Source organism: Globicephala melas, chromosome 14 (genome assembly GCF_963455315.2).
Source record: "Globicephala melas chromosome 14, mGloMel1.2, whole genome shotgun sequence".
In the NCBI taxonomy this organism is placed as follows: Eukaryota; Metazoa; Chordata; class Mammalia; order Artiodactyla; family Delphinidae; genus Globicephala; species Globicephala melas.
The window spans coordinates 76,815,806-77,086,924 of record NC_083327.1 but is presented as its reverse complement, the minus strand read 5'-3'; the positions used below and the strand labels follow the sequence as shown (position 1 = coordinate 77,086,924).

The window sequence follows — 271,119 nt, the reverse complement described above, 5'->3', positions numbered from 1 at the left end:
CAGAGACATCTGTCTTGTATCCAAACCTGATCCTTTCTGCTTTAAACTTAAGCTCCTTTGTGCTTTTTTTCATCCTCTATAGATCTGAGAAATCACCAATGGAGGTTATCTTTCACAAAAATCCTTTCTATACTTGAAAATGATAATAAAATCATCCTTTACCTATCCCTTTTCTAGTCCAAACAATACTGAACTCTTAACTTTTCAGCCTAAGATATATACCCTAGCACTTCAATCATTCTTGTTGCCCTTCTTCAAATCCATTTTCATTTCTTCACATCCTTTGAAAATGTGTTGACTAAAATGAGACAACGTTCTAATCTAAGCATGACTAGTAGTGGCTAGAAGTGTGATTCTTTTTAGAGCTTGTGTGACGTATGCTTTTCAATACGACTAAATTCTGTTTGCCTCTCCTTTTTTCCTTCCTTCTTTCCTTGATTCCACATTCTTTCTCACTCTCTTTTAACAAATACTTTTCATTACTATCACATTTTGATCTATGATCATCTTGACACTTATACCCCAACTCAACTTCTGCCCCACAAACATACTGGGATTTTTTTTTTTTATATACTCACACTGAGCCAGTCTTTCCATGCCATGCAGCTCTTTTACCCCCAAAGTGTTCACAAAATAATCCTCATATCGTATGGTTTTCTCTACTATTATCAATTATTTTTTTAGAACTTTTCTTTCTAATATTTCGAGATTGTTTTCAAGTCTAGCACCAGTGACTAATACTGGTATTTAGCTCAGTAATATCTATAGATTTAATTAGTGATATCTCAAACCTTTTGTTTAGATGTTCAAGTTTAGATTCTTTTGTTTAGATTCAAGTGATCAAATCCAAAGAACTCCATCATGAATTCTTGTAACTGCCTGTTAATGTGAGCACCCACTTGGGAATATGTTAATAATAACTAGCCATTGAGAATGGCACGTCGCCCTATACTTTCTTAGCTTAACAATAACATGTCATATACAATGAAACAAAAGCATTTATTGAAATGAAAATAGACTGTTTTACAAGTGCTTCTTATCTTTGTAGACTGCCATTTTTCCATAGAACAGAATTAAATTGGTTTGACATGATTTGTTTTTACAAAGTTAGGCAGCCACGTGAGCTCTTTCAGGTATTTCTAAATTATAAATTGATCATTTCCTTTACTTTATCCTCAGATATTAATGTTGATTCTATAATTTCTAGGGTATATACTTAACTATATTCTAGGAAAAAAGTTGGGTATATTCCCTGATGTCTCAAAAATTATTTCTACTAATTTTGCACTGGAATTTATTAGTATCTTTAAGTATTCCTTGGTGAATATTATTCAAACTCCACTAATTTTAATATACCTAATCTTTCTATTTATTTCTCCATTTAAACTTGATTCAGGGTCTACAACTAGGAATTTCTGCAGTCAAATGTATATATCTAAAATCTTTAGCAGGAAAATTAAATATATTAAAAGATTTTCTCTTGATCATATTCAGTTATTACTTTTCTTTCCCTGTCTATTTGTAAATAAAATGCACTCTCTGGTCAACTAATTTTGTCTAATAAGTATACTTGTCATTAAAAATAGATTTCAATCTCTGTACATGTCTCTTAATTTTGTTATAAACCTAAAACTGTTCAAAAAATAAACTTTAAAAAAAAAAAGATTTTGCTTCATTTTTTAAAATCTTTGCTGTTTGCACCGCTTTTTAGTTTTGAGCTTTAGGTTACTTCTCTGCATACGATGTAGAATCTGACCTATCTAGATAGAAAAATTACAAAAAAAGTCAGTAGATTTCTTTAATGCAGCAATCATCAAATAGGAAATGTGGATTTTTTTTTTTTGCTTTACAATGGTGTGTTAGTTTCTGCTTTATAACAAAGTGAATCAGTTATACATATACATATGTTCCCATATCTCTTCCCTCTTGCGTCTCCCTCCCTCCCACCCTCCCTATCCCACCCCTCCAGGCGGTCACAAAGCACCGAGCTGATCTCCCTGTGCTATGCGGCTGCTTCCCACTAGCTATCTACCTTACGTTTGGGAGTGTATATATGTCCATGCCTCTCTCTCGCTTTGTCACAGCTTACCCTTCCCCCTCCCCATATCCTCAAGTCCATTCTCTAGTAGGTCTGTGTCTTTATTCCTGTCTTACCCCTAGGTTCTTCATGACATTTTTTTTCTTAGATTCCATATATATGTGTTAGCATACAGTATTTGTCTTTCTCTTTCTGACTTACTTCACTCTGTATGACATTCAAAGTAGAAACAAAAATGTAGCAAACATAAATTTATTTAACAAGAATTATGCAAGATGACTTGATAATGAGCAAATATTTACAGAGAGAGATTTTTAAATGGGTAGAAATAGCATGTTCCTAAATAGGAATATTAAACATACCAAAAATATTGATTTGTTCCAAATTAATTAATAGGTTAAATAAAATTACAATCGAAATTTAAATTCTCTTTAAAACTTTTTGAAATGGTAGATATGCTAAAGTTTACCTAGGAAAATATATAAGCAACAGAGAAGCAAAACCATGTGAGAAAGAAAAGGGCAAGCAAAGGGAAGAAAAGAAAAGAGGAGAGGAGAGAAAAAAAAGAACAGAACAGAAAGGAAGGGAAGAGAAGGAAGAGAAAGGAAAAGAAAATTCAACATCCAGAGCATCACTGTAAAACAGAAGACTGTAAAGCAACCAGAGAGAAAATGCTGTTACTTACAAATAAACAACAATAAATTGGACAGCTGCCTTTCAGAAGCATCAGTAGAGACCAGATGATACTGAAGTAATATCTTCAAAGTGCTGAAGAAAACAATTGAGAATTTTGTGTTCAGTGAAATTATTGGTCAAAAGTGAAGGCAAGGGCTTCCCTGGTGGTACAGTGGTTAAGAATCCGCCTGCCAATGCAGGGGACACGGGTTTGAGCCCTGGTCCGGGAAGATCCCACATGTTGTGGAGCAACTGAGCCCATACACCACAACTACTGAGCCTGCCCTCTAGAGCCCGCGAGCCACAACTACCGAAGCCTGCATGCCACAAGTACTGAAGCCTGCGTGCCACAACTACTGAAACCCGTGCGCCTAGAGCCCGTGCTCCGCGACAAGGGAAGCCACCGCAATGAGAAGCCCGTGCACCGCAACGAAGAGCAGCCCCCACTCACCGCAACTAGAGAAAGCCTGCGCACAGCAACAAAGACCCAACGCAGCCAAAAATTAATTAATTAATTTTTAAAAAAAGTGAAGTCAAAATACAGATATTTTCAAACAAAAGAAAATCCTGTAATTTGTCTCCCTCACTGAAACAACTACAAAAGGATAGATTTAAGGAAGGAGGAAATTCAGTTAATGAGATACAAAAAGCAGTGATGAGCAAAGACAGTGAAAAATATTTTGTCAAAATCTCTAAGCATTGGCTGTAAAAGAAATAAATGATTACTTCAGAAGGAATGCTTTTAAAAAGCAAAACTAAAATACTGGATGACGATAATATGGAAAATGGGAAGATGACACTAGAATTGAGGGATTCTAAGGTCCATATAGAATTGTTCAGGAGTATCCAAGAAATATTGACTAAATGTAGCCTTTTATTAAGTTCTATAAATAACTTTAAAAGGAATAACCTGAAATGGATTCCCTGCTCACCACCATTCATTGTAATATAATTTCTCTATTCTTGAGTTTTTATTCAGCCTAAATGACTAATTTGTTGAATTAATTGTCAAGCAATATGTTTTAAGAAGGACTCATGAGTGTTATATTCCCTTAGTTCATATTTGAGAATGTCAGTCTGTTGCTTTTTCACTCAGCTGACAGTTGGTTGCATCTAGTGCTCTTAGACCATATTCTTTTCCCCTCAGAAGTTTGCAGTATTACTCTGGTGTTTTCTGTCATCTAATATTGCTGTGGTGAAGTATGAGGCCAATTACATTCTTTTCCCTTTGAAAATAAATTCCCTTTTTTGCCTAGATGTCTAAATAATTCTTCTTTATCTTTGAAGTTCATAACTTTTTGGTATTGAATACTTCATACTGATTTTTCCTGTATTACAGTGTGCTTTTCTGAATATTTTTTCTTCATTTCAGGAGAATTTTCTTGCATTAGGTCTTTGGATACACTTCTATTTCCTTTGTCTTCTTATTTCAGAGACTTCAGTTATCCCTGTACTGGATCTTTTTTCTTGTACGTGAATTTTTCTAATTAATCTCATTGTCTCTTTAATTTACTTGTGGCTTCTCCTATCTTCTTACTGGTCCACAATCTCTTTCTGAAATGCTTAGAGCCATATATGTTTTGGAATTCAAAATTATTTTGTATTGTAGAAAATAAATGTATATTTCATATATTGCATAAACTCCCAGTAGAATCAGGGGCAGCACCCAGCACTCAAAAGCTTTAATGTTTTTCAATGAAAAGTATAAATATGAATATTCAAATTAAGTGGGATAAATAAAGATCATAAGTAACTTCATATCTGTTTAGGATAGGTTATGCTGCCAAGTAGGTGACTAAGAAAAACCCTCTAAAATTCTTCATTTTTAAAATTTTGAAAGTTCAGCTTAGGGAGAGATTATGGGCTTGGAATATGCTTTCAGCAATAAATCTTACTGTTGACAATTTTTTAATTAGTTCTGTAAAGAAGCTGTTTGGAGCCCTTTGTTACTTTAGACCTGCAGTATCTCTGTTGATTTCATTTTGTTATTTTATAATTTTGTCTTTTTTCTCTTTCTTATTAAATTAATGTGCTCATTAAGTTCTCCATTACATGAAAGAATATTGAGGAATTACCTGAGTTATCATTTCTACTAGATTTGGTTAATTCATTCTTATGGTTGTTTTCTCTTTTTTCCTGTAGTATGTCTGCAAAGTTGCTATGCTCCTTGTATTTTTTTTTTTTACCTTGTTCATGTTAGTTGACTCTGTCCAGTTATTTTATTGATTCTTCCATATTATGAATACTTTCTTGGGTTTTCTTTTTCCATGCCATCTCTAAAACCACCCTTCTCTCCCTCTCTCTCTCTCTCTCTCTCTCTCTCTCTGTCTCTCTACTGTAACACCTTTATTAAGGTGTAACTCACAACCATAAAATTAACCCACTTAAAGTATACTATTCAGTTGTTTTGTATATTAACAGAGTTGGGCAAGCATCACCACAATCAATTTTACAGCAGTTTTACCATTACAAAAGAAAACCCATGTCAATTAGCAGTCACTGTTCAGAATGTACACTATATTCACGTGCAGATTTTTGTGTGAATCATGTTTTCTCCTCCAGAGTTTGGTTTAGCCTGAGTATTTCATGTTTCTTCCACTTTTCTGTCATCTGAGAGAACAGCAGCTGGGTTGGAGCACAGTGTAAGAGAGGAGGGAAGCTCAGCTTGAATGGTGTACAGACTATCTTAGATTTCCTGGGCTCCATTTTATCTTCTAAGAGTATACTGTCTGTCTGGTATCTTGGTTTACTCCAACTAACTGGGCGAGGGAGGGTGTAGTGTATTTCCATGGGGAGATACTCCCAGGCTTCAGACCATTTTGGGGGAGTTAAGTGTGAAGCTTGGATCTGTCTCTTCCAACAGGGAAAGTCAGCTCTATTGATTTCTTTCCCTCTCCATTCATAGCTTCCTAGTGGAAGAGGAAAAAGATAAGAATACCCTTTCTCTTCACTTCTTTCCAGAAATAAGAGTATTAGTGACTCAGGAGTGAAACTTCAGAGGAGTAGAGTGAGGTAGAAGCCAAGTCATACTGTTGGTCTCCTTTCTGCTCCGGAATCCTCTGTGTCTTGTCTTGTGCACAAGTTTTTAAAATTTATTAGATTAGATTTGCCCTTTATTTTGTCTATGGGTGAATGTGTGTGTGACTGTGGCAATATCAATCTACTCTCTGTGGTTGAACGTCCACAATGGTCTCTCTTAACGCACTCCAATTGGATTGTTTATCTCCACAGCTATAACTATTTTCAAGAGACATACCTGCAGAGTGTGAAATTCATCTCTTTTTTGTTGTTAGCAGCAACTGAAACAGTTGACTGCTTCTCCCTTCTTCTGACTCTGGTGATATAGTAGCCCCTTAGTTTTCTTCTCAGGGTCCTCTGTCCAACTTTAAAATGTTGGAGTCTCCTAGGACTTGATCATAGTTCTTGCCGCCTTCTGTCTCCCCTCTACCGTTGACTGATCGCATGCATTGCCATGGCTTTGAACACTGTTTGCTGATGAGTTCCCAATTTAAAACTCCATTATAGACTTCTCCGTTGGATTCCAGTCTGATATATCCAACTGCCTGTTCCACCACTGGAAGTATAACAAGCCTCTCAAATTTTACATATCCAAAACCAAACTCTTTATTTTTCTCCTCATAATCCTGCTCTTCCGTGTTTTTAAGTTTCAGTTAATGCCACCGTCCTCTACCAGAATGCCTATGCTAAAAATGCTAAATACATCTGAGTCATCTTTAATTCTTCTCTTTTTATCATCATGCCCTCAAATCCCTATCCCAAACCACTGTTTCATCATCTTATTTCTCCATCTTTTCCTAAAAACATTTCAGGAAAGCATATGTAGTGCTTTCGTGACCTCAAATATGTACAATAGAAACTTCCAGGTTAATGCTTATGGATAGTGCAACTTCAGGCAATCTGTCCATACTTATAGGCAAAGCTGATCCACATATAGGCACAAAGAAAGGCCTGATCATCAGGTTAACTAGTCTTTCCCTTCGCTAAGAGGTGGATGACATCCTAGCTGTGCGTCTCATCTACACAGGTCACCTTATTACCAAATAATCTAAAGTGTTTTCTTGTACATCTATCAGCAATTATCATGCTGGATTTTTTTTCTCTCCTCTTTTTCTTTTTTCTTTTCTTGAATTCTTAAATCGTTCTCCCTATCAATTTTCATACGAATTCTGAATCTGTCTAAGTTGCTTTTTCTCAGTTCTCTCCCTCAGACTGAACAGAAGAAAAGCTGCTTTAACAATTCTTTATCAATTCCAAACACCTTCAGTTTATTACAAAACTTCCTGATTGATCTTAAAGAAAACAGCTCAATAACCATCCAGTCTTGATTTACTGTTCAATTAAATAATCCACTAACTAAGGAAAGGACAATCACCATTACATTTTTTATGTGACAATCTTGTGCCACATCCTCCAAATCTCTAGCCAACTTAACTCAAAATTCAATTTTATTTTTTTAATGTTTGGAGTGTGTAGAAACAGCATCAACAATATATGGTGCCAATAAATAATTCTGGCAAAATACATGAAAGCTTTACAAAGAAAATGATAAAACTCTATCAACCATATCCTCATCACACTAACATGAACAGAGGTGTTACCCTTTGCTGCCCCACCTCCACCTTGAGACTGTGTGGTGGGGACCTGTCAAGTGTTCTTGCCCTACACTAAACAAATATCTAGAAAATGTTGAGAAGAAGGGCCTGGGGAGAGGGCGGAGAGGGGGGTATCCCAGAACTAAGACTGCTGAAGAAAAGGATTCTTAAATCTACATCTAAAGTCCTGGGCCAATTCCCAGAAGGCCAGTGTGTAAAACCAACCAGAATCAACAGCAAATGACTTGAGACTTGTACTCTGGTGAGGAATATTATCCAGTTTTCAGATTGGCCTCTGGGCTGCACACAAGTGAAGCATACCAGAATAGCATTGCAAAGGCTTTAAAAACTAAATTGATATTGGAACCACAAACCACAAAAGTGGGCCAGGATGTGTGTTCTGAACCCAAACCTGTTAACTGCCAGCTAAAATAGAAGATCTAAATAAGAACCAGAGTGTCATAACATTATACTCAAAATGTGCAGGACACAATCCAAAATTTTTGTCATACGAAGAACTAGGAAAATCTCAACTCAAATGAGAAAAGAAAATCAACAGATGCCAACACCAAGATGACACAAATGTTGGAATTATCTAACAAGAATTTTAAAGCAGCTATCATCAAGAGGTTCCAACAGGCAACTGCAATCACTGTGAAACAAATGCAAAAATAAATAGTCTCGGCAAAGACATAGAAGATACAAAAAGAACTCAATGCAAGTTTTAGAACTTAAAAATATAATAACCAAAAAAAAAAAACTCACTAGATGGCTTGTGGTAGGTAGGATAAGGCCCTGAAGATGCGTACATCCTAATCCCTAGAACTTGTGAGGTTCTTTGGCAAAGGGGAATTAAAATTCTAGATGAAATGATGGTTGCTTTGAGATGATCCCCTTGAGATGGGAAGGTCATCCTAGATTACCTGGGTGGGCCCAGTGTTATCAAAAGGGACTTTAGAAATGGAAGAGGGAGGCAGAAAAGTCAGAGTCAAGAAACAGAAGTTGGAATGATGTGATGGATGACTTTAAAGGTGAAAGGGGCTGCAAGCCAAAGGATGTAGGCAGCCGCTGGAAGCTGAGAGAGGCAAGGATGCAGATTCTCCCCATGACCCTTCAGAAGGAAGCACAGCCCTACCAACATCCTGATTTTAATCCAGTGAGATTCATGTTGGAGTTTGACCTAAAAAATTTTAAGATAGCAAGATAGGGTTATGGAATTAAGAGATACAAACTGCTATGTATTGATATAAAATAGATAAGCAACAAGGATATATTGTATAGAACAGGGAAATATATCCATTATTTTGTAATAACTTTAAATGGAGTATAATCTATAAAAATATTGAATCACTGGGACTTCCCCACCGGTCCAGTGGTTAAGACTCTGTGCTTCCACCACAGGGGGCGTGGGTTCGATACCTAGTTGGGGAATTAAAATCCCACATGCCTTGCAGCACAGCCAAAAACAAACAAACAAACAAACAAATTGAATCACTATGTTGTACACCTGAAACTAATATAATATTGTAAATCAACTATACTTCAATTTTTTAAACTAATTAATTTAAATATATATATGTAAGATAATAAATTTGCATTATGTTGTTGCAAGGTGCTAAATTTGGGGTAATTTGTTATAGCAGCAATGGATAACGGATACAGATAGAAAGGTGCAATGTTATCAATGTGTCAATTCTCCTCAAAACAATCCACAGATTCTAAGTAACTTCAATCAGAATTCTGAAAAGGTTTTTTATGAATCTTGATAAGCTTATTGAAAAAAAAATATTTAGAAGAATACAGGAATAAGAATAACCCAGATGAAATTAAAGAACAAGAATCGTCAAACATTTTCCCACAAAGGGCAAGAAAATAAATATTTTAGGCTTTGTCCACCTCTGTTATGTCTACTGTTTTGATTTATTATTCAATCCTTTACAGATGTAAAAACCATTCTGAGCTCAAGGGGTGTATAAAAACAAACCACCAGCTAGATTTGGCCCATGGGCCGTAGTTTGCCGATGCCAGAATTAGAAGGACATGAATAAGCCTCAAGATCGTATTGAGAAAAGAGAAGGTGTAGAAGAGTAGAGATTGTGTGGAACTACTCAAATAAGATTACAAAACATGCGAAACAGTATTATTTACTCATACACACACATAATCACATGCACGTAAGTGTACAGAAATTAAATTATGCACCCCAAATTCAGAACGCTGTTTGTTTCTAATAAGAGGAAAAAGATGAAGGACCTCAATAGTTTCTGTAATATTTACTTCTTAAGTTGGATTTTTTAATAGGTATTACTTAAGCTGTAATTTTGTATGCACCTGATATATTTCATAATATTAAGACATTCTTGGTAGATTCTTTGCTCTGCTAGGCAAGGGATGACTCCTCAAGTTATCAAGGGACATGTGGATTGTCCTCAGTGGATGGAGGTTCCCAAGTTCATCCTTCTTGAGGGTTTACGCACTTATCCCATATATTAAAGATAAGGGTTTGAAAACTCTTGGTTTTCTGGAACCCAGGAAGGCATGTTCAATTCATCATTGTGTCTGTGTCAAGGAAGCCTGGCTTGTCTCTCAACAACAGACGTCTAGAAATTTTCCAGAAGTCTGTGGCGAAAGAGACACAGGCTGTCTTAGCCTCTCCCACCACTGCCATCTCCCAACCCACATGATCACTTGCCCAGTCACTGTGGGATTTGGATTTTTAGGACAACACACCAAGATCCTCCAGTCCACAAAGATGTCCTTTTCTAACACTCCCTGTCTTGGCCACCATCACACAGTATTGAGTTCTAGGATGCTTCTATTCACTTACTTTCTTCAAACCCTGGAGTAAGTGTCAGAATATGGTAAAAACACAATATGGAAAGAAAATATGAGAAGGGATCTGGCACAAACCCCCCACACTACAGCAGTTTGGGGGCCGGGAGACAGACCCAACCTATGTGCAAGAGCAGCTGGGCAGGAAGACAAAGTGTAGTGCCCAAAGAAGGGCTGTGGGTTGGGCAACGGTGGACATTAAGACTTCCAAGAGACAGGCATGTCCCAGGAAGGAAAGTAGACCAGGGTAGTGAAATCCCAGATGGGTAGCACATTGGATTGAGGATGGCAAGTGTCATCAACAGAAAGCTTCACACCCAGGAATCAGAGTACTGGCTGCAGGACTGGGTATCAGAGGCAGAGGTGCCTGGACTTGACTGAGGATGGCAGGGTAGCGAGAACCGAAACAGAGCTCAGTTCTCAGCAGTGGAGCACACAGGAGCCCAGGAACATCACAGGGCTCTCTGGGGTCTGGGAAGCTGGAATATTCAGTTCCATGGGATGAAGCGATGGAGCTGTTTAAATTCTGCCCATCTGTTGTTTGAATTGGTCCTGGAACCAGGGCAGAGCTCAGCCTTGCGGTGAATGGCAAGACCCAGCCTGGCTCCTGTGACCTGGGGAAAGTCACAGGAAGAGAAAGGGGAGGGCAGCTGCCTGTTCCTCTTCTTCGTACGCTTGTCAATTTCCTCCCACCTCTCCCTCCTGTCCCCACCCAGGTATTAATTATTTGTACTAACATCTGCAGCACATTGTTCAGATTCACTGCTGGTACAAAGAAAGCGTTACAAAATAAAGTCGTGTTATTGTATTGTTTGAAATGGTGCATCTTGGTTTGAAAATTGCTTACGTTTTGGAAATGTCTCTCCATCCAGCATGATTAATGTGATACATACAGGAGAGCAGCAGAGTGAGTGGAGAATTAGAGTTGGTGCCAGTTCACCTCGAAGCATTTATCTTTGCTTTTTTTCCCCCTGGTGCCTGCACTGAGCCTGAGGGTAAGCTGACACTTTTTTTTTCTTTTTTAACAAATTAAGCTTCATTTTCCTTTTCACGCGTGTGTTAAGAACCTTGAAAGGAATGAGCAATGTCTGCAGCCTCCAATACCAGCTGCTGTGGCAGGGAAGAAAGAGGTGACAATGTCCCACAGATTCGGAAAGATTGTTTAATGGGGCTGTGGCAGAGGTAACAAGCACAAAGATACTGTGCTGCCAGGACAAAGCAGGTTCTCTCTTCCCCCAGCCTCGCGCTACATGATGTAACATTTAGCTTCTGGCCTAACGTGGCATCTCTTCCCGGCTTTGATTTATTCCCACTTTTGCAAATCACGGAGGTATGTTATAGGAGATGCATTTAGAGCCGTTGTTATAGTTCATTGAGGAGCCAGGTTTTATCCCTACCAGAGGAGAATCTCCTGCATAGCAGGGTGAGTGACCCAGAATAAATGGAAAAAAGCCGGGGGGGGGGGGAAAGAGAGACAGAGAGAGCAGGAATGTAGATGTTATGCTGGGAGGAAACTGTATTTACCTTGATTGAAAACTCTTTTATTATGAACATAATTTAGATGAGAATGGAAAATAGAACAACTGGGCTCCTTGCCTGGACGGGAGTGTTGCTGAGTACACAGCCGCTACAATAATGTAAGTGCATATGTGATGACTGTGTTATTGTGTTTATATATGAAAGCACTATGCTCCATCAGAGGAAATGAAAAATATCTCCATGGGTTTGCTCAGTCAGCTTCTGTAGCAGAAAATGCTTGGAGGTGTGGAATAGTAACAGTGGCCAAAATGCAGAGTCTCAAAGAACTATGCAGGTTTACATGAAAGTCACATGTCCACTGGAAACAGTGCAATGCTGACCAGACCCTGGCATCCTCAGAATAGTTAATCCTGTATTGTGACTTGGGCGTAAGTGCTCCTTGAGCACGAATTATACCCACAGCTGATGAGTTGGGCAAAATAATGTGCAAGGCAGCAGTACTGTCTGCAAGGAGCTTACAGTCCAGTTGAGCAGGCAAAACAAATACAGATAGAGAGATAATTAGAATTGCGGGGTGGGGGGTGGATTTCAAATGAATTGCTGAAATGATCCAAATTCTAAGGGGAATGTTCTAGGAATTTAGCCACTCTCTCCAGAATGTCTGTGAGTATGTGTATATATCTATACATATACACCTATATATTAACATTTTATTTACATAGATGATATGTTTTTACCTTTTTATCCTAACACACTCAATTAGGAAGTCTCTGTTTCCTTATTTCTAAGACTTTCTCCATGTCAGAGGTACACTCCGGACCACAGAACTGAGAGTGGAAGACTTTGTCTTCACATCCCACTCTCAGCAGCATAAAGGAGTCTCTAGATGTTTTCCTTGTCAATTCAAGTTGTAATTGATGCCCCCACCACCGGCTGTGCCCACCCCACCCCCACCCACACCCCGCATGGTGTGGACTACTGCTAGTGCTGGAGGCGAGTAAGGCTAAGAGGAGGGCAAAGAAAACAATCAGCTCCGAGCTTCACTCGGTGCTAGAACCATGGAATGATGCTAAAGGTTTCACCTGTTATCACATCTGATTCATGGAATTCAACAAGAGCAGGGGCCTTGTCTTATAATCAACACTGTATCCCCTCTACCTAGAGCTGGTCTTGGCAGATAGAACATGCTCAGTAAATACCTGTTGAATGAATGAATCTTTATAGCAAACTCTGTGACGTGTATCATTACCTCATCTTACTGATGATGAAACTTCAACTCAAAGATTGAACCATCTGCACCTGGTCACACAACACGTGGATACAATTACCCATATTTAAGACTAATTAGGTCTGACTCCAAAGGCCAGCTTCTTTCCACATAAGCATTGTCGCTGAAAAACAGAAGGTCTAAGCCTGACCTCAAAGGGCTTACCATCAAATAGAGAAACAACACTTAGCATGTACAAGCTGAGAACAAATGGCCCAAGGTAGGATGTGATTAAGAGAACGGAATGCTTGTGCAAATGATTTCCCTGAGCACACCTCACGCTCACACAGCCCCAGCACCCTTTCTCTGGCAGCAGCTACTAACCCACTCACTCCCACATCTGTACCATGAGGGGGAAGGAAACTAATTACTAACACACTTGGTTTTGTCTACCCATGTTTTTTCAGGCCAAAATAACTTACGAGTAAGAAAGTAAACAAAAATTTTAAACTTATGATACCAGTTTACACAAACTTTTTTTCTGATTTTGCTCTCATAAATTTCTATCAGATGGGTCTGGAATACTCAGAAGAGTTCCCTGCCATTTTCCTCTCTTCTTGCATCAGCTCACTGTGGTGACATGTATTACTCACAAAAGGTCGGCCATGCCTCGGACCTGAGTTAAAGACACCGTTGACAGGAGACAGGAGAGGGGTTAAGCACATAGAATCTGGGGTCAGATGCCAGTCACACGTGTAAAATAACCACAGTTGTGAGACTCAGATGATAAATGCCACCATAGGAAGATCAGACGGTTACCACTTTAACCCGGTGATAAATTTTAGTGTCACTAATGGTGCGACAGCCAGAAATTAGGTACCTCCCAATGTAATGTAAAATGAAATACACAGCAACGCCTGTGAAGCATTCTTTCCGGAATGTTCAACCTAAATCTAATTGGGCTTTTCAATACAGGGGACAGAGGAATGGGTTAGATGACACCACAGAAAACAATCAGGTAAATACAGAAGGAGGGACATTTTAAAGATAAAAGACCTGCTCTCTTCAAGCCTAAGTCATGATTTAAAAAAAAAAGAGAGAGCAATGTTGTACTGTAAAAAAAAAAGAAAGGGAGGATTTTCTAGATCAAGAGATATTTAAAGAGACATAATAGATGTGACAATTTAATTCTGGTTCAAACAAAAGAGCTATAAAGACATATGGGGAGAAGAATTGGGGAAATTTGAATATACACTGAGTTTTAGATATTGGAGAATTGTCAAGGATGATAATAATGTTATGGTTATGTAGAAAATGTCCTTACATTTTGGAGGTGCATACTGAAATACTTAAGAGTGTAACGTCGTGATATCTGTAACTTAAAGTACTTCCACCAAAATAAAAAAAGACACCAGTGCAGAAAAGTATGAATAACTATTAAATATATATGATGAGGACTTCCCTGGTGGCACAGTGGTTAAGACCCCGTGCTCCCAATGCAGGGGGCCGGGGTTCAATCCCTGGTCAGAGAACTGGATCCCACATGCCACAACTAAGGAGCTTGCGTGCCACAACTAAGGAGCCGCAATTAAGACCTAGCGCAACCAAATAAATAAATTTTAAAAATAAATGTAGATGATGGGTTTATGGGTAATTTTAATTCTGACTTTCTACTTTTTAGCACGTAAGTTTTTGTAAAAAAGAAAATTTTAAAGGATGATATGATGCATGTGAATTGTTCAACAGAATTCCTGGCACTCCGTAAATGCTTACTAATATTGGCTTTTACTACGATTATTGTTTTTATTATTTCCAGTTGTCAGTGCTGCTACCAATGCCTGCCAACATTACCATGAAGGCCGCTGCCCCCCAAAGCCCAGAGCACTGGTGTCAGTGTGGACTGCTGTCTCCAGTCCCTGCCTAAGCATGAAAACCAGTGTTGCTGAGGCCTGTGCTCTCAATAACACGCATGTTGTTGTTGTTTTTTAGATTTTGGTCATTCTTAATGCATCCTGTTCCCTGGAAACTGGACCAGAGAAGAGTCTGTGTGGTGGGTCCTGGGCTCTATTCAGACAACAGCTATGAAGATACTGATGAGCCAGCTGTGTTGGAGGTGGTGAGGGTTGGATGAAGGAAGGGTCCCGGCCCAGGCTTCATCTTCACCATGAAGGGACACCAGTGAATTTTGATATACTCCTCTTCCTCGCTTCTCCTCACTCTTCTCCAACAAGGAGGATTGTTTTATCTTACTGGCAAATTCAGGAGCAAGCACTTAGGCATGGACAGCTCAGCCTCTGCCTGTGCAGGACACATTATGTGTTAGGCTTTCCACATGCCAAGGCTTGCTGGCAAAGGCTCTGTGCCTACAGGAGGAGCCTGCAGTGTCACCTGTGATTGGGAGGGTATTTGTCCAATCCTGAGATTCAAGATGGAAGTCCACGTCGCCACTCTAAAGCCGTGTTCTTCAGTATTATAAAAAAACAAGCAACAACAAAACACCCAAAAAACTGCTATTTCCTCCTCCAGCTCCTTATTCCACTTTATTGTTTAGTTTCAAAGCACATGGAAGAGAAAAGGAGCGCTATATGTCCATTTTCTCAAACCCAACATCCTGCGCCGAACACTTGAGCTCCTAATTTTCCTACTGAGGTAAGTTCTTTCCCAGGTCCTAGATGCACATTCTATACTCTAAGGCATGCAGATATGCCCGGTAATGCCTGCATATTAAAACACAGTTGATCTGGGATTTCTGTTCTATGCGTTTTAACTAAGCTCAATATACTAGGGATTACTAGTTATCAAACTTAAAGGGCTGGGCAAATGGGTTTTATATGAATTATAAGAAATTTTCAAGTTGGAGAACATTCTGAGTGAAGCTGAGTGAAATATGAGATTGCTATTAGTTCTCCTAGATATTCTAATGTTTCAAATTAGAAAGAGGAAGAGAACAAAGATCCATATGCTACAAGTATAGAATTAGTAAGTCCTTTAGTAATTACTTTTTCTATGGTCTGAGGAAAGTGCTAAAGTTAATCTTTTTTTTATTTATTAATTTTTTGGCTGCATTGGGTCTTCATTGCTGCACGCGGGTTTTCTCCAGTTGTGGTGAGCAGGGGCTGCTCTTCGTTGCGTTGCGTGGGCTTCTCATTGTGGTGGCTTCTCATTGCGGAGCACAGGCTCTAGGCGCGTGGGCTTCAGTAGTTGTGGCTTGCGGGTTCTAGAGCGCAGGCTCAGTAGTTGTGGCGCATGGGCTTAGTTGCTCCGCGGCATGTGGAATCTTCCCTGACCAGGGCTCAAACCCGTGTCCCCTGCATTGGCAGGTGGATTCTTAACCACTGCGCCACCCGGGAAGTCCAACTAAAGTTAATCTTGAAGTTGAAATACTGGATGCCCTTCCAGGAACCATCTCAACTTGCTCTTCCTTGCCTAATAATTTCAACTATCAGGAGATATATTTCCTAGGAGGATACGTCACCAAATTCTTAAGGTAAAACAACTGATACAATGGATTTTGATACGAGCAGAAAACACCTACACGTAAGCCAAATAAACTAAAGGCAATGATTTTTAATACAATTTTAAATGTGGTAAAATATACATAAGACGTATCAACTTAGCTATTTTTTAAGGGTAGATCAGGGTTATTAAGTACATTCACATTATTGTGCAACCGTCACCACCATCCGTCTCCAGAGCTCTTTCATCCTGCAAAACTGAAACTCTGTACCAAGTAAATGACTTCTCGTTCCCTCCCATCCCCCCAACCCCTGGCAACCACCATTCTACTTTCTGTCTTTATGAATTTGACCATTCTCGGCACCTCCTATAGGTGGAATCATACAATATTTGTCTTTTTGTGACTAAAGACAATTATTTTTACGTGGCTTCCTTCCTGTGTTCTGCCCATCACTTATGTACACTTGGCCATGGGTATTTGCCCAGTAACCCACCCAGCAATTGTACCAACACATAAGCCAGGCAATTTTACATTCAGAAGACCACCTCTTTCCCTTGACTTTTGCATTAACAATCACCATGTCAAATGAGGCCTCTGTGCCATAGCCTGTTTTCTTTGTTCAAAGTTAAATTTGTAAGATCAAAACACTCTCCAATTTGTCTGTACCAATCTCTGGAAGCCTCTTCAACGTGGTATCAGCCTGGGTCATGCGCAGCAGACACCAAAAAGAGGGGGAACCAAAGCCAGACTCAGAGAGTAAAAATAAGCAGTCAGGAGTCTGGAGACAAAGCCATCAACAAAAGATGTCAACAGGCAACATCACAGACAAAGAAGTCTCAACTGAAGGAAGATCCACTGTGCATTTTCAGTAGCTCCGCTGGAGCACAGCAAGGCATCACGTGTGTCAGAGGGTGCCCTTTACCAGCAAAATGTGTCCCGTGTATAAGACGTATTAAGAAAATATTCTATATTCTCTACTTTAATTGTTTAATATTAAATTAAACTAAATCATATTTCTTAATCATCTCATTTCTACCAACAGAAGATACCAAATCCAAAAGCTGAATGGAATCTCACTTAATTCAAGTGTTATTTCTTCTATTTAAACACCTTGCTTTATATTAAGAAACAAAAACCCAGGTCTTAGGACCGAGAGGAAAGAGGGATCTTTTGTCTTGGATAGTTGTTTCTCTTAGGAAAAGTGATGCTGGGAATAAGAAGTCAAAACCAATTTGACCTTTGGCCCTGAAATAGCACACACTGAATATCATGAAGCCATAATTAGAAACAGTGTTCAGGAACTAATAATAATGTATTTTTCAAACTGATATTACTGTATATAAAACTTTGTAATTAATTCTGGGTCCCAGAAGAATTAATTGTTTCTCATTTTGGGAAGAGTCTGCCTTTCTGTGCCTCAGATTCTTCATATTCTTAGTCAAGGCAGTAATTTTCAAGTTTCAGAGTTCAGAGTTGAAGTCCTGACAGACATAATCATTTTCATAATCACTGAAAAAAATCTTCCATTAAAGAATTAAGCAGTTAAATCTTGACTTTACTTCATATGAAAGTGTCATGGTCCTGAAAATCGCATCTCTAGATGTCAATTCTTATATACCACTTGGGCACATCATTATTCTTAATACACAGTTTGTTACAGAACCTCAGAATGTTGGAGACAGAATTGGAAGCCAACTACAACAAATTCTTCATTTTTCAGTTGAGGAAACTTTGGTCCAGACTAGTTTAACTCAGTTGAGTTCATGTAACTAGAATAAAAATTCCCATCTCTTGAATCTTATTTCAAGCTATTTTCCTCACACCAAATAAAAATACCTAAATAGTGAGGAAAGAAATAGTGAGAATAGTGGTCTTTAGTTAGAATCCAACTCCTAAGACATTTCCAGAGTCCTCTTGCCTGCCCAAACGTCTCCAAGATGAAGGATGCTAGTTTTGGATAGGAGCTAGTTTCATTAGTTGATTGGACAACTGGCTCAAAAATAGACTGTGTTGGCCATGATCCATGTACTGAAATGCCCATCATAACACCTATGGTGCCCTTCGTAAAACAAGCTGCAATCCCTGGGGACAATAAACAATTAACAATTATAGGGACTTAATTTGAATCATGCCTGGGTCAAATTTAAGTTACAAGGCAAACAGCTTCAGTCCAACCTCCTGAAGTAAGGTAGATTCTATGATAAATTTTTAAGAGAGCAGATTCCCAGTGTCTGAATATATAGAGAAGATAATGGTAAAAGGAAGAGATTTATAGATTTCACCAAGAACCAGGATATCTTTTGGAAAATTAGAGTCCATACAGAAAAGAAAAAAAAAAAGTAGGCTATCATCTGAGATAAAAGCACCAGACTGTTAGGGTTACTTTTCAAACTTCAGAAAGTTTAAGATTAAGAAATGGGGAGAAAAATGGCTGGAAACATAATATCTGAATTATCCAAGATTCAAATAAAGCAATCAAGGAGGAAGTGCAGAACATATCTGAGCAAAATAAGGATAATAAAATAAGGATGCTGCAACCTAAGAACTAATAGATGGGAGAAGTGGTGAAAGACCAATGTAGTGTGCATAACTGCTTCACATAAACATTAAAGACTTATCAGACCAAATGGCCAGATGGAAATCCATGGTAACAAATGAGGGCTGTGATATAATTAGCAAGTAAGGAACCAGATAACCTCTTGCTGCCAAACAAAAACTCCGTATAGGAAGAATATGGTGTAAGCACGTGGGAGGGGATATGGCTTTGTATTTTAGGGCCTCTTAAACAAAAACAAGTTGCAGAACTTTATGAGCAAAGGAAATATGATAGAATCACTGGGGATAGAAAGTGCCATACTTAAATATCTAGATCAGAGCTTGGCAGATAACAGCCTGCAGGCCAAATCCAGCCTACAGCTTATTTCCGTATAACCTGCAATCTAAGTGAAGTTTAAAAAGGAAATGTAGGGCTTCCCTGGTGGCGCAGTGGTTGAGAGTCCGCCTGCCGATGCAGGGGACATGGGTTCGTGCCCCGGTCCGGGAAGATCCCACATGCCGCGGAGCGGCTGGGCCTGTGAGCCATGGCCGCTGAGCCTGCACGTCCGGAGCCTGTGCTCTGCTCCGCAACGGGAGAGGCCACAACAGTGAGAGGCCTGCGTACCGCAAAAATAAATAAATAAAAATAAATAAATAAAAAGGAAATGTATTGTTTTAAAGGCATCATATTAAAAATAAATGTGCCTGAGTAGAAAAATATCAGTGATGTCATACATAGCAGAAAAGATGCAAATAAAAAAAAATTTAAGCTAAAAAAAGAATCAGGACACATATCTGAGGTACCAACCCCAGTATTAAAATACTTGTTAGAAACAGGGGAGCCAGAAAGATAGCAAGAGAATCAATGAGACCAACTGAGTGATGATCACAAAATAAGAAGTCCATGCAGGTCTGAAAAGGAGATAGCAGAATGAATCATCTTATAAAGGAAAGCATTAGTGACAGTCTCACTCCTAAATTAATTTTTTGTTTGTTTGTTTTTGCGGTACGCAGGCCTCTCACTATTGTGGCCTCTCCCGTTGCGGAGCACAGGCGCCGGACGTGCAGGCCCAGCGGCCATGGCTCACGGGCCCAGCCGCTCCGCGGCATGTGGGATCTTCCCGGACCGGGGCACGAACCCGCGTCCCCTGCATGGGCAGGCGGACTCCCAACCACTGCGCCTCCAGGGAAGCCCCTAAATTAACTTTTGAAGCAGATCAGTGACAGATACAAAATCAAATAGCAATAAATAAACTAGATGTCTTGGCTGAATCAATAATGCATTTTGTCACAATTTTCTTTCCCAAACTTGAGTAATCACTGGAAATAAATGGGCTCTACCCAAGAGTTTAGAAGACATTTCAAGGGTGAAATTTGGGATCCACCGAAACTTGTGTAGACAGATCAATTTAATGGAGCTGCTAATGTGACGAGCATTCACGAGTAAGGACCAAAGGGTATGATTCCCTGTGCATTTAAGAATAAGATAGTCTGCAGAGTAAGGCAAGATAGCTTCTGAAAGGGATATTACACCTCCCTAATATTCTGACGGAAGCATGCAATAAATGTCCTCCATTTAAATACTCAGTAGGCCTGGGTGGGATACGAGTCCATGAAAAATTATGCATATTTGATAGTTTTAATTACAAAAGCAGTATTTATTCTTTGTAGAAAATGTGGAAAACACAGAGAAGCAAAATGAGTTCAATTAAAATCATCCATAATCTAGCTAACCAGAGATATCCACTGTTGATATTTTGCCATATATTATTTGGGACCAAACACAGAATTTAATTAACTGTTTTATCTTAGAAGAGAACTGACACTGGCTCCCAAAAAGGAGAGAAGGGAAAGGAAAAATATTTTTTAACTTGTGCCAACTCACAAATGGATGCTAAGATCTTAACAAGAGACTGTTTACAATAAAATCCTCAGGTCTGCACATGACACTAAGTTCTTTTTAATAATGAAATATTATGCCACTTATGCAGAGGAAGCTGTGAAATTTTCACAAGACTGCATATGGGAGCAGAAAACTGGCAGATGAAATTCCTTATAGGCAAGTATAAGAGAATACATTTAGGGACGTGTAAGACCAATTATCCTAGAAAAGTGATGGATTCCAAGGTTTTAGTCACCGTCTAGAACATGGAGCATGCCATCATTACAGACTGTACCTTAAAGACAATGTACTGATTCAACTAAAAGATTAAAAATTATGCAGAAACCAATATTACACTCTCAAAAAGAACTGTATATCCACAGCTAGAGTGCTCTGTGCATTTTCAGTCCTGCCTTAAGAAGGGCCAAAATAATTCAAAGAAATGATCAAAGCAAGATAGGGGTAGGGAATTAAGAGGTATATTTTATGAAGAATAAAAGAAATAAGCTAAAATGATGTACAGCACAGGAATATAGCCACTATTTTATAATAACTATAAATGAAGTATAATCTATAAAATTTTTGAATCACTATGTTGTACACCTGAAACTAGTATAGTACTATAAATCAACTATACCTCAATTTTTTAAAATGCTCAAAAAAGTCAAAGAAGTGAAGACACTTGCCTATGAGAGTCAGTGATTATAATTGGTATTCTCCAGTCTCCAAAGTCTAATTGTGATAGCTGAAATCTAAGTGAAATGAAGTCTTTAAAATAGTGATATTTCTAGATTAGGCGATGCATCTTAACCTGGGGTGCATGGCCTTTAGAATGGCATGCACATTTTTCTATACATATGTATTTACATATATCTGTATATAAATATATATAAATAAAAATTGTATATATTTATGATACGTATATATTTCTTCTGTTGATTAGATGCCTAGTTATCATCAGATTCTTAACCGTGGTCAAAACCCCAAAATCGCAAGAACTAGTGGTCTAGATGGTAAGGGTATGGATTCAGTCACTAATTCCTGGGAGCAGACCTTGAGGCTTGCAAGAGAAAGTTTTAGAATAAATCAAGTTTTGTTTATCCCATGAAAAATAAATGTGAGGAGCTCATTTCCCTGAGAAAGGCTGTAGAAGAAGAAGACGTAAACTTACGAGACTGTTCGAGGGAGATGTTTTAGGTAGATCTCTGAGTTTCTGATATTGGGGCTCCATGAGGGCAAAGACTGAGGTCTCTTTTCTTTGCTGCTCTATGCCTAGTGCTTAGAACAGGGGCCTGGCACGTAGTAAGCGCTCACTAAATACTTGCTGATCACTCAGGAGCTGGTGGGATCTTGTTGGCGCCATCAGAGGTAGCGCTGTCTGAATGCAGGGTCTTCCGCTGGGTGGCATTTCTGACATTCACAAGGGTGAGGCTCTTTCCCTCCTTCTCTCTTTTCCCATATCCTGATCTCATTTTCTCACTTGATCGTCTACCACCAGGAGGGCATCTAGATTGTGGAAGAGAACAGGCACCACATCAGCAAAGAACCTCATTATTTTGGCCTTCGAAAAAGACAGGAAAAAAGACCTAGAAATGAAATATCAAAGAATTTATGAACATAAAACAGGTAGGTACCACTGTTAAATAGAACACTGGCAAGCAGATTAATTAGTTAACATTTGGAAAGTGCATTGAAGATGAAAATTGCCAAATAAGGGCTTTGCATGTTGAATCAGTTTCTCATTTGTTATAACTGGGTGGCATAAGAAACAATTCCACTAATAGTTGAGACAACTATTATGCCCAAAACGGGCTATAGAAGGTCTTTGGCCCTCAGAAGACTGAGCCCAGCGTAGCCCCGCTTTAGGATTTAGGGAGAGCATCTTCCCCCAGTATCTGCGAGGTTACAGCTATGGAGCTACCATCCCTGCTGTTCTCTGCTTTTGTTTGCCAATCCCTCTGCTACAGGCCTCTTGCAGGAGACCTCTTAAGGCCAGGTGAAGGCTTTATAAATAGCTTTGTTAGAAGCTTCCAACCCAACTTTCGATTCTGTTAAAATGGGATTTCAGCCAACCTCCCCTGGATGGATGGAATTCCATTCTTCTACAATATTGTGATATTGAGCTATCCAGGTATTCTTGAAACCCAATAGGACAAGAGCCAGAGCTCAGTACCAAGAGCTAGCTCGGCCTGTGCAGTCAGAACAGATACTCTCCCTGGAAGCAGGTGTCATTGAAGAGAGAATCCCGGATCAGAAATCATCTGGACTGGGTGGCTGATAGCATGTGAAACCAAATTCTTTCAGTATAATTTGTCTCTGAAAAAAAAAGGGTTCTACATGTTTGATGTAGTTTTATCTATTTATACAGGATTTTTATTTTGACCAACATTTGTTTTGATTTACTTAAGTTTTAAGATCCCTCCTACTTCCAAAAAGAACTGAGACAGCTTATAGATTAAAACAAAGTACAAACAAACTAAAGCAGCCGGGGAGAAACTAGGACAGATAATGCATTCCTATGCTGGAATTCTTAGGACACAGTGAATATACGTTAGTAAAAAAAAAAAAAAAGTATTGGAACTGAGGTTAAAAAATCCTGGGCTCTAGTCATAACTCTGTCCCTAATGAACTGTGCGGTCTTATGCAATCATTATTCCACTGGCAAAATAAAGTCTCTCGAAGTCTTTTAACATGATCTTTTTAAGTGTTTAAAGAATAACGTTCTAGCATTAGTAAGTCAGGCAAAATGGAGTGGGTGAGGTTGTAGGGGGAACCGTTAAGAGATTGAAGTGTGATCCAGGTCCAGCAGGGATTAACAGTAGAGATGGACACAAAAGGAAGCAAAAAAGCTGTTTAAGGAAAACTTGACAAAACTTGGAAATTGACTGGATATGAGAAGGAACAAGATGATTCAAAGATACTGTGAGTGTTTGTGGCTGGGAGCGTGATATCGCTGTGATTAGAAAGAGGAAAATGTTTCTAGGAAAGGAAGTGCAGCCAGGACAGAGCAGAGTGAGCTTGTCACGTGGAGTTTGTGACGACCAGAAACCATCCAAGGGAAAGATCTATCATGGAGTCATGTCTGGTGCCAGCTGCACCCAAGGCAGGAGACACTCTCTCTGAAGTCATTAGTACTTCAGTGAAGGAGCAGATGAGCACAAACAGGAAGTGTGCAGGGGAGTGGAGTGCTGAGGGCTGAGTCCTGAGTTAACCTGGTTACTCAGTACCAACCGAGCCTTTGTTTCTGTCATTAAAGGGTTTTAATCTTTGCTCTTCTCAGGTATGTTCAATCCCATTGAAAGGGAGTGCCTGCTGGAGAAGACAAGCAGAGAGATGAGAAACTGAGTTTCTGGTGGGTGTTCATCTGGCCTGATTGGCTGAGTTGTACTTTTCTCGCTTTCTTGCGCCTTTTATTGGATGGTGCCACTTAGTCGAAGGTCCTCTTCTGGATGCACGTTGACACCGGGCAACCTGCGATTTCCTGAACTATGTAGGTAGACTCAGTGTGTTTCATCCAACTGTGTTTTATTTTCATTTTTCCAAGTCTGCCCCTGTCCATTCCAAGCTCCCGGGCTTCTAAGAGTCATCTTTTGTGCTGTGCTCACTGCCAAGCTTCTCCAGAAACCTTGGGCAAGTTAAGTCAGGAGTTTGTTAAGGTCTCTTTCCTCCCATTTATCAAGAGCAATTGCACAGATCCTGTATTCAACCCCATGATCTCTTCCCCTAGAACAGTACCCAACTTTGTTAATCCTCAGGGGCAGGTAGATAGTACTGGGATTTTCCATTGCAGGATATATACTACCACCCACATAATAAATTATAGAACAATGTACTAAACTACCAAAATACTCATCATCAAAAAAGAAAAGCATTTTTTATTTTCCTTTTAGTCTTTCCCCTTCTAATCTCGGCATCAAATATACCATAGTAAAAAAGAGGTAAATGTGTTTTATGTTAGAATAATAAGCTTCTCTGAATATAAACTGGATATCTTTTTGGTATGACACACATTTATATAACATATATACTAATATATTATTATCAATATATTATAATGGAGTATTTTCCTGCGGGGTAGGCTGTAATGTATATGTCTTAGTAATTGTAAAACTTGATGGCATGCAAATCTAAAACATTTTTTCAATAACAGAGTATAAATGATATATTTGAAATTTTATTTATTTATTTATTTTTGGCTACAGTGGGTTTTTGTTGCTGTGCGCGGGCTTTCTCTAGCTGCGGCGACAGGGGGCTACTCTTCGTTAGGGTGCGTGGGCTTCTCATCGCTGTGGCTTCTCTTGTTGCGGAGCTCGGGCTCTAGGTGCGTGGGCTCAGTAGTTGTGGCTTGCGGGCTTAGTTGCTCCACGGCATGTGGGATCTTCCCGGACCAGGGCCCGAACACGTGTCCCCTGCAATGGCAGGCGGATTCTTAACCACCGCGCCACCAGGGAAGCCCCTATAAATGATATTATCAATGTAGTTGATGCTAACATTTGCTAAACCAGCTTTTCTAATGATATTCATTTATGACACAAATACAACAATAAGACCAGACGTGGGAAGAAATAATGTGTGTAATAGAAAAGAAAGGAACACCTAAGGATATAAATTCGACATGATTTTGGCTTTCTTGGAGAGTTGTCAGTGGTAGAACATTATTCCTGGTAGCTCTGGTGATCCAGGAAGAAGATTCTCCCGTCCGTGGTTCTCAGCTACTCGTGAACTGAAGTCAGTCAGAAACAAGTGAATGCTCGGGGCGGTTGGAGAGCAGAGCAGCCACAGCAAAATGGTTCTTCTCTCTGCACACTCAGAGGGCAAACTCAGATGAAACAGTCTAAGGGCAGAAGACGGTGGAACTCCACCCACGAGGTAAAAGTAAAAGAGAGCACGTGTGTGTTTGAGACAAAAAAAGAACAGAGCTGTAGGAGCCTCCAACAGAGAAGCATTAGCCTTCGGAAGAACGAGATCCCTGTATTTCTCACTTCTAAGAATTATTTGCACCATCTCTGCCCTGACATATCATCAAATATTTATTTTGAATGTAAGTGGAAAGTTCTGAAAGTATAAGAGGAACATTGCTAGAATTAGAACCAGTCGGTTACGTTGTCTCTATGCTACTTCCTAGCCCTGTGGCATGAAGCAAGTTATTTAACCTCTCTGCCTATTTTTTTATTTGTTTTTTTTCTTTTTCATTTTTTTTATCTTTCTGAGCCTGTTTTTTTTAAATCAGTAAAATGGGAATAGTAATTATAATGTGTCCCTTACAACGTTGTCATCGAGATTCATGAGAGAGTGTAGCTGGAAAGAATTTTGTAAATTTTGAGTGCTAGGCCAATGGCAGTTCTTAGCAATTCTCTAAGACCAGTGGCATGTATTTATCTATTTATGATTGATATTGAGCTCAGTTCACTTGGGGATGAGCAAGGTCACTCAGGCAGTTGTGGGGGTGATTTGTGAAGAGTTCCACCAGCGTTTGGGGAGACAGGGTCTGTGGAAGGTGGCGATGAGACTACAGGAGGCTGCACGAAGGGGATCAGCTCTGTAGAGGCTGTCTCTATCTGACCCTGGATTCCAATGGCCTTCCAGAAGTTACAGTGGTAGGGGTTTGGTGCCTATAACAAACGTACCTCTGGGTGGCTTCCTTGCTGGAGAAAAGGGGGTGAGAACCTCACTGATGGAGCGCTAATTCCCACCTCAGCCTGACCCCAGCTGCCACTGGGTGTCATTGTGAAGAATGACTGCTGGAGTCGTCCCACCCAGACCCTCTGGTGTCCCTGAAGGTCTGTGCACAGGGGTCCTTGGTCATCGCTAGTTCAAAGGGATGTAGACAAGAAAAATGGGAACAGTGACCAACAGGGTCTTATGTTTAGTTAGCTTATGTCATTCTGCTGACTCAGCCCACCTCTTTTTTTTTTTAATCTTTCTTTCCTTGCTCCAGGCCTTTCTTCTCCATGTTTCTCCTTTTTGCAAACTCTCTTCCTTCCTTTGGACTTCCCTCCTTTTCTCATGCTTTTAAATCATTCTTCTCCCTTTCCCTTTAAATGGTCATTGTATTAAATCAAAACATTTCAATATCTCTTATGCAAAATAAATAGGGTTTTAGACTCTCTGTTCTTAAAATATATAAACAAAAATAATTTACAAAAAAATGAAATTAGGTTCATTTATTTAATGTAATGATCTTTTTTTTTTTTTTATGTCAGAGGCCCTTGATAGGAATTTGAACTTTAAGCAGTTTTAAGTGTTAAAAAGTCCACAACTGTCACCACAAAAAATTCCTCAAAAACTCCATCATGAAACATATCACTGTAAAGCAGATTGTATCGTCCCATAGAAACCAGTTTGTAATTAGGGGTTGTGTTCTTGATCAAGGACTTAAATTCAATAAATCATAGATATGACCAACAATAAGTCATAAAGGAAAAGATACAACAATAAAATTTTATAGGCATTTGAAATAGTAAAATTAGGCCCCAAGTCTTATAAAATGAGCAAAAATAGAGCATGCACCATGACTACGACCGGACCCTAACCTGCTATTAACTACACTGATCACATAAAAATACAACTCTGCCTTGTCATAAATTTGACTAAAAATTAATATATATAATGGATATTAAACATTTAATTAGCAATAACTTTGTGTGCTGTCCTTGACTTTAGAAAAACTTTCTAGGGAGCCTTTGGGTGAGTTGAGCCTCCTTACAACGCCAGCTGGTGAGCAGGGACTAGGTCAGAGCGTGGTGTTGGCCTTGGATGGGGTTCTGTTTTACACTCAATTTAGTCACTGAGACAAGTGAACATTCTAATTAAATTTGTAGGGGAGGGATTTCCCTGGTGGTGCAGTGGTTAAGAATCCACCTGCCAGGGCTTCCCTGGTGGCGCAGTGGTTGAGAGTCCGCCTGCCGATGCAGGGGACACGGGTTCGTGCCCCGGTCCGGGAAGATCCCACATGCCGCAGAGTGGCTGGGCCCGTGAGCCATGGCCGCTGAGCCTGCGCGTCCGGAGCCTGTGCTCTGCAACGGGAGAGGCCGCAACAGTGAGAGGCCCACGTACCGCAAAAAAAAAAAAAAAAGAATCCACCTGCCAATGCAGAGGACATGGATTCGACCTCTGGTCTGGGAAGATCCCACATGCCACGGAGCAACTAATCCTGTGCGTCACAACTACTGAGGCTGTGCTCTAGAGCCCATGAGCCACAACTACGGAGCCCGCGTGCCACAATTACTGAAGCCTGCGTGCCTTGAGCCCGTGCTCCGCAACAAGAGAAGCCACCGCAATGAGAAGCCCGTGCACCACAACGAAGAGTAGCCCCCTCTCGCTGCAACTAGAGAACGCCCATGTGCAGCAACAAAGACCCAACACAGCCCAAAATTAATTAATTTATTTATTTATTAAAAGAAAAATTTGTAGGGGATGTTCCACAACTTTAAGATCTTGTTTAAAGTTAATAAGGATCAGAAGCTGGAAAAGTGGATGGACCTCAAAAGAATGAGATTCAATAGGGATTTATGATGAGATTGTCATCTCAGTAGAAGAACAAACCATGTATCATTATTATCAAAGAAACATTTCCTGAGGTCTCATCAAGCTAGGGGAAATACAACTGTTGTGTAAGAGGTTTAAAAGTAGTAAAAGGGCTGATCATAGATAAAGTTAATACCCTAAGTTAAAAGACAAGTAAACATAAAATAGGCACATTTTGTAAGTATAACACATAGACATTAAATAGTCAATAAAAGCAGTAACTTAAGATTTGGGGGTTCCCCTAACCCCTCTGACTACTGTAGCAGAGCACACAGCACCTGTGATGTCACCCAGTGTGACAATAGAGAGTGACATGGCTGTCTTCCTGCTCAGCTATGTGTTCCCTGTGTCTTCCCATCTTCTACCAAGCTGACCAATAACAAGCCCTCAGTCAATGTTTGTTGAACGAAAGGACAAATTAACACTCTTTTTCAGTGAGAAGCACTTGTGTAGGAGTCAAAAGCCCTGAGTTCTAAACCCCCCTCAACCACTCACTGCAACTGGATCTGGAATAAGTTCCAGTGAGGGGGTCCCTCACCTTTTGAATGCAAAGGACTACATTTATTACTCCTTCCGATGTTGGGCTCATGCCACAAAAATATTGGACTTCCAAATCCCTTTCATTAGGCGATCCTTTATAGCTTTCCCTTGAGACAACCAGCATTAGCACACTAAGTCTATATGATTAGTGCCAAGGGCTGAAAAATTACATTTTTATAGTCTATACAGTTTATCATTGGTAAATATTCCCCCTTTTAAAGGTGAAAACAGATGATTGCTACCCTTACATAAATATATTCAGAGTCTCCAAGGTGAAAGCAGTCTTGGTGGTATCTGTGGGGCCTTCTCATCCTAACTTTGAAATCTGAATAATTTGGGGTTAGGGCCTAGAGAGGAAAAGCTAGGATGTGATAACAGTCTACAACCAAACATATGTAATCATGGATAAGTATTCGTGAAATATAGGAAAAGTGAAAACAGGGAAAGAAAATATGAAAGGAATTATCTATTTAAATAGAAGAAATAGGGATGTACATTTTTAAAAAACTCTCGACAGCAAGCATTTCCACGCACAACACAGAATTACCCAAAGAGACATCAGTGAATCCCGTGGTCCACTAGAAGGGACTTGAAAAACACATGGTCCTCCCTCAGCAGCCAAAGGGCCAGGAATCCATTCCATGGCGTTTCTGACTGGACGATGCCAGCCTGGGATTTGATGAGTGAGACCCCAGGGCAATGCCTCCCAATCCAAGTGTAGATGGAAAACTACCTTAATCATTAGCTATATTCTCAGAGGATGAAGAGTAGAGGGGAAGAGGAGCATAAGAGAAGGGGGAGAAGCCAAGCCACAGACACTGCCTTGCTGGGACACGCAGGAGGAAGTATTGAAAATGCCCCCCTGGAATCCAGAGGGAAAGGCCTAGGACCACAGCATGCTCTAGGTCGTCCCCAGGTGCGACGCAGCTGCTTCAGGACTGGGAGAGCTCAGGAAACACGCTCTTCCTTGCTCTGCCTGAGCTGCCCCATCCATCCAATGGAGACAGCCATTTTGCCTCATTCAACTGGGGTAAAAGGAGGCATAGGTACTCTGAAAAGTTGAAAAAGTTGCTAAACTATGGCTTTTAAGAAAGGTATAAACAGCTCTGTATATCTGGGGTGAAAGAACACTTTTGCATAAAGGCTGAGGTGTGGGCTGCTGGCTGCCTCTTCAGCCCTACGATGCTCTGATCCTGGGGCCAGGGACAGCGGGTTCGCAAACCCATCACCTCCGGTGTTGTTGCTGTGCTTAGGAAAGCAGGCCCAGAAAGGGTAGCCTTTTCTGACAAGAGCTTTAAAAAAAAGAAAAAGAAGAAGAAAAAAAAAAAGTTTCCAAATTGTTCTTCCCTTTAAAGTACTAAGAAAGAATAAAAGAACTGAAAAAAAAGGAAGACAGAAATCACAGAAGAAAATAAAAAGATGAGGGTAGATTGGAAAATTTGAAAAATGAGGGAAGAGAATAAAAGGGGAGAGAGGAAAAGATCAGACAGATAAAAGAGATTTATGGAGAAGAAAAAAAAAAGAGAAACTGAGAGCAGATACAGGCCAACTTGAAAAGAAATGGAAGAATGTGTAAAAAAACCCGACTTCACTGAGCACAGGAATAAAAAGCAATGCCAAATAAAAGGCAAAAGAAAAAAGCACTAAAATGAAAGAGCTATCAGAAAGGGAAAATGTCACATAGAGATAAAAGAGATTTTTTAAAATGGGGGTAAAAAAATCCTCCAAACATTTTTATTTAGTTAGCCAAGGAAGAATATGAATTCAAGAGGATAGGGAGATAAGAAAAGGAATGACAAACAGTCATACAAGAAATTAAATAATATTAAAGAAAAGAACAAGGAAGAAAGGAGACAAATGATTTTGGCAAAAGAGAAACTCTTATATAAGAAATTTCAGCAGCTAAATTAGGTTAAAAGCCCTTTGTAAACATCATCCTCAATCAAAAGCATGTATTGAACTCACTTTGAACCTGGCAAACACAGGTAGGGAGAACACAGAGGCCCTTTAAGGAGGAGAGAAGACAAATCAGAAAACAAAAGTACTCAACCTGGAATGAAAGCTCCAGGGCACACAAATCAGTCTTTTATCCTGTCACCTGACACAGAGAAGGCATTCTAAAAGTATCTGTGGAATGAATAAATGAATGAGTGCATGGATGGGTGGATGGGTGGATGGATGGATGGATGATGGATGAATGAATTGGTAACTCTATGGAGTTTCAGGAGCCTGTCTATAACTCCTGATGACACAGAAACATTCTCTGCTCCCCAATGTGGAAACTCCTCTTCCTCCTTTGTTCTGCCAGCAAAAATGACAAAATCTCTGTGATCCATGGGCTACTCACCAGGGAGTCATCCCAGCCCCATTTCCCATTAGCAGGGGAGAAGGGAAATGTAAAAGTTTTTAACTTTTCAAAGCATTTCTAGAATAGCTCATTTTATCCCTGGCAAGTTGAGTGAGGCAACATAATTATCTTTCATTAAAATCAACTTTGAGGGCTTCCCTGGTGGCGCAGTGGGTGAGAGTCCGCCTGCCGATGCAGGGGACACGGGTTCGTGCCCCGGTCCGGGAAGATCCCACATGCCACGGAGCGGCTGGGCCCGTGAGCCATGGCCGCTGAGCCTGCGCGTCCAGAGCCTGTGGCCCGCAACGGGAGAGGCCACAACAGTGAGAGGCCCGCGTACCGAAAAAAAAAAAAAAATCAACTTTGAGAAGTCTAGTGGTCATTTTAATGACCCCAGAAAAAGAAAACAATACCAGTCATGGGATAAGATGGGCTAAATTGTAAGATTCCCCCAACACCTGAATAAGAGAGATTTCAGCACTACTGTGATTGAAGACAATTTAGCTTCACTCAGGATTCTTTGAAAAAGTGAGAGGTTAGCTGGGTTTTAAAATTTGAAAAAAACAGGGCTTGAGGATATTAGACTAGGAAATGGAAAACACACAAGCGTGAGCACCCACCATTATCATACATGTAAAGCAGTCAAAATCAACGCTGAGAATTCTAGTGCCATTTAAGTGGCCTTGAATGAGGACCCAAAAACTCTCTCCACTCACTTCAACTGTTTTCGTAATAGAATCTACTTCCTACCTACCAAAGCCTAACACTAAATTTAGAGCATTTTTTTTTCCTTTTAGGGATATCCTTTATAAGGCAAATACTGTGATAAACCTAGGGAGACACTAAGCAATAATTAAAAATGATTAAATGTGTATCAATCTCAAACTTGAAGTTATACAACTGCAAAGGTTAGTTACAAAATAGAGTTTGTATTGCAAGGAGTGGTCCTAAGACCTGCAAGGGAATTTTTCATCATTTCCTTGAGAGCCAGAAAAGCAATACCAACAACTATGGCCAAGCTTCAGAAGAGCAACTCAGAGCTAGACAAATATGTTTTTATGTCATCCCAGAGACTTTCAAGCTGCATATTAAGTAAGGCATATTTAAATAAATGCATTTAAATTTATGGCATGGTAAGCCATGTTCATTTCAAATTGTCAAGAAATCCATTAGATAAATAGCATAGACTTGTCCTTCTAAAAAATATAATATTAAATTGGGAAATATTTTAAATAGGATTTTAAAGAGTTGCTCATATTAATGGAACTAATTACTGAAGGTTGTCAAGTATACTATCAAGTTTCTTCTCTGTTTGAGAATAAATGGATTTCCTTTCATGTCTGCTTTCTTCAGATCAGAAATAATCCAGGTGTTGAGAGAGCCAGTGGTATGTTGTTACTACCCTAGCTTAAAAAAAATCAAAATATTAATATCAGTTTCTAAAGTGAGTACAATTATTTAATTTATGTAATATGACTCATTTTCTAAGCTTGTGCTACTGGAAATGGATATTATTATTCTCTTCAATTGAGCAGAGTTTAAACTCAGACTCACATATAAATGAGGGTCACAGAATCAGAAATTAAGATGGGTTATACAAGAAGAGAATAGAATGTTCTTGGAATTGGAAGGAACCTTGGCAATCATCATAGGTGCTTAATAAATATGTCAATTGGAAAATGTTACCAATATTGAAAAAAAAACTGGATTTTGGAAAACAGTGCCAGTTATATGTGAATCCATTCCTAATCACTGGCTATTTTCAGCAATTCCGGTTTAAGTGGTCAAACTTTTTTTTGCAGTGTAAGGCAAAGAGGAACTGCACAATAACATACCCATGAGTCTGAATGAGTTTTTGCTGTTGAATTTGTTGCTGGAAATCACTTTTTAGTGGCCACAGTCTCCTTCAGGAGCCTCTTAATGAGACCTAGGAGGAAAAAAAAGATCGGAAGATGATGATAAAAAATGATACTGCAGGGCTTCCCTGGTGGCGCAGTGGTTTAGAATCTGCCTGCCAATGCAGGGGACACGGGTTCAAGCCCTGGTCTGGGAAGATTCCACATGCCGTGGAGCAACTGGGCCCGTGAGCCGCAACTACTGAGCCTGCGCGTCTGGAGCCTGTGCTCCACAACAGAGAGGCCGCGATAGTGAGAGGCCCGCGCACCGCGATGAAGAGTGGCCCCCGCTCGACACAACTAGAGAAAGCCCTCGCACAGAAACGAGGACCCAACACAGCCAAAAATAAATAAATAAATTTATTAAAAAAAAAAAAAATGATACTGCAAAAGGTATGCAGTTAGGCTGAAATGGACCAGAAACATTGATCCACTGACCTACCTAAAAGGTAAAACATTCCCTGCTACAAAGTGGACCTTTTCTCATCAACTTTTTAAGAGCTCCTTAGGGCACTCTTTAACGCCACATAAAAAATGTTTGTCAAAGGGACCCTGGGGTACTAGAAGGTTGTAAGTGACGAGCTAATTCTCAGAAGAGCTTTGGCTATATTGGATCACCATAGTATCAAGTGAAGAGTGCCACAGGACCTCAGAGCCCTTTTCCTGCTGAAATTTACTCAGTCATGATCATCCTATCATTTTTTTTAAAATGAAACAGAAATAAGTAAGTTGGAACATTCATCCCACACTGGGAAGCCAAACTATATTCATGTATATTATTTTATTATTTTTTGCCTAGTTGGCCATGTCTGGTTCCTGTTTGGGTAGTGATTGGAACATACTGACAGATGTGGAAGCATGATTCAAAACTCAACCAGGGGGCATCCCTGGTGGTGTGGTGGTTGAGAGTCTGCCTGCCGATGCAGGGGATGTGGGTTCGTTCCCTGATCTGGGAGGATCCCGCATGCCACGGAGAGGCTGGGCCCACGAGCCATGGCCGCTGAGCCTGCATGTCCGGAGCCTGTGCTCCGCAACGGGAGAGGCCACAACAGTGAGAGGCCCGTGTACCGAAAAAAAAAAAAACTCAACCAGGGCAATTTTTCCAAAAAATAATTGAAGACTGCATTCAAGCCTGGCATATACATAGACACCTGCTGTATTTGCATAACCCAAGCTTACAGGAAGTTTTAATCAATCATTTTCTGTGTGTAGAATTATCCAACCAGAAAACCATTACTTATTTTGCTAGAAAAAATAGTTTTGTTTTTCTTTGCTGCTGGATTAGTTGCATCCCATCTCCCACGCACCTCCCTCCCTCCACCAGCAAAAAAAAAAAAAAAAATGTTCATATCAAGATATAAGGATCAATGTCCCAGTTTATAAACAATCTTGGCTTATTTTTAAATCTCCAAAAAATGTAGATTCTGTCACTTCTTTTCCCAATGTGCATAAAAATTCTATCTTCTGCCACGTACCTCTTCATTTATATTTATTGAGTGTTCCTCACTATGCCAGGTGCTAGGAAACTAGTAAACAAAAGAGAGAGACAAGTGTTGATTAAATAATCATAAAAAGTATGAATTACAAAAGTATGACTGAAGAAGGTGCTATATAAAAGGATAAACCAGGGGAACCTGATATAACTGTAGGTCTGGAGTGGTGATGGGTCAAGAAAGAAGCAATATTTGAGCAGAGATTTTAATAAATAGACATTAATCCAACAGAATTTGGGAGGGAGAGACAAGAGAGGGAGGAGAAAGTTGCAGGCGAGACAAAAACAACACGTGCAAAGGCCCTGGGGCAAGAGGGAGAATGCACATCGAAGAACAGAAAGGCTTAGGAGAATGTAATACAGAAAAAGAGTGAGAGGGTTGAATTAGCTGAGGCTGGAGTATGTAGTTTTTGTAGGCTTCCTAAGGAGTTTGATCTTCAAAAGCAACTGGAAGTTATTCAAAGGTTTCCAGATTTACTTTTTTTGTTTTGTTTTTGTTTCGTTTGTTTTGTTTTGCGGTACGCGGGCCTCTCACTGTTGTGGCCTCTCCCGTTGCGGAGCACAGGCTCTGGACACGCAGGCTCAGCGGCCATGGCTCACGGGCCCAGCCGCTCCGTGGCCTGTGGGATCTTCCCGGACCGGGGCATGAACCTGTGTCCCCTGCATCGGCAGGCGGACTCTCAACCACTGCACCACCAGGGAAGCCCCAGATTCACATTTTTAATAGCTCATTCTGGGTACAGTATATTAGGGTGAGGAGGTCTTTCAATTGACTTAAAACAGGTGACAGTAGTACCTGCTGTAAGGATACCAGTGAGTTAGAGGGGAGTGTATGCATTCCGGAGATATTTAGGCAGTAAAACCCACAGGACTTGGCCTTGTTAAATGAATACATGAATGTATTAGTGAATCAGTCCTCAAAACGGTTCACATTCATTTACTCTTCCCACTTCCCACACTGACTGAATTTTAGAAAAATTCTCTATACAAATGGTAATTTTTAAAAAGAGAAAGTATAAAGTACATCCAGTGTTTTATGAAAAAAAAGGCATGAGTCCTTATATCTTATGGACCTTATTTCAGGTTATAGACAAACCATCTTTAATTCAGTTATTTTTCCCCTTTGGATATTTTTGCAAGAAACTTTCCCAGGTTTCTAATTCATTCCCTACATTTATTAACAGGTAAATGTTAACAGCCTTCAATTTAGAGCCAAGCTACAGATCACTCTTAAAGTGTGTTCACCAGAGCCAGCCTTTGTGGAAGTAATAGCTATTACTTTAAAAATATATTTTTTAGAAAGGAAACAATGGTTAAGCAATATTCAACAAGTTTCCTTACTGAAAGGCTTTTCAGAGCCTTTAATGTGCTAATATGCATTATGAATTTCCAAGAGAGAAACAGGTAGCACATCCCAACTCATGTGTCCATGGAATGCCTTCCACTGAGTATCTCAGGGATTCCATAAGAGCCTTTGGGTAAAGAGTTATATACATATTGACTCAGTTCCTTGAACAGAGTTTTGCATGAAACAGGTCTTTATAATTTGTTAAATGAATGAAGATATAGATTACGACTTGCAAACTCTTAAGTCTCAGACGAGAGGGGGTTGGCAATGTCCCAGGTCTCCACTGGGGGCAGCATTAGGACAGCCTCTTATTACTCAGTTTCCAGCCAACTTGTTGACATGAAATATTCCTTTTTTTTTTTTTTGAGAAGCCAGAATTCAATATTTCTGTATGAAATTTCATATTTAAAAAAAGTTTTAATGCTATAGGTCAAACAGAACATATAGGTGACCAGTTTTCAACTTCAGAGGGCGATATTTCTCCACTTTAAAACAAAATTACAAAGAGTCAGGACAAGCAACTCTAATGGAGCCACCAAGAAACCTTCTGTGAAATCCACAAATGCTTTCCACCCTTTTAAGGAACCCACAGTGTCCATTTGAGGAACATTAACTCCTTCATTGCCTGGAGGTATCATCAGAAGCCCGAAAATAGATAACTCACCAAATGACACTGTCAGACCCTGAAAGAAAGAATTATTTCATTTAAGTAAGCACATTTTCTCCCTGTTGAGGAAAGATCAGGTCATTCAGGAATAAAGAGCAATGGAAGAGCAATCCCATTTGAGAAAGAGCATTATTATATCAGAGACCACACTTAGAGCAGCATAATCAGACCAGAGTTTAATTACAGGTGGGACTGTCAGATTGTTTGTCTGTTTTGCCTAAAAGAAGTAATGTCACTGTTTAAAAGACAGTCAGTCAACTCTCAGGTATTTAGGATCTGATTCATCATTTTATTGGTGACCTAACCCCAAATTTTGTCCTTTGTTGCTTAGAATACTTGTCCATTTCAGTGTTAATAGGTGCAGACAAATGCAGACTTATCAAGTTTATATGCCTTAAATTGAACCAAAGATACACACATACACCGTACACCCAGCATTAAGTATTCTGTCGGGGTTTTTTTCCTTACTTGTGTTATTGCAGTAATGGTGCTTTATGGCTTATCCTTTGCTTGAAATTCTATTTGTATACCTTTTTTATCAGTTAGAAGTCCAACATGAATAGTGGGGGGAAAAAATTATAGCACTGGCATGTTTCTATTTTGTAAAGATCAATTGTATTTTTAAATGAAGTGTAAACTTGAAAAAGTGAGGGTTTTTTTTACTGCTAATGGAACCATATACATAACAAAACCTCTCTAACTAGAGATAACTTGTTTCATGACCTCAACAATCTAAAACATATCCAAGAAAATGAAATTGAACTAATAAGTCTGTGAGAGCCAAAACAGATGATAACAAAAAATAATACCACGACCTCACATTGCCACAGCAGGTTTTCTTTAAATCATTTTGAAACACCTTCATAAATATAGTCTCATTTGGTTATTCTTAACAACATTGTAAGAAGGAAAGGGTTGGCAATATTATCCCATTTTTCAGATGAGAAATAGAGGGTTACCATACAAGATTTCATCCAAATCAGGACATTGATTGAGGCCCTATTAATAATGACGCCAGAACAACAAACATAAACTGGGACGATCCCAGGCAAACTGGAACATACAGTCACCCTAGAAATATGGTGGCTCAAAGCCATGTCCTTTTCTCAGAGCTTATTTGCTCCTGTAGTAGCTGACATGCCTCCCCTGTGAGGCAAGATGCTACCTGTAGCTGACAGGTGAGGGGTACAGAGTCAGCCTAGAAGGGCAGGTTTGGACCGGGAGTCTAACACAGACGAATTAGGCCAATGGTCCAAATCATGGTCACCAGGGCACTTAATGAACTTGTGGCTAATGTCCGATTCAAATGTCAGATCAGTCCCCAGATCAAACACAGTGCCCAGACTCTGAGTCAGGCAATGGAAGAGTCTTCATGTCAGGGCTTTGTTCCCCAGTATTTCCAGTGAGTAACTACTCTGTGTTTGGGCTATGGGGATTGGTCAGGAGGGATAAGAAATGATGGAGAAAAAGACAGCAAAAGTCAAGAAGGTAAGTCTGAGACAATAGAGGTAAAATTCAAAAGCAGTCCCCAATCCCAACATAGAGGAACAGAGCTTAACATTTAGGGACATGGACCGGGCGTGTAAGCCGGAGCTTATCGGGAAGCAGCAGCTCCTAGGGCATTCACCAGGGCTAGGGACCTGAGGACCAAATATCAGATTTGGAGCACTAATACTAAACCCAGGAATGAGGCTTCTAATTTCTGCTAGGCTAGCAGCTAGGGGAAATCTTCAGAAAAAAGAAAGGAAGAACAGAGAGTCTCATAGGAGCCCCAGTTCTGACCAATTCATCATCTGATCATCTTGGTATCGACAGCAAGTGGCGAATGGGATGCTGCTGGACCCAGGCATTCTCATAGTCAGAGACCTGTTGACCAACTGACATCTGGGAAGAGGCAGATGCCCTTGAATGAGTGAACAAAGACCTGCATGGGTTAAGCAGGATTCTGAGTCCCAGTAGTTCCTGAGGGCCCTTGGTTAGATGGTACCTAATGGGCTTCTTGGCTCTAAAGTTGGTTTTAAATGGTGAACCTTAACCTTCTTTTTCACAAAGGTTAAATTATATGCTGTTTAAAAAGGCGTGGCCATATGTAATAGATCTTAGAAAGATGATCTGTCCAAAATAATTAACATGGAAAGACTTTATGCTTTAAGAGTAAGCCCCCTGGGCTACTCAGAAGCTTCAATTATCCAGACTGAAGCATTCAAACATGTCTGAGAGCCTGAATTCCAGTGCAACCGAGTACTGTTTTGCTTAAAAAGATTAGGAACCCTCCCAAATTAGCATATATCTAAACACTTCTTAGTCTCCATTTGAACTTCCCACTGCTGAGTTGTGACGCCTGGGGTAGCTTCCTGAAATGCTCTGGGTCTCCTATTTTCATCTGGAAATGAGGGGATTAGACTCCTGAGATCAGGGCTCAACACACTATAACCCACCAGCTAAATCCAGTCTGATATCTGTTTTTGTAAATAAAGTTTTATTGGAACAGAGACACCCTCAGCCATTGACATATTGTCCTTGGCTGCTTTAAATCTACAATGGCGGAGTTGAATAGTTAAAACACACACTGTATGGCTCACAAAGCCTAAAGTATTTATTACATGACAGAATATTTACTACTTTGCAGGAAAATGTTTGCCCTTACCTGACCTAACTATTCTTGATTTTATAAATATAGACAGACAGATATACAAGTATGGAAATCCATATATATATAATTTTTAAAATGTTCCTATTATTGGTGATTTCACTTCCTCAGAGGTTAGGCTTCTCATTTATTCCCCATCTCTCTCTGCTTCTCTCTAGCATTTGCTTACTTATCACAGCAATCACCTCTCACCTTGCTAGAAAGATTCTTCCTATCGCTTCATTTTGTGTCTGCTGTTCTCTCCCTCTCTCTCTCTCCCCTTCTCATTAAAGAGAGGGATAACCCCATATAACTAACAATTAACCCCATATAACTAACAATGCTTAAAATTATTTTAAAAAGACAAAGTGGGGGCTTCCCTGGTGGCGCAGTGGTTGAGAATCCGCCTGCCGATGCAGGGGACGCGGGTTCGTGCCGCGGTACGGGAAGATGTCACATGCCGCGGAGCCGCTGGGCCCGTGAACCATGGCCGCTGAGCCTGCGCATCCGGAGCCTGTGCTCCGCAGCGGGAGAGGCCACAACAGTGAGAGGCCCGCGTACCGCAAAAAAAAAAAAAAAAAAAGAAAGAAAGAAAGAAAGACAAAGCCCTTTGAAAATACTGTGACATGGTCTTTAAAACAAAGTAACTTTCTAAAAATAAAGCAAACAATACCAAAGTGGAGGAACTCTCTCCCTTCAACTAGCTCTCTTTCCTTTCAACGTCTTGCAGAAGGTCCCGAATGCACGCCCACCCGCCGCGGCGTGTGGAAATGTCATGCTTGGTTTCGGCCACTTGTTTCTCTGCTTTCATCTCATTCTTAACACCTTCAACTTTAAATTTCAGCTTTCCGTTTTCACGTTTATCTGCTGTACTGCTTCCCAAACCAGTGTGCCTGACCTTTCCCACATCACTTCCTGCTGGTTATTTTTCATGTTTTCATAGTCTCCTGGTCATAATGGAAGTATTTTGGCTAAATCTTCTCTATCTGAAAATGTCTCCTATACCTTTGACTCCTTTTTTCTCCTAAATCATTTTAAATCACATCACAAAGTTCTATTTTTACCTTTTCTTTAAATATAGTTACCTCTGAGCATTAAAGGACTCCCACTTCTTTCCCTTGACTATCCCTGTATAGCATACCCACTTGGGCTACTAGTTATTTATACTTTAGCAGTCAGCACTGGGGCTCCTTTCCCAGTCTGCTGCCATTAGGAGAACTAAAGCAGAACATTGAAACAAACCACAATGTGAATGTTTCTCTGTAGTGAATCTGAGAATGAGCAATCAACTTCCACTGATAACAAAGCACCATACATCCCATAATTATAGTCATGCCTGCTGTAATGCGGTGCTGGTGAGGGGAGGAGATGTAGTCAGCTGAGAAAGTCTTTGTGCAGTTTAGCTGAGCATCACTCTTTAAACTGCATTATCCACACCGACGACGTATATTCAGTACTAATCAAAAAGGGAGCTAAGATTTGGGCAAGAGCATTTTAATCCTGCAGCACCTCAAATACTATGTAGGTTAAAAAACTAACCTTGACCACTCAGTGTATGATAGTTCCCATGAATGCTAAGTACTTTCTAGAATTATCTCTTGTAATCCTGCCCCAAACCACTGCCTACGTGCTTTAGGTTGTACACTGCACAAAAGCAGCAAATCTAAGGAGACTGTCACATCATAGCCATCTCAGGATTCTGTAATTTTTTTGTATTTTTATCATAACTTTGTTAACTTCAGAGATGAGTGAGCTATATATTTATTAAGGCAGTTTTGTGGCAGATGACTATAAAATGTCTTTTTTCAATAGGATTGGAATATTATCACTGTCTGATTGGACTTACGAAAGAAGAATATGTTTGATTATTAAAATATCTTGATGATCTAACAAAATTCAAAGTAACCTATGTTTCTAAATAAGAAATTGCTTTTCTCACTGAATTACTGCTTAGTATCTTAACATTTTATAAAAATCTCTATCAGTACACTGTATCAATACAGTATCAATACACTGCAGTTCACATACTCTGCCATGCGTTTTTTGTGCCAAGTGGGATTGTAGAGTTCCTGTTTTAAACATATAGGCACTTTCATTATGATACAAATAACTAGGTAGTAACTAATATTAATTTAGCATTAATAATATACAAAGTATTAAATTGATATAAATTAGAGATTACTATGTAATGATCTGCTAATTACATTAGAGCGCTTGTTTATTTGTTGCTATGGAAATTTCATAATTAACTGCTATTAAACTTTTGGGATTGTTACATATCTTGTATTTTTAAATTTAATTTTTTAATTATTGTGATTAAAAATTCAAATCATGTATTGTTGAATAATTTGATTTCTATTTTTTATTCAGAATTATTTTATGTTTGTATCACTGTAATTAATGAGAAATATATACTATACTAACTTCAAAAAGATGTTTTACTTGAGAGTGGGAACCTTTCTCTAATTTAGGCCAAGATGTCCTGTGAGCTAGCAGCAGCCCTGATTCCTCCACCAACCCTATGATGGAGAAGATATTATTATTTTTCTCTCTTTACACATGAGGAAAGAGAGGCTTAGAAATGTTAAATAATTTGCTCAGTGTCAGAGATAGCAAGTTATGAGCACAAGAATAAGCTAAAATAGGGAGTGACCATGTCTGTTTTGCTCACCACTTGGATCTCTATGCTTAGCACAAAGCATAGGTCATTAAATTCCTTTCAAATGGCTGAAAGAACCATGTGGCTTTGAGCAAATTACTTAAACTTTCTTAGTCTCTCTTTCCTCAACTGTTAACAAAAAAAAAGGGTAATAACAATACCTGCCTCAAAGGTCCTGGTGAGGCTTACCTAACAGCAGCATTGTAGAGAACTAAGCACTCAATACACAGTAGCTATTCGTGCCATTATTTCCTGCAATGGCTACAGGCTACAAGAATTAGTCTCTATTTTCAAATTGATTGGAGTCCTATTAAGAAAAAGAAGACATTCACACAAATAATTAAAACGCTGCAGAATTTGAGTTTATCAGATTAGCCAATAGAAGGCCAAGCCTAAGGCAAAAAGTGTGAAATAACCAACATTCACGACACCTTATCTACATTCTCTCTCCCCTGGGGTCCCTCAGGAGCCCTACTGCTTGACTAGCTGGCAACGTGGAGTAGGTTGCCTACTACTACTGAGGAGAATCACCTGAGTGTTGCCCTTCCTCCCTCCACAAGGGGGACTCTACTCCCTCCTCCAGAGTCCTCCAGGATGGGGATGTGTGTGTGTGTCCCTGCAGGACATTTGGTCCTGTGCAAGATGTCTGTAAGACATTTGGTCCATAAGACATTTAGTCCATACCAAAGGTCCTTGAAATTTTTTCCTATCCAAAACATCCTTGAACATGTTCGGTCCACGCCCAACGGTTTTAGACAGGATCAAATTTCAAGGACCTTTTGTCTCCATGGCCATTTGGGGCAGAACCAAATGTCTGCTAACTGTGTGTGCAGGAAGGTAGGGACCATTTGAAGAGTCAGTTGTTCATTTCCATTCTTCCTGCCCATCTCAACTACATTAAGTACCCAATTAAGGTTCATGAATGAATGAAAGAAAGGGGAATGAAATTACATACAAAACAGCAGAGATGTAGAAAAGACAAGTACGCAAGAGGAACCATGGGGAGGCAGTCCACAAGTCCAGAACATAAATCTGTTCAGAGGGTTTTCAGAAGATAGATCAAAGGAAGTGAAACCTCCACCAGGGGCAGCTCTGGTCTGTTTAGCCTTCAGCCACTTCATAACTTACTTGCAGCCCCTACCCTCGGATCTGCTTTGACAGGAGATCTTTAAATGTTGGGGGGAAGTCACTTAACTGCTATCTGATTCTTCGTCTGTAAAATAGAGCTAATGACACTGACCTTCCTCCTAGAGCTATTGTGTGGGATAATTAATTAATAATTGCAGACTCCTTTGAGAGTATAAAGTGCGACATAAATGCTAAGCATTATTTCCATACAGTCTCTGCTGGCTCTTCGAAAGTGCATTCTGGTCCCGTGCCTTTGATCTGCTGTTATCACCTGAAACAGAGCAAACAAAGCCTTTGTATCATTAAGCAAATGCATAATGAATGCTATTCATTGTTAAAGGTTACTTAGCGCTCTAACTTTCTTTTTCTTTTGAATAGGGACATCCTCCTGTGAGAGGATTATGTAAGCTAATAGCTAATGTATCAAAGGAAAGGGGAGAAAAGAAGCAGCCATGGCAACCAGAGCCACAAGGCCCACGCTTTGGCCTTCAGAGGAAACCTGTGTCCACCTCAGAGGGAGGATAAGAAAGAAAACCAGAGGGGAAGATGAGCAGAGGAGTCAGTGGTGGCAAATGGCAGGCCAGGGCCTGTGTCTCCTCCCACCGTCTCTCAGCTTATCGCGTTGAATACGAGATGCCATGTGCAATATTTGGGAGGGTGAAGGATTCATGCAAGAGTCAAGTTTCTCCATCTTGCCCTTTTCCACAAGCCCCTCCATCTTCACTGGTGCTTTACTGGGGAGATTGTTTTTCTTTTGAATATAACCTTTTCTAGAGATAGAGGTGGGCAGCGCTGCAATCAGAAAGCCTTTATCCACCCCTGCGTTCCTACTGATGCTCGTTTATCTCCACAGAAACGGACCTCGACTCGAAGCCCTGCAGATACCAGTGCAGTTCATTTACTCCGGAAGCAATCATCCCAAGGTTTTAAAGGTAAGCTAGGTGGCCTGATAGAGACACACTCTCCTATAAAATGGGGAAAAGCTCAAAACTTGTAGATTGGTTCCTTTTATTTAATATTAAAATATTGGAACAAAATTACAATTCCCTTATGTGTTTCCTTTAGATTCAGACCGAAGAAATATCGCGTTCATTGATTTGGTTTAGATTTTGTGGTTTAGACTTTTATGCTGCAACGCAGTTTTAAGGTATTCGGTTATTTTACAAGTTAAATCTTGAAATGTTAGGGTTAATTTTTAAACCATGTTTTTCAAAAACTATATAAATGCACAGTGTACTCCTCTCCCTCTATTCCTTTAACTAATACCCAAAACACAACTCTCACGTCCCCCTCTATGTTTTACTGCCTTGACTATAGAGATTTTATGTCTCTTATTTGGCATTGCTGTTTATTGTCATTCCTCCATAATTCTGGGAGGTTTTGCCGACCTGATTTTATTTCAGTATCCTTTGGAAAATCTATCTTCACTATGCTTAGTTAACTCAAACTTCAGCACTATTGGAAAAAGCTAGAAAATCTTTCTTAATGTAGAACAAGATCACCACCAAGTGGCCAGGCTGGGCTTCCCTCTGTGCATCCTTCCAGATTTCCCCCCACACACGCACATTTTTATTTCATTGGATTATATAGAACAGAAATGTCCCTAAAGATAGCTAACCCAGCCCCTTCATTCTTCAGATGAGAAAATCGAAGGTCAGAAAGGTGAATTTCTTTGATCAAGCCCACAATGCCTCATGACATGCTACACTCTTCATTTTTTCAACAACAGTGCCTCACACCTGGGATTGAACTTCAGGGTCAACCAATCCAACCCTCTATCCTACAGATGGGGAAACTGAGGCACAGAGTAGGGAAATGGCTTCTCAAGGATCACAGAGCTGCTCAAATTTGGACAAGAATCCAGCTTTATTAACTTAGCCTGGCATTCATTCTCCTACAAGACCAGCCCCATGTAAAAATGTTTTCTTTTGACGCCTTGATTTATCATAACTCTAGTCTTAATAGGTGACAACAGTATCTGAGAATGAAGTGGTCAATTTTTCCCTTCTTCAAAATAAGTCCACATCAGAGGAGCCCTTTGAAAGGCAAACTTCATTCTCATGAACGAACTGTTCCTTGTGGACAGGTATAAAAATATTTCACCACTTTTGTTTATATGATATTTAGGAGGGGATGAATTTCAGTGAAGGGAATTAGAAATTCCAAGTGTATTCTTTTTTTTTTCCAGTACGCGGGCCTCTCACTGTTGTGGGCTCTCCCGTTGCGGAGCACAGGCTCCAGCCGCGCAGGCTCAGCGGCCATGGCTCACGGGCCCAGCCGCTCCGCGGCATGTGGGATCTTCCCAGCCCGGGGCACGAACCCGTGTCCCCTGCATCGGCAGGCAGACTCTCTACCACTGCGCCACCAGGGAAGCCCTCCAAGTGTATTCTTTTGGCTTAAGGAAAATAAATACTTATCTCTAGCTCAGAACGTCTTGATTCTACGGTTTGATTGCAGGCATTAGAGAACTTTCTTTGGCAAGTTGGGATGCGTCCTCATTGTCTTTGGACTCCCTTCCCTCTAACTTCAAAGTCGTTGTAATAAAATAAGAAAGGTCCACAACACTGAAGATTCCTTATCACTCTGAAAAACTCTGAGTTCCTAAGTTCTCGGGGGGAATAGGGTTTGCACAGCGCAGCAGGTGCTGTGAGTTCCTGCCCCACCCCGTGTCCCTGTATCCTCCTAAGTTTACCTGCAGCTGTGATTCCAGGCGGACTGACAGCTTCCCGCCTCCACTGCTGTCCTCCATTCTGAGGGCTTGGGGCAGCTTCCCCAGCTTCTAGTGGGAAAACTATGAGCTAGGCTTCACAAAGTTTTTCAACGTGTCCTCAGCGAGATTGAGGCTTAGTTGTCCTAGAGCCCTAGCATTAAACTACTCTTTAACCACATTTAATTAACTTTTCTCCCATTCCCATCACAGGTTTCCCATTTCCTCCTCTGTCCTTCCTGGAATTACCTCCCATATAACCTACCTGCATCCACACCTGTGCCTCAGGATCTGATTTTGAGGTGCTACAAGCTACGATATTCATACTGTAAAGAAGCCCTGGTTCTGCCTTGGTGGCAGGACTGGTCCTCTAATAACAGTGTCTCCCAGAGGTCCTTCAGCCTGGCCCTTGTTCCTGCACATGGCAGATGAGCCGTGAAGCTCGGGAAGTTGAAGCGACAGGCCTCGACTTGAAAAAACCTCTTGCAAGGCCCTGGGAGGGTCCCTGGAAATATACTCACATGGTTGTGCGTTTTTGTAAAATTTGCAAACGTAAGGCATTTTAACCACAGTTAGGACCATTGTCTCTGTCCAGGTGATGTTCTGGTGGCCGAGACCACTTTGGGAGTCTGGCGAAAGTGGAAGGTGAGTTAGGAATACATATTTTAATTGAACTTTGGAAAGATGTTTTAGAACATTTCAGTAAAACAAATGCAAAATTATAGACTCCTGATTTGTGTGAATATGGAGTATGCTTTCTGTTATCTTTAAATTTGTGTATTTAAAGAGCTGAAAGAAAATTTAGATTAAAAAATAGTAAGAAACAAAAGCAATAGAGTGATAAATAGAGCAATAGAGTCAATAGAAATTATTCTTATATCAAGAAGTGAATTGCAACCAGAAAATTCATCATATCAAATGCAGTAATTTATTAAGAGGAATAAATAAATTGAGTAGAAGTAAGGAATAGGTTTATGGACTATTTGATAACCCAATTAATAAGGAGAAGTGAATCATATGAATACATTGGAAAAAATTAAATATCTTGATTATCTGACACCAAATACTGACATCAGTGACTCTAATACAAACTCATAATACGTCATTACAATGAGGATGCCTATGACAAATTTGTTAACGAGTGTCATCAATTCAAAGGATTTAAGATTAGACACAGCACAAAAAAACTTGAAATGCCCTATATACAGATCATATACGCAAAAAGCTTAAAAGAGATTTTCCAAATTTGACAACAATCCTATTTACATGACATTGCCAATAATGAGTTTGAAGCTGCAATAAATGTCTCTAAACTATCAAAAATAAAAACCAAGTTTTAATCAATCAGAGTGGAGGAAACACTCAATTATCTTTCTATTCTCTCTATGGAAGATATTCTCAAAACCTCCTCACATGAAAAAACCACCAAAGAATTTGCTTCCAAAAGTGTCAGGGAAAAATTAGGAAAGCAATTTGAAAGGAGTTAATTCGTAAAAACATTACATTACTTTTCAGATGTTGTGATGTGTGTGCTATTTGTCATGCTTGTAATTTCTTTCATTATTCCAAATAAATAATGACTCTCATATCTAATTTTATATTCATCATTTTTTATTCTTTTTCTTAAAGAAAGCCTCCCAAGTTGTATAAGCTTCCATGTCTTCCCAAGGCTCCTTCTAACAGTGAACATGATATACGAGACCTTAATCCTGCAACAGAAAAGAAGCAAAATGCTCTGTCTTCCACTTAATATACAGGAATGGATACGCATCCTGAGACGTCCCCAAATCAATTCGTTTAAGAGAGTGAGAAAACAGTATATGATCTTTCTGTTATGACATGAATCATTATATTTTACAATAAATTAAGTTGGGACTCTATACATTTATTCAAGAAAAGAATTACCCACCTACTGTATGTGATAGTGACCTACGCTGCTGGCATTTCCAAAACTTAGAAAGAAAGAAAAATGTCACATGAGTTAGTCATCACAGGGGAATGAAGGAAAACTGACAGAGACCTTGGAAGAGTAGACCCTGATACACTTCTTAGGCTTAGGGGACAATAAGAAAATAAGACAGTGTGTTACAAACTGCAGGTCAGAATCCATCATTGAGCAGTAGAAACTAATATATTGTAACAATCATTTTTTTAGAAAAAAAAGATAAATGATTAAAAAAGAATAGACTAGGAAATAGATTGGATCACACATAGTTAGGTTAAGTGTTCTATGAAACGTCTGCGTGTGACGGTATGTGTGTACAGGGTTACAATGTAAAAGGCATTTTTTTACTGTGGATCACAGTCTAAAAAGTTTGAAAAGTATATAAAAGGGATATGGAGTGGCTGCATATTTCAGCATAAGAGAATAAGAATGACAGAAACGGTTACCAGAGTTCAGGTTGATTATTTGTGGCAGATTATTTGTAAATTCACTGGAATTTGGGAGGCATTTTTAATAGAAATAATAGTTTAAGTCATGATTGGATTCCTGAGTGAAACCACAAAAGCTTATTAACTCAAAATATAATATATAAATTATAGTATGATATGGTACAATGTGATAAAATATGGTTAATATAATGACACTGTGTAATATAATGAACACAATACAATATAAATTAATGATTACAGTTATTACAGCCCTAAGCCAGCACTCTCATTTCCCTCCCCACTGTCTCTCCCATGTGCACGTCTCATGAGCAAACTGTTTTTTATATAGTCTACAATTACAGGATTTCAGTCACAATACTATGTGTATACATTTCAAAACATGATTTAACATTTTGTAATGATAATTTAATACTTTGTTTTGCACTGGCACTTGATTTGGTTTAATATAACTGTTACCTAAACCTTTCTGCCTAATTAGAACCACTCACCCTTCCTTGCCCTCACAAAAGAACAACAGAAGTATTGAACAGGCTAAATTAAAGGCCCTTGGGGTTACATCCACGATTGGACAGTTTAGGAGAGGGGAAGTATAGTATGACAGAGGAGTATGGTAAATTCAACGGCAGTCTGAAGGCACTGGGCTCCGGGTGGGCCACAAGGGAAAGGACAGGGTTCCAACAGAGCTGCTCTGGCCCTCCTCCTCTGACCAAGCCCCTCCATCCTTCTTCCTTCTGTTTTCCCCAATCCCTTCTCAGCTGGAGGAATAGGCAGCCCGCTGCTGTGAATTACAACTCACTAACTTGTACCGACAAGAATGAGGATCCCAGGCCAGGTATGTGCCCGCCGGCACTGCCATGCTCCTATGGCCTCGGCCTACACTCTTTGGTCTTTGGGGCTTGAGCTAGAGATGGGCAAGGAGAGGGAACCTAGAACAGAGAATGAAGGAACAGATGTGGCCTGACTGAGGGTCTAGTCCACCCCGTAGTCCCTTTGCTGGGGAGGGACAGGGAGTTGTCACCAAGATGCCCAGGGAGACCCATTTACTGGCTGTTCACAGGGTCTCCTCATTCACAGAGCAGTTTGTTCCCACGTAAATTTTTTAATGCATGGAAAAGCCTTAAATGCAAATGTATTCATATTCACAGTTTTATTTATTCTTAACCTTTTTTTCTCCCAATTAAATGTTGAGGCTTAAACTAATAAACAATTGATATAATACAAGCTAATTATTTTTGCAATGCCTTTAGCATATGTTGACTTCTTCATTCACAAAAAGATCTGCTTTATTCCGTAGGAAAAATCCCTACCCCCAGCTGAGTCATCCTGAGTGGTGAGGGTTGCCTGCTCTCACCACCTCATTAGGAGACTTGACAACAGTCCACAGATCTTTGGGGATAATCAGCGGGCTTTCAAATACTGCCTGTAACAGTGATAAACACTATATTTTTTAAAAATAGTGTAACTCTTACATGGTTCCCTCAGGCAATTAGCCTGTGTTGCTTGCCATCATTGCCCTGCTTCCATCTGCAAAGAATAAGCATTTGGTCTGTCTGCTCAGAATTACCATGTATTCCCTTCTTCCCTCTAGGTAGGTCACTAGATTCCTTTGTGAACAGTGGGCATCAAACAGTCAATGTTTAATGACTGTTAAATGACAAACAGTCATTAAAAAAAAAACACTAAATAGTGCAACATGTATCTCAACATTTCTCTAGAGCATGGAGTCATATTACATGGAATTATAAAATACTATCAGAAAAGGGCACTCTACATACCATAATAGTCATTTTAAAAAGTTCAGTTTGGCAATTCCTGGCCACATTTAATTTTCTCTGAAAATTCCCACATGGCAGAAACATACTGCTTTCTGTGGCTTTCAAGTCTCTTTCAGGGAACTATAAAATGACAACCTTTTAGAATTAGCACTTTTTCTGTGAATAGACACTAAGTTACTTATACCAAACAAAGTCACCTATGCATTTTCATTAAAATAATACTAAAATGATAAGTAATTTTCCCATATAACCATTCTGGGATTTATGAGGATTAGAATTCTGTACTATAGTTTAGTAGAAATCACTTGCAGTTCTTCATCTGCACTGATAGGTGGGGCTAGGAATTTCTGTATTAATTATATTTTAGCATATTAAAATTTGTATCTAGATGAAGCAGATACTTCAAAGCCTCAAAACTCATGAAACTGCATACGTCTCTTTTAAGGGATAAAACTGTTTGCAATAATATGTGAAATACACTACTAAAACACCCCCTGCTGATTTCATAGGCTTTGCAGGGAGTTATGCAAAATTTTCTGAAAACTAAAAGACTGAGGATGAGATATTTATGATGATAAAAATTAGATCTCAAGAACTATTAGAAACTTGGAAGATTCTCTTAAGGTGGAATTTTTAAATTCAGTTCAGCAACTATTTAATACACACCAGAGGTAAAAGAGCCTAGCCGAGTCAGAAGATTGGAGTTTGAGCTGTGCCCTTGCTGGCAGCATAGCAGGGCACACTGAATATCTTTATAAACCTCCACCACGGAATTGAAATGAGAATTAACTGAAGTAACTGTTTTGGGAATAAAAGGTCATCACCTCTCAAATATTGATTATTAAGACAGCATGGCATAAGACAATAATTCTCATATTTAGATGTGAAAACAAATTCTTCGGAATCCACCAATTCTCCATGTAAATTTGTTTTTGCCGTTTAAATTTTTGTTTTGTTTTTATGCTAATGTTAATCTTTTAAAAAGTTCACGTGAGCACATTCTGGATCATCTGAATACCCTCCTTCTAACTGCCATGCAACATGTGTACTCATGATAGCATTAGTGCCAAGTAATTGGACTTCATTTGTTTCGAAGCTAATGAAAACAGACACAAGCTGACTTAACATGTAGCTTTCATATTCCTCCAAGATAAAGGCAAGCGACAATGGCAAAACTTCTGAACGAAGATTTAGTGGTAGTTTGGATCCAGAAAACTGATGAGAAAATTCCATCATTACGTGGTACACTATAGCATTTGGCAAAGCTGAACTTCAAAAAACAGAATCCTGCCAGTCTGCATCAAGAGCAGTGATTTAACATCATGCATCATCTGTACTGCTTTTGTAGCTTTAAATATGTATTCACTGTAATTGTGTTTTAGTTAGTCATATGAAAACTATAAACTTAAGTTTATATTCATATTCTATATATTTAAAATAAGATTATTTTAAAATTAACATACATTAATTAAATAATTAACTTTAAAATAATTTAATACTTGAGGGGTGTGGACAAGATCAGAACTCAGAAAAGAAAGAACTCAGGTTAAGTCTTCTCTCTAAGTCAAATGACCTCATCTCCCTCTATTTCTTCACAGAAATAAAGATAATAATCTCATCCACATAGGACTGTTGTGAGGAATAAATGAAACTGAATATAACTGTGAATGAATACCTTCCCAGCCCTTACTGTGGAAAGTAAGGGCTCTGAATCAAGGGTCTAGACTTTCAGCCTACATTTCTATGCCACCTTGGGCAAATCACCTCACCTTTATGGGAGTCACTTCCCAATTTTCTAAAGCTAGGAGGTAGATCAGATCAGATTATCTTACAGTTCCTTTTAATATAGCTATAAGAGCAGGTGGCTGGGTTTTCCGTTGGGATTTCAATGGACTCCTCATTTCCAAATCATACCCACAGTTACTTGGCTTTCCATTAGATTTATTTTAAATTTACTATTCTGAGAAATATAAAATTTTATCATTCACTTGTGACCAATGAGCAATTCACAAAAAAACAGGGTTAGAAAAGCTAAATTCTCCCATCTATCAGAGAGATTTTTAATATCTTTCTTTGTTGTTTTCCATCCTAGGCAAGTCATATGACCTCTCCACTGCACTGCTTAAAAAGCAGGCTCTGGACACAGAATTGTGAATTTAAATCCTGACTCTACCACTTTTTATCTGGGCAGCCTAGGGCAAATTGCTGAACCTCTCTAAGACTTAATCTTTTGTAACAATTAAGGAGATGATGGTCCTAAAGCACTCGGCTGTGAAGCCTGATACTTTGGAAAAGCTCAGTGAATGTTAGCTATTATCAGTATTATCATGTTTAATTTTCCTTCCCTTTCATCCTTCGTTTTCCAGTTGCTACAAAGAGAGGCTTGCAGGATGAAGGGGCAATAAGAAAAGTCTGGGGAGCTATGCAAGAGGCGACAAACAATACTCAATTCGTAGGCAGATTAGCAGAAAGAGCAGCCACCACACGCGTCAGGAAACTTAGATTGGATCTGGGTTCTACAGTTTTCTAGCTTTGTGAGTTTCATTACGGTATCTCACCTCTCTTTTTGTTTCCTCCGCTCTAAACGGAGGCTAGTAATATTTACCCTATTTATTTCAGAACACTGTTAGTGAAAGGTTCAAAAACAAGTATTTTATATACACGAAAACACTTCCTACAGCCTAAAGTACTAAACAAAGCGGTTTTTCTAATTGATGACATTTTGAAGGGACAGAAGTTGGGTTCTACTCTGGCTCTCTCACGAACAAGCTGTGCTGACGTTGTTTAACTCCTCTGGGCCGCATTCACCTGCCAGATAATTATAGCAGTAACTGCCATCTTTGACTGCGGCTTTACCACACAGCATGCACTGCTCTACGTTCTGCATCTACACGCCAGGTGACCTCTCTCAGCGCCACAATTTCAAAGCAGATATTATGTTCACTTAACAGATTAAAAGAAAAATAGTAACAATAAGGCCAAGAGAAGTTAGAAACCTGCTACCCGGCACCTGCAGTGCTGAGGTTCTAAAAACACCTAACCATAAGAGACTTATTAGCAATCAACAGTCTTGCCTCTAATCACCCGCGACCCCTCACAGAGAGGCTGTAGGTACGCCCATCCACCTGGAGAACTTCATCCACCAATCCCTGGATCCGACCCTCCCCGTTCCTGCCCAGGCCCCGCCTCGCCCCGCCCCCGCCCCGGGCCGCTCCGGCCACCGCCCAACCACTAGAGGCCCGGCGCCGTAGACGCCTCCCCCGCCCTCACGTGCGGAAACCAGCGTGTACCCAGACCTCACCGCGCTTAACCGGACGGGGAGCATGCGCCATGTGTGCGCCTGGACTTCCTGTTCGCGTCCCATCGCTTCCGGCGGGGTACGTCTGACCAATAAGGCAGGCCCGGAGGCGGGCCATAGTTCTACCCGGCTCTTCGCCCACCTTCACTTAAGGAACCGCGGGGAAGGACCTACGTGAGACCTGTGCGGCGGGGTCGGGGCTCATGGCCGCGTCCAGGACGCTCGGCACTTTCCGTCTCCCGCCGTTACCCACGATTCGAGAAATCATTAAGTTGTTTAGACTGCAAGCCGTGAAGCAGCTATCCCAGAATTTTCTCTTGGACTTGAGGCTGACAGGTGGATGGCATATCAGTGCTCCCCGGATGTCTTCCCCCCGCGTCCCTGGGGCGTGGGTCGGGGGCGGGTCGCGCGGACCCTGCGGGCGGGTGACGGGGGTCGGGCACAGGCGTGTAATGGACTTAAGTCAGGCCCTTCTGCCGCTTTGAACTGAAAGAACTCCGGAGTCCCGCCGCCCAGGGGAGGTGGAATGCGTTGTTTGCTCAGGGGTGTTTGCCGTGGGCTCTTGAAGGCAGGTTGTGCGGACGCCGAGCAAACACTAGGCGTAGAAGGGTTCGCGTTTCCTGAAAGGCGGTTTTGGAATTCGAGTCTCGGTGTGTTAACAATACGAAATACACTGCACGTGTTGACTAGGTTGGCTTTTTATGCAGTTAAATTAGAGCAGGGATTTTATCAGTAACAGTGTCGGAAGAGTGTCAGTTTCATGGGATTCGTTATTTAAACTTTTACTTGTTGAGTCTAATCCTCGAGGATTTTAGATTAAACCAGCCCCTATGTGCTAGAGCTGAAGATGGGATATGGGAGTGAGCAAGGCGAAGCCTGTGCCCAAGGAGCTTACATTTTAGTCAGTTTACATTCCCACTCCTGAAGTAACATTTAAAGTACAATAAAATTCACCTGTTTGAAGCGCACAGTGTGATACATTTTGACAAACGTGTGTATTCGTTTAACCTCTACCACCGTTTCTGAGTGTTGGTCGTTCTAAAAGCTGAGACTTCAATAATACGATGTATATCAAATGTGTCCACTAGTTCACGGTTGGAGTACTTAACGTTTCTGAGGTTTTGATATTTCATTCTGTTTGGCCCCTCTTCAGAAACTGAAAGGATCAGTAGATCACACCCCGAAAGTTCATCCTCTGTTAAATGAAGTACAGTCCACAAAGCATGGATAGGATGTTTTCTTTTGGACATAGAATAGCAGTGTGGACAGGCCAGTAGCAGTATAACTGGGTAAAAATAGCTTAACGTGGTTTCAGTTTTCTCGTCTTAATTCGAGGAGAGCTCTACTATAAGAGCTTTAAAAGGTTACCCACCTCTCAGATTCTTTGCTTCTGGTAGTAAACCAGGACCAACGTTTTCTACTAGTCATTAGCCACATTCTAGGTATAGAGCACCGTTTTCAGGACTGAAAATACAGGTCTTTAAATTTCCAAAAGAATCCTTCATGTACATTTTTTCATGCGAGTCTTTATTCACCTTTAGGAATGAATTCTGGAATCTAGGTACTATTATTCCCTCTTCTATAGGAACCAAAGTGAAGGGAAATTAAGGTACTTGTGTGAGGTGAGAAGGTCAGGTGTGAGCAGAGCAAGATGGAAACCCAAGCGTAGTGAATTGACAGTGCCTCTTTGATAGTCATTTGTATTTGAATGTTTCTGAAAAGTTGAAGGTGGAACGACTGTCCTACCAACTGTGATAGCTCTCCATTAAAAAAAAAATGAGAATATGAAATTCACGATACCTGTGCTTAATGCAGACTCTGTTCCTTCCGAGAGGCGTTGGTCTTTAGTGGAGGAAGGATTGGCTTTAGGATTTACACCTGAGCTGGAGTCCCTTCTCTTGCATTTGCTTTCTAGGTGACCTCACCCGAATAAAATAATAAACAAGGAAGCCAGGAAGTGTAGAGAAGTTAAACTGGGATAGTAGTTCTTAGTTAATGTGCTGTAAGGATTTGCTGTGAGAAAGCATGTAAAGCACCTGTAATAAATAGGTGGTCAGTGGGTGCAAGTTTTCTCCTGGCACCCATTAAAGAGAAAACTATTTTTGGATGGTTGAGAGCCTGTTTTTGCCTCTAAGCCTACAAGGGTTGGTTATCAATAATAGAAGCAAAAATGAGACTGTGCGGTATCAGTGAACAGTGCAATGGAGTGCTGGTATGTTTTCAGTGGCTAAATTTCCACTATCCCAGGAAGCCCAATTGCTTGGATTTTAATATCTCAATCAATAAAACCAGTCTGTTGTTTGTTTTCCCAGAAGTGATGGTTGATGGCAGTGAATCCTCAGTCATCTGCTTTTCCATGATTTCTTAAGGTCTGCTTACTTAGATCGATTAATTAAAAAATGAATTTTCTCATATCAACTTGCACATTTGCAAAGCTTAAAAAACCTCCACTGCTAAATGTCACTTTTTCCTGAAAATAAACGAGAATCCAAGTTTCTGCAAGTCCTCTCAGCTAGGAACTTACTGCCATTGCCATACTGACCACCAGCTAGATGCCTGCTAGTAAAAGTAGAGACTGCCAGCACTTTCTGCTTCTGGAGTTTTAACTTGCAGCACTGGAAATTCTGAGTGTGAAACTCATCTTGCTTATTCAGATATTCAGCGTTCAACAACTGTAGAGAAGTGGTGCGTGCTTTTCCAGGCAGTTCTTCTTAGGAATTGATTGGTTTGGCAGAGGAATGGGTAGAAAAGACCATGTCGGCTAAATTTACATTAAGGAAATTTGTTATGGTAATCTTATTTTTATTAAGGGTTTGGTACAATTTACCAGTTATATGGTAGAATATTGAATGGCCACTATATGTTGGTTTAGGTTGAGCATTAAATAATGGGATAAATATTCTATATGTTATATATAAAAGATTAGTTGATTGAGTAATTGCTGATAAGAATTTGTGTAGATTATTTTTCTTTTTAAATTCCATATGTTGAAATTTGCCAAGCTAATCGACTGAAACTTTCTTTTCTCTAGATAAAATTGTAAGGAAAGCTGGCAGTCTGACAAATGCTTATGTTTATGAAGTGGGCCCTGGGCCTGGGGGAATCACAAGATCCATTCTCAATGCCGGTGTTGCTGAACTTCTGGTGGTTGAAAAGGATGGTCGATTTATTCCTGGATTACAGGTGAGATACTTGGTGTCTTTTTTAGGAGGCAAAAACTCAACATAAATCTTCAAACAACGCTTCTTAAACCCCAGGGTATCCAAGGATTCTGTAGTTTGCTCCTCAAAGTGCGGCTCTCCAGGCTTCGTTCCAGAGATTGATTGCATAGTCTGCAGTGCTATAGGAATCTGCATTTCTAGCCAGCATGCCCAAATGAACTGTTGGCCACAGCTTGAATAAACCTGCTTTATGCATTGATACTAAACAAACTAATTGCCTTGTGTGACCTTTTTTTAATCTACCAATAGCTGTGCATGTCATGGCCCATTCTTTCAAAAATAAGTAAAACTAAGTAATGCCAATACTGACTTCTGAGAACCTCATTTAAATTCAGAAAATCATGTCTACAAGCAAAAGCTGAAGACATATGCCTCATTGAGAGAGACTAATTGTTAAGCTTAGGCATTTGTGTAAGGATTTTTTTTTTTTTTTTTTTTTGCGGTACGCGGGCCTCTCACCGTTGTGGCCTCTCCCATTGCGGAGCACAGGCTCTGGACGCGCAGGCTCAGCGGCCATGACTCATGGGCCCAGCCGCTCCGCGGCACGTGGGATCTTCCCGGACCGGGGCACGAACCCGTGTCCCCTGCATTGGCAGGCGGACTCTCAACCACTGCACCACCAGGGAAGCCCTGTGTAAGGATTTTTTAAGTGAAGAAATTAAGTTGTACCATTGTACATGTAGAGTTACGATGAGGTTTAAATGAAATGATACATGCATCTAAAACAGTAGGTGATGTCATATGGGAAATATTTGAAGGAATTGGGTGTGTTTCAACAGGAGAAGAGAAGCTTTGAATGAGGGGATTGACAGCTGCCTATGAGAGGTTGTGGTGGGGGAGGATCAGCTTGTTTTTGTTTTCTCTAGAAGGGAACTAAAACTGGTAACTGAGGGAGGCAGATGTGAACTTAAAATGAGGAGGGACTTATATTTTTGAAACAGTGGCAAACAGTGAAACAGATTATATCCGGGATCTTGTAAAGGGAATTCTTCATGGGGGGCACTTAATGGACTTAAAAGAGTCTTTGATTCCTCTGCAATTCTGAAACTTTAAAAGAGCCCTTAGCCTTTAGTTCATATGAGTAGCAATTTATTAGGCGAGTCCAGCAGAATAATAAAATTATCTACATTGTTACTTTCATACAAGAGGACATATTGGTTTAAAATTAGGACGTTCTGATACTTTTGTATGTATTGATGGATAAATGTTTAATTTCTGCCGGAACAGTTAGAAAAGATTTGTTTGAAAATCTAGGGCTTTGTGTTCATGCCTCTGAATTTTTTTAAAAACCTAGTGATTTTTTTCTCATTATTTTGCTATTTCTAGTTTTTATGCTTAAACAATTATGTATTTAGTTTCATCTAATTTTGCCAGCCTTTATTGATAGAGTTGGTTTCAGATTTATAACTTTATTTGAGGAAAGAGCAGTGTATCAGTGGGAGGTGGAAGTGATGATATTGTTATTTTTGGTGAGAGCATAAGGTGATAAAAAGCAACTGAATAACACTATGTAATTCCCTGCAGGTTTATTTATCTAACCCTTTTGTGGGCATAGAGAAGACGACTCATCTGACCTTTTTCCCCTTAAAGGGACATCTTAAGCCTAAATCTCACCCTCTCTTATGTGTAATTCTTTCTCGTTAGGCAGGGAGGTGAATCACATTTCTCATCGCCAGCTTAATTTATATATTCTCCTCTCTGATCTCAACTAAAGATCTTTGAAGACAGACTAAAACACGACTGTACTCTTCTCCCCTGCCCACCCCACCACTTACGCAAGTCCCTGCATTCCTAACCTCTGCCTTGTCTTGTTTGTCTCATGAGATTTATTATCGTCTGACACACTATGTGTTCTTCTTTGTTGTCAGTCTCACCCCGTGGAATGTAAGCGCCATGAGGGTAGAGATTTTTGTTTGGTTTGTTCCCTGACATGTAAGAGTGCCAGGCACATAGCAGGTGTTGAGTAGTGTCTCACGTGGGAGATAAATAAATGTCTCTCTGTCTTTGTAGGGCTCTATCTAATTAGCTGATTAAATGTGTTATTTAATGGTGAAAGTGAATAATTGTGTAGCATTGATTATCAAAAGCGTTTTGTGCTTTTTTTCCTAACCATGAAGGTTGATTTCAAGGTAAATTACTGTGCAAGAAATGTGTATTTGACTTCTTTTTTGTTTCTGTAGAAGAGGCAAAATTAATTTTTAGTGTCTTATGTGCAGGAAAGGAATTTACGTTAAAAAGAAATGTTGGGTACTAAAATATCAAATAGACTTCTTTTTCCTGTAAAGAATGTTTCAATATGTAAAACCACTTTCTTTTAGAGGTACTAAATTAATCATAAAACTCAGTGAAGGCAGAAGGAGAGTGATCTATTTTAAGGATTCCATTTTAGTGATATCTAAGCTAATAGAATTACTTTTTAAAGAAATTGTAATAATTTATAAGATGTCTGCTAGCTGAAAGTATGTCATTTGTAGCTTAATTCAATTCTTAAAATATTATCACGAGGCAGCCTAAGGGAAAGAACATAGTGATAACATAGGTTTCACCATCAGCATGTTGTAATGTAAGAAAACATGTCTAATACGTGGAAGCATTATCGTCTGAGTTTGTAGCGAAGAACAGACTGTTAGCATCAAATGGCTTGTGTTCACTTCAGGCCCTACCGTTTACTATTTATGTGACTTTGGGCAGGTAACTATCTCTCTGTGCCTTGGTTTGCTCATAGGATTGCTATGGATTAAATGAATGCCTTATCTTAGTGGGCACTCAATACAATTTTTTTTTTTAAAGAAGATGTTGGGGGTATGAGTTTATTAATTTATTTTTGCTGTGTTGGGTCTTCGTTTCTGTGCGAGGGCTTTCTCTAGTTGTGGCAAGTGGGGGCCACTCTTCATCGCGGTGCGCGGGCCTCTCACTATCGTGGCCTCTCTTGTTGCGGAGCACAGGCTCCAGACGCGCAGGCTCAGTAGTTGTGGCTCACGGGCCTAGTTGCTCCGCGGCATGTGGCATCCTCCCACACCAAGGCTCGAACCCGTGTCCCCTGCATTAGCAGGCAGATTCTCAACCACTGAGCCACCAGGGAAGCCCTCAATACAATTTTTGATATAAGTAATCAATTAAATTATCATCCCCATGCCTTGGGCACTTTTGGTAATTAAGGATTGTTCATGAGACTGCTAATCTGGAAAGAGGTATAAGAGAAAAGTAATGTTATTCCTTTGGAGCACTAGAAAATCCCCAGTGCTGTGGAAACATTGGGACTACTCATCAAACTAGTATTGGACATGTGGAGTTTCTTTCTCTCTTCCTGTGGTTGCATTTTCTTGTGATTGTGCATAAAACTTAGTTTTTATCATGTAAAGTTTATCAATGTTTTTTTTAATTTGGTGCTTTTTACACCTTAGTTTTAAAATAATTGGCCAAAACTAAGAATTTCTCCTACATTTTCTTTTGGATGTTTTATCTGGATGTGGAATCTTAAAAAAACAACAACAACAAAACAAAAGTGAACTCATAGATACAGAGAACAGATTGGTGACTGCCAGAGGCTGGGGGTTGGGCTTGGGTGAACTGGGTGAAGTTAGTCGAAAGGTACAAACTTCCAGTTATAAGTCCTGGGGATGTAATGTAGAGCATGCTGACTACAGTTAATACTGTACTGTGTATGTTAAAGTTGCTAAGAGAATGAATCTTAAAAGTGCTCATCACAAGAAGAAAAGTTTGTGTGTGGTGATAGTTTCACAGTGTACACATATATCTAATCATTATGTTGTGCCCCGGAAACTAACATAATGTTATATGTTAATTGTATCTCAGTTTTTTAAAAGTTGAATGCTAATTGAGTTGAAAGCTTATTTCCTGAATAATGTACAAATTCTTAGAATCATAAGCAACATAAGATCCAGTGGTTTTCAAAGTTCAGTTGACCCTAGAACAACACGGATTTGAACTGCAGTGGTCCACTTATACACAATTTTTTTTCAGTAAATACATGCAGTACTACACGATCCGAGGTTAGTTGAATCTGAGGTTGAACAGGTACAGAGGGCTGATTATGGGACTTGAGTATCTGTGAATTTAGGTATTCTCAGCAGGTCCTAGAACCAATCCCCTGCAGATACCAAGGGATGATTGTAAATGGGAAGGAGAAAAATAAAATCCCTCTCCAATTTTCCAAGTGTTGATTAAGTAGAGACCTTAATTTGGTAGTTAGAGTGCCTCCTCGTTGGTTTGCTCCAGGTGAGCCAAATTATAACCTCTGCCAGAACTTGCTCTCCTCTTGTTCTAAACATTCCACGACAAAACAAAAATAACAGTGAAAGGCAGAAGTCTCGCTTTGATCTTCTTTTTGCGCAATGAGAGGAACATGAACCTTGAAAATCTACAAATCTACAGTTTGGAGTAAAATATTACAATAAATCCCTATGAATCACTAGGTAATATTAGTTCCTTACAATGAGCAGAAAAATTATGAAGGTATCTCTAAAATATTTTCAGTAAGGAAACTTTAGACACTAATCTTAGCGAGATCATTCTAACTCTAAATTCTCAAAATGGAGTCAATATAATTTGCTTCCCCCTTACCCCATACAAGTGCATGAAATTTTAGCACTTAAATTTAATGCATGTTTCAGAGTCACAGTACTTTGAGAAATTAAAAAAAGCCAAAACCCAAACTAAGAATTTCTCCTGTCTTCTAGAAGTTTCATAGTTTTAACTTTTACATGTAGGCCTGTGACACATTTTGAGTTAACTTTTGTATATATTGTGATGTAAGGGTAAAGATTTTTTTTTTTGCACCATTTGTTGAGAATATTATCTTTTCCTCATCGAGTTGCCTTGTTACTGTTGTCAAAAATCAATTAGCTTTATGTGTGTTGGTCCATATCTGGACTTCCAATTCTGTTTTATTGATCTATAGGTCTGTCTTTTTCACCAATACCAATCTGTGTTGATTACCGTAGCTTTATAGAAAGACTTGAGAGCAGGTCATGTAAGTCTTCCAACCTTGTTCTTCTTTTTCAAAATTGTTTTTGCTATTCTAGATCCTTTGCATTTCCAAATAGTTTTAAAATCATATTAGCAATTTCCACTTTGGAAAAAAAAAGCCTCATGTGATTGCGATTGGATTAAAACTGTAGATCACTTTAGGGAGAACTGGCATCTTAATAGTATCGTCTTCTGATGCATGAACGTGACATATTGCCCCATTTATTAGGTTTTCTCTAATTTCTCATGGCCATGTTTTATAGTTCTTAGTAGACAAGGCTTACACACCTTTTGTCAGATTTACCCTTAACTATTTCATATTCTTTGATACTGTTGTACATGGTATTGGTTTTTAATTTTAACTCAAAGTTGTTTGTTGTTACTATGTAGAAATACCATTTTTTTAGATATTGACTTTGTATTCCTACAACCTTGCTATACTCACTTATTAGTAGCTGTTTTCTAGATTTCCTTAGTATTGTCTGCATATATTAATATTTCATCTGCAAATAAAGACAGTTTCACCTCCTCCATTCCAATCTATTTGTCACTGTTTTTCTTCATCTTGCACTAAGACCTACAGTACAGTGTTTAACAGAAGTGGTAGGAGTGAACATCCTTGTCTTTCTCGGGTCTTAGGGGAAAAGCATTCAGACTCTTAACCATTGAGTATGATGTTAGTTGTAGGTTTTTCCTGGATCTCCTTTTTCCGGCTGAAGAAGGTCCCTTCTGTTCCTAGTTTGCTGAGAAGTTTTTTGTTTGTTTTAAATAATGAATGGATATTGGATTTGCAAGAATACTTTTTCTGAGTTTTTGAGATAATCGTATGGTTTTCTTTTTTAATTAACATAGCAAATTATATTGATTTTTCTAATGGTAAATAAACCATCTGTAGAATCTGTAATGATGTCACCTCTCTCATTCCTGATGTTGGTAATTAGCATATCTCTCTTTACTGATCAGTCTGGCTACAGAGTAGTCAACTTTATTGATCTTAAACAAAAACAGCTCTGGAATCACTGATTTTTCTCTATTTTCTTATTTCATAGATTTCTGCTCTGAAATTTTTGTTCCTCTTGCTTTGGGTTTAATTTGTTCTTTCTATAGTTTAAGGTGGAAACAAGTCATTGATTTGAAGCCTTTCTTATTTTCTTATAGGTGTTAGTACAATAAATTTCCCTCTCAGTACACCTTTAGGAGAATCCCACAAATTTTGATATGTTGATTTCATTTTCATTGCATTCAGAATACTTTCTAATTTCCTTTTTTTTAAATATTTTTTGAGATATTAAAGAAAGACTTCAGCTCAAATTTCCCTTATAGTTTCTTATTTGACTTGTGGATTATTTAGAAGTGTATCATTTAGTTTGCAAATTTGGGGGCTTTTCAGACCTCTTTCTGTTATTCTAGTTTAATTCCATTGTAATCAGAGAACATACTTTGCATGAGTTGAATCATTTTTTATTAATTCAGACTTGTTCATGGCATGTGGAATATGATCTGTCTTGGTAAACGTTTCTTGAAAAGAATATGCATTCTGCTGTTGTTGGATGCAGCATATATTTCAATTAGGTCAGTTGGCATTACTCAAGTCTTCTATCTCCTTAGTGATTTTCTGTCTACTTGTTCAATCATTTATTGAGAGAAAGGTATTGAAATCTTGTACTCTAATTGCAGATTTGTCTGTCTCTCCTTGCAGCCCTATCAGTTTTTGTTTCACCTAGTTTTAAACACCGTTTTTAGGTGCATAAACATTTAGGATTGTTATATCTTTGTTATGGATTGGCTTCTTTATCATTTTGAAATGAACTTCCTGATCCCTGGTGATATTCTTTCCTCTGAAATCTACATTGTCTGATATTAATATAGCCATTCCGTCTTTCTTTTGATTAGTGTTAGAATGGTATATCTTTTCCACCCTTTTTACCTATTTCTGTTTTTATATTTTAAGTGTGTTTCTCAGAGGCAAGTGTGTAGTGGATCTTGCATTTTTCCCACCACTCTGGCCATCTCTGCCTTATGTATTAGTTTTCTATTGCTGCTGTAACAAATTACCACAAATTCAGTAGCTTAAAATGACAAATTTTTATCTTACAGTTCTGGGTGTCAGAAGTCTAAAAGCAAGGTCAGCAGGGCTGTATTCTGCTGGAGGCTTCAGGGGAGAATGTTTCCTTGCCTTTTTCAGCTTCTAGAGGCCACCTGCCATCATTAGCTCATGTACCTCTCGCTTCTACATCTCTACCATTGCCTCTAATCCTCCTGCCTCTCATCACCTTTGTGATTACATTGGGCCCACTTGGATAATTTAGGCTTATTTCCCCATCTCAAGATTTTTTTTTTTTTTTTTTGTGGTACGCGGGCCTCTCACTGTTGTGGCCTCTCCCGTTGCGGAGCACAGGCTCCCGACCCGCAGGCTCAGCGGCCATGGCTCACGGGCCCAGCCGCTCCGTGGCATGTGGGATCCTCCCAGGCCGTGTCCCCTGCATTGGCAGGCGGACTCTCAACCACTGCGCCACCAGGGAAGCCCTGCTGTCATTCTTATCTTTGCTTCTGGCTTTTTTCTCTGGCTGTTTTTAAGATTTTTTTCTTTATCACTGGTTTTGAGCATTTTCATCATGATATGCCTTGGTGTCATTTTCTTCATGTTTCTTGCGCGTGGGGCAGTGAGAGCTTCTTGGATCTGCAGGTTTTCCTGCACTTCCTGTTGTCCAGTGTCTGAATATTATTGCCTCAACTATTTTGTCCGTTTCTCATTTAAGGCAAAAAAATGTATCTGGTCTCCTATATTTCATCTCGACCAGAGTAAGAAGCTCTAGGAGTCTTCCTAACCGTTAAGTTATGTGTATATTTCATGGAATTTTGGAGATAGTAAGGCATTGATTATTGTTAGTATTACCTCTGGGATTTTATAGTAGGTAAATAGAGTGATTATTTCTTGATAGGCAAAGTAGAGAGTTCATGGCATTGAGAATCAAATAGGCTGATGTTCAAATATCATATATGTCACTCACTAGCTTTGTGACCCTGAGCTTGCCTTTGAACCTTTTGTAGCTTCAGCTTTCTCATCTGCAGCATGGGAATGATAGTTATCTTTTGTGGTTATTACAAGGATAGATAGAAATTTATGTAAAGAGCCAGGCCTATTGCCAGTAGTCAATAAACGGTTGCTATTATAATTATTCTCCTTCCCTGTCGTCTTGTAAAGGGACATATAAAGTAATCTAGTCATCCTGACAAAAGGAGCAGTTTTTAATCAGAGGTAGTAGAATTTTGAAACTCTTTCGTTGCTAGCAAATTTTAAATAAGGAGGACTTTCTGTTATGATAATTACATACTTTACACATGTAAGTTACTTGATATAGCTATAACCATAGTTAATCATAACATAGACAGCACTCAACCAATTAGCAAAAGGTGACTTACAGCCAAAGTGATTTCCTAGTCCACTGTAAGTCGTAAGTACAGAGACCAATGCTAGAAGCAGACCCACTGACAAGAGCAAGAAGTAACAATTATTACTGTGGTAGAAAAGCTATAAAAAGCAAATATAAAACTGAAAAAAAGCACAGCACTAAGGGATCATAACCATTGAGGCCTTTGCTCTCCAGGCAACAGTGACCCAAGTCATCAAGAAAAGGGTGACATTGGGTGCATTGTTTGTGGGTTAGGAAGAGAATTGTGCAATACAGTTTAGAAAGATTTCCACCTGTATGTTTCTGTTTAAGAAATGTTAACACCTAAAGGAGTTACATTGGTTGAATAGAAAATTTATTAAATCAAACATCTAATTCCTTGATGAGTCTGAGTGAGTGAGTTTCTACTGTACATGTTCTGGTCCTGTTTAAAAAGCAAAGCAGGCTGACTTTTTGAAATCATGCTGTAATCTTCACCCTTAGAAAAGTCATTTGTAACATTATCTTAAATTCCTTTTGAATAATAGCATTAGTCTTTTCTCTGTGTTCTATATAATAAAAAAAACTTTTTTTCACCTATTGTGTTTCATACTGTAGATTCATTATCATATAGTTTGCCTAACAGTTTTGTCCAGCCCTTATTTCAACAGTGTTTGGGTTCCTACTTTGTGGCAAGTTAGAAGGAAGGTAATATCACTGGGCTGGGTAATTAATCTTTAGCCCACTGTACAGTGTTGGCTGCCATGAGCCACTCACCATGAGAAGGTGGCATGAGAAGCCCCTCACCATGAGAAGCCCCTCACCATGAGAAAATGGCTATTTGATACAGTTTTTCTCAAGGAATTGGTAATTGGGCATAAGTACCTTATAATTGGGTATAAGTTCTTTCCTCATCAAATTAGATCACCAGCAAACTATCTAGTTAGACCATAGCTGCTTGCCCCCCGCAGAAAGCATTCACTAAGACCTTGACTTGTTAGAGGAGAGAGATTTTTCGGTGACCATGTGAAGAATACTTTTGCATTTTGTTTTCTCACTTTTATTAAAGGCATTCTCTGTTTGTTCCTTGTACCCTTTACAAAACTTAATACCAGAAAAACACATGATCTCTTGGAAACTGGGTATAATTACCTCCAATACTGAGTGAAAATGATATAATTCAGTATGTCAGCTGTGAGATCTAACATCTCCAGGATTGTCACGATGTAAAGCTCTCACGATTTACATGCATGTTTCTCCTGTCATGGTTTGGCTTTCTTTCTTCTTTTACAGCCTTATTTAATGAATATTTTTTACTCAAAGCTTACTCATGCCTCATTTTGGAAGAATATAGGATTGGAAACTAAAATAAAAATGATAGAATAATTTGAGTGTCTGTATAAATACCCATTTGGCTGTAATCAAGTGTGTGCATTCATAGTCAGCTGTGCCTTTGAGCACATCATGAGGCAACACCTCCAATGTTTCGAAGTGTTATTCTTGAAGGGTTGTAATAGTGATCTTTCCCACCCCTTCGTCATTCCCCAAACATCATTATGACGATGAAAACATTTTCCTCTATTAGTGGTTAGTTAGAAGGTCTTTCTGTGTCATTGCTGAATATCATCAGGTGTTGAAATGGCTGCTGTCTGTAATCATACTGTCGTTTCAGTTTGTATAGCATTTTCTTTTTTTTGGCCTCCATAATTGCTTCAGGGCCTTGCCATAAAACTGAACACCAGCATTCATTCCTTCTGCAGTGGGGAGTGGGAAAGGGGAAGATTAAGCTACAGAGTGGTCCTGGAAAAGGTAGACCTTTTAAAGAACAGGACGACTTGCTGTTTCACTGACTGACACTTAAACCTGAAGGGGAATCCAAAAAAAAAAAGCAACTTTAAACTTAGAAAAGGAAGGTGAATGTGTATTATATCAGGTTTCTGGCATGCAGCTGTGTGTGTCAAGGTGGAAAAAATTAACATTTCAAACTTGGTTGAGTTATCAGAGCATGTAAATTAATGCCAAAAAGCAAAATTTACATTGTTTTAATCTTAATTACTGATAACTTCATTACTTTCTGTATATTGACATGTGAAACATAAGCTTTTAGTTCTGCCTCTTCGTTTTTGGTATGCTTATTTGTTTTAATTATGTGAAGCATAATTATAGAAAAAAATTTTAAGTTCTTCATTGATGGTAAATGCTATCATTAAATACACAGTTTTTATACAGTAAGAACCTGTCCCATAGAGAGCTATCTCCTTTTTTATTTTTATGGTATATTGAGGTTATTATATTTTCTAAGATTAATTGTCTGGAACTCATCAGATTAAGTTTTAGCAAATCATGGTAACTTAAAATAATCCATAAGTACCTTAATATCAGAGGTGCGCAATTATTTTTGCTGAACTACCATGGCTAAATGTATCAAAGCAGATGATTCCCAGACTTAAAATGTTTAGCCTCTAATTAGTATATGCATTTCAGCTATGCATTTCTCAACTTCTAATTGATTTATCAGTGAAATAAATCTTTGCAATTTTCTGGACCCTACAAATTTTGGGAGCCCCAAATCTCGCAGGCTAGGAGAGGAGTATTCCAGCTTCACAGAAAACTGAATGCCATTTGAGCATTCACTTATTCATTCACTTATCAAATATAATGAAGCACTACTATGTACTGTTGCAGCTGCAGGGGATATTAAGGTAGATAAGAAACAGGTGCCCTTAAGGGACCTATGTTGTTGCAGGGAAAAGAAACTTAAATATACATAATTGTAATACACAGTGCTCTAAAGAAGCATGTGCAAGGCACATTGTTGCCCCAAAGGTGTAAGTGATCTACAACTGGGTGCCCTGGTCCATGTCTCCTCTCTGGCTTCTGTGGTGGTGCTTTCGTCCTTCCTCAGTTGCCTCAGTTAGTGAAGAGGAGAGTTAGGAAAATTAGTTAGCTTTAATTGAGCTAGAGAAGAAGGTCCAAGGGATGCTCAGGGCAAAAGTTCCTTGAATTGGAGCCAAGGTTCTCTGAGCTCCCTGAGATGAGATTTAATGTGGGTAGAGGGTTACCTCTTCCTTTGTAACCTACTTTAGATGTGTTTGTTTTCATCGATTTTAGTCACTCCTGCATGTTGAGCTTTATAAGCTCAGGGACTGCATCTGTTTTTTTTGTTGCTGTTTGTTTTTTAACTAAGGACTTAAAGAATCAAGTTTTGTGTTGGGTCCAGGGCACTTAACACAATGCAAATTTATAGATGGCTTAGCTGGAAGGCTCTTTTTAGTTAGGTGCCAGCACTTCAGTATTGTAAGGGCATTTCTTAAGATGTGATGTGAAGATGGATGAGATGGAGGGAAAAAAAAAGAGATTAAGGAAAGAGTACGTTTTTCCTTTATTTATTTTTCTTTTTTACTGAGAAAAACTGAAGGAAGAGGAAGGAAAGCAAATAGTGGAAGGTAGAAATAGGCTGGGAGGTAGCTTTTGTTAAAACATGCAGGGTGGGCTTCCCTGGTGGCGCAGTGGTTGAGAGTCCGCCTGCCGATGCAGGGGACACGGGTTCGTGCCCTGGTCCGGGAAGATCCCACATGCCATGGAGCAGCTGGGCCCGTGAGCCATGGCTGCTGAGCCTGCGCGTCCAGAGCCTGTGCTCCACAGCGGGAGAGGCCACAACAGTGAGAGGCCCGCGTACCACAAAAAAAAACAAAACAAAAAAACCCATACAGGGTAATTCATTAGGTTGCAAGTGCCTGGGGATCAGAAGTACTTTAGGGGTACTCTGGTCAAGAAAGTGATTCAGACTCTGCCACGGACAGCTTGGCGACAACACATGACTTTCTGCTTGTTTGACTCTAGTCGTCGATTAAGTTAAAGATCTTGGTAATATGTAGAATCCTTTGTATATATTTAGGCTACAAAGATTTAGTTGAATTAAGTCCATCTCTCCTATGATTTGCTCCTAATTAATTCTCAGTATTTCATTATAATGTCCTTAGTCTCTAATTTATTTTTTATCAATAATTTTTAATTGAAGTATAGTTGGCTTACAATGTTGTGTTAATTTCTGTTGTACGGCAAACTGATTCGGTTATACATACATATACATTCTTTTTTGTATTATTTTCCATTATGGTTTATCATAGGATATTGAATATAGTTCCCTGCTACACAGTAGGACCTTGGTGTTTATCCATCCTACGTATAATAGTTTGAATCTGCTAACCCCAAACTCCCAATCCTTCCATTCCCCACTCCCCCTTCCTCCCTTGGCAACCACCAGTCTGTTCTCTATGTCCGTGATTCTGTTTGTTTCAAGATAGGTTCATTTGTGTCATATTTTAGATTCTACATGTGTTATCATATGTTGTTTGTCTTTTTCTTTCTGACTTCACTTAGTATGATAATCTCTAGTTGCATCAGTGTTGCTGCAAATGGCATTATTTCGTTCTTTTTTGTGGCTGAGTAATATTCCATTGTATATATGTACCACATCTTCTTTATCCATTCATCTGTCAATGGACATTTAGGTTGTTTCCATGTCTTGGCTATTGTGAATAGTGCCACTATGAACATTAGGGTGCATGTATCTTTTTGAATTATAGTTTTGTCTGACTATATGCTCAGGAGTGGGATTGCTGGGTCATATGGTGATTCTATTTTTAGTTTTCTAAGGAACCTCCATACTGTTTTCCACAGTGACTGCACCAACTTACATTCCCACCAACAGTGTGGGAGGGTTCCCTTTTCTCTACACCCTCTCCAGCGTTTGTTATTTGTAGACTTTTTAATGATGGCCATTCTGACCGGTGTGAGGTGGTACCTCATTGCAGTTTTGATTTGCATTTCTCTGATGAGCAGTGTTGAACATCTCTTCATGTGCCTATTGGCCATCTGTATGTGTTCTTTGGAGAAATGTCTGTTTAGGTCTTCTGCCCATTTTTTGATTGGGTTTTTTTGTTGTTGAGTTGTATGAGCTGTTTGTATATTTTGGAAATTAAGCCCTTATGGGTCACATCGTTTGCAAATATTTTCTCCCATTCTGTAGGTTGTATTGTTTATGGTTTCCTCTGCTGTGCAAAAGCTTGTAAGTTTGATTAGGTCCCATTCGTTTATTTTTGGTTTTATTTCTGTTGCCTTGGGAGACTGCTTAGTCTGTAATTTAAAAAGACAGGTAAGAGTTGAGTTTTTGCTAAATCTGTACAGAAATACAAGTCATTCTGCGGGTCAGAATTAAGATAATGTATTATTTGTGATGTTATAAGCTATTGTTATACTAGTATCTGCCACTATCCCCAGTCATGCTTATGTGTTGAAAGTCAAACACCACAGTTGCCTGTTGCAGTGGACACAGCATGCTATTAGTTCATTAATGATCATTCTTAGTCTGGCTTTTCAGATTTATTTAACGATGCATAGACTTGAAGAAAAAAATTAGTTCTACTCTTCTCCAAAGTGTATGAGCTCATTTTATTGACCTTTTTGTAAACTAGATGCTTTCTGATGCAGCACCTGGAAAACTGAGAATTGTCCATGGAGATGTCTTGACATTTAAGATAGAAAAGGCTTTTCCAGAAAGTCTCAAAAGACAGTGGGAGGATGGTAAGTGACTTTGGGTTGGTTTTCTTATTTTCTTTTGTAATTATTTAGATCACAAATATTTATGTTATTTATTATACATTATAAATGTTTATTATATATTTATATTAAAAATTAAATGACTAGAATTAAATAGGTAATGCGCATTGCAGTTTTTTTCTGCTTTTCCACTTTGTTCCAAAGTAAGATAAAGTAATTTGATTTTATAATTCTAATTTATTTACCCAATATTTTTCAAATATTTTGGGTTCTGTTCAAATAAACTTTCTATTTTTATGATACCATGTAAGGATGGAATGAACTATAAAGTGTTACTTTTTCCAAGTGGTGAAAAAAGAAGTGTTTTAGTGAACCAAGCTGTACCCACACCTTTCTAACTTTATTTCCATTGTCTTTCACATTCAATGACTAACCAAGGTGCTCTTCATTCACAGACAGTGTTTACTGGGTACCTGCTATGTGCCAGCTCCTTGGAATACATAGATAAATGGGGTGTGTTTCGTGCCCATAAAACCCCTCAGAACACCTGGAGGAGCGATTCTGGCATGCCCCCACGGCTGCCCCCCTTGTCTCTGGCCGCTGCACGCCAGGCTCCCACTGTCCTCTTCTCGGCACCAGCCTTCAGGTTTCTGCCTGCCCAGCCCGTCACAGACACAGTGACAACCGACCTAACTGCCTGCTTCAATCCATCTCAAGTTCCCTGGCATTAATCTGACTGTTACTCTCTTCTAGACTATTTCTCTGCTCCTGTCTTCCTGATACCAGGCGCTCCTATTCCTCCTTTTACATTGTTGGGAGCTTTCTCTAAGTATTCTTTGCTGGTGGTTATTTTTCCAGCCACATCTTACATGTTGTTTCTGAGCTGGGGGGGGAGGGGTGGAACCTGCTGTTCTCATGCAGCAGGTTTGCCTGGATTACTCCTCCCCTGTGGTTTCACTTACCGTGTATATACTGCACACTTAATCTTCACGTCCAGCCTGTATCCCCTGCCTAGGTATCTGACAGCTTCATCTGGGTGCCCCATAGGAACTTTGACCTCATCATGTCCAAAGCAAATGATTTTTTCCCTCAAACCAGTTCTTTTTCATATTTTTCCTAAGCCAAAACCTGAAGACTTTGACTGAATAGTAATTAGGTAGGATTTTTTTTCCATGATAATTCAAAGCGGATTGTGAGAAAACATTGCTTCTGGAGAATAAATGGACTGGAAAATACTCAGCCATATCTTTTTGTATATTTTTGTTTGATGCTGTTAATATCCAGTTTGATTTTACTCTTAGCTGAAATTGTATTCAGAATATATTGATGAAATAATCATTCCAAGTTTTTTTTCTTATGCCAACCAGATCCTCCAAATGTACATATTATTGGAAATCTGCCTTTTAGTGTATCAACTCCACTGATTATCAAATGGCTTGAAAACGTTTCTCATAGAAATGGACCTTTTGCTTACGGCAGAACCCAGATGACTTTGACTTTTCAAAAGGAAGTGGCAGAGGTAAGTTTTAACTTTTTCTGGCTATTTTATCGTGATCAAATTACCAAATAAAACAAAAAGAATGTGATAATTTGGAGTTGAGAAAGGGAAGGGGGCTGCATGTCTTATTATTCAATAGATAGACTTTGATTCAGCTAATAAGCCTGCTAGGCATTCCCATGGCTGGAGTGTTCCAAGTTTCTCTCTCTAGAAGATGAACCCTCAGGGCAGATGAGAGCAGTTTTTGAAGTGCAGAGGTTTAAGGAGGGAATCTGTAGACTATAAGCATTTTTTTAAAAATTTCATTATGACATACAAATACAAAAGAGTATATAATGTATATGCATGGCTTTGTGTATGTATGGCTTAATAAAAAGAACATATGAATCTCTACCACCCAAGTCAAGTTAATAATTAAATTATAAACATCTTTGACACCCTCTTGTATACCTCATTCTGATTACATCTCCTGTCCCCCACCTGCTACCAAGATAATCTATACCATGAGTTTGCGAATTATTATTCCCTGCATAGTTTATCGCATAGATTCTTATCTGTAGAATTAATATACTTTAGTTTTGTCCATTTTTTAACTTTATACAGGTGGGTTCATACAACGTGTATTCTTTGTATTCTTTTTATCCTGATCTGCTCATGTTCATAGCTATAGTTTATTTGTACAGCTATTTACTACCCGCTCTTTGACTATTTATCTGTCATTTATCTGTTCATATTCCTGTTTTGGGACCCTGCATTAGTTTCAATGTTTCATTATCACAAACAACTGTCGTGAACGTTCCTATTTTGATGTCAACTGGTGCACATAGGCAAGATTTATTTAGGGTATAAACCTGAAAGTGGCAATGCTGGATCATTCTGCAGCTTTAAATTTACCACTCTTTTCTGCAGTGTCTAATCCGTTGTTAATTTTACTCAGTTTATTTTTCATTTCAGATATTGTATTTTTATCTCTAAAAGTTTCATTTGAGTCTTATTATATCTTCCCTTTCTCTCATTATGTTCATGCTTTCCTTGGCATCCTTATGCATATGTATAATATCTGTAATAGCTATTTTAAGATCTTTGCCTACTAATTTCCTTACCTCTGTCATTTCTGTACTGTTTTACCAGTTGACTTTGCCCACCCTCTTTGCTATGGGTCCCGTTTTTCCGCTTCTTTGCAAGCCTGATAATTTTTGACAAGATACTGGATATTCTGAGGTTTTTGGTTTTTTAATGTTGGGGATGCTTCTGGCATCTAGTGGATAGAGGTTAGGGATGATGATAAACATCCTTCAGTACACAGGACAGTCCCCCACAGCAAAGAATTACTCAGCACTAACCAGCCCAAAATGTCAATAACGCCACAGTTGGAAAAACTTTGTTTTAGATTATTTGGCTATAAAATCCATCACAAAAATTAGGACCCTTTTGTGTTTGTTAGAAACTCTAAGATGACATCCTCTTTTTCCTAAGGTCCTAGTCGTCTCCTCCTCGTGACTCTGTTAATTCTCTTCTGTTGGTTTGAATTGAGGCCATGCTAATAGTTCTTCTTATTTTCTCAGCTTTTGGATTTGTCCTTGGTTTTTCTTTCTCAGCTGACATGATTATTATGGTATTTCTGTTCTTCAGTAACACAATAGAAATGCAAAATACTATGTACTCTGATTCTTTGGGGGGAAAGAGCAAAGGAACAGAGGCTGAAGAGGTGGGATAACATTTTCAATGACTCAGTGTCCGTTGTGCTTATTAATAATAGTGTTGCTTCCACTTAACCGTATGCAATTATTTTTCTTTAACAAAAAGTTGATTTTAGTATTAATATTGAGAAGAGTTTATATTGAATCTGTAATTAACGGAGTGCTTTAGAAGTGTAGATAACACTGCTCCTCTGATTTTTGCAAGTGAAAGTTTCAATGGGAGACTAAGCAGCGTTCTCTTATGTAACCTCTGTTTGTTCTTGACACTGTCATGTTTGTAATTTTGTATTTAGCCACAGAAAGCACTTTTAAACATTTGCTTGGCTTGGCCTTGTGAGTTACAGAACAGAAAGGAGCGTGTTCCTCTTAAGACTACAGGGTGTAAATTTAAGAATTCAGCTCACACATTACGAGGCATGTAGACAGTTTAAAGTTAACAGCTCATAAAATAGAATCAGACTGTGTAGCAATAAATGAGACCTTAACAAATCTCATAGATGATGAAACTGAGGTTCCGAGTAGTTTAACGTCTTCCACAGGTTGTGGAGCTAGTTACAGGGAAAGCTGAACTTGAACACAGGTCATATGTTTTCTGCTGAAGTCACGATGTTCACGTTCTTTCTGTGGCCAGACCTGTGGTCTCTTCTTTCTGGGTCCAGCATCAGCCTCTTCATCTTCTGCCATCTCCAGGGCACCCTGGCTGGTGAATGGTCACATCCCTGGCGGGGAGGAAATCACCTCTCCATTAATTATCTAGTTCTCATCGTCCCTGGTGTTTGGCTGTGCAGCTTCTCAAGTATAAGCCTAATTTTTCTATTTGTACTTACAATTATTTTAGATGAAAAGGAAAATAAATAATACTGTCCTTGTGAATTCTTGGACCCGTTGTTTTTCTTATATTCAATCAGAATTTTTTAAAAGCTTAAGGGTTAAGAGTTTTTCTTTTTACTGAAAAATTACCTGGTTTGATTCCCTGGGCTGTTGCTTTTCAAGTCTATCCTGTGATGGAGTTTGAATTTTCATAGCTTTACCTGTAATACATCTATCAAAGAAACATCAATTCATGTTTGAATGGTTGATCGACCGTTTAACTCTTATGCTAGCGTTTAATGCAATCTTTTTGCAGAGCTTTCTGGTTTGTGGCTTGAATTTTTCCTTAATAAATTAGGGACAGGTGTGTGTGCTGCTTTCTTCTAAGTTATAAGATATGATTCACATATTTTCATCTCTACAGCCTGTGTGTGTATTTGCTACAAAGATTGGATGGGTTACATTGGATAGGTGTCAATCAGGACACCCCTTCCCCTGGCATAACTGGATATGTAGCACTCTAGGTGAAATATATTGTACTTAAATGTGTCTTTATAGCAAATTAGCTTACCGTCCATGCCTCCTTGGTTTGCCTTTTGGTTAAAGTGATTTTTAAATTCTCTTCAGTGGGAACACACCTTTCAGATGTAAAGTAAAATACTGGAAGAAAATCCAGGATGAGATCATTTAAGTCTGGGCATTTCTTTTGGTTTATTTTCTAATTTTGTGATTATGTTCATGCTGCATTTTAGTTTTACACAACTGCTTTGAATGGTGCCAGTTTGCACAATGCATTTTAAAAATTTTGAATCTTATGCCAGTGGTAAAGTTCCTTTTTTCTTTATAAAGAGCTAGAAATATTTTTGACCATTTGATCCATAAGCTTATTAACTTAAATCTGTACTTCCATTATTTGTCTTTGTTTTTGATATTTGCATGAGAATATGTACAGTTCTCGGCTTTACATTTTAGAAGGGAAGAATTTATTTTGTTATATATACTGTAGCAACTCATCACTTGTCTTAACTTGACTTCCCGGTAATTTTAACTGTCCAAATACAGACAAGAGCCAGGTAATCTAAAGTAAAAAGGGTTGAGATGAGGGATGGCTTCTAAGTAACAAAATATGCTACAAAATCTACGGTTAACTTTGCCCACAGGAAATTTTCTCAGCATCTCAGATTAAAGCCTATTTTTAAATCTTACCTAAGGCAAAGCTTTTACAAGCCAAATTATGTGGTGTTCATGCCCACAGCTGGTTAGAAGCAGCAAAGTAAAAGGGACTATTAGAGTTTGACACGTGACAGTGAAGCAGGAAAGAGAAACACCCAGCACAGTAAATATATTGGGTTGGCCAAAAGATTCCTTCGGTTTTTAAGTAAAAATAAAAGACACATTTTTCATTTTTACCAAGAACTTTATTGAACAATGTACTCCACTACCTTCTGCCATTTTTCAGGCAACTTCACAATTCCATCTTCCCAAAACTTTTTATCTTTTTGAGCAAAGACCTGTTCCAGGTGCCTTTTACAGTCTTCCAAGGAATTGAAATTTTTTCCATTAAGAGAATTTTGTAAAGACTGAAGTAATCGGAAATCCAAAGGTACAATGCCTGGTGAATATGGCGGAGGAATCAGAACTTCCCAGCCAAGCTGTAACGGTTTCTGCCTGGTCATCAGAGAAGCATGTGGTCTTGCATTGTCCTGATGGAAGATTATGCATTTTCTGTTGACTAATTCCAGACACTTTTCATTGAACGCTGCTTTCAGTTGGTCTAATTGGGAGCAGTACATGTTGGAATTAATCGTCTAGTTTTCTCGAAGGAGCTCACAATAGAGGACTCCCTTCCATTCCCACCATGTACACGACATCACCTTCTTTGGATGAAGACCAGCCTTTGGAGTGGTGATGGTTCATTTCGTTTGCCCCACAGTCTCTTCCATTCCACATTATTGTGCAGTATCCACGTTTCATCACCCACCACAATTTGTTTTAAAAACGGAGCATTTTCATTACATTTAAATAGAGAATTGCATGCGGAAATACAGTCAAGGTTTTTTTCACTTAACTTATGTGGTACCCAAACAACAAAGCATTGAATATAACCAAGTTGGTGCAAATGATTTTCAGCACTTCATTTGTATATGTTGAGTTTGTTGGCTAGCTCCTGGGTGGTATAATGTTGAGTTCTCAATTAATGTCGATTTGATCGCTATCAACTTCAGCTGGTCTACCTGACCGTGGAGCATCGTCCAGCGAGAAATCTCCAGCACGAAACTTCACAGACCACTTTTGACACATTCGATCAGTCACAGCACCTTCTCCATACACTGGCACAAATATTTTTTTTGCGTTTCAGTTCCATTTTTACCTTTCTTGAAATAATAAAGCATAATATTCAGAAAATGTCGCTTTTTTTCTTGAATCTTCAATATTAAAATGGCTACACAAAAATTTACCAATTTTGATAAGGTTTTTTCAACGCACACTGATATGACAGCTGTCACAATCTAACAAATCTGTTTCGAAAGTAGTTAAAGACAGCTGAGTGCTACTAGAGCCATCTTGCGGGGGGGGGGGGCGGGGGGGGGACAAATGAACTTTTTGGCCAACCCAGTGACTCAAAAAGTGCTCCGTCTTTGACTGTTAGTAGTACGGCACAGCACAGGCATACCTGGCCCCAGGATTATTCCAGTAATTGTTGGTATTTGTAATGTTGACTCTATCATTCAAAAGAGATTTAGAATGTCCAGGGAGTTCTAAGAACGTAGAGAAGCAGACTACATTTTAGAAAAACAAGTATGCCTAATTGTTTTATCCACCACTCAGCTTTGTCCAATCTTAATATACTGCCATATTTTTCATATCTTTTTAAGAAATAAAATAGATATGTTTGGAGCCCTCTTCTATCCCCCTTTTCCCTCCTATGAATTGAACTGTCTTAAAATTGATATTATGCCCATGAACATGTTTTGCTTGCTCTACAGATATAGATAGATAGATATACACATGCACATAGAGAGTAAACAATAAGAAATAATCTTCTGAAGTTATTGTGTGAGTGGAGTCATACTGTACATATTTTCTGTCAGTTATTGTTTACTCTGTTTGGGACTTAGTTGGTGTCTCTTGTATTCATTGTAACTATATTTAGCATTCCATTGTCAGAATTACCACAGTTTATTCACCTATGATGGACCTTTATGTTTTTCCACTTTTTCCTGCATACTACATATAATGTTGCAGTGAATATCCCTGTACATATCTCCCTGTGAAGCAGGTCTCTAGGATGTATTCATAGAGGTAGACATAAAGGATCATAAGGGTTTACCCAACTTTAGCTTTGCTGTATATCTTGCCAGATCATAGGCCACAGTGCTTGTGCCAATTTCGCGTCTCACTAGCGGCACATGGGAATTCCTGCTGCTCCGTATTGTTGCCAGTATTAGGTTCTGTCAGGTTCTTTTTCTGTTGTTTAAATTTTGTTCATTTCATGAATATGAAACTGTATCCCATATGGTTTTAATGTGCAGGTCCCTGATCTGTAATTTACTTACACATAGTTTATGGTTATGCTTCATTGGAGTTGCTCTTACCGTATTTCTCATCATATTTTCTGTTAGTTTATCTTTTGATTATGGAGCTATAGGAGTTTCTTCTGAGCACTAATCCTTTGTCAGGTATCAGTTTCAAATACCTTGTCTCAGTCTGTGCCTTACCTTTATAGTGTTTTTATTACACAGAAGTTTTAAATTTAAATAGAACAAAATACATCAGTCTTTTCTTCTGCTTTTTCATTATTAAGAAATTCTTCCTTACCATGGGGGTCATAGATATTTACTTATAAAAATTAAAAATTTTTCACTTCCTGTTAATTCACTTGGAATTTATTTTTGGTTGTGATGTGAGATATGGACCTCCATTGTCCTCCTTGTAGATTCCTATTTACACCAGTATTGCTGAAGGATCCTTCCTTTTCCCACTGGCAGCTGCTACCTCACATCTGTCACAGTTCAAATGTCCACATGTGCTTGGGTCTCTTTCTAAGGTTTTTGTTCCATTGGTCTGTTTGCACCTCTAGCAATACCGTACTGCCTTAATTTTGATATCTGGCAAGGCGAGTCCCCCCCACCTCATCTCCACACAGCAGCCCCTGCCCCCTGTTCCCCCAGTTCCTGATGTTTTTCAGGAGTATCCTGGCTGTCTTGGCCCTTTGCTTTTTTATATGAAATTTATATGGAATTTAAAGTTCTTTCTAAAAATCCTTTTGGGTTATTGGTTGAAATTGTATTTATGAGTTAATTTGAATATACCTAATGTTAAAATAAAAATGTTTGGGGCTTGCCTGGTGGCGCAGTGGTTGAGAGTCCGCCTGCCGATGCAGGGGACACGGGTTCGTGCCCTGGTCCGGGAAGATCCCACATGCCGCAGAGCGGCTGAGCCTGCGCGTCCAGAGCCTGTGCTTCTGTGCTCCGCAACGGGAGAGGCCACAACAGTGAGAGGCCCGCGTACCGCCAAAAAAAAAAAAAAAAAAAAAAAGTTTGGGTGCTTAAGAGAATAAATTCCTAGTTTTTTGTAAAAATTAGTTGCAAAAACAGCCAATTCTTCAATAGTTCTGAATATTCAAGGTTTTATTACAATTTAAGTAAAGAAAAGCACACCACTGAAAACGTTCATGCAGATATTGGGGTAGTTCATAAAATTAAAGCATCTTTAGTTCTTCATTATTCTTGCTAACTTTTTCATTTATCAGTACTTATTGATTACTTGTTTCATACAGTGTCTTCTACATAATATAACAGTGGTTTGAAAATCCCAACAGCCAGTGGTAGGGAAGTTTTCTTATATGATTTTTTTGAGTGCACTGTATATGATATAATTCACGCTTCTTAGATGTACCTCAGTTAGTACTGGAGGAAAATATTCTCCATGTTGGCTTTGTATCATGTCAGATAGCCTATGCTTTTAAAATTTATCTCAGAAAATCTACCTAGTGTTCATAGATAATGAGTGAATTACTTGCTAAAATTCCTTTGTGTCCTTGTGCAGAGACTTACAGCCAGTACAGGAAGCAAGCAGCGTAGTCGCCTCTCCATCATGGCCCAGTACCTCTGCGACGTTCAGCACCTCTTGACAATTCCAGGTCAGGCTTTCATCCCCAAACCGGAGGTGAGTTTCTTTTTGTTTGTTTTAGCATACCAGAATTAGGAGTTTAATTGTAATCTTTGCTCCTGTGAGGATATGTCATAGGAAATTATCTCTAGAATCTGACCTTATATGCACACCATACCACACCTTTTTCTTTACCTCTCCTAAATGAGAACCATAAACATCACAGTATGAATCGTTCTTATTCTAATTTTTCTTCTCCTTCTATAGTGTGACCAAATGTCTAGGTTTATCCATGTTGCGCTGGTGGTGCTGTTATCATTATTATTATTATCCCCTTTTACCCTTAAAAGTATCCCAGTATTTAAGATGAGTTATATGGTCACACAATACTCAGAAAAAGAAATCAGTATTTCTTTGTGATTTCTGATGGAGACTTCTAACTAAAGTTACATCAAACATTATCTGTTTATTTTTATTGAAATATATTTGACATTTAACATTGTATAAATTTTAAGGTATACAACATGTTAACTTGGTACATTTATATATTGTAATATAGTTGCCATTGTAGCAATAATTGGCACCTCTATCTTATTACAGAATTATCCTTTCTTTTTGGTAGTTGAAATAATTAAGTTCTAGTCTCTTAGCAAGTTTTATTATAATACAATATTGTTTATATTTACTGTGCATTTTATCTCTAGGGTTTATTTACGACTCATTGTAAGTTTGTACCTTTAAACAGCTTCCTGTCTCCCCCTCCCCTGATAACCACCATTTCACAAGTCTGGCTTTTTAAAATTCCACATGTAAGTGATAACATACAGTACTTGTCTTTCTGTCTGACTTATCTCACTTAGCATAATGTGCTCAAGGTCCAGCTGTGTTGTCACAGATTGTTGTGTTGTCAGGGTGTCCTCCTTTCTTATGACTGAATAATATTCCCTAATATATGTATATAAAATATACACCACATTTTCTTTATCCATTGTTCTATCGATGGACATTTAGGTTAGCTTCCCTGTCTGGCTATTGTACATAATGCTGCAATGAATACAGAGGTGCATGTATCTTTTTGAGTTAGTGGTTTCATTTTCTTCAGATAAATACCCAGAAGTTGAATTGCTGGATCATATGGTAGATCTGTTTTTAATTTTGCCAGGATACTCCATACCATTTTCCGTAGTGGCTGCACCAACTTACATTCCCACCAGCAGTGCACAAGGGTTCCCTTTTCTCCACATCCTCACCAGCACTTACCTCTTACCTTCTTGATCGCCATTCTAACAGGTGTGAGGTGATATCTCATTGTGGTTTTCATTAGTATTGCCCTGATGATTAGTGATGTCGAGCATTTTTTCATGTACCTGTTGGCCATTAGGTTATCTTCTTTGGAAAAAAGTCTATTTAGTTTTTCTGCCCATCTTTTAATCAGATTATTTGGGGTTTTGTTGTTATTGAGTAGTAGGAGTTCTTTTTATATTTTGGGTGTTAACTCCTTATCCAGTATATGATTTGTAAAAATTTTTTCTCATTCTGTAGTTTGTCTTTTCATTTTGTGAAGTGTTACTTTTGCTATGCAGAAGCTCTTAACGTTTGTGGTCCCTTCTGTTGATTTTTGCTTTTGTTCTATGTGTTTTTGTTGTTATATCCAAAAAAAATCATTGCCAGGACCAAGTGGAGGAGTTTACTTCCTACTGTTTTTTTCTGGGAGTTGTGTAGTGTCAGGTCTTGTGTTTAAGTGTTTGATCCTAGAAAGGAGTCCAGTTTCACTGCGTGTGTTTATCCGGTTTTCCCAACACCATTCATTGAAGAAACTATGCTTTCCCTATTGGGTGCTCTTGGCTCCCTTGTCAAATATTAGTTGATCATATAAGCAAGGGTTTAATTCTGGGCTCTCTATCCTGTTCATTGGTCTGTGTGTCTGTTTTTGTGCCAGTAACATTACTGTTTTTTGTTCTGTTTTGTTTTTACTGTAAATTTGTAGTATAATTTGTAATCGGGAAGTATGATATCTCAAAGTGTGATACCTCCAGCTTTGTTTTTTTCCTCAGTATTGCTTTGGCTATTCAGGGACATCTGTGGTTCCATACAAATTTTAGAATTCTTTTTTCTATTTCTGTAAAGAATGGCATTGGTATTTTCATGGGGATTGCATTGAATCTATAGATGGCTTTGGGTAGGATGGACATTGTAATAATATTCATTTTTCAAATCCATGAATATAAGATGTCTTTCCATTTGTGTTTTCTTTGATGTCTTTCAGCAAAGTCTTGTAGTTTTCACTGTACAGATCTTTCACTTCTTGATTAAATTTATTCCTAAGTATTTTATTGTTTTTGATGCTATTGTGAATGGATAGTTTTATTTCTTTTCAGATGTTTCATCCTTAGTATATAGAAATGCAGTTGATTTCTGTATGTTGATTTTTGTGTCTTGCAACTTTACTGAAATTGTTGATTACTTCCAAGAGTTTTTTGGTTGAGTCTTTGGGATTTTCTATGTACAAAATCATATCATCTGCAAATAGTGACAGTTTTACTCCTTCTTTCCCGATTTGGATGCCTTTTCTTTGTTTTGTCTAATCAGTCTAGCTAGGACTTCCAATATTCTTAAATAAATAAGAGTGGTGAGAGTGGGCATCCTTGTCTTGTTCCTAATCTTAGAGGAAAGCTTTCAGGTTTTCTCCACTGAGTATAATGTTAGCTGTGCATTTGTTGTTTGTGGTCTTTATTCTGTGGAACTATGTTCCTTCTGTATCCAATCTACTGAAGGTTTTCATCAGGAAAGGTTGTTGTAATTGTCAGATGCTTTTTCTGCATCTAGGAAGGTGATCATGTGATTTTTATCTTTCATTTTATTAGTGTGATGTATTACATTTTTTGATTTGTGTATGTTGAACCATCCTTACATCTCAGGGATAAATCCCACTTGGTCATGGTGCATGATCCTTTTTATGTGTTCTTGAATTTGGCTTACTAATATTTTGTTGAGAATTTTTGCATATGTATTCATTAGGGGTATTGGTCTGTAGTTTCCTTGTGGTGTCCTTATCTGGCTTTGGCTTCAAAGTAATGCTGGCCTCATAGAATGAATTTGGAAGTATTCCCTCCTCCCTCCTCTGTTTTTGGAAGAGTTTGAGAGGATTGGTGTTAATTCTTCTTTGAATGGTAGAATTTTCAAGTGAAGACATCTGGTCCTGGGGTTTTCTGTTTTGGGAGGTTTTTGATTACTGATTTAACCTCTTTGCTCACTATTGGTCTGTTCAGATTTTGTTTCTTCATGATTCAGTCTTGATAGGTTGTGTGTTTCTAAGAACTGATCCATTTCCTCTAGGTTGTCTAATTTGTTGGCATACAGTTTTTCATAATAGTCTTGTATGGTTCTATGTATTTCTGTAGTCTCAGTTGTAATGTCTCCTTTTTCGTTTCTAATTTTATTTATTTGAGTCTTCTCTTTTTATCTTAGTCTGGCTAAAGGTTTGTCAATTTTTTAAATCTTTTCAAAGAACCAGCTTTTGGGTTTGTTGATTCTTTCTATTGTTTTTCTGGGCTTCATTTCATTTATTTCCAGTCTGATCTTTATTATTTCCTTTCTTCTGCTAGCTTTGTTCTTTTTCTAATTCCTCGAGGTATAAAGTTAGGTTATTTGAGATCTTTCTGATTTCTTAATATATGCATTTATTGCTGTAAACTTCTCAGAACTGCTTTTGCTGCATTCCATAGGTTTTAATATGTTGTATTTTCATTTGTTATTTGAGATAATTTTTTATTTCTCTTTTGATTTCTTCTCTGACCCATTGGTTGTTCAGAAGTGTGTTTAGTTTCCACGTATTTTTAGATCTTCCAGCTTTCCTCTTGCTGATTTCTAGTTTTATACCATTGTGGTCAGAAAAGATAGTTGGTGTGATTTTCATCTTCTTTAATTTTCTGAGATTTGTCTCATGCCCTGTCATATGATATATACTTGAAAACGTTCCATGTGCCCTCGAGAAGGATGTGTATTTTGCTCCTGTTGAGTGGAATGTTCCTTATATGTTTACGTCCATTTGCTCTAGAGTATGGTTTCCAACATTTCCTTGTTGATTTTCTGTCTGGATGATCTGTCCATTGCCGACAGTGGCATATTATTGCATTGTTGTCTATTTCTCCCTTTGGATATGTTAGTACAGTAAGCCCCCTACATACGAATGAGTTCCATTCCGAGAGTGTGTCCTTAAGTCCAATTTTTCCTAAGTCCAACAAAGCCTAGGTACCCAACTAACACAATCGGCTCTATAGTACTGTACTGTAATAGGTTGATAATACTTTTCACACAAATAATACATTAAAAAACCCACAAAAATTTTAAAAAACACTTTTAATCTTACAGTACAGTACCTTGAAAAGTACAGTAGTACAGCACAACAGCTGGCATACAGGGGCACGTTCACATCTTTGAAAGTTCACAACTTGAAGGTTTGTATGTAGGGGACTTACTGTATTTGCTTAATATATTTCAGTGCTCCAATGTTGAGTGTATATATATTTACCATTATTATATCAATATCTTCAAGATGTATTGACCCTTTTATCATTACATAACAACCTTGTTTGTCACTTGTTATCATTTTTTGGCTTGAAGTCTATTTTGTCTGATACAAGTGTGGCTCTACCCAGTTTCTTTTGGTTTCCACTTCCATGCCTTCACTTTGAGCCTATGTGTGTCTTTAGAGCCGAAATGAGCTTCCTGTAGGCAGCATACAGTTGGGTTTTGGTTTTTTAATCCATGCAGTCATTGTGTACCTTTTGATTGGTGAATGCAGTCCATTTATGTTTAGAGTGATTATTGACATACAAGGGTTTACTGCTGCCATCTTACCATTTGCCTTCTGGTTGTTTTGTATCACCATTGTTTCTTTTGCCTCTCTGTTTCTGTCTGCCTTTCTAATGTGGTGGGTTTCCATGGTCACTTGCTCAGTCTTCCCTTTTTTATCTTTCATGACTCTACTGTCGAGTTTGGCTTTGTGGTTGCCATGTGGCTTACGTAAAACATCTCAGAAACAAAACACTTCTTTTTATGCTGATAGCACCTTATCTTTGTCTATAAAGTTTCCACCCTTTCACTCTTCCTTCGATATCTCACTTTTATGCTGTGGATTCACAGAGAAATTGTAATAGCTATCTTCGATTATATCTTCGATATCTCACTTTTTATGCTGTGGATTCACAGAGAAATTGTAATAGCTATAGTTATCCTTAATATTCTTTCCTTAAGCCTTTATGCTATAATTGTGGTTAACACACCATTCTAATATAAAGTTTTCTAATTCTGACTGTTTTTCACCTTTGCAAGAGTATTGTGCACTTTCTTTTGTTGCTTTAATGTCTTTTTATTTTAGCTTGAAGAATTCCTTTTCAGCATTTCTTGCAAGGCAGGTCTAGTGGTGAACTCCCTCACTTTGTGTTTGTCTGGGAAAGCCTTTACTTGTTCATTATACTTGAAGGATAACTTTGCTGGATAAAGTATTCTTGGCTGGCAGTTTTTATCTTTCAACACTTTGAATATGTCATTCCATTCTCTCCTGGCCTGTAGTGTTTCTGCTGAGAAATCTGCTGATAGCCTAGTGGCGGTTCCTTTGTAGGTTACTTTCCTCCCCCCGCCCCCTGCTGCCTTTAAGATTCTTTCTCTATCATTGATTTTTGACAGTTTCATTATAATGTATCTTGGGTAAGGTCTTTTTGCATTGAGGTGATAGGGTATTCTATTAGCTTCTTGGACATGTATGCTTAATTCTTTCCCCAGGTTTGAGAAGTTCTCAGCAATTAATTCTCTAAATACATTCTCTGCTCTCTTCTCCTTTAGGAAGACCGATTATTCTTATATTTGTTTTTCTCATCATATCTGATAGCTTTCCTAGGATTTCTTCACTTTTTAAAAACCTTAGTTCTCACCCCTGAGTCATTTCTAAATTCCTGTCTTCCAAGTTGCTAATTCTTTCTTTGGTCTGATCTGCCCTATTTCTTAAGCTCTCTAATGTATTTTTCATATCATTCATTGAATTCTTCAGCTCCAGAATTTGGTTCTTTTTTAAAATTTCAATCTCTCTGGTAAAGAACTCCTTCTTTTTACTCATTTTATTCCTGAGTTCATCGAATTGCCTTTCTGAGTTTATTTGTAGCTCACTGAATTTCATCGTAACAGCTATTCTGAATTCTTTGTAAGTTAGATTACAATATTCTGTGCCTTTGAGTTTAGTTACTGGAGAAATATCATTTTCTTTTTGTGAATACCATATTACCAGTTTTTCATCGTGTTTGATGACTTGTGCCTCTGCCATCTCATTTGAAGTAGCACACTTAGTTTTACTTTTGTTAAAATAAGACTGGCAAATAGAAACCCTTCTTTTGTTTTCCAGAAGGTGGCGCTATAGCTCAAGTTTTTGGTTTCTCTTGACCTGATCTGGCTTTGGGGCTGCACTCTGAAGGGGGTGTTAAAAAAAAATAATAATAAAGTTCGGCAGAAAAAGTCGGTGGCAGAGCGGCGGAAGGTTTGGGCTTAGCACCTGAGGCTCTGAGTGCTCACAGCCTTGAGTGGGGGTCCGCCCAGAGGTCCATGGCAGACCCCTTGCTGAAATCCCAAGGCAGACAGCAGAGAACAGCACCTTCCATGCACTCTGTTATTCCTGTCTGCCTTTTTCCCTTTCCTCTCCCTCGCCCCAGTCATGGAGGTCCCTCCTCAGAAATCCAGATGCTGCTGGAGAGAAGCAGGTCCATCTAGTTGCGATCTGTGCAGCCGGGAGGTCGGTTACTCGCCCCTTTCTCTTTCCACCTCCTCTGTGAAGCGAGGTCACCACTGTCCTGGTGAAAGCCCAGCACGTTGCTGTGTCGCTCTAGGGAAGGAGGGGGGCTCACTCCTGAGTTCCTCCTTCTCAGCTCCACGCTTGTCTTTATCACGCTCCGGTGGCGTGCCTGGTTCTCCCTCTGTTTGTCTGGACGTCTGCAAGTTCTCTGTCTCCCTGAGCGTCTGCTGCGGTTTTCAGTCGCCGGTTTCACTTCCCCCCACCCCACCCCCATCAAGGTGCTGGGTGTGGGGCAGGCTCACTGCCTTCCTGGGGTCCACAGCCCCCTTCCCGGTCCTGTCTGTCTACTTCCTGAAGCACAGGTGGGTGGAAATCTCCTGGTTGGTCCGGTGTAACGTGCAGAGGCACTTTTTTCTGTTCGGTTATGAATGATGAATTGTATATAAAAGGGGAGAGAAAGAGAGACAAGTCGTGCTGCCAGGATGCTGATGTCACTGTAAAGATCCGAACATATTATATTTATCATGATTTTTCCCCCATTTTTTTGAGAGACCTTGTTTTGACAGTATTACTTGTGATTAGTCATCTGTGGAAAACTAGTTGGATATTAAACTAGACTCTGACTATTATATGCTAATCACAGAAGAGTAAGTGCTAATTACAGAAACCAAGCTTCTCTGACAAAAGTACAAATCAGTAAGCCAGTGTCTAGTTTAGCAAAAGCACTGCTGGATGAGTTACTACAGGACATGTGCTATAAAAACTTATTTATTTCTTCATTGAAGATATCCTGAGCCCCAGCCGCATGAAAAGCCCTAGCTGGGCAGAGGGGGTGGTGACAGGAGCGGTAGCCCAGTCAGACATCTGCCTTCAGGGAGCGCACAGCTAGCGAGGGACAGCTTTCTTCTTGCTGAAACTCTCAAGTCTTGCAAAGTTACCCTTACGTTATTTGACATTCACTAATATAAGTAGATATCGTGAAAAAATCATGTGGTTTTTAGATTTAGGTATAGACGTAAGTTATAGATTTAGAATGGAGCCCCTGACCAATAGCGTTTGACCTGTTTGTACAAATTGAACCGTGATCTGAGGCATCTCCATGGCCTTTGCTGCCACCTTCCACGTCCTCTGCCATGTTGTCGACCACAGTTAGCCACGCTTTCGGGTGACTTTAGGAATTCAGTCCATCTTCCACTTTTATAACAGACTTAATTGTCAGCTTTTTCTAAATCAAGGTCAGTATTACCTCCCTTCAGCATCTCAAGCTTTCAGATATTGTAAATGACTTCTTCCAAAATAATAGATCCTATTAGATCCTAGACAGAACTTAATGATTGGAGATACAGATCATGATCAGATTTAACCCAGTGGTGCTCTCAGGGATATTTTTATCCTAGAATAGGTGGCCATTGTAATAAAGAAAACCAAGTCACCGTATAGCCTTCTCTCTTCTCGTAGTGCGTATATATGTGTATATAGCTTTTTCAGTAGTGTAAGAGCCAGTTATATCAGAAACCACTGTCTTCACTTTTAGGCTTTTAAAGTTATGGTGATTGCTGTAATCCAGAATCTTTAGACATCTACATTTCACCAGGGGTTTCTCAGGGTAGATATTAGAATATTTTTACTGGAAAGTTTCTAACTCTTTGTTTTAGTTACCTAGTTGAGAGTAATTGATGGTGTTTAGAGGTTATTGTCAACTTTATCTTTGATTTAGGGACAAGATCCACATATAGTTAAAGTACTTGTCCTCCAGGATTAAGGTCTTATGAAACTGTTATTCGTTAAAAAGCTAGCTATGTCTTTGATTCTCTTTTTATTGAGGATGTTTGCTTTTTGGCAAATTAAACATACTCATACCAGTTTTCTGTATGTGCTTTTCATCATGTTGTAAATACTACATGCAGAGGATTTATTTTTAATCCAGGAAGGCAGTTTTCAAAGAGGAGAGAGAATGTATTATGATAAAGGAAAACAATAAATCAAGTGATTAAATTTTAGTTGTAAAAGAATATGCTGCTGCTCTGAAGTAGCTTTACCATATTAGGGCAACTCAGGAATGCTCTGAGGAAAGCCAGAAAATATTGGACTGATAGTTACATTGAGCAAATCTTTAAAAATTCATTTTCTTAAGTAAGAATGGGGAAGAGTTCGTACAGAGATGATAAAAATAACAGTACAAGGGTGTCCCTCTGGCTAATCCCTTTTAAATGCAAGAAGAGAAAGTCATAAGCATAACACAGGTAAAATATGCCCAGAAAAAATTTACTAAACTTCAGTGCTTGTTCTCAACCAAAACTCTAAGAATAGACATGGAGAACTTCCTGTGTGATATAACAAGAAGGGCTTATTTATAACCATCTTAGGAGTTTTCCTGTGAGAATCGGTTAACCCTTCTAATGATCAGTCTTTAAATTAACTTAATCAAGCTTTAATGGCAGAACTCTCACAGCTGTGGAGCTGTTACAACTACACCCTGCTCCTAAGTAGTTGAGCTCAATTCTTGCCAGATTCTTCCCTCTCATTAACTTCTCTAGCCCAGTCCCCAAAGTTTGAACCCCAAATTCTTTTCTATTTACAGAAAACACAGCCTCTTAGGTTCTTAAAATTAGACTAACTGGTCTACTCTGATGTTTCGTAAACTACTAGAGTTTGTAGTATATGGATTTTTAAGTTAGAATTTTTTAAATTTTGTATTTTAATTTCACTGTTGAGTTCATAAAATTATTTTACCAATTAGAAAACAAAATGTCTCTTTTGCAGTGCAAATTCACAGTTGAAAAATGCTTCCATGAGAACGTAAGACTTGTTTCTGAAGTTTCTCAAGCTGGCATCTGAAGACCCCTGAGAATTCATATATTTCTGGGGTTTCACAGTAATTTTTATTTCAACTAGTCTGCACATTACAGTCGGCCCTCCGTATCCACGGGTTCCACATTGGTGGATTCAGCCAACACCCAGATTAAAAATAGTCAAGAAAAACAAATTCCAGGATGTTCCAAAAATCAAAACTTGAATTTGCCAAATAGAGGACAACTATTTGTTTACATACCATTTACATTGTATTAGGTATTATAAGTAATCTAGAGATGATTGAAAGTATACGGGAGGATGTGTGTGGGTTCTGTGCAAATGCTGTGCCACATTATATAAGGGACTTGAGTGTCCTCTGATTTTGGTATGTGTAGGGTTCCTGGAACCAATCCCCCACAGATACTGAGGGACAACCATACTCAAGTGTGAGAAGTCCTGAGCCATTAGCTAGTCCCTCAAAATTCTATGTCATCTTTTTTCTTTTATAAATTGTGGTCATGGGTCTGGTGATTTAACATCCTTCCCACACCACTGTCCTGTACCCCAACCTCGTAGAAAAGTCACTTAGATACAATCTGAGAATTGCAACCGGCTCTTCTGATTGATAAAACAGAGGCAGTACACAGCAGTGGAAGAACTAGAAGTACTTTGAAGTCAGCTGGGCCTCCTGGAATTCCAGCGCTCCTAGTTAGGAGAACTTGGTCATGTTACTAAGCTGATAAGTTAATAATACATCAGATTGGGGCAATAATGCCACCCTTGAAGGATTGTTGGTGAGGAATAGAAATAATCAATATACAGTGCTAACAGGAGTACCTCACACAGGGAGGCAGTCAGTGAAAGGTAGAGCTTACTGTTATGATTATAAACAAATATTTATGGACTAAGTTGTTATATCCTGATATAATAATGTGGATTATAACTTTTAAGACATACATATAACTTATATATAGTTTTGCCTGTTTAGAAGTATGGCACATGGAGCAAGTAACTCCCAAACATGGTACAGATTTAAAGCATAAGTATTAATGATGCTACACCTGTGACATAAAGAAAAGGTCAGCACTTTGGGGCATCCACGCATGACCTTTGAGAACAGCATCTTAGAAGCTTTCAGCTACGAGCCCCCAGCTATTGAGGCCTCGACCTCTGGTCAAATAAGCTTAGTAAGTGGATGGGTCCACATAAGAAACAGCCATTTTTCATGCTTTTGTGTTTTTTGAATCTGATACTGAGGCTGTTACTTCTGCTGTCTGTTACCCTGTATTTGAAAATCCTTTGGACATAAGGTCAGAAGACTAATATTTTTCTGCTTAACTAATACTCTTTTGTATTTGGTCTGGCTTCCTAGAAGCAGAGATTGGGGTAAGGATTTTCGGGAAAGTGATGTATTGAGGAGACTCTGAAGAGGAGGAGTGAGGGAAGCAGGCCAAGGCAGGGCAAAAGCTAAGCAAGGGTGTTGTTGCGCTTGGAGACGCAGCTTCAGCCTGGTCCCACGGGGGTCCCAGGGTAAGGTCTGAAGCGGGGCGCTGGGGCACAAACGGCCCCACAGGTTTTGTCCTCCCTCGAGGCAAGGGGCGGCTGTTGTACCATTGTCAGTCGGTCTGGCTCCTGGCCACCTCCTAGGAACAGTTGGTGCCCTCACCTTGTAGTAGAGGCGGCTCCACATCTATGAGCCATTAGCACCCAGCGCTCAGAACAGCTGGGGAATGGGGGGGCGGGGCAGTATGGCAGCAGCAACGGCCTCTGTTGGTTTCCTCCAGGAGACAAAACTATCAGATTCCTTATGTGGCCTTCTCCGACTTGGTTGTGTGGGAAGTTCTAAACTACATTTCATTGCTTCAGCAACCTTCAACCAGGATTATTTAATAGCATCCTTTCTCTCTTCCTTTTCTTTGTCATTTTAACCTTTCTTCTTTATCTTTTGGTTTTTCTGTTTATCGGACCAGCAGTTTTATTGTAAGTTGACTCAAATGCTTTTTGAAAGTGGATGAGTGTAAAAGAAATAAATATGTAAACTAAAAACCAGTTTTATAATTAGAAAAAAATACCTGAGTTGTCCTCCTTAAAAATCAGATAAAATAAGTGTTGAATAGAAATAAGAGTATTTACTGTTACAATCTAATTTAACGTTAGTTATGCTTTCATATGTACTCAAGAATAAAATAAGCAATAAGTATTATAAATCCAAGGAAGGAAGAAACAAAATTGCATTTTTGCAGATGACACGTTTTTTATATGTAGGAAGCACAATGAAATGAACAAAATTATTGGAGGTAAGAGATATGCAACAGGGTTCTGCAAAATTATAGGCTATGATGGAAATCCGCAGACGTCAGTATATTCTCAAGTCATATAGCTGAAAATATAGATGGCATTTGTTTAGAAAGTATCTTGACCGCTCAAAAGGAATATATACTTTCTTTTTTTTTTTTTAATTTTTTAAAATTTTTGGCTGCGTTGGGTCTTCGTTGCTGCGCGCGGGCTTTCTCTAGTTGAGGCAAGCAGGGTCTGCTCTTCATTGCGGTGCGCGGGCTTCTCATTGCTGTGTCTTCTCGTTGCAGAGCATGGGCTCTAGGGCTTCAGTAGTTGTGGTGCATGGGCTCAGTAGTTGTAGCACACGGGCTCAGTAGTTGTGGCTTGCAGGCTCTAGAGCTCAGGCTCAGTAGTTGTGGCACACAGGCTTAGTTGCTCCGCGGCATGTGGGATCTTCCCGGACCAGAGCTCAAGCCCGTGTGCCCTGCATTGGCAGGCGGATTCTTAACCACTGCGCCACCAGGGAAGTCCAGGAGTATATACTTTAAATGCCTTCCTAATTCCCATGTGAAATCGTACCTTTATTTTAGCTATTCTGTTAATATGTGATGATGATACAGAAGAGGACGATCTACCAAATAAAACAGGTATAAAACATTTTAGTCTGTATGTCTGTATGCACAATCCAAAATTATTTACTCACATAAAAGATAACTTCCCACTTCATGAGTTATTAATGTACAATGAAGTAGCCTTTTTCCCCTTTACCACTGTATTATGAACAATACCTAAGCGTAAATGAACAAATAAATTGTTAGAAACAACAGTGTACAATGTTACCTTTGCACATTAGAAAATTCAATTTTTATTTTCTTATAAAGTGTTTGAATTACATATCATAATTTAACATCTTTTAAAGCATCTTTTATTCTTTAAGAATTCTTTTCACATCCATTAACCAATTGAAGCAGCTCACTTATAAAAACATTTTTGTTAACATGAGTCAAACCTAAAAGAAAAAAAATGACAACTTGAAAGTAACCTTTATCATCCAGATACTAATCAGTGCGATATTAAATGATAGGGGTAAATCAAAAACGATAGAGGAAAATGAACTTAATCTGGAGAATCCTCTTATTAGCAGCCAGAACAGGGCAGTTCTTAAGCCATTTTAAAACAAACTCTTCATGTTCTCACTTAGCTTGTACTTGATGCATTACAAGTCCTAGAGATTTCAGTTTGGGTTTGGTTTGGTTTTGCTTTGCTGTGGTAGCATTTACCAATTTCTTTATTTCTGCCTAATCTTTGAATGCCATATTATATGGAGATATTTTTCCTAAAATGTCAACAGAGCCGGGGAGATGACAGTAGGTGGGGACTTGGGGTGGCCTGTTTGGGCATCCTGTGAAGGAGGCGGGCAGCTCCTCCCTGCGTCGTAAGGCGCAGGCCTATAGAGGGGCTCGAAAACAGAAGCAGGTGACTGTGGGGTTGCCAAGGAGAGGGAGCAGAAGCAGAGGGTATCCTGGGTTAACACCAGGACAAGGTGCTTTTTATACTTGGCAGTGGAGCTCTTTTATAAAATCCAGTGAAGTACCAGTTAGGAAGATGTATCAACAATTTATCTTAAAAAGGAAAAAAAAAAGCCATCAATTCCATTGCCTTATTAATATAATCAGAACCTCTTTCCATTATAAACCTTTAGATAAAACATGACAACAATAATGGAAAAATCATCTAAAACAGATATAATTGTACACGAAGTTTGTTGGCATTTCGAACTTCATTTTTTAAGTATTTTACATTCTTTGTAGAGAAAGGCAAGCACAATTCTTGTATTTAATCTAAAATAAAGACAGAAATCACAGCAGGCACTTAAGTCATGTGCATCCCACAGTTATTCACACATAATCCTTCAGGCTGTTTGCTGAACGGTCCTCTGGCTGTGTGGTGGGGACGTGCTCCTGCTTGGATGGGTGGAGCCAAGCCTCCGAATCCTTTTTTATACAGAAAATCATGCCAGAGATAAACAGCAGCATGGCCGAAATGAATCCAATGTAGACAGCTCCTCCGGGTTCATGTTTGTTGCTTTCTGGAACTGTCACATCCACAAAGTTTGCTATGATCTCCTTTGTGTACCACACCGTTGGTATTAAACCAGAGATCCCCGCAGATATGAGGCAGACTCCCCCAGCAAAACAAGCGTAACTCTTGGTTTCCCTGTCCCCTCCTAAGCGAATGCATTTCATCCCGATTGTGGCAGTGCACATCCCCACAGCAGACAGGACACAGGCGAGGACCATGGCGGCCCGAGCGGCCTGCACGTGGGTGGGGAGGGCCAGGACGGAGTACTTCAAGGTGCAGCTGAACATCCCCGTGCTATACCACGTGCAGTCCATCCACAGCCCTTGCATCTGCACGATGGCTGTGATGATGTTGGAGCCCGGGTCCACATTCACCTTCCAGTTGGGCAGCAGGGTGGCCATGAGCACTCCAGAGACCCCAGTTAAGGCCAGGGCAAAAGCAAGGAGCTGGAGACCCGCCGAGATCATAACGTCACCGTTACCTTTGTCCTCCTAGAAAATCCTGATGGCTCTTGCTCAGAATTGTAGCTATTTCTGTACAGTAGAGAACCAGGTAACAAAAGGCTGGGGAAAGAAGACAAAATCAGGGTTGAAAGAAAGAAAAAACAAAAAGACTTCTGTGTACAGTGGGAGCTGAGAACCCATCTGAATAGGTCCCAGCAGTGGATGAGGACACTGCTTCCCAGGAGAAAAGCTCACACCAGGCCCACAGAGGCTGCCATTGTCCTGAGTGATTTTGGTTGGGTGGTGCTTGATACATGGCATAAAGGAGAGGGCTGTCCACTTTGTTCTTTTATTTAAAATTTAAGCTCTGCTGAAGTTGTCTGTGTGCCTTGTTAGGAGATTTTAGACATGGAACGCCAGCTGTAGGATATCTGATATAGAATTTTTTTTTTTTTTTTTTTTTTTGCGGTACGCGGGCCTCTCACTGTTGTGGCCTCTCCCGTTGCGGAGCACAGGCTCCGGACGCGCAGGCTCAGCGGCCATGGCTCAGGGGCCGAGCCGCTCCGCGGCATGTGGGATCTTCGCGGATCGGGGCACGAACCCGCGTCCCCTGCATCGGCAGGTGGACTTCCAACCACTGCGCCACCAGGGAAGCCCTGATATAGAATTTTAATAGTATTACAGGTTTTAAAAACTTATTTCTAGTTAAAATACTCTATAAGTAATAAGGAAGAATAGTTTAAACCCACCTGTTAAAAAGGATTTATAAATATATATTAGAAAAGTTTGAAGCATTCAAAAAATGATTTTATTTTTTAAAATGTATCAGACACTCTCCATGTGTCATTCACGTGGCCCAGGTGAATTGTTTAAGAAGGAGAAGAAAGTAGTAAAAGAAATCAAAGTCACTGGCATGATTATCTCTAATTTCCAGCTTGCAAAATCCTTACCTAAGTGAGCAGTTGTTTCCCTTCAGGTACAGCTTACTCAAAACTGAAACAATTAAGCCACTGTCTGTTGCTTAGGAGAATGTGAGATCCTTTCTAGTTGGGACCAGAATCGTTCCCTGACCCAAATGAAGTAGTCTGCTGCAAAACCGGTTATTCAGAACGATTCAGAAGTAGTGACATTGAATCTTGCAAATACATACCAGAAGTAACCACATCATTATTTGTATGAGAGAGATTCAAAAATAATTTACACTTTTTTCCTCCCTCCCTCCCTTCCTTCCGTTTAGTAAGAGGGAATAGATAGTACTTCCTTTGTGACGTGCTGTGTTTTAATCAGGCAGTACTTACTGCCTTCTTTGAGGAAAATATAATGGTTTCTGAAATACAGCAATATTGACCTTTTTGTGTTTCTGAATTTTTGAGTGATGTATTAGAATGGCTCTATCATGATTCATATATTTGTCACAAAAGGCAGTATGAGCTCTGAATCTAAAGCACTTGGGTCAAATCTTGGCTTTCCAGAACCTCTCTGTGCCTCAGTATTCTCTTCTGGAAAGCAGGGAGGATTATAGTATCTATATCATGGAGTTTCATATACATGAAAGAATTTTAAATGGTATAGAACAATATCTAACCCATAGAAAGTACTCAGTAAATTACAGTTGACATTGTTATTAGTATTTCTAAAATTTATATTATGTCACGTGACACTTGATATTTAATGACATCTGGATTTTTCTTTTCTCTTCCTTCCTTAGGCCGATTTCATTTGTTTTCATAGGAACTTAGAGATGAAGGAAACCATAGATGTAATCTTGGCCATCAGTGTTGTTTCAGATTAGGACACTTAGGTAGTAGATCGCCCCACGCCACACAGACCTCAGCGGCAAGATCGGCAGTGCCCACTTCCCCACCTCTTCCCACCTCACTGCACCTTGCACCCTTGTCCCCCTTTACCACAGCAATTCCGGGTGAAATCCTCCTGTGTACTTCCTGTTGGAAGCAGGGAGAATGCTACATCTAGAGACAAAGCACCGTTAACCATCCCCTCACTCACTCCCTTTCTCACACAGAAAAAAAGACTCCAGAGGGAATTAATAGAACAAATGAGCAAGTGGCGTAGCTTCAGAGACTCACCAGGGAGGTTGATGCCTGGCTTTTGTGAAATATCTGCAGTGATGTGAATCCATGCCTGTGTCACTTTTAATACAGTTGTATAGTTTAATATAGTTCTAACATTGATTCCCTAAAAGGTTAAATCCTGGGCTATCTGAACTCCATTGTGCTATTTTTGTTCATAATCTTAAAACGTAAATTCTGTAGTTTCAGGAGATTTCCCTGAGGTTTTGAATTCTTAGAGTCAGTTTCACTCTAAGCATCAAAGTGCCTTGGCTTTGCCTGTCATCCTACAGTTCATTCTTTTTCTGTTTTCCAAATTTCTTTTCATATCTGAGACCAAAATTGAACGAAAGTTAAAGTTTCTAGAAAAAAAATGAAGCACATGTTTAGAGTTTCATAATAGCTGTTTTCAGGTTTGGGTTTTAACATTTCAGACTCCAGCCAGCTCACTCAATTACTGCCTTCCGGACCATTTTCGGCTTAAGGGCTTCTTCAACAGCGAGACTGCTGTTAGCATTCCCTGCGAGCATCTCCTTTCTTTCTTTTTACTTTGGTTGAGTAACCTTTATGTGTTGATCAGTCTCTGCTCAGCTTCCCAATTATAACTCTTTTCTTCCCATTAACCAATACATTTTATAAATTCCAGTGTAATTCAGACTTGGAGACAGCTTGTTCATCTTAATTAACAAGTGCTGGCAGTGATAAATTACAGATGGCCAAACTCGGCATAAACAATAAGACATTGCGTTCAGTTAGCATGGTGCCCACTTACTATTGAATAGTGGACTTTAAGTGCTTTCTTCTGCATGGAGAACTTATGCAGAAAGAATTTGTTCTCCAAAATGAAGGTCACTCTTTTCCCTTTATAAAAATATACTGGCATCTTAGCTATATTGCTGTGAAATCTTTTTTTTTTCCCCCTCCAGCCACAAGCATGGTACAGTTTGTGGCCTGTTCTCTCAGATTTCTGTCTCGTAGAGAATAAAGGCATACTTTGTTTCAGCGGTGGTGGTGATGGTGGTGACATGCTGTGAAAGTAAGCATGGAAAACAGTTCTAAATGAGAACTCTCTCGTGGTTCTAAAATCTGTTGCATATAGAACAGAACCTATAATGTTAAATTTATGAGCTGTTTCCCAAAGAAATTCTGAACTGGATTTCGTTAAAATGTAAAGTCAGTTTTCCAGACAAGATTTATTTATATCAAATCTAGTATTTAAAAACAGATTTACAATGTACGGTTCAAACCGAGTTATACTTGAAGATCTATATTTAGGTCCCGAAGCATTGTGGAAGCTTCTCGTTTTCCATACCTTTTGTCAGTAGCCTTCAGTGACTTAACTCTCTTCTGTCAGTTGTCTTCAATTGAACCCCAGTAAGGCATGATGAAGAGGAGCCACATACCTGAGGCTCAGTTCACAGCTTCTGAATATTAGTGATGAAGCTCCAATAGGTTAACTTGCAAGTAGCAAATGAAGAGCAACGTAGAAATCCAAGCAGGGAAAACTGCTGGTGGTGCCAGGAGATAAATACCGGGTTCCCCATCTCATTTTTTGAGCTGGGGGAAAACTCAGAAAAGAGAGGCGGGGGAGGGAGGGAGCTGTTGTTACAACAGGATTTGTCGAAACCTGAAAGCTGAAAATGCTTCTGTGTCACTATATACAGAGGGGGAGTTATCTGGGTGCTCCCAAAAAGACTTTCTTTTCTTTTAATATTATGTTTTAGTCCATAGTTATAATTTATTTCTGAATTTTTATCTATGTTGGAGGATACCGTTTATTATTTTATGTCCCCGATTAAAGAATATGGTCTGAAATATTTTTCACTAGACTGTGCTTCGCAAGTGACAGTTAATTGAGACTATCTGTTTATTCTGGTGCTTCTGACTTGTCTGAAATCAAGAGTCACAAAACTGGTAACTTTCAAACTAAACATTCAAAAGACAGTTTTTTATGTATCTTGATAAAAGTAAAAAGAAAACCCAGCAACAGCTGTTGACTAGAATCTGAGCAGTAAACCTACAAGTCTTTTTTTTTTTTTTTGGCGGGGGCAGGGGGGCGGTATCCTGAATTTTCTTCTATTAATCTTTCCACTGAGAAAGATTTCTAAAGTATAATAGATAGCTAGTGGGAAGCAGCCACATAAAACAGGGAGATCAGCTCGGTGCTTTGTGACCACCTAGAGGGGTGGGATAGGGAGGGTGGGAGGGAGAGGCAAGAGGGAGGGGATATGGGGATATACGTAAGCATATAGCTGATTCACTCTGTTATACAGCAGCAACTAACACACCATTGTAAAGCAATTATACTCCAATAAAGATGTTAAAAACAAATAAATTATAACTTAGTAAATTAGAGATTTTAGAAAGCATTGTAAAGAAATTACACCAAAATAATGTGATGAAAAATATTAGATGAACCAAAATCAAACACTGAGGTTCTAGACCATGAATAATGGTACAGACATATTTCATCTTCATCTACTTTGGGTTCTCATTTTTTTTCTACCTCAGTAATGTTAATTCTACAAGCTGTACATTCATAGCCACTATAGAGAGAAAAAGATAATTTTATGATTGGATGTTTAAAATTTTACAACTGCTAATAGCCATGTTAGATGTTAGCCATTTCTTTAAAAGCAGTGAATAATAAAAATGCATGTTTCATATAGAATCTAAAAAAAAAAAATGGTTCTGATGAACCTAGGGGCAAGACAGGAATAAAGACACAGACGTAGAGAATGGACTTAAGGACAAGGGGAGGGGGAAGGGTAAGCTGGGATGAAGGGAGAGAGTAGCACTGACATATATACACTACCAAATGTGAAATAGCTAGTGGGAAGCAGCCGCATAGCACAGGGAGATCCGCTTGGTGCTTTGCGACCACCTGGAGGGAGGGGATATGGGGATATACGTATACATATAGCCGATTCACTTTGTTATACACCAGAAACAAACACAACACTGTAAAGCAATTATACTCCAATAAAGATGTTAAAAAATACGCATGTTTCTGTTATCTGGATTTTTCTGGATTTTTTGTTGTTTTTAGTTGGTTTTCATCTTTTCTAAGTCTGGCATGTAGCAAGATACATATTGTTTTCTCCTCTTAGAAATCTAATGCCTGTGGATTTGTGTTTTTAGCCATAGTGTTGTAATTTTGCTTTATAAACTTACTTAATTTCATCGAGATACATAAACGGTTCTTTGTCTAAGTACTGAGTGAAGTAGAGTTGAATTTCAGGCACTAACAGCACTGTTACTACTGCTGTAGCAAGAAATCCACCAGGTCCCTTCAGTGCCTTGGCTTGTTTTGCTCCTTGCTGTGGCTGTCGTGCAGACTGACCTGTGCTGAGGCTGACTGGTGGCCGGTGGAGGGACCAGTCTGCTCCCAGCTCTGACCTCCAGAGTAATGCAGCTTGCCGAGGGTAAATGGGTTAAGCATGCTTTAATGTGCATTGCTGTTTTCGAAACCTTTTTGATTATTTTTCTGCCTTGATGAGAACACTTATATTCTAATACATTAGCTGCCTGTTTTAAAAAGGCAAACTTCTGAAACGCAAAGAACTTTTATCAACTACAGGCCTTTAACCCAAGGCAGAATTTCTTGTATAAGAAAGGAGCTAGAAAGTAGAGGTGTATAGAGAAATATAATTCATTGACATTATTATCTACTTCCAATGTGGATATTAAAGAGAATTAAATCTTTTAAGTTCAGAGGCTTCCCTAGATAACTCTTTGTTTATCTTTACCTTAGTTTATGTCTCTTCTCCAGCCCTCCCCGCTAAACACCCAAAGTTTGTATTGGGTTGGCCAAAAAGTTCGTTCGGGCTTTTCCGTAGCATCTTACAGTTGTAAAATTTTAAACATCCAACCGAATATGTCCAAGCTGCCGGTGTGACGTCACTGATAGACATCTCAGACCTATCAGGGACAGAACTGAGCTCTCGACTTTCCCCACACCAGTTCTCCCCAGTTTCCCAGTGTCATCCTGCCATTTGGTAGACCCTGGATCTTAAGAACATCCTTGATTCCATACCCAAGAGCCATTCAATCAACAAATCCTTTTGTTTCTAAACTTCAGAATAAGTCAAGTATCCTACCGTCTGAGCCCCTCTACTGCTTGCTCTGGGTGAAGACCTCTAGAATGTGAACGCACAAGGGCAGGGATTTCTGTCTTGTTAATCGCCAGGTTCTCCTGGGCCAGGAGTGGTGCCTGCCTTATTGTCAAGTATGATAAATATTTGTTGAATGAATTCAGAAGCTGATTTTGAGTATATAAAATAACAATAATACATTACCTTTACATGATTAAAAGTATAATTTTGTCCTGTTTTAAGAGACTGTCATTTTAAGTAATTTTGCAACTCTTTAGTTTTATAATCTTGATGTAATAATAATATCTACCATTTATAAACTGCTTCCTATATGCTAAGTACTGTTGAGGTATTTAATTCTTAAAACAAGCCTATGAGATAACAGAAGTCCTAATTTTACAAGTGAGAAAACTAAGCTCCAGAGAAGTTAAATAACTTGACTAAGGTCCATAATATAAGTAGCAGGAATGTGGGATTCAGGCCCAGAATACTGTGATTTTTGAAACCCTCATACACTCATAGCCCTGCCCCCATTTAGAACAGAATGTGTTTTTAAGTCTCATTATAATGAGTCGTTCCTTTCAGTGGTAGTCTGGATTAAGCTGTGGAAACAAATGAACTCTGACATCTCTGTAGCTTTACATATAAACATTTGCTTCTCACTCGTGCCAAGTCCATGAGTGATTGCAGAGTAGCTGGCCGGTGACTCAGCAGTCCCATCTGTTTTCTTTAAAATGTTTTTATTTATCTGTTTTTAAGAAAAAATTACATGTGATTCCCTTCGTGTGTTTTTCTTAGTGATGATACTCTGGATAGTCAAGACAAGCTTTTCTTTTTCTTCTCAAAGAATCGGTAGTTTGACTGAATATTTGAGAAGTAATAACAATACCAAACCTTTGTGGGAAGTAGTTCTCCAGACCTGCGTCTCTCACCCCTGCCGGCACGTGAGCATCATCTAGCTTTAGAAAAGCCTTGAGGCCCAGGCCCCTCCCAGTGGCTCTTAATTCCGTTGTCAGGGATGATGCCCAGTCATTGTGTATTTAAAATGCCGCCCACGTAATTCCAATGAAAAGTTAAGGTTCTGATTTTAAAAAAACAGCAGCGTCTTTTCTCATTTGCTTTCTCTTCAACCTTGAAAATAATTAAAGTTCAGAGTAAGATTAAGTAAGATAGCTACCTGTTCCAGTCCCACAAATTTAAAGTGATTGATTTAATCTTAAAATAATGTTTTTCTTCCTACTCAGTCGTGGGAAATTAACAGTATCGGCTATGAGCACAATCAGTGCGTTACTTCCTCCATCTTTATGGTTACTTTAGTTCTAAAATAATGCTTTAGGCTGCCCGAAGGCTTTATCTTTTAGAATTGGTAGTTTGTAGACTAGCTGATTATAGTGAGGACCGTGTTAAAAATGATGGCTATTCTCTGGTTGCTGTGTGTCCCCAAATGTCTAAAGAGGCCATCCTGGCTCCGATGGCTCTGTGCAAGTCGTGTATGTTTCTGCTTGTAGGTTGCACTGCCATTTGCTCTATTGTTTGTTTTGACAACATTTTGTTGCTCCTTTCTATGTCTTCATGTGAAAGGATCTTGAAGATTTGTTTTCTATGTCTTTATCACATTCTTTTAGAATATTAAGACTGTCTTGGAGTTTGTGGTGACACTTGGCAGGTCAGCCTAGTTTTTTCAACCTCATAAATAATGTAAGTATGTATCTAGTGTGGCCTCACCACTGCATTCTCTTTGCACATTATTTTGAAGAGCAGGACTTTTTTTAAAAAACGTCCTCACTTATTGGTAGTATCTCAGATAGTGGGCTGAACACCCCTCGTCTGGGCCTGGCTCTCAGCTCACCCCTCTCTCCTCCTCTTCCCATCTTCCTCTTTGTCTTCCTTCCCTGTGACTCTCTCTCTCTGCCCACTGGGTCTCCTACATTTCAGCCCCTGCCCACACTCTAGGGTCCTGGGTGGGTTCATGTGGACTTTGTGATGTTGCCAAATTAGAGAGCTTGCATCAGTTTTAATCATTTCTCTTATTTATTTTTATACCTCCAGTTACATACATAGGAGGTCCCCCAAACCTCCATGAGTTAAACTAGTAAAATCAGCATGTAAAGGAGGAGATCCAGTAGCTATGGCATTCATCTTTAAAAAGACACAATGTCTTTCAAGTCAGAAACAGGAAGAGCTGGACAACATGAACACATTTAAAGAATAGCTCTGCAAATGGAGAGCTGGCCTGGGTACTGAGAGCACACGGCCTAGGAGCATCTGGTACCCTGTACCTTGTGCCAGTGAGTGGCCAGTGACCATTGCAGCATCGTCTGTATGAGTTTGTTCCCATTCCGTGCCTCTGCAGAACCCTCTCAGCATAACAGAGCTTGTTAGGTGGTTTTTATAGGAAGGGTATGTACTGACTAGTCAACTTGAGTGTCTCTTTGGTAGTTACGACTCATTACGAATGAATGTATTTGCATCCATATTTGTTTATCAATCTTTTCATAATAGTAATATTTATAGCGGCAGCAATTGAGAACCTTGTGAGTTTGCTTAGATTGAAACCGTCCCCGAGGAGTTTCCCTGTACTGTGGATGAGAAACCGGAGGTCGGGCCCTCGCTCTCGCCCCCTGGGCCGCTACAGCGCGGCTCCTCCCCTGGCAGGGACCTCCCCCACCTACACAGAGGGGGGCACAGTCCTGGCACAGTTAACACAGGCGCCTCCAGGTGCCGCCCTTTCACAGACACCGAAGTCATGGTTTGTGGGAAAGGTCCTGGTTTCAGAAAGGTGTTTTCCCTGTGCTCATTGGGGAACTACAGGCTAAGATAACAGAAAATCCTAATCCAGCGTTTGTGAGTTCTCGTCCCTCTTGTACTTTGTTTAGAATTAAGTGTTCACATCCCTGAAATTGTTTCCTTTCTTGGGACCAAGAGATGCTCATTCATCTTGTTGTTGTTGCTAGTAGGCATAATTTACATACATACCTATATTTACATATACAATATACACAGTAAAAAGCTTTCTCCATCCCCTCCCCTCACCCTGGGCACCTCTTAGACTTATTTCTCATCGTGCTGTCAGCTCACCCTGTCATCCTCTTACATGCTTGTGCTCTGAGAGGAAACACTGACAGTTTAAGATCTGTTCTTTCTGTATGATTCCAAGGAGGAAAAGAGAAAAACCATTCAGACATCTGTGGGAGACAAAAGGTGTGGTGGAACATCTGCAGAAATTAATATTGTTTCAATAACAAACACAAATTGTAAACTTTAAAGAAAGAACTATAGGTCCTAACAGTCAGTCTTCATGGAATACCTTGGTTTGGAATACCTGGAATGTTGTTGGAGTGTTTGAGTTGTAAGGTTTTACGGCGGAAATTCTGTCCTTAAATTGGGCTTGGGACGAGAATTATGGGCAGAATAAAACCGTTCTAGGAAATGTGATCTGCATGTTTGTAAATGTTTTTCTACAAGATGCATAATTGTAATAGCATAGGCAGCAGTGACTTGCGACTGCTCCCCTTGTTGGGGGGAAGTTGTAACTGCAGGGCCCATGACATTCTAGTGGAGACTGTCCTTAGCTCGGTGTAGGACCCTGAGGAGTAACCTAGACACTGGTGGGTGGAGGAACCAGGCATCCCCAGCGTGCTCACCTTACTCTCATCTCACCTGACACTGAATGTGACTCTCCCGAACTCCTGACCCCATGTTCCATCAGGTGGTGCTGGCCACCTCAGAATCGCTGGACCCTTCCCACTCCCGTCTGCACAAGTCTGTCTGAGACAGTACCACCTTGAACTGTGAATCCCTCTTGTGTTGTTCTTGGAGTCCTTCTGATTATTCCCTGTAGTCATTCTTTGTTCTCATCATTCCTTCTATGGTCTCCCAGTTATGGTTATATCTTGGCTAAGTAAACTGTAACTTCCTAATCGTTTTCCTCTCCACTGGCTTATCCTTTAATGGTCTCGAACACCATGGGAGCTGTTGAAGACCCTTTCTTCGACAATGGCCAGTATTGTTTCTGTACCTTTTCATACGGTTGTTACTGAGCTCTTTGGCATATTATGATCATCTCAAAGTCAGAAACTGGGCTGCGCAGTCTTTGGTGTTCCCTGTACCATGTTGATTCAAGGTCTGAGTTAGCAGTATCTAATATTTAAGATTGAATAGCTTCTTACCCCAGTTCTCCTGTGAGCCCACAGTGCTGCTCTGAGCTCATAACCAGTCATGTCCTAGACATCCTGGCCTGGGACATGGGACACCCGCCCCCAGCCTGCCTGCAGCCAGGGCTGCTCATGCTGAGAAGCATAACCGTAGCTTTGTGCAGCACTGACCTCATAGTGGATTGGAGAGGCAAATACTTACAGTCGCTATAAACCCTCTAATTTGACATCGTAGTAGGTCATTTTGGTATACTGATAGGCTGAGTTTGGAGAGGGGCTGGCAACATTTAAACTAGAATTTTTAAGTGCATCTAGTGCCTATGTACTGATCTCTTTTTTGTAATCAAACCGTTTAATGGACTTAAAACTCAAGGAAAAATAATGGTTGTAATTTTAAATAAGCATTCATTTATGAGTAAAAAGCATTTTTGTATGTTACCATAGTTACCGAGCAGCTTTCCTGTGGTTCTAGAGAAAATGGGCTCTGTCATACAGAGTAACTCTGAGAAGTGCGTTTGGAGGCAGGAGTAGAAGACAGGGTGGTACAGGTTTCCCAGAGAAGCAGGACTTGTTACAGGAAGAGCCTTTTTGACGCCGAGTTTTATGTGGTCCTCCACTAAATAGTAACTATTTGATTGTGAGTGGAAATTTTCTTTTATCCAAAAGACACTAGTAGCCAACTTAACTGGGTATCAAAATTATAATCAAACTTTAGAAGTCTACTGCTACAGTGTACACGGGGTGCTGCTGTATTTATACGGGGTTTTAAAACTTTATTTAAATAAAAACATTAGACATTGCCTGTATTTGCAAACATCAACTGTATCTCAAAGGAATAAAATCAGGCAAATAAAGATGAGGCCAAAATGTTAAATTCAAAGAATCCGGAAGTGGCAGTTTCTGTACTGGAAGGAGAATGCATCTATCCCTGCTTTTGTGCCTTTGGTCTTAATAGTATTTGAACATTAGCGTTTTGATAATATTTCATGGGTTTAGGGTTGGGTAGGGTTTAATTTTATCTCATAATTTACTAAAAGATTATTTTCTCTGGAGACTGGCAGGCTGCTCACTGTGGAAGAATCCTGTCAGAACTGACTAACTTGGAAGGATTGGATTGAAAGGGTTGGAGGACCTGAGTCATAGAGGGCTGGCGGAACACGAGAGGTGGGACAGGAATGCCAGTGAGCGCAGATGGTGGAAAGGGGTGGGGCGAAGTCAAGAGAATGGTCTAGAACAGTTGAGTTCACTTCTGTTTTCCCTTCCACAGAAGTGCTCTCACGTGAAGCATCTTTCATCCCTCCCTAGAGTGGTTCCCCAGCCCCATGTGCTCTCCAGGGGCTCTCCTCTCTGTACTGACCACAAACCTCTCTGGGACCCCTGGACCCTGTTCCATGGTGTTTTTGTGATGGTCCAAGGAAAGTCCCGGCCTTTTAACCAAAACACTTACTTTCCCACAGGAATTATTTGTTAGTGAACTTGGAGGAACACATAGAACACAATTTGAAAAACTATTAAAGTTTAATAAGAACGTTGAGATGGTCACTCTCTGCAGTGGAATAACAGCTCTTCCACCAAAGGTGTATAACTGTCGCTAAAATAGTCTGAAGGCTGAGGGACATTTCGGGGAGCATTTTCAGGCGGAAAGTCCTCTCCATTGGCGGTTTTCACTCGACTGCTTAGAACATTCCCAGCATTTGCCAGCCTCAGTGACTGACGGTGGGGCAGCTCGTGGTGAGGCAGCTCAGACCCCGCAGGAGAAACGCCACTCACACCTCTGGAAGCCCGTCCCGGTTGGCCATCTTTGGTCCGTCTCGTCCACACGGTCTCACGTCACATGCCAGTATTTTCCCTCCAACCTAAAAACAAAAACAAAACAAAAACTTCCCCATCCTCATATATTACAGGCCCATTTTAAGGAATTTTGTAGCCACAAGGAGCTTTAGGAGTGAGTCCTCCCAAGAGAACATGATAACCCCTATGGAATTTGAAAATACAGAATTCCTTCTGAAAAGCAGTGGTACAACCCACACTTCATAAACTGCTGTACTTGCTTAGCCTTTGTAGAGTCTGTGTGATGTTCTGAGTAGCAGGTTTAGCAGTAATCCCTTAGCGACCAAAGCTTTTGTAAATTATGAATACACTTCCCATTTCCTAGACCGTGGTCTCTGTCAGGCTTTTGTGTGGGCGATAACTGCTTTGACTCCATTTCTCCGTTAGTCTTTACTTTCAGTATTTTTCTGTTGTTATTTTGAATAGATCCTTGTGAATCACCATGAGTCCATTTTTAGAATAGGGCAGGGTATAAATCTCTTATCAGATATGCCTGAAAAGTTTTATCTTCTGATAAAGAATTTCAGCCACCGGCTAGCAGCTTGACACTTAAACAGTAATATTTGTGGTGGTTTCCATTCTATTTGGATCCTGCCTGTGCCTCCTGGGGCATTTAAAGTCGCTACCAGAAAGTTATGTGGTCGTGCAGACGAGTATGAATTCAGTCCAGCTGATTAATCAGTGCCTCTGACACTCTGGGGAGTTTAGCGCTGAGTGGTCCCTGGGGGCCCATCTGCCGTGTCTCTCTGGTTTGAAGTCCAGCCTTATAGTCAGAACTGCAGCTGCAGCTTATCTTCTGCTCATTCAAAAGCTAAATAAAATATTCTAATGCTATCTGTTATCTGCCTACTGACTTTAATGATTATTCGGATTGACCTTAAAAGGCCACTGTAAAGCTGCATTCTAAAATTAAGTGACTGTCACGCACAGGCCTAGTGGATGTCATTATAGAACAGATGCAGCCAACCGTGAGCTCTCTGCGGCAGCTCAGATGCGAGCGTAGCATCTTACGTGCCTGGAGAACATGAAACTGAAGTCCACATAAAGGGTTGTTCGTGAAAACCATGCTCTTGATGACCTGTTCTCCTGTGTTCTACAAAGTTAGATCGTTTAATATATTATACCAGGCAGTAAAATGTTTGTTTTCTGACCATGAAGGTGGACTCGGGGGTGGTGCATTTCACTCCCCTGACCCAGCCGAGGATAGAGCAGCCATTCAAGCTGGTGGAGAGAGTCGTTCAGAATGCCTTTCAGTTCCGAAGGAAATACTGCCATCGAGGGCTTGGGTAAGAACGCTTTCTCTTCCTTTTCAGTAGCACTCTTTACCAACGCCTCAGTCACCTTCAAAGAGTAAGAACTTTGTTTTTATGATTGTTCAACGTGCCTGTAAACATTACTCTTAGTTCAGATCCCGTGATGAACAAACCTTGATGGCCACTGAGGAGAAAGCAAAATGTTGATTTAACCTGAGATGCCACCGAGAGGTTCTGTTTGGTTTGATCATTACAAACTAAAACTGACATCACACAGTTTATAGTGAGCCTGTACTGGGGAGGTCATGACCCCTCACACTCAGGACTCAGACCATCTGAACTGTTTTCGGTCTCGACACTTCTGGCACTAAATGTGTGGTGTTTTCCCCAACACCGACGAACTCCCTAACGCTCCAGACAGCACCTGGGCGTCCTCCAGCTTAATTCTAGTCTGGTCATTCACTACCTGGCGTTAGCGCAGCGCCTCAGCTTATGGGCCCGGTGCCGCAAGGCTGTCCCCACTTCAGTCACCAGTCGCGGGTTCCAGGTTGCAGGTTCCACTTGCATTTATAGCCATAAATTGGCAATTTCCACGATCCCGTTCATCTTCAGGTTGAGTAATTTGCTAGAATGGTTCACAGAACTCACTGTCATGTATCAATTTTAAAGGCTATAACTCAGGAACTACCAAATGGAAGGGAGGCACAGGGCATCACATGGGGAGCAGGGTGCACAGAGCTCCCGTGCCCTCTCAAGGTTTCTCACCCTCCCTGCACCTCAGTGTGTTCACCAACCCCGAAGCCCTCCAAACCCCATCATTTGGGGGTTTTATGGAAGCTCCATTACCTAAGCAGGACTGATTAAATCATTGGCCTTTGGCGATGGAGCTCAGTTTTCCAGGAGTGGAGCTGAGAGAGGTGCATCCTTCAGTCACGTGATTGGTTCCTCTTGCCACTGCCCCGTCCTGAAGCTTTCCAGGGGCCACCAGGAGTCGCCGCATTAGCACAGAGCCCAGATGTGGTTGAAGGGGGCTTGTTACGAGTAACAAAAGATGCTCCTGTCACCCCGTCACTCAGGAAATTCCAAAGATTTTAGAAGCTCTGTCTCAAGAACCTGGGACAAAGACCAAATATATAGTTCCTACCATCACACGAGCTAGTGGGTTTTAATTGCTTTCTTTCCATCCAGTTGTTATATCTCTTGAAGCTTTTAAAGACGTACTTAGAAGAAGGAAGCAAATATGACTTCTGAGTCGCCGAGACAGTGGCTCGAAGTATCCACATGAGCGCATTTCCATTCAGCGGCGGCTCCTGTGTTCAGCCGTGGGCGCCGCTCTGGCCAGGCCCTGAGGTACGTCCGGAAGCCCAGACAGAGAAGGCGGCCTAAGAGTCTGCGGCCTGATGGCCCTGAAGTCAACGTGTTACGTCCGGTGACAGCCTAGAAAGTGGGTAATTAGGCCCAACTGCAGTCTGTGTACGAAGGCAGGAAAGTGTATGTGTATTTTTAACAGACTTTCATCTAATATAGTCAACTTTAGCTGTTTAAGGGGGTTCAGCTTCAGTGGCCCGTACTTATTTTCTAAGAATAGCTCCATTTCAGTTCTCTCATTTGTGAAGGGTCCCTACAGCACATGAAACTACTTCAGGCACAGCTAGACAGCTGCATCCTGAATCCACTGGAATCCACAAAGCACGCTCTTGAGGATGTGAGAGGGCTGATGGAAGAAACCTCACCCTGCCGTTTGCTGGCTCTAGTTAGTCCAGCGTTCATAGGTCAGCAGCGTTCCTGCTTCTCTAGCTGGGGACAGGGGTGCCACCGGCGATCCTCGTGCTAATTAGGATGAAGGCCCCCCCCTGCTACGCTGCAGCACCCCACCCGGCCCCCGACAGGATGCATGACTTGAAGTAAAACAAGCTGGATTCCACACAGGGTGTGACCCGTACAGTTGTACATGATAGCCCTGATTCGTGGAGGGAAAAAATTACAGAAAGTACATCCTACTTGTAGAAATCCTGGAATTGGCCTGAGCCCGGAGTTGGCCCTAGTGTTTCCAAGACAACCCCCCAGCTAAGTGATGGGCCCCGTTTACTTCACATGCACAGACCCCTATGCAGATACGGACCAAATCTTGTAACCCACTTTGACCTTTTGGTGTCCTTCAGTCACACCACACCACAAATCAGTCCCAGATCATAGTTAGAAACTATGATCAGACCCCTGCTTGCCATGAAAGTGAACTCAGCGATCTCAGTCAGCTCACCCTGAGAATGTAGGGACACGCAGCTCCTGGTTGCGGGGACCATCAGCCTGTAAGAAAAAGTCAGTGTCCTCTCGCCACGATGTCTTCCGAGCCCTCTGAGACTTGAGAGAAGAAAATAAAATCCAGGTGTAGCTTTGCAATATTTCAGTCAGTCAGTCACTTGTACTATTCATTTTAAAACAATGATCTGATTTAGACGAAATTTAAAAGGTATACTTTGAATCAATTTTAAGATGCTTCAAACATCTTAAAGAGGAAAATAACTTTCTAGTTTCACATGAACTGTTTTCTAACTTTGCAAAGAAAGGTCATTCTTTTGGGATGAAGAGGTCCAAAGGCTGGTAAGTTCAAGTTACAGAGAATCAAAAGTGCACCAGAAATAATATGCAATTTTTATATTAAAATGTGAGGCACAGCAAACTTATGTTTCTTTAAGAATGCAACTGAGCACATGATAAAATTTACCTTCAAGATACACGTATTGATTGAGCTTTAGAAACTCCTTTCTCATGTGGACACACCGTGCAGGTCCGATTAGCTGTGCCTTCAGTGGTGGTTCGTACCTGTTGCCTGGTGGCGTAAGCAGAGTCCTCCACTGGCTCGGGGTCCTGCAGGGCTCTAGGGGGTGGAAGAAAAGCCTCTGCAAAGTTGTCAGTTGTCAGAACCATGCCGGTTTCAAATGAGGGTAGAAGGAAGCATGATGATGGGCAGAATTTTAAGTAGAATTCTCACATTTTTCTCTTCCTTTCAGAATGTTATTCCCTGAAGCCCAGCGATTAGAAAGCACTGGGAAACTGTTACAGTTGGCCGATGTGGACCCTACTCTTCGACCCACCCAGCTCTCTGTCTTACATTTTAAGAGCCTCTGTGACGCATACCGAAAAATGTGTGATGAAGACCCACACCTCTTTGCTTACAATTTCAGAGAAGAACTCAAGCAAAAGGGGATGGCAAGGAGAGTTACAGACTGTAGCTGCTACGTCAGGGGCTGGCAGCCGACTGGATGTTGATGTTCACAGAGTTGAACTTCTCCTATGTGTGCTCCCCAGGTGTGACTTATTCCCCTTTTACAGCTTGGTAAAGAGAATAAATATCGTCAAGTAAGGTACAGTACAAGCTTTCTTTTAATATATATACTGCATAGATATGACATGTTTAGTATAAACAGCATCTATTACAACCTTACAAAAATGAAATACCTGCACATTGTACCCCTAACCCACATGAGAATAATTTAAATACGCTTTAAATAAAGCAGAACCTAAGAGCTCAAAGGAAATGCCCAGAGGATTGGGAAAAATGATCTTTCAAAAGCTATTCATCACAACTTCCCCACCCTTTTCCACATAAATTAATTAGAACGCAGTTTCATTTTAAGGTTTCTAAGTCATTTTGATACCTGCTCAAAAGGGATACAAACTAAGTAATTTACAGATTCTGACCAGTTTAATCTAGTTTTCTGATCCACAATAAATTAAAATAACTTAAATCTTTACAACTATTTTGTGGGGAAAATGTATACTGCACAAAACCCAATAATGAATAGTTTTTCTGCAATTTCCATTTTACCCCCAGTTTAAAAGTGAAACCAGCAACTTAACCCATATCTGGATTGACCTGTATTATGCCTTTCCATGGCTCTCTGTTTCATAAAAACACTCCTCGTTGACAACCGACGTTAAGCTCTGGACGCTGAATTCTCGCTCGAGAACGGAGCTGAGATCAAGGTTGGCATTTTCCGATTGACTGTCCAGGGACTGGTGACGCATCTGCGCCTTCAGCAGAGTTCCCCTGTCCCTCTTGGTGCTGTTGGCTTTGCGTTTGATGGCGCAGAAGTGCCCCCGGACCAGCTTGGGCTGCCCGTCCTTGCCGGGCGGCTGCTGAGCTGGCCGGGCGTCCGGGTCCTCCGAGATCCTCAGTCTCTGGAACTGGATCTCGATGTCTGTGGTAGGGCTGCCCTGCTTCCCAGCCTGGTGGTCGTCCTCGTCGTCGTCGCTCAGAATGTCGCTCTCTTTGATGAGACTGTCGGAGAAGTCGGCCAGGCCCTCGTGGGGGTGTTTCTGGGCGTCCTGTCTGCTCCCGGCCGGGGGGCAGCCGCTGCTCTGGGTGCCACTGCTCAGGCTGCCCTCATCCGAGTCCAGCGAGCTGCCCTTGCCCGGCTCCCCGGGCCACTCGCTGCTGGAGGAATTCTTAAGGACTTTTAAGGACCTGGATGAAGCTGCAGTGAGAAAAGCACATTTTCCCTTATGGTAGAGGAACCGATTCCACAGTGTGTTCATTTGTTCATTTCTGCCTTGTGGGTTATCAGATTTAACATCTTAATTAAAATTTCATCACCTCACTTCACTCCTGGGACTAAAAAAAATGTAGATACTGCAAATACGGACATTTTTTATTTATGTTTATTTGAAATTTTAAGTTGGAATTTGGCATTTTTTAGAGGACCAATTACCAGAGCTTATTACTGAGAACAATACGCTATAAACTATCATAAGGGCTAGGCTTCTTATTACCAATGAATAAATTTAAAAGTTAGTTTTACAGCTAATTAATGAATAAATTAGCTCTTGCTAATGAATAAATTTAAAAGTTAGTTGCTAATAAAATCTAGGTTCCTTTCTTTCACTAAAGTACTTTGTAGTTTGAGAACTAAGATTACACCACCGTATTTCTCTGCCCACCTTCTCACCGGTTCATTTCCCTTGCTGCTCAATTAAAAGTACAAAAATGCTTTTTCTCTCTCATGAGAACTGTCTCTGCCGGAATTTCTAGCCAACTTTGAGATTTAACATGAATATTGAATCGTGTGCGTGTGTGTGTGTACGTATAATTCCTTTCTCTTGGGTAGAAGGGAAAGGGGGAGCTCAGTTGTGTTTCTGCAGACAACAGTGTATTTTTAATGGCTGTAGCTTATTTTGCCAGTAGAGGAAAATTTGAGGAGGTCAAACTGTGACCAAAAAGAAGAGATACACTTTGTAAGACTAAAAACTAGATCAGTGATATTAACAAAATAGTTAACATAGAAAGAAGGTTCTAAAAATTTAAGCTGACATTTTAAAAACGGGCAGAAAGTTGAAGAACAGCATGATTTGGAATGTTCACCTGTGGGCTTATTAAGAATGAGTATTGGCGAGCAGTAGGTTTCTTGACCTTAATTCACTGAGTGTTGACCTTCTAGAGGCCTTGCACTGTTCTGAGCACCGGGAATGCGGCAATGAGCACAACAGTCCCTTGACTCCTGTACATCTCAGTGGAAGAAAGACAGAAGACGGTAAGTGCACACTATGTCAGGATTTGGATTGGGGGTGCTTATGTTTTATAAAAGGAGGTCTGGGACCGAGCATGTTTAGGCTTCTTAAAAGGAAATAAAATTGCTGCTACATTCTCATGTCACCCTGTGTATCGGGTGTGTGGTGTAGAGCTTACGAAGCTACTGCTGATGAGTTACAAAGCGATGACCTGCTGCTCTCTCCTGAAAGCATACATCCTTGCAGAGGAGCTCGTCATGTTTTCCTGAATAAACCCAAGGCTAGCAGAGTTCTTACCTAATTTGGCTGAGACAGGAACGCGGTTCTTGAGGGGTACCAGGCGATCTTTACATGTTTTCTCCAGAGGTAATTCACACTTTATGTGACGCCTGAAGTTCTCCCTCAGAATAGATCGAATCACCTTGACAATGTTGGTTTTGCTTTCGTTGTCACTGGCGGGGAAAGAGAAGACATGTTGTAGTGTCTGCTGTCTCGTCCTGCTTCCATTCCACGCCTCCTGGCCCTCCCGTGGCACGTGACTGCTCTCAGCACAGACTGACAGCGAGTCACCCAGCCTCTGTGTGCCTCGGTCTCTCGTCATTTACAAAAGGAGCGAGAATTGATCGCTTTTGAACTTCCTTCAAGCACTAAAATTTGGATGTACATTTAATCAATGTATATTCTCCTGGAGCCGCAGTTGCCAGTTTGGAGAGGGTGGGTGTGATCCTGAAGTCATCAACATTCAGGAGGGCACTAAAAATAAACCCACTTTTAAGAGAACATAATTCTGTCTTAGGCCCATTGGCTTTAATTTCTGGAAGTCAGTAATACCTGCAGCACAACTGAAAGATGGTTTCTGGCCGTCCTTCTATTTCTGACTTGGTGTGGATCAGCTCCCATAAGGAATTATTTTCTGTCCCTGTGTAAAAAGAAACAAGGGGCCGCAAATTTGCCAAAGATGCTGTGGTAAAGGACACTTGTGAAGCTTAAAAACCACAATTTTAGTAACTTTTTAAAGAGTTAAATATTCCCCATCCTGACTCTCATCATTTTCTGGTGTGGCTCCTCCTATGTATGACTTTCACAAATAGTTACAAGAAGTTAAATACGTTGTAGTTACTTTGTACACTTCCTGCTAAGGTTTCCCATCCGTCTTGGTGCTTTCGCCCTACCCTGGATTCCATCTCTGGGAAAGAGGTTAAATGGATCCCATTTTTCAACCCCGTTCCTTAGAAGGAACGGTAGGATGTGCTCAGGCTCTTGAGGTAAAGGAGGCCAGCCCCAAACTCAGTCATGGTCCAGGAAACATGAGCACTTCCAATGAAAACTGAACAGGGGCCCAGCCGTCACTGCGGGCCTCAGCCTGTTGGTCCTTTGCTTAACCAGAGGTACTGTCACCAGGACAGGGTTATTCTGAAAGGATCTCTGAACATTTTCCACAGTGGAAATTTTTTTTTTATATCACCTGTAATAAAGCTTAATCTTAAGAAATTTTCTGGTGTATCAAAATTTGTAAAAATTTAAATTTGTGGACCTTTGTTTCTTTAACAAATTTTAGAGATAGATATTATCCCTAAAGTTATTAGAAAAATGTTGAAAACCATCGACAGTGAAAATAAGGAAGCAATAAAGAGAGGTATTTGGCAAAGAAAAGCCATCCACTGGCATTTACTTTCTCCAATCTCTCTTGTCCTCATTTTCCTTGCCTATAAGATAAAATACCAAAAATTATTCCCAGGTTCTTTGCTACTTTTTCATTCCACAGTTTAAAAATTCCCTTAAAATGTTTTTTCTGGCATTTGTACGACACACAACAATTACCTGCTGTATTCCCCAGTCTGACTTGAAGCGCGGATATGGGGATCAACCAGCGAAACTTAAACGGATCCAGGTCAGCAGAGTTGTGTGCCGGCCGGGAGTTCGACGGCTGCAGCGTGAGAGCCCACCAAGAACAGTGTTAAAGCAAGCTCGCTCCCGCGGGCATGTGCGCGCACAACAGAAGCTGTGAGCTCACCCTGGTGCAGACCTGCCACCGTGTGGGGCTCAGGATGCAAAAGGGAATCAGGTCAGGTGTGCTCTCAGGGATTGGGGACAGGGCAGAGTCATGTTTTGGGAAGCAGAAAGTTCTAGATCTTTAAGCAAAAATGACAAGCAAGCTTTCCATGACCCCATGTTACCTCTAAAAAAAAAAAAACCCAAAATTACACAGACTCAGGTGTATGGAGAAAACGTGGACCATTTTTAGGGATAGAAAAGCTGGTTTTCTCTGTAGGGCCCAGCATGGGTATTTGTCTACATCTTCTTTTAAAACAGACGTCTTTGGTGGGGAGGATAAGAAACACCTTGAGTATCTGATTTAGTTAGTTACCTCCGGAATAAGTCGCATCACTCAGTGAGGCCTTAATCCTTAGCAGGCTTCCCAGTTCAACAATAGGAAGATAACAGGCATGAAAAGATAGCTTTAATTAAAATTAATTCATGTCTTACCAATTTCTTTTTCAGTTTGCAGTTTTCTTTATAAACCAATATGACGGCTCTCTTAAAAACTAAAGAAAGGAAAAAAGAAAGAAAAGACTTTCATTATTTAATACACACTCTCCCAAGGTTGAACTGTAGCTGAATATTTTAATAGAACAAAGCTCTACAAGATCCCATGATGCTGACATGAGTGAATAAGTGGTACTTCCTTCTGTTCATATTTGAATTATGCAGAGGTACCTGCTAATTTAAGAGCCATTATCTGAAGGAGATCCTGGCATTTTGTTTTCTGAATTCCTGTTTTGTTTTATTGAACGCTGAGGACATGTGTGTTCGTCTCAGTGAGCATGCAGGGTCTATACCCACTCTCCCAGCTGTCCGGGAGAATTAAGACATTCTGAAGTGCAGCAGACTACTAAGATAGCAGGTTTCAAAATAGCCTCGGGGAGATGTGTTCCCGTAACACGTGGTGAGATCCACTAAGCCAAGCAGAAGGGAGGAGATGAGTATGTAGGGCAAGAGTTCTAAAGAGTTGGAAGCTGTCCATGTTAAGTCAAAGCCATTAGAGCAATGATTCTGAGTCCTTCTGGAAATCACGAGTTAGCTGGGTTTAGCAGGTTCTTCATTCCTGACAGCCTCTTTTAAGTTTACATTCTTTTGAATGGAGTACTGACCGAATACTGTGAGCTCGAGGTCCTTTCTGGCTTTTCCTAGAGACAGAAATGGATTCAACCAGGACACTGTAGAGTGCATCAGAAGTTCCCCCATTGAAAGTTCTGTGACCTAAATGGCAAAAACAGGAGATCAAGAAGACGTGGAAACCCTGGGGGGAGGCTGTCTCATATGAGAGAGGGATCACACATATATGGTCACAGAAGTACGTTCACTTTGATTTTTATGGTTCCTGTAAACATGGGGCCTTAAATAGTGGCGATTTTGAAAATATGAGCTAAGCATCAAACTGTTTGAAAAATAACATAAACGTGAAGGCATTTTGCTCCAATGCACACATTGTTTGTGGGTGAGACACGCCTCCTGCCCTGTGGGATGGCATTCCTTCCACCCCAGTGTCAAGGTTCATCCCAAGTGCCTTTGTTAACATTTCATCCAAGACCTAGTACACTCACCACCTCTAATCCCAAAAGCACACTAGGCCTGCAGAGGTACCAACGTCGAAACTGATTGTAATAAAAAAAAAAAACTACAGCTGTTTTCTGTTCTTGTCTTTTTCTATTTAAATTATATTACTTCTTATATGTAGGCTTTTTAAAACTCAAAATTCTAAATTTAGTAATCCAGCCAGAGAAGAAAAATAGAGAAATTGTGACGTTCCACTTAAACGACTTTTGTAAGTAAGGAGGTAGCACCGATATTTGAGGTTAGAAAAGAAAAAAACAAAGAAAAGCTCTTTTTTTTTTTTTTTGCAGTACGCGGGCCTCTCACTGTTGTGGCCTCTCCCGTTGTGGAGCACAGGCTCCGGACGCGCAGGCTCAGCGGCCACGGCTCACGTGCCCAGCCACTCCACGGCATATGGGATCTTCCCGGACTGGGGCACGAACCCGTGTCCCCTGCATCAGCAGGCGGGATCTTCCCGGACCGGGGCATGAACCTGTGTCCCCTGCATAAGCAGGCCGACTCTCAACCACTGCGCCACCAGGGAAGCCCAAGAGAAAAGCTCTTAATTCTCTCCACATGCTGACTGCCACTGCCTTTATCCATCCTACCCCCACCAGCCCCAGCACTCCATTTATGTTCTAGCCTCTGGGATCTGTCTTAACCTCACACTCCACGGGAAAGGAGGAAGAGGTACAGATACGAACTCAGTGATATTTCTTCTTTTTTTTAATACGATATTAACAGGACATAAGGTTATATTTTTAAACCCATGTAATCAATTTTATGTTACATTTATACCTAAGTGGTGAGGCTTGTTATAAGCATTAAGATCAAAAAGAAAATCTTAGGCATTTTCTCCTGCACGAAGTCCCTAACAGGTGGCCTCCAGACCCGGTGGTCACAGGCATTCAGCCTCTCAGGATCCGGAAGTCCTACTGACCTCCTTCTCTGTTCCGCTCTGCTCTGCCACCAGCTGGTCGAACACCGTCCCGTAATCCTCGTGTATCTTCTGCATCTCGTTGATGTGACTCGCTACTGTCTCCATTGCCTTCAGGGCTTCTGCAAAATATGCAATCATATTTATAATCATATTTATAAGTTTGGTTTGAAATCCTGCCCAACAGCAGTAATGAAAAGGTTCAAGATTCAAGCCAGAATCCGAGACCCGTTCTCACTAAGAGCAGCAGCATTCGAGTATGATGCAGGCAGCCCACGGTAACCTAGTTACAATATGAAGAACAGCAGAGTTCTCTTCCACCTCAAATTCTTTTTGAAATGAGGCAGAGTACAAGTAAAAAGTATCACTAATAATAAGCTATTTATTGAGCCCTTTCTATTTGGCATGTTCTATGAGGCGATTTATGTGAAGCATCTCATTTAATCCCCACAATAACTCGATGACTGTAGGACCTGTTACCAATGCCATTTTACAGGTGAGAAAACTCAGGTGCAGAGGGGTTCAGTTTTTTGCCAGACTTCCAAAGACAGACATAAGGAGTCTGAGGCTGACTGGCCACAGGATACCTGCTTTTGAACTTTGCCTCTCCTCCTGGACCACTTACTGGAATAGTGATCAATGACAATTTTTCTTAACAACAAGTTGCAAGAGCCTCTGTAAATGCCCAGTTGCCAGAGCAATTGTTTGCATTTATGCGTGGGCATGTGAGGGACAAAATGATTTCATCCAAGGCAAAAAGAAAATTTCAAGTCACCTCCAAATTCACTATTTTTCATACTTTGTTCTTCTGATTTGGTATTTTAATTCAGTCTGGAGGGACGTTGGGAAGAAAACTTTTTAACAGACCCCCTTTAAAGATCATCTTAATGCAAAGTGAACCATTCACACAGTATTTGAATGCTAATCGTAATCTGTATCATTTATGTATAAGCTTTAACTTTCATACAAAAAAATTATCCTCATTACTTACGATACAAAAGTATGCTTGTCACAGAAAAACAGCTAGTTTCATTTACACTCTTCTTGGTGTTTGCTATTCAGTAATACTAATGTTTATTAATAAGTTTGTTTCCCTCTCCACGTGCTTTATTACAGGTACCGTAACTGGACCTCCTAGCTTTGACACGTGGAGAACACATCACTCTTTCTCTGCGATCCAAACAGCAGCTCTTTAACAGATACTCTGTTTACTATCAAAGTGAGGGGCTTTGTGTATCTGACAAATCTGTATCTTAGGCCAATAATTTCTGAGGTTACAAAAGAAGACACCTCCGCGTCAGCCGTAAAAAGCTTCACGGGTCCTCGGGTGTTGGTTTCAGAGTCAGGCTCCGCTCAGAGCCGTCCACAGGGTGGAGCCTCACACAACATGTTTGATCAGCCGCACTTGGGCAGCAAACCACACACAATTTCAAAGTTGTAGGAAAACAGGCCGGGGTTTCGGTCCTGGCAGCACTCTTTGTTTGTTAACCACGTAACCTGAAGTAGTTTATTTCAACTCACTGAGCTTCAATTATCTTCTCTGAAAAATAGAAATGGAAACACCCTTCCAGAGGCTATTCCAGTGAGATAATTTTTGCCAAAATATTTTGCCCACCTTACAGAGATGGCCATACTACCTAGCTATTTTCACGTACTAAAATGGTACCTAAGGTTAACAATCACAGTACTGACAAATGTTCCAGAATGTGAAAGCAAGCAGGGAAGAGGGGAGCTCGTGGGCCTGGGGGGCGGCAGCCGTCACATCGCGGCCTGGGCCCCTCGCTTCTTACCTGTCAGGTGGTAATGCTCTTCGCTCTCGTGGTCTGTCAGGGACACGAGCTCCTTGAGCAGCAGTGGGTACTTGAGCACCCTCTGAACGGGCTTGATGAGGTAAGACTCCAGAGTGGAGGAGTGCTGCTTGGTGGGGTTCCGGGCGTCCAGAAAAGCCTTGAAGGCTTTATCAGTTTTAGCTACAAGCAGATGCATTAAAAGACCCTTAGAAGAGCACAGGAGGATGAATTAAATTCTGCTTCATTTAGGTTTTAATGGAATTACAGATGATCCACTTCTACAGTCCTCCTAATGACATCCTTCAAGAAAAACCCAGATGCACCCGTGGGTCACTGCCCGGCTGTCAGGGTGGATTCAGCACCGCCGCTCTGTGATGAATCCCATGAGAGCTTAAGGGGGCTTACGAGGCTGCCAGAAGAGTCCCAGCCACACACCAAAGAGGGACATCGAGTCAAAATGCAGGAGTGTCTGCCTTTAAAGGCACATTCACATGCATACCCATGAGAGAGACTGGTATAGGTGCCGGAAAAGTGCGTTTCAAACGATTCATAAAGCCACAAAACAGTGTATCCAAACCCTATGCCATACCCCCCAAAAGGTTCACAGAACAAAACAAACCAGTATTTTTTTCCACGGACCTATAGCGCAAATTGTTTCTTATTCTATACACTTGAGGGCTATCTGCAAAGCAAGCTTTTTTTTCCTTTAAAAATAAGTTGATAAGCACTGCAGCCTCCATCTCTACAGTTCCAAGCAATCTAAACCTTCCACCAGATTCAGACCCCTCTGGGCAGTGAAAACCACCTCTCTGTTCCGTGTCACGAAGGTACACACACGAACCCAAGTGCTTTCAGTTATGAGGGTGCCAGTGGACACCCCAGCCGTTGCTTTGGATTCCACCTGCTGGCACTGGTTGACCAGCTGTTGGAATTCAGCCCATTTGGATGAAAACAAATCTTTATTTGGGGTTTTGTACAAAGGTAAAATGGAACTTGTAGGAGATGCAGTACCATTCTGAACGTGGCTACTACACAAAGTGGATGGGGAGATGATCCTTCATCTTCGTGGCAAAGAAGGAACTGAGCAAACCATTGGTATGCTTTTAATTTACTACACTGTCGATAAGAAGGTGTTCATGGGAGGAAACTAGTTCTTTCTGGTTTAAAGAACTAGAGGAGACAGATTGGGCTCTGTCTTGTTGGCCTGAAGCACTCCAAGACTTCCCTTTTTCAACCTGAGCCTGTTCTAGGATTTAAACCAAATGGCAGAACTGCATCAGTGGACCTGGCTAAACACTGTCGGTGTCTGGATGAAGCCTACGCTCCCTCCACGACAGTACAGAGAGGCCATTCCCCACTTCTGAAAAAGAAACACGGAAGAGCAAACTCCGGATTCTTTATGGCAATGCCATCAAGGAGCGTTTGATGACAGACAGAAAGGGCTTGGAACGTAGCTTGGCTCCTACTTCCCTGCTGACACAACTAAAAAAGTTCCAATGCAGAATCCCCTCCAGCACTCGCCGTCGTCACACAAGACAGCCCTGGTTCACTGGGCAAATCATAACGGGAGTGAACTACACGAGGCCAACCCTAACTGTGAAGAAGGCATTCAAGTCCTGGGGAAGTCACTTTTTATCCTGGGAATTTGTAACAGTTTAAGCTTCAGTAGGTTCAGATCCTACTTCCAGGTACACTTGAGAAAACGCAGGTAGCCTGGCGAGCTTCCCTGGAGACGGTTCAGGTGACCTTGAATAGGATTACATATATTTTCATAAGACGCCTTCCACTGTAGGGCCCATGCAGAACAGGAGCAACCCCTGGGGACCTGTATTTGTTTGATGTTCTCCGTGCAGGTTGAATTACTGCTGCTCATGACCTTGAGCTTAAAGGCCTCCTCTCATCTCTGCCCCAGAAATGAGAATTCCAGAGAATGGGATAGAAAAATATCTTCTGAAAGAGACAAATCCGAGAATTCTAATCTCATACCTAAAGAGGTGTGTGATGACTGAAAAAAGCCTTTGGTAATAACAAAACCTCAGTTGAGCATTGCTAGTTTAGGGTGTGGTAAAGGAAATGTTCACATATTGAGGTCTGGGGAAGTCATTCTGGCCTATACACGAGTTAACTTTAATGTAAAAAACAGCCTGTTTGTGGCCTTTCAAACATACACTGTACATCTGCTTTAATTATTAAAGAAAAGGGTGCATTGACCAGAAGTAAAGAATGTCCATGTTAAAATTAAAGATGAAATGCCTCCCTTCCTGGGACGCCAATGCTGGTCCTCCTTCCATGATAAGACTTCCTTCCCAGGTGCCAAGGCCATACTGACTGGCTGTGTACGTGCTGATCTGGTTTTCCGGAAATCTGGAAGGAATGTATCCCTGACTTGTTTGATGTTCTTTGTTCTGACAAGACATGAAACTGTGCTGACAGCCCTGCTTCTCCAGAGCAGATCCTCAGAGGAATCAGAGAAGCTGTCTTCTGGGCAGTACTCCTCAGTCTGGCTCAAATAAAACTCTTTTCTATTCCTATTATAGACTGTTTATTGATTATTTTTGTCAACAGGTTATTACAGGAATAGCTTAAACACTGGGTTGATGACAACAGTGATGGTGACTGTGGCACAAAAACTCCCTCCAACACTCCTACACCTGGAGAAGGTCACTGCTAACATCAAATCTCTGACTGCACTTCCCAGGACGGGCTGACTGGCCGGCCCGTCACCGAAAGCCCAGGCAGATCAACGTGTTGGCCACCTGGCCCCAAGCTGACCCGCTGCAAGTCGGCGGCCAAAGCTCAGGCATCTCGCCAGCTCCACAGAGTAATGTTTGCTGTTGACATGAAGGGGACGAGCAATGCAGGTGGGTCACCCAGGTCCACTTGGACTTCAGAAAAATAAAAATGTTCAATTAAAGTCAATAAAATAAAATAAGACGATAACAATGTGGAGAGACGAAAGGTACTTCAGTGACAGAACGTGGCCTGCGATAAGCGCCCATTTCACCAAAGAGGCTTTAATTTTAGGTAACACACTTCTTGTGAGTTTGGTGGTTGCTGTTTGGTGGTGGTTTTCTGCAGTGGATCCTCGGGCTTAAGAAGAAGGTTAACAGGAAGGAAAGAAGGGAATTCCCTGGTGGCGCAGTGGTTAAGAATCCGCGTGCCAATACAGAGCACACTGGTTCGAGCCCTAGTCCGGGAAGATCCCACATGCCACGGAGCAACTAAGCCTGTGCGCCACAACGACTGAGTCTGCGCGTCTGGAGCCCGCAAGCCACACCTACTGAAGCCCATCCTCCGCAACAAGAGAAGCCCCCGCTCGCCACAACTAGACAGCCCGCGCGCAGCAATGAAGACCCAACACAGCCAAAAATAAAAATAATTAATTTTAAAAAGAAAGAAAGAAAGAAAATGGCATACATTGCTTTCTACCCCCTCCAGCGGCTTATATGGTTGGTTAAAAGTTTTCAGAGCAAGGCATTTGGTGAAAAAAGAAATCCAGATGCAATTTAACAGCAAAGTCACACGTGGCAGAGCAACATCTCTGCTGTTCGGTACACACGATCACTGTCACCAATACACTGAAATAAACTGAAAACTTCATGTTTGTCAACTTCAAGGCCAACACTGGAGCATAATCCATTAAAATTACACTTACCCCTACTTGACGAATACAAATTTACTCTTTTTAAAATATATTTACTTATTTGGCTGCACTGGGTCTTTAGTTGCAGCACGCGGGAACTTCGTTGCTGCGTGTGGGATTTTATTAACAATTACAATTTCAAAAGTGTAGCTGTAAAAGGTATGAGCAACTTACCCCTCTCTAGAACCTTCTGTACTTTAATATGATTAGCACAGAATCCGCTATAGAGTTTAAAGTGGTCCGCGTAATAAAGGAAAGAGCCTCCGAGGGAAAACAGTAGTTTCTAGAAGGAAAGAGGAAAAGTTACATCAGGCGTGGTTTAATCAGTGTCTGTCTGCTGGCTCTGGCATGGTGTCTGACCGCTTTGCTGTCTCCATGGCATTTGTCTTTCGCACACCAGAGCACTAATGCCTCGGGGAAGGCACTGACTAAAAGCAGCCCCGGGCGGCCCCCTTTGCCCAGTAGGTGGAGAACAGCCCGGGCGTCCCTCTAGCACAGCTTGTTTGATTGAAAAGTTTCTGGCAGCAAAGCCTATTGACACAGTGCGCAATCAGGGACAAGAAAGAACGTTCTAGAAAAAATACGTCTGACACAGTGGGATATAAATAATCTGAGAGGCTAATTAATAAAGCTGACTCTGCATTACTTGGGACGAATGATGCTTGCTGTGTACTTTCTTGGTCCCTTTCTACTGCCTTCCGCCTGTCCCCACCTGGAGGGACCTCTTGCCAGTCACCAATGGCCACACTGGAGACAGGGCTCCATAGAAGAGGAGGCTCTCTCAGAGCCAGTGAAAACCTAGGTCACATGACCACAGAGATGCAGAATCAGAGGCAGGAGGTGCTCTTGCCTCAGAAGCAATCGCCCTACAGATCCTTCTGGAGAGCTGAGTAAGGAGCGTGCGTGTCAACAGCAAGCAGACTCCATAAAAGCTGTGCTGCCCAGACGTCTGAGTCGCAGAGCATTTACTCTAGGGAGAGACGGAGCCGCCTGTTACCACCCGCCAGAGGAAAGCCATGCAATGAGAGCGCTCAACTTACCTTTTCAATAGTCAAGGGACAACACTTTCTCTTCAAAGGGAGAATTTTGCACTGTTCCCACCTATGTTTGCTTTAAACCTAAGTCTAAAATACTTACTCTGAACTGCGAGGGGGTTTCAAGTATGTTAAAGTCAGCCGATGCTGAAATCCCATCCTCCAGAGTCTCCAGAAATACCTTTTGAAAGTCAAGCATCTCTGGCAAACTTCCAAAAAGTGACTCCATCTGTGTACGTGAGGATCAGAATTCGAAGAGAGGGTGTTAGCGACGGCGACCCAGATACCACTCTGCGTCCCAGACGCACAAATGAACCACAAGTCATTCACCAAGAAGGAGACAGAAGTGAAGCCTTTAAAGAAGACGGCATATTCAGTAGGGGACATAGCTCACACACAGAGACTTTGACTGCCCCGGTCCCTGTAATACTAAAATAATTGGAAGTGGGTGTCAAGTTTTCAGAATTCAAACTGGGGGGAAAATGGAAAGAACTAATTACTGTGATTTAACATTAAAAAGCCATGTATTAAAAAGTAATGTGGGGGACACCTTCTACTACAAAAGGGGCACGGTCATTTATAACTCCGGCCACTGTGTTTCACGGGATGGAGGCCACATAAATGGCTTTGAAGGAGGTGACGCTTGGGTCTCTCTGAAGATCCGAAGTCTCAAATGTTCTTTGCGGATCAGTAGATAAAATCTAGGTCTGCTAAAAGGCAAACTGAGACTAACCTATGGGTCAGCGGACGAAGGGAAGGTATTTACCTCATCTTGGGTCAGAAAGGTCTCACTTTGCAGTGGCTCCAAGTATAAGTCAAAGAGGCAGCTCAGATCCTGAAAGACAGAAGAGAGTCTTTAACCCTTAAGTCTCCAAAATACCCAAGCGTTTCTGGCAGCCCGGGCTGCAGCTCAGACTCGCATTAGGAACAATGAAGTTTATGTCCGGTTGAAACGCTTGGCCCTGCAAGTGGTGGTTCCTGCTCAGCTAATTCAGAGAGGTTAACACCACAGTACGACCAGCATCTAGACTCCACATTTTTCTTTATAGCTCGATCACCTACTCTGCGTATCTGAATATCTCAGTGGCAGAACCAGAACCTTTCTTTCGGCTGCTGCAGCAGGAACACTCATTTCCCTTCAGAGAAGTGAGTTCTGGCCAGGTACCTCTTTCAGGTGTGGCCACATCCGCTGGCCGACCTGGCTTCCTTGTCTGCCTCAAAGAGCAAGGCGACAGCTCCAGCGTGGACGGCTGAGCTGACACGGACGGGACAAGATCCAGAGAGCTCTTCGGCTTTGGGGCTGACGCATGAGCAGAATTTCAAACTCCCATGGTCAAATGCAAGAAAACATTTCTGAAGATGAGCAGTCATCATGTTTACAGTCTAGGCCATCTTTGAATCTCCAGTAAACTGGGCTCCAACAGTACAGAATAGTGGGAGTTGACTGTATTTACAAAACTCTTTAGATAAAGGTTTTTTTAAAATAATTTGAAGCCAAGATCAGGATATAGTTTAGTGATAGAAAAGAGTTCTTTTTCTTGTTTCATTTATTCCAAAGAATTCTGAGTCCCAAACTATGAGAAGTAGGTAACTACGTCTGCCTCCTTTTACGATGGAGAAATCCAGCTCTGGAGAGCCCGGTCAAGCCAGAAGCCTCCACAGCCTTGTGGTGTAGGTCCTGAGAGCAAGTGGACAGGCCTGTGACACTGAATGCTTCACAATCAAATCCGCCCTGGCCTTCCCAACCTCCCCAGACCCCACGGCGGCCGCTGCAGAGCAGGGAGAGGTGAGAAGTCACCGAGTCTTATCTCAGGGAACACATGAATGCTGAAAACGCCAAGTCACGTGCAGAGGGTCCAGGTTACAAAACAAGTAAAAGTCCATGTTGAATGTCAGCAACAAAAAGAAATTAAAAAATGAAAAAGGGGTGTGTGTGTGTGTGTGTGTGTGTGTGTGTGTGTGTGTGTGAGAGAGAGAGAGAGAGAGAGAGAGAGAATCACCATAGGCACCAGGCACTGGTTATTTTGTCAGAGGCAGAGGTGGGCTGTGGTCACTCCCTGAGCCGGTCACTGCCATCCAGGAGCAGTGACACACTGAGGGAGGCCTCGCTGAGCTGCGGAGCCAGAGCTGCAACACGGGGACCCCAAGGAGACAAAGGGCAGGGCTCTCGCAGAGAGAAGGGAAGTCCTTTGTATGCACTTCGCCCAGAGCATCCGTCTCAGTCCTAGACCAGCGTCACGATGCATGACCCTCCCGTTCAAAGTGGTCTAACAGTAAAATATAACGACAGCAGTGACAAAAATAAAAAGGGACTTGGATTCCGCTCTCAACTGTGCCCTCAACCCTGCAGGTGAGAACACCATGGCCATCACCAAGCTGCCACGGCGCGCAGAGCTGCTGGGCAAGGTCACTGTCGGAAGCCCCTGGATGTTCACTTCATCTCCCCACATCCAATACAGGAAAAGACACAGTGGGAAATGAAATGGAACTGCCGTCTCTGCAGTTTTCCTTTCTCCCCTGCAGGACCAAAAGAAGAGGCTATGGGTAATTCTCCTGGGCTGCCTGTGAATGAGGCTTTTGGCAAAGTTCAGATAAAATGACAGTGATGTTAATGAAAGGGGAAGCTCAGGTAAGTCTTGTGAAGAAAGAAGGTGAGAGGTGTGTGTGTGTGTGTGTGTGTCTGTGTGTGTGTGTGTGTGTGTGTCTGTGTGTGTGTGTCTGTGTGCGTGCATGCGCGCGCACACACACACACCAAGGCTTAATTCACGGACACAGTGTGTTAGAGCTAGAACGAAACACCCCTGTCTCAGACCCCGGTTGAGGGGCTTGGAGGGAGCCGCCCAAGGCCACTGCAGCAGTTGAAGGCAAGGCCAGGCCTGGATGCTCAGCTCCCACACTGCTGCCAGCAACTGGCTGATGAGATGAGTTTAAAACCATTCCAAACCGTCAGCAAATACTTAAAGCAAAAGAACTCTGTCTTCCCAGGCACCTGCATTTTTTGTAAAATGCTTCTCAAACTACTACCTGAAGCCTCTGAGATGAATAAATGAACTCCCCGGGTAGTGAAAGGTTCGGCCGCTGCCCTGTGTGATGGCTGGGGACGCCTGCGAGATGCCCGGCACCCCCGCCGCGGGGCTCTGTCCCACGCGGTGACCGCCTGCACTCCGGAGCCCGTCCCAGCAGCTGCTTGCAGACAAGCTGTTCCCTGGTTCCTCAACACCTAAAGTGATCTCCATTCCCCCTTTCCCTAAACCCGTACAGGCTCCCTTCCCACAGATTGCAAATGGCAAACCAGAACATCTGTTTCCATAGTGAAAGCTACCTCAGTAACAAAACGACCGGGGAATCTCATTTTTGCAAGCCCTCTCAGCCCTTCCATCCTCTCGCCCTCCCCTTCAGCAACTCGCCACTTCAGGGAGCAGGCATCTCCCTCGTGAGTGGCAGGGTCCCCGGCAGATACCTGGACACCCCTGCCAACATACATACAACTGGCTGTCACAGGAGGGGAGCAGGAAATTGTGACAGCATCTTCTGTTACCTTCACATAGGACTTCTCTGTGTCCATGAGCTCCTGGATGACTTTTCGGAGGCGATCTGCATCCGAGAGGTGGCGAGCCAGCGGCCTCGGAGGCGGGTCCTGACTCTCCCTTGGTCCTTCCATGCCGTTGGTCTGGGTGTCGTTATAACTCCTACAGAGCGCGGCGATCTGCTCAGCACTCTGGGAGGGAACAAGAGGCACAGGACGTTCTCCATCATTATCAACAGCCCACCAAAGACACAGGGGCTCTCTCTTTGCCCAGCGCCCTCTCAGGAGTCTTGCGGGGCATTCATCTAGGGCATCCGGCTTCATTCATCTCAGACGACGCTGGCTACCATTCAAGGTTCTGGTCGTGAAGATATGAACTTACACTTGTTCAGTACTTACCCATGATGCTTTTTCGCTTTCACAGTAGCTGTCTGACAGATGCTTCTTTAGTGCTGAGACTAGAGAATAAGGCAGAGCTAACCCTCTGCAATACGGCTGAGGTTGCTCTAAAATCAAGGTCATGGCTCTGTGAAAGCACAATGAGAGACAGACTCATCCGGTCCACTCTGTCCCCTCAATGGCTGGCCTAACAGAGCTCAGTTCCCACACTAAACGGCCCGGAGAGACTCAGGAACGGGGCAGCAGGGCAGCAGTTTTAGGATGGCCTGACCACAAGGGCCTTAGATCTGCCCCTAAACCCAGCCCTGGAGCTCTGCAGCCTCAGGCCAAGTAGCAGTATTAGGAGTGAGAGTGTGAGCCGCTGCATCAGCTAGGAATGGCAGTAGAGGGCAGGATGTGTAGGAAAGATAAGGTCCCCACGCCGAAGGGGGGCAGAGCCCGGGGAGCAGATGACACGGGAAGCCTGGCGAGGCTCCGTGGGAACCTTCGCGGAGGAGGGAGACTTGAGCAGCTTCTGAGCGGGAAGCAGACGTGTCAGACCCAGGACGTGGGGGCACGGAGGGTTCTCATTCCAGGTAGCGGGAACAGAATCACACACGTTAAATGGCAAGAAGGAGCGGGAACGCCTGAGGGGGTGAACAGCCTTCTGTGCAAGCTCCTGCTCAGACTTAAGCACGGCATGAAAAGCCTTCTCCAGGGGAAGCCATGTGTACACTCCTGCCTCAGGCTGACGCTTTCAGGTGTCAAATGTGCCTCCTCCTCTATGCCTCTACCTGCCTGGAGCACCATCAGATTACACTCAAAGTATCTTTTTTATTCCTCTTTCTTTCCATTCCTCCCACACACAAGCTCCAGCCCATCTTACCACCCAGCAGCCCGTAAGCCAGCCAAGGGCAGGGTCCTGCCTTTCTCTGCCGTCGCCCCCAAGTGCTCAGTGCTGAGTCCACCTCTGGTGCACCGACGTGATGACTGAATAACAGAGCAGCTTAGTCCCGACACGAATGACCAGTATCCATCCATCTCTGGCAACTTTCTGTCCCTCAGCTAAAACTCTCCTTTCTTCAGCTAGACGTCTCCATGCCTGATCTCCATCACGCTGTCTCGGGTCAAAAGCTGCCCCAGTCAGAAGCACCTCTTCATTCTCACTGAATTCATTTTCTTTGCCTGGATATTTCAGGATGGTAACAAGCCACACAGCACATTGGTCAACCTCAGCGGCCAACTTGTTACAAAGCTGCCACCTGACACACCGAAGTGCCTCCCTTCTCCTCTCCTCCTCTGTTCTACGCCCCACCCGCCTTTCCTCAACATGGTGTCTTCATATGATGGGAGCAGACGACACTGACACTTGGCATTGATGTTCTGGCTAGACTTTCAGTTCAATCTGGTGGGAACCAATTGCTCTGCCTCCAAAGAAATAGAAACCAGCCCCTGCACAAGGAGATAAGACCTGCCAAGAAACACCAAAGCGCAGCCTATGGCAGACTGGAAACCAACACGAGCCTGTGTGGAACAAACGAGAAATGTGACACACGTTAGACGAATGAGAGCATCATGTTGGAACAGGCTGTCTGGAAGGCTTCAGTGAAGAGTGGATTGTAACTGGTCCTGGAAGGAGCGTGTACCAAGGGAGAACCACGGAATGAGCCAAAGGCGGCGGGTGGAGGGAGGTGGTGGTGGCGGAGGGATAAGCCCAGTAACATAAAGAGCCCAACTCAAGGCGGGGGGTGAGAGCAGGGCCCCCGCAGATGTCTACGATGAGAACTCCCAGACTGCTGGCCTATTTCATATAATTGCTTCTCCTGTATTTTGGCATTAATCTTGGTGCAAAAGTTAAATCAACCATGTAACAGATACTAAACCTCCAACTAGACACACAGACACATCTGAAGTGATTTACTTCTAAAACAGTTGAAGCATGTGTAAGCACTAATGATCCTCCTTAAGTACACATATCATCCCCTTGTTTTTATCCTTAACTATAACACTAGCATATTGCTGGTAATGCCTATCAGAAGATGTTCACTCAGAGTAAACTTTCAAAGAACAAGAAAACAGACATGGGGCTTCCCTGGTGGTGCAGTGGTTAAGAATCTGCCTGCCAATGCAGGGGACATGGGTTCGAGCCCTGGTCCGGGGAGATCCCACACGCCGCGGAGCAACTAAGCCCGTGCGCCACAACTACTGAGCCTGTGAGCTAGAGCCCGTGAGCCACAACTACTGAGCCTGCGTTCTACAGCCCGTGCTCCGCAACGAGGGAAGCCACTGCAGTGAGAAGCCTGCAATGAAGAGTAGCCCCCGCTTGCCGCAACTAGAGAAAGCCCGCGCACAGCAACGAAGACCCAACGCGGCCAAAAATAAATATTAAATAAATTAATTTTAAAAAAGAAAACAGACGTGGATGTTAAAGCACAATTAGAATGCAACGTGACCTATCAAAATGTCTCATAACATGTTTGAAACAACCAAATCTCATGATTCATTATTGAAGAAACTCCAAACTGTTCGGTCTTACCCTAGAAGCCTGACGACACAGCAAAAGCCAAACAGAGCAGTGCAGCCAAAAGGTGGCTTTCCTTCTCTTCCAGGACATGAGCCTCACGATGGAGCACAAGGGAACATCACCAAACCAGCCCCAATTCTGTCCTCCTCTTCCTGCTTCCCACGAAGCAGGTGACTTCAAGCCAGGTCACACGTTTGCTCTCTGGGAGGGGCTATTAAAAAACACCCACAGCTGGACCACCTGAATCAGAATCTTTGGGGCCCCAGGTATGCTGCTGTGTGACTCACATGAGAACTACTGGTCTACCCATCAGTAGAGAGAGCATTCTGCCTGCGGTTTCTGGGAGGATCATGTTGTCCCCAGGGTCTGCACCACAGGATGGCCACGTAAAAGGTGTGTGGACTGAGCTCACGAGATAAAGAGGAAATAGGCAGAATCATACCTGTGCGCCTGGTGTTCTGGGTTTGGCTTCACTCACGGTCCAACAGCCCAAGATAATAATACTGAGACTCTCAAACTTACTTATTTGAAATCTCTATACTGGTATTTGCACCACAAGCTCAGACAATACAACTTTGCAATCCTGAAAAACAACGGTTTCCAGGGCTGTGGGATCCACATTAATAGCTCACATATACTGTATAAAATAAGATCTGACAAAATGCACCATAAGTGAAACGGCAGCTGGTGAGATGCAGCTTTGCCTTGCTGGGATGTCAAAAATCACACCTAACAATGCAGTGTTAAAATAACGAGATTTTAAAAATAAAGTATCTTGCCATTTTAGAAAATCAGAATTCATGTTGAGAATGCTTCTGGTAAGATTAAGTTGGAAAAGTAAATGTTAGCTGAGAGTTTCACGGCAAATGCACTTTTGAAGGTAGGGCTCAAAATGAAGTGCTCAAGTGCTACGAAGTCACCGTAGCTGCTGTCTAGGGAAGGTTGTGAGGATTACCTGGGATCCAACAGGGCAGAGCCACTAGAAGGAGAAGAGTAATTGTACCTACGTCTTTAGATCGTATCTGAAAGAGTCACTTGGTTGGTTATATTTCATTTCCTCCGTTCTTAGCAATGGTTTTAAAATTGAACTGCTAAAGGTAGAATTCTGGGTGTATCTGATAAGCAGTTTCTAGGAACAGCGACTATTTCGGTTGGGCTATTTTCACACGTACGCGTGGTGATGGAGGTGAAAAGCACAGACAAGATTGAGAGGAACCGAGTTCCAGCCCTGGCCCTGCCCACAGTCCTCCATGTGTGCTGGGCAAGACTCATTGCTGCACCTTCAATTTCCTTATTGATGAGACAGAGGAAGCATTACCTAGCCCATCAGGTAACCCCTCAAATTGCCATTTGGACCACGGAGAAAGGGGAACTTGGATTTGTTGAGCACTTGCTGTATACGAGACAAACTCAGGGGGCGGTGTTCTCCTAGAACTATCAGGCATTCGGTCCTGACGATGCGACCGGCTGAGACTACAAGTGCCTGAGTGCGAAGGCAGCACCTGACGGAACAGGTTCCTCCTACGCTCGAGCTGTCTGACGGTGCCGACCACTTCCTTGGTATCTGGCAGAGCACGGGCAAAACAGGCTTGCTTCTCTGGCTGCCTCTGCTCACAGTGCCGTCAGGGCTCTCCTGGCCCCAGGAGAATCCAGACACACCCCAGGCGTGCCCGGGATGCAGCCACCGGCCCCTGGAGGCCACCTCTGCTCAGGGAAGCAAAGGCAGCTCCCCACATCTGCACACAACTGTGACTTCTGTTAGGCTAATCCCCGCTCCCCTCCATCCCCAGGGATGCTGCTTGTAAAGCAAGAGACATGTTCACAAATCAGGGCTGGGCACGCATGTGGACTCAGTAGCCAGACAGTGTGTGCTTGTGCAGAACAAAAACCACACTGGAACTTGAAACTCAGACTGGTATTTCCCAGTTCGTAGTGATCAATGCTGAGAACGTTGGGTTCATCGGGGGCCTTGCCTTTTATAAGAAAGCATCAAACAGATCTTTTCCTCATGAATTCATTTTTAAAATTTAATGAAAACAGGGCTTCCCTGGTGACGCAGTGGTTGAGAGTCCGCCTGCCGGTGTAGGGGACGCGGGTTCGTGCCCCGGTCCAGGAGGATCCCACATGCCGCGGAGCAGCTGGGCCCGTGAGCCGTGGCCGCTGAGCCTGCGCGTCCGGAGCCTGTGCTCCGCAACGGGAGAGGCCACCACAGTGAGAGGCCCGCGTAACGCAAAAAAAAAAAAAAGGAAAAAAAAACATTTAACGAAAACAGATTTCCCTAAAACTATGCTATATGAAATAGTAGTGATACTGACCCACAAAATTTTTTTTCAGGCTTTTCAGTTTTCACTAAGGCTGATCCCTGCTTGAAAGTGATTTGATCTCATTTATAGATGAGGACATCTCACTCAAGACCTCTGAATTCAAAGTCACACTTCCGTGTTCTCACCAAAAACAAACAAAACGTAACTATGTGAGGTGATGCGTGTGTTAATTAACCTGACCGTGATAACCATCACAACGTATACGTATATCAAATCAAGTTGTACACCTTAAATATATATAATTTTTAATTGTCAACTATACCTTGATAAAGTTGGCAGGGAAAGACATCTAAAACAGAGTTATCTTTGTTTCTGTGTCTTAAACGTGTGAATACGGACACCTGCTTCCCTGTATTAGGGCTGCAATGTGTCTCTTTTTCAGGAGCCCCATTTCTTGGGGGTGGCAATGAAACTGCTCAGGATGACCAAGCGCCCTGCCCCGGATTCTCTTTGGAGGAAGGCGGGGGCTGAGCCTTTTTCTGAAACAAGCTTGGAATCCCGTAGGTGACCCTTTTAACCTCCATTCGGATCAATACTTTTCATCCGAAGCATCAGGCAGCTCCTCCTGGCCTGGGTTAGTTAAGATCTGCTCCCCTGAGCAGAACTACTCTGATGTTTGCTTTGCTCTTCTTTGAAGACACTGCTACCTGAGGCTTTTCAATTTCCCTGTGGGTTTTGAAACCTAAGCTGGGGTAAGTACATCACATTATCCCGAACTATTCCCGGACGACGACTGAGGTTTCGGAGCTACTCCGTGAAATATCAGTGCCCACCAGGAGCCCTGCACCTCGTCAGCGGCTCAGCTCTGCCCCGCCTTTCCGGGCTCAGTTTGCAATCCTGTCCTCACTTAGGGGCCTCGGGTACTGCAGACTCTTTTGTCAAAGGCATCTGTTGTCTGACTTGGACTCCAAAAACACTTTCAGCTGAAGAAAAACGGTTTAAAAGTGCTGCATAATTTGCGGGTAATAGTTTGCAGGGAAATGCTGAAAGGTAAATGACAGCATTTGCAGTGCGCTCGACTTTTGAATCCCCAGCTTAGAGGAAAAGGAGGTTAACTTAGAGGGGAGGTCAGTCATGGACTCGGCCAAGACACGGACCTAGAAGGGAGGGTACCCCACACTGCTTGGTCAACTGGTCCTACACAGTATGTGACCCCCAGCTGCCACCCATGTCCTCCTCTCCCTCCGTCACACAGACCAGCCCTTCCCGCTGGGCCACTGACAGGGATGGAAGCCCGGGCTGGGTCACGTCTGCAGAGGCTCATCCTACCAGGATTCCAATCAGAAGAACCAGATTCTACTATTTCTACCATCCCTAGAAAGAATGCTGGAAAAAAAAATAAGAAGCTGTAGGCCCTGGGCAAACAGTCAGTTGTCCTCGGGGACAGCCTAGGCCTGGAAAGGTGGTGTGTGCTCAGCTGTGCTCATACAGGTCCCCCAGTTCACTGTCCAGGGCATGAGAAGTCACGTCAGTAAATCACCGCAGAGTGCAGCTACAGAGTCAGGGCTCACATCCTAGCAAATTAAGTCAGAAACGCTCCCTTTGGTGGGGGGAAAAAAAAACAAACTAAAAATTGTACAAAGGACTTTTTCTCCATTAACTCTGTAATCCATTAAAGTCTCTAACTTACAGAAAGATCTGACATTATCCCCAAATGTTCCCAGCAGAGGAAATCCAGAAGGATCACCAAGGGTGAATGGCTTCCCCGGAAAGGCTAATGGGCAGAGAGCCAGACGATGGGCTGGATTCCAGGTAAGCTGGATCGCCCACGTACAGGTCCAGCCACAGACACCCCGTGCTGCCCCACCTCTGCCAGGTCAGGATTCCTAGCCTACACTCTGCTCCGCGCTCAGAGGCGGCTGGCCGGGCCCACGGGCTAGGTGAGAGGGTCTGGTCTATCCTAGGGGGTCTCAGCAGAGGGGGAGGGAAGAGGCGGGGAAGAGGGTCGTATTCACCACCTTGGCAGGGTGAAGGGGAGGCTACAAACAGACCCAAGATGATGATTTTTATATCTGTGATAGTCATTCACTTTATAGTGATACAATCCTTGGATTAAAAACTCTAGAGAAATGGCCTGAGATTTTCTTATTCTTAACAAAATGGTACAAGAAGCATGAGAAAATGCTCATAATCTGTTTTCTAGACCAGACAGTTCTACTTCCAAAGGCAGAATGGAAATTAAAAGATGTAAAATTAAATGTAAACGTATCAGATGAGAGTTCTTATTTTATGTTGAAAGGCAAAGATTAACTTAAATTATGGTACAAAAATGCAATGAAGTCTATGCAGCAATTACCAATGATGGGAGAAATCGGCATCTGTTGACCAAAAAAGGACATGATTTATTGGAAAGGGAAGAAGGTAGGTCTGAATTTTGGAAAGTAACTTTTATGTATATCTACTGCATGTAAACATATGTGCATAGATTTTTCTAACGGGATAATATATATCATAAATGCGGTGGTTAACACTGCATTTCAAGTTATTTTCATTTTAATCTTTGGCTTATCTACATCTTCTCATTTTTTATAGTGGTTTAATTTTTAAAAGAAATTTCTTAACGGAATCCTTTCCTGATGCTTTACAAAAACGATTTGAGGCAGAGGCAGCCTGTTTCTAGGAGGACACAGTGATGGACGAGACTGACAGTCCTTGGGCTCACAGCTCCCAGAGTTCAGCTGGGAAGACAAACTGGCAGCGAGTCAGTCAAGGTCGATCAGTGCCCAAAGCAGCGCAGGGGCCTGGGAACAGAACAGGGTGACTTTCTGTGGTCGGAGCATGGTCAGGGAAAGCAAGGTGGAAGCTAGGATGGACTCAAGGGAAACAAAGTCACCCACCCTAAGCAAAGTTTGGGGCTGGGGAGGGGGCCAAGAACTGAAGGCCAGCCCAGCCGTGGCCCATGGCCAAGTCAGGTCACATGGGGAGACGGGGCAGGAGACAGAGGTGGAGGCCTTGCTCTCGGGGGAGGGGAGCGGCAGAGGAAACCCACTTGGAGTGTGTGCCGGGCTCGCGGGCCACCCTTAGGTACACACCTTACAGCAGGTGGCAGGGTGAGTAGCTGGGATAGCATTAGAGAGGGTGGGGTGTGCACCTGTCACGTGAGCTCTGTCCTGTTATTGCCCCCCATGAGTGTGAAGCTCACCTTCACTAAGGGCCTCAGCGCATGCTCTGGGCGAAGCTTTCTGAGACAGTTACTTTTTCCAAGACAGGAGACTTGAACACACAGGTTCTAGAGTGACCACCCTGGCCACGGCGATCACCAGTCCTGACGCACTCCTCCCTGACCCAGTTTGCTCACCTATAAAGCAGGGACCGTGTTTCAAAGGGTCGTTGAGAGGACTTAATGAGGTGAAACATGTAAAACTACTTAGCACAGTGCAAGGGATCAACAGAGGCCAGGGGCTCCATAAAGGTTATAATATGCACAGGGAGTTTAATTTTCCAAGTTCTGTTGTTTTTACAAGTGTAGAAGGAGACATTTCCTCTGAGTTCCCTGAAGGAAGGGCCAGAGAAATCAAATTCCATTTATTTACTAACTTTTCTTTGAGCACCTCCTCCATGCCAGGCTCTGTTCTAGGTGCTGGAGATGAAGCTTGAATACAAAAGAGGAAAACTCTGACCTTCATGTAAGACTATCAGGTGGAGTGAGAGGAAGGGCAGAGAGAGGCAACAAGGACACGGACGGATGACAGAAAGTGTAGCTCACAGTATCTGGACAGAGGCATAGGGCTCTGGGGAAAGCCGCAACCAGAGGAGGCTATGGGGGGCCGGTGGGACGGGCTGCAGCCTCACCAGGTGGGCAGAGAAGGAGACGAACTTCACCTTTGGAGAGCGGCCGTCCAGAGAAGACGCAGCGTTTGAGAAGGCAGAGGGCACCTGTGTGTACCAAGCAGGAAGCGCCCGTCCTCAGGAGACACACCCCCGGGAAGGCAGGTCCAAGCTGTGTGCCCGGAGGTGGGGAAGCACCACGTGTGTGGCTCCGTGGCTCCCAGGCCAGAGTCACGCCCTCGGGGAGGGAGCCATCGATCCAGAGCCCGCGTGAAACAGGCCTGCTGCCTGCCTTCTGCTCAGTTTCCTTATTTAACTGGAGTTTGGTCTCAATTCAGGGATGAATAAGATACGGTCTTTCAGCCAAGGATGTTTCAAGGGCTAGGGCAGCGTTTCTGCACGAGCAGCCTCTTCTTTCACATAAAGTATCGGGTGTTTCAATATCACTCGTATGTAATTCACAAGAATCGGCTCAGCCTATCTACCAGGTCCTATGCCAGGTACCGTGTTCTCTCTTTCCCATTTTTCACCCAGAAAGAAAGATACGGCTTCCTTCTGATGTGCAGTCAAACCTGCGCATCAGGGAAGATGCGGGTGGGCCAGAATTTTTCCTTGACTTCTGAGCGCAAAAATGGTATAAAAGAGACTCTTATGACCCAACCCTGAAACAAGCAGGTGAGCTAAGGGCGGACCATCAGAGCAGGAGTTAGCAAACGACAGCTTTCAGGCCAAACCCAGCCTGCCTGTTGTCCTTGTGGATAAAGTTTTATTAGAACTCAGCCATGCTCACGCATCTGCCTATGGTCTATGGCTGCTTCCGCACTGACACGCAGAGGTAAGTGGTTGCCAGAGCCTATAATATTTACTACCTGGCCCTTCACAGGAGACGTCTGCCAGTCCCTGATAAAGAGCTGAGCCCAACCAAAAAAGATGTCTCTTTTGAAATTCAGTCTGAATTAAAACTTGAAATAATCTATAAAACTTTATTCTAAAGTTTTCAGTGAGTAAAATGTATATTTAAAAAATGACTTCTGGGCTTCCCTGTTGGCGCAGTGGTTGGGAGTCCGCCTGCCGATGCAGGGGACACGGGTTCGTGCCCCGGTCCGGGAGGATCCCGCATGCCGCGAGGCCCACGTACCACCAAAAAAAAAAAAAAAAAAAAGACTTCCACATGTCAATTGTCTACAGACTCCGGATGACATCTTAATTCCAACAAGATATAAACCATTTTATGTCATATGCTTTCAACTGTGTCAAAAGCCAAACAAAACAACACCTGTGTGCTCACCTGGCTCAGATCCAGGGCTCAGAGAAATGACTCAAATTCTCTTTAACAGTTTTTGCTTTCTTTTGTGTTGCTTTACGATGCGTGGGAGAATTCAGTTTGCTTTTCCTGTGACTTGGCGCATTAAGGTCTATTGTGATTATACCATTTAACATTCATTCTAAATACGTTTATCTAGGTCAAGAAGTCTCTAAACCAGTATCTTTCAACTCACGGTTTGGAAAACATATACTTGCCTATCTACGACTTCTCTGTCTTATCCTCATTCACTTTCCTATCCATAGGTATTTATCTCAGGTCTTAGCTCCCTCTTAATTCTCTTCCTTTGGTTTTCTCTCACAGCCTACTTTTGTTCTGATAATCACATAAATTAGTTTAAACTTGTGTATTTACAGTAACTCTCCCTTCAGTGGTTTATGTTTTCATTGAACCCTATTATTCTAGTTGGTTTTGTTTACTGCCGATTTTTCCAAACACAATATTTCTATTCAAGAGTTGTGTCTCTAACTTTATTCTTGGCGATTGATAATATATTATTGAGCAGTTTTTGCAGCAAAAGTCTTTAAGTGCTACATATTCTGAGAATTTACTGAGCTGAGAATTTTTTCTATCTTCGTCACTGTATTTGAAGAGAAAATGTGTCAATAACAACACCAATTGTAATCAAATTCTGGAGAGACTAGAGCTTTGAAAAATCTTTGTTAGCCTCCAATTTCCTGCGCAGGTAGAGTCTCTACTATAAACAGAAGACTGAGGACGACACAGTTGAATCCTGGAAGGGGGGCCCCACACGCTGAGGTTCAAAGCTCAGGCTGTGTATGACTCTGCCTAGGACAGCTCTGCCCACCTACCTAAGCCCGGACTGTCCCCCAGCTGAGTCTTCTCTCTTTGCCCTGGTACCTTAAGAACTATATTTTCTTTCTCGTTGTAATCTACAAGGGTTCCTGGTTGCCTTACCTAGAAAACCAAAAAGCAGGGCAACACCTGCTTCTCAGCTGCAGACCAAGCCCTCAGCCCTGGGAGCAGTTCTAAGATTCTCAGAAAACTACAATTCAGTTGCCCCTACCCCAGTTCTCTGATGATACTCCTTGGGCACCTTAGATCAGCTTCCAGACTGTCGTAGCGTTACATCTCAGCTGGCTCTAAACAGTTGGCCTGGTCTACCTTCTTGTGGAACATAAGCCGGGGGCCTCCACACCCTCACAGACTCCCCTGACCCGTAGGGAAGTGGGGATGGTGGGGGGCTTCACGGCACCACAGACTAATACCGTCATCTTGTTATCTGCCCTTCGTTGCTCTTAACGCACGTAACCCCACCAGTGTCCCAAGTCTTCTTATTAAATATCATTATTGTTGCCATATAATAATTTTATCTTAGGAAATATTTTTGTAGGAATCCACAAGATAGACACTACTAGGACACGTTTACTGTTGTTAAAAGGTGCCCTTTCTTTCCTGCAATGTTTCTCCCAATACCAAAGAAAGAGAGCAGGAATAAAAGGAATCCAAATCGGAAAAGAAGAAGTAAAGCTGTCACTGTTTGCAGATGACATGATACTATACATACAGAATCCCAAAGATGCTACCAGAAAACTACTAGAGCTAATCAATGAATCTGGTAAAGTAGCAGGATACAAAATTAATGCACAGAAATCTCTGGCATTCCTATACACTAATGATGAAAAATCTGAAAGTGAAATCAAGAAAACACTCCCATTTACCATTGCAACAAAAAGAATAAAATATCTAGGAATAAACCTACCTAAGGAGACAAAAGACCTGTATGCAGAAAATTATAAGACACTGATGAAAAAAATTAAAGATGATACAAATAGACGGAGAGATATACCATGTTCTTGGATTGGAAGTATCAACATTGTGAAAATGACTCTACTACCCAAAGCAATCTACAGATTCAATGCAATCCCTATCAAACTACCACTGGCATTTTTCACAGAACTAGAACAAAAAATTTCACAATTTGTATGGAAACAAAAAAGACCCCGAATAGCCAAAGCAATCTTGAGAATGAAAAATGGAGCTGGAGGAATCAGGCTCCCTGACTTCAGACTATACTACAAAGCTACAGTAATCAAGACAGTATGGTACTGGCACAAAAACAGGAATATAGATCAATGGAACAGGACAGAAAGCCCAGAGATAAACCCACGCATATATGGTCACCTTATCTTTGATAAAGGATGCAAGAATATACAGTGGAGAAAAGACAGCCTCTTCAATAAGTGGTGCGGGGAAAACTGGACAGCTACATGTAAAAGTATGAGATTAGAACACTCCCTAACACCAAACACAAAAATAAGCTCAAAATGGATTAAAGATCTAAATGTAAGGCCAGAAACTATCAAACTCTTAGAAGAAAACATAGGCAGAACACTCTATGACATAAATCACAGCAAGATCCTTTTTGACCCACCTCCTAGAGTAACGGAAAGAAAAACAAAAATAAACAACTGGGACCTAATGAAACTGAAAAGCTTTTGCACAGCAAAGGGAACCATAAACAAGACCAAAAGACAACCCTCAGAATGGGAGAAAATATTTGCAAATGAAGCAACTGACAAAGGATTAATTTCCAAAATTTACAAGCAGCTCATGCAGCTCAATAACATAAAAACAAACAACCCAATCCAAAAATGGGCAGAAGACCTAAACAGACATTTCTCCAAAGAAGATATACAGACTGTCAATAAACACATGAAAGAATGCTCAACATCATTAATCATTAGAGAAATGCAAATCAAAACTACAATGAGATATCATCTCACACCGGTCAGAATGGCCATCATCAAAAAATCTAGAAACAATAAATGCTGGAGAGGGTGTGGAGAAAAGGGAACCCTCTTGCACTGCTGGTGGGAATGTAAATTGATGCAGCCACTATGGAGAACAGTATGGAGGTTCCTTAAAAAACTACAAATAGAACCACCATACGACCCAGCAATCCCACTACTGGGCATATACCCTGAGAAAACCATAATTCAAAAAGAGTCATGTACCAAAATGTTCATTGCAGCTCTATTTACAATAGAGATGGAAGCAACCTAAGTGTCCATCATCGGATGAATGGATAAAGAAGATGTGGCACATATATACAATGGAATATTACTCAGCCATAAAACGAAACGAAATTGAGTTATCTGTAGTGAGGTGGATGGACCTAGAGTCTGTCATACAGAGCGAAGTAAGTCAGAAAGAGAAAAACAAATACCGTATGCTAACACATATATATATATGGAATCTAAGAAAAAAAAAAAGGTCATGAAGAACCTAGGGGTAAGATGGGAATAAAGACTCAGACCCACTGGAGAATGGACTTGAGGATATGGGGAGGGGCAAGGATAAGCTGTGACAAAGTGAGAGAGTGGCATGGACATATATACACTACCAAACGTAACATAGATAGCTAGTGGGAAGCAGCCACATAGCACAGGGAGATCAGCTCGGTGCTTTGTGACCGCCTGGAGGGGTGGGATGGGGAGGGTGGGAGGGAGGGAGATGCAAGAGGGAAGAGATATGGGAACATATGTATAACTGACTCACTTTGTTATAAAGCAGAAACTAACACACCATTGTAAAGCAATTCTACTCCAATAAAGATGTTAAAACAAATACAAATCAAGTGTTTTCTTTAACCCTTTGGGAATGGGATTTTTTTGGGGGAGGTCTACATAAATCCTACAAGGAGTGAGCTCCCATGGAAAACCCAACATTAAAAGGTATGTTCAGATCAGGAAAGTTATAAATTTATGAAGAAATGTTCTCTAGGCATTACTGACAAAAATTATAATTCAATATTACTAGACCCTCTGCTCTATGCAGATATACCCAGGGTGGGACTCTCAGCTACCAATGCACTGAAGATCCAGGAAGAAGACACCCAACCAGCTCCGGGAGAGAAGAGCAATTCTGTTCAGATATAAGTGGTCTTCTCCAGTATCGCTGTACTTTTGTGTACCCCCAACATACAGTTTTAAATGTTTTTTTTTTTAAAGACCAGTATCTACTAGTTATACTGTATTATTTTAATGTTAAGGTTATTATATAGTGACAGATTTTAAAACATGAATTTTATCTACTGAAAAACAAGTTGGAGGTGAAAATATTCACATATGGCCTGCACCTAGTACAAAACTACACTCCAAATTATCAAACTAATCACTAGTCAGATGCAGCTATCAGATATTAGTACTTGGTAGTCTGGGACTTGAGAACTTTTCTGCAACAGATTTCAAATTTGTTGACAATAACAACTCCACAAATTTCATTATAGCTCTATGAAATAGATTCTTTAAAGGCCAAAACAAAACAAAAACAAACAAAAACAAAACAACAACAAAATAACACATGTACATTGCTTAACCACGTCTGTAAATTCAGCTAAAGAATCAAAAAGTTGTGTCCGGCTTTCTAACATCATACCCGCAACTGAACAAACAGAGTTGCTCTGCCTTTAAGTCAAGTACATGTCTCTGGTATTTAAATGCACCGTTGTGCATGTGGTTTCCCCCTTTCCTCTATAATCAGCACCACATTCTCCTTACTGGTCAGATGGGTGGAGTGGAAAGAATGGACTTTAGCATCCAGCAGAGCTGGCTGTGAACGCTGCCCCACCACTGACCGGACCATCAGTTAGCTTCTCCCATCTCAGTTCTCTCACACTAAAAGGGGCTCGTGATATCTACTCAATAGGGCTGCTGGGGAGAAAATGGGGTTTTCATGAGATGCTGTATATAAAATTCACAGTGCACGCTAAGGGCTGAGCATCACAGGCTAAGGGCAGCTTGCAAAGTCCTTTCACTTCCATGGAACTGTCATGGCACTATAATCCCATTCTTTTTTAGTGAGTAAGGATATAAGGGCCTCAGAAGGTGAGGTGACTTTCCTAAAGTCCACTAACCAGTGAGAGTGAGCGAGGCTCCCGGCACCCAGGGCCACCTCCTGCCTGGTCCAGCAAGTTAAGCGGTAAACCTCTACTCTTCAAATTAGTACAGCAGCGGATGAAACCCTTCTAGTGAATCCTCTTATTTTTCTTACGTATCTCACCCTCCTAATGTGAACTGCAAATGTGCGGTTTGGAACAGCCTTGGCCGTGGGGACGATCAGAGTCAACCGAAGGTGACAGCAATGCTCAACCCCTAAGGAAGGAGGCACAAAACAGGCAGCACGCTTGCCTCTACCCCGTAACCACTGTCCAGAAGAAACCAAGCCATGGCTGCCCTCACTGGGACAGGTAGACGGGCACCTGCTCTGACCTGGGGTAATGCAGGGAGCCTTTTTCCCCACCTGAATTTACAAATTCTTAAAGAACTTCCCTGAGCATTTCGACTTTATCATTTACAATCTCTAGCTGCCACTGAGAAGCAGAGCTGTCATGGATGCCCAGCAAACCGAGGTGGCCACCTAGACAGATCGGCACGTGGGACCCCCGCCGCAGCTTCAGGAAGACGGCCGCCCACCCTCCTCCCCATGCCCTCTCGAGGCTGGTCCCTTTGGGACAGCTTAACAGTTACACTGACTTCCAGTGAGTTCTGCTCCACGAGGTTTCATGCACCAGGACGCCCCACAGTCACTTATGAAGACTGTCACGGGGTTAGGGACAAAGGGTCCAGGTGCTACGATTTGTCTGAAACACACCACACCCACTTCGTGCATAAAAAGGCCTGGATTTTCAGTTCTAATATTCAGCTGAAAGTAACGTTTGGAATTTAGTTTCAAAAAAAATTGCAGGGCTTCCCTGGTGGCGCAGTGGTTGAGAGTCCGCCTGCCGATGCAGGGGACACGGGTTCGTGCCCTGGTCCGGGAAGATCCCACATGCCGCGGAGCGGCTGGGCCCGTGAGCCATGGCCGCTGAGCCTGCGCGTCCGGAGCCTGTGCTCCACAACGGGAGAGGCCACAGCAGTGAGAGGCCCGCGTACCTCAAAAAAAAAAGAAAAAAAAAATTGCAGCTTTGGGGAGAAAAAAAATCATAACAATATGAAAAAAATCAAATTATTTGTTAAAATCCCGACAGCCTTAATTGGGTGTGGGTATTGCCAAGCACTACCTATCTGCCTTGAGTGAGCACAGGTACAACCTGCGTGGCCCCTGACTTGTGGTTTTAGTTAAATGTTTTTGCTGAATTTCAGCAATGTGATAGTCCAGTCTGTTACATTACTCTGCATTGCTTCTTACTGACGGGGGGGTGGGGTGGGGGGGTGGGGGTCTCAAAATAATCACCTCATACGAAAAGTGCCCACAGCATACACGTTTATCTGAGACTTTACCACCAATCCATCTCTAAAATTTAACATTAACTAAATAACAGAAAGGAAGTAATAACATTTAAACTAGGACAACAACCATGTTCAATAAATGGTTTGGCAATTCTGATCAAGCTTCTAGAAAATAGCAAACCAATAAATACAAAGTAACCAAAGCCATGCTTCCCTGGGGTTAGGAGAACAGGTGATGACCTAGGGAAGGGGTGCACAGACAGACATACCCTCAAGTAAAACTGAAATACATCAGAGACAACGTGACCATGACACAATGTAAATTTACAACTTTTTTGCGTAAGAATCCCTTTGCTATACACCTGAAACTAACACAGCATTGTAAGTCAACTATACTTCAATAAAAAAACAAACAAAAACATCTTTTTTTTTTTAAAGGCTCAGACATAGAAGACTGTTTTTAAATCTCACCTGAAGTTACTGGTTGGATAATCAGCCTTTCCATCTTGGAAACTCATCTATAAAAGCACGACATACAAGATCTCGCAAGGCTACCGAGGGGAGAGCAGAGCATGCCCGGGCCCATCCTGATGCCCATCCTGATGCCTGGAACCCCCAGGCCATCGGCCGGGCCAGGCTTCTCAACTGACTATCCTTTATCTTGTGACTGTATGAACCGAGAAGGGAATGGATTCTAGAACATTCCAAAGCCAGCTCAGAGCAGCTTGAGAGGTGGAAGACGGCAGGACTCCTCAAGCTATGTGACACTTGTGGCTTCTAAGCACTTAGAACGAAACCCCCAGCCTGTGCCAGTGCCAGGCGGGGACTTCCTAAGCAGTTGCACATGGAAGGGCTTCCTCATCTGACATCCATTTTCTGAAAACACAAGAGAACTTAGGTGGCAGCCAAGGATTTGAGAGCGTGAGGGAAGGTGAGCCACGGGGGCGAGGGGGGCACTGGGGGCTGAACCAACAAAATAAGAGAGAAGGAGGTGGCGACGAGCAAAAGAGTGAAGCGGAGAAAAGAACTGGGGGGCGTCTGTAAAAACACACCTCCCATTTTCTCCAGTCTCCCATGTTAGTGACAAATACATTTTTCTTGGCCATTTAAAAACATTTTTTATTTTGAAATAATATGAGACTTACAGAAAAGTCATAAAGGACAGAGAGTTCCTGTATTATCTATCCGTCAGTTTCCCCTGACGCTAACACCTTATGCGGCAAATACAGTTTCTGTTGTCCTGTTCTTCATGCTATTATCAAGAACCGCAGGAGACTGATTTACAAAACTAATAATCCTTTCCTTACTCTCAGCAGTTGGAAGCCGGGATCTGGGTGAAAACACTAACGCCTGCTTGTGTGAAGGGCTCCCGGGCAGAGTCCCCCGTCTCCCCAGCTCCCCTCGGCCAGCCGCCCAGCCCCAAGGAGGGTGGCACAGAAATCCACTCAAAGAGGAGAGCGCGGGGGAAACGCCAAATGACTCGGAACAACTTCTCAGAATTTTTTTTTCTTTTTAAAAGTGAAAGCGGCTACCCCGTGGGGCTGGGACATTGTCAAAAGGTGAGAATCTGCTGTGAGTCATGAAAATCACAAACAAGCACTCAGGCTCAAGTACACCCTCACTGACCCAGCACAATCAGAGGGTTCGTTCGACTGCCGTCTCTACGTACACAGAACACTGAAAGGACTATCTCAGAGCTCTCAACGACGGCTAACAGCTGACAGCACCTTTGTGAAGGAGATTTTAGTAAAGGAATGAACAAGCAGTGTGATGCTACCCCCATTCTTGGCAGATACTACAGAGAAGATGGATAAAGATTCCTGGTGCCCAAGCAGTGGCCGCCAGAATTAGACTGTAACCATGGCTGTAAATCCTTCCAAAGAAAGGGACGGAGTGAGCAGCAGCTAAGACTCAGCTCACCTGCTGATGTGGAAGCGGCCGGGGTGATGCTCTCAGAAGAGAAACACAGGGGCTGCCTGATCAGCCCCAGACTGAGCATGTAGACCACCCCTCCTGGTCCTCAGACGGCGGCTCATTTTACAAAAATGAGTTTTCCACAATTTTGCTTTGGAATCAAAATTTAAACTCGTGCCCCCCCCCAATCACTTCTTTTTCACTAATTACAGAAAATAAAACTTTCTGAAATGCTCTGACAGCAGCACACAGTGTTACAGTTGGTGTTAACCATCTAGGGATGTCTGCCCACCACCATCAATATGGCCTCCTTGTCTCAGCTTAGCAGTGTTTTGCCATCTAGGGAGGGGCTGTTATGTATCTGACGGTCCTCCATCTCCTAGCACGTTAGAAGAATCAAGCACTGATAGCCAACCCCACCCAACCAAGTAGACTTGAAGATGAAAACAAAGTTGAAATGTCACGCAGCGCTTTTCTTATTGTGGGTACTTGATAACTGATTCTGTCATGTCCATAATATTAAGTCAAGACAGAAGCTAGATGATTCAGATGTTCACTCCAAGTCAGAATTCTGAACCCAGAGTTCATCGATTCCTAAGGGGGAATCCACGGATAAACATCATAAGATCAATGAGCTCCCTGGAATCGTGGGTGACTTTTTTTTTTTTTTTTTTTTTTTGCGGTATGCGGGCCTCTCACTGTCATGGCCTCTCCCGTTGCGGAGCACAGGCTCCGGACGCGCAGGCTCAGCAGCCATGGCTCACGGGCCCAGCCGCTCCGCGGCATGTGGGATCTTCCCGCACCGGGGCACGAACCCGTGTCCCCTGCATCGGCAGGCAGACTCTCAACCACTGCGCCACCAGGGAAGCCCGTGGGTGACTTTTTACGTAGGCATCTGAGCAATTTTCTGAGCGTCCACAGACGCTCGGAGCCAGGATGGGCCGCCAAGACAGATCCAGCCCCCAGCTGCACGGACACAGATGTGTGATGACTTATCCAAGGACAAAAGGACTTCCTTGCGAGACCTGGGGCAAAATCCCATGTGCCCTTCCTCTGAGCCCACCTGCCATCCAGGAGGCTTCCCCTGAGCATACACAAGAGCCTGCAAACGGCGTTTACTGAGGTTAGGGTTCGGCCTGAGAAAACTCAGACTCCCTGCTTTCTTCTCCAAAAAAGCAAAGCTATACTCAAGTCTCTTAACTCTCTATGTCCAACCAGGAGGCCCAGAAAGAAAGATGGAGAAATAGAAGGCTGAACGCCGAAGAGGATGAGGATGGGGGATAGATGGAGGCCACGACCTCTCCCCCACGACCGTATCCAAGAGCACGCGGCCCACTCCTCAGCCAGCAGAGCACAGGGAGCTCGCGGCCCAGCCCCCTCCTGGACTAGTCCAGGCGCCCGCACCGAAGGCGAGGTCCCAAGGAGCAGGCCGAGGCCCCTGTTCAGCCCCGAGGTGTGGGTGGCCGGCACCTTGCAAAGGACCAGCACATCCCTCTGCGGTCGCATCCCAGAGAGGACAGGAGCGAAACCACAGCCCCCGCTGTTCCACAGGGGAGGAAGAGGAGGGAGGGGCCGGCATCAGAAGTAAGTGTGGCGGGTCGGTCATCCGGTTAAGACCCGGACGGGCCCTGCAGCATCTCTGCGGTCAGGGTCCACCCTGGGTGGCCTTGGCTCTGGGCCCCGCTTGGCCTCAGCGCCCCGCGGCGTGAGGAGGGGGCAGCGCTCACCACGTCAGCAAGCAGAGCCAGAGCGCGTCCGTCCAGCTGCCGGGCCCCGACGGCACAGCCGCCCGCGGTGACTCCCGCCGCTGCCACTCTGCCACTCGGTGGGGGGGGGGGGGGGGCTCTTCTCCTCCACTGTGTGACTCTGCAGATGCCTCGCCATGACAACGTTTTCTTTTGCCCAGAAAAACAGGATGGAAAGGGAGAGCCTGGAGGAGAGCGAGAGAGCAGGGGACGGAGGCTGGGGAAGCAGAGGGCTGGGGACAATGGAGGTCAGAGTGAAGGAAGAGGCCAGAGGAACACGGAGCCAGCGAGTTCATAGGAAAGCCCCCACCACCGGGGCACAACGGGAAGGTGGCTGAGTGAGCTCTCGGGTGCTGGGGTCCCCACCTCACAGGTGCAGCCGGAGAGCAGGGGGCGCGGCGGCCCCAGGCCTCCCCGAGGCGAGACCTGTGCCGTCGGGCTCCCCGCCCAGCCCCTGCTGCCTGCCCACGGGCACATCCCACATGAGCACAGGGCCCCGCCCCCTGGGCGAGCCAGCCCCGCGCCGGAGCTCTAGGAGCCCCCAAGGCAGAGGCTCAGGCCTTTGGGCCCTCGTCAGGCATCACCCAGCTGGGGGCAGCTTCTGGGTATCCGGCCCCAGGTGGCCCACAGCTCTCAGCCAGCAGTGACAGCCCCCTTCCACTGGCCGGTGTGCGCTGTCCAGGGACACACCGGGCCTAACACAGACCCCTTTAGGACCACAGCCACGTCGATGGGGGTAGGGGCTGTGAGAGGAAGTGGAGAGAGGGGCCAGCACCGGTGAGATTTCTTCCCCCTGCCACCGTGTCCCCTCCTCCACTGGGCACGCCTTCCTGTCCCAGGCTGCGGCCAGGAAGCCACCCACTCGGCGTCTTCCCGCTGCAGGGCGTGAGGCACCCCACACCTCCACTCGCAATGGGCCTGCCCACGCCCGGCGCTGAGATTTGGTTTTCCTCCTTTCTTTCCTTCCCTCATCTGACACTGTGAGTGGCATCGAAGCCTGTGGGACAGAGTGTATAAATAATCTTTGGCCACAAAGAGGGCAGTGATGTCCCTTCCTTTCACTCCAGCAAAGACTTGGCATCTCCCCGGTACATCAGCCCTAACAATCAAGGACGGACCAAGAACAGGGGGCTAACACCCTGAAGCTAGGAAAACAGGGAATTTTTTTTAAAATCCAGCAAACTACAAAGAGACCAAATGGCCTTTCAGACACCAATGAAAATGAATCCCAGACATTTTAAACAAGTTCACCAACTTGCCCCCAAGTCCCTTCCGAAAGGAAGCAGGGTGCTAGAAATGTAGAACAGTGCGTTGGAGAGCTAATGCGGAACTCAGCTCTACTTTGATCCCTCCCAGCCTGTGTCCTTCTGTGCCCTTGGTGACTCTCTCTGCCCTGAAGTGATGCCTCTCTTCCAAAAGGCGAAGAGTCTGCAAGACCTCCTAAGCATCTCTCATTCACAGCTCACTCCTGCTAAGGATAAAGGCAAACCTAACATACACTGCTTTTATTCAGTCATTTGAACAGCCCTTTAGAAAAGGTCATCAACTCACAACAGTCTACCTAAGAAAAATAAGCTAAAAGATGGGCAGGCTTTGTCTCCATGCAGATGACAAAGAGCTAAGAGGACTCCACGGCCAAGGCCCTCAGCTTCCAATTCTTTTTTATCTCAGGGGACAGCTCAGCAGGATTTGACCACAGACACTAACTTCAAGAAGACTGGGTAGGCAGCCTTGTGGCTAAGTCGTGCATTAGGTGAGCAGAGTGGGAAAGCATTCAAAATGTGCAAATGTATGAGCCACGTCGGGAAGCGGGGTTGCTGCTCACCTAATAATCAATCTCTCATGTCTGGGCTTCTAGTCATCCACGATCCTCTCCACTACACAGGCTTGGAGCTATTGTTATTTTTACTTACAGATGAGGACACAGAGGCTTAGAAAGACTGAGTACCTTGCCCCAGGGCACGCAGTGGTAAAGCCTGGTAGCCCAGGATACAGATTCAGGTTTCCAACTACTGAGATCAAGAGTTCTTTCTATTATACCACCACCTACAAGAAAAGGCTACCCGGAATTGAATCACTGTGAAAGATGATTGTCTCGCTACTGGGGAACATCAGGCTCCAGATCATTTTTCAGGGACAAATGGGTTTGCTGTAAGGATGCAACCTCTCTGTTCCCTCCTATAGGAATTATGTCAGACAGCATGCATTCAGAAATAGGCATGTTTAGTTTCCGAAAAAGGATCATGATTAATCTATTCAACGGCAGCCATGTAGAAAGACTACCATTTACAAATAAATTCTATTTTCGCTGGACTTTTTAACAAAAGCATCTTACGACCAAGAGATCCTGAAATAATGCAGGACACTCAAAGACAGACAAGAAAGATATATAGTTAAAAATGCTGAAAAATAAATCACACGAATCTTTTTCTTTTCCTGTAGCTTCTTAGAGACGCAAGCTCTTCAAAGCAATTCATGCAAAAAACTCAAAAGGTTAAGCTAAGGGGGTGAGCAGGCATTAAATATTCAACGCAAGTTATGTTCATGCCGGACACCAAAACCTAACCATCAGTGCATGTCCCTTTTTTCTACCTTGAAAAAATAAAACAGGACAAAATATATTCTCAACATGATTAAATTGCAAACAGCACAACACACAGTTGTCAAGGCTATCTGTCTCCAGATCCTCAGTGCTCTCTGTTCCATCAACACCACGCCTACAAACCTCAAGAATAATCACTGCCAAAGCTACACCCGAGGTGATTACATACCATTTTTCTAAAAAGCTGAAAAAAAATATTTAAACAGGAGTAACAGAAGTAAAACACTGCTTACCTTACAGAAAACGGGTTTCACTCTTGTGGATTTTCTTTTACAGCAATACGCCCAATACAAGTACGGACAACACTCCAAGAAAATTTGACAAAGCATAAAATTGTTTACTGTCTTCAAATTATCCTTCTCTCTTTTCAAACATATTTGACAGAGTAAATCTTTTGGAATTTCCCTAGGACTTTCTGATACCTTTCTATTTCAAAAGGACAAACTATTTCAGAGATTCATTTAGAGACCTATGCATCCTTGGAATGAGGAAGGAAAAGTTGACAGTGCCGCCGAACAACTAGTATCCGAAAGAAATTCTCTTAATCCTGAGCTGTAAAGAGTGCTTGAAGATTACTGCCCAGATCCCTTCCGGAAAGAAAGGCTTATCTTGTCTGCATAACAGTCTTTAGGCATTTTAGAGTGAAATCAACTTTCAAGACAGAGAAAAGAAAACCACGCAAGCATGCCTACATTTGGATCAGAAGGCACATCCCTGAGAATCAAAGCCCTTGTTTACTTACATGCTGTACATAGAAAGGAAAAGTTCAAAGAAACCTGCACCCTCTGTGAGAAATGATTCCATCTAAGTCGGCTGCTGGGAAATGAGTAAGACACGCGTTCTCTCTCACTCTCATCCCAGGCAGTGAAAAAAATCCCAAACTGTTCTTTCAAGTCACATTCACAAGGGCTTCCTAGCGCCACCAAGCTCTTCCTTCAAGGCAGCCTGGGGGTTGGGGAAGGCTCACCCCCTTGCTCTGGATTTCCACCCCATGCCCTGAACCCGCCTGCTCTGGGAAGGTGCCGGGTTAGGGCACACAGGGAGACGGCAGGACCACCGAGTGCCACATCTGCAGAGCCAGCTCAGAGGGCGACGAACAAAGCAAGCGGCACTTCTGTGGGGACGGCTTTACACACCTCAAGTTCCCAGAACAAACCAGAAACTCCTTCAATCCCCTCACTTCTAAAAGAACTGTTTATTCCTTTCAGGCTCCAAACTATTGCAGTAGTGCGAGCTGACTGCTAACAATATTGAAAAAAAAAAATTCCCCAAACCGGAGAGGTTGACAGGGGCACACAAAGAGCTGTGACAGTAATAGGCACCCTTGAGGAGAATGGCGGCAATCAATTATGAACCATTTGCAGAAATTGCGGGGCTGTCAAAAGCCCTACTTACAGCTGTGCTTCTTCAAGCCAGGCTGCATTTGATTTTCAAAGGACATTATTCCTGATTCTCAGGTGTAGAATATTGTTAGTAAAAATACCCCAAACAGCCCAGGTTCAACCAGGGTCTTATCTGAAAAGAAGTTAATGACCCCTGAGAAGGTTGACGGGCCAGCATGAGAAGCCCAGGAACCAGAGACAGGTCTCCCCTCTGGGGAGTGACCACCTCCTGTGGGCACCATGGGACAGCGCCAGGGCCATCCCGAAAGACCCAGGACCAGCCCCCGCTGGACAGGCACCCTAAAACTCCCAAATCACCGTTTGGAAAATAGGAAAGCATTGCTTTTAGATATAACCTGCTGTTTCTAGGAGGCTAAACATAATGAGAGAAGAGACATTTTATTTTTTAATTCTTCAAAACTTCCTTTTCACTACTATCCATCACAGTGATCACTTTGGATGATCACAGATTCTTTTTTCCCCAAGGAACAAAGAATATGTAAACCGAGTAGCTGCTAGGCATTTGCTAGGATTTTTTTAAAATATACTGAAATCCATTATTATAGATAGATATCTTCAAATTTGAAAAAGGTGAGCTGATAACTACTCTAGACTTGAGAGGAATCTGACAGCAAATGCTTAACATGCTAATATTCTTTAATATTTTTTTCTTCTGTGTTCCTTGATATCTTTTGCTTTTTCCTTTAATCATCTTAGCAATGAAAATTAGGGCTCAGAGAGCTCCAATTTCAAGCTGAACTGCAGTTTTCACTCCTCTTCTAAATTTCTAACTGATGCTCCAATGTTCATCTTAAAAACCTTTGTTTAGTTATGATAGGCATTAATAGAAATGGAAATAGCCTCAACATGGTAACTTTCTGCAGATTTATTTGATTGAATCTTCACATAAAATAAAACCTGGAAAAGAATTTAATTTCCTCCTTAAGAATTTTAATGGCGAACTCAAACATCGTAACAGAGAGGAAACCATTATCCCTAATGGCGTTAACGATCTCCCCAAAGCTGCCACCTGCGACAGTGCCGCACAGCCACACTGACCTTAAACAGAGAGCCTAGCTTCTTGAGTGTTGCCTTAGCATTCTCCTTTTTTAAAAAAGTCAAGACAAAGCAATCCAGACGCATCTATTTGATGCTCTAGGATCCACTGCTTCCAAAAAAACGATGAATTTGAGCTACAATATTGGGTTCCCACAAGTAAATAACCACCAGAGAGAGAACAGAGCAGAGAGACTAAAAATGCTGATGACTGCAGTTTAGTAAAAGAAATTGCTTCCTGGGGGCATAACCAGGCCAGTGAAAGTAGCTGAGTATTTGGTTTGTATGAGGAACTGAGAAGAAAGGAAAGGAGATTTTGGAGGAGGTGGCTAGGGAATGGGGGGAGGAATTCAGGGGGTAAGAAAGGGAAACAGAGAAGAGAGGTGAGGCCAGGTGCCAGTGGCCGCTTGAACCTGCTCTGCAGCTGGCAGGCTCTATCCCACCCCATCCATCCATCCCACACTGAGCACCACCACCAGTCACCTGGGGCTGGGCCAATGGCCAGTCACCTAAGGACCGGCTCCTACGAGTATTAGTTTAAACCCAACTGGGGTGTGGTCCTGCTATAAATTTTTTTAAATACCCATCATAGTTTACATTGCCTCCACTCTTGTTTTGTATTTAAGACAAAAGGAAGAAATATGAAACAGAGTTATAATCTCAAAGTCAGTTAAAACTGGACTGTGTACTTACAAAGATCATGTCAGACAGACAATTTCTGAAAAGAGAGCTAACTAAGAACAGTTAAAAATGTAGGAAAGGGGGCTCCCCTGGTGGCGCAGTGGTTGGAAGTCCGCCTGCCGATGCAGGAGACACGGGTTCGTGCCCCGGTCCGGGAGGATCCCACATGCCGCGGAGCGGCTGGGCCCGTGAGCCATGGCCGCTGAGCCTGCGCGTCCGGAGCCTGTACTCCGCAACGGGAGAGGCCACAACAGCATACCGCAAAAAAAAAAAAAAAAAACTGGAACCCTCGTGCACTGCTGGTGGAACGTAAAACGGCGCAGCGCTGGCTGTGCAAGCCAGTTGGGCTGTTCCTCAAAAAAGCTAAACATAGAATTACCACATGACTCAGCAATTCCACTGAGTGGCACACCCAGAAGAAGTGAAAACAAGGTTTTAAACAGATATTTGTATGCCAATGTCACTGCAGCATTACTCACAACAGCCAAACGGTGGAAACAACCCACGTGTCCATCAATAGATGAATGGATAAACAAAATGTAGTGTGTGTGTGTGTGTGTGTGTGTGTGTGTATACACAATGGAATATCATTCAGCCATAAAAGGAGTAAAGTTTTGATACATGCTACCACATGGATGAACCTTGAAAACATTATGCAGAAACAAAAGGACAAATATTATACGATCACACTCACATGACATAACCAGAACAGGCAATGAGACAGAAAGTATAACAGAGGCTTCCAGGGGACTAGGGGGTGGGATGCATGGGTGGTTATTGTCTAACGGGTACTGAGTTTCTATTTGGCAGGATGAAAACGTTCTGGAAATGGATAGTGGTAATGGTTTGCACAATACTGTGAATGTTAATGCCATGAAGCGCACACTTGAAAGTGGTGAAAATGGCGAAGTTTATGTTTTATATATTTTATAACAAAATGACAACATTCCAAAAATAGTTTCTCTTCAGCCAAAAATAAATGTAGTAAATGAATACAACAGTAATTTTATGTGACCCTCAGAACACCTGAGCTTAGATTTTCCTTGTCAAACCATCCTAGTGTACAAAGGACCACGTTTGCAGTACTCTCTGGTGGCATGCCACAGGGCAGGCAAGAGGTTGGGCCAGGGTCAAGGATTCCTACTAGTACTTCACTTCAAATAAAGAAGGAAACTATTTTCTTTAAAGAAAAAAAAAAAATGTTTGTATTGACTGTTGTACCTAGGGATAGGAGAACTCCATCTTTTTCTCCTCACCTCAGGTGCAGGTGGGAATCAACACTTGCCTGCCAGGCCCTTGTTTGGGATCTGGGGCAGCATCTTACCCTGAAGGTCTGCTCCTTCTTCTCCCTGTGGGAAACCTGGTCCAGCGTGCCATCAGTCTGACTCCTTTTCAGGCCAGTTGTGATGTCAGGGACATTGCTGAAATCTGCATGAAAAGTGACAAAAACATAGGCGAGTTTGGCCATCTGCAAAGAATAGTAGTGAATGACTTAGAGGCTCAGAGAAAGAGAGGCAAGAAAAAAGTTAACTAACACCCTAGAAGGCAGGACACCATTGTCCGTAGTGATACTGACGCTACCATATGCATAGCTGGTCTTCTAAAACAGATCCGGGCTCTGGCTAAGTGAAGAAGCACTGCATCTGCCTGTTTTGCATCTGTTTTGCCTGTTTTGGTCAAAGGAGGCCAATGACCAATCAAAACACTGACTTAAATGCCTGGCCACTCTTGTCACTGCTGTGCAAACTTCACTAAGTACACTATTATACAGTGTTGGTACTTTCCCTCCTTTATTTTTGGCTAAGTGAGGGCAAAATCACCAGGGATATCTGGGTAAACCAATGATGCAACACCATAGATTCTTACTACAGTCCACAAATTGCTCATTTGCGAGCATAATTCTTCTTTTTCTGGCATCGACCACATACTAAATTGAAAGTCCCAAGAAGAACAGTAAACCTTTGTTAACTTCCAGAGTAAGGGTTAAGAAACAATATAAAAGGTGAGCAGAGCATGTGCCTTTCCAACCTACACTTATACACATATGCCATCCTCAACGGTAAATTCAAGAAAGATGGAAAGACCAGCCTCTATCAAAATATTACACAGGGCTTCCCTGGTGGCGCAGTGGTTGAGGGTCCGCCTGCCGATGCAGGTGATGTAGGTTCGTGCCCCGGTCCGGGAGAATCCCACATGCCGCGGAGCGGCTGGGCCTGTGAGCCATGGCCGCTGGGCCTGCGCGTCCAGAGCCTGTGCTCCGCAATGGAAGAGGCCACAGCAGTGAGGGGCCCGTTTACCGCCAAAAAATATATATATATATTACACAGATTTTCATTCTAATTTTTGTATTTGGTAGACTATCCTCTCAACTAGGTGAAACCAGATGGTTTCTGATCTCTGTCAGCCACAAAAAGAAGTCATCAATCTCATACCTGTCTGAGTTGATCTAGGCAGAAAAGGCATGGATAGACATTGGCAAACCATCCAGCATGATGGAGGCAAGGACAGTGGTCTCCAGGAGACCTTTAGAAGCTATGGGAGCCCTAGGAGGTTGTTGGAACTCATGGACAGAAATGCTGGTCCATGATCCAGGCTGATACCACCAATCACTACACAAGAGGAGACCTCAAGAAAATGTCATAATGGTCTACAGAGTTCTGGAGCTCCAATTTCTTCTTCCTTTTACTTCTTCCAACACCCTAACCCCGCCCAGAAAAGGACCACGTCGTCTATTTCACATAAGGAGATACAGACAAGGGAGGTGGGAAGGCTTTTATGTCTTAGGTGACTGGGTAGATGGGGAGAGTACGGGCTGGGAGTGGAAGTCACAAGCTCAGCTTTGGCAAAGCTGATCTTGAGATGCATGTGGGCCACCCAGTGCAACACACCCCCAAGTCCAGTAGTGCCTGAAAGGTCTGCACAGGGATGTGGCTTTGGAGCCCTCATCATACACTTGGCAGTGAAGCCACAGGGATGGATGGTGCCTCCAGGGAGCATGTGCAGAATGGGACAACAAGAGGCCCAGGGAGAGAGCCCTGGAGCTGCTAAGGCACAGTGTGCAGGACAGGAGGTACCTGTCTCTTTAGAGAGAAGCAACAGCCAGAGAAGCACAAAGAAATCAAGAAAGAGCGATGCCACCGACGCCACGCAATGTAAAAATACATTACCTAGGCAACAGAGTCAGATCTGCATTACTGCTGCCTTTACCTTATAAATAAAAAGCTCCAATATTTCCAAAGAGCTGTATTAAGTACAGGAAAATACAACACACAGTCCATGCATTTAGTCGTGATGATGATTTCTACAGCGCCTGCTCTGTGTCAGGTATGTACTACGTTCTGAGGATACAAAGATGAAAGCGACCTCAAGTCCCCTGAAGATCTCAGAGCCGGCACGGCCACAAGGAGCCTTGGAGCCCGGAGGCGCCAGATGGATATGCTGGAGAAAATAACATGGCTGATGTCAAAAGCGGAAGTGAATTGAGTCATCGCTTCAATATATTCACACAACTTTGGAACTTCCTTAAACGCTGGAAATTCCCAGAACCACCTTTCACCTCTTACAAAGGCAAAGTGTTTTCCCGCTAGCAGAACATGCCATGCCCTTCCTCTCAAAATCCTGCTCACCCCAGGACCAAAGGCTTTACTATGAATCGGTGAGGCTCTGCAGCCACCTCTGCAGTCCCTTAACTTCAGGGGGGCCCTTGGTGTGGCATGGGTCCTCTCTGAGGCAGGGCTTGGACAGGAAGGATCACAGGACCCAGCTCCCACCGAGGCTGGCCCCGGGGACCCCTGAGAAGGCAGGTCTGCAGATAGGACGTCTCGAGCTGTTCCGCCACCCAAATTTCAAGAGGTTGACAGGCAGCTGGGCATCGACAGAGCCTTGGGGGTGACTGATTCCCCTTCCAACCCCACCAGCAGGGCGCCCGCGCTGTCCTGGAGACGGCAAAGCACGAGGAAGCCTAGCTTGACAGCATCCACCACTGCGGACCTGGGTCCAGGAGCCTCACGTTTCAACTGGACCTGCATCCCTGTCTGTAAAAAGCAGTGTGCCCTTCACGTTCTTTCTAGAGGAGAAATGAGAACAAAGGAGGTTCTGGAAGAATAGAAGAAAAGTGGAGGCCGGTAAAATTCGAATCCTTATTTACAAAGCTCTTTTCAACAGGCACCGCGCTGACATCCTGTCCTGGATGCCAAATGCCTAGGCATAGCCCCACTTACACTCTGCCCACATCCTGAGCGCCAGCTGCTAGGGAAGCGCCATCCTTCCCCTCCCAGCCCAAAACTGCCTTCCCACCTTGGGAGAGCCTCCGTGTGGCCCTGTTCACTGGACACATGTTGGGGCACGGGATCCCTACCAGGGAACACGGGGCATGTGTTACCAGGGCCGTAACACCGCCCACCCTGGGCTCAGCTGCTGCAGGACAGATGGTCAGACGCATTCCGGAAGAGTCTTTAGCCAATGTGATTGTAAATAATGAAAAATAACAAAATTACAAAGCCAAGTCATCTATTTATAACTGGTAAATACACTCTTTTGTCTTTCTCCTCTCATTCCTTGTGGAAATTAACACTTTGGGGGGAGGACTAGCAATCTGAAACATGTAGCATCTAACTCTGCTGACATGAGCTGCTACTCAGCCGTGAGTGAGCAGAGCCGTGACTTTCCACGTCACAGGCTCTGTTCCTCTGTGTGGACCACTCGGTCCATTTATTTATCCCCTGGTCGGATGGGGGCTGAGCACTGCATACCCACAGGGTACCAGGTCCTGTGTCAGATGCCGTACATGAGACCAGCCTCAGACATCTTTCTCCTTTAAAACAAACACTTTCGGAGAGCGACGACACACTGGGCAGGCTATCCCAGAAGGTGACTGCCCCCCACTCTCCTGCACACCCTACAGTTCCCCACAGACAACAAGGGAAACACGGGGCTTCAGGTGAGATACGCCCTGGTCACTCAGTGTCTTCCTGTTCTGGGCATCAGTACAGACCCCACAGGTATCACAGTCGGCCAAGTAACTGGCAACCCCAAACCCTTCATAATTAAAGGTCAAAACATGTGTTCAAGTAACATCCTGGGTATCAACGTAAAAATGGAAACGTTAGGATAAATGCTAAAGTTAAGGTTGCTTCGCCCATACAGCTCACAACGTGAATTCAAAGTCCGCTTTTACGTCACTTCCAAATCCAGTTTAGCACAGTTAATATGCAGGAGTGTGGGCTTTGCCATTTATCTCCCCCAGGCCTGTAAGCAGCAGCAGGCTATCTGGGTGCTAAGTCTGATGTGTGCAAAGGGGACTTTCAGGAAACAGGTGTCACTGGGGGTCGGGAAGAGGGTTTGGTGGCGTCCCTGCCAATCTCCCACCTGCTGCTACTCTTCAGGAACCTCTCTGCTCAGCAGGCAGCTAGGATGTTGGGCTCATCTGGCTGATGCCATCCCATCACCCCGTCTTGCTGGCTGCTTCCTCCTTACTCAACCAGGCAGCAAGGGCAGAAGCAACAAGTCCTTCCCAGGCCCCGACACCCACCCAGGTGGCCGCCAGCAGCGCCCAGAGACACCAGGCAGCCTCTAGCTGCAGGAGGGCGGGCGATGTGCTCTTCCCCGGGCGGCAGCCAGACAGCTGGTTCCCAGAAAGGCGAGAAGTCTGAGCATGCCACTGTGTTCTCAGGAACAGCAACTGTAAGAGGAACTGAGTTAAAATCTCGAGAAGATATCAATCCCGAGGCCAAAAACAAGAAACTAACATGAGAGGAGAGCGTTTGTTTCTCCCTATTTAATACAGTAAGACTTTTTCGAGAACAAATGATGGTAGTCACAGTGTCAGGAAAAGCTCTGCTTCAGTTTGTGGGCTGAGGACTCATTTGAAGGAGACTGAAAGGACAGGCAGTGAACACAGGAATTATTTTGAAACTACACTTTTTGTGCTTCAAAGCATATTGTACACTGATTCTCAATACTATAAGCTCCAAAGCCCCCCTTTTGATAATATATACTTTTACTATCCTGAAATAAAATTCTTTCTTAACGTAATCTATCTCCACACATAATTTCACAAAAAAATAATATATGCCTTAATAGTAACACAAGGAGAAAAATAAATGGAAAGTAACAATTTTTAAAAAAATATGTATTTCAGTATGTAAATGCTAGGGTACAAACACTCTAGAAACCGTGACTGTAAGGAACGGCACCCAGGAACGGAGGAGAGCTTAAACAAGCTTTATTTGGGGACGCTCCCGGGCGAGGTTCACTGGTCCGAGAGAAAGGGGCCAGAGAAGTCGCGCCCGGGCGAGGGTTTGGGCAGAATTTATAGGGGAAGAAGGGAAAGGGGTGTGGTGAATCCGGGAGGGCGCAGGGTATTCCTTACTTGGCGGTCTTTTCGGGTATCGTAGCAACATCTGGTGCCGGTTGCATCAGTCTTGGGACTGTTAGTCCCGCCCCTCGAAAGGCGGGAAGGCTGGGCTGGGTGGAAAGTCCCCAGGTCAGTTCCTAGAACTGGGTGGTCCAGAAAGTTTCGGTCTGATGCAACGTGTGAGTCTGACTGCGTTCCCCTGTCTCGGGCCAGTTGGCCTTAAAGTGATGAAGCTGTGCAAAGCCTGTCCCACAGAGAATCACGGGGAATATCTCAGCTTCATCACAGACCCAGGCCGGGGTGTCTTGGTGGAGATATAAATGCCTACTGGGTGCTGCCATCACACCTACGGGGCGACATGATTTTCCAAACGGGCAAAGACATTTGACAAAGTTCTGAACAAAACAAAGGTCAAACTGCCATTGATTTATTGGGTTGATGCAGTCCTATAAAATTCAAAGTACCCTACAGCTGAGGGGAAAAAATAATTTGTGTTCACTTGTAAAACGGAGCTGGTTCGTGGCTCAAGTAATTACACCACGGTTTTCACTTACATGAATGTCCAGGAGAACAGGTCTGCAGTGTGAGGGACTGACTTAAACACGCAGGACAGCCAGCACCACGGCCCCAAACACTAAGTGCCGCCTTCCCCCAATTCGTTATGAAAACCAAAATCCATACCCATAAACCTCCAAAACGTCACTGGTGGTCAGTGCCTCGGCTGCTGAGAACTGTCTCTGCCCCTCTCCACGGCGAGGACTTCAACTTCGCCTCTGGGAGGGTCAGTGACATCAGAGGACACCGAATGCACCAAAAAGCACACAGCCCAGAGCAGGGGCAAACGGAATATTAGCGCCCTCGCTTCCTGAGAAAAGGAAATACACTCACCAGAGCAATTTAAAAGACCGCATTTCAATAAATAATGTAGCATATTTAACTGGGACTCTCATCTTGGGATCAAAAATGTTTTATCTGATGAATCATCAGCCCTCAGACCCCCTCTGAGGTGAAAACTACAGAACGATAATCTTCTATGAAGACGACTGAAAAAAAATGTAAAGAATAATATCAAAGAAGTTACAAGTAAATAATAAATGATTTAAGTTTTCAACCACATAACGCCCTGTGGCATCAAAGGTGTACATCCTTGACACTTTTTTTACATCTGCAGTCAGTTTTACATCTGCAGTCATCCCTCAGTATCCGAGGAGGACTGGTTCTAGGACCCGCAGGGAAACCACATCTGAGGATGCTCGAGTCCTTTACAGCACAGAATAGTGTTTTCCATCCACTGTTGATTAACTCCGAGGATGCAGAACCTGCACATACAGAGCGCCAGCTGTACTTATATTCACGGTTTGATCTACAGCCGTACCACCCAGAATGGGCCCAATCTCATCACATACACAGTGTGTGTGAATTATGTTCTTAATCTACTTGATTTGTTCAATTTCTCTATTCAATTTCTCAGAATCTCTACTATGTAATTCCATAAATGAACAGCTTGTAAAGAATCAATGAATTTTACATCTGAAAAGAATCTTAGAAAGTATCCAATTCAATTCCTTCATCTGATGTATCTGTGTTACTTAAAAAAGTGTGAGTGTAATTTTAAGAAAAGGTAAAGATTTTGGTAAATCAGGGCTGCCAGTAGAAGGATATAGCATTTTGTAAAGACAAAATTACAATTGTTTTTCAGTTCTCCAAGCTTCACACACTATATAAGTTCTGTATTAATGCTTTTGACATAGTTTATCTTGGTGTCAAGAGCACATTGAGCATTGAGTTCATTTGCACAGAAAAGCTCAAAAATCTCTCAACTTTTAAATATCAATTTGCAAACTTTGTATAGCATTGGTTATTCTTAATTAACTCAGATGTCCCTAAATTTTACTCATGCTTTTACTTAAAGATGCAATGGTGTGTGACGTCTTTCATTAGTGACATTTGCTGTGCTCTGTCATCCAAGCAAATATCAATCATCATCGGTCAGGGAAAGAGAATGAAAATCAAACCATTTAAACGAAATAACAGAAGGACTACTCAACGAGAGAAAAAGATAACCGTATTTGTTGACCACACTCAAAGGCTAGTCAAGTCTAACCTGTACCATTAACGAACAGATCACCATTACTTTATGTTCTTCTGATGTAGATAGAAATTGATCTACTTTTCAGAAGGTATCTGGGACTCTACAATTCTTTATTGTTATTATTCTTTTGTCAAGGAAATTCAAGGCAGCAGTATGCTTGCAAAGAAATAAATTCTATCATAACATAAATGTCATGCCAGAAAAAAATGTAATTTCATAAATCTTCCAAGTGCACTTGACCTGAGGTCACATTCCAATTGGTACTGTTCTTGACAATGCAAGGTCTCTGGCGATAAAAGAGAGAAGTAAATACTGGTGGTAAATGTTTCTTAATAGCAGGCTGCCATGATTTGATTCAATTATCTTGCAGTAAATATCCTCGGCACCTGAAAGAACACTTAGAGGAACAGGAACATGGCGGGTGTTTCCATGGCGGGAACGTGCTGCAGGCCACCTCCACGCTCATTGTAACATGGGGGAGGGAAAGGCCTTCCTGGAAGAGGAGGGGGGAATGTAGGTGCACCCATGCTCTCGGGCTCCAGGAGGCTATGGCTATGCAGGGGTCCTCCCGTGGTAACTTATCCGGGTCCCTGATGGAAAGTACAAAGTCAGAGGCAACAGGATCTTCAGCCAGAGTTTCGTTTCCACCAGAAACTGGTCCCTGCAGAGCTGGGAGGACCACGCAGCTGTCACAGTTATACTCAGGGGCATGTAACAGACACCACTGTAGTTCTGACACTTAAAGAACTTTGATAAAGAAGAATTTAAGTTCAAAACCCTTACAAACTACCTAGTTGGAATTCTATTTAAAGACCCTGAGGGACTTCCCTGGTGGTCGAGCGGTTAAGACTCCGCGCTTCCATTGCAGGGGGGCATGGCTGGCTTCGATCCCTGGTTGGGGAACTAAGATCCCACATGCTGCGCGGTGCGGCAAAGAAGGAAAAAATAATAATAATAAAATTAAAACATTAAAATCAAAATAGAGACCCTGAGAAGAACCCTAAAAACTCATTACTCGCAAGTTTCTATTGGGGGATGTGCTGTAAGAAAAAAGGAAACCTGAGGACCACCTCCTTTCAGGAAGTGCTACTGTTCTGTGGGATTAAAGTAAAAAAAGAACAGTATTCAGCCATAAAAAGGATGAATGAATGAAGTACCGAGTCACGCAGCAACATGGATAAAGCTAGAAAACACGCTAAACAAAAGAAGGCAGACACACAGGCTACATATTGTACGATTCCACTTCTATGAAAGAGCAGAACAGGCAAATCCACAGAAACCGAAAGCAGATGCATGGCTGTCGGGGGCTGAGGGGGGGAGTGGAGAAGGAGTGACGGACGGCTGAGGGCACCCGGGCTTCTTTTCTTCTCTTTTTTTTGCAGTGATGAAAATGTTCTGGAATTAGTGGTCATGGTTGTACAACTTTGTGAACATACTAAAAACCACTGATTTGTACAGTCTTAGAGGTGACTCTTATGGTGTGTGAATTAAACTTAACTTTTTAAAAAGAAGGTCAAGATATCAGTGCAGATATTACAGGAGAGAAATTAGAGTTACAACAGAACTCCATCGTAAGTGGGTTCCAAAGAACCAAATCACACGAAATATACAGCTGCGTCACTACAGGGTTAACGAAAATCAGTGTGAATTATCTAAATAAATAAAGGTGCAGGAATAAAGAGAGCAAAACCATTACTAAACAATCGACCTCTCCCTGCACTTAGCAAGCCCCAAATGACCACAAGGCAGTTAGCTCCTAATCGCCACCCCCAGTCCCCAGGTAAGGACCCAGATAAGAAGACAAGGGCCCTTATCAATGCAGTTACATCTAAATTTGCTGTACTGCAGGACACATTATTATTGGGTTTTACTCTATGGATGTTAATAGAGGAATATTTAAAAGGAAAAAAAAGGGGTTAAAATCCAGTTCCCCTACATGGAGGGAAAAACAAGAAAATACAGTTCTCGCCCTATCTACGATTGACCATGACCTTGTCCAAGTTACTAGCAACTTAATGTGTCTCTGTGCCTTGATTTACCCAGCTGTGAAAGTAAAATGATAATAACACGTCTCTGCTCCATAGGGAGATGTAACAGATGATTAATGCTTTTAAGGGTTCCTGGTGATCTTTATATTTGAGACAGCCTGTTATTATGACGAAGCCTTAACAAACACCTTCTCTCCAGCGGTCAAGACCTGATTCTATTTAAAGAGGTAATGAGATATGTTGCAAAACCAAATGGAATGCTTGATCCATTACTTTGCTTTTTTCACTTCATAAACTTGTGTAAAATAAAATGCACATTCCTATAGTTGTTTAACTTGGTGCTTTAATCATATTGAATAACTGAATTTTCGAAAAAGAAAAAATGTTAAACTCTTTTATCCGATCCTTCATTTTAAGAGGATTTAGAAAAGGAGGAGTTAGAATAACCTGCCCAAGGTCAAGCATGAGGCCTGGAGCTAGAAGCCAGGTCCCAGACCCACTGTCTTTTATAAACATTAGTACCCCCAAATTAAACTTAAAACACATCTATCAGCATTGACTTTTACCGGGGATACAGATGTTACTCTTCTTTTTTAGCCGCGGTTTTGGTTTATCTGTCAAAACAAACCCACGGGCACCAAGCAACGCATTAAAGGCGCAGAGCAGTCAGGCTCTTTGGAGCGGGGTGTATGTCAGGGGCCATCCCAGAGCCCCTCAGGCACGTGGGCAAGTGAGCAGAGCCTTCAGCTCTGAGGAAGTCTCAGCACAATTCCCTTGCGACCAGATTTATAAAAAGAAATCTGGGAAGCTTCAAGGCACACTCCAAGGTTGCTTTTTATCCCCCAGGACCCACACTTGGGACGCCGCCTTTCCCTGCTAGACACGCCTATCACCTGCCTTTCACTTAACAGACAGCTGAGTGAAACACCTGCTATTCACCAAGAAGCGTGCTCGCTGCTGCATTCAAAACACCTTTGTGTGTTCCTCAAAGGCCCTGTTTTTCAAGGGATTTTCAGTCTCTTGAAAACAGTACGTAAATTACGACAAGCACACAGAGTGACACTGCAAGGCGATAAATCTTAACTTCCACATCAGGTATACAGACAAAATGCTTTCAGAGCTCAGAGGAGGAAGGGCCCATGATCCCTCCAAGGTGACATGCAGGCAGCCCCCCTACTGCTTACAGAATACAATCCTAAAAGTAGGAAAACGGAGTTTATACGTTCTGTGAAGACTTCTATTCCCAGGGATCTAAACAAATTATAATATTCCTATTTATACCTCGGCTTTTAAACACACCTGACACATATCTTAATCTCCTCCTTCCCCAGGGAAAGCACATGACCCGCTGAAGAGCAAAGAACATCCCCAAGGGGGCTACAGGCTCACCAGCCCAAACACACCTGACGACTGGCATTTTGGGGTCATAGGTATTAAGCTATGAAACCAAGGCTTCTTATCAACATTTTTCAGGTCCCTTTTCCCCTCATTTTTATAAAAGAATAATGACAAAATTCAGTAAACATTCAAATAATTTTGCAGATACTACTAAACAAAGATGCCTAAACCTCACAGAAAGGTGAGGTGGTCCTTCATCAACTGAAACATGAAAGTCAGAATTAGAGTCACAAATAGCAATTTAGGAGTAAATAATTAGCGTTGGAAAAGGTAAAGGCAGAAAAGTTGACAATAGCATGTTCTGTTTAGAAGCTTCAAAGTGCTTCACTGGAAATTCCGGATTCCCTCAGAAGCCCGTTGGGAAACTCTGGGGAGGAAGGGACATTCTAGAAACTGTTCCACGTGGCACGGCATCTGCCCCCGTCCTGGGGCAGCTGGTCAGGGCTCCTCACAGAAGACAAAATAATTTTGCTGACAACTGCATATGTCTCTTAGCAAATAAATTTTCCCAGAGTTACTAACAAGTAACAAACTTGGATAATTTGAACTTTGTCACATTGTCCCGTAACATGTTAAGGTGGTTAGTGGCCAAAAAGCAAAAAAAAAAAAAAAAAAAAAAAGGATAAAAGATAAAGGGATTTGCATGGGATTGGACAATTAATAAAAAGAGAATCAGACCGGAGCCCTGTAGGATCAGAAATAAATTTATAAGCTGCAAAAATCATAACTGAATTGTTTGAAATGAAGGGAATTAATTTGCAGCTCTTGAATTTCAAACTTGATTGTTTTCTCCTATAAACAAACATGTGTTTGCCTTACGCTATGAGTGGAAATCTTTAAGGTCGGCAAGCTGTCATTCAAATCTCCTCCTTTTCCCTTTATGTGGTTACCTTTGATGAGTTGTGGGATTTTATGGATGGCTTTCAGTATAAGCCATTAAAACCATTTGGAAACGGGTGGGATATTCACTATCGATATAGAGGCTTAACACAAGGTGTTCCAAAATGAACTCCTGGTCATCTGCCAAAACCGCTCCACAGACAGCTTCCCCATCTTCACTGCTGACAAGATGTGAGCATCCTTTCCACTGCTCAGGCAAAACCCGGGAGTCCCCCTTGGCCTCCATTCCTTCCCTCACACCACACAGCCATCTCTGAGCAAGTTCTGCTGGCTCCCCCTCCCCCGTGACCACTGAGAACAAAGCCACCATCACCTCTCGCCTGGTCACTGCAAAAGCCTCCGTCCCACCCTGGCCTCCTACAGTCCATTCATTCTCAACAGTCACTGATGCTTTTGAAACACTAGTCAGATCATGTCACTTCTCTGCTCAGATACACGGGATGATCCCGCGTGTTCCCCAGAGTCAACGTCAGACCTTGGGAACACATCTAGGAAGTAGCCAAACAGCTCTTCTGCAATGGTTATTTCAAGAAAAAGCACTTATACGGTGGTGCAAGCTGAACCAGCTGCTTTTTTTCACAAAACACAATTTTTACTCAAGAAAACAACGACAGAAAATATATATTTTTTTAATGAGCAAAACGAACCTCTCATTTCCAAGGGGGAAAAAATGACAATATTTGTAGATATAATTCAAACTTTCCAGCAAAAATTGGAATTCTGGAAAACTTGTGTTCACCACCATGAGTCTGACAGCTTCCCAATACTTGGAGACTTTTCCAGTGAGATTGGAGGTGATATTAATGAATGTGATTTTTAAATGCTATATAATAAAATGTCCATATTTGAAAGGTCTGCATAACCAAGTGATCTAGTATTTTGGAAATAACCATTGCATGTTATAAAATAATACATGAGTAAAAGACCCATTCGAAGTGCAAGACAGGCCAATGGACTTAATGTGACAAAGTAAGGAAAGTCCACCAAGAAGGTTGCAGATTCCACATTGCAACTAACATGGAAGGAACTACCTCTTGTTGAGCTTTGGTGTAATATTAAATGAGAATATCCGCAACTATCTGAAAGGATTATTAAAATACTCCTCCCTTTTCCGACTACAAATCTATGCGAGGTTGAGTTTTCTTCAAATCACTTCCACCAAAACAACGCAGTGCAACAGACTGAACGCAGAAGCTGATGTAAAAATCCAGCTGTCTTCTATTAAGACACACATTAAAGAAATTTGCACAGAAGTAAAACAATACCACTCTTCTCACTGATATACATGATTTGGGTTTGGAGAACTAGTTCATTTTTAGAAATACGCTTATTGTGTGAACATGAAGTGTATTCACTGTTGTTACGTTAAAATAAACTTTAATAGACTTTTTAAAATTTCTCAGTTTACATTTCTAATATACTAAATACGGATAGATAGTAATACAACTAAGCTCTCTAGAGTCCCACACAGCTAAGCTCTTTGGGGTCCCTGATAACTTTTTACAGTAAAGGATCTGGAGACCAGCAAGTTTAGCAACTGCAGAATCAGAGCCATTATCATGGTGGACTGATTACTGTCTATTCACATGTCTACCCCTCAGAGCCTGCCCACCCCGAAAGTGGGGACTGTGGTTCTTTATTTTTGTATCTTTGCCATCAAACACAGCGCTTGACGCATAAACACAAATTTGTTATCTTACTGGTTCTGGAAGTCAGAAGACTAAACTCGGTCAGCAGGGCTGCATTTCATGTGGAGTCTCCAGGAGATAATGTTTCCAGGCCTTTTCCAGCTTCCAGAAGCTGCCTGCATTCCTTGGTTCACAGGCCTGCATCAATCTCTGCTTATGTCATCACATTTTCTCTGATTCTGACTCACCAGCCTCTCTCTTATAAAGACCCTGTGATTAGGCCCATCCAGGTAATCCAAGATAATCTCCCCATCTCAAGGTTCTTAATTTAATCACATCTTTGAAGTCCCTTTTGCCATGTAAGTTCCTTCTGCCATATTCACAGGCTCCAGGGATTAGGATGTAGACATTCCTGGGGGAGCCATTATTCTGCCTACCACAAGCCATGGATGAAGGTAATGCAGTTAAAGCCAAGAAAAAATCACCCCACCATTTCCCCCAACATTTAAGAGTCTCCAGGCCAGGATGAGAAAGAAACTAAGCACAGAGATTCCCTCTGGGAGAGAAACTGGGTGGCCAAGGACAGGATGGGAGAAATTTATCTCTTTTATTTGTTTAACTAGCACTTACACGGCCTTTACTATGTGCCAGGCGCAGTCTAGTTCTTTCCAGGTATTAGTTCATTGATCCCATGATCCAAAATCCTAAACTACTTTACAGTTGCAAAAACTCAGCACAGAGAGTGTACGTGACTTGCCCAACCAAGGCCGCCCAGCTAGTAAGTGGGCGAGACTGAAGCCAAGACTCGCACCCAGGGTGTCTGGCTGGCGTCCGTGCTCTTAACCACTTGACTACATAGCTTAGGGGGACTTACCTATCACAGTTTAACCTTGTATACTGCTGGAATTTCATATCATGCCCATGTATTACCAATCCAAAAAAATTAAAGATACAGCCACATATAGCTGTCTCTAGAAGTGAGAGCTAAAAGGGAGATGTCTATACCTGGTCCTTCCTGAGTCTCAATTCCTTCATAGGAAGGAATAAAGTCAGGAACATAATTCATTTACAAAAGAAGGGGAACGAAAACTGGAAATGCAGACAAGCATCATTTGGCAATCAGTACTTGTAACATCCACAGGAAGAGTCAGACCTTTTTTTTTTTCCTTCTATGTAGCAGGCTATGTAACATTTCCTCTTTCCAACAAACGAGCATCATTTGTCAATCAGTACTTGTAACATCCACAGGAAGAGTCAGACCTTCTTTTCCTTTTATGTAACAGGCTATGTAACGTTTCCTCTTTCCAACAACAGGTAACAGTTTTACAGAGCTACTACCTCATAGAGCTCTGGCTCACTTTGCATGAACAGGAGACTATATTTGATCCAAGCACCCCAACTTTCAAATGGCTATTAAAAGTGATATATCCAACAGAAATCGCACGTTCTGTTCTTCAGAGAATTCTGTAGATTTTAACCTGAAAGATGAATTTGCATGTTACGTTAGGACAGAGAATACAGGACTGGTTTTACTCAAAATGCCAGCAAATTTTATTCACCAGCTTCTCCCTCAGTTCCAACACTGCCTCATCCTCAGTGCTACGGGCCTCTGCTCACCACCAGCCGGCCTGGCCTGAGGCCAGCCACGTCCTAAAGGGGACCTGCAAGGACCATGCCGCTAGTGGACACAGCATCACAATGCTGAGGAGCAAGTTGTTTTTATAGGGCACGGACAGTAATTCATATATTCATTCTTTCCCCAAAAAACAGTTATTTGAGTCTTTATTTTACAAGGGACTCTTGATCATTAAAAATAACAATACTGTGAGAGCCAAAGGAATGAACCTCTAACAGTGGAATAATAAAGCCAGTATGCGGAAGGTGGAGTACCTACCCTGCAAGGATTTCGAGCCACACTTTAGTGCTCCTTAAATGACCAGACAAATTCTCTGTTGTTGTTTTTTTTAAGGCAGGGGAAAGTAAGGCAATACTCACTAGTTTCTTCAGCTACCTGCCATGATATACTTGTTAAAAACCCCAGGAATTCAGGGTTTTGATACAATCTGGCCCCAACAGACTTTCCAATGTTATTTCCCACTCACACAGAGCCAGGTGACCTCTGCTTTGGGCCTGTGTCACAGGTTACATGCTCCCTCGCTTCCACCACACACCTTCCAATCTACAACCTGCCCATCTAACACGCTCAGATCAAATGCTAACCTTTCTCCAATTCTCACACCTCTCTTTGGGGACCCCTCTGCTCCCAGCGGAAACAAACAGAAAAATCAGTGGGAATTCTACCTCTGAGGTGGACCTCTAATTCTCTTCATTGAAAAGCTTTTTTTTCAAACGTGAATTATTATTTACAAGTGTTTTTCACTTTTCCTACTCAACTATAAGCTCCTTGAAGGCAAAAAATAACATCTAGCTCATTTTTATATACCTGCAACATTTAGCAAAAAGTTGTTTATTTGTTAAATAAACAAGTGAATAAATGAATGAATATGGGAAAGAGGAAAACAAACTCCCCAATAGCAACACTGAGTTTTATAAGGGAATTAGCACCCAAGGAGCATAGTTACTGCTAACAGAAAACCACATTGCTCACTTCTGCTGATGAAACTGAAAACTACCTTAGGAACCATCATAAGAAACTACGAACTCTGAGACCAAAGTTCTCTGTGTCCTGGTAAAATCAGTATTTCCCGCCCAGATTTTTAAAAAAGTTTTTACATGCGCCAACCATCTTTAAGAACTTGAACATGTTTTGGCATCTGGGGATCCGGGGTGTCAGCCAGAGAGACTCAGTAACAGCAGTTTCACATACAAACAGGGCATTTTCTGAGCTCATTGCTCTTAGCTATCCTAACCCAGGCTGTGGAAGCCGAAATGCCCTCACGCTCATGAACAGGAGATAAGTGGGTTCGCCACATCAGAGCTGGCTCTATAACTCTTCCCCTGGTGAAAGCTGTGTAGCGGACACATACATTCCCAGGAGCAATTCATTCCAAAGAGCAAATCTGCATCTAAGTGGCTTCTGGGAGACTAAGACTCTACACTACTCACACAGCAATTTAAGAAGAGTGATTCAAAGTCGGGTGGGGAATTAAAAAAAGAACCTCAGGCTGCAATTACCTTCATCACCCAGTAAGAAGCATTTGCTGGGCTGACATTAGCTAAATGGAAGCAGGAACATAGGTCTTTTCTATTTTTGTCTCCTGTTAAGTATACCCCAATCCTAACAAGGCCATATGAACAGCTGTTTATAGATGGAGGATACATTAATGCCACATCAAGTTCAATGTTTACATAAAGGCTTTGTTCGGGAAGTCTATGCCCGATGAGACTCTCTTAACAGCTATTGGAATTTTTCAAAAGATGGTATACACTGGAAAAGGGATTTTCCATGTAAATCAAAAACAGCATTAACAGGAACCCAATATCAACAGGGCTGGCGCGTCTGATGCCTTCAATAGTGGCCTTGTTGGCTCAAAAATAACATTGGCTTCTCTGGGGAATTCCAGCGGTAAAACTAATTCTCTGTATAAAAAGTCTTTACAGATGGTATTTCTGCTCAAGTCAAATACAGCCTCTAGACATTTCTTCTCTCTCTCTCCTAGAGAGAACTAGAACAGAAATTCAAACCCTTACAGGCTGGAATCAAATGGTCATTCATTTCTAAGGATACAAAGAACTTAGTACTGAACACCCATCACTTCTCGGGGCACCCCTGCCCATTCCACTCCTCACAGCGTCAGGGGAATATCACAGCAAAGCCGCTGACTGGTGCAAGTTCTTTGCTTCTCAGTGTATCAATCCGCTGAATGGGGCTGTCTCCTGAGGGTGGGCTGAGAACCAATGAGGGGAACTGCTCATTTGAGAATACTGTGTGCTGCCTCCTGATTGTACTGAGGACAGTAGTGGGGCTGGGGCCATGGGATCCCTGATTGAGAGATTAACAACACACGGGCATAATCGCTGTCACTTGCTGAGAACTTTACACACATTATCTTGTTTAATTCTCAAGAGCTGGGCACAGAAGCGTTCAGGGAAGGGTAGGTCCTACTGCTGAGGATCAGACCACCTCCTTCAGACTGCTGGCCTTGACAGTGTGAGCGAGCCCTGGTCCACGACAGAGCTGGCACTACCCCAGACCACCTGAAGGGGGCTTTCTGATTGCAGGACCCAGGAATTTGCATTTTCACAAGCTCATCGGGTGAGTCTTAGGCACTATGAAGTCTGACAACCATTTCCTTAAACACTATACACATCCATGAGTCTCAAACACCACTAGGATGCTTCTTTTCCAGAAACGCATGGAACCTGAACAGCAACTCAATCCCTGCCGGAGTTCCATGGGACTTGTCACCATTCCCACCATTTCTTTCATTCACTTATATATAATAAGAGGGGTTTTGGTTTTGTTTTCCCCAGCTCAAACCTGATCAAGACACTAAGGCTAACAAACATGAATTTCTGGATACCTGACTAAAACCAAAAGTAGACCAAACGTCCTAAACTCACGTCGCTTACCCTCCGGTCTTGCATATTTTGAACACCCAATAGGGCTCAGTGACTATTCAGCCCAGACAGTTGATATACCCAAAACAGCTGCTGAGGGCTTCTTCTTCCTCCACCTTCTGATGTTCTTACAGTTTCTATTCAAAACAAACAAACAAACAAAAATACCAGGTCTTCCCTTCCAGAGCACCAGCTGTGTGGTTTTTATTAACAGGCAAAGGATTAGCTTCTCGGGAAAATAAAACAGGGAAAGCTTCCTTCTTTTCAAGTACCAGGCTGCCTTTGGTAACGCTGAGAGCACATGAAATTTAGGGAAAGGCAGACTCTGAAATGACCACTCCTAAGGATCATTCAAAGTTGTATGAAAAATTGTCTTCCAAAAATCACTTAAATTCTTTTATCTGTGTAATTTTAAAACCTTTTTTTAGCATGAAAGTGGGACTACTGTTTCCTAATTCATCACCAAAGCAAGTCAAGGTAAACTTTAATGAGACAGTGAGCTCACAGGACGGGGGGAGGGGAGAGGAGACTCCCGTGTTCAGGTTTCCTGCCCCACAGGAGCCGGGCTGGACCCGAGCAGATACCGACTAGCTCAAGCTCACGGCGGCCCGTGGGGCAGGGACGGAAGCCTCATCTTCCAGGTGAGGAATCAAGCCTCTGTGTCCTCATTCGGGCTCCCCCAGATGCAGAGTCTGAGCCAAGGTCGTGGGTACAGAAGTTTCTAGAAGGTGATCCCAAGAAGCCCAAGCGAGGGAGTGAGGCCAGTGAGACCAGAGGGCAGAAAGCCCATAGAAGGTGTGAAACGAGGTTCCACGTGCCAGAGGAATCAACTCCACAGGCGCCTCTGAAGAACTGTGGGGTGCACCCCAGAACTGCCTTGGCAGGGGACAGCGCAGCTGGGGTGTCATCCAGCGATGCCCACTCCTCCCTGGCTGAGCGCTGCTCCCAGGGTCACACAAACTGTGAAGGGCAGGCCCGGACTCAAGCCCAGGTGGGACTCAAAGCCTGCCTGCCTGTCACCAAACCATCCACCTTCCCCACTTCCACGAACATGGGCTTCTCGTGCCATCCTGATGTTAGGCTCAGCTGAGAGCTTCCCTCTTTGCTCTCTCCTCTCCCTTGTCTTCTTCCCTCCATCCCCCCAACACGCCCCCGACCTTAAAAACAGACAGGCTTCCTTCTGAGATGTTCACTCACAGGCGTTTAACTTCCTTCACAAGCTACACAACTACTTCAAAAAAGAAAATAAACAAAGGGGGCAGGGGGGTGGGGGGGGGACGGACTGGGAGTTTGGGGTTAGCAGAGGCAAACTATTCTATATAGAACGGATAAGCAACAAGGTCTTGCTGTAGAGCACAGGGAACTGAATTCAATACCCTGTAATAAACCATAATGGAAAAGAACATGAAAAAGAATGTATATATATGTATAACTGAATCATTTCGTTGTACGGCAGAACTTAACACGACATCATAAATAAACTATACTTCAGGGTTGTTTTTGTTTGTTTGTTTTTGGTTTGTTTGCGGTACGCGGGCCTCTCACTGTTGTGGCCTCTCCCGTTGCGGAGCACAGGCTCCGGACGGGCACGCTCAGCGGCCATGGCTCACGGGCCCAGCCGCTCCGCGGCATGTGGGATCTTCCCGGACCGGGGCACGAACCCGTGTCCCCTGCATCGGCAGGCAGATTCTTAACCACTGCGCCACCAGGGAAGCCCCTATACTTCCGTTTTTTTAAAAAAAACAACAAATTGATAGAGAAAAAAAGAAAGAAAAGAAATCAATTCCATATTTGCCAAGCATTTGGGAAAGCAGTCCATCGTGGCTGTTTTGTTTCCAACACAAGCACATTACTCTGGAGCAGTGGAGGGCATAGACAGTAAATCCCTGGGGAGAAGATGCTTCATGCCCACAGAGCACGGTCTCACCAGGAAGACAGGGTGGTGATAAACCATCCAGGGAAGGATGGGCAGAGGTATGCACTGCATCCGTGCGGGCACCTGTTGGCATACACAGTTCAGACCAGGGCGGAAAAGCCCTGCCACAGGCTAAGCTAAGCCACCTGTACACACTGACATGGGTATTCCTAGGTAAGTTACAAAACTGTAACCCACAAGAATGGGTCCCTAGGACAAGAACTCTAGCAGTCATCTAACATATCCAGGCCCTCCTCTTATGCTGTTTCCCTGACAAAAATAAAAGTGAAAAACAAGATTAACTGACCTGCTTGATCCTTAACTGTTTAGGAAAAAGAAAAAAAAAAAAAAGGTAAATTTGCCTCTTCTGCTACTTTCTATAGAAATTCATTCCTGCAAGCACCAAAAGTGTTATTGATTCTGCAGTGATTTCTTATTATGATAGAATACATGGAGGTGTAACAGGCAGTGAATGTATCCCTCAAGAATAATGAATCCAGCAAATGGTCACACGATGTCTTACGTAGAATACTCAGACCTGTAAGAGCAGCCCAGGTGGCTGAATGATGACCCTAATATAACCAAGTAATTAATTAGTTCCATCATAATTTTGGTTTTATGACACTCGCTTTTATATGTCAATAGTCAACGTAATGGCATTTTAAATTAGAGGGAAACCTCAAGACAGGAGGAAAAGGTAGTATATACCTTATTGAATCACAAATCTGACTATCTGATTTTTTTATTTTTATTTATTTTTATTTATTTTTTGCGGTACGCGGGCCTCTCACTGTTGTGGCCTCTCCCGCTGCGGCGCACAGGCTCCGGACGCGCAGGCTCAGTGGCCATGGCTCACGGGCCCAGCCGCTCCGCGGCATGTGGGAACTTCCCGGACCGGGGCACGAACCCGTGTCCCCTGCATCGGCAGGCGGACTCTCTACTACTGCGCCACCAGGGAAGCCAACAATCTGATTTTTTAATTCCAAAAATGACCTAATAAACTTGTTTTATAATTAAATTGATCCTAACTGCTTCTCTTTTTGTTTTCCATCCATTTTTGGTAATCATGCAGAGATGTCTATTGGACATCTATTATCATTATAATTAAGTATAAAAATTACTTTGTGTGCTTGTAACATAAGACCTCACGCTTGGTCTACTATGGGGGCTGGCCAGCTCCCTCCAGGGGTACAGAAGGAAACCACAGGTTTTCAGTGTGAGCTGGAGCCCCTAATTCACCTGACTACAAACTATGGAATATGCACGAATAATTAGCTCAGCAGTTCAAACCTTCAAATGACTGCCTTCCATGGAAATCTCACCTTCAGAAACATAAGCTGGCATACAATTTTTAGGCCTTTACAAAATTTTAGAATTCATGACCTACGTGAAAAGTTCGTAGTTTACTGAGGAAGCAGTACTCAAGAAAAGAGTTAAAGAGCTGAACTGCATCAACCCTTCTTCGAACCCAGTAAATGACTGCACAATGCCTTTGCCTTACACTCAACTGAACAGAAAAATCAACTTTGGCATTTATGCTGGCTTTCATCTCCTTCAGTAACAAAGTAATTACAATACTAAGTAAAAGGGGTGATTTCTTTTTTAAGACTGCAATTTTCAAGAAAGTTATTTTGTGCAAAACCATTATTTTCTATTTTCACTAAAAGAGATAATTACTAAAATGCATGGAATTTTATATCAAATCTACTTGGTTGGCATCTGTGTTCTTCTAAGAAAGGAGAAAACATTCTTTGAATAGCTTGAATAATCTCAGTTTGCAAGCAAAATCACAGCCTACAAATATTAGCTGTGATACCAGCAGTGAAGAAGGAAGAAAAACAAAACCTTACCATTTGCCGTATCCTTTTTAAAGTTATCCAGGAATTCCTCCAGGAGTTGGGACTGGTTAGGAGGGGGCAGCAGACCCTTCTGGTCCCTTGAGAACAGGTCACTGTCTGACCAGGAAGAACACAGAGTTGCTTTTGTGTCCGGCAGCCTGGCGATCAGAGTGAGCTCGACACTCTTCTCAGAAAACAGGGCTTCCATCTGCTTGAGGTCAAGATCAGACACAGCTTCCCCGTTTAAGGTCATGATTTCATTGCCCTTTCTCAGCCCTGAGGAGAAAGGGGACACAGAGGAAGAAGAAAGAGAGCTATTACTGAGAGAAATAGTTTAAGATGAAACCGTCTAGCGTTCTCAGGGACTGCTCTGTCGCCACTTTAAAAGAAAGCGCCAAAATGTGTCGTATTCGGATTCCACTGGTAACAAATTTCAGTTCTCTCAGACTAGTGTTAGAAGAAATAGTTTGAGAGTCACTCAAATTGACTATTCCTCTATGCGATATTCAGTGCCCTGGGAAATAACATTAGCCTGTGTCTGTCTGCCTGCCTGGCTCCATCTGTCTGTACGTACGCATGTGTACCGTGTGTGTGTATACTCTCTCTCTCTCTTTCAAAACCACACACACAAATTCTCTCTCTAGATATACACATAGGTGTGTATGGAGATGGAGATGGAGATGCGTTTTCAATTCAACTATTAAGTCTACTTTCTTTAAAATTCTAGGCGAAACTGTTTTCTGACAAAATCATAAGAAAATTTCAGTAGCCAGACTGCACTGCACCGCACAGAATTAAGAGAGAACAGAGACACCGTGAGCCTCACGGACCTTCCCCATATGCCGGGCCACCCGGGAGAACATCGCTTATAAAAATGCGGCTGAGGTGCTGATGCCCGTCCACCTGCGCAGTCACTGCGAAGCCTAGGAACGAAAATAAAAGGAGAAAACGAGTCTAAATTCATCACACTAAATCAATGGGCAGTACTTCCTTGACCATCTATTCTCATAAGTATGGTATGTTTAGAAAGTCTAAATTACAACTATTTTGATATCTAGCAGGGGCAGAAAAAGGGGAATGTGTCAGATCTAAAGGTATAAGAAAAATGAGTGCACAGCCTCGTTCAAAAGTTGAGACAATGTATCCATGTTCAGAGCAGCATTATTCGCAACAGCCAGAAGGTGGAAGCAACCCAACTGTCCATGGACAGAGGAATGGAAAAACAGAACGTGGTAGAGACATACAAGGGAATATCTTCACTCAGAAAAAGGAAGAAAATTCTGACACACGCTACAACACAAACCTTGAGGACATTATGCTACATGAAATAAGCCAGCCACAAAAGAACAAATACTGTATGATTCCACTTATATGAGGGACTAGAGCAGTCAAATTTATAGAGACAAAAAACAGAAGGTTGGTTGCCAGGTGCTGAGGGAAGAAGGAACGGGAAGTTATTGTTTAACAGAGTCCCGGTTTTGCAAGACAAAAACAGTTCTGCAAACAAGTGCTGTTAATGGTGACACAACAACATGAATGTATTTAATGTCACTGAATTGTCATTTTAACCATTCTTAACAATCGTTATGAAGGTAAACTTTATGTTATGGGTAGTTTACCACAATTTAAATGTTTTTTAATTTTTTAAAAAGTTGAGACAAAATATAGTCTTATTAAAATAAATTAAGTTCGCTTCAATACAAAATATTTGTTCAGAAACAACTCTATATGGGGCTAGGCAACCAGGAGAGACGGCCCTTCTCTGAATGCATCGCCCTCAGTACTCCATGCCCTTGACTGTGATTCCATGGTGGGAACACACATTTCCATGTCTTGGTCCCATAACACTGGGAGTTCCTTGACAATAGGAAGAAAGGCATGTCCCCTGTTTCTTCTGTGCTCCGGCAGAGCCCAGAAGATTGTGGTCACCAAAAAGTATCTTTTCAAGTATCTTCCTTCAGTCATTCAAATGCAAAGAAGATTCACCAATGGGGACTGTGGAGAGTAGAGTAAAGGCCAATAGAAACAGAGTCAACATGCTCAGTGGGCTTCAGAGGAAAAACCAACATAACACTTGGGGTCAAACAGATGACGTAAAATTAAGAAACAAAGAACATGTCAATTTTATCAAGTACAAAACGAACAAATCATAAAACGGAAATCTTAACATATTACAATGACTAGGATTTAATCAGCTTGAGTCATTTTAAGCAAAATAATTATGTCAATATATCTAACACGAAATAATCTTTCTACGGAGATATTTACTGACCATTATATAATTATCAAGTTCCTATGGTAAAAGGCAAAAGATAGGAAGGAACTTTAAGACGTGAACACGGTCTATAAAGAGCTCAAAGCCAAGTTTAAACACAGACAGACAGAAATGCAAGAATTAAATGCTACCAGGTGAATGGCTGCTTCCTTGAAGGCGCTGTCACGTGGAACCTCTTAGCCTCAGCATCCTGAACTGATAGAGTTAAACAAATAGCACTTTCTTTGAAACTTTCAGCCTTCAAGAACCAGTCACCTCAAGATCTCAACATCATGATCTCTGCCTGTTGCAGCACCAAAAGTAGAAGCCCGAGATGCAATCGCTCTCTTGTTAGGTGTGGTTCTCAGCATTACAGGCATTTGTGCTTGTCCGGGGGTGTATGCACGAAAGAGAAATGGACAGATGTGACTCTGAAGGGCCTCCTGAATCAAACCTTGCCCTGAAAACGTCTGTGCTATTGAGGTTCAGAACTGAGCTTTGGTGTCTGAAAGTTCCCAAGAAACAGTAAATAGGGTAGTTTCACGGTCTTGGTTATTTCCCTATAAATAGGAACAAATTGATATACTATGTTAAATGGAAAACAAAACGTTTTCTTCACAACAAATAATGCACTGAAAAATGCCGTCTGTAATTTGCATTTGCTAGTTAGAAAGAAGGTCAAAGAAGTGAGATGGCTGAACTTTGCATAAGTAATATTTCATAGTTTCAGAATTCTCAATAGGAAGAAGAAAACTCTTGCCCAGAATCCTAGGAAACTGCCACTGTTCAGTTATAATCACAGCCTCCTGCATCACTGAGGAGTCTTTTCTCCATATTTTTAATGGATTTTTGTTTTGTTTTCTCCCAAGTTAATACTGCACCTAGATATTAAATACAGTTGGTCAAAAAATAAAACTTATCTCTTTGTGGGGGAAAATGTTTAGAAAAACGTATTCGATGTATCTAACGTTGAAATGGAGAAAAGGTTTAATGTAAAAAAAATACTTTATATTGACATTGAAATGGAGAAGAGGGGCTTCCCTGGTGGCGCAGTGGTTAAGAATCCACCTGCCAATGCAGGGGACACGGGTTCGAGCCCTGGTCCGGGAAGATCCCACATGCCACGGAACAACTAAGCCCGTGCACCACAACTACTGAGCCTGCGCTCTACAGCCTGCGAGCCACAACTACTGAGCCCACGTGCCACAACTACTGAAGACTGTGTGCCACAACTACTGAGCTTGCGCTCTGGAGCCCACGAGCCAGAACTATTGAAGCCCGTACACCTAGAGCCCATGCTCCACAACAAGAGAAGCCACTGTGATGAGAAGCCCCCGCACACCACAATGCAGAGCAGCCCCCGCTCACTGCAACTAGAGAAAGCCCGGGTGCAGCAACAAAGACCTAACGCAGCCAAAAATAAATAAATAAATAAAGTTATTTAAAAAAAAAAATTGAAATGGAGAAGAGATTTAATGTTTAACAAAAACAATCTTTATATTAACTGAGTAACATCTCCATGGTGAGAAGTACTATATTAAATATAAACCCATTATGTAAGTTAAATAAACAAATGCTACGAAGTGATCTGGGTAACACTGACCCTTAATTGTTAAACTGAAGGCAAAGCAATCAGATAAGCCTTCTTCAAGAAAGTCAGACTTTCAGTTAGTTCTTGAAGGACAGGTCAGATTTACATACTCAGAGAGGAGGGACTGGGGGAGGGAGAAATGAGGGGAGCCGTCCAGGTGAGTGAAAAGCTAAGAGCAAAGACACTGAGACAAAAAGAACTGTTACATGAATCAGAAGTTAATCAGCTTAGAACCGCCCCCAGCACACTATAAATCCATTGTCTTGTTATTATCACCATCATTTCAAATTCCTCTTCAATTTTTACATTCATCCCTTTTAATTAGTTTGGCATTTTTAACTAATAGTAATACATACCTTTTAGCCTACATATATAAACAAATATAAACAAATATAAACAAATAGAAATGAAGAAAGAGAAAGGAAGCTCAGAAACTATTGTCAAAGTTTCTGAAAATGTAAAGAAAAAATATTAGGGGCAAAGATACTGGGGCAAGCTAGGCAAGGATGGACCAGACAGTTCTCTGATGAGGGTGTTCCTTAACCTTACCGAAGTCAGACACACCCCCGGTCTTTGTGAGCTGCACGTCATAAACATTTAGTGGAAAGACTTCTATTTCATCATAAACCTACAAAAGGTAAAAACCAAAATCAGAGGATTTGATGTCATAATATCTGGAAATTTATTTTGATTGTTTCCAAACCAGATGCCAATTTAAACAGAACTTTCCCCCCAGATTACGTATTTTTAAAATTAAGGGGCCACAGGTGGGGTTCAGATGTCCCTTTCTGAAGCCAAAGCCCACTCACCTGCTCTTGCATGTATTCATACGGTGCAGGAATACTGTACTCAACGTTCTCATCCACTAATTTTCGAAGCTGTAGGCCATAGTGGCTAGGTTCCAACTGCCTCATCTACAAAGAAAAAGACAATTATTCAGATGTTGAATGTTCTTTCTAAATGCATCACTGTTCATTAAAAATCAAAGTGGAAATTTCTAAAAGAAATATATAATTTGCTGAGTTTAAATCTACATAAGAGCTCAAATTTAAGTATGCAAAAAAGAAAAAAAGGGACAAATAATTATTTTTAAGGTTTTCTCTAAATGATACTGCTTATCACTAAAAGCAAGAGAGGTAATTTGAAGAAGTATGGTCATAGATATCTGATAGTAGAATATATCTCAACATCAGCAAGGGCTCTCTTTTTATAGACAGACTGTACCTAACTTTAAGTTGTTTCCTGTTACTGAAGTAGGGAAATTTGTGAAATGTCAACCATCGCATATTCCACAGACTTCAGAATTAGGAATTTCCTATTCCAACCACTTTTCACAAGAAAAGGTGTATACACGCACACATTCTCTCTCAGACGCATTTTCAACAATGACAAATTATCTCAGGCCTCTGTTCTAATTGGGTCTAATTCACCCACTACTTCTGACCTCCTCTATCAGAATGCTTACCAACTTAATAAGTAATTTCATTGCTATCGAACAATACTGTTTGCTGTCTGAATAAACACCTGACATAATGGAGTGAAAGGAAATTAAATTCATGATTATAACCTGTGTGTATAAATGTCTGGAATCCTAAGGCGTAAGTCAGTGACAAAGGAGGACTGAAATGAACGATGATCTAGTAAGTCAGTGTTCGTGGTAAAGAGTTACCAAACTCTACATGACTTTTTTACCATTTCACGTCTTTGCATTTTCTCTGCAAAGTTAAAAATATTTCAGCTCTACTGCGCCATCTGGTGGTCTGAAAGCATCTGCTCTGATGCTGCTGAGTCGGCTTCATGGATCTCAGAGGGCTCTCTTGAAAATGTATCATAAACTTCCTTTTCAAAATAAAACCCAGTTTGAATAATGAATAAAACACCATCTCATAACAATCTCCATGAAGCAACTGTGGACGGTACCAAGTAACTCATTTAATCTGGAGAAACTTGATAAAACTATTTAGGATCAAATCAAAATAATTCGAAGTTTACACCACTTTCTCACAGAGCACCATCTCTAAGTAACCTAAATAACAACAGCCTTCATAATTATCCCAGATATAGAGGTACATATAGAATTCCAGTAAGACAGCTCAGGTTCTTCATGAAGGCAAGGGGTCATGACTTATCCTTCTAAGACATGAAGGAAGAGAATGCTAATAATTAATGTGTTAATTAACAAATACGTTCATTGGTTCCTTCGTGTAGAAAGTGAGGTCTTAAACACCGCTCAAACTTAGAAGGCACGGGAGGGTGATGTGAACGATTATTTCCATTCAGAAGTATATTTCTACCGCAGAATCCACTACCTTGCACGCCAAGGTCAGAATATCTTCCACTCTGTGTTCCGGCTTGATCATCACGGTCACAGCTTGATGGTCCTGAAACTGAACGTCAGTCTGGCTCTCCCATGAGCCGTCTCGGGGAACACGGTCTACTGCTGACCCGTATATGTGCAGCAGGTCATCCACCTGTTTTTAGATCCCAAAGGAAAAGGTGGACAGACTTGATAAGCAAATGATGGAAACTATTGGGAAAATGCCCCCTTAATTTACAGTTAGCCATTTCACACTCCTCGCATCCTGGCTTCTCATGACCCTCTGGGGCAGACAAGCCTGGGATTTCCTCATTTGTTTAACCCACGTGCAACTGAAGCCCTGGGAGGCTGAGCAAAGTCAATCAACTGCTCCTCCCGAGTTCTAGCCACTATGCCTTAGCCCAAGTTAGGACACTGCGGTCACTGACGGGCTGCTCAGTATCTCCTCTTACTGCTCTAGAAATTGCCGGCTGACTGGGGCACAGTGAAATCTGCATCTAAGCCATGATCCCAGTGAATTTCAGACACACTCTCATCCACGGCCTCTGACACCCGCCTGCATTCTAACCATGAGCTGTGTTTAACTTAATCCAAGCACGTTTCTCTTCTCTCTTATTTCTACTTGTTTTTTTAAATTAACCCCTAATCCTGGGCTAAATGGTTTTCCATCCTTCAGCTATTTCACATCTAGACACACTTTTAGAAATCATCCCTGAACATACCACCTCTCACAAACTTTTCCCAGGGAAGTTCTGTTTCCTAAACGTCACCATCACAGTAACTCCATGACCTCATGCTAATATGTACTTCTATAATTTATCAACAAAAATAAATAACATTCATTAAGCAACTCAGAAATGTTTCCTTCTGCTTAGGTTCTCAGATTAGTCTGATGGTAAAGACAAGACTTGGGGATTTAAATCAAAAGACTGATGTTCAAGTCACAAACTCTACCACTTCCCCAGCAGCAACAGGACATTCCCCTTGCTGAGCCTTGACTTCTATTTTGTAAGAGGGGATACTGTTAATATAATACAATTGCTTAAGCTGACTAATTAATAATACAAATTTTGTGAGCAAAGGAGATCACAGAAGCCAAAACACCTTACACACCAGAAAACGTTACATTCAGATCCAACACTATCACATTATTATATCCCACGTATCATACACTAAAGTTGTCATTGATGCCTGACTTTACTTTGAATTCTATGCATTTTTTAAAAACCACAAAGCAAAAGATCCTCCTGTATCGGATCAAAATACTAGAATACATAAAGAAATTTAAAAAAGAAAAAAAAAAAACAGGTTTAGGCAAAGAAAGGGAAGAATCAATCTTCCTGTGTTGTCTTTTTAAATGTGGTGCTCGCTCATCCTTAAAGTGGCATTTCTGGATCTGTCACTTTCTGTACATTTTCCTGGAAAGATGATCACAGCCTAGAATGAAAATGAACCTCATGTGCCAAAGCAAAAGGGAGAGAGAGAGAGCTCGGAGAACGCAGGGAACCAGCATGGATACCAGTTTCCCCTGGTGCATGGCATTTCCCCTGTAGGGTCCCATCTCACATGGGTCACATTTTCTTCTCTGGTTAAATAAACCTCCAGGCACTTCTGCTCATTTGAGCAGGGACTTCACGTGCGTGGGCAACAAGCAGGCACTGCCTTAAAGGCGCAGAACCCGCCTCTCAAACTACGCTTGCTCAGAATCAAACGAAAACCCCAGCAGAGGTCACTGTGGAGTAAGAAACCACAAAGAGCCCATCCAAGAGGAAGTCAAATCGCCCTGACTGCCACTGCAAAGCAGTTCAGGTCTGCACTTTCAGAGCAGAATAGGAAAGGCGTGATCTAGGATGGCCCGCTGGGGGAGGGACGGGGAAATACAAATTCACAACTACCCTCCCCTGCTCTCCTGTCCACCCCAGAGAGACCATACTACACACTGCCCGTTCACTCACCATTCACAACCCTCTGCGGTCGGCACTGTCCCAACCCTCCATTTAACAAGTGAGAATCATGAGGCTCGGAAAATTCTAGAAACTTCCCACGCTCCCACAGGAAGCTGTGACTGTCGTACTGTGGGGATCTGAACCCCGGAAGCGGGCTTGAGCCTCTGCTCCCTGCCGCTGCACTACAGAAATACCAGCCCGGCAGTCAGTTACCTCTCGCGAAATGGACACAAGCCAACTTGCTGGACTCTGGCGTTATTCTGGACGCACGGCATGCTCTGGCTCCCCTGACACCTCCACAAAGCAGCAGCGCTCTCCTGCCTCCAGACCCCTGGTCACCTCCACCTCCTTCACCTGCTTTACCCTCCTCACAGCTTCTGTGCTGAAACTACATATACCTTTCAACCTTATTTCAAACACTGCCCCCCACCTTGTGAAGTGTCTCCTGCTCTCTTCGCCCCCTAACCCCAATTCCACTCAGACACATCTACACCCCAATGTCCCGGTACAGCACTTAGCGAAGCCCAGCCCACTTGACAGTCATTTCTAGGCTGCTCCCACGCCCCCAGGTGCTGAGATGAATGACAACAGAGGCTCCGTCTTGCTCATTCTCAGTCTCTTTCAGCCCTCCACACAGTGTGTCCTGCGCCCAGAACACACCCAAGCCATGGATGTTGAATTGGATGCAATGAGAAATTCACAGTCACACACAGAGGCTTGGAAAATAAAAGCTGTCCATTTTCAGTATCCTATTCGAATCTATTTACACAGTGTCAAGTTCGTAATCCTCCCTGAAGTTTCAAGAAAAAGAATTAAGAGTGGATTACTGAAGGGGAAGAAGTTCTAGGCTAGGGAAAAGTGTGCAGGCAAACTAAGAGATGCAAAGGACAAGAGATGTTCACATTCTATTCGATGAAACAAGGCTTTGTGCCTACAAGTGCTCTGAGGAATCATTCTGAGTCTACACTGTTGACCTAAGATCAACTGAATGACAAATGAGACGATGCCTATCAAAGCCAAGGCCATGGAAGGTTCAGATTCTCAAGAGATCCTACAGTGAACATTTACGTGTAATTTTTTCCTGTGCATCTCCCACACTCTCACAACACACACCCCCTAGAAATGTACGCAATTAAAGAAAGGTAAAACCTGGCCATTCAAAGGAAGCCATGAGGATGTAGCATTGATTCGTCAATTAGAACTAGAAAAAGAAAAGGCTACTTGGTGCTTACAGATCTCCTAGGCTGTTGGAAGATGTACCCACTTGGAGAAAAACAACTGGACTGATTCCCTCAAGGGTCAATGTTATCCATGCTGAAATCACATGCTTTATTTTCAATAAGCCAGATAAGATATTCTCCTACATTGTTTTTCATAAAAGGAACAGGGAATCGTGAAAATAAGCCCAGCAAGTTGATGTATCTGGAAAACTCCTTTCTCTGCTTAGCCTTAAAGGTGCTACATTAATCTTCTAACCACCCACCCAGAAGTCCCCGGTTGGCCACCTCTGTTGAGACCCCTGTATACTCCTCCCACCCACTCCATTCCCTCCTCCCCACAGAATTAGCTTCCCATCAGCCTGTTCAAGGTTTCCAGCCCCTGGAGAAGACAAATGAAACAGCAAAAAATATAACAGACAATGTGGGTCAAATCCCAGCCTTGTCAGGGCTGGTTATCTCACGTCTCTGGGCTTCTTTCTATTTCTTCACCTTTACAAGGGGCTAAAGCACGCCAGCCTCATGGAGAAATCAGGAGATTGGTGTGAGGAATGGCGCTTGAAGGTACTACATAAACTGTAAAGAGCCATGAACAATGTCAAAGACCTTTTTTGAAGTTCAGTGTGGACTGTGGAATTACAGTATAGTAGGCTTGACCACCGTAATTCAACAATGGCCACTATAAAGAACCGCATGAGAATCACCCCTCGTTTCAGAACCCTGGGGAATCATGGTGACTACGGGTGCCCAGACCACCGCGTGGTCCAGCGCTGAGCGGCCACGCACAAAACGCAACATCACTGAACTGCAGCCGAGGCCACTGCGGCCACTACAGTTAAGGTTTGCAAATCACTTCCGCCCTCAGGGCAGGGCAACTTCCACAGAAGCATTTCTTATTACTATCATATTAATGGTCCTGAAAGCACATGTCAAATTACTTCTGCCCCGTGTGCCTCAAGGAGAGAACACTGAAACTCCGCGGGTTCTCACAGCAGATGCCTTTGGATCAAATGGCTCATAATTACTGCCGGGATCGGTGAAGGGGAGTGGGCAGCAAAACCACGACCTGGCTGTGGCCAAGGGGCCCCCACCGCAGTCGCTGATAAAAGGGAGGCCCGTTAGCAAGTGAGATGAGAAGAGAACACGAAAGGAGTTACGCGCTCTCGGCTGTCTTAACAACAGCAAAATGTCACAGAGGGGGTGGTGTTTATTTCCTTCTTGGGCCGAGGCCCAAACATCAGTTGATATGAAAGGGAAACAAAGACCTATCTATGTACTATCCATCTGTGCACGTACGGATGTTATGTACGGTTCCAGACTAAATGTTCTATTTAAACAGACCCGAGTTATGGTCAAGAGTCAGCGGTTTCATTCATAGCTTCCATTAAAAAAAAAAAAAACATTAGCGGGTTTTTTTTTCCAGTTTGGAGCTAACGACTGATGTGACAATACTTCATTCACTCACTGCCGCAGAAAGTTGGGACACCCCAAGCCAATTTTCCAGGAGAGAGAGCCAAGGCCCAGGGCTCCACAGTAACTACAATGAAACTTCTGGGGTAGCTGCCATCCAGAGCCTCCTCAGGGATTTGTTGCCACAATCTCCATAACAAACATCTCCCTTCACACGTTCATGGAGACTCATTATTACTCACCAAGAAGTACCCTAGGAAAAGCTTTCGGTTTTTGGCTGGCCAAAGTGTCCTTTAAAAAAATGCTCAAATAAGGGCTTCCCTGGTGGCGCAGTGGTTGAGAGTCCGCCTGCCGATGCAGGGGACACGGGTTTGTGCCCCTGTCCGGGAAGATCCCACATGCCGCGGAGCGGCTGGGCCCATGAGCCGTGGCTGCTGGGCCTGCACGTCCGGAGCCTGTGCTCCGCAACGGGAGAGGCCACAACAGTGAGAGGCCCGCGTACCACCAAAAAAAAAAAAAAAAAAAAAAAATGCTCAAATAAGACTGGCCTTATTCCAACCTTAACAGATTTCAAATTAGGGTGACTCAGTGTTGGACGGTTATATGACGCACCGATTAGAATAGAATACTCTTAAATACCCGTGACCTCCTCCCTCCCCACACTCAGGAACGACTGCCTTTCTGTGTGACGCTAATGGACACAATACACTGTTTACAAACAGACGTTTTGTGCAAGTTATAAATATTCCCCAAGAACGATTAGCAAAGGAAAACTAGTGGAATGAAATATTAATTATTCAACCAGCTACAGGCAGAATTTTAAGTCCCAGAGACATAAAAAACCAAATACCCTTCATTCTAGCTGCAACTCACTTAAATATAGTTATCTGAGTACTACAGTACAGAAATGATAAACATACCATTAAAATAACCCTATATGTCAAAGGAATTTCTTCACTGTTGCTACAGCAGAAGCAATGTTTAGTTAAAACAAATAGGGATAAATGTTTAAATACATATGCCTAAAAAAAAGGATGCAATAATTTTCTCCTCTCACTCGTTCCAGCGCCAGTGGGACTTGTCAATTAAATCACAAGAAGATCATTTGTTAATTAAAGCCCAATTTAAATAAACACTAAGCTTAATTCTGACCATGAATGGCTATTTTAGCAAAAATTTATTTCCAAAGTCCAACATAATTCTGTTAATAGAAAGTGCTTTGATGATACAATTTCTAAACTCTCAAAGTAGGAATTTTAAATGGTTATTTAATGCTGGAAGACATACGAAAATTATGGATTTTCATTACAGATCAAACAGCTCTTCTCAACCATTAAAGGGCTACATCTAATATAGACAATTAAGAGGCAAGTTTATTAAGCTGTATTATATCCTTAGCAGTGAGCCATGGATTGAGAACACACACACAATCAAGGGTCCTAGTTACAAGTTTGCTTGGGAGACATGACATATATACACTTGGTGGGATGACTGCCCATAAAAGATTGTAAAGAACCAAGTAAATAATAGTGAAATAATTTTTTTTAATCAAGCAAAATCCCTGGTGGACAGTGTATTTTGATCTGATTTTGAAATAAGCTCTGCATGTATACAGAAATAAAGGGACAGGGAATGGAAATTATTCATTATGAAAAGTCCACCATTTTGATGGTGTGTTTTATAAAAAAGGAAGGTATGGGTCTGGCTTCCTCAGGGCCCCGTTTGGTCAAAGCTGGCCAAAGGAGGGCACAGAGACCAGCCAGAAGCAGTGCCCATGACACAGCCTCCGGGCACAGGCACCCCATCTCATGACCTGCCCTCTGGCAGCCCCTGACCTCTGTGAGTGGGAGGTCAGGGTAGGGTTCTGAGCAGAGGTTCTCTACCCCATTTCAGGACACCTCGGGCAGAGTTGCCCCCCGGAGTGGTCTCTATAATAACCATGGAACTGAGCCCATTCTCAGCACCCACGGTTGGGCCAACCTCCCATGGAGGCAGAATAGGTAGTTGTCTATGGTGTATATTTTAGGATCACCAGAAAGTTCCTCACTCACCTCCCCCCAGACCCATCACTGGGTCTAACACTCCACCATTCCTCAGATTTTTCAAACTATGGCCAAGTCACTGAATTATCCCAATTAATTTGTTAAGTAATACTGCCTACTTCTGCAACAGCACATTAAGTTTGGCCAAGCCGTTAAAATCATGTTTCAACCTCAACAAAGAGTTTAGAGGTTTATTGGACATAAAACCTAAGAGAAAATAATTTGCTGAAGCAGATGATAAGAGAAATAGATCGTAACATGAAACACAGCTTTAAGGGCAGATACAGCTTTGTGTCTTTGAAAAAGACACAAAGAAGAGGCATGAGCTCACCCAGACCACCTTCACCCTACTCCAGAATTCCATTCAGAAATGGTTCTGAGGATTTACTCGGTCAGAAGCTGTCCTGGGGACTAGACGGGACCCCTGTATTCAGCTCCACTGAGGGCACCAAAGGCTACTGATTTGCAGCATGATGTAATATGTGTGTGAAGCCCCCTGACACCCTAAGAGGAAAATGCAAGTTTGGAGTCACCGAACTCTCAAATGACGGTAAGAACTGCTGAGGAATAGGGACGAATAAATGAAAGTTGCTATTTTGAACTAAAGTTGCTTTAGTCTAGCTATACCACTTTGAAGACCGAGTTATCATGAGTTTAGATACCTTCAAAAACACTTGGCATTCTGCAAACATCTTTTACCTACTCGGGACCATTTGAGTTCTAACTTTACAGTATTTTCAACAGATTCAGGTAAAGATTCAGAACTAGCATCCCCTCATTAACTTAGCATTTGTGTCATCCAAGTAAAAATAAGATGGCTACCATCTACAGCAACGTTTACCTCACTGGAGTTATTGGAGCTTTGAGGTAGCTGAGTTCCAGAAAATCCATGGCTGCCACTTGAATCAAATATCTGATAGGCAGGAGGGAAAAAAAGACTAATGAAACGGCTCTGCAATATTCGTTTGGCGGCTACCCTTTCTCAATATTGAAAAATTTAAGGGCTATGACATTTGATAAGATCTTCATATTGCAATGTGTACTAGCTGCTACTCTACTACGTGTAAAGTTTTAACTTTAAAGTTGCTTTTTTTCTTCCCATACGGTTACATATTTTACTTTTCTATGATACATATTGTTCAAGTCACCCTGGATATTCCTGATGCTGCTTTTACCAAGAAGTACACGTTTCTGAAGATGCAGAAATCAAAGTTAGCAAAGCCACCAAAATCAAGCTTATAACTGTTTTATAAATGTGCGTAGAAGAAATATTGGGAAGAAATAAAGCTAAATATTAAAAGTGGCTGTGTTTGGGTAGAGGGACTAGGAAAAATTTCCTTTACTTTTTCCAATTTTTCTCTTCTAGATTTTGTAGTAGAATACTAAACATTAACAAACAGGCCATTTACACATTTACGGATACCTACTACCTCGACTGCATTCAGTTACATAAATACCAGTGTCATCTCTTTTTAAAACAAAAATGTTCAACCAAATGCTTTTGTTTCTCAAGAAATCTTACATTAAGGGCATTTACTACATATGATGGGGTAAAAACCATATTAGGGTCATACCTAATTGCTAAATGTCAACATTTTATAAGCAAATTATCAAGATATTTATCGTTGTCATTTAATTAAACAGAATTGGCTACCTTGATTAAAATCAGAATTTGCCTCAAAGACATTATTTAAACTTCACAGAAGTTGAATTCAAAAACATAAACCCAGCATTAGCCAATGGTTTATAGTTAACTATAGTCTATAACGAGGAAATACATTTCCATTTATAACCAACAAATGATTACTTTCACAACTGAAGTACAAATAGAACCACAATTTTTTTTCTTATAAATGTATTTATTTAATTTACTTTTTTGGCTGCGCTGGGTCTCTGTTACTGCGCATGGGCTTTCTCTAGTTGCAGCGAGCGGGGGCTACTCTTTGTTGCGGTGCGCGGGCTTCTCATTGCGGCAGTTTCTCTTGTTGCGGAGCACGGGCTCTAGGCGCACGGGCTTCAGTAGTTGTGGCACATGGGCTCAGCAGTCGTGGCTCGTGGGCTTAGCTGCTCCACGGCATGTGGGATCTTCCTGGACCAGGGCTCGAACCCGCATCCCATGAATTGGCAGGCAGATTCCTAACCACTGCGCCACCAGGGAAGTCCAGAACCACAATTTTTAAACGTGATATTCTTTCCAATTGTGAGTATACAAAAACAGTGGCCAAGTAAAAGGGATTCCATGTGAGTTTGCCCTCCTTCAGTCAATCAATCCATGTCCCACCACCTCCAGCTTTATTGTTTTATGATTACAGACGGGTCAAAGAAGTTGATTCTATCCCTGTTACTCACCTATTTCACAAAACTGTTATGCACAATCAAATGTGTATATCCATATAAAATTAGAAAATAAAGTTTATAAAATGCGACCCTCTCTGCCAGCATATTCAGAATAACAGCAACCCGTCAGAAGTAAAAACAAGAACGTCCTTGAACTTCATCACAACTCACTTCCCAACTCACTTAAACGATCAGATCATTTTGTGATAGCTCATCTTTTCAACAGTCTTTCAAAAAATAATAATCCTAAAACATATCACTCAGCAACATAAAAATCATTATCATACACTGTATTAACAGCATTAGGAAATACTTCAGATATGAGTGTTCAAAATGTTCTGAAAACAATTCACTGTCCTTGGGCCACATTTCAACAATAAGCACTCAGGCTTTTTTTTTTTTTTTTTTTTTGCTGTAGGCGGGCCTCTCACTGTTGTGGCCTCTTGCGTTGCGGAGCACAGGTTCCGGACGCGCAGGCTCAGCGGCCATGGCTCACGGGCCCAGCCGCTCCGTGGCATGTGGGATCTTCCCGGACCGGGGCACGAACCCGTGTCTCCTGCATCGGCAGGTGGACTCTCAACCACTGCGCCACCAGGGAAGCCCACTCGGGCTATTTTCAACTTGACAAAATGTTGAAAGAGCCGCCTTTCCTCCAGAAAACTAAGCAGCAGCAATGGCCCAGTGTTGCAGCATCCAGGGAGACCAAGTCCCAGCCCTGCCTCTCGGCTGCTGCGTGAACATCCGGGGAAAGGAAGTGACTCAACCTCTCCGGGTCTCAGGCTCCTCATATGTAAAATGTGATGACAAAACGCCTACTTTGTGTCATAAAGATGAAGTCAGCAAAGCCTCTGGCACCATCCATAGAATTTAGTTGCTGCTACTCTATTATTAATTTTACATGTTGGTGTTGGGGGTTGGTTTTTTTTTTTTTAGTATATTTACAAAGTTCTACAATCATCACCACCGTCTAATTCCAGAATATTTTTTATCACTCCCCAAAGAAACTCCATATCCATTGGCAGTCATTCCCTACGCGCCTCTCCCCCCAGCCCTTGGCCATCACTAGTTACTTTCTGTCTCTGTGGATGTGCCTATCCTGGACTTTTAATGTAAATGGAGTTATAAAACCTGTGGCCTTTTGCGTTTAGCTTCTTTCACTTAGCATCATGTTTTCAAGGTTCATCCACGTGGGAGCACGTATCAGCACTTTCTTCCTTTTTTTTCTTTAACATAAAATCTATGACAATTACTTCTAAAGGCTTCTTTTCTGATGACACTTATTTTTGGGTTACCATGCGCTGCAGATGCGAGCAAGGTGTGAATACCTCTTTGGGAGTGACAAAGAGAGACTGAGCAATTTGTGTGTTTCCATTTGAGGAAAAAAATCCATGCTAAGACTGCATCCCTTTGAAGGAACTTTTATCTCATTCTGAAGGGGGATGAACATTTATGATTTATGGCATATCAAGGATTTCCCGCTAGGTCTGCTGTCCTTCCCATGCTGGCAAACTTACCTGGGTTATAGACGGTCTTTTCTCCTTTCCTTTTCTTGCGAGCGTGTCCAGCCCTTTTAATGAAGAAAATAAGCCCTTCTTGTGTCTTCCTCGCTGGGTCAGTGAGAGTGTCCTTTTCCGGAGAGCAGAGTCATCTCTAGAACATACCTAATTCAAAACAATTTAGAAAAATCTTAAGACGCCATTATTTAGATGACAGAGCGAATTAACCATTGCCCTAGAACAGGAGTAAAGCCCTGCCTGCTATAAATGTGTTCTGAGCAGCCCCCAAAACTGCTGCAGGTCTGACATACCAGGACCGCATCCACCACAGAGATGTCCCTTATCTGGATAAACACGCCTAGTTACAACATTCACATCTCTTCGGGGTGGACAGCAGGGTCAGCACAACAGCCCTCGGACCACCCGCCACCCCCCCCACCCCACCCCCGCTGAGCTAGTACTATCCACAGAAGCCACCTGCACAGGAGCAATTTCAGAAAACCCAGTGGGGCTCTCGGGAGAACAGATCAAACAACCTTCCGTCAGCCCTTTAACTCTTCACACCATTGTTGCTACTCCTCGGGGATTCCACCTTCCTGACTGTACGAGGTGGAACAGACAGAAGGGCAGACGCAGATGTGAATATTTAATAACTGCGTATTAGGAGTTGGATTCCGAGAACGGGCAGCAAAGAAGCTGGGATGCTGGGACTTGGTAGCAGGACGCCAATCATCCCTCCCCCGGCGCCTGGCCCCTGGGTGGCCCTGGTCAGTTATTGGCTTAAGTCACAGCAGTGCGGAATGTCAACAGGCTGGAGAAAGGTGAGCGTCCGCAGCGCTCCCCCGTCACGCCGCTGAACAGCCTTCCTGGAAACTCACCAGAGCGTGGAAAGAGGAAACTGACAAGACGCCCAACCGGCCCAGGGCCAGCTTGGAGGGGCGGCTGGCAGCAGCAAGGAGACTCTTGGGGTTCGGCAACTCCCCGCCTTGCAGGCTGGCCAGATAGCAGCGCATCCTGAACAGATCCATGTGAAATTTCTCCAGGTTCTGCTCCCACTGCTGGATCTGTTTAAGCAAGAATAGGACTAATTTAAATAAAAATGAGAAGTGCTCACGGGTCAAATTGAAAACGTGACCCCTTTCACAAACTTTAAAAGTCATTTCAGCTGGTGCTGCAGGGTTGAAATGAGCCTTCCCTGCTCACCCCATCTCAAGCCCTCCTGCCCAAACACATGCGGTCGGACCGCACTGTACTTCATCAGGATGGCCAAAGACAAAACAAAGCCGGCGGTCCCAATGCGGTGCCGTGCCATGGCCTCTGGAGAGCTCTAGCGCTGAAAACCGGGCTGACTTAGGGCAGGATGCACCACTGAAAGTCAGTTATTTCACTTTGTCTCATTTACATTCACAGCCTCTGATCTTAATCAGGTTAACCGGTCTGCACACAAACAGATGCTGGCTGAATGGAGGCAAGTGGCTGCACACTTCTGTACATTCTGAGAATCACTTAAAAGGACAAGCAGATGAACTGCAGGCAGAAGGACAAACAGAGCTTTTACTCCTATTTTAAGTGTATTAGAGAAGAATCACCATCTACACATCTTTATTAAGACACATAAAATTATTCACACGACAGAAATTTCTACGTATTCTTCAAAACTTAAGTCATGAGTTGGTAAAGAAGTACAAACTCTGGGGGCCACTCTCTCCCTTCTTCCAAGAATGTCAAAGTATGTTCTGTGTTAAGTATTACCTTCACTTAAACATAAACGAATAGGTGAAGAAAGGCTCTAGTAAGTTGCCAACGTAGGGATTCAGAACAGAACAGAAAGCAGGGCTTCAAATGGTATTCAGAGCAATCTCGAAATTCAAGAGAAGGTCTGTAGTGAAGGCTTACGACGATTCGGTACAAGAATTGTGTCATTTCATTTGCAACAACTGCATCTCTAGCTTTGCCAAGTTTAGCACCCAAACAGATCCTGAGCTTTCACAGTACACTTTCCAGGTCAACCCGTAATCCTGGACAAATGATATTTTGAAGGCTCTCTGACATTTAACACCATGGTCCCCTCAGCCTCTGCCCAGGGAAAAGCAGGACAAGTTCTGGGTGCTCCCTAGACCCCCTCCAAGTTCTCTGTATCCATTTCTTAGGAAGGTCACTGCACAACTTTTCCACATAAAAGAAATATGATGGGGCTTCCCTGGTGGCGCCGTGGTTGAGAGTCTGCCTGCCAATGCAGGGGACACGGGTTCGTGCCCTGGTCTGGGAAGATCCCACATGCCGTGGAGCGGCTGGGCCCCTGAGCCATGGCCGCTGGGCCTGCGCGTCCGGAGCCTGTGCTCCACAACGGGAGAGGCCACAACAGTGAGAGGCCTGCGTACCGCAAAAAAAATGATGGCTACAAGGTCTAAGCAAATAATTTGTTGATCTGTCATAGTCTGTCCGCAAAACAAAAGTCCCAGAGTGCACTGAAAAATCCCAATTTCCAGTTTAACTTCATTTAAGATGCCGTGTGACCTTGCTAGTGATATAACAGCCCACTCACGTCAGCCTTGAATCAATACCAGAATGAGCTGCTGGCTTTTCCAAGTGAAAAATGCCCAGCTCCACTGCCTGAGGAGTCCACTCATTAGGCATGAGGCCCAGAAAAGCTGACACTTCAAAAGCACCTCCAACAACTCTGGTACCAGCCTGAGAGAGGATGACTGTTCTAGACTAACACGGCAGTTCAAATTGAACTGCAAATCTCTTCGTGGTCTTGCCATGTTACAGTGTTCTAGATTCCAGAAGTAATGGATGGCTATTCTGTAACCATAAACTACACATACCAGGAGCGCTAAGTCCCGGCAACACTATACTCCCAGTTCTGTCTCACAAATATCTTCGGTAGCTGACACCTGAACATCCACAACTTAGACGCATTCTTTTGTCTTCTAATAATATGCAGGTATTTCTAGGTTGGGTAGTGTATTAAAGCTTATCCCTCATCTATAACTCCACGTGAAACAGCTTATGAGATGCTTTCTAGGGGTTCTGGGGAGGGGTAGGTGGGATATGAAAGGAAAGAAAAACAGTGAGTCATTGGATACCAGACAATAAAGGAGCCCATGCCATCCACAGAGGAATAAAAAGACAAAATACCAAGTAAAATAAAACCCAGGTCCATGCCAATCACTACGGATCAGGGAAGATGACAATCTCTCATATTTTCACTGACTTCTGCGGTTTACAAAGATTTTTAAAGGCATCATTGAATGTATTTAAATGACTACACATCAAAGCACCACTGGAAGGAAAAGACAGTTCCATCCTAAACGATACACAGGGAATCTTCAAATTTTGCCAGAAACACTTTATCATCTTCAGCACACCTAGACCTCTCTACCCAAAACCCGGGACAAAATGCAGGTAAGTTCATAGGAAGAAAATGAATTCAGATGCTTAGGTTTGTTGAAAGAAGAAGGCGCCGGGAGACCCCAAAAGCCCAAAGCAGACCTTACAAAGATCAAGAAGTTTGTTAATATATGTGATTATGTTTCAAGAGAACTGGTATCTCAATCAGTACTGCACACTGTAGAGGAATTTTTTAATCTGAACTTAGTAGAAAATGAGAATGGACTTTATGACTTCTCCGTTTCAATGATGCGTCCTGTCCTTATCTTGACTGAGCCACGGGGTGCCCAGATGTGTGGTCCAACACTAATCCGACCGTTTCTATGAGTGTTTGGGATGGGATTAACATTTAAATGGGTAGATAGAATAAAGCAGACTGCCGTCCCTCATGTGGGTGGGCCTCATCCAGTAAGTTGAAGGCCTGGCTAGAACAAAAAGTCTGACCCTCCCCAAGCAAGGAAGAATTCCTCTTGCCCAATGGTCCTTCACACTGGGATATCGGCCTTTTTCCTGCCTTTTGACTGGAACTGAAATACTGGCCCATCCTGGGTCTCCAGCCTGCCAGTGTTCAGGGGCAAACCACACCACCCGCTGTCCTGGGTCTGTAGCTGGCCGACTCACTGCAGATCTTGGGGCCTGCCCATCTCTGTAATCACAGGAGCCAACTCCTTATAATAAATCTCTTTACAAATATATTTTTCACAGGTCCTGTTGGTTCTGTTTCTCTGGAGAACCCTGACTAATACATCCTTCATCCCACAGAGCTCTGTGGCAGAGTAAGCCATCATTAGTCACACAGCTAGTCCATATTTAAAGACAATATTTATCTTACTTTTAAGGTCATGGTCCTTTACGGAGAGAATCGGAGAGCGTGTTCAAATGAGGATCTGTGGTTGGATAAGAAACAATGAAATATTTGATTTTTCTATCCACGGACTCAACAAAGTTGTAGAGAAGGATGTGGGAGAATATGCAGGTAAAAAGTCCAGTGGATGCAGGTGCTTGGGTTACTTAGAGGGAAGAGAGAAGTACAAAGGCCAGACCCACGAGCTCAGTACAGACCTTGCAATACTGGGGAAGTCTGTGGACACAGGCAATGAGCTTGCAAGGGAGTTAGGGTCGCCACACCCTCATTTCTCAGCAGAGAATACTGAGGCCCAGGGAGGAAAGTGACTTCACCAGGGCCACACAATAAGCCGGCCCCTGGGCTTCCCTGGTGGCGCAGTGGTTGAGAGTCCGCCTGCCAATGCAGGGGACGCGGGTTCGTGCCCCGGTCCGGGAGGATCCCACATGCCGCGGAGCGGCTGCGCCCGTGAGCCATGGCCGCTGAGCCTGCGCGTCCGGAGCCTGTGCTCCGCGACGGGAGAGGCCACAGCGGTGAGAGGCCCGCGTACCGCAGAAAAAAAAAAAAAAAAAAAAATAAGCCGGCCCCTCCAGGTTGGCCAAGGCCCAAAGCTGATCCTGATGGGAGCAACATGCAGAAACAAGCTTCAATCGAGCACTTAGAACGCAGCCCCTGAGTCCCTGGTCCTCTCGCTCACAAGGTGGGTATCGTGCACTATCCAGTAATTACTTAGCAACTTGCAGTTAAATCTTCATCTGATTGTCAACTGCATTTCTACCCACAAATCCCCAGGTGTTCTACAGAGAAGATGTAAGACTACCCACACTCTCATTTGGGTGAACAATCTTGCCTCTCAATTTCCTACCAGCTTTGATCTTCAAGTTCAGCCCCAAATTAATGTTAACTAAAAGGAAAGACATTTTATTTTTATCCCTTTATCCCTCAAAAGATGAGATACGGATACATTTTCCTTAAATGAAAGGGACAAATAGAAGACAGTTTTGTATCTATGACACATACCACCGCAGTAAATTTCAACCATCGTCACCAAAATAGCAATATTATCCAACCTCACACTTATCAGGGAATTTCTGGAGATTTTTTCCTAATATGATCAAAAATGAAAATGCCCCAGATCAATTCCTTTAACCCAAGACTGTTTTTCCCCCCCTTTTTCCTACATTCCACAAGTACTGATAACTGCCCCAGACATTTATTTCATCAGGACATGAAAATCAAAATTCAACTTCTATGGGACTTGAGCTTTCATTTCTTTAATACCTGTGCACAAAACACAAAAATAACATGAAGACAAGTCACGCAAAGGAAGTTTTCATTATCTTTCATTTGTAAAAGAAAAATTATCAACAAAAAATTGAGGAGAACTCCCATTTTTAAGCACTGACACAAATGCAATGCAAAAGTTTCCTCTTTATTGCTAATATAGCTATATTTATTTAATGAGCTCAGAAAGGCTACGGTCTGCTCTGGAAAGTGGGAGAGGAAGGAGATGAAGGTTCATGCTAAAAATAACAGTTGAATAAGTGATACATAAAAAAGATGACAAGTACATTCCTACCACACCCAAGACTCCTAGAAAAATATTTTCTGCCGTTTAGTCATTCGATCACAGTATTTGGCCATTTGTCCATTTCTAGGTTGGTCCTAAAAGATAATTCATTTTTCCTTTCTGGCAGAGTAAGTTGAAAAACTCCTATGCAATATTTTCCAAGCACTAACACCCACCTCCGCAGAAGAACCCAGCTAGTGACACAGAAGACACTGAAGTTTGCCCATAGTTAGAATAACCAGCCACAGGTTTAGAAAATCAGTTTTGTTTTGTTCTTCCCTTTGAGATATAATTCACATGCTAGGAAATCCACTCACCGAGTGCATTCATAATAAATACATTTCCCATCAAATCAAGCTGAAAAACCCAAGTTATGAAAATACGTAAATTAAGGATTAATTTCTACTTTACACAAAACCATTCATCCATGGTTCCTTAGCAAGTGAAGCACAGTCTGACTCACTGAAGTCTCACTGAGAGGCCTGATTTGGTTAGGAGCACAGATCCGTGTTTATGCTCTGCCACCTGACAGCTGTGTGACACTGGGCCATTTCCCTCACCTCTCCCAGCGTCTAACCACTCATCCATCAGGTGGGTGATTCAGACAAGTGGTCCGCACGGAGTTACTGTAGAATCATACAGGATCCTGGCCTGAGATAGGAGCCTTGAGAAGTAGACTCAGAAACCATGAGGACGGAGAGAAAATGAGAGGACATTCCTTGGGAAATGAAGGAGTGAAGCCTGGTAGCCAGGAGCTGGTGAGGGGCTGGGGTGGGGACCAGCCCAGGGAATAGGAAAGGAGACAGAACCTGGAACCAAGTACCAGAGAAACAGATGGGGAGAAAGTCACCCACCCTTTGGGAGCTCTTATTTCATACTAGGAGCGACCTTATACGCAAAGGGATAACTACACAACAATGCGTGAGATAAAGAGAGACCCTGAGAATCATGGGAATATAGAAAGGTGCCTGATGGCGAGGTGGGAAAGGGGGTCAAGGGCAGCTCCTTGGAGGAGCTAAATCCTTCATCACAGGCAAGCAGGGGTGAGCCTGATGACAGGGGCAGGTGGGATAGGGCAGTTTCCATGTGTGGTCTACGTGGGTCCTCTCTGCCTGAGGGAAAACCCAAAGAGAGAAGTGGAACCTACAGGAAGTTTGGTGTTGTAGCTAAAGGTCGAGGTGGGGTGAGGTTGTCAGGGACTTTATCTTGTAAGCAATGGGGTCCACTGGGGGATTTTTAATCCTGGCAATCCCATGGTCAGATTTGCTTTTTAGATGCAAACCTCTCTGACCTTGTGCAGAAGAGGCATCTGAGGAAGGGCAAAACCGGCAGCCTCTGCAGCCTTACAGGGAAAAGAGAAGACAGTCCTGCTTACACTCGTCATCTCTCAGCACCTGCATACCGTGTGCTGAAAATTCAAACTGCCAGGGTGACCACAGCATTTCAGAGTGCTCTGCCTTGGCTCGTGCTGACCCCCGGCCTGGAATTTCCTTCTCCATTCCTCTCCTGATTAACTCCTCATTCTTTAAGAAGCAATGCAGGCATCCCTCCTCCAGGAAGTCCTCCATGACTACACAGGAGGCTAAACTTCATGTGTGTCTTCCACAACACTCTGGAATATCATCTGCTCTGAATTCATTCTATTATGTTGAAATTATATGCTCAGCTGTCTGTCACTCTGCTAGACTGCGAGCACCCTGAGGGCAAAGACAGCATCTTCGAATTCCCAGTCTGCACCCTCACCTGGCCCAGAGTCTGCACTTAGTAAACGTTCGCTGAACTAGACTGAATGTTAATCTCCTGCCCCCAGCCCGTCCACCAGGTCCCTGCGGCCTGCGGAAGGAAGGCTTGTCCTGGCCCAGCTCCTCCGTAATCTGGCCTTGTCTCCCTCAAACCCGCTTCTCGAAAACCTCCGATGCTTTACTGCCCAAATGGCTTCCCCCACGCCTCTCAGATCACATCTTCCTCGAGGCTTTGTTCATTTTCTTTCCCTTCACCGCAGTCTCCGATGGTCTAAGTTCAATCCCTCCTTGTTATGATTTTCAAACTTGAATGTTGAAACTGAAGCCTGCGGTGGTTCACAGAACCCAGCCAGTCCCAAACCCACCCGCTGCCAGTTTGCTCCTCCCAAGGTACCACCTCCCTGCCTCCCTCTCAGCCTCACTAACCCCGGGAAGTGAGAAAGGCCCAGAGAGTCGGGATGGGGAGGGCAGACGGCTGGCCGGAGGCCAAGACCCGCCCAAGGGCGGGGAGGTTTTGTCCTTGTTCACTTGTTTAAAATAACAAACGGGAAGGAAAGGAAAGTACTAACTGGACTTAATTTACAGCTCTTTCTCCCTCAGGACTTCAAAAGGAATCCAACATGTGGACGGTCTGCTCCACGTTGGATATGCCCAAATTTAAGTTGCATCATCCTGTCCCAGAGTCGCCGCCCAGGGACAAGCCCGTACGATGGCCGCTTTTAGGCAAAGCATGTCTCTACACACAGCGGTATGAAACTCAGCCGTTACTACTGTGATAGTGTCTTTTTATCTGGAAAGGGCATTGACAAGGAACTCCTCTGCCTCGGCACTTCCAAGAAAACCTGTTCCAGAGACTTTCCTCTCACGTGATGTAACGTGCACCTTCAGTTCAGCTGTTACAAGGCTGTAAGTGACTATATCTGAGTTTCTTGGGATCTCTGGGGCAAAGCGCTATGTAAATAAATATTTTCTATTATGTAAAATAAAATACAGTGAAGTTGAGATTTTTAAATGGTAACTGGATAAAGCACAGCTCAGTACTTTGGAGAAAACTATATACTTATGGGATATGTAGGAGATCAGGTTCTTACTGATCTTGATTGGTAAATACCTTTGCCTTTGTAGCATCACAGAACATTCTCTAGTCCAAAACCATCTCATAAAAGCAATTCTAAGCATGTGCTTGTTTCCGCCCTTAATGCTTCATACTCTCTGTGTCTGCAAGTAAAGAGCAAACAGCTCTCTTCACAACCATCTGGCAAAAGTTAAAGACAGTGGGTATAGCAAATATAACTCATGTTACCCACCACAAGTCTTCTGGGAAAACATAGATAAATTACAACCTTAACAACTGCCAATATGGTAAGGAGAATATTTTCAGGTGGAATGTCTAAAGATCAACCCAAATTGTTTCTTACCAGACATTCAGAAGTGTAATATGAGAAGGTGAATGTGTGCAGGGGCGGGGAGTAGGGGAAGGGGTGAGAGCAAGGGGAAGGGGGGAGGGGAGAAGTGAAATGAAAAAACAGCAGTATTAGGACAGTGTGCTTAAAATAACTGATGTAATGATTCTGTCAAAGAATGCATAATGGGCCACCAGTAATAATTACCCTTTCTTTAAAAAAGCTTCTCTTGGTACTTCCCTGGTGGCACAGTGCTTGAGAATCCTCCTGCCAGTGCAGGGGGCACGGGTTTGAGCCCTGGTCCGGGAAGATCCCACGTGCTGCGAAGCAACTAAGCCCGTGCACCCCAACTACTGAGCCTGCGCTCTAGAGCCCGTGAGCCACAACTACTGAGCCCACGTGCCACAACTACTGAAGCCTGCATGCCTAGAGCCCGTGCTCCAAAACAAGAGAAGCCACCGCAATGAGAAGCCCACGCACCGCAACAAAGAGTAGCCTCCGCTCGCTGCAACTAGAGAAAGCCTGCGCGAAGCAGCAAAATCCCAACGCAGTAAAAAAAATTAAAATAATTAAATTTAATTCTAAAAAAGCTTCTCTTCAGGCCAACCGACCACCATAGACCCTTGGATTTGTGTAGGGATTTATGTGAAAGTAATTCCCCCCTCCCAAGAGAGAACAGCACCACTTTTGACATCATAAATTAAGCATTTACCAACTATGAAAAAAGAAATAAAGTTACATTTAATGAAAATTTAAATTTTTAAAAAATGTTTGCTTGGACTTCTTGTGGCCATAAAGAGAGAAAGAAAAAGGAGGGGGTGGAAAAAAAGGCCAGGAGCATCTCAGTGTTGCCCAATTTCCCTTTTCTCTCCCTGGACCTAAACATTTGACAACACACAAGGACCTGAAAACTCCAAGCTGGGCATCCCCTCCACTGGACTAAAGTATGCCTTTGAATTTAAATTTTAGAGCGCCAGTAAAAGTTAAAACCATACCTTTTCCCACTACAATCAATATGCAATTTTTAATTGGCGCACCTGAATCCATGCGTTGCATCTCTGATGACAGACTTTCGGATCCTGGAAATTCAGGACCCCAGAGGAGACGTAGTACAGAGAAAATGCAGGAAAAGCTATTTCTCCTTCTCCTCAAGCTTTTTGATTTGTCGTGTAAAGGTGACACAGCATCACATCGCTACATGCCCCAGACAGGAAGCTGCGCGGTTTGGACCTGTCTCAAGACTGGCCCCCTTCCCAGACATGAACAGGGTGAGGCTTCTAGGCAGAAGCAGGCCAAGGGCGGAGACGTGTCTGTCCCCAGAAGCTGTGTCCTTGTCAAAACCCCCCAAACCCTTCCACTCCCTCTATTCTCCCTGGCAGTTTCAACTTCCCTTTCAGTTCCTTGGAAACACTATTTTGTAGCTTGTTAGCCGGCACTCCTGAAATAAATAGCATATTCTGTTTCAATTCAGGGGCATAGGAAACTATCCTTAATATTCTATAAAATTAGAGAAAATGATGTACTCTTGAAAAACATTTTCCGTATAAACTGTTAAACTTCTGCTGTGTTACTCTGGGCCAGGCCTTCATAACTGCACATCCGGATCAGGGCCATTCCACCACCCAACACTTTTCCCTACTTCAATTTGCCCGTCACCAGCATCACCACCGCCAAGCCACTGCCAGATTAATCTTCCAAAGATAACGCATTCATCACGATTTTCGTCCCAACTTAAAAACCTATATTCCTCCCTTAGATCTAGAGCCTATAATAAACCTTATATCCCAGGGTTATTTTTTTTTATTTTTTTGCAGTACGCGGGCCTCTCACTGTTGTGTGGCCTCTCCTGTTGCGGAGCACAGGCTCTGGACACGCAGGCTCAGCGGCCATGGCTCACGGGCCCAGCCGCTCCGCGGCATGTGGGATCTTCCCGGACCGGGGCACGAACCCATGTCCCCTGCATCGGCAGGCGGACTCTCAACCACTGCGCCACCAGGGAAGCCCTATCCCAGGGTTACTTTTAAGACCCTGAGAAAGCGGCACCAGTACCTGTCCCACCAAACCACCAGCTATTCGTCACTTCTTAGCCCACACCTCTGCTCCCACGTGCTCAGGAGCCTCAAGCAACCACTGTTACTCCAACAGTTGACCCTTGAACAGTAAGGATTTGAACTGCACGGGTCCGCTTATACGCAGATGTTCTTTAAGTAAATACTACATACTACAGTACCACACGATCGTGGTTGGCTGAATACAGAGGGCCAACTGTAAGTTACACACTGGAGGGTTGGAGCCCCTAATCCTTGCGTTATTCAAAGGTCAACTATACCTCCAAGCTGTCCTACCATGCAGCCCACTCTCCTCCCAGCCTGGATCAGCCTTCATACCAGCACACCTCTTACCAATTTTTTAAGGCCATATGCTTCCAGGAAGTCTCCTCCATCTCCTCTAGATCACAGCACAGCTCAACCCCTGATGCCTCATAGCATTTGAAGACTATGCTAGTTGGTACTAACTTATACCATTCTAGAATATTCTTTAGTTTCATGTTTAGGAGGCCTGCTTTCTAACTAACTAATATATTTTTTAGAAACAGGGTCCATATTTTATAATTATGTTTATATTTTGAAGCTATAGGCATCTGTTAGGTATGTCGATATCTGAAGATGGACAAATAAGCGAGAGGGAAGAATTGGGAAGGGAGAAAGACGACACAGGGTATCAGAAAAGGAGAAGGCAACGATGGATCCAGGTGTCAGCAGAAGATCTGTCTCAACTGTGCATCATTTAGAAATACTTGATGAAGGGGCAAGAGGTGGGAATTACTTGGTTATTTTGCTATTGCCAATTGGTAAATCCCAAATTCTTAGTGTAACGCAAATATAACACTTGAATGCATGCCGTTCATCAGTTTCTTATTTACAGCCAGACATTTCTTTCTATACGTTCTAAGTTCTTCATATATATGCAGGCAGAAAAAAAAATTCTAAGCAAGGTTAAATATTCAAACACAAATAGAAGATTGATAATGTACCGTTTGATTTGTGATTTAAATCAAATGCTATAGGGAAAATTCTTTTCTGATGGCGTGTCCAAATCGTTGTATTGCCATGGAACTTTTTTTAAAGAACCAGGTCTCTCTATAATTTACAAAGTAAAAAGTATGAAAAATTCAGGAACACGCCAACCCATCTTCGCCCTATCCCTCTTTAAGTTCCCAAATCATCTGACACTGATTTTGAAGGGACTGTAGTGGATACTGTTGTGCACCACCAGACCTCCCTTTCAAGACAGAGGCATTCTTTCCCTTAGCTGCTCACGGCGCAAGAATGGGAACCCACCTCCTCTGAAGGCAGCTGCTTTGACCAGTAGACATGGCATGACACGACATGCCTCACTGGAAGCAAGCAATTCTGAATGGCCACCCCAGCTCCCCAAGCCCCCTGTAGGCTCAGCTCAACACAATTCAACGAGTCCCTCCTTAATCACGCTCCCTCACTCCCTTACTCCTGAGAATGGTCCTAATAAAACTCCTCACATGCAAATCTCTACCTCAGTGTGTTTCCCAGGTAAACTGAATGAAGAGAGGGGTGCTAGAAATTTCACCGACACTTGTGTAAGTGCTCAGGCTGTCTGAGTAAAGGAAAACAGAAACTAAGCTTCTCCCTCTCCTCTAAAATGCAAACAGCATAGAAAGTAGCTGTTTAATTATGATGTGAATGTGGAGACAGGCCAAAGAAAGCATCTTCCTTAGCACCTTATCTGTTATAAACAGAAAAAACAAACCAAAAAATTAGTGTTTTTTTTCTAATCCACAGACACAGGAATAGCTGTATTATACCAAACTACTCTTTCACAGCCATCTTCTATATTAGAATCGTATGTGTCTAATCTTCCAACAGTTTTATCATATACATTTTGTTCCGAAAGTGCCAATATATGAGAGAATCATCCAGGCAAGGAGCTACTCAACACAAGGGAACAAGATTTGGTCACAAAATGTCCCAGTGCACATACACAGCCACCAAAGGCTGCAAAGCACATCACATCCCTCATACGACAAAAGTGCAGCCATTAAGTACTTGAACCAAAAAGCCACAGAAACTACTCCCCGCAGAGGTGTAGGAACCGGTTCCCCCATCTGAGTGTGCCCTGAGTGACTTAAGCAATGGGAGGAAACACGTGTAAGTAACCTGTACCTGGTTTTCTATGGCTTTCCGGTTCTTTGGGTCGCTCACCACGGACAGCTGTAACTCCGCCATCTTCTTCATCTTGCTGTCCATATCTATCTTCTGAACGAGGTTTCTGGTCTGGTTCTTCAGCAGCCGAACTGTGTCCTCTTTGCCGTGCTTCTTTGCGAAAAGGGATGCGCAGGCCGAGTGGATGGCAGTGACCCAGTTCTCCAGATCTGTCTGGCTGGTGGCCTAAACACGGGGAAAAAAGCGATTTGGAATTGTTTCACCACAAAAGTGTTCTCCAAAGTGGCAGGCTGGGCTTGAATATGTAAATCCCCAAAGTACCTTCGCTTCATAAAAACTGTTTAATTTTAAAAACACACACTCAGGGCTTCCCTGGTGGCGCAGTGGTTGAGAGTCCGCCTGCCAATGCAGGGGACACGGGTTCGTGCCCCGGTCCGGGAAGATCCCACATGCCGCGGAGCGGCTGGGCCCGTGAGCCATGGCCGCTGAGCCTGCGCGTCCGGAGCCTGTGCGCCGCAGCGGGAGAGGCCACAACGGTGAGAGGCCCGCGTACCGCAAAAAAAAAAAAAACAAAAACACACTCAACACAGGTCCACAGGCTTCCTTTACTCCAGAGGGCCTGTGAGAACATCGAGAGTGACACATGGCCCCAGATAGAACGGGAAGACAAGCTATTGATAGAATCAAGGTGTACACCAGCAATAGGGGAGGAATAAGAAAACCAGGGCATATCCATGCAGCGTGCCTCACGCGGCTCTCTAAAAAGCGGTTTATCGCCATAATTTTAATACGATGAGAAAATATTAGGACTAAATGGTTACATTGTGAAGCCTGGATATGAAATTTCATCTATGGTATGGACTCAATTATGGAAAATAACGATAAAAGAACATTTTGGGGAGGACACAATAATATTAAAATAGTCGTCTGTGAATACTGGGAATATGGATAGCGGTTTTCTTTTTCTACCCTTCAGTACCTTCAGACACAATGACCATATAGTATTTTCATATAAGAATATTTTATTTTAAAAACAGTAAAGAAGGTCTGAACAAAGCAGAATGGGCAAAGATGTATGATTCTAAGCAGGCTGAAACGCACGTTCAGTTTCCCCTGATGCCCAGAGGTAACCACACACGTTCACACCACGAGGTTAATCCTCCAGTGACCTGGGGGATCGCACAATGGGAACTACCGGGAAAATTTCTTAAAAACTAAGGATATTTATCCTGAATCACAAAATAAAATATTCATTTCATACCTCCCCCTAAGTCCATGCAGATGTAATCCAATGTATTTACCTTTCCTACAATTCATATGAACACCAGTTTGTTACTTTGCTTTAAAGCACCACAGAAAGTTCAAGCAAACCTTTCTGTTAAAAGAAGGAAAATCAAACTCTTTTCAGTCAGGTCAGGTGGAGGACAGCAGTAAGGCTAGGGGCCCAGGGCCTTTACCAGGTTAGTGCTGGGAAATCCTATTGCCCAAAACACTTCACACAATTCTAGATTCCAAAGAATCTAGAATCAAAGGGGCCCAAAACAACTAATATTGTTCTACAGGGGCCCTGGGGGCAGCCAGGACCAAGTTTATCAGCGACCTGAATCGAGGACCTAGGAGGGTTTCCATGAAACTTCCAGCCACACAGAATCTGCAGCTCACGTCGTGTCTACACCCAGTACTGGATTCGGAGGCATTTCAGAAGCACACTTCACTTCCTGGCTCTCACCCCCATTTCTCTGGAGTTAATTCATAATAACAACAGTCATAACAGTTAGAATTTCTTTAGCACTTAACACACGCCTAATCATACTGTTTACCCTTAAAACAATCCTAGAAGCTATTATTATCCTACAGGTTGAAGGGTCTGAAGCTCAGAGAAGTTAAGTGTTGCAAGATGACTGCAGACTCAACGAGAGCACCAGGACCCACAGCTCAGCCTGACCCCGCCTTTGCTAGAAAGATTCTAAGAATCACAACAGTAGATAACCTGAATCTTAACGTCCTAAGACCACCTCCACAGGGTAATGAGACCCTATAGTATTTGTCAATGAGGGTTTTCCTAAAAAGCTTCTTCACTTCCACTGGGATTCCTGGGAAGAACTTAAGCCTCTACTGTCCATTTTCTCTGGGTTTTCACTTAAAAACTTCCACTCTGGGAACTTCGGATCTTGTACTCACTAGATCACGGACTAGTCCAGAACAGGACGGTAATTCTTCTCTCTTTGTATCCTGAAGGGCAGCCCAGGGGCTACAGCCTGGCATTTCAGGGGCAGGCATCCAAGAAGCGTTCGCTGGATGAATGGCTGCATTTCCAGCGACCCTGCGGTACCTGGCAGTCAGCAGAGGCCAATTTTCTTGCTTAAACCTTAATCCAAAGTCTGACAGCTTTGAGTCTATTTCAAATTGCTAAGTTGTGCCTCTTAATTCTGGTCCTTCTCATCCTAGCAGGACACAAGCCATCGCCTCCACCCTCCATTTAGAAAGCTCAGCAGATGGGCATCATCAGAAAATCTACAAACAACAAATGCTGGAGAGGGTGTGGAGAAAAGGGAACCCTCCTGCACTGCTGGTGGGAATGTAAATTGATACAGCCACTATGGAGAACAGTATGGAGGTTCCTTAAAAAACTAAAAACAGAATTACCATATGACCCAGCAATCCCACTATTGGGCATATACCCAGAGAAAACCATAATTCAAAAAGACACATGCACCCCAATGTTCACTGCAGCTCTATTTATAATAGCCAGGTTATGGAAGCAACCTAAATGCCCATCGACAGATGAATGGATAAAGAAGGTGTGGTACATACATACAGTGGAATAGTACTCAGCCATAAAAAGCAACGAAATTGGGTCATTTGTAGAGACATGGTTGGATCTACAGACTGTCATACAGAGTGAAGTAAGTCAGAAAGAGAAAAACAGGACTTCCCTGGTGGCGCAGTGGTTAAGAATCCACCCACCAATGCGGGGGGCACGGGTTCGAGCCCTGGTCCGAGAAGATCCCACATGCCGCAGAGCAACTAAGCCTGCGCGCCACAACTACTGAGCCTGTGCTCTAGACCCTGTGAGCCACAACTACCAAAGCCCGCGCGCCTAGAGCCCGTGCTCTGCAACAAGAGAAGCCACCGCAATGAGAAGCCCATGTACCACAATGAAGAGTAGCCCACGCTCGCCACAACTAGAGAAAGCCCACGTGCAGCAACGAAGACCCAATGCAGCCAAAAATAAATAAATTTATTTTTTAAAAAAAAAGAGAGAAACAAATATCGTATATTAACGTATATATGTGGAATCTAGGAAAATGGTACAGATGAACCGGTTTGCAAGGCAGAAATGGAGACACAGATGTAGAGAACAAACCTATGGACACCAAGGGGGGAAAGTGGTGGGAGGGGTGGTGGTGGGGAATGAACTGGGAGATTGGGATTGACATGGATACACTGATACGTATAAAATAGATAACTAATAAAAAGTAAAAAAAGAAAGCTTGGCAGTACCTGGAAAAGGTAGACATCTCCAAAGGAGTTGCTGAGGCAGAAGACATTTTCCTTCTTAGGATGTTCTGGGACGGCCTGCACTATGCTGTCTTCTGCAAACAGGGCACACCGAGGGGCACTACTCTGATCCATGGAATTCTTCCCGTAGGTCTCATAAAACAGCAGGGTGCATCCTGTGAAAGAGAGAAGCACTGTCCTCATCACATGTCACGAGGATCTATCCAGGAAAGGAATGAGAAGTAAAGGATACAGACAGACAGAAGGAAGGAAGGGGAAGGGAAGGAGGGAGGGAGGAAAACAAAGAGAGAGAGAGACAGAAAGAAAAGACGAGAAAATAAAAGAAAAAGGAAAGGAAAGAAAAGAAAAGAAAAAAGAAAATGACTGAATAAGACTTTTTATCACAAAAGGAATTTTGGTATCTAAATTATGCCTAGTTGTGTTAGCATCAACCCAGATGAAAATGAGATGTTTCTTGTAAAGGTAATAATGGTGATAACAATAGCAAGCATTTATTGTTGCTTACTCTGTGTCAGGAATTCTTCTAAGTATTTCACATGCTCTGGCTTATTTGGTGCCCAAAGCAGCCTTAGAAGGCAGGCGCAGTTATTAGTCCCATTTTACAGATGGAAAGCCTGAGAGTTTACACCACTTTGCAGGTCCCATAGCTGGACTGCAGTGGAGCAGGATCTGAACCCGGGCACGCTGACCACAGAGTGCCTCCTTCATAACCACAGCACCACACTTCTTAGGAGATCTAAACGCAGGAGACAGAAGAAAACCCCGTATTCATTAACTAAGCGAACTTCTACACTTAAAATGTGGGGTCACAAGAAACCGAGTTCTCCTGGGGCACTTTGCCATTTGTGAGAAAGTACCCAGTTTATTCTCCAAATGCCACATAGAATAACTTAATTTTAATATATTCTCTTATCTCACAGTGATAGGAAATATTACTACCATCTTGCTAATTTAGACTGAGAGGAAAATGAAGCTACATGTCCCTGTATTTTAAAACATTACCCGAAAGTGCCGCTACACATGCTTGCAGGTACATAGCTTTCCCCTAATAAGCTAATAAGACATTCTAGGCAGAAGTTACTAGGAATCTGTTTTGATAATTCGATAGGAATGCTTTCTAATGAGACGTAATTTCCCGGACCGGGGCACGAACCCGTGTCCCCTGCATCGGCAGGGGGACTCTCAACCACTGAGCCACCAGGGAAGCTCATGAGACGTAATTTTTAAGCAAATTCTAAAATACTCACAAGTATGTTTACTTGTTGAATATCCCTTAAAACTTCAACCAATCCACATTTCTGAGCGCTTCTCATGTGCTGGTAAGTGATATGGTACCATCATGATATGGGCACCATCCCTTGCTTTGAAAATATTGGGCTGGCCGAAAAGTTCATTCCGGTTTTCCCATAAGATGTTACGGAAAAACCCAAATGAACCTTTTGGCCAACGCAATACGTTTCACGCTGACAGTTAATGAAGCAGTAGCCTGCTTTCCCCTGCACTGTAAACGGATGGGGTCCACTTCATGGCTGCTTTACCCTACTGCATTATGAGCCTTCATTCATAAAAGTTTCCATGTTTTGAAAACTATCTCACTCTTACCAGTTTCACTTCTTCCCTTGAAAACAGATCTTAATTTGGACGCACAAGTTTATATAATGGAGCCCAGCATAGCACAGAAGCCAGGATCCAAAAACGCAGGACCCTGGCTCACGACAGCGCTTTCTCCCTCCATGGTACCTTCTGATCTCAAGAAGCACTGAGCGATCTCTCCTCCCACAATCAAAACTCACCCAAACACAGAAGCTGTGAGAGCCTCTTAGAACAAGGGAAAGGAGCAAGAGGTTTATGGCCAGAGCTACTGCGGCAGGTCTGAGCCTGTCTTTTCTTCCAGCCACGAATGGACTTAGAAACAGTCCCCAAGTCTTTCCATCGGGAAAAGCCTGTGCGACATCCCATGACCATGGGACCCGAGGACAACAGAGCAGCACCAGCTCCACCCAACTCCCAATTCTTTCCAAAGGGTTAATGTTCACTTCCCAGCGCCCCTAACACTGAGCTCCCAGGGGCGGTGGTTTGAATCGCGGCATCTAGAGGAAATGAACGCGATCTTGGGCAGATGCCAGAACACTGCCAACCCTAACCCCACCCTACGCCCCACCGTGACAGCACGCAGCTCTCCCGCGGAAGCGTGAAACCAAAACAGGCCATTTCGCTTTAGAACCAGACCAGTATGTCAAACAATTTGCAGAATTCTGTTGCTATCGAATTTAAGGAACAGGAAATCAGTCTTAAGTCTGTTACGTCGAGTTTAACTTAATCTGCATCTCTGAAGCGGGGGCAATGAGGCTGATGGAAAGGGGCTGCGCGCCCACGTCAGCAGAGCCTCCTGTGCCCACCCCACCCCCCAATGCTGTGGCCGTCAGCCCTGCCCTGTCCACCCCCCCCACCCCAGGAGCTGGTGTCAGCCTGGGCAGTTGTCAGTGGAAGCAAAAAGAGGAAACAGATCAGGACAGCACTGGAAGCAGGAGAGGCTGTATTACTAGAAATATCACCAGTGAAAGGAGAGAAATTAGTCTCGGTCTCCCTTCAAATCCACCTTCTCAACCCACACTCATCCGTCCTCCCCTGTCACAGGCAGAATGACCAGCTTCTTAAACTTCCTTTATGAACACCCCTCCTGACCTCGGTTATGTACTGTGTGTTTTGAGGGACAGCTTTAACCCCCTTGCCAACTATTCTGCCCAGGAAGTTCCCTGTGAACCGCACGAAAATCCACTCATTGGAAAAGACAGATGGAAAGCAGAATTACCCTTGTTAAAAATTTATTACATCCTCCGAACCCTAAAAAACATTTGCGCCCTTAGCATACCTATACATTCGATGTAGGTGGGCAACCAGATGGTTGGCTGATAGCCGCTGTCTCTGAAAAACACTCTTTCTACTTTAGTTACATAGAAACTCCAAGGATAATTTAAAAATTCTGCTTAAATGTACGTGTGTGTGTGTGTGTACATATACACATATATGTTTTTAACTATGATTAAATGAAACAGTTAAGTCCAAATATTACAACTTGGATTCTAAGCCAAGAAAGTTGAATTCAACATATTGAATTCCCAGAGGAAAGAGGTGTAGAAAACCACATGGAAAAGGTTATGCTGGGGAAAAAACATCTCTATCCCATGCCTTTCCTTGGCTGCAAAGGAAACAAAGGGATGTGTGCTTTATAACATTTACCCCTACAAAGCACCCTTTATCCACGGGTCTTCAAGTGTTTAACCAGCAAGGACCCAGGAAGGACTGTGGGTCTTGCAATCATCAGAGACAAGTCAGGACCATCCCTGCCCCCGAAGTCGGCAACCAGAAGTTCCCCGGGGAAGCTGCCACGATGGAGGACAGGGTCCTGGAGACACCCTCTTCCAAACTTCAGTGATCCCTGCCTGAACTTCCCCCAGGAAGCCTCCAACACTCTGGCGTTGCACAAATGTCTCCAGTAGCAGGGAACTCAGGAAGAGGCAGTGGGTTTGTTTGTTGTTTTACTGTTGTATTTTTTACATTAATTCACAATCAGCTTGTCTTCCATTTATTAGTCTTATCCCAACCTCAGATGAACCAGAATAAATTCAGTGTCTCTTTTACAAGACTGACACATCCTATGCATGACACATTCTAGAATTCAGTGCACCCATTCTAAATACCGCACGAATGGGATGCAGCTTCAGGCTTTGAGTCACAAACAATTCCAGACGCTCATTCCCCTGAGGGGACATTTTTCACTCCCCTCTTCAGCTGGAACTTTTACAAGACCCACTGGCTCGTTTATGAACAAGTCTCCTGCAATATCCTGCCCCTAAGGAGAGAAACGGCCAACTCTGACCAGGGCAGAGGCAGGGGGGAATGATGGAGCTGCAGACGACATGACACCTCTAATGATGTGGCCAACAACCATGTGTGCTCTTTAAATCACATTTACTTTCATTTTAGCCTCATCACAGTGGAAACCCACTGTGAATGGCCTGCAAATCAAACCCTCAAATCTTTTTCACTTGGAATACTTTGCGGCTATACCTCCCTATCCTGTACTTGGGTAGCTCTTTGGTTATTAAACCTTAAAGCAGCACTTATCCCTTCAAAATGTTATCTTGCTGGATGTGACCCGTAATTCCAACCTTCCAAATCTCTTCCGTCATCCAGTAGAAAACCCCACCTCTCCAGTACACCCAAGCTGGGTAAGCTCTTTGCCCTCCTCAGCCACAAGGTATCGCAAGGATCCAAATGCAGAAGTTGGAAAAGAGGACTGCATCCGTGTGGGATGCTGGGTCCTGGGTTTTATAAACCCTCCAGTTTGCTAGGGAAAGGAGAGGAGATGCCTTCGCGGGTGCACCTTGCCCAGAGAGGGGCTTCTGGGTAATTGTGAATTGACGCCAGCTCCACAAGGCTCACAATTTCTAAATACGGGGAGCGCCGCAGACAGCTCCGGGCCTTCCACACTCGCTGCGTGCAGACGTGATTTCTGTTTCTGCCTTCTCCCGTGACAAGGAAGGGTGGTGGCCGCTAATGAGGTTTGACTTTGCGCACCACACCAGGTTCCACTGACAAAGAGTCACAGGACAGCTGTGAAGAAATGCCAGAGGCTGTGGGGCTGCTCTGTGTTCACATCTGTATAAATCAACATGATGCTGACTCAGAGCCTTAGATCACTTCAAATAATCTATCCATCCACCATGAGCGAGGCGATTATAATTTTTTAAGTGGCAAATGCTTGCGAGAAAACTTTATCGTCTTAACAAAGCAAATGCTTTCTCCTATTTCCTCTGCATCAAAAAAAGAAGAAAAAAAAGCATTTGTTGGTGACGACAGTTAGACTCTCAGTTCATAGAGGCGAGGTGACACAAATCAAATAATGCAGATGAAATTTAGTTGTACAAGCTGGGAAGGATACCTCTTTGGAGTTTTGAACACGCACAGAAATTCATGATCTGTATTCCAAATAACTAAACTACGTTTGGTAACTTATTTGGGGCTCCCCTCCCACCCCCAGATGCAGGAAAAGTATTAAAAGAATGGTACAGAAATACCTATAAAATAATGAGCAATAGTTATTAAATTCAATCATTACTTATGAGAATGAATAATGTATACGAATGTTAAGTGAGGCATATTATACAGGTTTGAGAAGGTATTTGTAGGAAAACAGCCTGGTAGATTCTGGATCAGATGCCTTCACGTGAACTCAGGTCAACACCGCACTCACTGACACTTGCTAGGAAAGAGGACAGCGGAGGAAAGGACCCCAGGGGCTCTCTGGGTGGTGACGATCACTTACCTTTAAGTGTCACCCAGTACTGTTTCCATTTCCTCCGAGCCACCAGCTCCAGCTTCCTTTCCTTCTGCAGAGTGACGAGGGGTTTGAAGAAGAGCCACCCGGCTTTGCGCACCACCCCCTGTTCCTTCTCAAAGAGCAGGTCCAGTTGCTCCAAAGAGCTGAGCGAATCGCTGCTGGATTCGGCGGTCTCTGTGGACGTTTCGAGGTTCTCCGTGTTGGTCCTGCTCATTTCCAGCTCTCGCATGAAATTCTCGTAAATGTTCTGTTGGAGGGGATCGCTGCCGATCGCGTGAGCGGATTCGCTTCTGTGGGACAGGATCTGAGCCGAGCCCCCTGACCACAGGGATGCAGATGCCTGGGAGGGCCCCTGCACGTCCACATTCAGCCCATCCGAGCGACTGTCAAAGTAGTCACTGCCCTCCTTGGATCTCGGCTCCTGTGAGCAACACAGATGACCACCTGTCAGAGGTTACATATGACCAAAGCACCCCTTCCCCAATACGGCATACGTGTTAATAGTGTGGTTTGCTAATACTACTGCTGCAAAGCAAGATTCTTTTTTTTTCTCTAATGCATCTTTAACCATCAAGTCTGCAAATCAGAAAGAATTATAGAAACAGTATTGCTCAACCCAACGTATAGCCTGTGGAATCAATGCTTAAAAAATGTAAACCAAATAACCCTGACTGCCCTAAATCTAACCCACAGTTAGCATCAAACAATGAACTGGTATATTCAAAACACACTAGCGAACATTTCTGGACTGATCCTTCTTTGCTAATTGAGAATCAGTATCTTCCGGGAACGAATTCGTGTTCTTGCAGTCTTGTTTTTCTTCTGGATCATTTTTAAGCTAAATTAGACAAGCACTAGTTCCACACTCAAGGAGGGCGTGGTTTATACAAACTTTTCTTCCCCTCCCCACAGTGAACAGTCTCAGCTTCTCACCCCCTTCCAAGGTCTAGACACTGAGATCTCTAGCATCGTATTTTCCCTCTTTGGACAGTGAAAACCATGCACCTGGGGTTCCTTATCCACAAAGGGTAGTGGTTACCAACTGTAGCTTTTACTTCGTAACAAATATTTTTTACTTTGGAATTCTTTCATGACAGGAATGTACTATTAATTCATTCACATTGTTTTATCTGAACATCTATTTTAAGCAATGGCAATACCAAAGCATGATTCTTTAATATTTATTCTGCCACAAAATCAGACACAGGCAGTTCTAAATAAAAATAATATTTCTTCTAATAACCGCTGCCCCCCTTAGGACAACATGCACTGAACAGTGAATTGGCCATGTACAGAGATGAAAACACAAAGGTTTCCTCTAACGTCTAGATTAGAAGTCTAGACATTCAAGAAGAATAACTTGCATAGAGGCCATTCATTGGTCAACAGCAGTAAGGAAATTTTTCAGCAGAAAGTGAGCTAATTTATGACTTAAAAGACACTGACATTCCAAACTTACGGCTTAAATTAAGGTAACTCTGCAGAGAGACTCTAATACTCAGAGGCTAGTGGGTTTTCCTTCTCCATTAAAATAAAAAGGAGGGAAAACAGGATCAAGGACCATTGACTAAAGACCTTATTTTGAATATTCCCCTGTGTGGAGGGGTTTTCTTTTCAGAAACTTCATCCAGAAATCAAGTCGCAATTAGTTGCTTCTTTTGCAGGAAAATCATCAATAGAAAAGTGCTTCTAAACACCCAAGGGCTACAAGCAACTGAGCCCCAAACATAGCTGTTACTAATGAAAATATTATCTTCCGCTCTGTTTATATACTATGTCCCATAATCAGATTTATTTATACACTGATGCTTATGCAAGAACAGAGCAAATAAGCCAGCTGTGGTGAGTCACTTGGACAGGAAACTTTCAACATAGTTTAAGGGTTTTTTTTTTTTTTTTCAATTGTCACTTTGTTGCTCTTCAGAAGTTCTTAGGAGATGAAGGAATACTTCTAGTTTAGCTAGTATTGACATTATTTCAGCTATAAATAGGAGTCTCTGACTCACAGCCCCAAAACACTGGGATTGCCTCTGGTACCCAGCTAGAGCTATAATGGGGTGTTTCAAACCAAGCAGAGCCCTGCCAGAGAAAGGCATCAGGTGGCAAACTTAAATGTAACCTGTTAGTACTCCTGACACTGTTCCTCATAAGAGGGAGACTTAAAGTCACAGCGCTAACTTCTAAATGTTCAACTAGAGCAACGCAAGACAAATTTTCCTCCTTGACAAATGGAGAAAGATCGCATTTTAGCATCCATAACTGATTCTTATACACAGACATGAACTTTCCTGGTCTCTAATAAATTTGTAAAGCTTCCCATCTAGAATCCTAATAGCTAGTGACTCATTTTCAGGCTAATAGGAAGGAAGGAAGGAGAGGGAGAGAGAGAGGGAGGGAGGGAGGGAGGGAGGACAGTTCCTAAGTAGTCGGAGCTGGATTTCCTGATCACTGTGCTATGGGTGTGAAACTAAGGTGCTATGTTAGACATGTACATAAAGATGTCTGATTTCCATTTCCACCCCCACTGGATAATCGTAAACAATGGATAACATAACGATGACAAGAGCACTACAGCAAAGAGTAGAGAGGAATTCAAGAGATGTCACTAAATTCCTTTAGAGCTAAAGGAAAACTCTTATCACCATTCCTCACTCTCTAGGAAAAAGTACCAAATTTACTATGTCATTCTTCGTATGCTATTGTCCTTTTCACAGTAATGGCCACTGGTCCTCTGCAGAAATTCCCTGTGACTATGTAGCCCTCAAAGGGCAGTGAGAGCCTAAAATTAAGATGGTCAGAAAGCCGGAGTCTCTGTGTCCTGAATCTCCTCTGTAAGAAGCTCTGCAGCAGTAGTCACTGCTACCCCTCAAATATATCTGGTCCTCCCCTAGGGTACACGGCAGGACCATTCCCTACTCCCCACCCCCCTCCCTTGGAGTTAGGCAAGGCCACGTGACTTGCTTTGGCCAATAAATGCAAACAGAAGTGAAACATGTCACCCCTGAGTGGGAGCTTCAAAAGCCAACACACGGTTCTTTCTCCCTCTGCCACAGAGGCTTGCGGTGTGCCAGATGGTAACTGCTCTGTGGACCTGGGGTCCCAGAGAGGAACAATGCCGACCAGAGTTGCAGCTTGAATGAGACAAAGACTTCGCTTGCGCTAAACCTCAGAGAACTGCGGGCTTTTTGTTACCTCCGCATAACCTAGCCCACCCTGACTGACAGAATGGAAAGTTTACCCAGGACAGGAGCAAGGCCTCACAGGTCTCAGCAAGGCTGCATTAGTGTGAATAGCTTACCAGCATCAAACACATGCCCTTCTACAGCACATGTGTGTTCCCTCCCCCTCCCTCTAGCTTTGAATAGTGTGATATTCTTTCTCAGCTATGTAAGTTTTTCCACTGATTCATCTGCTTTCAGGCTCTAACTCCCCAGAGTGGTTGAAAACCCTATAAAAAAAAGGACTGCTCTTTTTACGTCACTTTTTTCTACAAAGTCAAAACAAATATGTCTACCCATCATAGGAAGATTTTCCAAGCCTCAGCCCTGCTGGCATACAGAAGTCTGCGTGTGTAAGAGGATAAGCATTTGGTCCTTACTATAGTGTAATGTCACAAACTTTGCTCCTATGCACTGACTACATTTTTTAAGGATCCAAACTTTGTCTTCACGTTCAACTGTAAAAGAAAAACAAAGGCCAGGGCTTCCCTGGTGGCACAGTGGGTGAGAGTCCGCCTGCCGATGCAGGGGACACGGGTTCGTGCCCCGGTCTGGGAAGATCCCACATGTCGCGGAGAGGCTGGGCCCGTGAGCCATGGCCGCTGAGCCTGTGCTCTGCAACGGGAGAGGCCACAACAGTGAGAGGGCCGCATACCGCAAAAAAAAAAAAAAAAAAAAAAAAAAACAAAGGCCAGAGTTCCCTGGTGGCCTGGTGACTCGGGTTCAATCCCTCGTCAGGGAACTGAGATCCCAGAAGCTGCACGGTGCAGCCAAACAAAAAAAAAGAACAAAAAAGCAAAGGCGTGGCCAACGGAAGTGGCACACTTACCAAAAAAGTACATTTTGCTCACCTTTATAAATTATCAAAGTTTGACACAAGCAAAACTCAAAAGCTGCCTTCCTAGGCCACTTTTCAAAAATACAAGATAGTTTATTATCTTAATATTCAGTAACCCCAAAGTAATTACTAGTGGCTATCAACAGTACCTCAGCCACGTGGCTAGGTGGAAAACGCACACCTTTGAGCTTTAGCAGAAGTGGTTTTGGCCCTGGCTTCTCCCCTAATGAGCCATGTGTCTTCAAACTCCTTGAATGTTAGTTTCTTCATTTTAAAATGAGAGGGAGTCCTTTCTAGCTTTCACATTCAGATTCTTTGATTGTAACCCGTCTGTTCTTAACTTCACAGGCTTACAGATCATCCAGTTAAATCTTTGGATGATACAGACTTGAAGGAGGTTCACTTCCCAGGATGGCTGGGCAGCGAGGTCCTGCATGGGGCAGAATGTGGTCAATTCACAGTGGCAAAGGGTCTGCTTTGGACCTGAATGGAAACGGAATGAGACACAGCAGAGCCGAGTGTAAGCCAGGCCACAAGCACAGATGAGAAACATGCAAATAAGAGATGTGGAAGAACAGGCTTAAGGGCCACAGCAGATGAGAGCTGAACACTAGTCGACAACACAACACTTGCATCAAAAAGACGGGAAAGCTGTCTGTGTGGGACTGCAGCTCCCCAGAAAGTAGTTCTCTCTCCAATTATGCTTGACTGCTGTCAGTTGTTTGGGAAATGGCAGCTGAGAAAAAAGGTCAAAGAAATCTCTACTACAGCACTTAGCAGTTTAGCATGAAGAAGTAACAAGTAAGGAGGGAGCAAATGACTATATTCAGGGGTATGAAGAGTTCTGTAATAGGACAACAGTCATCTATTCTTCGTCTCTGTGTAGAGGAGGAGAAAAGGGCACAAAGTACAATCTGGGGGCAGGGGGCATGCACCTCATACGTAAGAAGGAAATAACTAATGGTAAATTTCATAGATCTGAAACAATCTGCTCAGGGAAGTTATTTTCTATCCCTAAAGCTCTATGCAATTTTATAAGTATATATCTATCTAGGATGGTTTAAATGCAATTCTACTAGAGACAAACTGGTCACTCAAATTTCCTTTAACAATCTGACTTATACTGAGTTAAAAAAAACAAAACAAAACACTTTCTCCCTTCTATAAATGATTAAAAGTAAAAACAAACAAAGAGCAAGCAACTGAAAACCTAGAAATCCCGTTACTTAAGAAGGCAAACTATTACTTTCCTTCCTGATGTCGAAGTCATTTTGTTTCCCCCATTCAAACTTTATATGCCCATTAAAAGGGTTACTGTCATCATCATGATTCTTATTTTCTCAACATCATCATACTTTTGCTATTCCACGTACTTAGGTCAAGATGTTTTCAAAACTGTTAGCTGCCCCATGAGGAGGTGGTGAGATTATACATATAGATAGATCACCCACATTTTTCTTCCTGATGTACCAACTGAACAACAGGAATTTTAATTTCTCCAAAGTAATATCGAGCTCAGCAAGGCTACTCATCCAAAAATGACAACGATCTCTCTCTCTTCCTTTCTGTTTAGGCTTTAACAATGAGCTCTAGCAAAATACTCAGATAACCAATTCATTGGGGAAGTCTCTCCAACACTGTCTTTTCTAAGAACCGTTTGGCCAGGTCTTGGGATGCGGCCTGTGGGGTTCATACCAGAGTCCAGGAGACGAGACTGGACAGAACCCGGGAGACTGAAGTCGAGGGGTAAGAATGAAAATGCACATCTGAAGCAAAAGGAAAGAAAGAAAACACACACGCACATACACCTGCAAACAAGATGTGCCGTGACTTAGGCTAAACTCTTCGCTCTCACGAGTTCATTCAAGCCTCAGGACACGCTCTGCAGTAGCTTCTGCTAACTTGCCCATTTTGCAGATAGAAAACAGAAGAGCATCTTTCCTGGCGCTCCAAGCCTGACTCACCTGGAGTCTTCTTTTCTTTCTGGAGAGGCTTCCCGTCCAGTCGCTGATGCGGCGCATCCTGGCTTTCAGGGTGTCCTTCTTGGAGGGCTCCTCGCTCAGGGCCCTGGACTTGCGGCAGGGAAGGGTGAAGGAGGCGAACTGCCCGGGCTCCCCGCGCTCTACGCGGGCCGGCACGTCTATGTCGGAGGCGAAGGAGACGCGGGCGCTGAGGCTGGCGCGCGTGCCCATGTAGTCGTCGGAGAGCCGCAGGGCCGCGGGTGCCAGGCTCCCCAGGGTGGCGTCCGGGTAGGGTTCCCGGAGGGACGAGAGGGAGGCGCTTTGGCTGAAAGGCTTTGGAGCATCCCTGGGCGGGAAGCCGGCGTGGAGGCCGGGCTCGGGCTCCGGTGTGCCGGGCGCCGCGAAGGAGCCCTCGGCCTCGCTGACCTCGCCGGCCGGGCCCCAGGGCGAGTCGTACCAGGAGGACTCGGAGCTGAGCGAGCTGCCCTTGCTGGAGCGCGGGCGCGCGACGGTGGCGGCGGCGGCGGTGGCGGCGGGGGAGGCGCGCGGGCTGGGCGGGGCGCCGGCCGAGTAGCGCAGGAGCTGCACGGGGCCGCCCGAGGCCCCCGGGGCCGCGGCGCCGTGCTGGCCGCCGCTGTGGAATTCCACCCGGAGGCACCCGTCCAGCTTGCCCAGTGTCTTGATAAGCACCCTGGGGCTCTTGCGGTCCTCGCTGGGAGGGGTGGACGCGACGCTCTGGTCCCTGCCGTAGCAGTTGAGAAGGTGCCCATTGCAGTCCCTCGAGGCCGCGTGGTTATCCGCCGGTGGGTGCCCGACGTAGTGGAAGCCGTTCTCGGGGGAGAAAGCAGCATCGTTGCCCTGGAAATCCGATGCCGAGGCATTTGTCCTGTGCTTGGAGTAGGCACTGCCTTTGGAGACTTTACACGAAGGGCCACCTGGTCGGGATGCATAAGGCTGATTGCTCTTGAAGTGAGAAAGGCAGCTTCGGGCCAGCGACCTGGACTTGTACCCGGCTCCGCTGCTTCCGTGACCCCATCCGTGCAATGACTTGTCATCCTTTGTATGAAGGCCACGGATTTTCAGGGAGCAAGGCTTTTGCTTAGCACCAGTAATAGTATTGCTATGATTTTTAGATCCTTGAAGGGTGTACTGACTCTCGGAGTTCCCCATTTTAACCTAAATTAAGAACAGTAGCATTGGTAAGACTCACGACCTAAATTACCTTCCACTATGACAGAACTTTCTAAAACTACGTTCTTCACATGACAAAGGAACCAAGCAACTTCTTTCTGAACCTGACACAACTCAGAGACGTAGGGACAAGAGTGACGTACGGAATTGGTTCTCCTCCTAAAACGCAGGTCATCAGCCAGATAAACAGTACTGCCCGCTCCTGTGCTGGTGATTTTAAGCGCACAATCTGTTGTCTGATGTTAATTCAGAAACTGAACAGGCATAGGAATCAGCTTAAGACAAGAGACCTCCTATAGGCGTGGTATTGGGAGGTTTTGAACCAATGATTCTTGAAGAGAAAAATGAGGGAAAAATATCTTTACTCTGTCACTCCAATATAATGATTTTTCAGTGACCACACAGATATATTTTCATTATACATAAGCTACTGGAAGAGTTCATACCATACCCCAATATAAGTGATTACTGCTGAAAAATGACCACATTTGTAATAACATGACTCTGGGTACCATACTATGTTGGAACTTTCATGTACCACACAGAGTAGGATATCAAAAAGGATAAGGCCTAGAAGTTCTCAAAAACTAAACTGAGATGGAAAAAAGGGGAGGAAAATACAAGCTCTCATTTGGGACAGAAAAACATTTTAATGAACCATCTCTAGAGCTTTTCTAAAGACTTTCAGGGTTCTCACTTTAGGACCTGATGACAGAAAAAAGTCTGAAGCTGACTTGTTAGAATGTGGGTATTAAAAAAAAAAACGGTTAGATTCTTTCAATTCCCTTTAACACCCCAATTTGCTTAAGGAGTCTATTAGTTAAGCCAAATTCAAGGTGAAACTTGATCCAAACCTCCCCCCCCCACCCCACCCTCAGTTTTTTATTTTAACCAGTATCACTGTTTGAGGCAAGTTGGAGGCGATGCTTCCACTCATGTCTCCAAATATATGTAGCAGGCTTTTCATTTTAATTCTTTTGTACCTAAGATCGTACAGCCACAAAATTCAAAAGGGCTGACGTTTCTTTGGTGACAATTATCAAACACAGTTTAAAACGCAAATAATGGGAACAAATAATTAAACCTTTACTAATCCCCCAAATCACAGTCACGCAACTAGACATGAACCGCAGCTCCCGTGAGCAGGATTTACCTGCAGTCTGGTCTGTGCGCTGAGGGAGATTAATGGTCAGTCGACTTGACAGGGTCCTGGGAGCAAGGCAGCATGGTTAGCAAGTGAGAGGAGTGAGTCCATGAAATGATCCTGAAAAGCAGAAATAGGAGTAAACTCTGTCAAGCTTTAACACCCATTAAAGGAAGGTTTCATGTCAGTTACCTGAAGAAACAACAGGTGCCCAGAATCCCTGTCAAAATAATAAATGGAATGTCTGTGAGCAGCCTGATCCATCGGGGTTGTTCGGAAGATGTGAAGGAAGCCAGGACCAACCCCTCCCCCCACCCCTCCCCCACCCCTCCCCACCCCCTCCCCCACCCCCCAACCTTGCAACGGCCTTTCACTCCACACAGTCTGCATTCAAATGTACGCCTTTGTTTCAGGGGAGAGCAGGTGAAAGTGCTGCCCTGAGTCATGGCTCATCTGTCACCACCGCTAGGAAAACAACTCACAGAAGCACCGTCCTGGTATGGCGAGAACGGGTCCCTGTTCCCCATTTGACGAAGCAGCAAAAACAAAACCCAAAATGTAGAGTCGCAGGGAAACAGCCCTTGGCTAAAATAATGCGGGTCAGAGAGGCAGACCCGGTGGATGAGATGAAAAGGTTTTCTCCAGCACCTGCTTGGGTCTCACTGCACAAGGCTAGAGGCAGGAAGCCCACCTTTGAGGGAAAGAGGAGGGGGGCTTGGGGTGCCGCCATCTGGCTGTGCTCATTGCCGGACACAAAGCCTTTATTTCCGCCACAGACAGAGCGAGCAGAGCAGTGAGGGGCCACTAGTGACTTTTTTCCTCTTAAAATTTTTATTTGTAATTGTGGTACAACACATGTAACATTTACCATCTGAACCAATTTCAAGTGTACAGACAGTAATGTGAAGCACGTTCACATTGTTACGCAGTCCGTCTCCAGAATGCTTTTCATCTTGCAAAACTAAACCTCCTACATTAAACAACTTCCCACCTCCCCCTCTCCCCCCTCCCCCCAGCCCCTTGTAACAACCATTCTATTTTCTATGAATCTGATAGCTCCAGGCACATTATGGAAGTGGAATCATACAGGATTTGTTGTTTGTGACTGGCATATTTCACTTAGCATAATGTCTTCGAGGCTCATCTGTGTTGCAGCATGCATCAGAATTTCCTCCCTTTTTAAGGCTGAATAATATTCCATTGTATGTGTACACAATTCGTTTATCCACTCATCTGTAAATGGATACCTGGAGACTGCTTTCTACCTCTTGGCCACTGTGAATAATGCTGCTGTGAACACAGGTATACAAATATCTCTTCAATACTCTGCTTTTACTTCCTTTGGGTATATACCCAGAAATGGAATTGCTGGATCATATGGTAATTCTAGTTTTCATTTTTCAAGGAGACACCATACTGTTTCCCATAGCAGCGGCACCATTTTACATTCCCACCAACAGTTCACAGACTTCTAATTTCTTTACATCTTCACCAATACTTGTGATTTTCTATTTGTTTTATATAGTGGCCATCCTACAGTAATGAGATGATATCTTACTGTGGTTTTGATTTGCATTTCCCTAGTGATTAGTGATGTTGAGCATTTTTTCATGGTTTATTAGCCACTTGTATAGCTTCTTTGGAAGGTTCGATGGTGACTTTTGAAGTTCATGAAGCACTAGCACGGGAACTAAGTATGTCCAGAGAGGCCAAAGACACAAGTCTATCTGGGACGATCCACACACACACATTGTAAATTGAAAAAAACATTTTTTAATGTCAAAGATTTCCCACTTAGGCATCAGCAGGAGATCTAACAGCCTTTATAAAGACTGAGGCCAGCATCTAACTAACAAGGTCTGAAATGGTACCTACTACATTACTGACCACACCTTCCCGTGGGCAGCTCTCCCAAACATCTAAAAGGCAGGAGAGCCACTGGTTGAGTGCCACTAAAAAGTGGCCCCCGTGATACCTCTGACACGGGAGCTAGAACACAAGAACCCCACCTTTTGAAATTTCAAAACCTGAGTTGTCTGTCTTTTCTCAGCTACACTCTTTTAACACAGGAACTAAAAGTGGCCAGAGGAGCTCCCAGTTGCCGGGTCTGAGACCTCACACAATAAGCTGATGGGCGTGAGCCTTTGTGTTTGTGTACTTTCATCAAAACCAAGGTCTAGGGATGACCCACAGGTGAAAGTCTCCTGGGTGGCTCTTTGTCAGGCCCTTCTGATCCCAGACCACGTGCCCAAAGACGAGCACACACAGCCCTGGCTTAAGGCCCCCAACCCAGCGGCATAAAGCTGCCGCTGAGAGAGGGTCCCGCTGGGGCAGCCGCTCAAGGACACACAAAGACAGGGGTTCAAAGGTGCAGAATGGCTCAGGGTTGTAAGTTTACGCCCCAGCAGCAGATTGTAACCTCACCTTGTCTTTCTCCTTGTGAAGTTAAATAGCTTAATTTTAAATTTCACGTCCTATTTTAAAACACATAGCCCTGAACCCTGTCCTTTCTGAGGTTGCTGTCCATTAAGGCCTGCAACTTTGGGGCTCACGGAAGCATTTAATAAACACCTGTTGAATTGAATGAAAGCAATTTCACCTGTTAGAAGGTTGATCTGGGCACAAACTAAGAGCAGGAATCATCCCAACAGGATCTGGCTGAAAGACTGATGTATTAATCCATGAGGCGATGTCTCAGTAATTAACACAGTACTGCCTGGAGAAAAGCCGAAAGGCAGATACAACATGCAATGTGACACGTGGACGATGCTGACCAGCTGTTCAACACCCCTAGTCAATCAATCCCACAAAAGGAAAACAGCCTTAAACCGTAGCAAGAAGAATTTATCTAATATTTATGAGGAATTTATTGACAGAGAAGGGTAATCTCTGAGGGAAGCTTTAGATCTGTCCCTGAGGAGTTTGGCAAATTGAACTGCTATTTATCTGTCATACTTCAGCTGTGATTTTTTTGTCTGAAAGCAAGAGAATAAACAGGTCAGGTTTTCTGCAACCCTGACTCCCTGAACTTTTACTAAGGGAATTTTATGGTATTCAAGTTAAAAAAAAATTTTATGGATAGAAAGCAGGCTGACAATATCAAAATAACAGATTTCCTGTGAAATTTTTTGAAAAGAAAAGAAATAGCTAAAAGCCCCCAAGAGAAAAAAGCATGCACACTGGTACACTAACCTGCAGTAATACATATCAGGTACGCTAACGTACAAGGCCCACAGTTGACCCAGAGAAAATTTACGTGCGTTACTCAGGAATAAATGAGAGGGTGCTAAGACTGTGTGGACTTCACAAATATTCTATGCTGTGTATATACTTTTTTTACAATTATTTTTTATTTATTGAATAATTATAATAAAATATTGGCATTTTAAAAAATTGATCACCATCTCCTGAACCTAAAAACAACCCTTGTCTTTTGTTTTCTACATTCCCTTCCAATCCCCAATCTGATGAATGTGCTATGTAGCTTTTTAAGCTAAAATCACAAACAAGAATGGAAGTTTTTTTCCTTTTTTTTTTTAAATTCAAGTCTAGTTGATTTACAATGTTGTGTTAGTTTCAGGTGTACAGCAAAGTGGTTCACATACATATGATTCAGTTATATATATGTATTTATATGTATATATATATATCTCTCACATACACATTCTTTTTTAGATTCTTTTCCCTTATTCTTTATTACAAAATATTGAGTATAGTTCCCTGTGCTATACAGTAGGTCCTTGTTATCTATTTTATATATAGTACTGTGTACATGTTAATCCCAAACTCCTAATTTAAACTTTTTAAAATTGCAATCAATTACCACCCCAGAAATGTCCGGCAATGTGGAGGAATTCCACAAATACGTCATCAGAATCCCAGCAGCCACTGTGACCTACTGAACCTCACAGCAGGAAACTTCTAGGAGGAAATTCAAGATTTACCTTTTCTTCACTTGCCTTGAGCTTGGCCTTGAACTCCTGTGTCAGACTGGCAAATTCTCTGCTTCCACATAATATAGAGTTCAGAGCAAAGGAAACTAAAATCCTCCAACTCTGCTTGGTCTCCGCCTGTGCCGGCTGCCCAGATGGAGCAACTACAGGGAAATCAGAGACAACCCGAGCAGGCCAGATGGGGCTGTGCGGAGGGCTGGGGGCTGACTGGTGATGGCAAGCAGAACGGAGGCGTGGGGACACGGAACAAAAGCCAGACTTACGCCTTGGCGAGGCAGTTAAGGGGAGCTCAACAAGATACCAACAAGGCTTCTCACGTAATTTTAGAAAGATTTTTATACTGAAAGAGGAGCCTCAACACTGGACAAGACAAACATTTCAGATAGTGATAAGAGCTGGAAAAAAGATAAGAAAAGGACTAACCATTAATCATAACAATATCTACTTGGTTCCCTTTACTGAGGGGTGGGAGGCCGAGGGGAGCTTCACTCATTAAGGAGACAAATCTCAGAATCCTTGTCTGGTTTGTGTCACAGAACTTGGGTTTAAGACCTGCTTCCAGCTCTTAAATAACATGTGAGTTTTAGGTCGAACTACTTATGCTTTCTGAATCTCTTTTTCCCCATTTGCAACTTGAGGATAAAAATATCTGTCCTACCTACTTCATGGATAGAGAATCAAGTGTGGAAATATATGTGAAACCACCTAGAAAACTGTGGAACACAAATATACAGTACTATTATTAATTTTTAGTGATAAATTTAACTTGGTGTACTACGATATCAGATCTTATAACAGTCTGCTGTTTCATTTTATTAACTATTAATCAGTACATTATTACATGTTTATTATATAAATTTGGAACTTTCCAAGTTCCATTGTTAGCACTGATTTTGATCAATTCCCCAATAGTTACAGCATATAAAACTATCTAACTTGCCACACATGTGTCAAATGTCAACAGAAACAATGACACAAATCATGTACTTGTATTATTACATGCTAGAAAGTGTAGAAATGTAACCTAAGTGTTCACTGAACAGCTGGCGAATCTCAGCCAGGGCGATGTTGGTCCCCAGGGGACATTTGGCAATATCTAGAAACATTTTTGGTTGTCACGCTGGGGCGCTGGCATCGAGCAGGTAGAGTTCAGAGATGCTAAAGATCTTACAACGCACAGGACAGTCCCCACAATAAATAATTACTTGACTCCATACGTCATTAGTGTTGAGGCTGAGAAACCCTGCCTTAAAATGTTACTGCCTGTCTCAGTAAAAACACTAAAATACAAGAACAAATATGCCGGAAAATCTAAAACCAAAGCATTCAAACTCTGTCAAGGACCCAAACTTACTAACAAACTCTGTAAATACAGCCTGAAGCTGCTTCTCCCATCTTGCCTCCAGGAAGCGCACTCCAAACGCACCGATACCCGGACTCGAAGGAGCTCATTTCTAATCATAAGAAAACTTGAACCCAATTTGTATGAAGAGGCAGGAGAAAGGAACATCTGGTCTCCATAGGAATAGTGCTGAGGGAGCGTAACCCTTATAAATAAAGTGGGCAGAAAGCGGGCTGCTGCTAAGGGCGTCAAAAGCTAAGTAGCCATTGTGGAGCCCCATTGGGTCTATTTCAATTCAGCAGGATTCCTTCCAAATGCATAATAACAGATGAAAAGACAAACCAATCTGCAGAAGGGATGCCTAACAGGACCTCAGTCGACAAACACGGCTGGTATTCAGCAGGGGAAAAGCAATAAATTCCACAGAGACAATAGCCCAGCTTTCTGCAGAGCACATCACCTCAGTAAGCCAATTTCTCACAAGCAGGGTCTCAGCACTCACACCTGTTTTCATAAAAAAAAAAACTTGAACATCTGCAGCACTGCTTACAGAAGTGTTTGTCCAAGGGTTCATGATGCATTGTTGGCTCATGAAATTCATTTAATGATTTAATACCAGTATTTTCAAAGGAACAGAATAGAATAGGAATGGAGCAGAGACTATAAGAAAATAGAGAATTGTATCCCAATAATGGTAAAAATTGTTCTATGACATTAGAATTTTTTGTGTGCTTGTATGTTTGCCTGTATACTGGGTGGCGAAGTAAAATTATATCTCCTTGAGTAACGGTCTGAAAAAAGAACTTGAAAACAATGACTTAGAAAACCGCAAGTAGCAGTTTCATCAGAATGGCACATCCATTCTAATAAGACCCAAGGACAACCCAAGTCTAGAGAGTCTTGAAACATCCAAAGAATCATCACCCAAGGCAAACACTTCAGCTAGAAAGAAGAAGAGCGAGAGAGAAAAGGACTCTCCGTTATTGATGTGCAGTTCTGGGCACCACATGTGACATCCCCACCCTTCTGCAGGCTACAGATTAAGAGGAACTTTCCTTGGACATTCAGACCCTTCCTATGAAAGTTAAAAACGACCCCATAAAGAAGTCAGCCAAAGAACTGTGTCTTGAGGATGTGTGAGATTCTGAGAGATGGAGACAGAAAAGGACATTCCAAGGAACAGAAAATGGCAATCCAAAGACACGGGCGCTCCAGGACCACTTGCTGAATCCGTATGTGACTGGATCGACAAGTGAACTAAGCAGAGAAAGCCCCCAGCTTGCTCAGGAGAGGTGACAAGGGCAGCAGGGGCTGAGCACAAGTGTCAGGGGTAACGTTGAGAGAGACGAGGAGGAAGAGGTAAGAGGGGAAGGAGGGATGAGGGAGAGGAGGCTGGGGGAGACCTTGCCTGTCCCTGCCCATCACCTTCGCGCCCTCCCCACTGTCCCCAGGAGCACCACACATGAGCCGTCTCCTAGGGACACGCTGGGACACCATCTGGGAAGGAGTCCACCGTAATCAGTAGCTCGAAGCCCAGCGTGGGAGGCAGCGTTGGCAAAAGAAGAAAATGTCCTTAGTGTTCGCAGAAACTTGGGAACTGATGTGAAATAAGAGTTCCACTCACCAACTCAACTTGAATTTCCGCAGACCCGCCTATACATCCACCCGTGTGCTGGGCACTGGAGAGAAACAAGAGTGATATATGATCTGATCCCTTCCCCAGAGGGGCTTATCAGCTTGTGTAGGAAGGGGGAGCAATGATTAACAGGAAACATTTGCAGAATCAATAAGCGCGTTTACAACAACTTTAACAGCATTGAGTTTATGAGAGACGTGGTGAGACCAACAGTCCCACAAATATTACTGGTATGTTTCTGGAATGTCAGTGAGTTGAGAGGCCCAGCTACCTCTGAGCCATCACAGAAACTGAAAATATTTCAGGGGTTTTTTAAAAATCAACTTTTCAATAAAAATTACAGAACTAACATAGTCTAAAATAAAACCATCCATGTAAAGATAAAACTTTTTTATTTTTCTTTCAAAAATTATCAAAATGCATCTCATCCATTTTCATCCCTGCTCTTTCTAACACAGTAGCACGGAAATTTTTTTTTTTTTTTAAGTATCAAATGTTGGCACTTCCCTGGTGGCACAGTGGTTAAGAATCCGCCTGCCAATGCAAGGAACACAGGTTCGAGCCCTGGTCCGGGAAGACCCACAAGCCGCAGAGCAACTAAGCCCATGCACCACAACTACTGAGCCTGCACTCAAGAGCCACAGCTACCGAGCCCCACGCGCCACAACTACTGAAGCTCGTGTGCTTAGAGCCCATGCTCCGCAACAAGAGAAGTCACCGCAATGAGAAGCCTGCGCACCGCAATGAAGAGTAGCCCCGGCTCGCCGCAACTAGAGAAAGCCCGCGCACAGCAACAGAGACCCAACACAGGCAAAAATTAATTAATTAATTAAATAAAAATAAATTTATTAAAAAAAAATCGCTGCCATTAAAAAAATATATATATCAAATGTTGAGTCCCACTCTGCATTTTCTCCCAAGTGTACTTCAAGTCTCATCCACAATTTGGCCAACAGCGGGGTCTCTGCAGACCTCATACTGCTTTGGTGACGGCCGGAACCAAAGATGCACAAGATTCAACATGGTCAGCATGACTTTTAAATAACCCTCGTTTGTAACCTGGGATTCAAAATGGTTTGCATGACTTTTAAATAACCTCTCTTTTTTAACTTTTAGGAACATGAGCCATTCCACAACAAGCGAGTTCAGACATGGGTAGGCACCTCCCAAGCTTCACACCAAGAGGAAAACAGAAGACCATGCATCGGAATCCCAGGCTATAACCACATGGCTTCTCACGGGCTCGGAGACCTGTCTGTAAGCACGTGCTTCAGTAACTCAGAAGCAGGCATCGCACTCCTAAACCTCAGTCGTGTTCCGTGAACAAAACATACCGCGGTCACTGCACCAGGTTATTCTTAGCAAAGTATTTCTTCACTGTATACTGTTCCATTTAAGTTAAAAAATGAACAGGCTTAAAGCACACATTTTTCCCCTCATTTAAACAGGGGCTTTCCTCACCCTCATAAATGTGTAACTATTTTCCTTCCATTCGGCTTGTAGCCTGATTGAAGCCTTCATTTCTATAGGTCTACGTCTTAAAGCCACAATATAAGTTGTTCTTGGGCCTGAAGGTAAAATTAAACCAATCACTGCTGAACTTTTCCATAAATCATACATTATTCAAAATAAACCTGATTAGATTTTAGCTAGTAACTTTACAGAAACTTTCAGGGGGGAAAAAAAAAGAATAGCATTAGTACGTATAGTTTAAATTTCATAATTCACAGGAATTGAAAGTTTTGATACCTCAAGTAGATGGGCATGCAGAGAGACAGGGAAGGATTTAATATGTCCTGAGATGCTGTGTGCCAGGGCTACCCAGGGCACAAGAACCCCAAGAGCTTAGCTAATCATCCCTGTTTTAGAGGAAAGGAAATGTTAGCCTCCAGGGATTAAATAATTTGACCAAGATCCTGAAGGGGCAAAGGTAGAAATCCAATCTGGATTTCTTTAATTTTTAAAAAAATATATGTATTTACATCAATACAATTTTAAATGTTTCTGTGCTTTTTAAACCTGCAAACATCCCGTATCTTTTTTTAAAAAGTACAATCTAACTTTCAGTTTCCTCCTTCAGAAGAATGACTGGGATCCACGCCCCTTTCATAAATACCTTTCCCCGGCGGTATCCGTTCCCCAAGCAGCAAAGGCTTCCACAGCTGGGGATGGGAACATGATAAAATGAAAAACTGCAATTTTAAGTTAACTAAGGAGCCGGAAGTTTAAAATGTAGTTATTCTGTTCTGCTGCTTTGCAACAACATTGCACAAATGAGAGCTTTTTTTTCTTGATAGTTTAAGCTACATGGTCATTATTCTAAGTATCAAGACCATAGAATAACCAAGGGGAATCTTCCTGAAGTTTCCATTTCATCTAATGCTAAGTAATTTAAACATTGTTGCCATAATAAAGAAACATAGATCACAAAGTAAAATATAAAATTTACATTTTGAGCTAAAACACAGGCAGTCAATGATACTTAGCATTTACATTAGGTTGCTTTAGCTACCTCATCGGGTATCCTAAGGAGGATATACTTCCATTGAATAATGGGACAAATGTTTCCTGAGCAACTAGTCTGTGCTAGAACTGTTCTGGGCCCTGGGATACAGCAATAAATACACCTTCCCCCCCAAAAAAAAAATTCCTTTCGTGGAGCTTATATTATAGTGGGGAGACTGAACGATAAACCAAGAAGGTAAGTAAATTATATATTAGAAGGCGATTAAGTACTTTAGCAAAAAAATAAAGGGGGAAGGGGGAAATAGGCAATGTCAGGAGAGGGGAGCTATAGGTCTAGAAAGCGGAGCAGAGAAGTCCTCATGACCGGTGACATTGAAGCAAGGACTTGCCGGAGGGGAGAACATGCGGATTCTGGGGAAAGAAAGAGCCTCTGAAGCAGAGGACAGAAGGTACAAATGCCCAGATTGGTGGACAGGCAGGAAGTCAGCTCGGCTAGAGCAGGAGCCGTCGGAGGGGACAAGGAACCAGAGGGCGCAGCCCGAAGGGACACTGTATGGGCTCTGGCTTTCACACTGAGATGGCAAGTCATGATTAGAGGGCTGTGAATAGAGACGGCTCATCATGGGGCATATTTCAAGAGGACCCCTGCAGCTGCCCTGAGGATCTGGACTGCTGGCAGCAAGGGGGAAGCCAGGGCCTGTTGGGCTGGGAGGATAATTCACATGAGAGGTGATGTGGGTGGGGCTCAGGTGGGAGGGTTAGGAGTCTGGAGACAGGTGAAGGGAGAGCCAATGGAGTCTCAGGTGGTTGGGAGTGAGCGGTGACAGGTCAAGGACGACACCACGATCCTCAGACCAAGCCACTGGGAGAATGGGAAGGGCAGAGCAGAGCGGGCTTGGGAGGAGGAGAATGGGGTGGGGTCTGCTTTTGTCAGGTGGGAGATGCCCACTGGACATCAAGGTGGCAACGCTGAGTAGACACTGGGATTTAGGAGCCTAGAGTTCCAGGGAGAGATGGGCCTGAGGTACAAATTTTCTATCACCCACGTGAAGATGGTATTTAAAACATACACTGGATGAGCCCCCCGAGGGAATAAGTAAACAAAGGGAAGAGAAGAGGCCCAAAGAGGCCCGGAAGTGCTCCAACACCAAGAGGCCAAGAAATAAGGAGAAACAGGAAGAGCGGTCGGTCAGTGGATCCAATTAAGAGGAAACCAAGAAAACATGTTGCTGACAAAGCCCACTGAAAAAAGGCTTTTCAGGGAGGAGATCATGAGCAAGGACCAAGTGCTTCTGGTAGTTCATGGAACAAGGACTGAGAACAGAGCCCTGGACTCAGCACCGTGCAGGCTATCGGTGAACTTGACTGGAGCAGAGTCCAGGTGGAGGAGGCTGGGTTGGAGTGAGTCTGAGGTCCATGAAATTGAAGATGGTGAATAGAGATAACTCGTCAAGGAGTTTTACTGTAAAGAAGGGAGAATCAGGCGGTAGGAATGTAAAAGAAGTGTGGGGGGGTGGGGGTGGGGGTGTGTGTGTAAATACGAGAATTTGATGTGGCAGGAGAGAGAGGGGAAATTCTGGTGTTGTCCTTTATTAGCCAAAGGGGAAGGAGGCTTCTCCCCAAGCCTGTTCATGCACCAGAGGGGGAACTGGCCCTAGAGCCACGACGCTCTATTAGAGAAACTTCAGAAAAACACCTGAGAACTAATAATAAACACATGAGGTAAGGCACCAGGACAAAAGGGTATCGACTCTAGTAAGGAACTTTTTGGCAAATTATTTCTCACTGTGCCTTCTTATAATTTCCAGTTTTTTTCCTCTCTAGGTCACATGTAGGGTAGAAAAAGTAAGTCAAGGTTTTTGCTGTGTTCCGGTTACTTCTGGGTTTGGGAGTTGTTTTGTATTTAACTTTTGATTAATTTGTGATCAATTGTCAATGGAATATATATGTATATACATATATGTGACTCTGTGTGTGTGTCTGTGTTCCATGAATGGAGGTACGCTTTTCATGAAGCTCTTTACTCTCTATTACCTTTTGATATCTTGGTTTTTCTTGGCTTATGTCTGTCTGTGAACAATGCTGCCTTTCACTTGTCACTCTACCTTCCAGGAGTGGCTACAGATGACTTGAAAACAAATCTATTTTCATTCTCTCCACTCAGAGTTTCTTTTCATTGGCTTTAAATGGTATGGACGTTTAGCTTTTGTCTTTCCCAGCCCATACACTCCGCATCTCTTTAGCCCTTCACATCTCAGCAATCCTACTCAATTCTGCAACTAGAGATGTGTCAAGGTCAAGTACAAAAACAGGATGGGGATTATAATTTCTTTCCAGTGTTGTCCTAAAGACACCCAGGATTTCTAAACCTTTATTTAAGTTTTAGGAACACCCTGGACCAACTTCATCCCAACACTACCTGCAGCACTTATCACATCCCTTTCCTAGAACAAAATGATTACTTAGTCTATCACTTTATATGTAAAGTTTATTTTTCCAAAAGGGCCTTACATTACCTTGGCACCAAAGCTAAAGTCCATCTGCTGTCTTCTGTTCCCTTCCAGAGCCTCTCTTGTCAGGCACAGAACTAATGAAAACGTCAGTCTTCTATTAGAGTGGGATCATGGGGAAAAAAACCTCTCAATATGAGGCCACAAAGAGGGACAGATTGACAGATGAAGTCTAGCCAAAGCTGCCTTATCATACAGGTTAACACATGGGCACCTAACTCTCTCTCTGGCAATAGTCAATGGGAATGATGACCATCGACTGAGTGTACAGCTTTGAACTTCATTAGGATCCAAGAAAAACAAAAGTCTTTGTCTTGTCTCTGACTAGAGCTTTAGGCCTGTCTGGTTTGGTAAGTAAGTATGTAAGTCAATGAAAGGAAGGAAGGAAGGAAGGAAGGGAGGGAGAGAGAGAGGGAGGGAGGGACAGAGGAAAACGGGTACGTATGTGTCAATTTATATCAGAGGGGCTTCCCTGGTGGCGCAGTGGTTGAGAGTCCGCCTGCCGATGCAGGGGACGCGGGTTCGTGCCCCAGTCCGGGAAGATCCCACATGCCGCGGAGCGGCTAGGCCCGTGAGCCATGGCCACTGAGCCTGCGCATCCAGAGCCTGTGCTCCGCAACGGGAGAGGCCACAACAGTGAGAGGTCCGCGTATCACCAAAAAAAAAAAAAAAAAGATAAATCAGAATGAGCCAAAGTATTCCCAATTAAAGAGACAGGTAGTGTAGGGAAAGACCAACAAGACAACTGGTATCACATCCCAGCCCAGCAGCCAACCATCTTGGTAACTTTGGACATGCCATTTCATTTCTGTAGGTTTTCAGTTTTCCCATTTTAAAGATTGCCTAAGGTCCCTTTTCAACTCTACAATACTACAGACTATAAATAGCTGACAATAGAGTGTACGATGTATTCCTGGGATACTGACATTAACACCTCCTAGCATTTGGGAGTCCATCTGAGATAGAACTGAATAATCAAAAGACACTCAACCCACCATTACTAAAATTCAAACTGTTATAAACACAATGTTTAGAACCTTTCTGTGTCAACAGCCAGAAATTCAGGTTTATCAACTACTATTATTTCTTTTCCCTGTCTCTAATATTATTGCTATTTATTTTGAGTCCATACCTTTATTTTTTTTTTAGTTTCTCCAGTAAAACCATTTTATCTTGTCCTTATTTAAGGAACACAATTTCAAATGACAAATGCAAATTATTATTTATTTATTTATACTTATTATTACTCCCCTTTTAAGGGATCTCAGTAATGGGGTTTATTATCTTTATGTAAGTGAGTCTTACAAAGTGGGCTAAACCTGAAGGCACAGACAGACACAGAAAGGGGCCCCGTTAGGTATTTAAGGAGCGTGAGCTTTTCCCTCTAGGCTTCTCTCCGTGTTGTTTCCACATTCATTCGAGAGCTGTTGAACAGGAAGAGGTCGCAGGGACCCTACTCTAACTTTATACTTCTGGAAAAGGGAATATGGCTCTTCTCGAACACAGTCTTGGACCACCAAGACAGAATCATCTGCTCTACTTAGTGGTTAAGTGAAGGACCACTTCAGAAGGATAATCTCTTGGCAAGGAGCCCAGCCCTTATCTCGCACTTCTGGGCCTCCTAGATCAGGCCTGGGGTAAGAAGAAGGCTTTGCAAGTCACTCCCTCTGCACTAAAGTATTGAAAGAAAGGTGTTATCTACTTGCATTCAAAACACCATGTCAGTATGGAGTGGAGTCAGAAGGTTCTTCAACAGACTTCAGTTTCTGTCTACAATCTCTGGTGAAAATCAAAGTGGCTGACATGTGTTAATGCGACTACACAAGAAGACAGGTGGGGCTTGCTCTGTCCCTGCTCTACGTGGCTGCCGGCTCTGTCACAGCAGCAATTTCTACTTTCAAAGGAAGAGCAAGAAATAAAACACTACCAGCATTTCTATTAATTCTAACCTACCTGGACAGCACTCACATTCCTCCATCCCTAAAATACATTTCTGTAAAGGAAGACACACACTGAAGAGGCACACACATCACCCACCTTAAAATAACTCATAACCTCATTCAGCTGAAAGTAAGTACAAAACTTAGAATCCCTAAATATGACGGAGGGCCACAGTGAAACGCTGAGACGTGTTAGGGAAAACTCTAGCAGCTGTTCTTCAGTACACTTACTTTCCAGAAATTCTATAAATAATCTTCCAAGTTACAATGACTGCAAGAAAGCTTCCTATTTCTGTCTCTCCACCTACCAATTTTCCGAGAATTACATGCTTGGCCAAATTAACATAAAGCTGAGGGAAGTGCTCTGCCGGGGCCAGGTCCCTCAGTCCTTGCTGATAAACTCAGGGCTCAGACAGACGCCTAATGAATGAGCCGCCCCTGAGGGGTTATAACATGAATCAATCATCCTACTTAAATAGTGCTCCCTGCCGCCGCCACCCCCCCCCCGCCACACACACACACACACACACACACACACACACACACACACACACACACACACGACGAAGGATTCCCTTTCTTTCTCAGAAAGTTGGAGACAAAAGTTAAGGATAAACGTGAATAAAGAGTGAACATCAAATTACAAGTCGAAACTCTTAAACCAAGGAGCTCACTCAGCTCAAAAGTAAGGCCTGAGCAAGTTACATAATGAGCAGGAAACTATAAAATATAATCTCTGCGCACATTTTCATTTCCCTTCGTGCCCTGAATTAACTGGGAAAGGTAAGGTCATGGTCATCAGTGCTTCCACGTGGTCAGACTGAGAAATAGCACTTTCCTGAGATAGCAGGAAAAATAAATCCATACAACATATACCATCAGCTTTGGGAGAGAGTTAATTAGTTAAAACGGGATGGGCAGCTGTGATAAAGCACTAATAGGTGTGTGAAAGCATACAGACACTCAACGTGAAAGGGACTGTTCCCTCATGCACACCAACGTGGGCAGCCCAAGTACAAACTAATGGAAAACAAAATTCAGCACATAACGACGTTACCAAAAGGAACATTTCAAGAAACACAGATATCTCACATATAACATGAAGTCTCAACTGCAAAAGGGGGAAAATAAACTTTTATACCCTTACCTTTGCCAGAACTTTGGACGTAGCCAGTTCTTCTCAGGCTCTTTTAATTAGTCCACCAAGTTTCCCAGAGTCAAGGTCTATATACACATCCGTGGACTCCCTCTTCTTCCTGCCCATGGTAAGGCAGGAAACAACGTCTAACACTTCAAATGCTCGGCCGTTAAGAGCTAAAAACAGATCCTGTGCAATGCTGGATATATTTTTGTCTGCTAGCTACACACCCTCATCATGTTCAATTTTTTCCATTGGTGGAAGAGTGTGATGCAGACTTAACCAGAAAGTGGTTTTCCATGGGCTGCCGGCAGCGATTAGGCAGGACAGCCTGCCGTCAGGGCCTCGGCTCGCCCATGACTGCGCTGCTGTTGGCCTCACATTCCAGAATTACCACCAAAGTTCCATAGGAACGCGCCTCCAGAGTTTGCTGAATAAAGGTTTACTCACTTGAAGGGAACCTCAGCTGTTTTTTTAAGCCTTTTCAGCAGGAAGAATACACACCTACCATCCTTGTGTTTCCAGCGGTAGTAAACATTCTGTCTCCAAAACCACAGCTGGAATGTGATGGTCATAAAAACCCTGCCTCAAGAGCAGCCCTTCAGAATAATTTTGTGATTTGCAAAATAGCGGGTGTATACTTAACTCTGTGTGCCTTGCTGGAGTTACTTCGTTTTTCAGTGAAGTAGCAGTGCCCTACAGTGCCCTATGCTGGAAGGCCCTGTTATCTCAAAGGGTCACTATTTTCTCAAAAATTAACATGGAATTGTTAAAAAAAAAAAAAAAGGGATAGACCAGAGGTTTAAGGGTTAAAGTCTTGCTGTACCTTTTGATGAAAGACCTTCCATTTAAAGTATGCCCAAAAGATAAAGCAACATTTTCAGATCATTTTATATTAGTTACTGGGGATGGAGGGGTTGCCAAATGGGAAAACAAGGTTACATCTGTGGAGCAGATTTTCAATTTTAATTTGTTTCAATTTTTGAAATCATAGTCCATAGAAGAAAACAGTTTAAGCAGAAGTTTCCAAGTTATCCTGGACAAACACATGGCAAGAGTTTCTTAAGAAAATAACTTTTCATTAAAAAATGTGAATGGCTCTATACATGCAACAGACAAGATTCTTACATAATATTAAAGACAAGATTCTAGTTTAGACATATAAGCTTTTAATTCCTTATCTTGCATGAAAAATGAATACATATGTACACATGCATAATCTATACATACAGGTACACACATGTGCAAACAGAATGTTGTTTCCATCTAGTTTCCATGTAGTTAATACATGCTTGAAAATACACTTTCTAATCTTAGTTGACAAATAATAAGGGCCATTACCTAAGATCATCAGCCCAATAGTTATAAAAAGTATTCTAACCTCCACAGAAACTTAAATTAGTGAACATAGAACCAAGGAATTTTTAGTGCTGGTGGAGAAAAACTGAAAAATTCCTTGCTCCAAGCCCCTCAGTTAGCAAATCAGAAACGAGGCTTTAAGTGACATGCCCAAGGTCAGCAGCAGGCAGCAGATTCAGGACCTGCCACCCAAGTAGCCACAACCCCTGGGACTGAAGTCAGAAGGTTGCCAGGGAAGCCAAGTCACATAACAGAAAACATGGGAATTCCCAAAATGTTAATTTGACGTGTGTCTGTATTTAAAAATTCTCTGGGTAAATACAGAAGAAGCAAGGATGTTGTTTAAGTCACTTAGCTCCTATTCTTTTAGATCCAGCACCATCATTTCTGTTACCAAAAAAATTAAGTAAAAGAAAATATCAGCCAGCATAAAACAAGCATATGTCTTCCAAACAACCTCAAGACAGAAGAACAGCCCCTTGATGTGAAGGAGAAGAGGGGAATTATGTCAGAAAGAAGAAGGAAGTTTTAAAGAGATATGTTTCTGAGGGTGGAAAAAGTATCAGAAGAACAATTAATTGCGTGGAAACACCTGCACATCCCTATTATTCTTAAGACAATTCTGACCTTTTGATACATTTTACACGTAGATTGCTCTAAGCCAGAACTACCCAGAAGACTGACTTATCTCTGACATTCCTCAGACACTTCCAATGGGTTTGCATTGCCTGGCTCCATTTTTTATCACTGAGGTCACCCAAATAACTTTAGTTCTACAAATTTATAGAGTCACTTGGGGTTTCAAACTATGTCAGATTTTTCAAGTTCTTTAGACTTTGTCCAACTACAGCAAAATACTCTCAATTTAGTACTCCATCCTAAAATTACAAAACCCAGCATATTTCCACATCATAAAACCTAGACTTTATCTCTCTAATGCCTCACTCTGACATAATAATATAACTGGACATATGCATTATCAGGCATCTAAAACTGAATTCCTTGGCAAAGATCTCTGAGCATTATGTAAATTACTACTTAAGAAGTATTCTGTCCTCAAACACACCATGCAAAATGACACATGTAAAAGCAAATACAGCAAAATGTTAACAATTACAGAATTCACGTGGTGGGTTTATTGTTCACTATACAATTCTTTGGACTTTTCTGTATTTTTGCAAATTTTCTTAATAAAAGATTGGGGGGGAGATTGGGATTGACATATATATACTAACATGTACAAAATAGATAACTAATAAGAACCTGCTGTATAAAAAAAGTTTTGCAGGGCAGAAATTGAGACACAGATGTAGAGAACAAACGTATGGACACCAAGGGGGGAAAGCGGCGGCAGGTGGGGATGGTGGTGTGATGAATTGGGAGATTGGGATTGACATGGATACACTGGTGTGGATAAAATGGATGACTAATAAGAACCTGCTGTATAAAACAGTAAATAAAAGAAAAAAAGATACATGCACCCCAATGTTCATTGCAGCACTATTTACAGTAGCTAAGTCATGGAAACAACCTAAATGTCCATCAACAGATGAATGGATGAAGAAGATGTGGTCCATTTATACAAGGGAATATTACTCAGCCGTAAAAAAGAATGAAATAACACCATCTGCAGCAACATGGATGGACCTAGAGATTACCAGACTAGGTGAAGTAAGTCAGACAGACAAAGACAAATATCCTATGATATCCCTCATATGTGGAATCTGATTTTTTAAAATGATACAAATGAACTTATTTACAAAACAGAAACAGACTTGCAGATATCAAAAACAAACTTATGGTTACCAAAGGGGAAACATGGGGCAGGGGGCGGGGTAAATCAGGAGCTTGGAATGAACATACACACACTACTATATATAAGACAGATAACCGACAAGGACCTACATAGCACAGGGAACTCTACTCAATATTCTGTGATAACCTATATGACAAAAGAATCTAAAAAAGACTGAATATATGTATATGTATAACTGAACAACTATACTCCAATAAAATTTAAAAGAAAAAGAGTGAAGCCATATATAGCTGAGACCACTCCTTTTTTGTTTATTTATGTGTTTGTTTGTTTATTTATTTATTTTTGGCTGCATTGGGTCTTCTTTGCTGCGCGCAGGCTTTCTCTAGTTGTGGAGAGCAGGGGCTACTCTTCGTGGTGGTGTGCAGGCTTCTCACTGCAGTGTCTTCTCTTGTTGTGGAGCATGGGCTCTAGGCACGCGGGCTCAGTAGTTGTGGTGCACGGGGCTTAGTTGCTCCACAGCATGTGGGATCTTCCCGGACCAGGGCTCTAACCCATGTCCCCTGCATTGGCAGGTGGATTCTTAACCACTGCACCACCAGTGAAGTCCCAAGCATCATTCTTTTTTTTTTTTTTCTGTACGCGTGCCTCTCACTGCTGTGGCCTCTCCCGTCATGGAGCACAGGCTCCGGACACGCAGGCTCAGCAGCCATGGCTCACGGGCCCAGCCGCTCCGCGGCATGTGGGATCCTCCCAGACCGGGGAACGAACCCGTGTCCCCTGCATCGGCAGGCGGACTCTCAACCACTGCGCCACCAGGGAAGCCCCCAAGCGTCATTCTTTACCGACAATCTACAGTCAATTCTAAGGGCTTCATCTGGATATATATATAGATACACACACACATATATGTAAAATATAATAGTAATAATAAATAAAGGCTAAAAACATAAATTACTTTTACCCAAACAGCATTCCAAAAGATCAAATAATCTCTCACAAATATAAACATCCACCTTTGAGGAAGTTACACAAATGAGTGAAAAACTCCACAACACGCTCATGTGCTGAAAGAGCTTTTAGTTTGCTGCTGATGGAAAAGCAATACTTCAAATAACGTGGGCTGAAAAAAACACGGAACTTGAGTAATGTCATTGCAAAAATGTCCTAGATGAAGGCAATACCAGAAGAAAATGAAACCTGCAAAATATTCATGTGAAAACCCTAAAATCCGAAGAAATATTACTTGGGGAGGTGACTTTTCTCCCCACTTCATCAAAAGGCACAAATCTAGTTGTGTCTAGGCACAAGTCTGTTTCTAAAACCAAATGCTTCTGAATTAGACCAGAGACAAGTGAAAGCATGCATGGTTGGCCTTCATATCCAAACTGCCGTGAAGGTTTCACCTCCCATGTGTGACACTGAAAACCCACACAAATGTACAACTGACACGTGCAATTCATTTGCTACCCAGTCATTGTTCCCTGGGAGCCAGCAAAACAGCTCAGGGCCCAGCCATTAGAGTCCCTCTGCCCTGACCTCAGACCCCACTGTGTGATACTGGACACATCACTTAACTTAGCTTCTCAATCTACAAAATGGGGATAATATTACCTACCTCACAGAGCTGCTGTAAGGATTAAGTAAAATAATACACATTGATTGTTTAACACAGTGCCTGTCTGAGAATGCAAACTCCATAAAGCAGAGATCTTGTTAAAAGTGTCTACGGTTACGTCTAGTCCTTTAAAATGTGACTGGCACATGATGAATACCCAATACGTATCCACTGAGTCAGTGAATGAATGAGGGGGAGATGACAGTGATGATGGTAGTGGGGCTGAACATGCAAAGAAAAGAGCATCTGGGAATTCCCTGGTGGCCCAGTGATTAGGACACTGTGCTTTCACTGCCGAGGGCCCAGGTTCAATCCCTGGTCGGGGAACTAAGATCCTGCAAGCCGCACAAAGCAGCCAAATAAATAAATAATTTAAATAAAATTATTAAAAAGAAAAGAGAATGTGGTGCAGTCTATGTCTTTGTGTCGGAAGCCTCTAAAACCCCTTTATTTAAAATAAGCCACCCACAAGTTCTCAATGCCCATTGAGCACAACTTTCAGAGTTTCCACTTGAAATTCCCCAGTGGTTCTCCTGTAGCGTTTCCCGTTCCAGGATGCTTCGGCCTCAAGAAGATGCCTGAGCGGCCCACGGCCGTGCATCTTTAAAATCAGTTGACTTTAAGATCATTCAAAATGTAACGCTAGCATGGTACACACTGCTTTAAAACCACAGCTTCACAAATGTTGATTAAGAGGAAAATAGACGGCTTCCCTGGTGGCACAGTGGTTGAGAATCTGCCTGCTAATGCAGGGGACACGGGTTCGAGCCCTGTTCCGGGAGGATCCCACATGCGGTGCAGCAACGAGGCCTGTGAGCCACAACTACTGAGCCTGCGCGTCTGGAGCCTGTGCTCCGCAACAAGAGAGGCCGCGATAGTGAGAGGCCCGCGCACCGCGATGAAGAGTGGCCCCTGCTCGCCACAACTAGAGAAAGCCCTCGCACAGAAACGAAGACCCAACACGGCAAAAATTAATTAATTAATTAATAAACTCCTACCCCCAACATCTTCTAAATAAATAAATAAATAAAAAGAAGAAAACAGAGCGCCCCCATAGAATCAATGGAACACTTAGTATTTATTAAGTGAGAACAAAATAAAGACCAAAATGAATTTTTAACTTTTTAAAAGCAAACTGGAGGCGCCTACAAAATTAATAGTCAATTTTGAGATGCTTCAAAATGCAATACTGGGGGGTGGGAGGGAGGTCCAAGAGGGAGGGGATATAGGGATAGAAAAATATATATCCAATACTAGCATGGTATGTATTGCTTTAAAACCACAACGAATCTAAATTTCATAATACAATCTTTTTCTAAGCATTTTAAAGGCACCAAATGTGCAAAAGAAAATTTTAATGGAGACAATTATCATGAAAATGAGAGATTTCATGGTGTAAATGTTTATAAAGTCCAAGTGGTACCTTACATTCCATAACAAGCTAGCTCTGATAATTTAACCAAATGACCAGTTAATTACTTTTGTAAGAATGAGCAAATATTAAGTGATGTAAAAATTAAGATTTAAAACAAATTCTTAAAAAAAGTTTTCCTTTAAAAGGCTTTTTTCTGTAAGTCCTTATATCCAAATTAAATACTGACAATTAACAGTTATGACAATGTGTCAAATGCTAAAATTTGAAATTAAATAGAATGCTTTATAATAAGGAACAGGTAAAATTTTTATATAAATGACAAAATCCGTATTAATAATCATGCTACCAAAAATAAAACTACAAAATGAGTTTCAGCTAAGGTAAAATAAAAAAATTTAGCAGAAAAAAATCATTTAGGAATGATGCTTGCAAAATCCTGGCTTATAAATATTAACCACTAGACACATCTGTTTACATTTTTGAAGGGTTATATCAGAATGTTTAAGAAAGTACAAGTAATCTGCCCAGAACTAAATGTAATTAAGGAGCGCTATATTCTGCCTCTCACTCCACTCACAGTATTTTCTTTTTAGGGACTGAAGTGAAACTGTTTTAGCTGAAAGGTTCCTAATCAGTTTAATTCAGAGAATAACTGAATCTGAGTTTTTGAAGAGACTGTGCAGGTCATCTATCGAGCCTGGTCTTGCTTCTAATTTGAGGACCGCCTCCAGTATCCTGACAGATGGGCCCATCTCTTCTCCCTAAATACATGGAGTGATGGGAAGTTCACAGCTCTCTCCATTAGGGAGCACATTCCACTGTGAAGTAACCAACTGATAGACGAGACCTCCTTCCCCGGCCTTTAGATCAGCCATCCTAAAAATTCCACTAATTAAGTTCAGTCTTTCTGTCATTATCCACACACACCCTACATCCCTCTTCCACCCAATCACCCTACAAAACAACGGAAGTCAATGTTCACGGTTCTTCCCTGCTCTCTCCATCCCTTTTAGTTTATCTTCACCATGAAGCCAGAACCACCTTGTAAAACAGAACAAACAGACAACACCAGATTATGTTTTTCACTAAAAATTAAATGCACATGGTAGAGAGTCCTAAGGCTTCAGTCTTGTGCCTGCGGGAGCCCAGAGCACAGCTCTCTTGGTCACCCCACTCAGGATAAACGAGGCCACAGGCCCTCTTTGGTGCCACAAAGTCTAGGGAACATTGGTGCTCCAGTGGAGAAGGCAGAAAGGAACCTACTTCCGGAGTCCCCATGAGTGTGCAAATTACAGACTGTTGCCAGCCCACCGAGCAGGAGACCCAACAATTGATCTTAAGGAAGGCAAGGGAGTTTGCTGCTGAAAGAGAAGAAATGGCCTAAAATAAAAGCAAAAGAATGGTGTCTGAACACAGAAGGAAAATTTTACTGTCCAGAGGAGGGATCAGTCTCATACCTCCTGGGCTGTTTAAAATGTATGAACCAAGCAGGCCTGGGTGCTCCGTGCTTAAGAAACAGAAACCATTTGTTTGCAAATGAAACGCGTACACGTATCCTTCAGCACACACCAAAATGCTCTGTTCTGTTTTTTTTTTTTTAAATATGAAACTCTACAGAAATACCTTTCGTTTTTCCACTACTGATACAGAAGTAGACTGAACCTTTTCACTTTTCTCCTAATTCTACCAGAAGTAAAACAGCTTAAGTAAATGAAAAAATCATTTCATTTCCAGTGTCAATCATGGCGACTGACACTCAGCGTCGGGGAGACTGCGTGTGCGGTGCGAACGGTGGCAAAGCGGCCCACGACGACCCGGCCCAAAGGGCTGCCCGCCCCCCCCCCACCGCCCCCGGGAATGCACCACCCTGGGGATGCTGCCAGCTGAACCACCTTCTTAAGAAACACTGAAACTGCTACTTTTAGGTAAACTTTTCCATTTTTAAAGGTAGGCAACTAACTTAAATATCCTGAAAACACTTGTCAGGGACATAGTTTGCAAACCCATCAAGGCTTATCCACAGCCCAGAACCAGCCAGAAGCCAACGAGTCTGCAACCTCGGATGTAAATGATACACCACAAGCAGGAAAATTTCAAATCCTGAAAAACGTTTTCAAAGAAAACCATCAGCAGTCCCAACTCCCTGTCTCGGAGAGGCCAAATCCTGGGTCTCCATCCATCTCTGCACAACCAGCTTGGCCAAGACACCCAGACGGGCAGGCCTGATTTTGCAGAGGGGCCACATATGCAGAGGGGGCCTCATAAACGACCATACAGGCCACGGCACCCACCTTCCTGGTGAGTGGAGGAATCCTTTCTACGGAACTCTTGATCTGCAGCCAGCAAGCCTCGGGACACCACATCTGCCCGGAAGTTCATTACCACGCAGGGTCACCCCTCTCATTTTCCCACAGCTGCTAAGAAAGTCCTTCCTTACATGAAACCCAAAGTGGCTTCCTCCTGCTGCTACTCACCGGTCCTAGTGGTTCCTCAGAAGCTGATCAAGTGCGCCCCATTGGCCCTGCTTACGAGTGACCCTTGACCCTTGACCCATTGGCCCTTACGAGTGAAGGGTGGGTAGCACGTTCCCTACTAAGCGTACTACTTTCGACACTAAGTATTCTATCCTCTTCATCACGAGCAGTAGGACGCTGTTTCCAAACATTTCTAACCATGATCACTCTCCTCTGGTTATCAATAGCCTTGGCAAGGAAGAGCATTACCTATATTTTAATATTTTATATTTGATTCTCAGAGCAATCCTCTTTGATCTGTATTATTATCACTACTTGGCAGGTGAAGAAACTAAGTCAAGTAATTTGCTGAAGGCCACAAAACTACTGGGTTGGCCAAAAAGTTCATTCATAACATCCTTTCCATACGATGTTACAGAAAAACCTGAACGGGCTGTTTGGCCAACCCAACAGTACAACTGAAAAACTCAGAGTCTGTCTGGTACCAAAGAGACAACAGCATTGCTATACTTATGGAAAATGGCATATCTATAATGCTTTCTCGTTACAACTTATTAAAATGATAAATAATTATAAGCTAGTCTATCCTTTCCGGTGATCTCAGGAATGGACTGCTGTTTTCATCCACATTAATGCAAAAACAAATTCTCCAAGTGGGTCACCACTTGATAAACAGCATCTAAATACATTATCTTAAAAACCTAGTTAATGTTTTCATATATAAAAATCCAAGTATATACTAAATAAAATAGAAATTCACATAACATGTGTATGAACATACTTAATCACACTCAATGAGAAAAATGCTTTTCTTACTCCTGTTTTACAGAAGAAGAAACTGAGCCAGGAAATGTCAGAGACAGGAGTCAAAGAACACAGGCAGTCCCACTCTCCAAAAATCTAGACTTCAGATGTTTCAAACAGGTGTCTTCCAGTCATGGTTTTTGAACTTCATGGAAACATAAATGAAACATCTCTCCAAGGCTAACTGGATATTCCTTCTGAATGTTCTAATGTAGATGACATAAAGGGCAGTCAACACATAGGTTACCAATGACCATCAAGATGTGTAACTTTAATGTGTGTTATATTTACAAATAAACCCAGAAATGTTAGAAAACATCCTGTTTACGGGGAACGTAATGTTAAACATGATAATTCCATGAGGGAACAATTCACATTTTTAAAACAGTAACTAGGCAAATTGAGTCTTCAAAATCGCCTCCAGAGCGAACAAATTTCTCACCACGTGACACTGACAACTTACACAGTGAGCTTCACTTAGCTGCCGAACTCATTACATGTTTGGTCAAACAATATCTGTGGTGCACCAGACACTGTTCTGGCCGTGGTGCCACGTGAGGAACAAGACGGACATGGGCCCTGAGCTCTTGGAACTTCTGCTCCAGTGACAGTGGCCTGGACAACAAGCCAATAAATAAGTACAGGAAGGAGAAAACTGTCAGGTAGGGACAAGCACTTTTCAGAGAACTAAGAGTGATGTCTGTGGGTGGGAATGTAAACTGGTGCAGCCACTGTGGAGCACAGTATGGAGGCTCATTAAAAAACTGAAAACAGAGCTATCATATGATCCAGCAACCCCATCCCGGGCATGTATCCAAAAAAGATGCAAACTCAAATTTGAATAGATCCATGCACCCTAATGTTCATAGCAGTACTATTTATTTACAATAGCCATGACATGGAAATAACCTAAGTACCCATCGACAGATGAATGGATAAAGAAGACATGGGGTGTGTGTGTGTGTACATACACACACACAGACACAGACACACACACAAAGTGGAATATTACTCAGCCATAAAAAAGAATAAAACAATGCCATCTGCAGCAACATGAATGGACCTAGAGATGATCATATTAAGTGATGTCAGAGAAAGATAAATCTCATATGACATCACTTATTTGTGGAATCTATAAAACGATATAAATGAACTTATTTACAAAACAGAAACAGACTCACAGACATAGAGAACAGTCTTATGGTTTCCAAAGGGCAAAGGGGCTGGTGGGCGGGGGCGGGTGGTAAACTAGGAGTTTGGGAGTGAGAGGTACACACTCTACTACATATAAAATAGGTAACCGACAAGGGCCTACTGCACAGCACAAGGAACGTGTTCAGCATCTTAGAATAACCCATAATGAAAAACCGTCTTAAAAAGTATATATATGTACATAAAAAACTGAATCACTGCTGTACACCTGAAACTAACACAACATTGTAAATGAACTCTACTTCAATTTTAAAAAAATTTTTTAATAAAAATAAAAGAGTGATAGTGTAGCAGGTGGCTGGGTGCCCACCTCAGATTGGGTGCTCGAGACGCAGCACCCTGAGTTGAGATCCAAAGGGCACAAAGCGGCCCAGGAAAGATGAGACGCATTGCAGCCTGGAGAGCTTCTGCCTGTGTCTGTGTGCTTCACCAAAGCAAGAACGGACTGCAGACACGGCAAACGCTTCCAGGGAATTACCTGCAACCATTACAAACACTGCTCTGGGGACTGCTCAGCTTTCCTGCTGTAGCACTTACCCTGCAATGACCAACACATCTACTAGTAAGACGCCCCAGTCAGAACGAAACAGCCTTCACATCGGAGTTGGAGCCTTACCTTTCCTCAGTGGTTTCCTAGTGTCTGAGTCTCCTGAGCTGTCCTGATCTTCCCACTGCAACTAGAAATGACATACTCTAGTCTGTTCTTCAGCAAGAGGTCCTAGTTGGCTTGGAGTTCAAGCACATGCTTGTCAGTATTGGACATCTACAGAAAAGGAAATGAACACTTCCCAGGCTGCAATTTCTCCACCTAAGCTCCCAGAGAAGATGGACATATGCTCTCCTACATAGAGGGGGTTAGCCGGCATATCAAAATTACAGGGCATTTGTAATAAGCCCCTCAGATTGGGCGCCCGCTGCCTGCAAGACCCTCAGACCAGCACCTGAGGAACCTCGCCACCTTTCCCCACCCAGGTCCGCATGCAAAGAGCAGTTAACAGAGCTACGTGGGAAACAGACACATAAATACAAGCTCCCAGACATTATCGGCTTTGAGATGTACAAGTGCCTGGAACTTACCCCCAGAGGAAGTGTGGACCACACCTGGTGTAATCATTCATTCATTCATCCGGAACGAGCAGGCTGAAGAGGTGTCCGTAATTCAAGCACAAAGCCCTGCAAGAGAAGACAAAAACACAGAGGTGCTGAGAAACAATTTTTCGAACATCAGAATTTTATAACTAAAGCTCAGTTTCTCAGCATTCTGCCCTATCTCGGGCTTGATACAAAAAGGGAGCATCTAAGAGAAATATCCAGTGCTGAGTGATGAACTATAAAGGAAATGTGAGGGTCCTCCCACATCCTAATTGGAGAAGCAGATGTACTGCTTCACGCTATAACTTTATACGGCCAAACGATTTTATCGATAGATATATGGAGGGAAGGAAGGAAAAAGGGAGGGGAGGGAGGGAGGGAAAGACAAACGATGGTGGGGGGAAGAAGAAGGGAAGTGGGGGAGATAGATGGATGGTTAAACAGACAGAACGAGCCTACTGTTATCAAGCCACTATTCCACCCTCTGAGGATACAGCAGTAAATAAGAGCGAAAGTCTCTGCTCTCACTGAGCTTTACTCAAATGGGACGAAGCAGTCAAACCAACAGGTAAATAAACAAATAAGAAAAATATCCTAGAGTGATACTTGCAATGCAGAGACATAAAACAGGATGATGAGCTAGTGAGTGACAAGCATCTAATTTAAACTGGAAGGTCAAGAAATAGCCCCCTGAGATGGCAAGTAGGCTGACATCTGAATGCTATTTCGAAATCACGGAAATGATCCCCCAGACAGAGGGACCAGCCAAGATCCTTATAAGAAGCAGCGAGTCAAGAGCAATGATCACGGCGTGTGGGGCAGAACCCACATGCAAGGGAGCAGAGGCAAAGGACCAGAGTTTCGTTACTAATGAAGCAGGTGGCTTCTGGGTCCTCTCATGTTATGGAGAATAATACTTTCCTCCTATGTCTGAAATGCTGCCCAGGGACATATTACAACTCATGGCCCTGTTGGTCAACATACCAAAAAGCACCTCTCTTTTCTTTCACTGTTTAAAATGTTACAGGGCTTGGGACTTCCCTGGTGGCGCAGTGGTTAAGAATCTGTCTGCCAACACAGGGCACACGGGTTCGAGCCCCGGTCCAGGAAGATCCCACGTGCCGCGGAGCAACTAAGCCCGCAGCTACTGAAGCCCACGCGCCTAGAGCCCGTGCTCCGCAACAAGGAAAGCCACCGCAGTGAGAAGCCCGTGCACCACAACAAAGAGTAGCTCCCGCTCGCCGCAACTAGAGAAAAGCCCATGCGCAGCAATTAAGACCCAATGCAGCCAAAAATAAATTTTTAAAAAATTGAAGAAAAAATGTTACAGGGATTCCTTTCAGAGAATGAGACTTGTCTCTCTCTCTTTTTTTAATTGAACTATAGTTGATTTACAACATTGTGTTAGTTTCAGGTGGAGAGCTGTCTTCTTACAAAACATTATCTCGCCTCTGCTATGTACACAAGATGCTACGTTGTGGGAATAATTGTATGTGGCTCCCCAATTATTGTGGGAATAATTGTATGTGGCTCACAGTTCACAATCCTTGATAAAGAACGCAGGCTTTGGAGCCAAAGGATCAGAGTTCAACCCCCAGCTCCCCCACTACCACCTGAGTGACATTATTTAAATTGTCTGAGCCTCTGGTTTCTTCAACTATAAAATGGAAATGATACCTATTTTGCGGAGTTATTCTACCTACTTAATAGGATAGTGCACATAAAATACTTAATAAAGTCATTGAAAAATGTGAAATACTCAAAGTGGAATATAGTACTTTCATTGTAAACCGTAGCTATTGGGAAAGGTGTGGTTATCAATGATTCATGCTACAGAAATACACCTATATAACCAGGAACAATGGCGATAACGATTTTCATTGAGAGATCATAGGATGGCCTATGGGTGGACCTTTAAAAACCAGCCCAACTCCCTCTCTCTAAAAGGGAGAATTTAAAGCTTAAAGAGGTAGACTGATTTGCCCAAGGTGACATAACTGGTTCAGAGAAAATTTTTAGAAACCTAAATAATAGATATGTTTGGTCTAGAATGCCTGCCTTATAAGATAAATCCTAAAGTGACATAAATTTTGAATTCTCTTTGTAATTAACCCAGTATGGACAAGAAACTATTTCTGAACAGAATGGAAAATTAAACAAGCTTTGATGAACTCTATCTAAATACATTATACTGACAATTTTTAAAGGCCAAAAATTACCATATCTTACTGATGGCCTGAGAGATGGTTATTTCCGAACCAAGAAACTATAAAATATAACACCTGCCACACTTTAGTTTTTTCAATGATAACAGCAGCTATTGAGTCTCAAGCATCTACTATGTGACAGAAGTTTCCATACATTCATTCTGAATACTTTGCCATTACATGCGTGTAACAGTCTTTTATTCTCCACACCCTTTGTACAATATTACTGTGTCCTGCTGGAGAACTCCTAATTACCCCTCCAGATCAAGCTTACCTCCTCTTCCATGAAGCCTTCCCTGATCTCTTACTTTCCTCCCGCCAAGACAATGAAGTGTTATACTCCCCTCCTTCACCTCACGACGCTAATAAAGGCAGCCGTGTTGCAATCGTTTCTTTTTCACTTGTCTACTTCTAGAGTAGACGTTGATTACTTTGAATGTAAAGGGCTAATCTTTGTTCTCCTGATGTCAAGCACAGTGCCTTACACATGGGTGCTTAATAATTGTATGCCAAAAGGATCGATGGAAGAATCGATGCCTTAAACTGCTAAGACAGCATGATTTAATTTTAGACCAGCCTTCTTTTCCATCCCATCACCATGACTTAAATTCCAAATAAAGAGTTTACAGTTTAACTACTGTGAGAGTTAACGTTATGAGTCAACTCAACTAGGCTATGGTGCCCAGATGTTTGGTCAAACACCAGTCTAGATGTTGCTGTAAAGGCCCTTTTTAGGTGGAATTAACACTGAAATCAGTAGACTTTGGGTGAAGCAGATTATCCTCCATAATGTAGGTGGGCCTCAGCCAGTCGGCTGAAGACATTAAAGCAAAGACGGAAGCTTTCCGAAGAAGGAATTCTGCCTCCAGATGGCAACGTAAAAACTCTGCCTGGGTTCCCAGCTGCCTGTCATGCAGAACTTGGACTCAAGGCTGCAACATCAACTTTTCCCTGAACTTCCAGACTGCTGGCCTGCCCTGTGGATTTCGGACTTGCTAGCGGCCCCACACCCCAATCATGTGAAACAGTTCCTCAAAATCTCTTGATAGATAGAGGGAGGGAGGGAGGAAGGAAGGAAGGGAGGGAGGGAGGGAGAGAGGAAAGAAGGGAGGAAGGGAGGAAGGAAGGACGGAAGAAAGGACAGAAGGAAGGAAGGAAGGGAGGAAGGAGGAAGGACAGAAGGAAGGAAGGGAGGAAGGATGGAAGGGAGGGAGGGAGGGAGGGAGGAAGGAAAGGAAGGATGGAAGGAAGGCAGGAAGGGAGGGAGGGAGGAAGGAAGGAAAGGAAGGACGGAAGGAAGGCAGGGAGGGAGGGAGGGAGGGAGGGAGGAAGGAAGGAAGAGGCAGTTGGTTCTGATTCTCTGGATATCCTGATTAATATAATTACTAATCATTTTGGACTCAAACGATTTTAGGCAGGATTACGGAAGTTTATAGTACATCAGTTTAAGCCCTGTTCATTTTGCAGATGAAGAAAGGGAAGCCTAGAAAGGACAAATCAGACCTGCCACATAGAGAGTGGGAAAGACCTCGGGCAGGAACTCAGATCACCAAACGACGACCTTGGCTCTGGTCCCAGAACAGGTGACAATGGTTCTGTCAGCGACAAAGGAGCGGCTGCCGAAGTGCTCTTCCTGGGGCCCCAGGGTTCCCTTCTGACCTCCTCCGCTTTCTGTATGTATTCCGGAGCCACGTGAACAATCAGCTTTCACCTAGTTGGAAGGACTCAAACCCACCTTCAATAAGCAGATATTCTCTCAACGCTGTAGACTGGATCTAGCTGCCATCTAGAGCCATGTCTTAAGGTAATTCAACAGTGGGACAGGTACTGCAATCTCCTGCGACTCCAGAAAGGTCTAAGAGGCCCTACGTGTAAAGTCTACGCAATTCAAGGCTGTGCTGGGTAAACCACACCTACCGTAAGACTCTAGTGATCCTACATTATTAGTTACGCAAAGCGTATGCTTGTATCTACGACAGCAGGTAGGTAGCCTGTGTAGACAAAATCGTCCATCAGCAGATTTCACTCATGCTCTTTCCAGCAGGGAAACCTGCCATCCTAAAGCCCCTGAGCTGCCTGCTTGCCACCATGATAGCATTTTAATTCACGAACATAGCTTACATTGTTCTCTTGAGTTTTGTGATGAAAAGCTGCCCCCATGCCTTCCCTAAATGCTGAATGTACTTGAACCTTCAGCTACCTAACAGTTAAAAAAAAAAGGGCCACACCTAAAGAAAGGCTACAACATTCATCAATCCAGAAGCCTGTGGTCAAGCCCTGGCCTAAGTTCCCAGCACCCAGTGTTTATAAAACTTTCACTGCTGGGCCAACCAGGTCAAGGAGAAAGTGCTGGGAAAGAGAAAGATAAATTACTACTTCACCAGGCCTTGAAAATAGGCTGCTCGCTACCCAACTAGGTAAGAAGAATGCATTTCCCGCTGAGAAATCTCTCTTTAAAATCCACGCCTTCTTCAGATTAAATCCCCTTCGTAACTACTATCTCTCTGACTAAAAACATGTCTTCAAGTTTCTGGGTTTCCTTTAGCCTTGCTCTATCAGCAAGGCAGCTTATCAATTCAGAGACTCAACCCAGTGTTTGTAGTAAAAGAATACAGCAAGTGGGAGGTGTTCCAGGAGCCAGAAAGGGGCTAGGAGTAAACGGAACTCCCGTCTCCATGGACCCCTCGTGCGACCCACGTCTGCGCCACCTGACGGAGCCCGCCAGCATCGCCACCCACAGGTGGATTATTTCTTACCTCTGTCTCTCAGGCCCGTAGTGATTTCAGAGACATAATGAACAAACCCCTCTGAGACTCGTACTCCAAGGTGGGAGGAGGGACGTGCTGGATGCCTTCATTAAATGACAATTTTCACCAGCTTCTCACACTGACACTAACACACTGTTCCTGCACAAAGAACTCATGGAATCAGATGCCGCCCTTAACAAAAGACGACGGTACAGCCGCCCAGGAGACTATAGCATGTTAGAGAATCTGCCCTCCTGACAAAGGGGTGATTGATTACAATGAAAATAGGCAGTTTCGGTCTGTCCTCCCCAAATAGCAGAATTCTGGGACCCACGGAGCACAGCATTTACTGCTTACTACGAACCAAGTCACAGCAAGTCCCTTGTTATTTATAAAACAGCTCATTTGAAACACCAAAACAGAAACAAAAACAAAACGACAGCAGGACGCAGGACAGGGCGTATCCATTTGGGCCACTGTATTCCCTGGGCTGGTGACCCTGTCAGCCAATCTGGCCTCTGTTTAGAGTAAGTGTTCCCCGGGATTCCCACAAAGTTCATGTATCCAGAGAGAAAACTCGAGGATGCCAAAGTAGGCACAGTATACCTTGAATGCCTACGTGCAGGTCATGTATTCAGTTAATTCAATTCAATTCAAGAAGTATCTGTTGAGGGACTTCCCTGGTGGTCCAGTGGTAAAGAATCTGCCTTCCAATGCAGGGGATGAGGGTTCGATCCCTGGTGGAGGAAGTAAGATCCCACATGCCGCGGGGCAACTAAGCCCTCGCACCACAACTACTGAGCTCCCGCACCTCAACGACACGTAAGCCCACGCGCTGCAACGAAAAGATCCTGTGCGCTGCAACGAAGACCTGACGCAGCCCAAAAATTAAATAAAGTAAATATTTAAAAAAAAAAAGAAGTATCTGTTGAACGTCTATTGTGTTCAAGGTACTACGCTAAGTGTTGGGAATACGATGGTGATCAGAAGCCTGCGGACAGTCTCGCCAGCCTGTAAATAAGTAAGCCATCAGTCACAACACAGTGTGGAGACGACTACAGTCCAGAGGGGCAGATGCTATGGAAGCCCACAGGGGTGGCAGCATGAGACGACACTGCCAAGCATCCTAGCCCACCCCTGGCCAAGACAAAAGAAACGGATTTAGCACTGATGTCTTAAAGCCACCGCTGAATTTTGGCTTCTAGACGAAGAGATGAGCCTCATCCAGTTGACGGACACTCAGGGAGTGACTTTCTTCATGAGATAACTGCAGTGTAACAGTTCCTCATCACTTCCCAAACCACGGCATCCATGCACCACGAATTACACACACCCAGCACCAGGGCGGGCTCGCAAACCAATTATGACGCAGCCTTGGGCCTGCGGAAAACAGAAATGAGTCAGGCCACCACCTCGGGCATGAGAAACTCAAAACCATGTGGGGCAGAGACCACCTGGATGATCGCGGCAGGAGATACCTGCTTCCTTCTTGCTGTCTCCTGAGAAATAACGGTCCCGCCCACCTCTACTTCTTCCAGCCCTATCAACACTCAGGACCATCCTATCATCACTCCTAGCACCTCTTGAAGAAGAGAGGAGAGAGAAGAAAGGCAGAGGATGACTCATAAACAAACAAAACAGAATGTTTGTATGTGGAGGTTGGGGCGTGGGGCGTGTGTTTAAAAAGAAAAGCAGCAGGGCCTCAGTTAACCGTCTTTTTACATCCCTGTCCATCCATCATGTTCTCCCTCCTACTTGGTTACCAACACAAGCTCTAAGCATAATAAGGCCCCACCTTTATATGGATAACAGGCAAACTATCCCATTTAATAGCTAAAGGAATGACGGAAGGAAACGATATCCATGCATTTCTTAGAAGACTATCATTTCCTTTATCCCATCCTTAGAATGAGTTCCTTTACAGTAACTGAAGAACCACAGGGATGAAAGAAGGAAATAAATGAGATCAAATGAGGTACTGCTGAATAACTATTAAATTAACAAATCAGCACAACACAATAGCTTATGAAAGGTGGCATGATCACAGATATAGGGAACAAACTAGTGGCTACCACTGTGGGGAGGCAATAGAGGGAAGGAGGAATGGGATGTACAAGCTATTGGGTATAAGACGTGCTACAAGGACGTATTGTACAACGTGGGGAATAGAGCCAATATTTTGTAATAACTAAATGGAGTGCAACCTCTAAAAATTGTATTTAAAAAACAGGTGGGGGCTTCCCTGGTGGCGCAGTGGTTGGGAGTCCGCCTGCTGATGCAGGGGACACGGGTTCGTGCCCCGGTCCAGGAGGATCCCACATGCCGCGGAGCAGCTGGGCCCGTGAGCCATGGCCGCTGAGCCTGCGCGTCTGGAGCCTGTGCTCCGCGACGGGAGAGGCCACAGCAGTGAGAGGCCCGCGTACCGCAAACAAAACAAAACAAAACAAAACAAAACAGGTGGCATGAGCAACAGAACAAAACACATGGAGAAGTTACCCTACAACATGGATTTAATGCTCCTTTAGTGAAAGGGCCTACTGACCTCAAAACAGGAAATAAACGCGAAAGGGCGTGCACCTGAAAATGGCACAGAGTGGCAAGGTGATTCAAGCATCCCTGAATTTAAGTAGACTACGGAAAGATCTGTCCTTGAATGCTTTACCACAGGCTGCCACCAAACGACGGTGGTGATCAAAGAGTTCGGCCTCCTGAACTTTTCAAATCTGCCACACTTTTCCTTCCTGGAAACAGAGCACGAGCTAATGCTTCAATGGACAAAGGAATATTTTCTGACTGGCCCCGTCCCTGTGGACCTCCAGGAAACAATGATCTCAGAGTCATGAGCTTAGCTGAGAAAGTTCATGCCGTGGAACCTGCCAGAAGAGCACCAAATTCATCCCGAGCAAGACTCGTTTCAAGACTGCTTTAGCTCTTCTCCTGCCCTCAGGTGACATCTCACAGGTTCATCCTCAAGGCTGAGGAGGTTGTTCGGGGCGTAAAACATTATCTCAGAAGATACTTGATAGTAACACACTACATAGCATGTTAATGTCACTATAATCTAAAAGGCGCCACACTTGACACTTGAAGAAGTCATGTTGTTTTTACCTAAACTTCTGTTTCAACTCAAATTTTTTTAATGGTTTTTTTTCATGTTATTGAGCGTGAGAGGTCTTTTAAAAATATTTATTTATTTTTATTATTATTATTTTTGGCTGCACCGGGTCTTATTTGAGGCACGTGGGATCTTTCATTGCGGTGTGTGGGTTCTTTGTTGCGGTGCACAGGCTTCTCTCTAGTTGTGGCACACGGGCTCCAGAGCACAGGGTCTCTGTAGTTGCGGCACTCGGACTCTCTAGTTGTGGCACGCGGGCTTAGTGGCCCTGCAGCAAGTGGGATCTTAGTTCCCTGACCAGGGATCGAACCGGCATCCCCTGCATTGCTAGACGGATTCTTAACCACTGGACCACCAGGGAAGTCCCTAAAGGCAAATATTTAGGAAAAAGAAAACGCGGGCTGTATGCTTTTACTTCCAGAAATAAAGAATGCGTAGGTTTTACAGTAAATTCTCTTCTGAACACCTTTCATAAATGTTTTAATGTCCTCCCACTGACAAACAGTACACGTGAAATAAAGAGGTACCAGCTCACAGAGAAGGCTCTAGTGATTCTGTGTCACTGGTATGGAAATCGGAGATAAGGTTTCGCACAACGCAAACAAATACAAAGAAATGACAGCCACAGTACAGGTGATGAAGCCTTTCTGAAAGGTGAGAGAAACACTTGGCAGAAGGCTGCTTTAGTTTTTGATTCATCAATTCATTTTGCAAAAAGCAGCACATGTGAGAGTCCCCAGTGGTCAAACAGCTGTGGCTGTTTCATTCCATTATTACAGGAATGAAATGTAATGACCCAAGAAGTAAACCAACATCAGAAACTTTTTGATCAAAGCGAACAGTAGGACCCATAAAATGCAGCCTGTGGTTTCACACGACGTACATCTGAATCTCCGGCTGTGCTGACTGTAGCTGACAAATAACTCATCTTAATTTAGTAACATTTAAGTCCCAGTTAACAGCAAAGTGTGATGCTGGGCACCATGAGTGAACCAAAGATGCATCAGACCCCGCGCCACTTATCCAAGGGCCTAGAGTTAGCAAGGGAGAAAAGACAGCAAAGACATTATACGTTATATAAAGAGGCAGGAAAAACTGGGCATGTGGGATGGGAGCAAGATGACACTATGAAGAATGCCAGAAACTTCCCTCGGTTAAAAAAAAAAAAAGAAAAACCACCAAAGCAAAACAAAATCCATTAAATCTATCCAAAACAGGCATTCTCAGCAGCAACACCACTCAGATCATCAAGCCAAACTAGAGCAAGAGGATTTGAGTCCAGCCTAAAAGGAGAAGAAAACAAAACACACCTAACAAAACAAAACAAAACAAATAACCTCTACAACGAAACAAACTCCAGAACTTTTCAAAAAAAGTTTGGAGGTTGCAGGGCACCTATTTCCAAAGATAAAGGCAGACCCTGCATCCACAGATGAGACAGGCTGGGATCAAGAAAGACGGCCCAGCAGTCATGCCCACCAGAGCATCGCTGGGCGCAGCTGGGGAGCAGCTCGGACAGGAAGGATGTGACGCTGGGCTGGGCAGAGCAGGACAGGCTTGCCTGTGGACCTGGCCTTGAAGAACTGTCCAACTTGGACGTGGAACCAGGGAGGTCCTGCATTATCGTAAGGGGGAAAGCATGCATGAAGGACAGAGAGACCAGGAAGCCCAAGACCCACATAAGACGCAGAGCAGCATCAAGTGCGATGAAGCACAGCACGGAGTGAAGGCAGAGAGAGAAGCAGATGAGGATGGAGCCCCTCCAGCCCAGGCTGCCACCTGCGCTTAGTCATGAGACGGTGACCGCAAAAGCAGACGTGCATGCCAGCAATCCATGAGCCCCTCCCACTGGCACTAGCCCGGCACCATTCATCGACATGGAATGAAAATTAACTGTAGTTCATAATGATGAAAATTAACAAGAAAATCCTAAAGTGTTTGCAAAATAGGAGTGAGTTCATTCATAAGAAGGCTGGAGCATGTGGTAAGGAGTTAGGAGAAAACCCCTTGACGATCCCTGACTTTGGATCATTTATCTACCTCTCTAAACCTTATTTCCATCCACGCAAAATGGAAATGATGACACCCACCTCCCGGGGCTGTTGTGAAAGCAAAATGAGAAAACATCTTTAAATTACCTGACATGGGGCTTAGTCCAAGTCAATAAATGTTAAATAATAGATGTTAATTCTCTCTTCTTGTCCTGGCTTCTGGGATGTAGAAAGAAATGCAGGCTTTCTTCCACAGGGAGCAGCATGAATAAAAACTTTGCATTATTCTTAATAAGCACAAGGCTAGCAAGATGACTCAGTAATACCAAGTAATACTTCAAAGTCCGTTACTAACAAATACTGTAAAACATTTTTAAAAAAATATTTCTCTAGGAACAGAGAAAGTGGGTAAATTAAATATTAAAACGAAAATGTCAATTGGGAAACTGGCACAATTTGACTTGGAGATTACTGTGTTTCAATATCTATAGTAATATTCGGAAACTATTTTCATAATATTCCAAAATCAAGAGCTATTAAATTAATTGGGGCACTGAAGCCTCCTCTAACCCCAGACCAGCAAGGGAGCCTTCTGAACGGGCAGGTAATTGTACATCTGTTTCTGAGTTTAGCATCAGGCTGGGCCCTATAGCATTACTGTTCTTTAGAAAAAATTACCCATCACTACGAAAGATGCTCAACACACATTAGGAGGTTGTAGAATAAACAGCTTCTGGTCCTTTGGGCCCAAAGTAAAATAAACTAGGGGAATTGTTGAGGAATGAGCATAAATTATGGCAAATTTATTAAATGTGAACTCTGTGTATGCAAGATAAAAAGGATTTGGGGGAAAGGGTATGAATTTCAAATTCTCAGTAGGTTGATGTGACTGAGGGCTTTGCTATGCTATTTTCCTAATTTTGCTCTTCCTATGGCCAGCCATTCAGCAATCAATCTCTACCTTCTCTCCTGAGACCAAACCAGAGAGTCCAATTAGCATCAAATTACAGTTACTGTACCTAAACGATTTGTACATCTCTAAACAACTACAATCACAGAATTTCCTTAGACTGAAAGTACTTCAGACATTTAATTTTAATGACTTCAGCATGGAATCAGCAACATATTTCCCACAGGTATTTTATTACCTGTTTTTCATGAGGATGACTGACTAAGATGTCAATTAGAAAATAGCTGTAAATGGAGAGGGCGTGGGGGCAGGACAGTGACCTATGCATTTACCGATTCTTACAATGTGAAATACATGTGCAGGGACAGTCTAGGAATATAATGTGAGTCAAAATTTCAGGGCCCATAATGTATGTTCCATTCCCTTTCTACCTCTTAGACCACCCACAGGAACTCTACCACCCATGCCTCAGACCTCAACCAAACTGCTATTAATAACTCCTTCCGGCTCAAACCTAAACTGCTGGATGCCTCCCAGAATTGTCTACCAGCTCACTCCTAATGCCTAAGGCATCCTGTCTGCCCTGTCCCTGCTAACTCTATCACCCAGCTTCTCTCCTTTGCCATTATTTTTTTTTCCTACAGTTATCATGGTTTCTTTTATTTATTTATTTTGGCTGCATTGGGTCTTCACTGCTGCGCACGGGCTTTCTCTAGTTGCAGCGAGCAGGGGCTACTCTTCCTTGTGGTGCGTGGGCTTCTCTTGTTGTGAAGCACGGGCTCTAGGCATGCGGGCTCCAGTAGTTATGGCACATGGGCTCAGTAGTTGTGGCTCGTGGGCTCCAGAGTGCAGGTTCAGTAGTTGTGGCACACGGGCTTAGTTGCTCCGCAGCATGTGGGATCTTCCCGGACCAGGGCCTGAACCCGTGTCCCCTGCATTGGCAGGTGGATTCTTAACCACTGCACCACCAGGGAAGCCCCATTTTGCCATTATTTTATACTGACTCCTTTGTCAAGTCTTGTTCTCACTTCATTCGAAAACTTAGGGACTCCCAAGTGATATCAGGCAAGGAAAGAAGAGGTAGAGTCATTATATCCTCAACTCCCAAGGAAACAAAAATAAAAAGACAAAGATGAAGTTTTTCTTCAACAGTTGGTTGCTGGATTTTTTTTTTTTTTTAGTTCCAATGTAGTGACACACAAAAAAGCCAATATTCTATTTAGCTTACCTTTCATCTTTGTGCTGTAACAGAACTTGACTTCATTAAAAAATATTTCTATGGGGGCTTCCCTGGTGGCGCAGTGGTTGGGAGTCCACCTGCCGATGCAGGGGACACGGGTTTGTGCCCTGGTCCAGGAGGATCCCACATGCCGCGGAGCGGCTGGGCCCGTGAGCCATGGCCGCTGAGCCTGCGCGTCTGGAGCCTGTGCTCCGCAACGGGAGAGGCCACAACACTGAGAGGCCCGCGTACCGCAAAAAAAAAAGAAAGAAAATTTCTATGGCATTAAGCATGCTCGTGAAAATCTTCTATATGAATTAGCCAGAGGGTTTTTTAACTTTATACACAAGTTGAATATTTAATCCAACCCAGTCTCCCCTTCCTACCTTACACTCACTCTCATCCCACAGTGGGAGCAGAGAGTAATCTGGAGGAGCTAGAATCACATTCCCAATCCGGTGTGCTCTGGCTCCGTATCCCCCGACACCCCACTATCCTTGCCCAGAACCGCACCTGCTCCAGCATCCTTATCTAGAGCTGCTCTGAGAGCCAGTCCTTCTCTACCATTTTACCAGCCACCCACTCCGTCCTCGAAGTCCCCCAGGCCCTGGTCGTGAGATCAACATTGGTGGTCCATCTCCAGCTCTACTGACAATTCTCTGAGATTCTAATAACATTTTAAATAGCCCTGGGATCAGTTCTCAAGACAGAAAGTACCTCAATGACAGTTTAAGAGTTAACAGTCTCTTAGTCCCTTAGGAAGAACTTAATAAGCATACAAGAAAAGGCGTATTGGTACCAACAAGGATCTACTGTAGCACAGGGAACTATATTCAATATCTTGTAGTAACCTATAATGGATAAAAATCTAAGAAAGAATAGATACGTATATGTGTACAACGGAATCACTTTGCTGTACACCTGAAACTAACACAACATTGTAAGTCGCTATACTTCAATAAAGGTTAAAAAAACTGTTAAAGGCGCATTGATAATAATAATTTGAAAAATATGTTAAAGAAACTTATCAATACACTCAACTTATTAGATAAGATTAATATGCTTAAACCTTATCCAGATATTTTAAAGTCACGGTACATTAACTATTTTACAAAAGACTAACTTTGGAAGTAAATTAACTCTGATACAGAGAGGAGCTCATGACTAAGTTTATCATCAGGCAACGTGCTTTGGTTAGAACCCTTGTAGCCACATCGGCAAATCAGTAACATCAGCTGTTGATCAGGCGTGAATTAATATGATGTGTAGGACCTGGTATCACGATGGCATTGTCAATACAGGACTGCACCTGCCGTGGGTCTTCTTTCAGATGATAAAATCAGTATTTTGGTTCTAGGTGGATCTAACTAACAAGTCACTTTGGGAAAAGCACCCTTAAGGTCTCTTACTCTGTCCAAAATCACTTGGCATTTTCCACCTACCAGCCTCAAAGGATTTTGCAGGGATTACGATGTCTGAAAATCTTTCATCTCTGGGCATGAAAGGTGCTAATGAGTATTTGTTGGGAAGCACTCCCACACTGCACCGTAGGAAGATTCAGAATTCTTCCAGGGTGTTTACTGCAGGTAGGAAAATGTTACCTTTGAGGTGGAAATTACAATGGACTTTTAATCACGGGGAGGTGGGGCTGCTCACTGCTGAGCAGAGACCAGCACCCTTCAATTCTCATTTTTCCTCAGCTGCTACACTGGGTGCAACCTTGAGCCTCACCCTCTTGCTCTGGGAATCCAGGTTAAGTACACAGAGTCCCAGTAGAAGCCAAACTGAAGTGGAAACATTTGTATAATATCACAATTATACAAAGTGGGACTTGGCTGTAGTCTCAGGCCCTTCTATAAAAGGTCTTAGTCAACCTGAAACACGAAAAGTACCAGGTACAACTAAAAATGGATAATACTACAGTCTAATAAGGGTCTTTCTAAAGTCTTTTAATTTCTAAACTTTAATACCAGATTTTAAGCATAACAAATATCGACTTATGAGTGGCATCTAAAAGACTTAGATCCTAATAGGAAATATGGATTTGAATTTTGCTACCTATAGACTATTTCCCCTCAGTGAACACTGTTCATTTATCACGGAATCTGTAAGAAATACTCTGTACGCAGCTTCTTGGCCCTCCGTCCTCCGCCGGAGTCCTTGACTCCCCTCCCCGCCCCAATTCTCTGCCTCCTTCTTGAGCTCCTTCACCTCCACCCCCCTCCTTGGATGTTCCGCAGTCCCAGTCTTGGTCCTCATCTTGCCACTTCGATATTCTCTTTCTGGTGACTTCATGGCTTCCACTCTGATGGATGGCAAGTGAGTCTCCTTCTCCAGCTTTACATGGAGGAGATGGCTCTTCTCAGCTCCAGATGCATTTAGAGAGCTACCTGTTGTGCTACCTCGAAATCAGGATGACCCAAACTGAACTTACACATTATTCCAACCCTACCCTGCACCCAAGTAACCCGGTTCTGGGTACCCAAGCCAGGACAACGGTCCCTCCAAGTGGGCTACTCTCACAAGATGCAATCCCCTCAGTTACACTAGTCTTGCCTGGCCTTTCCCTCAGTTTGCACCTCCAGGTGTCAGCAGACCTCCTGCACCCTCAGCGTCTCTTTCACAGGCCTCCCTCTCCTCTGCTGCACTGCGTTCATGCATACCCCAGACGACCCTCTTGTTTCCTACAGGAATACCCCCAGGCCTTCCTCCATCCACAAATCTCTTCTCCAGTAGGCAGAAGAAAATTCACAAATCGGATGCTATGACGCTCCCTCCCTTACAACTAAAAATCCCAAACATCTTTTCAGGGCACACAAAACTCAACTGACCCTTCCAGCTCCTGTCTGGCCAGCCTCCAATGCAAACTCCTTACGGCCCACGGCATCCTGTGTTCTCCAGTGCCTACATGGCTTTTGTGCGGTGAGAATGCTCCCCTCTGCTTTGACTGCTCAGCAAATTTCTCCTCATTCTCAAAACCAACTTATGTGGTTCTTTTGAGATGTCCTCGCTAACAAATCTCTGTTCGAACACTTATTACACTACACAAATTCTTTGCTCATACGCCCGTCTGTTTTACTAGGGCACAAACTCTGCTGTGAGTCTGTTCTTACTTCAGCATTGCCTAACACAGGGCATGATAAAGACTATATGAGCAGAGAGTGTTTGCTGAATGAACAAATTAATAAACACAGACAAGTTCCAGAAGACAGTTGTCCTAATGTAATAAATCCATGCTGAAATGCTGCTTCCACTTTCTTCCTACCATCCATAAATCCAGTTATTTCTGGCTCAAGCGTCTCCTTATCTTGATGAAGATTCCATAGAGACGTGCCCCAAAGTTGTCTGGAAAGCCAGAGCATCCCTATTCATTTCTATAATACGTAAGCACACATTCAGAAAATATTTCTTATACGTTCAAAGCCCAAGCTGAACCACAAGGCTCCGTAGTGAAGACACATAAATAAAGGCGCTTTCTTGGGAACTAAGTCTCCACCCACACCTCAGGGCATCATCATCCCAACATATACTGCCCTTTAAAAGAGCAGGACGATCAACGTGCCCTAATATTTTTAAGGCCTTTTGCCCTTAGTTATTTATCATTTCCCGGTTTAACTCATCATAAAGAAATTCCTGAGGAACTGCCTTCGAGTCGGGAAGGATATGCTTACCAGATACATATTTCAATGAATACTGACTGCACGAAACAGGACTTTTTTTAAAAGAACCAAAGTAAGCCAAATTTCATTTTGCAAAGGAAGTAACTGTCCAGATAGCAAACTGCAGACAACACATACGATGGCAAAACTCACAATACAGGTAAAAAACAGCAAGACAATTTATTTCTTCAATATCTCTATTGTTTCAATTTTCTGCAGAGAACAGGTACAAGGTGGTCACCACAAAGGGTATCTCAGACACACTGACCACCCCTCAAAGCTGTGTCTGAAAATGAAGGTGGGTCATGAGGCTGTGGCTCAGAGAGCTGGTGTCCCCATGCCCAGCACAGAGCCTGGTTTCCCAGAATCTCATCAACAGTGGTGGTGGTGGTGGTGGTAGTGGGTCTCCAGATCATCATCTTTTTTCAGATAAATATAACTTCTTCCCAACAGCACTGGTAGAGTATAAAAACAAGTTTGGGGGCTTCCCTGGTGGCGCAGTGGTTGAGAATCCGCCTGCCAATGAGGGGACGCGGGTTCGTGCCCTGGTCCGGGAAGATCCCACATGCCACGGAGCGGCTGGGCCCGTGAGCCATGGCCGCTGAGCATGCGCGTCCGGAGCCTGTGCTCCGCAACGGGAGAGGCCACAACAGTGAGAGGCCCGTGTACCGCAAAAAAATAAATTAATTAAATAAATTAAAAAAAAAAAAGTTTGGGAAAGAAGGGAAAGTTAATTCTGCTATGATGTCTTAGAAGGTCTCTCCACAAGGGGGTACTCAGGATTGGGGGAGAGGGGTTCCTATCATAACAAAAAGAGTGTGAAGTTTTATACTGTTGCAATGAGAAGGTGATTATGTGTTTCATAGTGTATGTAGCTACATTTCATAACTTGGGCATACTTCCCAAACATTATGCTTGTCTCTAGGACATTTAAGAAATTATGTTTGACAGCGGACTTCTTTGTTTTGCCATAATTTAAAAAAATCATTTTTTAAAATTTATTTTTAACATCTTTATTGGGGTATAATTGCTTTACAACGGTGTGTTAGTTTCTGCTGTATAACAAAGTGAACCAGCTATACATATACATATATCCCCATATCTCCTCCCTCTTGCGTCTCCCTCCCACCCTCCATATCCCACTGAGCTGATCTCCCTGTGCTATGTGGCTGCTTCCCACTAGCTCTATTTACATTTGGTAGTGTATGTATGTCCATGCCACTCTCACTTTGTCACAGCTTACCCTTCCCCCTCCCCATGTCTTCAAGTCCATTCTCTACATCTGCATCTTTATTCCTGTCCTGCCCCTAGGTTCTTCAGTACCATTTTTTTTTTAATTCCATATATATGTGTTAGCATATGGTATCTGTTTTTCTCTTTCTGACTTACTTCACTCTGTATGACAGACTCTAGATCCATCAACCTCACTACAAATAACTCAATTTCGTTTCTTTTTATGGCTGAGTAATATTCCATTGTATATATGTGCCACATCTTCTTTATCCATTCATCTCTCGATGGACACTTAGGTTGCTTCCATGTCCTGGCTACCGTAAATAGTGCTGCAATGAACATTGTGGTACATGACACTTTTGGAATTACGGTTTTCTCAGGGTATATGCCCAGTAGTGGGATTGCTGGGTCATATGGTAGTTCTATTTTTAGTTTTTTGAGGAACCTTCATACTGTTCTCCATAGTGGCTGTATCAATTTAGATTCCCACCAACAGTGCAAGAGAGTTCCCTTTTCTCCACACCCTCTCCAGCATTTATTGTTTCTAGATTTTTTGATGATGGCCATTCTAACTGGTGTGAGGTGATACCTTTATTCAATATCTTATAATAACCTATAATGGAAAATAATCTGAAAATATATATATATGTACATATGTAACTGAATCACTTTGCTGTACACCTGAAACTAACACGATATTATAAATCAACTATACTTCAATTTTAAAAAAAGGAAGCTATGTTCGGACAGTAGAAAGCAAATATTATATTTATGTTTAAAATAATGGGAGACTCTGAGGTGAAAATGGCCTTAAGACGTTGACTAGGTGATACAGCTGTATAATGCTCTTCCTCATCCTAAAGCTTCTGTAAATTCCTTAAGATTCCTTAATATCTTCATGGATGACTGTTAGCAACTAGTAAAATGTGCAAAATGGGGCACTTACACATACAGATCATTTCGGTCAAATCCTTTAAACTTAAGGACTTTACCTGCTTAAGATTCACAGATTAAACTAAGATTTAGAGAGTGTTTATTACACACATGGACCTCACTGAGGTTGTGTGGAGACGAAAGAAGAACAGATTCAGTTCCTGGCATAAAAGGATGATCTAGCGCCACCTAGGCCAGGAAGTGGACCTCGATTCAAATGATAATGGCAGGGTGAAAAGCAGAATGTTATTTAAAACCAAAACTAACTGCCGCCACTTCTGTCTCCTGAAGAAGAAGCACAGTTCATACCTGTGGAGACATCAGTCTTTCAATATCTCCTTTCCATTGAGAAGATTCATGAGGGAAGGAGAAAGAAAAAGCAGAACTTTCAAATCCTTTCTCAGGTCTTCCATGCATATGAAAGGTGAGTAGAGAGCCCTTTGTCTTTTTTTTTTTTAATTGAAGTATAGTTGATTTACAAAGTTGTATTAGTTTCAGATTCTTTTCCATTATAGGTTTTTACGAGATACTGAATACAGTTCCCTGTGCTATATAATAGGTCCTTGATGATTATCTACTTTAGAGAGTCTTTGTCTTTAGCAGTTAATGGGAAGGGGCTCCAGAAATGGAGAAAGCCAGGAGATCCACGCCAACAGTTAAGGAAGAGAGAGACCAAGCAAAATGCCAAGAGCCTGGGAGCTTCAGGCAACTGTGGTTGTGAGATCCCAGTGGTGCGATGGCTAGAGGTCTCCTCGAAGAACTGACAGTGTGACCTTCGACTTCAAGATGTTACACTGCTGCCTGTGAACGAGGAAGAAACTAACGTCCTCTGTGCCAAGTCTAGAGTGAGTTCCCAGAGCCCAAATGGATCTTCCATTGGCCCTGCTAACTGAGGTAGTATGATATGGTGGCTGCGCCGTAAGACACCGTGGGGGTCCTTTTCCGAGAACCCTGCAGCTCCGTCAGGTTGGGAAGAGCGTAATGGAAATGCTGGTAAAGAATTCATCAAACAATTTTTACTTCACCGTCACCGTTTGACCTCAGGAAGGTATGCAAAGAAGAGTTTCACCAAATATTGTTTTTAAAGTTTATTGTTAAAATCCAGGCTCGCGGGACTTCCCTGGTGGCGAAGTGGTTAAGAATCTGCCTGCCAATGCAGGGGACACGGGTTTGAGCCCTGGTCCGGGAAGATCCCACATGCCACAGAGCAGCTAAGCCCCCGTGCGACAGAACCACTGAGCCTGCGCTCTAGAGCCCGCGAGCCACAACTACTGAAGCCCACGTGCCACAACTAATGAAGCCCGTATGCCTAGAGCCCATGCTCTGCAACAAGAAAAGCCATCGCAATGAGAAGCCCGCGCAGCGCAACAAAGAATAGTTCCCGCTCGCTCCAACTAGAGAAAGCCTGCGCGCAGCAACAAAAATCCAACACAGCCAAAAAAAAAAAAAAAACCCAGGCTTGCTTCCCATTTCTGAAATCAAAGTCTATTACAAAGGATAAAAACTAAAGGAAAACCAGGGCCAAACAGGAAAGACACACTAGAAATACGATGCAGAAGTCCCATAAAATATTGAAGGCTATCCACTGAAAGCATCCCTAGTGGGTCCCCCCTGAAAGTCTGCACACGCACACCTACCACCTCCTCACCTGGGAGGAAACTCTCCCGGGCCATGGCAGGGCACCAGCAGAACCACACAGATTTAATTTCTGTGCATGCTCTGGGCCTTCGCAGTCTCATGTGTGATGTGATGTTATCAATGAATAACAAATATCAACAAAACATAATGCAAATGAGAATCTGAGACGCTCAAAATTAGAAACAGTGAGACATCTTCATGGTAAGGCTAAAAGTGGTGGCGGGGGTGGAGGTTAGGAAGAGGGGGCGGGGGGAAGGGCACGGTCCCGAGTGGGCCCAGAAGTCCTATGGATGGTGCGAGAGACAGCATTATTCTGGAATCGCTTCGGAGAGCAGCTGGACTTTCCAAAGTTCAATGCTATCCAGTCTAAAGGACGGGAGCAGGTCTTTCAGACACACATCCAATACCTTGTCTCCAAATTACCAATACTGGGTTGGCCTTAGCGGCCAGGTCATGAACACAAATTAGCAGCATGACCGGTCGCCAAATCCACTTAGCACCTGTTCCTGCCCAGACTTCCAGCCAGAGTCACCACGCCAAACAATAAGCTGTCCCTCCTTTTCACTAGGTCATTGTTAGAATTCAAATAGAAATTTGCACTTACGGAAGTTATCCTTTCGTATGACCAAAAAAAAAAAGGTTATTTTCACTTGAAAATAAGAAGGTCATATAAGGGCAAGAGAAAGGAAATGCACAATTATTTGTGCGTAGTAGAATGTGCATTGTTAGAATATAAGAAAAACTAGAAGGAAATGGTTTAATAGTGTGCACATATGAACAAAATTAATTTTGCCGGTATCCTACTCTGGAGACAGGAGGGGAGGAGGAAGGGGGGAGAAAAGGGGGAAAGGAATGAGGGGGAGAGGAGAAAAATGAAATGAGATGCTTATCTTCACCACAGTAGGAACTAGAACTGGGGACAAATATGTAACCTAAGAGAAACATGCCTTGTTTACTTTCAGTATGCTTGCACACAAGTTATTAATTACACTGGCCTGAAGTATAATTATGTAACCCAGTTTTAATGTTCAAACCCAGTTTTTTTTTAATAAATCTTTATTGGAATAAAATCGATTCACAATACTGTGTGTCTGTTGTACAACAAAGTGAATCAGTCATATGCATACATACATCCCCATATCCCCTCCCTCTTAAGCCTCCCTCCAACCCTCCCTATCCCACCCCTCCAGGTCATCGCAAAGCACGGAGCTGATCTCCCTGTGCTATGCTGCTGCTTCCCACAAGCTAACTATTTTACATTCGATAGTGTACACATGTCGATGCTACTCTCCCTTGGCCCCAGCTTCTCCCTCCCCCGCAACCCCGTGGCCTCAAGTACATTCTCTATGTCTACGTCTTTCCTTCCCTGCCACTAGGTTCATCAGTACCACTTTTTTTTTTTTAGATTCCATACATATGTGTTAGCATATGGCATTTGTTTTTCTCTTTCTGACTTACTTCACTCTGTATGACAGACTCTAGGTCCCTCCACCTCACTATAAATAACTCAATTTCGTTTCGTTTTATGGCTAATACTCCACTGTATATATGTGCCACACCTTTATCCATTCATCTGTCGATGGACACTTAGGTTGCTTCCATGTCCTGGCGATCGTAAATAGTGCTGCAATGAACACTGTGGTACATGTCTCTTTTTGAATTATGGTTTTCTCAGGGTATATGCCCAGTAGTGGGATTGCTGGGTCATATGGTATTTCTATTTTTAGTTTTTGCAAGGAACCTCCGTACTGTTCTCCACAGTAGTTGGATCAATTTACATTCCCACCAACACTGCAGGAGGGTTCCTTTTTCACCACAACATTCCCAGCATTTACTGTTTCTAGATTTTTTGATAATGGCCATTCTGACTGCTGTGAGGTGATACCTCATTGCAGTTTTGATTTGCATTTCTCTAATGATTAGTGATGTTGAGCATCCTTTCATGTGTTTGTTGGCAATCTGTATATCTTCTTTGGAGAAATGTCTATTTAGGTTTTCTTGCCATTTTTGGATTGGGTTGTTTGTTTTTTTTGATATTGAGCTGCATGAGCTGCTTGTATATTTTGGAGA

The 271,119-nt window shown here is 42.6% G+C and overlaps 3 protein-coding genes across 16 annotated transcripts; 1 reads left to right on the top strand and 2 right to left on the bottom strand.

Moving 5' to 3' along the window:
- Positions 1 to 53,256: 53,256 nt before the first annotated feature.
- Positions 53,257 to 121,602, top strand: TFB1M (transcription factor B1, mitochondrial). Of its 8 annotated transcripts, none has more exons than XR_004038734.3 (9): positions 53,257 to 53,460; positions 56,156 to 56,307; positions 70,204 to 70,312; positions 71,656 to 71,807; positions 79,346 to 79,465; positions 107,090 to 107,217; positions 110,196 to 110,549; positions 111,020 to 114,762; positions 118,340 to 121,602. XR_004038734.3 is itself a non-coding variant. In XM_030853108.3 (7 exons), exons 1-7 carry the CDS (start codon positions 53,328 to 53,330, stop codon positions 110,452 to 110,454), a joined length of 1,053 nt encoding a protein of 350 aa, XP_030708968.1. In that variant the 5' UTR covers positions 53,257 to 53,327; the 3' UTR covers positions 110,455 to 110,902. The 8 variants fall into 8 exon arrangements, 3 of the variants coding, with proteins under 3 accessions (XP_030708968.1, XP_060139694.1, XP_030708969.1); XR_011376693.1 differs by having other exon boundaries at positions 111,020 to 112,715; positions 119,263 to 121,589; XR_011376692.1 differs by lacking the exon at positions 118,340 to 121,602 and having other exon boundaries at positions 111,020 to 114,896.
- CLDN20 (claudin 20) lies at positions 93,022 to 97,295 on the bottom strand. The gene is made up of 2 exons (XM_030853111.2): positions 97,166 to 97,295; positions 93,022 to 93,904 (listed from the first exon to the last, which is right to left on the bottom strand). Exon 2 carries the CDS (start codon positions 93,806 to 93,808, stop codon positions 93,158 to 93,160), a length of 651 nt encoding a protein of 216 aa, XP_030708971.1. The 5' UTR covers positions 93,809 to 93,904; positions 97,166 to 97,295; the 3' UTR covers positions 93,022 to 93,157.
- Positions 110,551 to 237,733, bottom strand: TIAM2 (TIAM Rac1 associated GEF 2). Of its 7 annotated transcripts, XM_030853085.2 has the most exons (27): positions 237,717 to 237,733; positions 222,732 to 222,842; positions 220,391 to 221,563; positions 214,356 to 214,791; positions 209,009 to 209,181; positions 205,505 to 205,729; positions 193,232 to 193,417; positions 192,372 to 192,518; positions 189,362 to 189,433; positions 181,898 to 182,059; positions 180,398 to 180,502; positions 180,138 to 180,216; positions 176,574 to 176,666; positions 175,756 to 176,019; positions 154,433 to 154,536; positions 127,229 to 127,408; positions 124,457 to 124,525; positions 123,794 to 123,919; positions 122,831 to 122,939; positions 119,014 to 119,193; positions 117,227 to 117,345; positions 115,845 to 115,953; positions 115,180 to 115,238; positions 114,514 to 114,619; positions 113,524 to 113,611; positions 112,990 to 113,144; positions 110,551 to 111,662 (listed from the first exon to the last, which is right to left on the bottom strand). In XM_030853085.2, exons 3-27 carry the CDS (start codon positions 221,555 to 221,557, stop codon positions 111,067 to 111,069), a joined length of 5,109 nt encoding a protein of 1,702 aa, XP_030708945.1. In that variant the 5' UTR covers positions 221,558 to 221,563; positions 222,732 to 222,842; positions 237,717 to 237,733; the 3' UTR covers positions 110,551 to 111,066. The 7 variants fall into 7 exon arrangements, with proteins under 7 accessions (XP_030708945.1, XP_030708951.1, XP_060139686.1 ...); XM_030853091.2 differs by lacking the exons at positions 189,362 to 189,433; positions 237,717 to 237,733; XM_060283703.1 differs by lacking the exons at positions 176,574 to 176,666; positions 189,362 to 189,433; positions 192,372 to 192,518; ... (5 more) ...; positions 222,732 to 222,842; positions 237,717 to 237,733 and having other exon boundaries at positions 181,898 to 182,048.
- Positions 237,734 to 271,119: the final 33,386 nt, after the last annotated feature.

What these genes read in the sequence shown, in the direction of transcription:
- TFB1M (XM_030853108.3), top strand. Translation starts at nt 53,328, where the DNA reads ATGGCCGCGTCCAGGACGCTCGGCACTTTCCGTCTCCCGCCGTTACCC. An exon ending in CTTTCATCCCCAAACCGGAG is followed by an intron (nt 79,466 to 107,089) that starts GTGAGTTTCTTT and finishes CTGACCATGAAG; the next exon opens with GTGGACTCGGGGGTGGTGCA. An exon ending in TACTGCCATCGAGGGCTTGG is followed by an intron (nt 107,218 to 110,195) that starts GTAAGAACGCTT and finishes TCTTCCTTTCAG; the next exon opens with AATGTTATTCCCTGAAGCCC.
- CLDN20 (XM_030853111.2), bottom strand. Translation starts at nt 93,808, where the DNA reads ATGATCTCGGCGGGTCTCCAGCTCCTTGCTTTTGCCCTGGCCTTAACT.
- TIAM2 (XM_030853085.2), bottom strand. Translation starts at nt 221,557, where the DNA reads ATGGGGAACTCCGAGAGTCAGTACACCCTTCAAGGATCTAAAAATCAT. An exon ending in GAGATGTCTACCTTTTCCAG is followed by an intron (nt 205,730 to 209,008) that starts GTACTGCCAAGC and finishes CCCCGTGTTTAG; the next exon opens with GCCACCAGCCAGACAGATCT. An exon ending in TCCTGTCTCAGCCAAATTAG is followed by an intron (nt 111,663 to 112,989) that starts GTAAGAACTCTG and finishes TTCTCACTGCAG; the next exon opens with CTTCATCCAGGTCCTTAAAA.